This window comes from Phoca vitulina, unplaced genomic scaffold (assembly GCF_004348235.1).
Source record: "Phoca vitulina isolate PV1807 unplaced genomic scaffold, GSC_HSeal_1.0 scaffold28, whole genome shotgun sequence".
NCBI lineage: Eukaryota > Metazoa > Chordata > Mammalia > Carnivora > Phocidae > Phoca > Phoca vitulina.
Genome location: NW_022589731.1, coordinates 13960093 through 14226346, shown reverse-complemented (window position 1 = coordinate 14226346; position 266254 = coordinate 13960093). Strand labels below are relative to the sequence as shown.

At 44.8% G+C, this 266254-nt stretch overlaps 3 protein-coding genes across 3 annotated transcripts; 1 reads left to right on the top strand and 2 right to left on the bottom strand.

Annotated features, from left to right (window-relative positions):
* The first annotated feature begins 88176 nt into the window (after positions 1-88176).
* PDZD8 (PDZ domain containing 8) lies at positions 88177-164299 on the top strand. The gene is made up of 5 exons (XM_032422997.1): positions 88177-89865; positions 112915-113040; positions 128953-129055; positions 156901-157063; positions 161491-164299. Exons 1-5 carry the CDS (start codon positions 88994-88996, stop codon positions 163692-163694), a joined length of 3468 nt encoding a protein of 1155 aa, XP_032278888.1. The 5' UTR covers positions 88177-88993; the 3' UTR covers positions 163695-164299.
* A 495-nt stretch (positions 164300-164794) lies between these two features.
* SLC18A2 (solute carrier family 18 member A2) lies at positions 164795-204116 on the bottom strand. The gene is made up of 16 exons (XM_032422998.1): positions 204033-204116; positions 203492-203627; positions 201874-202225; positions 193145-193203; positions 192793-192876; positions 192408-192500; positions 191519-191608; positions 191363-191406; positions 191231-191291; positions 188475-188570; positions 178798-178876; positions 178566-178617; positions 177864-177927; positions 176020-176139; positions 175749-175882; positions 164795-169403 (listed from the first exon to the last, which is right to left on the bottom strand). The coding sequence occupies exons 2-16, from the start codon at positions 203610-203612 to the stop codon at positions 169299-169301; spliced, it is 1554 nt and encodes a 517-aa protein (XP_032278889.1). The 5' UTR covers positions 203613-203627; positions 204033-204116; the 3' UTR covers positions 164795-169298.
* Positions 204117-227372: 23256 nt separating this feature from the next.
* Positions 227373-238783, bottom strand: KCNK18 (potassium two pore domain channel subfamily K member 18). The gene is made up of 3 exons (XM_032423237.1): positions 238564-238783; positions 235910-236038; positions 227373-228169 (listed from the first exon to the last, which is right to left on the bottom strand). Exons 1-3 carry the CDS (start codon positions 238781-238783, stop codon positions 227373-227375), a joined length of 1146 nt encoding a protein of 381 aa, XP_032279128.1.
* Between the last annotated feature and the right edge of the window lie 27471 nt (positions 238784-266254).

The following is a 266254-nucleotide window of genomic DNA, read 5'->3' as shown; positions in this document are numbered from 1 at the left end:
AAACCCTAATAGGTTAGTCTCAAGGAGATAGCTTCTCTTGAAGGCAAGCAGTGTTAAGAGGAGAATTATCTTTAGAATGTTCCTTTTTTCCATCCCCCTGCTAGAAGCACAAGGGGAATTTTTCTCCAATGTTCACGGTGAGAACCTGGTGGAGTTCCTGGAGATAAAACTCACAGAAACGTGGGGGCCCCCATGACCAGGCCCACTGGGGTTTTTTAGTCACAGACTTGCTGAGCCTCCAACTCTTTGTCAATGACAGCTCTGAGCTTCCTCCCTGCTCCCCCTCACTGATTTCCCCAGAGGTTTCTGTCAGAGGGTTTCTGCTCTGGCAAATTCTGGTTCTCTGTATGCTCCTGTCTGTTTGTCCAAAGTGGGGGGCAGTAGTTTGCCCTGTGACCTCACTTCTCAGGGGGATCTGGGAAGAGTTGTGCATTTTTCAGTTCATTCAGCTTTTTATTTGTCGGGATGATTTGGCCCCTTCTAAACGCCTTAGTTACCAGATTGGAAACCAAAAGTCTCCTTGCCTTCTTGCCTTTGGCTGGTCTGGGGTACCCCAGGAGAGGACTAGCTTCACAAAATGAGTTTCTACTTTCTAGAAATGATGACATAAAATTGATGTTACTTCTTTAAATGTTGGAAGAGTTCTCCAGTGAAATCATCTGAGACTGAAGATTTCTTTTTCAGAAGCTTTTTAAATCACAAACTCAATTTCTTTAATGGTTATATGGCTACTCAGACTGTCTGTTTCTATCTTGGTTGAGTTTTCATAGTTTGTGGTATTTGAAGAATTGCTCCATTTCTTTTAAGTGGTTGCATTTATGATTATCTGTGTCGTCTTTTTATCTTTATCAGTCTTGCTGGAAGTTTATAAATTTTATTGATGTTTTTGAAGAACCAGCTTTTCGTTTGATCTTTCTCTATTGCTTTTCTGTTTATAATTTCAATGATTTTTGCTCTTACCTTTTTTATTTCCTTCCTTCCGCTTAGTTTGGGCTTAGGTTTGGTCTTCTTTCTCTAGTTTCTTGAAGTAAGAACTTAGATTGTTAACTTGAGACATTTTCTCTTTTCTACTGTACAAATTTAGGGTTATAAATTTCCCTCTGTTCTGCTTTAGCTGCACCCCACATATTTTGATGTTATGTTTTAATTTTCACTTAAGTTCTATGATTTTTAAATTTCCTTGGACATTTCTCTTTGACCCATGAGTTATTTAGAAGCATACTGCTTAATTTCCAAGTATTTGAAGATTTTCTTGTTGGCTTTCGACTCACTGAAGATTTTCTTGTTGGCTTTTCGACTCACTGATATTATTTTGTCTTCACGAGAACAGAACTTTGTCTATTTATTCTACCGTTATGTCACTAATGCTGAGAACAGGACGACAGCATATGCTCAAAAAATAAGGATGAACGAACAATGGAAATATTTAACTTAAAAATCAATAAAGAAAACACTAATTTGAAAAGACTTATGCACCCCTGTGTCCATCACAGCATTATTACAAGCTATGGAAGCAACCTAAATGTCCATTGATCAATGAATGGATAAAGATGTTTTGTATATGTGTGTGTGTGTGTGTGTGTGTGTGTGTGTGTGTACACACACGATGGAATATTATTCAGCCATAAAAAAGAATGAAACCTTGCCATTTGTGACAACATGGAGGGACCTAGTGAGTATTATGCTAAGTGAAATAAATCAGGCAGAGAAAGATAAATATTACATGATTTCACATATATGTGGAATCTAAAAAATAAAAAATAAATAGAAACAGTCTCTTAGATGCAGAGAACAAACTGATGGTCGCCACAGGGGAAAGGGTTGGAAGGATAGACGAAATAGGTGAAGGGGATTAAGAGGTAGTGTCTTCCAGTTATAAATAAGACACAGGATATAATGTACAGTATAGGGAATAGTGTCGATAATATTGTAACAATTTTGTACAGTGATGGATGGTGACTAGACTTATTGTGGTGACTATTCTGTAATGTATATAAATAGTAAAACACTCTGCGTTAGACACCTGAAACTAATACAATGTTGTGTGTCAATTACTCTTCAATTAAAAAAATCAATAAAGAGAAAACAAAAAGCTAAAGAGAGAGAGAGAGAATGGTATCAGAACATTGATGGTGATTCTCCCTGGCTGGGGAAATAGGGTTTTCTTTATTTTCTTCTATCTTTCATATTTTTCAAATTCTCTGCAGGGAGCATGTAGTACTTTTATAATCAGGTAAAAGAATTATCAAAGTGGGAGCTACTATTTCTGATCATTTTCACTCCCTCCCTGGCAGGCTATAGCAGAATTTGAATTGCTGAAAAAGCTGAAGACGAGAGGCAGGGCTAAAAAGATCCTCAGGAATGTCCCAGAGCTGACCTGAGCCAGACTCCCTCGGGCACACAGGTAAGGACCGTGCCAACCATCACTCTTGCTGGCTTCTGAGATTCCTGCTACAATCCCTCTATCCTGTGCATGTCATGTGATGAGGGTCAATTTCATCCTTCTCACTGCTCAGAGGACCCTAGAGAGCTCATGAATTAATGTTCATTCCAGGAGATCTGGTTTGCCATTGGAAATAAAACATCCATCTGCCTAAGTCCAGCCATAAAAACTCCTTTAACAATTTACTTTAAGGAAGCAGTATTTGTGTTTGCTTTCAGGGCTCATAGCATGCAAAAGATTACCAAAAAAAAAAAAAAAAAAGTAGGAGGGAGCAGAGAAGAGAGGCTACAGCCTCTACAGCATTGGTTTTGGTTCTTAATTTTTAGGTTTTTTTTAATGTAACCATCTTTTACACCTTTGGTCACAGCCTCTTCATGTGTTTTCAAGGCAATCTCTTTGGAAAGATGAATAGATGAGACAGTGATGGTAACCCCAGCTGGCCAGGGTCACCACCCTCACAGTTCTTAGGTGTGGACATTTTCTGAAGATGATTGAATATGCTTTTCTACTTTTGAAAATAATGCTGAGAACTTGGTTTAAAATTATAAAAATATGTTCATTCAATAGAGAGATTGCCCAGATCTGGAAATTTATACTCATCCTTTCCTAGTTTTGAGGTAAAGTGACTTGCTGGAAGGTTCAGGGATTTCCTGGGGGCCCAGGATCGGGCAAGTATGGACCCTGAGACCTGGGGATAGCACAGAGCACTCCGGGGACACACCACCCACAGCGGGAGTGGAGTGCGGCCGCGGCTGCCTTCTTAGAGCGGAGCCAAAGAAACCATCAAGATCAATAAGCATAGCCGTACCAATTTGCTGGAGTCTTAAAGAATAGCCAAGGACATGAGAATCTGGAAAATAATGACATAACCTGATGGGGGAAAATGAAGAATCCATATCTCAGGAACAGTTCATATCAAACAGAACAGGCTCTGTTAAAACCAGCCAGAAATAGAATACTGTAATATAAGCCAGTCTGCCCATTTCAAAATCATTTGAATTCTGCAATTCCTAGGCACCTGATTTGTTTATCCATGTAATTTTTATTGACACCTACTATTCTATTAAATTAAACAAAAAACATGAATTGCTCCTCCATGGCTCCCTGGTGGAGAGACCATCCTTGCCCACCGTGGGGACTGTTCACCAACTCTTTATAGCTTTCCGCTTTCTGAAGATGTAAGGATTTTGCTTTCCCAGCCTGTAAATGTTAGACATGGCCATGAGACTTGCTCTGGCCAATGAAATTTGTGCAGAGTGACACTTTGGGCAGAAACTTCAGCCAGTACATAATTCACTCCATCTTCTTCCCTCTTCTGTTGTGATTGTGCGTGTGCATGTCAAGAGGAAGTGAGCCTGGGTCCCAAAGTATCCAGAGCATCCCTTGCTGACCTGCATGGGACAGGTAGTGAGAACAAGAGAAAGCATTTACTGTGCGAAGCCGCCAAGATCTGGTGGTTGTTACTGCAATATAACCTAGCCGGTCCTCACTGATGTGCCCGCATGCACACACACATGCACATGCACGCACTTACTGAGTCCCTTTGTGTGCAAGAGAGGGACCCAGGGCCGGGGTGGGGGGGCAGGGAGGTGGGGATGGGAGGTAAGACACAATCCCTCTCTCCAAAGTTTACAAGCTGGTTTGGGAGATAAGATATCTAGACAATGTATAATGATAACGACACAAGAGTAGATGGGTCAAGAGCAAAATGACAAGATGTTTGTGTTGCTGTAGCCTTAGAAGGAAGGAATGAGGTGGGCTCCAGGATGAATGCCACACATCTCCTCCTGCTCCCCACCCCCAGATGCGCTCATTACCCTCTGTGCTCTGCTCTCTGCCCTGCGAGAGTGACCTGCCTACATTAAGAGGCTCTTTTCCCTCTGGCTTCTGACCAGGTTGCATGAGTGCGGGGGAGGATAGGGTGGGGGCGCAGGAGAAGAGCTGAGGGAAGGAGGAGACTGAGGCTGGAATATTTATTCCTCTGGCTTCCTTCTCGTGGGGTCATTCAGGCTGGCTCCACCCCTGGCTGACGGGCCCAGCTCCTCTCAAAATGATCCTCTCCTCTTGACTGTATCTTTCCAGACTTTCATAATACTCTCTCCCCTTACCCATTCAGGCCCAGGAGTGGTAAGAGCCCCACAATCAGATATTAGCCCCATAGCCTGTACTATCCCATTTGATGTCCCTATACCTTTTGTAAATAGTTCTTTTTTTTTTTTTTTTTTTTAAGGACTTGTTAAATTATCCTATTTTGAGCATGCCATCTGTTTCCTGATAGACCCTGACTAATAGATCTTGCTTTGGAGAGCCAGCAGGAAATGATCATGTTTGGTCTAATTATAGGGTCAGCTGGTAAAAGAGGCAGAAGGCTTTAAAAAATGATTAACTCTTCATTAAGAAATGAATTTTTTTTTTTAAAGATTTTTTTATTTATTTGACAGAGAGATGCATAGTGAGAGGGGAACACAAGCAGGGGAGTGGGAGAGGGAGAAGCAGGCTTCCCACCGAGCAGGGAGCCCGATGTGGGGCTCGATCCCAGGACCCTGGGATCAGGACCTGAGCCGAAGGCAGACGCTTAACGACTGAGCCACCCAGGCACCCCATTAAGAAGTGAATTATTAAATGGCTTTGCTTCTCCCACCCAAACTGGAAGATTCTGCTCTAAAGAATAAAAGGATTGGAGGCAAAGCACTGGCCTCTTTGCACCTCTGATGAGTTCCCACATACAGCACAGAGCTGCTTGGGATGGGGATACAACCTCTTTGCCACAAACCTACTGACTGGGAGTTCTTTATCTGCCCTGGGATTCTGGTGGCAAGTTCACTGGGTCTATTTATTGGTTGGTTGGTTGATTGGTTGGCTGGCTGGTTGGTTTTCCCTGTAGGAAGCCAAAGAAGCCTTTGAAAAAGTTGGATTTGAGAGAGTTCTGGTCTCCTTCTCTGTTCGCCACCCCCAGGGACCCTGCTTCTTAGCTGCACCCCACTCTGGGAAGAGATCGGAAGAGGCTGGTCCCTGGAGCCCCAGCAATTCTCAAAGCATCTGGAATGAGCAGACGCTTGCTTGCAGCTGCTGGGGCTGAGCCCGGAGGGGCAGGCTTGCTTAGGCCTGCAGGGATATAAAGTTAGAGGAAGTGTAGCCAGCAATTTGGAAAATTTAGGATTTCTTGGGCCATCATTGGGTTTTTCTGTTTGTCATTGACTTGTGTATGTATTCTCTCCAGAGCAGGTAAGAGATGGGGAGAATGAAGGGAGGGCATTCCTGGGCACCAGGTCTGCGTATCTGAGCAGATGAAGACAGAGTGGAGGAAGGGAACAGGGATTGTCTGGAAGTCTGGAGGATCCTATTGGCACCTGAGTGCCAGAGGGTGCATGCCAGGGCCTGGAGCCATACCCACCAGGAGCACAGAGCACAGCCAGAGAGCCAGGCATTAACAACTCCCTTGAAATAAAAACATGCTCTTCAGGGAAACACATACTGATTCAGTCAGCAAATAGCAGAGGGTTCTCATTATAATCATAAAGAAAGGCAGGGCTGCTGAGGAGTGTCGGAGTTTCAGAAAAGAAGAGGGGAGATAAGAAGGCAGGGAGTACCACATCTTCTTTATCCATTCATCTGTTGAAGGGCATCTCGGCTCCTTCCACAGTTTGGCTATTGCGGACATTGCTGCTATGAACATTGGGGTGCACGTGCCCCTTCTTTTCACTACATCTGTGTCTTTGGGGTAAATACCTAGTAGTGCAATTGCTGGGTCGCAGCTCTATTTTTAACGTCTTAAGGAACCTCTGTACTGTTTTCCAGAGTGGCTGTACCAGCTTGCATTCCCACCACCAGTGTAAGAGGGTTCCCCTTTCTCCACATCCTCGCCAACATTTGTTGTTTCCTGCTTTGTCAATTCTTGCCATTCTAACTGGTGTAAGGTGCTATCTCATTGTGGTTTTGATTTGTATTTCCCTGATGGCTAGTGATGTTGAGCATTTTTTCATGTGTCTATTAGCCATTTGTATGTCTTCTTTGGAGAAGTGTCTGTTCATGTCTTCTGCCCATTTTATGACTGGGTTATTTGTTTTTTGAGTGTTGAGTTTGAGACGTTCATGGAATATTATTCAGCCATCAGAAAGGATGAATACCTACCATTTACATCGACATGGATGGAATTGGAGGGGATTATGCTAAGTGAAGTCAAGCAGAGAAAGATAATTATCATATGGTTTCACTCATATGTGGAACATAAGCAGTAGCATGGAGGACCCTAGGGGAAGGGAGGGAAAACTGAAGGGGAAGAAATCAGAGAGGGAGACGAACCATGAGAGACTATGGACCCCGGGAAACAAACTAAGAGTTTCAGAGGGGAGGGGGTGGGAGGAAGGGGTAACAGGGTGATGGATATTAAGGAGGGCACATGTTGTGGTAAGCACTGGGTGTTATCCGCAACTAATGAATCATTGAACATTACATCAGAAACTAACGATACAGTGGCTAACTGAACATAACAAAAAATAAATAAAAAAGAAGGCGGGGAGTGCAAGCCTTGGACAGCCTCATCCTATTGCTCAGACCCTGGGATGCACATTTTGGAGGGGACGAGAGGAGGCAATTCCTAGATGCTAGATTTTCTTCCAGAGATGACCAGAGAGGTTGTAGATTCTCCATGGAAGCTGACGTGGAGCAGTACTCTTTCACTCTGATACACACACACGCACACACACACGATCATGCACCATCACACAAGCTCATACACTCACACACATGCTCACACTCACCCCACTCACATACATACACACAGAATCATGCACGACACATACACTCTCTCTCACACACACACACACACACACACACTCAATTTTGATGACCACATTCTCTCTTAGATATGTTCATACTGTGTATCAAGTGAAACAAGGTCTTTGCAATTCTCTGCTCTGACCTATTTTGTTTGTTTTATAGTTTAACTCTCAGAAGAGCACTTTATTTCTCTGAATCCAGCTTCCATGGGGGCCGCTCACTATGGCCCAGAATTCCTTTCCACTTCTAATGCTCCTAAATGGTTCTGCATGGCTCCTTCCCTTGACATCTGAAACAGTTAGAAGTCTTAAATGGCCCAGAGTGTTGATGTTTCCTTTTTTAAAAAAAATGCACTCTCAAGGGGAGGTCAGACAACTTTGCATCCAGTTTTCATTCATCTTGAGTTTAAGGGCTGCTGTCTGTTTTGTACGTGGGAGAATCTCTCCTAGCCAAGTTCCATTTAACCGATGCAGCGGCTAACCTCTGCTCTCTGTCCCTGCGTGAAGCTGCGGCCCACTGCACGCTGGGCCTGTGTTGCTCGCAAGCCTTCCACTGGTATTCCTTTTGGCTTTTCAACTGACCACCTAATCACCAGTCCTAATAACATCAGATAAGAAGGTTTCTGCTGTGCTGTGCTTGTTTTCAAAAACTGAAAATGTTATCGAGCTGGAGTCAAGTCCAACCTTAGACAGAATATAAACACCCCAGGCGGCCAGACATACCCAAGGCCACTGGGTTCCTCTGACACTGTGGGCTGTAGGAGTTCCAGAGAAGGGGCCTTGCATGAGCCTGTGTGTGTGCAGAAGGCTTCCTGGAGGAGGTGAGATATCTGATGAGCCTTTGCTATGGATTGAATGCTGTCCCCCCGCCAAATTCATATGTTGAAGTCCTAGCCCCTGGTACCTTAGAATGGGACCCTACTTGGAAACAGAGTTATTATAGATATCCTTAGTCATACTGGAGTAGGATGGGCCCCTAATCAATAGAGCTGATGCCCTTACACAGATGGGAAGTCCGAAGACAAATGCTCACAGGAAAATGCCGTGTGACATGGAAGCGAAGACCAGGATGATGAGTCTCTAAGCCAAGGAAAGCTGAAGATGGCCAGCAAACCAGCCCAGGTCAGGAGAGAGGCCTGCAACAGATTCTCCCTCACAGGAAGAAGGAAGGAGGAACTGACCCTGAGAACACCTTCATCTCGGACTTCTAACTTCCGGAACTGTGGGCAACATGTTTCCATCGTGGAAGCCCTGTAGTTCGTGGTCTCTTGCTATGGCAGCCTGGCACGCTAACACAACTTGAAGGACAGGGAGGAATTCGTGATGTTCAGAGGAAGTAACCTGGCCACCAGTTGTTGCAAATAATAATAAACCTGAGCAAGTCCTTCCCCTGCCTCCCCCGTCACTTGCAGAGCTGTTAAAAATGATGCAGCGGCGGGGAGGGAGGGGAGAATCTCTGAGTCTGAGGACATGTCACTAGAAACCTCCACAACTGAAAAGCAAAGGGAACAGAGACGGGAAAACCAGAACAGAACATGCCGGGACTGTGGGACAACCACGGAGCTGTAACATATGTGTAATGAGAACACCGGAGCAGGAGAGAGAGCCTCTGGGCCTCAGCTCCTGCCCCTAGAATGGGACGAGGTGACCTTGAGATGTGCCCTGGGGTTCCAACCCTAACAGGGACTTTTGCACCTAGCCCCAGGTTACTCTGCAGGGGGCTGTGGAGGCTGAGGGCTGTGGGAGCAGGGTTCCCCCCAAGCCAGTCCTCAGCCCACCCACCCATCCCGGGGAGTCCAGGTGCAGCACCCTGCTGGGTCGGAGCAGCTAACTGGCTTCATGTTCTTCCTGTACATGCTGAACTCTGCCAAGATACTCAGGCATTTTAGAACAGTCCAGCCTTCTCTTATTACCCCAATACCTCCCACCCCCTGTCTCACACATACACAAGACATATATTTGAATGTTTTGATGGCAGTAAACTTGGCCCATCGCCCAAACCTCCAAGGGGAGGCCACAGGTAAAGCTCCCACCCAGCCACCAGCACCCAGAGGAACCCCACCCTATCCCATGTTAAGGACACATCCAGGGGCAGCCACTCTGATAACAGAGTCTGGGGGCCAAATGGAGGTGCCTGCCTAGCCAGGGCTCAGCTTGGTCCTCACCGCTGGACAGGGCTCCTCTGGGGGGACTCCAGGGCCCAGGTGTTGTGACCCCTGAAGAAGAATCAGCTCAGGATCAGACCCCTGTTCAGGGAGCTGAGCCTTTGGATCTAATGAGGATGGAGATGCCTGGAGTCAGGTGGCTGAGGTCCACCACACAGTGGGAGCCACAGTCTGGAAGGCTGCTGGCTTGCAGCTCTGATGGACCCTCAGGGTTCCTAAACCCCTCTGTCTTGTGCATGAAGCTTGGTTCTTTGGGCTCAGCCTGGAGAGGTGGGAGCAGGTGAGCACTCTCCAGGGGTAAGTGGCCCTGTGGTAGGGGTTAGATTCCTAAAGACAAGCTTACCAGGGCCTGGGAGGTCATGCCTGGCCAGCAAGGGGAGAGGTTAGAGGCAGCTGGGATGCAGTGGGCCAGCCTTGTGCAAACTTCCATTTCTTCAGCTCAAAACTGGAGAGAACCGTCCTGGGGCTACCACTGGGTGAATGGGCTAACTCAGGAGAAAGTGCTCACTACCTACAGAGCACATGCACACCTGGTTTAACAATGCCTGCCACCTGCTCTGCACCTGGCGTCTGTGTGCCCAAGTTCTGGATTCAAAGGGCCTGTGCTCAACTCCCAGTCCCCCCAGTCACAAGCTTGGGCAAGTCTACTTCTTTGAGCCTGTTTCCTCATCTGCAAAATGGGCACGATTCCAGTGCCTACCCCACAGGACTGGCAGGCTCGAACGGTCGTCTCTTTCCCCTTCCTGCCTCTATTTGCCGGCTTGCTGTTTATTGAGTATGTCTGGTAAGCCATGCACAGTGGGGGAACGAGGACCAGTATCCTTAGGAAAGATGCAGTCCTAGCTGGACACATGTCCACAGAGAGAGAGGCAGATAACAGATCACAAAGCAGCCAACCTTCTCTTCAACAAGCACAGTAAAACTCCCCAACTGGTGTCTGTCTCAGGAGCTGGGGATAGAAAAATGAATAAGAATGGTGCCCATCCTCAAAATGTCCAATAATGTCTGATAATATAATTCCCATCAACAATTAACTGAATGCTTCTGGGGACTTTGTGTGCCTCACTTCATGAATAATCCTCCTCCCACCGCATGCAGAAAGTCCTGTTAGCCCCGTTTTACAGACAACGATCCTGAGGCTCTGGAAGATTCACGTGGCCAAGGTCTAAGTGACTGCCACTCAGTGTCCAAAGTGCTCTAACCAGAGCCTGCCCACACTGTTGTAGAAGCTTGGGAATGACTTTCCAGAGCAGTGCAGGTTGTAGTGAAGGAAGAACAGTATTGGAGCTGTTTCTCGAAGGACTCAGAGAATCTCCAGCAGGCAAAGCCAAAGGGAAAGATACTCCTGGAGCAGAAACAGCATGTACAAAAAGCACCTGGGTATGAAAGAGTACAGTTAAGGGGTGTGTGTCAAGTATTTATTCTGGAATCTAAGAGGCTTTCAAGGTAGCAGTGCCTTCAGCTGTAAAGGGAGGCAGGGGCGAGATTATAAGGAGCTTTGAATGGCAAACTAAAAAGTGGAACTTCAGGAACCAGTAGGGAGCCACTGAAGATTGTTAAGCAGGGGGAGAGAGCATCGAAAAGATCATGGGCCAGTAGAGGTGAGTCATACTGTCAGCGTCCTGGGTGATGAGGGAGAAGAACATGCACTGAGTAGGTTCCTGGAGGTAGGGCTTTCTGTTGGTAAGGAGGATCCAAGTAGGCCCACCACCCCAGTGAATGCAGCAGGTTGAGAGGGAAAAACAGTTGTTAAATGAAGCCATGAGCAGAGAACATGAAACCTGGAGCATTTCGATTCAGCCCAGATTTTCCCTGCACCCACTTCAGCACTGGGAACTGAAAGAGAAACAGCTAAGCAAGTGTATGATTTATTGAGCTGAGTTCCTGTCTCTCTTAGGCTCTCCAGCTCTGACTTTCCCACTATATTTAGATGTTCCAGAATTCTCCTCTGCCCAGGCATTCTCCACATACCCACCCTCACAAGAATGAGCACGTTTCCTGCCCCGCACCCATTGCCAACCCCACTCAGCTGCCTATCCCACCCCAAGGCTCAGGTTCCAACAGGAGTCTGAGGGACTCCAAGTGTCACAGCCCCCTCTTCTCCCTAGATCTTGATTCCACAAAGAACCACCCAGAGCCTGGTGTTATTCTCCTACTGAAGAAAGGAAAAGCCTGAATTATTTCTTTGGCTGGGTTTTTCACCATGACTGGTTTTCATTAGCTTCTCAAGTGGAAAATAAATTCTACCCAGTGGAAAGTTGCCACTTATATGCAAGGAGCCATTGTTCACTAAATATGTTTCATGCCGAATGACCCAAGCGCCCAGTCTGCTGGGGCTCCGGCCAGGGCCCTGAGGGAGTGTGCTTTGGAGACCTTCGTGGCAGGCCCTGTTGTAGGAGCCAGTGGCCGGTCACCTCTTGTTAAACCTTCGGGGCTGAGGAAGTCTGAGGAACTTGAGCGTCTGCTGTGCACTGCCCGCCCAGTGCGCAGAGCTTGGACCCCCTCCTCAGCCTCTTGCTTTCAGCCCAACTCATAGCTAGCTGGCCCGGCAGAGAAGCTTCTCAAAGCCTCATCTGCCTCCTAGCTTCTCCTCACCCCAGAGCTAAAATCAGGGGTTAAAGAGAAAACTAAACGAGGAAAGGAGACCAGCCGATACAACTTCAAACCATGCAGCTTTGTGGGGCCTGAGGGGGCCCTCCTGGGCACAGTTCTCCGTGTAAGGGGCCAACACTGGAGGGGCTGAGACCAAGAGGGGTCTGGGCTTGCAGGCCAGTCCCAGGACATTGAGTGGCAGGTTCAGACACAGGTAAGAAGAATACAGGCAGGAAGTGGAGACTGAGAAAGGAAGTGGGGAGACCGGAAATGGTCAGAGAGCAGGGTATAGAGAGACCGGAAGTGGAGAGACTTCGCCGGGGGGAAGTGGCTGTGGCCAGCAGGGGCCAATGTTGTTCAACGTTCCTTTGCCAGCTGGACTCCCCATGCAAGGGGACGGAGAGGATTGAAGTCTCTACCGGGAAAAGTTCAAGCCTGGAGATAATTTAAGCTTTCCTGGGACTCTGCCAGCCATTTCCAGGTTTTGTCAAATTTTCCACCTACTCCCTTTGCATGTGGAAGCTCAGCCTCCATCTTAGAAATCCTGTCCTCAAGCCCCATGGGCTTTTTTCAACTTTCTTCGTTATTCAGGAGGGTTTGTGGTTGAAGCTGGGTGGGATGAAGGGTTTATAGGAACTGGCTAGAGCTATATCCCTCTCCCTGCCTCCCATTCACCTCCACGTACACACACACTTGTGCAGGAGGCACTTCTTGAAGGATGGAGGCAGAGCATCAGGAATCGGAATGTCCTGCTTTGACCCCCAGAAAAACACCGGGCATCCAGACAGGACATATTCTCCACTGCTTGGGATGGCAGTAAGTCAGGATTTTTTTCCCTACTTTATTGGGTAAATATAGAACCAAATTACATAATATATAAAGTACTATAGGTAAAGGTATATTTAAATTCTCTCCTTCCAATCCCTCTCTTCTGAGGATTACTATTTAGATGTGTATCGTTGATTTTTTTTAATGCCTTTATTGATCTACTGGCTTTTTTCTCCCCAGACAAAACTAGGACACATATTTCTAAACTTGCTTTTTAAAAAAATTTAGCACTACATCCAGGCTATTTTTCCAGCTCATGAGATAGGGCCCTGACTTGTGTTTTTTTTAAGAGCTGCATTGCATCCCATTGTGTGGATGTACCATTGTTTTAATCCACTCAGGCTGCTCTCACAAAAGTAACATAGACTGGGTGGCTTATAAACAACAGGAATGTATTTCTCACAGTTCTGGAGGCTGGGAAGTCCAAGATCGAGGCGCTGGCAGGTTCAGTGTCTGGTGAACCCCTGCTTCCGTGTTCAGAGGTGCCTGGCTTCTCACTGTCAGCTCACGTGGTAGAAGGGGCAATGCAGCTCTGTGTGGTCTCTCATAAGAGTACTAATACCGTTAGTATGAGTACTAATACGGGCGGCCCCCTTATTAGTGCTAATTACATCATGGTGTCATTGGTGGGGAGGGCCCCACCGTCCTGATGTAGTCACCCCTCAAAAGCCCTACCCCCAAATACCATTACATTTGTTGAGTAAATACCATTACTCAACAAATGAGTTTTGGGGACACAACAGTTCTTTCTGTAATGATGAATGATTAACCATGATTTTATTAACCAGTCTCCTGTTGATGGACATTTAGGTTGTTCCCAAGTGGGCTTTAGTTGGTCCTGTTGGTTTGGTTTGGTTTGATTTTGCTGTTATGAGATGATGGTCACGGTGATGATCATGGTGCCCCTCCCCTGGGGTCTGACTGCCCCCTGGAGTCCGGCAGTGGCTTGCTGAGCCAGAGGAAATGTGTGTTTCAAGTACAGGGGGCACTGCCAGATGGCCTCAAAAAGATCTTGCAATTCACACTCCTTCAGAATCATCTTCAACCCCCAAACCAAAGGGTGATCATTTCTCAGGGAAAGCCTTTTTTTCGATTTCATTTCACTTTTAGGTAAGACATGTGAAACTACTTTGTAAGCTCTAAGGTATTTACAGCTCAGGTGCTAGCTAGTGATGACTTGCTCCATATATTCTCAGTAATAGGGCTCCCCATCCCCCTTCTGCAGATTTTCCCAGGTCAGGGCCCAGCCAGGTTTCCTGGAAGTTCTTGGAGGGAGCGGGGAGGAGATGGCAGTTTTAGGGTCACCTCCAATTCCTCACTGAGCAACCCTGAAATCATTTTATTTGGGATCATTTTGTAATCTCATGCATGCTGTTCTGTCCCATGCCTCATTTAGTCACATTAGGACTGAGCTGTTTCTATAGCACGCGCACACACACACACACACCCCTCACACACCCTTATTCGTATGTGTACAGACTACCGAAACCTTGGGAGAACCAGAAGGATTTACATCTTAGGATACATAGTAATGACATTTCAAAGTTCAATATGCCTATTGCTAAAACTTCCCCCAAACATTTTTGAAATGGGGGCTCTGGTCTTCTGATTTTTACTTGACCCATCTCTTTCTCCCCCTATTTCTGCTTGCTCTTAGAAAAACAACTGCCCCCAAATAATAATAAACCTTTCCCTTTTCTAATACACCAAAATTCAGTTCTCCCCAGCCTCTGCTCCCCCGTTTTGCGGCAGTAGGACAAGACAAAGGAGCCTTTCAGATGATGGGATCCACCCTCCTTAGAAAGGGGAGGTGGTGAGTAGCTAAACACGTTCACCCTTTCCCACACTAAACAGGTTCACTCTTTTAATCCATTCTCTACCCCGAGCAGAGTGTTCTTTAAAAAAACATAAATCTGATTAAATCACATCCCTGCTCCATCCCTGCTAGCTTCCCAATGCCATTAGAATAGAATCCAGGGGTGCCTGGGTGGCTCAGTTTGTTAGGCAACTGCCTTCGGCTCAGGTCATGAGCCCAGGGTCCTGGGATCGAGCCCTGCATCGGGCTCCCTGCTCAGCGGGGAGCCTGCTTCTCCCTCTCGCTCTGCCTGCCGCTCCCCCTGCTTGTGCTCTCTCTCTCTCTCTCAAATAAATAAAATCTTTAAAAAAAAAAAAAAAGAATAGAATCCGAACTTCTTTCTGGGCCCACACCTGCACCTTTGCTGAGTCTTTCTCCTGCACACACAGTCAGTTCTGCTCTTAGCTCTCCAAGCGTGTTTTCAGGTTCTGTGGTATCCCCTTCCCTCCCTCTCCCTGCTTATCACAGACACAGGACATCAGTGCCCATGTAAGAAGGCCACTTGCTCCCCTCCAGCTTCTCTGCCCAGCCCTCATCCGGGCACACTGGATATCCTGTCCTGGGGGCAGGGAACGGGCTTGGATTGAGCACAGTCTTCCAGGTCTTTTGTTATGTACTCAAACCCAGGTTCTCAAACCCTGCACTCTTGTTCTGTGCATGGTGTTGCAATGGTCCTCTCTTGGGGTGATGATGGTCCCACGGCCCAGAGAGGGGGAGGGGCACAGGATGACAGGAACCAGGAGAACCAAACATTTTAATGAAGGTAAGAGCTCATATTCTCTTAGCAAAGATGCTCTCACAAGACAGCGGCTTCTTTCCAGTGAACACTCTTCAGTTCTTGCATAGGGAGGGGTGGAGAGGGGTGTGGCCCAAGGAGCATCCCTGAGGGGTGAGGGCAGTTTCTAGCCTGCTCACTACTTGGTTTACATTGACAGGGGTGCAAGCCTGGAGAGCAGATGCAGGATTGCTCAAGATAAGGAAGACATTTTGAGAGACTGTAGATTAGGAAAAGAGGAAACGTGAAGCAAGAAAGAGAAACTTGAAGGAAAGAACAAAGATGTTTCAAGGGGATTTCTATAGCATCTTGCTGTATCATGACATCTTGGCTTCTTTCTGGGCGACTGGGGCAGTGTCCTCCCTAGCCTCCCACGGTGCCCCTCCAATGCATTCTCCATACACTGACAGTGACTGATCTGAAATGCAACTCTGATTGTCCCCTTTCTGTCTGAAACATTCGATGGCTCCCCATGGCCCTCAGAACAAAGCCCAATCTTTCCAAGTAGCTGTGAGACCCTTCATGGTGTGGCAACTCGGGGCCTCTTTCTCTCTGCTCACCTCCCACTCTGCACTTGGAGAAGCGAGCTGCTACCCTTTTCCACCTCCCCGGCCCTCCATGTGCCAGCTGATTCCTCACCACTGGGCCTTTGCACAGCCACAGACCCACTAAACTCCCTGCCTTTTCCTCCATGAACTTTTCTAATCCTCACAACCACCCCGGGAAGAGGGAAGGTTTATCCTAGTTTCAGAGAGGAGACTGAGTCTCAGAGCATGGAAGTCCCCTACCAAGGCCACATGGCTTTAAACGCAGAGGAGGCAGGTTTTAAAACCAGGCCCGTCTGATGTCTGTGCCCTGTCCAACACACCACTGCTACCAGGGCTGGCAGTCTCAACATGGATGATGTGAACAGATGATATGTCTTTATAGGACAGGAACTTCTTAGTCCAGTCATTGGGCCACTGTACAGAACCCTGACTCCAGATAGTGTTGCTGGTGGGAGGAATCAAGAAGATTCTAGAAAGAGAAATACTGTATGATTCTACTTATATGAGGTCCCTAGAGGAGTCAAATTCATAGAGACAGAAAGAATGGTTGTTCCTGGGGGTCAGGGGTGGGAGGAGTGGGGAGGTAGTGTTTCTTAGGTGAGAGCTTCAGTTTTGCAAGATGGAAGGAGTTCTGGAGACGTACAGTGGGTGAGGGCTGCCCAACAGCATGAATGTACTAAATGCCACTGAATTATACACTTAAAAGTAATTAAGATGTTAAATTTTGTGATGTGTATTTTACCACAATTAAAAAAAACTTTTTAAATCACATAATAAAAGTTACCAAGTTCATGGAAAAAAGTGAAATTGGGGCCTAACACTCAGAAATTTGGTCAATTGCATATTTAAAAGAGAGATAGGAACCTAAGAAAAATGGTAGCATGGTCTTACATATCAATGGTTAAAAAATATGTAAATGCTAAATAAATATAGTACGTCACTTTGAAGGAGAAAAAGAAAGATCCAGAATGGAGGTTCTCACACTTCTTGGTTTCAAGATTCCTTTACACTCTTGAAGCAGTAAGAACCCCAAGGAACTTATATTTATATGGTTTCTCTCCTATCAATATTTTCCACAGTCAAAATGAGAACTGAGAAACATTTAACAAACTAGAACACACAAGCACACATTCCTCCAGCCATCAGAGTTGTCACATGTCCTAGAGCTTCTGGAAAACTCCATGACACACTGTGAGAATGAAAGGGGAAAAGGCAAATAATGTCACAATATTCTGGTATGAAAATAGTTTTGACCTTGTGGGTCACCTGAAAGGGTCCTGCAGACTTGCAAATATTCCCAGGACACACTTGGAGAATTTATGATCTCTTCTAGAACTAACGTAGGGTCTTTAGTGGGGCCAGTGGAGAGGCTGGGAAAGGGGGAGGTGGGGTTATCCCAATGGGGAGTCATGCACCATCAGGAAGGACCCCTGAGGAGTCCCAGAAAGGCTGATGGATGCAGAGACAACCATGCCCACATGACCTGTGAGCAGTGTCCCCTGCCGCTCAGCCGCTGGATGCCAGGCTGCCCACACTCCACTGCTCCCTGGGAGGACACCTTCGGGACCTTCCCTGGGGCTCTGGGCAGCCTCCAGCACCAGCCCCTCCACCCCGGTCATTCCCATATTTGCAGCAGGAAGGAGCCTGAGAGTAGCTTTGCTGCCCACCGAGCTAGCGATGGCCGAGCCTTGCCCTGCTTCGCTCCCGCAGATCCCACAGCAGCGGCAGCCAGTTTAATAAGGCTTATTTAAAAACAAAAACAAATCAGCTTATTGTCAGTGTGAAATGAGTTGTGTTCGGCCGTAATCCCCTGTGGTCAGCCAGCGCTCGGAAGCTACACCAGCTGTCCCGGTCCCCGCAGACCGCCTCAGTGAAGGTTACGTCCTCTTTTTAAATGACGAGAAGCAGAAATCCAGTAATGCATTCAGTGCAGTGAAAACTTAATCCCAAATATCATTTTTCCTCATATGAGGAAAGTTAACTCGCTGAAGATTCAATTCGACAAACACCGCCTCCGAATTGAGGTCATCCATTTACTTAATTGTCACATTGCTCCTTCTTGCACCGGCTTCTGACCAGCATGCAGGTCAAGCTCTCGGCTGGGTTTTATTCATCCGATGTTCTGGTCCCCTCCTGGTAAGTGAAGCCAGGATGGGGAAGGGATTGGCAGTGTGCCCCCACTGATGCCAAATGGAGCTCCCTGCACACGCAGGCATTTCTGGGCCAGGAGGGGTCACAGGCCCTGGGGCCGTCAAGTGGCAGGCCCCTTTGGGGATGCTAGGATCCTGCAGGAGCCTCTCTTGCAGGGGGCTCCTTGGCCACCTGGGGCAGGTGGTAGAAGGGCTGTGGAGCCTGAAAAGAGGGGCCCTGCCCTGCAGAGTGGGCACTGTATGAGGGTTCTCTAGAAACAGAACCAATAGGAAGTACCTGGAGAGAGAGGTTCATTACTATAAGGAGTTGGCTCACAGGATGATGGAGGCTGACAAGTCCCAAGATCTGCAAGTTGAGTGGGCAAGCTGGAGACCACAAAAGCCAAAGGTGGAGTTCCGGTCCAAGCTGGAAGGCCTGAGACCCAAGAGAACCAATGGTGTTTCAGTCCAAAGGCGGGCGGGCTCAAGACCCAGGAAGAGCCAGTGGTTCAGTTTGAGTCTGAAGACAGGAAAATACGGCTGTCCCAGTTTGATGGCAGTCAGGCAGGACGAATTCTCTCTTACTCAGGGGAGGGTCAACCTTTTTGTTCTATTCGGGCCTTCAACTGTTTGGATAAGGCTCACCCACATGATGGAGAACAGTCTTTGCTTTACTTAGGCTACTGATTTAAATATGTTAGTATCATCCAAATGCATCCTCCCAGAAACACCCAGAATGATGTTTGACCAGATATCTGGGCACCCTGTGGCCCAGTCTATTTGATACATAAAATTAACTATTGCAGGCACTCAAAGAAAAAGACAAAGATTATCTCCGAATCAAGAGGGTTACGGTGGTGCCCACTCTGAAACACAGGAGAGCTAAAAACTGAGTGCCCCATCTCAGACTGGTGGTGTTTCTGAGGCTGGGGCTTTCCTGAGTCCTGCAGCTGTGGGAGCTGTGACATGAAGAGAGGCTAACTTTGTAGGGGCTACAGGGCCTACACCATTAGAAGGCCAGACCTCTGGGCAGTCATCACCACTCCCGACCCTGGGATCAAGGAGGACCTGCCCCCAGCTGCCAGTCTTCTCAAGACAAGGCAACATTTTAGAGCAAGGTGTCTCCACTCCTGATTACATCTCTATGGCTTTATTGATTAGTGCTGAGTCTCCAGACAACCATGAGAGTAAAGGACATTCACTAAAAAGAAAAGGAAGGAATGAGAATTCAGAGAACCTGCTTGGAATCAGGTACCAGGAAACACTTTGCAAGTATCTCATTTAACAGGTGAAGAAGGTCATGGTGGCTCTCTTGTAATTAACTATGATTAATGGTTAAGCAACATGACTGAATACCTAGGATAAACCTGACCCTATGCTCTATAGTCTTAACACATTTAATCTGCTAATCACATTAATTAGAATAACCCCGAAGGTAGGGACCATTATCCTTCCCATTCTACAGATGAAGTAAGTGAGGCACATGGGCGTGAACTGACATGGGGTCATACAGCTACTGAGGGATAGGTCTGGATTTGAATCCAGACGGTCCCTCCAGAATTAACCACTCCATGATGCCCCCTCCTCCCCTAAATGGGGTCCCCCATTGGGCCCCCAGGTTTGAATTATACACTGGGCACCCAGGGAACAAACTGAGGAACATGGCTGGGTGCTGGGCTGAGGGCACAGCTCAGGGGAGTGAAAAGCAGACTTCCTGAGGGATAAGAAGGAGCAGAGCAGCCTGCCAGCCTGGAACCCTCTGGGTCCCACCTTCCTCTTGCTTCGGCCACGGGCAGCCTCAGGAAGAGGATTACTAGAAAATGAGGAGAAAACCAGACAGCCCCCCAAGCTAGGCTAAGGGGGCGGTGGCAGCTCTGACTGAGGGCAGGGATATGGGCGCGTCCGCCTGTGGGGAGAGGAACAGGTGGGCAGGAAGCTGTTTCCTGTCTAAGGGTCTGCTAGCCTCCTGTGCCCCACTCCAGGCTCCCTTGTTGCATCTGTAAAGGCTGTGGTGACAGGGACTCTGCCTTCTTTCAACACAGCAGACAGTCCCTCAGCCCGGCGGCCCCTCCGCTCCAAACTGCCACAGTGATGCTTCCCAGGCCAGCTTTTTCCCTGGGGAAAACAGCTAAGTCTGCCCTTCAAGTCCAGAGCAAGTGCTGAATTTTAATTCTGGATTTAATTCCATGTGGGTTGAGCCAGGAGCCATTCGGAGGTGGATTAGCAGCCCTGACATGCAGCCTCTGGTCTTTGGGAAAAGTGACATAAGCCACCACCCACTAAGCCTGGCCCCCGTGGATGTCTCCCTATGACTCAGGTAGCGCTTTTAGGGAGTGACCCCTCTGGGCCAGTTTCACATATTTTGCGGATCACTCTGCCCACCCAGGAGCAGGGCTCAGCAACGTGATGGGGAGGCAGCCAGAGAGGAAGGACGCAGCAGAAATAAGAGGTATAATACCAATGGCCATGGATTCCTAAAGGGGGAGGTTTTTCTCCTTGGGGCCCTTGCTGGGCACCAGGATATGCCCAAAGTAGAAGAGCAAAAGGGAGTTGAGGAATTGGGGCTTGTGTTAGTGTCTTTTGGAAAAAACAGAACCAACAGGAGATATATATATATAATCCTGAATTATATATTCCAGGCCAAAAGCCAGCAGGCTCTAGACCCCAGGAGAGCTGATGTTTCAGTTTGGGTCAGGAAAAAGCAGGAGGAATTTTCTCTTTCTTGCAGGAGGGTGAGCATTTTGTTCTATTCGGGCCTTCAACTGATTGGATGAGGCCCACCCACCTGAGGGAGGGCAATCTGCTTTACTCGGTCTGCAGATTCAAATGTTAATCTCACCCAAAACCATACTCACAGAAACACCCAGAATAATGTTTGACCAACTATCTGAGCCCAGCCAGGTTGACACATAAAATTAACCATCATAGGGCTCAAGGTAAAAAAGGAGAGGATACATGGCATAAAAACACCTAAGGGCTAAGCGAGGGAAGTCACCTTTGACCCAGGAAAAAAGCCTAATTGTCCTACAGTTGCTCCAGCCTGAGGCCAGAGCATGTGCAAAGCCAAGTGGCGCCGAGTGAAGAGGAGCCTGGGGAGGGTCCAGATGGAGGGGAGATATAAAATATGTACAACCTGGGCCATAATTAATCAACAAATTAATTAATATGTAAATGCAATTACCTTCTATTCTCTAAACAAAACTATTTATGCTGAAACCTCTCTTTGGGGACAAACATGGTATTGCAAATCATTCATTCAACCCTTCTAAGAATTCCAACTCATCTGTGGGGTGATCTTTTTCCTTTGTTCTGGCCGCTGCCGCCTAGGAGGCCCCTGTCTGAGCCACGCTTTCCTACAGGGTCTGCCCAACCTCTTCCAAGGGCACCCCCGTTAGAGTGACGCTCACTAGGTCCCTGGTTCCTGGGGGCTGTCACAGACTGGGCTGCCTGGCGTCCTGCCCACACATCATGCCCGGGAACACACACACCTACCACGTGGTCTGGATGCAGACGGCATTGGCCACGCGGCTGCTGGCCCTGCCCCCAGCTTCGTGGCACTTAGCCAAGCTGGCTGCTCTGGAGAGGTGGCAGGAGTGGCACTCCCCCTTGCTGCCCCTGTTTGCCCGATGCTACCGAAGGCTGCCAGCACCCTCTCCGGCGTTCCCCTCTGCCCTGGTAACCTCTTCTGGGCTGCCAGGGCCAATGTCATTTGTTGGCATAGAGTCTCATCAGCTGATACATTTTACCATTTTGTATTAGAGGATTTCAGTATTTTAATCACAGTGAGACTTCCCTAGTACATCCTCACCAAATCACAACCCTAAGTCAGAAGGACCTAGGGGGCATAAGGAAGGGAGTGGTAATAGAAAGGGACCAAATAGGAGGGGTTTCCTTACTAGCTAGACAGGAGCCGCTGAGTGAGGCAGCCCAGGAATCTGGGGCTAAAGTCCAAAATGTAGGTTTTGGCTCTGCTCCAGTAAACGCTGCAGGGATGCACTCCTGTGATTACATAGGTTCGGATGGGATGGAACTGCCAATTGGCCAAGAGAGCCTGGAACAGCCCGGTGCACAAGCTTATCCCGGTGGTTCTGTAAACTTATCCGTGATGCTGCCCCGCATTTCATGTGTGTGAAATTTTCCTCCTTTAACAGCATTACAGTATTATAATTAGCTAGAGATCAAGAGCGATTTTTATTTTTTTATTTTACTTTTATTTTTTATTTTATTTTATTATTAGATTTTTTTAGAGAGAGAAAGCACGTGAGCAGGGATGTGAAGGGGCAGAGGGAGAGGGAGAGAGACTCTTAGGCAGGCTCCACACCCAGCATAGAGCCTGACATGGGGCTTGATCTCATGACCCTGAGATCATGTCCTGAGCCAAAAGCAAGAGTCGGACGCTTAACCAACTGAGCCACTCAGGCATCCAAGAGCAATTTTTAGAATAAAACTCCAGTGTATGTGTGGAGGGAAAGAAAGAGAAGTGAAGGAAGGATCGTATTTAAGAAGATAAAAATCCCAGGGAGGAAAAGAATAAAAATGATAGCTAGTATTCATCACAGAAGCTGGAATGGCGCTGTCCCTCCAAGCGGGACATCGGTAAGGAAGCTCTGCAGTTCTAATCAGACATGTGCGACAGTGACTTGATCCAGGGGGATAAGAGTTAAATGAGCAGCCAGAGAATGAGAGCAGATGCTATGACCCAAGTGCCCTACAGCCACACGGCCAAGAAAATGGACAAATAAGCCAACTCAAGTTCAGTGGACTCCTCCAAATTCTTTTCTCCCATCCAAAGCTCTGAGCCACAAACTCTGGGTCTGAGCCAGTTTCCAGTTAACTTGGCACCTCGCCTCTTCTCTGGCCTGTGGAGGCAGCCCTCACTGAGCTGGAGGGAAAGCCACCAGCAGAGGCCTGTGTCCTTACAGCAAGAAGGCTGGCTCCCAGGTGAGGGCTCCTCATCCCCCCCGGGCTCGGCTGGGCAAGCTGGGCCCAGGGGTGTTCCCCTCCACCTGGCCCTGCACCCGTTCCAGGTGGGTGAAGGCCTGCAGACCTGGGTGGAGGCTAGAGAGATTCTGGAGAGGCTTCTGGTTTTAAAAGAGGCCACGCTGGGTTGATGATAAGGGTGGAAAAACATCAGGAATAGGAATCTGGGGTTTGCTTTGGGTCAGAGTTAGGGCTTCCATCTTCAGTGTGTAAACTGAAAGTCAGGAAGGGGGTTGAACTGCCTACCAAAGGATGTACCAACCCTGCCCCCTTCACCCCTCCAGGCTCAGTTCTCAGGGAAGGCCTGGGGATAGGATCCAATGCCCTTGACACGTATCAGGCTGTCTCTGGTGGCAGTTAGGCATCTGCTTCCTACCCGCAGAAAACTCAGTCATGGACACTTGAAGAAAATAAAGGGCAACTGTTTGGGTCACTGAAATGCACAACGACCCAGACTCCTTGCCTCCCACGTCCCTAGACTTGGCTCCGGAGGCCAAGGGGTGGGGTGTGCCTTTCCCTGCCGAACCATCTGGGTCACAGCTTTGTGAAGTGTTTGTTTCTGAGCAGGCTGACTTAAGCAGTGACTAAGCTTGGAAGTCATAAAAGCTGGTCATAAACCTGTCAGTGAGGCTGTCGGCCAGGCCAGGATGCAGACCTCGGGTGTCTTTGCAGCTGGGCAAGCCCTCTTGCTTCCCCTCCTCCGAGCGCCCCGGGCAGTCCCTGCCTGAAGTGTCCCGAAACCCACAGAGCTTGCCAGGTCCTGTCTGGTGGGCCATGATGGTCCAGCTGGGGTCCACCTCGGACAGAGGGCAGGGCTAAGCCTGGGCAGGAAGAGGGGCCAAGATCAGTGTGACCAGATGACCAGGGCTCAGGCCTTCTCTGAAACCCTTTCTGAATCTATGGGCAAGAAGCCCCGGGATTTAAGGAAGGGGATGTCTCCCCGGGGATTGCTAACTCAGCTCATTGCAACACCTTCTGCTCCCTGTGGATGGTTTTCACCAACAGTGACCACAAAACCCACAGTCTGAAGAGCCTGACCTCAGCTCAGCTCAGCTCAGCTCAGCAGTGTGACTGGGGTAGGAAGCATCATCTCTGTAAGCCTCAATTTTGTGCAGCTCTAACATGGGAATGATGGTCTCACCTGCCCTGCCTGCCCCCGAGGCATCTGGCAAGGCTCAAAGGGAAGAATATATTCAGAGGATTCGAAGAAGGGCAAAGTGCCATGGAACAGAGAAGAATAACAAGTCTCTGAATTCAACCCTCAGACCTTTACCAAGTGCCAGCTTCACACCAGACAACATCTGGGCCCTGGAGATGCAGAGAAGAGGGAGAGCTACAGTTCCTGCCCTCTTCAGGCCTAGCCCACAGCTGGATTCCTGGAGGAGACAAAAATGCATGCTAGTAGCAGCACCGACAACATTAATAATATAGCTCATCCACTGCGTGCTTAGCTGAGTACTTCACATACATTTAATCCTTGAATTAAACGCAGGACACCCATTGTTATTTCCATTTTGCAGATGAGGAAATTGAGGTCCAGCGGGGTGAAGTCATTTGCCCAAGGTCACTCAGCTAAGAAGGAGTAAGTTGTCTGATTTCAAAATCACTCCTGTCCAGGGGTACACCTTTTCTAGAAGTTTCTAGCACACACATTTTACCTAGTGTTTTTGTTTACAGCTTTTTGCAGCAGCCCAACCTGCTATGTATTTAAAAACAGACTGGCCTCCTTTTCCTGCTATGAAATCTTGAGCAAGTTCACACTTGACCACATTCTAGTGGCCTCTGGGAGAATAGTGACACCCATGTTGAGGTGCTTTCATGGGGAAGAAAGAGAAGATGCTGCATTACGAAGCACCTGGCTTCTGGAAAGCCCTCTCCACCTGCTCTCCCCCATTCCTCCTGCCCTCCTTCCTGCCTTCTCTCCTCCACGCTGCCTCAAGGAAGAGGCTGCCGTCAGCCTTCCCAGCAGACCAACTCCTGCTCTGGAAGCTTCTCCAGCTTCTTAGAGGACTCAGCCCAGCAAAGCTTAGCTTTTTGCACTTGTTAGAGTCAAAGGATAGTGGTGATGGGGCAAGACTCATTTCCCCGGGGCTCTGGCTGCCAGGAAGGTGGAGGGACTCTCTGCAACACAAGGTGTCCTTCATTCCATCAACAAGCACCTGATGGGTTCCTGCTGCTCAGAAGGCTCAGGATTACAGAGTAAAGCCTTGCCCGAGGGGCTCTCCTGCCCCAGAAGAGACATGTGCTCCTCCCCTCAATTTCCTCATCTGCAAGCACTTCTGGGGAAGTCTTCCTGAGCTGTCACTGGGGCACCAACGTAGGAGTGGGAGTTCTGCATTGGCGGGAGGGAGGAGGGAGATCAGGACTGGCTTCCTGAACCAGCTCCTCATTGTATGAATTAGAGAATGAGATCAGAGCTTGCCAGGCAAGGTGGGGGGGAGTGGAAACCATGATGTGGAGGCATTCAGGGAACCCCAGGGGATTCAGGGCGGTAGAGCAGAGGAGAGACCCCCCCCAGGTTCAGTGTGGGGAAGCCAAGGAGCAAGCCGAGGGGCACCTGGCTGGAGAGGTAGAAGGGGGCAGATATTGAAGGACCTGAGGCTGTTCTGGGTGGTGGGGAGCCCAGAACACGGGGACATGGCATGATGAGATTCATCCCATGCACAGCGGGGACCAGGGGGAGGCTGGAGGCCTTGAAGTTTGAGGGCCACATCTGGGACAGGCCGGCCCTGGAGAGTCATTGTGTTCAGCCACCTGTTTCCCTTTTACTTGTTCAAGGATCAGAATCTACTCATCAAGGAGTAGGGCTTAATGAGTATTACTTCCAGTATTTCATGAGAACCTTGAAGGACCAACCCCATTCGTACACACACACAGAGCCAGTACAGAACGGCCAACATCAACCCCAGAGAGCAGCCATGTAGCCTCCTCAGTGGCCATGCCAGGCTGCCTCTCTTCCCAGCACACAGGGGCCCCCCGGGCTGGAGGATGGGCCTGGCGCTGAGGATACCTCCCGGTGGCTCAGCAACCATCCCCATATTCAGCTTCAGAGCTGATTCTTTTTGGCTCCACGAGCCAACTTTCAGGCAAGCATTTTTCATTTTCCCAAACCACTGGGACCCACAAGAAAATACTAAGAAAACTACTATTCAAGCTGCTTCTTCCTGGAGAAAGGGAAAACTTTGACCCCTCGTACTTTGTTTCCGCAGCATCTAATTCAACTGTTCTTAAGCATGAGCATGTACAGGAGATCGCTTGGGGTCTCTGTGGCAATGCTAGGCCCCAGGTCCCACCTTCAGATGTTCTAGTGCCACCGGTCTGGAGTGAAGCCCAGGAACCTGCCTTTTAAGGTATCCTGGCGGTCACAGACCACACTTTGAGAAACCTGAGGGTATCAGTGAAAGCATCTGATGGCCAGGAAAGAAGAAATCTAAGTGTGTTGTAACTCCGCTGGAATCCCGGCCTCCAAGAAGGGGGCACGCAGATGTTGGCCGCCTACTCAAGAGCCAACCCTGTCCCTGGTCCACCAATCCACCTCCTTTCTTGCTAACTAGAAGCCCAGCTCTGTTCAGGAATCAGGCAACCATGTGTCTCCTGGCAGGCCGCCCCCTCCCCGCTCTAGCCCCAGCCCCAGGGAATCCTGATTGGTCTGAATGAAGGGTTTTCAACCCTGGCTGCAGAGTAGAGTGCCTGGGGAGATTTTAAAGATACCCTTGAATGGAGCTGAGATCAGTTCAAACAGAGTTTCTAGAACTGGGACCTGGATGTAGGGACTTTTTTTTCTTTTAACTCTTCAGGTGATTCTAATGTGCAGCCTTTGTTAAGCACCAAACCAATCACGGTAGTAATTCCATTCTCTCTGCTGGTGATTGACTTAAGAATGTACACATGGCGCGGTTATGGCATAAAAGAAGGAGGTCTGCTCCATATTCCTTCAAAAGGGATGTGAGGATGTTGTCTTTGGACCTTGTGGCCTTTGGACATTGTTGTGTGAGGTTGATGGCAGCCATCTTGTGATGGTGAAGGGACAAGCTTGCAAAGGTCAATACTGCAGTCCCCCTTATCTGCAGTTTTGCTTTCTGTGGCTTCAGTTACCCACAGTTAACCGCGGTTTGGAAGCAGATGATCCTCCTTCTGACATATTGTCAGCAGGCCAATAGTAGCCTAATGCCGTTCCAATGTCTATGCCACTCCACGTCATCTCATCACATAGGCGTTTTACCATATCGCAGCTTCACAGGAAGAAGGTAAATAGTACAATAAGGTACTTTGAGAGAGACAGACTACACTTACATAACTTTTATTATAGTATATTGTTATAATTCTATTGTATTATTAGTTATGTTATTCTCTTACTGTCCGAGTTTATGAACTTTATTATAAGTATGTGCTTATAGGGAAAAACATAGTATATATAGTGTTCAGCACCGTCTGTGGTTTCAGAGATCCACTGGGGGTCTTGGGGGTCTTGAATTATCCCCCATGGACAAAGCAGGGCTACTGAATGCTGAGGATGGCAGAGCAAAAATATGGCGAGAACCTGGATCTTGCATTTGCCACTGAACCGTTGCATTTGATATTGAACTGCTAAGTTAACCAACCCTGGAGCTGTTCCATCTCTGAACTTCTGGTTATATGAAATAATGAATGGCCCTTATTAGTTAAATCACTGGTTAGATCATTTTATTTTTGGTTTTTTTGGTTGTTTTGTTGTTTTACTAGCAAACAGCATTTTAGATGACACAAAAAGATGAGATTTTCTTTTTCTTTCTTAAAGATTTTATTAGAGAGAGGAAGTGCATGCACATGTGAGTGGGGAGAAGGGCAGAGGGGGAGGGAAAGGGAAAGGGAAAGAATCTTAAGCAGATTCCACAGTGAGCACAGATCCCTACATGGGGCTCAATCCCACAACCCTGAGATCATGACCCGAGCTGAAACCAAGAGTAGACACTCAACCAACTGAGCCATCCAGGCACTCTGACAAGATATTCTTTACATGACACAAAAAGACCAAGGTATTCTGGATACCAATTGCCCTTATAATGATGCCTTTCTGATCTTTCAGTGATGAATGTCCACATGGCCCTTCCTTAGGATTCCAGAGAGAACAGAACACCTTATTGATGAAACCTACGGGGTCTGGCACTGAAGTCAACCTGTCTGAGTTCAGATATGCGCTCCATCATTAATTAACTATGTGACTTCTGATGATTATGTAAGCCTCCTCAGCCTCAGTTTGTTCATCTGTAATTTGGGGATAATTTTACCTATTATCTTTTTTGGATTTGACAATGGATTTAATGAGATACTATATGCAAAAATCCATTTAACAACAATATTGGTGCCTTTAAGTGTTACTACTCAGTATTGAGTCAAACAAGGGGAGTCTGAATTACTAGAACATTCCCAACTTCTCAGTAAAGATAACTCAGTAGTAAAACTAAATGCCTTTCTATGTTTATAATTGTAAAAGTCAAGAGAAAACCTTTGCCAGGCTCTCTCAATTCCTATCTCAAGCAATGTGGTCGCCTTTCCTCTTCCAGGGAATGGAATGAACATAACTTTCTATATCCTCTAACAAAACAGAGATGAGGGATGATCCACTGTACAGTTACCTGGGCACAGCACAGATAGACATGTCAGCACAAGCTGTTCTTGCCACTGCAAACTTGAATACTCAGAGGTCTAGGGTGCCTGTTTCCTGACACATGATTCATCAGGCTCAAGATATCCCACAAAGATGCCTGTCTATCCATGTGTTGCGGTGATGTCTATCACCATGGTACTCAGGAATGCTTGGAGCTGCTGCCATTTTTTTTTAAGGAGAATCACAAATGTGGGAGAAAGTGGCTTCCTGGCCTCTGGGGCCTGTCCTGGTGAGGTGTGGCTGATAGGCTGAGGACCAGTCAAGGCAAGAAGTAGGTCAGCCTCTTCTGGAACATCCTGATCCCAGGCATGCACCAGAGTTACACATTCCAGTAGTTCCTAGGCCTACCCTCTCAAGAGCAGAGCCCTTTCCCCAGCCCCCATAGCCTACAGTATCTGTGAGCAGTATCCAGGCAGAGGTCCCCCCCAGGTGCTGGAGATACCTGCCTGGTCTCCCTGGGGTTCCAGCCTTTACTTTGGCCTTGCCAACAACCACGTGCTCACATACTGTTCAGCATGGCCAGCTCTGAGGGGTAGGATACAATCTGAGTAGGCAAGTATGTTCATGTTTTACTTTAATCACATCTGGTTGAATTTGTTGCAATGAGAATGTGTTCTGTCGGGGCGCCTGGCTGCCTCAGTCGGTAGAGCTGGCAACTCTTGATCTCGGGATTGTGAATTTGATCCCCATGTTGGGCATAGAGCTTACTTGAAAAAAAAAAAGAAGAAGAAGAAGAAAGAAAATGTGTTCTGTGAAATACTTCTTTATTTTCCTTAAAATGAAGGTAGGTGGGGTTAAGAGACCCTATCAGGCCTTGTTGGCAATGAGAGCTTCCTGTTGACCTAACTTAGATAGGGTCTTGGCAGCTTGGGGGAGGGAGTGGTACCCAATCTTCTTCTTTTCCTTCCCTTCTTGCTTCCAGACACTGGGTATCCACAGGCTGAACTCACCTTTGCCCCTTCAAGTCTTGTTTATTCTGTTCATGAGGCTTATTCAGAGGCTGCACTCAGACCCTAACACCAAAACTAATTCAGACATAGCACCTGGATGAAGCCAAAAGTTGCCACCAGTTGATTCTCTTTTCTACATGTCTCATGGTCTTGCTTTGACACCATTTCTGCCAGTGCCTTTGAAAAAGATTTCATTTGTGATACTCCAATAAACCCCCCAAGTTATGAGATATCCTAATTAATACCCATGTGCCCACCAGCTAGCTTAAGAAACAAAGGTTTAACCAATAATGTTGAAGCTCATCACACTCTCTCCTCCCCCTCCTCAAAGTAACCTGAATTTGGTGCCCACCATACATATCCATTGAAATTAAGTCTGGCTACAAGTAACAGAAACCACAAAACAGTTGCTTACATGAAGGAGAAGTGTATTCACTTTTGTAAAAAGAGATCTGGAGGAAAATAGCTCAGGGCTGCTGTGAGAGCTCCATGATGTTCAAGGAGCAGCCATCCAAAGTGACACTGCTTGCAGCATGGGTTTTTCCTCCCAGACTAAGATAGCTGCCAAGCTCCAGCCACCTTGTCTACCTCTGAGCCAGCAGGAAGGAGAAGAGAAGGAAAGAAGGGCATCTCACCTGCCTTAAGCAACTTCTTGAAAGTTGCATGCGATCATTCCTTTACATCCCACTAGCCAGGCTTAGTCACAAGGCCATACTCAGTTACAAAAGAAGCTGGAAGCTGTAGTTTTTATTCTAGCCGGCCCTGTGCCCAGTTAAAAATCTAAAAGTCTCCTTCTAAAAAGGAAACTGAGTGAAATTAAGTGGTCCCTGCCTCGTCATAGTCTTAACCAGAATGCCAACTTAGGACCTTAAATTATTGAAGATGCCTTTTTTTTTAAAAAATAATCTTTCTATATATTTAGTATACTTTAATAAAAAGTATGCAAATAAGAGGCACCTGGATGGCTCAGTCAGTTAAGGTTAAGCATCCAACTCTTGGTTTCAGCTCAGGTCGTGATGTGAGGGTCTTGAGATAAAGTCCCATATTGGGTCCCACACTGAGCATGGAGTCTGCTTGAGATTTTCCGCCTGTCCCTCCCCACTCTGCCCCTCCCCCTGCTCACATGCTCTCTCTCTCTAAAATAAATAAATAAAACATTTTTAACAAGTATGAAAATAGGGGCGCCTGGGTGGCTCAATCGGTTAAGTGTCTGCCTTCAGTTCAGGTCATGATCCCAAGGTCTTAGGATTGAGCCCTGGGTCCAGCTTCCTGCTCAGTAGGGAGCCTGCTTCTCCCTCTCCTGCTCCCCTTGCTTGTGCGTGCTCTCTCTCTCTGTCAAATAAATAAAATCTTTAAAAAATAAAAATTAAAAACATGCAAATAATAAAGCTCAATGAATTTCACAAATGGATCCAGATATAGAACGTTACCAACACCCCAGGAATCCCCCCTCATAACAAGAAAGAGTCCATTATTAAATAAAATCCCAGGTTAGTAACTCTCTCATTCAGTGTTGGCTTGTGAGACATTAGTCCGCATTACTCCTTAGTCTCAAAGGGCTATATTCCACTTTCTGTTCAGTAAGTATTTCTCCTGATGAATGGACAGAAACAGAAGTTGAACTTCCCTGAAGAGAAATCCTGACAAGGGAATATGTCCATGGATTTGGTTATAAGCCGTGTTAGATGCTGACAGATGGCATTTACTGTGCACCTAGTAGGTACCAGCAGCTGTACGGAGTCAAGATGCCATTCTTGCCGCCCTCCCCATTCCTGGATCTGCCCTTGACGGGACGTGTGTCCTATCACCTGAACTTGGCACTCGAGCCAGCTCTGCTTTAGGTTTCTCATCTGCAAAATGCGAATAATATTGTTGCCATGATCAAAAGAGGAAAATGTTGCCAAGGTGGTCTGTAAATACAAAACTGGACTTAAAGACCTTGCCCATTCCTTTTGGGAGACCGTTTCTGAGTTCTGCCTCTACGATTATCCCACAGCGAACGGCTCCATTTCTGTTCATGCCGCTTGACTCCCAGGAAGCAGGAGATACCACCACCTCCCCTCGCAGAGCTGAAGAAACATCTGGTTGAGGGAGCCAAGGGCTTGTTGTTTTTCCATTTTCAACTGGATCTGAGTTGTGACCCCTTTGCCCTGTGTTGCTGCAGCCCTCCCCTAAATTTCTGGAACACTGGGGCTGGCTCCGTGTTTTCCTTTTGTGCCACCCTCCTCCCTCCTCTTCTCACTTCTCATACTGTGCCAGCCCATATATATTTAGCTCTTTTAACCCTGCTCCATAAATCATGCCTGCAAGTCACATCCCTGAAAATGTTTCCCCTGAACTGCCTCCAAACTGTATGTAAAATACTTACCTTCCGGTAAATGCATCATAGCGAATTCAGTGTGTCACAGCTGCCTTCCTTACCAGGAGGAACACAACAGGGACACTGAGAGGAGCAGAAAAGGCGGGGCTCTAGCACTCTGTGTAGAGTGCTCTGTGTCCCCTCCCCCCGCCCCGCCACAGCTCTGTTTTTTAAAGATGCTGAAACAGCATTGAAGGGCCTAGGGTGTAATTTATTCTTGGTCTCCACCATAGCAGTATAATCTGGTGATGAAGGGTTTGGACTCAAGCATCTGAGTGCCTGGGTTAATATCCTGGCTTCATCATCTTTTTGCTGTGGGATCTTGGCCAAGTCACTTAATTTTCTGAGCCTCCACATCCTCAGCTATAAAATGGGAATGATGAGCATTGACCTCCCTGGGAAGTTATGAGAATTAAAAGAGATAAAGCCTACAAAGTTCTCAGCATGGTGCCTGGTACTTGGTAAGGGCTCAGTAGATGTGAGCTGTGGTGGCTGTATTTCCTGTGGCCTAGCCAGTATCTGTTCTCTTCATCACCATTATGAGCAGAGCCCTGGTTTTATGCTGGGTGCCAATATACCTCAATTTAAAAAATAATGATGATAACTTTTGCTGGCTTCCCCGGAAGCCCAAGGTAGTCACATGACACAGTTCTTGCCAAGGAGATACCCGCTGGAATCCCAGCTGATGCTCCCAGGAAAGGTTTTTAAAGGGAGTAGACAGAATTGGTGTGTGCCTATCTGCCCTTCTCCCCTTCCTCCTTTTTCTTGTTTAGGGTACAAAAGTGATGTCTGGCACTTCTGCAGCCATGTTTTGACTAGGAGTCAAATTTGAGAAGGGCAGCCATGAGTTCAGAATGATAGAACAGAAAGATAAAAGGAGCCTGGGTCTCTTCTCCCAGATGATGCTTAGAGCTGCCACATTAGCCCTGCAATGCCTCCCTATGAACTTTGTTACCAAATAAGTGAATAAATAAACAGCCCCCTATTCTCCTTATTTGTCAGGTTCCCATTACTAACAGCCATTCACAATTCTTAGGTGCTGCAAACATTAAACTCCTTCAGATGAGAGAGAATTCCAATTAGAGCCAGATGGGAATCTGAAGTAGTTTTCAAACTGTGTGCTGCAGAAGCTGGGGGTTCCACAGAGGACCCCCTCTCAGACTGGAGATTGGCATGGGGGAGTATGGGACCATGCTACTTCTCCCTACCCCATCTTTTTTTTTTCCAACTTTGTTTTAATATATTGTAGGGAGAGAGGTGACCCAGTTCGTTTTTGTTTAAAGAATTCCAGGGCAAAAAATAAATTAATAATAATAATAATAAATAATAGAAGGTTTAGAAACCTCTGTTCTTGTCCAACTGCCTCATTTTACAGATGAGTGATCTGAGGCCCCAAAAGTGAGGTCATTTGCCCAGTCAAGCTCAGCCAAGCAAAGCCAAGAGGAGAACCCAAGTTTTCTGCTCTTTCCGGGGGCCCTGCCAAGGGCTGGAACTGCCACAGAAACAAAACAAAACCAAACCAAAGGCAGATCCAAAGAGTTTACAACCCCTCACAAAGCCCCAGCTGCCTGAGCCCTGCTCAGCTGCCCACTCTGGGGGGAATGGACAGACCATCCAGTTAAAACTGAGGAGGGCCAGGAATGCCCTTCCAGGGCCCTGGGCAGCCAGTCCGCCCTTCTGCCGAGACAAAGTTGGACCCCATTCCTCTTCTCTCTCCATGGCAGTGCATTAATTGTTTATTTTTTTTTAAAGCGCCCACACACGAGATGCGTGGAGCAAAGAGAGTGAATGGATGGTGTGAAATTCTCAGTACTTGGGGTTCTTCCTCCCATTCTTATAGTTTTCCTTTTCACAATGCTGGCTTAATCAACTCCAGATCAATGGCTGTGAAGTTGCAGCTGGAAACACCACTTCATTCAAGGTCAACCCAGTTCTACAGCTGGGTTAACTGTGGGAGGTGGGGAAGGCAGAGCATTTATCATGGAGCCCATAAAGTAAGTGTTTAGAGGCCCTATCATTGCTGGGTTGCCATCTGGGCACAACTTGAGTAGAATAACCAGATGTAAAAACAGTTCGAAATATCTCATTCTAGGACTTGAACTAGAAACTCTTTCTCTCATCCCTCCATCTGATCCCTCCTTCCACCTATCCATCCACAACAAATATTTATTGAGCACCTATTCATGGGTCTAGCCCTGGTTCAGAGGAAAACAGGCAAGGTTCTCCCTTGGAGCTTATTTTGGGGGAGTGGGGAGAGACTGAAAAGCCAAGTAGGTAAACAATTCAACAAAGACAGAAGAGGCCACCCTGCACCCACCCTCTGTGGGGTAGCCAGGACAATGCAGCCCCACTCCCACCCCCAATTTATCAGATGTTTGCTGGTTATCAGGTACCCAGTGTTAAGTGCTTAACACTGGATTCTTTTGCTGAACTCTTTTTGGAAACAGGCTTTCTACCCTCCCTCAACCCCCAGGCCCCCAGTGGGAGAGAGGAGCCCCACAAGCTTTCAGGGAAGTCCCCATATCAGAGTGAGTTCAGCAGCACTTCCCTTTGTGAGTGATGGGCAAGGCCCAGGGCTGCTTAAAGGCTCTTATTTGTAAACTGGAAAGGTTTCACAACAGCTGTTGAGCCGAAAGAAGTCAGCATGATTCGATCTTTCATAAGTTCATTTGGCAACTATTTGAAAAGACAGTGGAAGGGAACTAGAATTGACACTATCCTTAAAATTAGAGACCCAAGTTCAAATTTTCTTTCAACCACCCCTGCCTCCTTTCACAAGCCCTTTGTTTAAGGAGCCTCATTTTCCTAGTGATACCAGTATTCCACTCATGGAAATGTTATGAGAATTAAAAAAAAACAACCAATACTCAGCACATCTCTGGCATAGAGTGGAGGCCCCACAGATGGTGATTAAATCTGCCTTGTGGCAGGGAGAGCCATGGAGAGATGGGGAGGGTCTGACCTAGAGCGAGGACACTAGGGATGGGAACAATGTCTGGGAAAGACAGTGAAGGGCTAAGATTGGTGGGACTTGGCCAAGTATCCAGATAGAGCAGGAATAACCATTCATGAGGGCAAGGAACTAGGAAAAGCTTGGGAGACTTGCTGGGGGTGGTGCCGCTGATAAAGACTGGGACACCAGGGAAGCTTAGTTCGGGGGTGCCAGTGGGCCAACCAGGTAGACATCGATGGGCATCTGGCAGTTGGGGACTGTAGAAGTTATCCACATGGTGGACTCATAGAAGCAGTGGGTGTGGGTGATGTCTTGTAGGAGACATCTCCCATTTTTCACTGTCCAGTGTATACAAACACACTGCTTTGAAGAACTGCTCCTCCTCCTCTCCCATCATGGGCATCTGGCAGGCCCGCCATCACTGCTTTCTGCCCCACAACATACAAGAGTAGACAGCAGGCCTGGGTCTACTCCATCCTAGCACACAGCTCCATGATTGTGCCAATGGTGAGTGTACAACCCAACATAAGGTGTTCAGAGTCCTTCTTCAGGATTTTTAATTTGGAACTGGAGAAGAGCTTTGTCTTTGAGTCCCAAGTGGGAAGAAATTGAGGGCTGCCAGGTGTCATCTTCTGTGATATGGGATGAAAGCTAATGTGCTGGAGAGAATAAGCCAAGCAGAAGCCAGCAGAATTGAGAAATCGAGAGAGGGAAAATCCTAACAGCAATGTGTTCCTGAATCCAGTCCCCAAAACCTCCAAAGCTGCTGTGTTTCCTTCACTTCTTTGAGCTACTCTAGGCATGTGAGTTGTTCAATTCCCTGTTTGTTCAACTCACCTTAAGTTGGGTTTCTGTCTCTTGCAACCCAAAGAGCCTTGGCTAACTCAGCTCTCAAAGACAGAAAGGTTACATAGCTATGACTTTTAACACTTTACTATTCATAGACCCATTTGCGAAGCTGACGAAAAGCTATGATGTGTATAAAGTGTCATCTACGGTCTTAGGGAGGGCCCATCAAAAAGCCCACCCGGGGCTGCTAGATCCCCTAGGATACAGGAAACAGCAGAGAGCCTAGGACTGAACATTGGGGTGCAGATCCTTTCAGAAGACAAGGAGAGACTAGGGCCAGAGGAGAAGAAGCAAGAGCACAGAGGGAGAAGGATAACTGAGAAGGGGCATCATGATGGAAGCCAAGGATGAGATGTCCTGAGGAGGAAGATCCCACCTGTGACCCACTGAGGGTTGAGAAGGGCTGTGGAATTTGGGGACTGCATAGTGGAAGCCTGGGGGAGCTCAGCAGGTGAAACATGGGGCAGGTCCGCGGAGGCCAGACTGCGAGGTGTTTAAGCGTGAGTGAACCTTGAAAACATGATGCTGAGTGAAAGAAGCCACACACGAAAGGTCACATATCCTGTGATTACATTTACATGAAATGTCTAGGATGGATTAGTAAATCCATATAGAGAGAAAGTAGTTTCGTGATTGACAGAGGCTGAGGAAGGGAGGAATGGGGACTGACTGCTAATTAGTATGGCCTTCCTTTTTAGGGTGACAACAGTGTTCTGGAATTATATAGTGTTGGTGGTTGCATACCTAGTGAATACACTAAAAACTTCCAAATTGTACACTTTGTTTTTTAGAGAGCATGAGGGGTGGGGGGAGAAGGGGAAAGAGAGGGATAGAGAGAATCTTAAGGAGGCCCCACACCCAGTACAGAGCCCGACGCAGGGCTCGATCTCAGGACCCTGAGATCATGACCTGAGCCGAAACCAAGAGTCAGACATATAACCAACTGAGTCACCCAGCCACCCTAAGTTGTACGCTTTAAAAAAGTGACTATTATGGTAAGTGAATAATATATCAATTTTTTTTAAAAGGAGCAGCTGATGATGGATAGGAAGTGGTGAGAATAGACCCTCCTCTGAGGAGTTTAGCATGGAATCTAACAGGAGGACTGGGTGGCACTGGGGGCAAGTAACAGGTTCAAAAATCATTTTTTAGGATGAAAAACCCTGACCTTAGAACATGGGTGTGGAGGGTAAGATAATGGCCCCCAAAGATGTTTCTGTCCTCATCCCTGGAAACTATGAATATGCTCTCTTAATAGCAAAGGGGAATTAAGGTTGAAGACAGAATTAAGGTTGTTAGTCAGCTGACCTTAAAGTAGAGAAATTATCCTGGATTATCTGGTGGGCCCAACGTATCCCAGGGGTCTTTAAAAGTAGAAGGAAGGGGCACCTGGGTGGCTCAGTTGGTTAAGCGTTTGCCTTTGGCTCAGGTCATGATCCCGGGGTCCTGGGATCCAGCCCTACTTCGGGCTCCCTGCTCAGCCTGGAGTCGGCTTCTCCCTCTGCCTTTCCCCCTGGCTTGTGCTTTCTCTCTTGCTCACTCTCTCTCTCTCTCAAAATAAATAAAATGAAAAAAAAAAAAAAGAACCAATAAAAGTAGAAGGAAGCAGACCAGTCAGTGTCACAGTGATATGAGGACTCACTGGCCATTGTTGGCTTTGATAATGAACAAAGGGAGCCATGAGCCAAGGAATGGGAGCAACTTCTAGAAACCAGAGAAGACAAGGAAATTATTCTCCCCTCCAGCAGGAAAAGCAGCCTGCTGACACCTGGACTTTGGCCCAGTGAGACCTGTGTTGGACTTCTGACCTATAGAATTCTAAGATAAATTTGTGTTGTTGTAAGCTACTAAGTTTTTGGTAATGTGTTACAATAGCCACTGGGGTATTCCAGAGGTGGGGTGACTAATAAGGAGCTGAGTAGATATGAGATGATAGTGAGGTGAGAAGTATGTTGGCCAAGAACTAACTGATGTGTGAAACCACAGACTGCCACTAAATTGACAGCAGAGCCATGGAGAAGTCATTCTTTTTCTTTCTGGGCCTCAGTTTTCCTGTCTGTGAAATGGGAGTATTGGAGTGGATGGCCTCTGAAGGCCCTTTGAGCTCTGATAGTCTGACTCCAGAGGCCGGCCCCTGGGCTTTGCAGCTGCCGTCATTGGGGCAGCTCACACCCCGTCTCTCGGTGCTGGGTCTCATAAGGGATGCTGATCTTACCTTTGGTTTTGCACTGTGGTTTCTCAGAAAGGCCGTCCTGCGAAAAGATGGTGACAAAGGAAGTTCAGCTGCCTTCCACCAAGGCAGGAGAGTTGAAGGGACCCGGGACACAAAATATATCTCCCCAAGCCCCTGAAATGCCCCCTTTGAGTTTAGGCATGGAAAACATCCACTTGGTAGGAGCACTGCCCCTCTCTCCCCTCTCCCCATTGGCAGACCCCACGAATGAGTCTGAACCTTAGAATCCTCCTCAACACAGCGCCTCGTGTAACCACTGCCCATTGAGCAGAGGTGGCAGGGGAAGTGATAGGTCGATGGTGGTCTCGGGTTGAGGGATCGCTGATCCTTTTTGAAACCTTGGAAACCTTCTGGAATTTGGTAAGACCTTAAAATGGTTTCAAATCCTAAACAGCAAACTGCAGGGTAATGGGTTCACCAAGGTTCTGACTGAAGGTTCCTGATGGCACACAATAGAAATCCACTCTGGCCAGCTAAGGAGAGAACACCAAATCTGAAGGTATTGGGTTGTTCACAAAATCGAGTGAGAGGCAGAGAAGGGAGGGGAGACCATGGAAGTTAACGGAGAGAACACAGTCACATTCATGCCACAGAAGAGGCTTGATTGAGGCACTCCGGTTGGCACCACTGGACATTCCCCCCATGGCCTCTGCATTGGCAGCTCAGCTGCTGCCACTGTGAATAACCTCTACCTGAGCCCATGTCTTTGGATCACTCTCCAGGTTCCAAGTCCCAGGGAAGAAAGCCAGCTGCTTGAGCACAGGTTCGAGGCTGCCCCCTGGTTGGTGAGAGCAGAGGGAAGGCCTCTGCCCCATTCCACCTTCCCCAACGATCTGGGGGCCCTGCCTCCCAGCTTAACCCACACTCTGGAAGAATGCCCCTGGTACAAAGCAGTTTCACATACTAAATCTCCGTCAAAGGGTCTAAAGTCCTCTGCATTCAGATACTTGACCATGGAATGTTACTGCTAGAAAAGACGTCTGACATCAGTAGTTCAGCACTCCTGTTTCCGAAGCTCACGTGGCTGCTTAGTATCAGAGCGGGGACTAGCACATTGGCCTCCCAGGTCTTTCTGCCCCACTGCACTATGCTCCAGCCTGCAATGGGGCTACTCCAGGAGGTGGGTGTTGCCATGGGCACAGAGAGTCACAGCTCTTCCAAGATTGGATGAATTTCTTGAGGGGTCCTAACTTTCTGAGATGGGATGAGTAGCAGCTCTATATAATTTAATCTTGATACCTTTGTAAACACAGCTTGCAGACGAATACATGTCTAATTCAGGAAAACAACCCTTTGCCAGGTTCTGTAAGTTTTTTCTGAGAATATGATTGCCCCAGGGACAGGTTCCTGAACACCACAGCAAGGACCTCTGGGCAGCAGGACAACGGGGGCGGGGGGACCCTAGCGCCTGGGGTGAGAGGCAGGAGAGGAAGCGGGAGGGAACCTAGACAGACAGGGAGGAAGCTGGAACTTCGAGTGGCTTCATTATTTTTCATCAAGTGGCAGCACTGTGTCTTGGCTGGACAGGGCAATTAACAGCTCCCCAAGCTCCTAATGAGTACTGTTCTTGAGATGTAAGCTACCCACAAAGTTTCCCAAGGGAATTAATTCCTGGAAGCTAACTTCTCAAAAGTGGCCTCCCCTGGGTGCCCCTGGTCCAGGGCTACTGGATTTGGCCAATTGGTTAGAAATGGGAATTCTGGGTCCAGAGCCACCACTGGAAATTTGTGAAGGGAGATCAGTAGCACAGCTCAGCCCTGACTCCAGCACTCATAATTGTGCTCGACAAGGACACTTACCCTGACCCTGGGACAGCCGAAGGGTCCTGCTTCCTTCAGGCCTCTTTTGAGACTGTTTTTCCACAGGGTTCTGCCATGCTTTGTACCCTAGTTCACTTGGGCATGATCACAGCCCCCAGAGGCAGGGTTTATGGTTGGCCAGGAGCTAAAGCTTTGTCCTAGAGCAGAGCCCAACCAACCAGACTCTCTCCTGGGGAATCTGAACTTGAGATTTGCAGAGAATTTGTTACTATTGGCAAGAACAGTGGAACTTGAAGCAAAGAGTCTCTGAGTCTCTGAGGAAGAGAGGAAGGCTCTTGCAGCATGGCTGCTTGAAAGAATGCAGAGAACAATGAGCCCTGTAATTTGAGGTTGTCTGAATTTGTTCCAGATCTCTGTGACCCAAAGGATCCTCATTCACACACCAAACACATGCTCACCTAGCCAAGTGGACAATGAGACATTTTTATCCAACTGACTCAAGCCTAAAGGAGTCCACTTTTGCCTCACACTGAGAAGACATGTGGGATTCAGCGAAGTTTAAAAAATGACTTCAGTCCTCACTTTAGTTTGTTAGTGAAACATGGACAGGGTTAAAATCTAGGAGCAATTGGTTCCTCAACATGGAGAAATATTCTCAGTGGAACACAATCCTCTGAAGCCCCAAGGTCTAGCCTTTAAGAGCCACTAAACAACCTTCCTTCCATCTAGAGATAATGGAAGATGGTAGGAGGCCTTTGGTTCAATGGAAAGCACTGACCAATGGTAAATTATGGAGGTTCCCAGAGCCACAGTTGTATGATCTGTAAGCTTGAGTGTGGCCTGCAAAGCATGGGCTGACCCTTGTGCCTCTCCAACCTCACAACCCACCTTCTATGAACAGCTCTAGCCATACCCAGTGCTTCCAGAGTGCTGTTTCATGCCTCCATACAAAGAGTACCTTTATCTAAAATGCCTTCCCAAGACTTGTCTGTGTAGCAAACTCCATTCCAACCTTCAATACTATAGGAACTAACATTCTTCAGGTTGTAGGATATGGAAATGGACACTGAATGATTAGAAGGCTCTGGGATGCCTTGCAGATTCAAAAAAAAAAAAAAGAGTTTAACTACCATATTTCAAAATGGACAGGGATAAGAAAGCTCATGATTTAAGGACTGTCACTCTAAAGAAGTGGTTCTCAATTTGGAGTGATTTTGCCACCCAGGGGACATTTGACAATATCTGGAGATACTTTTGATTGTCATGACTGGGATATGGGGTGCTAGAGGCATCCACTGGATGGAGCCAGGGCTGCTGCTAACGACCCTACAATGCACAGGACAGCTCCTTTCATCCCAGCAAAAAAAATTAATCAGCCCAAAATGTCAATGGTGTCAAGATTGAGAAATCCTGCTCTAGAGGACTGCTATTACCATGATTCAGTTCCAATGATGCCCAGCCTGTAAGACTCTCCATTCTAGTGTTTAGTTTACTGTGAGATAGAACTTGATTGGCTCACCTTGAGAACTTGTCTACCCTTGGATCTATCAGCTATGGCCAGGAAAGCAGAGTCACCTAATATAGACTTGGCCACTGGGGACCCCTCTCTCTGTATTGGGAATGTTCCCAGAAAAAAAGTGACTTCTTGTAAGCTGTGCATCGCAAGAGCAATGGGACCAGAGCCCAAAAAGACATCACCCTTCTGGAAGCATTCCCACCACCTTTAAGATAGAGTTACCCATCTCCATTCTTGGCTCTCGCTTTATCTTGTACATGCTTGGTCTTACTGAATTCTAATTAGTTTGTCCATGTGTCCACCTCTCCTAAGAGACTTGGAATTCTCTATGGATTGAAACTGGGCCTTCCTCATCTCTGGAAACTCCCGTGTCAATATTCTGGTTACCTGTTGCTATGTAACAAAAAACCCCAAAATTTAGTCACTTAATGACCATTTCACCTCATGATTTTGTGAGCCAAGAATTTAGGCAGGGCTCAGCTTGGTGATTCTTCTGTTGCACACAGTCTCAACTGGTGTGACTCAGGAGTATCCAGCTGGCAATTGGGCTGGTCTAGAGGGGTCCAAGATGGCTCCTTGTATAATTGGTGCCTTTGTAGGACAGCTGGAAGGAAAGCTGGGCTCAGCCAGCACCCTCTGTCTAGTGTCATGGCCTCTCCGTGTGGTCTTTCTAGAAGGATAGCCACATTTCTTTTTTTTTTTTTTAAGATTTTATTATTTATTTATTTTTTTTTAGAGAGGGAGAACAGGGGGAGGGCCTGCGGGGGAGGGAGAGGGAGAGAATCTCAAACAGACTCCATGCAGGGCTCGATCTCACGACCCTGAGATCATGACCTGAGCTGAAACCAAGAGTCGGCTGCTTAACCAACTGAACCACCCAGGCACCCCAGGGTAGCTACATTTCTTATGTGGCAGACCAAAGTTCTAAAAGCAAATGTTTCAAGAAGATGTAGGCTGAAACTGAATAGCTCTTGAGACCTATCATTAGAAGTCCCAGAACATCATTTCAGCTGCATCCTCTGAGCCAAGCAAGTCACCAAGAACTGCCCGGATTCAAGGGGAAGAGAAGTGGATTCCACTTCTGGATGAGGCGCAACATGCCAGAACAGAAAGGGAAGGAACTAGTGGTGGTCATCCTTACAGATAATCTACCACAGGCTAGTACAGTAATGGCTCAATAAGCATTTAATGGGTAAATTAATCAATATGAAGACAGATTTGCCCTTCTGAGTTCACACAGTTGATATAATGGTTAAATGAAAATAAAGCAAATGAAAAATGCTTTTGAAACTATCAAGTGCTATCAAGATGTAAGGGATTCCTGTTCGGAGAAATTGTGCCAAACTCACTCTACTTTTTAAATGCATGTTTGCAGGGTTCCCTCTGGGCTCTCTTCTCTTTCTTTCCAGAGATTCATGACAGACATCACTAATCAATCACTGCTCTATTCTGTTGGTGCTGAACATGGTCTCAGAATCCTTCTCCACATGACACTCATATCATCCAGTACAAATTGATCAAAATTGATGAAGGAGTTGAAACCTATTTGCTCTCTTTGTTCTTGCCTAAATTCCTATTGCTAAGCCATTCCCCCAAAACCCAGGTCCCTAGTTTCTTAAACTATATACACAAACTGCTTCCTTTTTTTTTTTTTAAGAGAAAAATATAAAGTTTAAACCGTGAGGAAGATGAAATGACCGACACCGTCACCCTCCAAAATTGGATTTATAATGGAAACACAAACTGATTATGGTACTGAGCTATGCCATTACAAATTATTTTGAAGAAATAACTGTATACAAGAATAGTCATATGACATCTCATAAAGGAGAAAATCTGTTTACCTCGACATATTTTCCTCTGTAAAAACTCCATTTCAAGGTGAGGCAAGCCAAAACTTGTCTATCTGGATGAACGCAATCCGCGCTGGCTGGCCACCATCTGCTTCCATGCTCCTCACCCACCCACAGATTCCCCTAACACCCACCCTGCTGACTACTCAGCTTTTTAGAGAATTTGGAAAATACATTTTGACGGTTCATCTAAAGCCCTTAAGGGAAGACCGAGAAAACACCACCACACAACCTCGAGTTCTAGAATGACTTTCTGCCATCTGATTGTTGAAGATACAAGGTCATACCTTCGACAGGGCGCATGGCCCTGAAAACTATTTCTCTTCCTTTCTCAGCCTCTAGGCTCCCGCCACTGTCCTCAGGCAAGAAAACAAGCTGAAGATGACTAAGAGAAGTTGGGGGGCCACCGATGTAGCTCAAGGCTCTGAGCCCATTTACTTACCTATATGATAGGAATAATAAGAGTGGCCTTGGGGCACCTGGGTGGCTCAGTCGGTTGAGCGGCTGCCTTCGGCTCAGGTCATGATCCCAGGGTCCTGGGATCGAGCCCCGCATCGGGCTCCCTGCTCAGCGGGGAGCCTGCTTCTCCCTCTCCCTCTGCCTGCCTCTCTGCCTACTTGTGCATTCTCTCTCTGTCAAATAAATAAAGAAAATCTTTAAAAAAAAAAAAGTGGCCTTGAGGGAGCTGGACAGTTCAAAGGCAGTGTGGGGTGGGAAACTAGGGGCTCTCTTTTCACAACTGTGCCAGGAACCACCAGCAAAATATGGAAAGGAACAATCACAGTTAGCTTTCCAAATGTCAGCTTCACAGCTTCCTCAAATGTGGAAAATTCCAGGCTATGTAGCAACCCTTCCCCACCTGGCAGGAATCAGGCCCTCCTGACTGGGGCATTGCTTCGTGGAGCTGTGTTCCATACCGCCTGCTTAGAAACAGCCCACCAGCTCCCGCAGCAAGTGTTTACAAGCAAGGCTATGAAGTAGGTATTATTGTTCTCATGTGACAGATGAGCAAACGGGGGCACAGAGTGGTTAAGTAGCTCACCCGGTATGTCCCAGCTAGCAAATGGCAGAATCCGGCTCCAGTAGATTAAACTCTAGGCTCTGCTACCTTTCCAGAAGATGCAGATGGCTGGAAAGAAGATGGGGCCAAGCGGGTCAGCTGGAAAGAGTTTCTCCCCCCACTGCTTCTTATGCCTTGCAAGTAGCATTTTCAGCTTTATTCCATAAGGAAAATAAACAAACCAGAGCTGCCTGTAAAAACATGGGCAAATCTCATGTCTGATGTCAAGCATTGTGTTGAGTAAAAAAATCAGAAGGATGATACACTATGATGTCATTTACATAAAGTTTTAAAACATACAGAAGACGAGATATTATCTGGAGATGAGATATTTTCTGGAGATTCATACATATACAGCAACAGCTCAAGACGTTCCTTGGGATGATAAACATAGCTTTCAAGATTCACCTTGGGGACAGGTGCATACCGGGGAGGGGTACACAATAGTCTTCACATATATCTGTAATTTTGAAAATCAAGTTCGATGGTGGGAACATGAATGTTCAGTAAACCTCTGTGCCTTTCTGGATGTCTGAAATATTCCCTGATTAAAAAAAAACAATTTTCTACCTTAGAATACTGACCTCTCAATGCGGACATCCAGTTCATTTGTTGCCTCTTAGTTTATATCTGCCTCCACCTCTTTAAGTCAATCGATTATCAGATGGCTTTGAGCACCTTCTGATAATACCATTATAATACCAATGGCTCACATTTGGGGGAGCTTAGTATGAACCAACACTGAAATACTTTACAAACACCAACTCACTTGGATTCACAATAACTCTAAAGGTGGGACTGTTATTATCATTATAACCATTTCACAGATGAGGAAACTCCGGTTTAAAGGGAGCTGGGGACTTTCTCTGGCTCCTCAGCTAGTATGTGGCAGAGCTGGGATTTGAGTCCGTTTCTGTCTGACCACAGGGCCTGACTTCGAGCAAAAGTCAGGTGCCAGGAGAGGGGCGAAGCAAGCAGGAAGGATGACATGGCCCCGACCTCAAGGGGCCTCTGCTCCATCATGGATGCCCTGTGCCCTCCTTCCTCCAGCTGCTGGTAGTACCACCAGCTGCAGCTGTCGGCTGAGTCCCTCTCCAGGACTTGCCGTTGACTGGGCAAAGTCCAACATCGCGCCCTGTTCCTGGAGCAGCAGCTTCTGATGACTGTTGACCTGGGATTATGAAGGCCAGCCTTTGGCCCGCTCAGAGGGCCCTCCCAGGTTAGAGCTCCTGGGGGTGAGGACCTTGGCTGTGATCGCTCTGCAGCTCCCCTTCTCCCTCTGCCCCTCCTGCAGCCATCGCTCTCCCATGAGGTTAACCCCAAGAGCATCCCCCAGTAAAATTCTTGCTCACCGATCTCCATCTCAGAGCCTGCTTCCCAGGGAACCGGCCTGCTGCAGGCCCATCGGGAAGGAAGGCTCTCACGGGGCGCTGGAACAATCCCATGCTACGCTGTGACTATCCCAGGGAGAGGTCAGGAATGCCCGCAGAGTTACAGACAACTTCCTGCAGGAGGTGGGGACCAAGCTGAACCTTGAAAGACAGGGAGAATTAGATTATTATTTGACCATCAAAAGGAATGAAGTACTGATGCACACTATGACATGGATGAACCTTGAAAATATTCTGCTAAGTGAAAGAAGCCAGACACAAAAACCACATGTGGGATTCTGTTCATGTGAAGAGAACAGGGAAATCTATACAGAAAGAAAGTAGATTACTGATTTCTTAGGTCTGGTAGCAGGGAGCCAGGGGATTGGGAGGTGAGAGCTAAAAGACATGGGGCTTCTTTTTGAGGTGAGGAAAATGTTCTAAAATTAACTGTGAAAAGGTTGCACGTATCTGTGAATATACTAAAAACCATTGAATCTTACACTTTAAAGAAATGATTTGTGTGGTGTGTGAATTGTATCTCAATAAAGCTGTTAAAAAAAAAAAAAGAGGAGGGGCGCCTGGGTGGTTCAGTGGGTTAAGTGTCTGACTCTTGATTTCGGCTCAGGTCATGATGTCAGTGTCATGAGATCAACCCTGCGTCAGGCTCCGTGCTCAGCGGAGAGTCTGCTTGGGATTCTCTCTCTCTCTCCCCCTAGGGCCCCCCCCCCCGAAAGAAGACAATGTGGATAGATTGACAGGAGGGTGAGAGAACTGCAGATGGGCAAAAACATGAGCAAAAGCCTGGCAACCTGAGTGTGTGGGTGTGTGCGCGTGCACGCATGTGGGTGTGTACAGGTGAGAGGGAAGTAGAAAACCACAAAGATGACGGGGAGGCTTTGGTCATGTAGGGAAGGCCTGAGGCCCACACAGGAAGAAGTTTGTCCCAGAAGATCTGGGAGTAGTGGGATGAAAATGTGCTTTAGGCTGATCAGTCTGTGCAGCGGGTATACTGGGAGCCAAGAGACCAGTCAGGGGACTCTTGAGGCGATCCAGTATGTGGGCTGGGGGACAGTGTCTTTATTACTTGGTTTAGCATACACATGTACATGCACATACGTGTGCGCACACAGGCACATGGATGCACGCACACACACACACACACACACACTAGAGTTACATGTCCTTTTGTGTCTTTCTCAACTCATTGGGCTCATTATCTCTCCTACCAGTCCACCCATGCCACACACTGAACACTCCACCACATCAATAGCCACCATAGTTGCCTTCCCATAAAATCCTCTCTGCCAGGTTCTAAAGTTTCCTTTGAGATGGCGGTGAACTTACAACAGTGTGCAGCCTCCCTATAAATCTTGTCACTTACCTCCACGATGCTTTCTCACCTCCTAAAATCAAAGCTATAATTTGGGCAGGGATTTTTATTTGGTTAAAGATAAAAGCAATCTTGCCCTTCCCCCAGGACCACTCCCATCTGGCATCTGGGACTTCATTAAATCACTCTTCCCCACTGTCAAGGGTGAACTGAGTCGGCCCACCTCACTCGTCATCATGAATGAGGTGAGCCAAATGTGACTACTCAGGCCATGCCCCCAACTCAGCTTCCTTTAGAAACATAGAACAATAGAGGTGGATGGACTCGAAAGGTCGTCCAGCCCCACTTGGCCATCTGACAGGTATGACACTGGGGCCCTCCACCTATCACTAACTGGAGGAGGCAGAGGGGCTTCCCATCCCTCTGAGTTTCACCATTGAACCAGTCCAACCTGGCCTTCAACCCCTGACATGTGGAGAACAGAAGTCAGCGTGTCTTCTTCCACTCCCCAGGATGGTGGGCAAGAATTCCTGAAGAGGCTTTTCTCCTGGGTGTTCATTCTTTCTGAGAACACAGAACTTCCCATATAGACAGTGTGAAAGTCCCTGTGCTCACCCAGCAGCCATTGGGATCTGGGTCAAATGTCAGCTGAAGACCCCAGCAAATCAGTGCCTCCCTAAAACCAAAGTCCAGGCCTCTGGTTTCTTATGGTATAACATCAACCTCACCAGCCTTGGGACACAAAAGTGGTAATAGGTGTACATACCCAGTGTCACTGCTCAGGCACCTTTCAGCTTGGAAAGTGTACATGGGGCTCCTGGGTGGCACAGGTGGTTAAGCGTCTGACTCTTGATTTCGGCTCAGGTCATGATCTCAGGGTCATGAGACCAAGCCCTGCATCAGCTTTGTGCCTGGCGTAGAGCCTGTTTAAGATTCTCTCTCTCCCTCTCCCTCTGCCCCTCCCCTGCCCTGCTCACATACATGCTCTATCTAAAAAAAAAAAAAAAAAAAGGAAGGAAGGAAAAGAAAAAAAAATAAAGTCATGTGCACAGATATCAACTCCAAACAGCAGGGACCAACCCTGTTTTCTTCTCTGCTTTATCCCCAGAACCTAGATGGGAGTAGTCAAAAAATAAATTTTATGACAAAGGAGCAAAGAGATATGGAGATGATGGAGAAAAGACAGTCTTTTCAACAAATGGTGCTGGAACAACTGGACATCCACATACAAAAAAAGAATCTAGACACTGACCTTATATAAAATTAACCTCAAATGGATCATAGATCTAAATATAAATGCAAAACTAGAAAACTGCTAGAAGATAACAGAGGAGAAAACATAGATGACCTCAGGTCTGCATCATCTTTTTAGATACAACACCAAAGGCATGATCCACCAAAAAAAAAAAAAATTGCAAGCTGGACTTCATCAAAATTAAAACTTCTGCTCTGCAAAAGACAATGTCAAGAGAATGAGAAGACAAGCCACAGACTAGGATAAAATTTTTGCAAAAGACACATTTGAGAAAGGACTGTTATCTAAGATATACTTAGGTATTAAAACTTAATAAGAAAACAAACAAGCTGATTTTTAAATTGGCAAAAGATCTGAACAGAACTCACCAAAGAAGATGGACAGATAGTAAAAAAGATTATGAAACTATGCTCCACATCATATGTCATCAAGGAAATGCAAGTTAAAACAACAGTGAGACACCATTACACACCTATTGAAATGGACAAAATCCAAAAAACTGACAATACCAAATGCTGGCAAGGATGTGGAGCAACAGGAACTCTCATTCGTTGCTGTTGGGAATGCAAAATGGTACAGCCACTTTGGAAGATGGTTTGGAAGTTTCTTACAGAACTAAATTTATTCTTATCCAACAATCACACTCCTTGGTATTTATCCAAATGAGCTAAAAACTTATGTCTGCACAAAATCCTGCACATGTACACTTATAGCAGCTTTATTCATAATTGCCAAAACTTGGAAGCAATCAAGATGTTTGTTCTTCAGTAGGTGAATGGGTAAACTATATACCAAATAATGGAATATTATTTAGCCCTAAAAGATATGAGCTATCAAGCCATGAAAAGGCGTGGAGGAAACTTAAATGTGCTTTACTAAGTAAAGGAAGCCAATCTTAAAAACAGCTACATGTTGTATAATTCCAACTATATCATGTTCCAGAAACAACAAAACTATTGCTATTTACTGAAGACAGCAAAAAGATCAGTGGTTGCCAGGGGTGAGGAAAGAGGCAGGGATGAATAGCAGAGCCCGGAGGCTTTTTAGGGCAGTAAAACTACTCTGTACGTTACTGTACAGAATATAGTATTATACATTTATCCAAACCCATAGAATGCTCAGCACCAAGAGTGATCTCTAAAGTAAACTATGGACTTTGGGTGAGACAATGATGTGTCAGTGTAGGCTCATTGAGTGTCACAAAGGTGCTACTCTGGTGTGGGAGGTTGTTAGTGGGGGAGGCTCTGTGTGTCTGGGGACAGGAGGAAAATGGGAACTCTCTGTACTTTGTACTCAATTTTTCTGTGAACCTAAAATTGCTCTAAAAAATAAGTTCTATTAAAAATATATTTGGGGGGCGCCTAGGTGGCTCAGTCGTTAAGCGTCTGCCTTTGGCTCGGGTCATGGTCCCAGGGTCCTGGGATTGAGCCCCCCATCAGGCTCCCTGCTCTGCAGGAAGCCTGCTTCTCCCTTTCCCACTCCCCCTGCTTGTTTCCTCTCACGCTATGTCTCTCTCTCTGTCAAATAAATAAATAAAATCTTTAAAAAAATACATTTGGAATCAATATTTCCATTTTTCCTCCTAATTCCAAGGTTTTCAGAGGTGCCTAAATGTACCCATGAATCAGCCCTGGTCACTGCTTACCTCCGGGTCCAGGACTATCCAGCCCTGTGACAGACCCGTGTCCTGGGGTGCCTCTCTTAGGCTCCAACTGTCTCCAGCAAGGGTAGAAATCCACACCATATGCCTAATGAAATAAGGGAGAAAAACACACTCCCTCTGGGTTATGCTCATTCTACAGACAACCCACAGCAAAGGTTTCTGGGCCCCAGAACATCCCATGTCCACCCAAATTTTATTTTAAGTCATGTCACACTGTGCTCTGGGTGGCCAGGTCAGAATGTGCTTGACCACCAGCCACCGTGGTCCACCCTTGATGTGCACACCCTGTTGCTAGGTTTCCATCTATGAGCAAAAGGCCCTGACAACATGGGTACTGGACTGAGAGGACTGGAAGGCTGCCTTGAACTAAAAACAGCTCCCAGGGACACAGTAAAAGGGATGGGGGAGACCAGGATCGTCTGCCAGTTTAGAGAGAGCAGAATAAGTCAGGGGTATAGGCTGCATGAGGAAAGGCAAGGAGGGTCCCAGGAAATGTGAGTTATCCCCTGGGCTGGTTCAGAGCTGCACTCGTGCGGGCTGTCGAATCTGCCTTACCCTTCCAAAAGGGCTGCCATGGCCATCCGGGCCAGTCCCCAAGATGCAAGCCTCCTGGGCCTCCCTTTCCTCGGGGTCTGACATAGACATTTGGACAAGCCCTGGAGGCACCATGGAAAAACATTTGGGACAGTCAGGAAGCCCCAATACTTTGGAGTGGAAAGCCCCAGTCCACTTTCCCTAGCCCCAAACATTGTGCGATCTCGGCCAAATCACACAGAGTTGCTGGGTGACCGTAAAAAGAAGCCATAACGGAGCGGTTAAGAGCATCAGTCGGGCCTGGGTTTGAAGTCCAGTCCCACCGCTGGCCCCTCTGACACATTGCTTCACCTCTGTAAACCTCCATTTCCTCTTCTAGTAGTACCTGATGGGGTTGCTGTAGGGCCCAAAGAGACGTGATTGAGTTCGTGCAAGGAGAGCACTTAGTCCAGGGTCGCACAAACTCTAGCACCCTATACTACTGGGGCCAGTCCCTAAGGCGGTTGTACCTTCCCTTCTTTCCCCTTCCTCCTCATTTAGTGGCTGCTCCCTAGCACTTTCTTGTTTCTGTTTTCATTCAAGCTACACACTTGCACAGTTTAAAGCCTCATAGCTCTTCGAGGCTCTCCCCCCCTCAGTTTTCCCTATCTCTTCAACGCTTTGCTTTATAATACTTCTGATACACCTGGAGTTGTACTGTCCTTGGGAAGGGAATGAATCAGCCAACGGAGATGTTCTAAGGCCCTGCTGGAAAGGCTGCTTGTTCTCTCACTCTTGCTAGATCCGATCCAGAAGAGCTAGCTCAAACAACGTAGAGGGAGACTCCAAGAACTGCTGCCTGTCAGCCACGGAGCTGCAGAAACCCAGCCATTCAATTAAAATACGTGGTCACTATACACTTCGCTTTTAATCAACACGCTTCCTCCTGCTCCGTTTTAAATCCGGGTGCTGATGGCTGTGCCCGGCCTGGGAGGAGGTTCGGTTATCAGGCATAGATCAGTACTGACATCCAGTGGTCACAGAGAATTGTCTGCCTGAAGCTCCCTATCTCGCTCTGCCCAGAATCCAGTGGATGTTCACGCAGAGGAAGGAGGAGTGATAGAGGGTGTTGGCTATCGGTGGGTGCTATTAACTCGGGGGAACCGTGTGATTTACAGCTGGAGGCCGTGTAACCCAGGCCAAGGCCTTGTCAGTTTGCAAGAGGCCCATGGGATATTTGAATGCTAATCCCAGAGTCATAGGGAGAAATGGGGACCATCACTGGCAATGTGGTAAGACCAGAAAAAATAAAACTGTCAGTGGCTACATGGGACTTTAAGTTAGAAACCTTGATTCAAGACCCGCTGCTTCTGTGTCACCTTGGACAAGTCCCTTAAACTCTCTGTGCTTCAGCTGCCTCATCCTTGAAATGAGGCCGATGCTGCCTGCCGAGCCAGCCTCACAGGGTTGTGGTCAATGTCCAATGGGAATGTCTGCAAAGTGGCCTGTAAATTGCAAGCGGCTGCGCCGCTAAGATGAAGGTGGTGATGGAGAGGACAAAGCAGAGCTGGTAAGGAGGTACCAGGAAGGACTAGGACTCGGGGGGTGTGGCTACGTGACAACACTTCCAATTTCCAATGTCACTGAAGCTCTGGAGACTCGGCGTTGGATGGCCAGCGTGGCCTCATCAGAAAAGCATTTCCTCTGCATTTTCCTCTGGACTCAAAGTCTCTTGAGATAAGCATTGGTGAGTAACTTCAAGAGCTATCTGACTTCAAAAATTACATCTCAAAAAGATTTTGTAAAATAGAGACATAACTCAAATGAAAACTTTGAGGCACTGCTCATTCTTATGTCAGAGGAAGCTCTCCTTAATATCAGCTGGACTAGTAGACCACACCCTTGTTCATTTCCTTATTTTTTTTTTTTTCTTGTGTTTCCATTTGTTTTTGGCCTAGGGCTTTGCCCAGGGAGACTAGTCTCTCAAAGTGGCTCTAAGTGAAATTATGAGATGACCAGCGATAGAGAAATGTACGTAAGAGAGAAAACGTAGGTGATTTTCGAGACTCAAAGACCACATTCCTGACTCAGTTCGTGCCATCAGATTGCATAACTTATTAAAATGTACCTTTAAGAAGTTGAGTCTCCCTAGTGAGCTTTATTTAAAAGAAACAATCAATTCTCTCATGCTTCCTAAAGGTATCAGAGGGCTCTGAACCCAAAAAAATATCACGCTGCCTTTTCCAGATTTCCGTATAAGTGTATCTGTGGAGCAAAAAAAAAAGAAAAAAAAAATCCATTCTAGCCCCAGAAAGGGGTTTATCACAGTTTATAGAATTATAAGAAGGGCTGAAAAAAAGTACAACTTCCAATCCCACAGCAAAATCAGGCCCACGGGGGGCAGCTGACTCTTCTAACACCAGGAAGCTACCCGCTGGACTGGAGAGCTTCCATCCTGCACTGCAGAGGCGTTCCACAGCCGCTCCAACCCACCAGCAGGTGGTGCCCTGCACCCTGTCCCCACAAAGTGAGCGAGTGATTGGACATTGAGATTTCCACTACCACTGCCCCAGAAAACCCCCCTCCCTCCCCACCAGTGCTTGTCAGAGCCAGCAGCATCAAAGCAGCCTTGACTTCATGTCCACTTTCCAAATCTCTCTGGCTGGCTAAGTAGAAGTCACACCCAGAATCCTAGCTGCAAGGGACTCTGGGAGATGTAGTTTTCCCATTTCTGGCTTCTGTAGTTTGGAAGGGACATCAGGAAGGCAGAATGAAAGGGGAGCACCAATTCACCATGCCCACCACGATGGCTTATTTTTATTTTCTTCTAGAGTTCTTCTTTTTTTATATTACTCTTTTTTTAATTACATGCTCACGTCAAAGATAACAATATAGAAATGAGGTAAAAATGAAAGTGCCCTGCCCCAACCCCATTTTCCAAAGGCAATCACTGCTTATAGTTTGATTTCTGTGCATTTTGGTGGGGGGGGGGGTTGTACTACATACTGCTCTGAAATTTGTTTGTCACTTGAACATAGATCCTGGACATCTTGACCGTGAAAGGACATGTGATTCTAACTCATGCTTTAAAAAGAGCTGCCGAGCGTCCCATCAGAGAGGTACCCTAGTGATGGACATTAGAGTTGTCTCTAATTATTTCCTATTATATATATAGTTCAAAAGGAACAGCTGTTCAAGCATTTGGAAAGGTCAGTTTTCCAGAAGTGATAAACCTGTACCATATTTCGAAGCTGAGTCTTCCTAATCACCACACAGTCAGGGGATTTAGTTCAGCTGGCCAGAATTTAAGACTCAAAAAAATCAGCTTAGGCCCTGAAAATTTTTGACTCAGCAGACATTGATGGAGCCTCAGTTGCGAGCATGAGGGGTTCACAAACATGGCCCCCCTTTCTTATCCCCAAGGGGCCTACCCTCTGCCAGGAACACACAGGTCTATGCACACAGCTGGTTAGTACCTGGCCCGGGCGGGGGGAGACGCAGAGGGCTGGGAGAGCAGGGAAGAGGACATGGCATTGATCTCGTGGGCAGTCCAGTCAAGAGTGCCAGAAAGCTAAGATTAAGAATCCTCCACCACATGAGTATCAGGGGGTCAGAAGGAAGGCTGGGTCACACATCTGCTGGGTCCCCAGATGGCCAACTAGAACATGTGACATCCGTTAGCAAAGTGGGCACCAGCCGCTACAGATCACCCCAAAGTGTGTTTCCTCTGCAGTTGTTCTTCAAACCTTGACTTCAGCTCGTCTCTATATGAGCTGGGTGCCCCCCAGCATCTCAGCCAATCCCAGCCCAAGCCTGTGTACACAGTGGCCTCAGCAACAAGGGTTGCAGTGGGTATGTACTGCTCTGTCCGTCACATCCGTCCCTCCTCCTCTCCCCAACAGGTAAGAGAATACACCCTCCTCCATTCTCTGCTCTGGAATCTGGACAGAATTGCTTCCCACCCTCCCCACAACATAGCCCCCTTCCTAGACCAGTGGCTGATTTCAAGGATGGACATCCGATGCAGCCTGAGTCATCAAGGAAAAGTAAATCCCGGCACTTGTACAAAATCTGGGCTGAAAATTATCCTCTCTTTCTCTGAAGATCTGAAACTGAGGCATGCTGCTACTATAAGGGGAAGGCTGAAGCCTGAAGCTTCTGGGGTCATTCTGTGAACCCAAGGAAGGCAGATCAGAGAGGTAAAGAAATGACTTCAGAGACATTATTAGAGCCTGGATCAAGCATCACCTGAATGCAGACTTTTCTTTAGACTTCTAAATTACATTAGCTATTGTATCTACTTTATTGACTGAACCAGTTTAAGTTGAAGTTTTCTGTCATTTGCATCATACAGAGAGGGACACTTTTTTACATATCACCCACAGGGGCATTTCCTTTCTACAGCCTCTAAAAACAACTCATATGCAACGTCTATCCCTGCACCCAGTTGCTGCCCCCAGAAAACCGCTCCTGTTGGCCTCTCACTGAGCGCTCTTTGAATGTGTGTCCTAGAAAGTTAACTGAAACTGGCTTAGATGAAAAAGAATCATATTGGCAGGAAGAGCAGGAAGAATCAAAACAAGGGCCTCTGTCACTTCAAGATTCAATCTCTCTCCTTGGCCTCTGGGTTCATTCCTCAAACCTGTTTTCTCTTAAGAGCCTGGAACACCGCTAACCTCAGCTCTGGGCTCAAACGTACATGTTTATTACCCAAGAGGTAAAGGTTTATTCCTCCAGCTCAAAGTGTAAAAATCCTCGAGAGCTCTGATTAGCCCAGCGTGGGTCACGTTTACATCCTTGGGCCAATCAGAGCAGCCAGCAGAATGAGGTACGATGATTGGCTCGGCTTTCTTGTTTGTTTGTTTGTTTGTTTGTTTTGGTAATTTGGTTGGGGGCAGGATCTACTGGCCTGACCCTAGGCCCAATTCATTGTACAGAAGAAGGTATGATTCCTTGAAAAAAGGGAGCAAAGCCGAGAAAGAGGTTAAGGGATGCTGACAAGTCATGATAAAAATGTCCACGAAACCTCAGCGTTTTTGTGCAGATCCATCGATATGGGTGCAAAAGAGCTTTTGTAAAATGGGCTTTGTTCAAAGCTGGCGGCCATTTGTGGATAGAGTCACTGATAGAGCTGAGAGGCCAGGTGGTGGGGGTGACCAAGCCAGGACTTAAAGGTGGGCATAATGGTTTGCAACTAGGATTGTGACCTAGCGCGAGTCCCGCAACCTCACCAAGCTCAGTCCTAGAAGGAATAAATGATGTAATGTGCCTCGCACAATGATTAAGGCTTTAGTACCTTCCTCCCAGCATGTAGAATCATTGTGGAAGAAGAATTCGAAAACCCAACTGTGAAAGTCTTTTCTAAAGATGGCAGTAGCAGGAAACTTCAAAATGAAGACTGAGTGGGGCCCCAAATGTCCAAAGGGGGGGAAGTGATGCCAAATCAGCCTTGACCTGAAAAAGTTTCAAGATATAATCCATAACAAAGAAACGCCAAAGGAAGGAAGTGAAGGAAATGTGACCTCGGGTGGGCACTTTTTCCCTGCTCGAGCCATTGTAATGCACCCAATGGGCATCTGCTATGGTCTGGCGCCCGATCATGTGGATTGCCACGTTGCCCCTTCAGTTATTTTCATAATGCTAAGAGGTTTATACTCTTCTTAAATTAAAACAAAACCATCCGACTTTCAGTGTTATTAAGTGACAAGACAGAGATGGGCTGATTAACCCTGCAAGTCCCCGCCTACGATCTACCTGTGGCTTCCCGATGGCAATCTCTCTCCAGTCCCGACATCCTCCCCGACCTGAGCATCCCTCCACTCCCTCTTGAAAATACCCTTGTACACTTGGCTGCAGATGATGGACTCTGGGGCAAGGTGAGCCATGCAAGGGAACGACCCGCCTGCAGATGCAGCCCTGGGAGGGGCCCGCTGTGCTTCTCAGCCCCTGCCCACTGAGTCCGGCCCACACTCTCACCCAGCCCTGTACCGCGGCCAGCTGCCTGGCAAGGTGAGAGATAAGACCGCGATGTGGGGAACATCAACGCAAGACCAGCCCAGCCCGGGAGACGGCAGCTAGCAGCTCACAGGCTGGCTGTGGTCCATCAGCCCCAAGTTAAGAGCTGCTGGTGCTAGGCCAAGATTAGAAAGGACGGGCCCCTTTTGGCCCAGTGAGGCTTCCAGGGCACAGCCCAGAGCCCAGAGCGTTTATCCGCCCTGGCCTGGAGGAAGCTCTTCCTCCACAGGCCGTGCGCTTCCCTGGAGTTGGGGAGGAGAGCTGCAAGCACTCAGGCAGCCCAGGGAGCCCCTTGGCTGCTCCCTTTGCTCCTGGGGGGCTGTGGGGGCCCAAGAGCAACTGCACAAAACCCGCAGCAGTTGGTTCTCATGGCTGTGCCCTGGCTCTCGCACTTTCTCCCCACCACCTCCCTTTAATGAAAGGCAACTCTTCTGATTAATTTCTGGTTTCCTGTCATTGTTCCTGACTTGTCATCAATCTCAAGGTGTGCCAGGATGCTTTATATTTACTTGGAATAGCTTGCCTAGGCCTGCTGAGTTGGCAATCCTATTAGCAGGATTTTTTTTTTCATTGTGTTTGTGAAATGAAAGAAAATAAAAGGCCCTGTTTCCAGAGAATTCTTCCTGCCCCATTTCTCTGTATCCCGTGAGGTTCTGGGGAGATCATGAGGTCTTGGTGGGGGGGGGCGGCGATGGTGCTTCTCTCCTTTGGTGCCGAGAAGGCCTGGGAGGAGGCATTGCTGGTCCAGCCAGGGGCAGTTGGATCCAAGTCCTGCCTGCCTTTGGTGCAGGCAGAATCGTGGGGAGGGGCGAGGAGGAGATCCCTGACAGGCCAAAGCAGAGAAGTCACGCAGCTGAAATCACGGCCAAGAGGCTGGCGGCCAACCCAGGGGCTCTAAGACAGGAAGGTGGGTTCCTAGTTCTTGAGCAAGTAATTCAAGCTCCCTCTGAGGCTCACTTTCCTCATTTGCCAAGTGGACAGGACAATTCCTGCCTCAGAAGGTGGCCAGAAGGCTTAAATGAAATCTCATATGTATAATGCCATGGCACAGTGCCTGGTGTAAGGATGGCGTCCAGCTACTATTTTGGTCATTCCTTTTTTGGCATGACCATTCCGGATTAGACCGTTCCATTAGAATATGGCCCCTGGTGGCTCGGGGAGAGCCAGGGACCTTTCTGGGGGGGGGGGGGGGGGGGAAAAAAAGGTTTGGGAAAGGCCCCGGGAGCCTGAAGCACACAGAGGACTAATGAGAGGAGAGGGCAGCATCCTGAAGCTGCTCTCAGGAGGTGATCTATGGCACAGAAGCAAGAGACTGAGGTGCTCCGGCACCACTAAGTGGGGAGAACTCAAGAGCACTTCTCTGGGTCTCAGAGCTCAGCCTTGCACTCGCCAGGCTCCACGTGAACAGTCTTTGTGTTAGTATTTACAGTAAGTCCATTCTTAGCTGGCCTTCTTTGTGGCTGGCTTCTCCATCGTGGTGAGCATGGGCTATGTGCAAAACGAAGCGCTCCTTGATTCATGTTGGGGAGAGAGAGAGTAGAGTGAGTTCTCTGGTGAAAGGTTAGGAACAGTTTAAAGCAATTTTCATGGGAAAGGAAATCCTCCTACAAAGTCCCACTTGGGTGGAGATCGTGGTCCAATCCCGCAATGGAATATTACACAGTTGGTAAAAAGGCTTTGCGTTTGAAAAGGTCTATGAAAAAAGTAGAGTACACAGGTGCACATACTGTGTGATCTAAGCTATATGAAAATGCATTTTTAAATTTGGAAGATGAAAATATACCTTCTTACCTTTAGGCGATGGATGATGAAAGCTTTTTTCGTCTTCTTCCGACTTTTCTGTATTTTACTAATTTTTCAAACAGCATGTATCTTTATAATAATAATAATGAGGCCAAGGGGAAGGAGGAGGAGTTAAAGAACATTTAAAGGCCTCTCCAGCCTCCATGCAGTGCTCGTTCCCATTTAAAACCGCACCTTCCCTCTCTCGTGACACCAAGAAGTCATTGCGGAGGGGGGAGGGAGAAAACAGCACCGGGTGACAGGTGCATCAGCGTCCAACTTGAATCTACAATTGCAGGACCTGAGGCCCCTTCCCAGGCCTGCCAGATGCCGACAATGTCGGTAATGACGCATCCTCATGGTGACTTCCTTTAGCACCTCACATGCCAGAAAGAGAGAAGATCCACGAGGCTAGTGGTTTTCCAAAAGCAATCTCATACAGAAGTTCAGCATGTAAAACAGGTTACAAAGGAACCAGGCAGCTTCTTGTGAGGGAGGGATTCAGGGGCTTCAACCATCCCCCCAGTCCCCCACATCCCCATCCCTTAGTCCTTCTTTTGATCTCTGTACCTAGAAAAAAATACAGCTAAAAAACGTCGTCATAGTCAACTGGCCCATAATGTGGAGAACAGACAAGATGATGGTGGGGGGAGGTGGCGATTCTATTTCTAAGTAATCGGTAACTACATTTTTGATGAAAATTCAGATCTCTTTAAATATCTCCATCCGGCTCTGTTTTAGAAACAAACAATGAGGCTGTTTTTACCAATACGTTGTCTGGGAAGGGTATAGGGTTCGATTTGTGAAAACATTTAAGTCTTTGATGTATCTAGTTGCTACATGGACCCTACAATTTATGAGACTGAATAAAATCGTGATTACTAGCAGTTGATTCAGGCTTACAATAAGTTGTCTGCTCCTGGTGAGTTCTGTGCTTGGTTTCGGGCTGGGGGTTGGGGGACAGAAATATCTTTTAGATTTGTTTCTGCCTAATTGTCTCCTGGAAGAACAGATTGCTGTGGGTTCTAGTTGCTGTTTTTTTCACCCATGTGAGTTTGTGTGTTACAAGAACTTGTTTGCAAATATGATCTAAAATATTAAAGGCATGAGTCTTTTCTACGTTTCGATCATGTAACTTGATGTAGCACCTTGGTTGAGGTCTAGATCCTGGTGAATGGGGAAGCTCTCAGCAGCTTTCAAACGCATCTGCCTTTCAGTCTGTGTAGCCACTGGGGGCCTGAGTGGTCCCTTCCCTCTGTCTCTAAAGAGGGGAAGCCAGAGGCTGCAGGAAGCCTTTGTAAAACACGCCGGTGTGAGTGAGTATGCAGGCAGGTGTGCTCAAAGGGTTGCTGGGAGTGCATTTCTGGACAGCCATGTGCTGGGCGGGGGGGGGGGGGGGGGGTGCTGAAAGAAAGGGCCCACAGAGGTGCCAGGCTTTTCTGTTCCCCAGAGGCAGCAAGCACCTCTGCTGGGGTCCGCACTGGGGCTGACAGCCCAGACAGTAAGGACGAGCTCTAGAAGAAGACTGCTTCCTCCACCAGCTACTTCCTGGGTGACCTTGGGCCAGCGTTCCCGCCTCCTTGAGGTCGAGCACTCACCTGGAAAATGGAGATAATCGCAGAAGCTTGTTAGGAAGACTTTTTACATAATCTCATTGGCTTTTTGGTTATGTAAGAAAATGCCTGCAGAGAGACTTACAAATTATGTAGAGACGAAATAACATGAGATCCCGGGTTTGCTTTAAAATAATTCAGCAAAAACAAAGTGGGAGATGAGTCCATGTGCATTGGTTTCAAGAACAGGCAAAACTCATCTATGGTGATAAAAATAAGATTGAGAATTGAAATGAAAATGAAATGAATAAAAAATGAAAAGTGACAAGTGGAAAAGAGCACTGGGGAACTTTCTGGAGTGCTGAAAATGTTCTGTAGCTTGACTTGAGTGATGATTACATGGGCGTAATATTTGGCAAAACTCATCGACCTACAAATGGTTCAGAAAAATGTGTGTGTGTGTGTGTGTGTGTGTGTCTGTGTGTGTGTATAATGTATAATAAAGCAAATGTGGTAATTTGTTACCATTTGGGGCATCTCTTTGAAGAGTATATGGCAATTCTTCGTATTGCTTTTTTTGCAACTTTCTGTATGAAATTATTTTACAATAAGTTTAGAAACTCATCAAACTTCACACTTAAGATCTACGCATTTACTTATATATGTTATATACCAAATTAAAGTTAAAAATTGTATGTAGCAAGATCTTGACAAATGTTGAATCTGAGTGAGGTATATGGAGGTTCGTTATCCTATTCTTTCTACTTTTGTGTATATTTGACTATTTTTATAAAGCAAAAAGAAAAAAATTTAAGCATTAAAAACAACCAAAGTAGGCATCACATTCCTGGCCCTGTGCCCAACACTGGGTGGCTTCCCCCTCTGAGAATGGCCCATCGGGGCTACCCTGCCCCCTCCCTCTTCGGTGATCTGGAAGTTCTTTGCACATCATATGCTCATGCTGGCATTTCCTGTGACCATGCTTGCACTCCAAATGGGTTTTCTCTGTCCTTCAACTAAAACAAGGTGAAACAAATAGCCAGACAATATTGGGATACACATCTTTTCCAAGCTCCCATTCAAGTGAACCCCTTTGCCCGGGTACCTTCCTCCCTCAGAAGCTACGCTCAAAGGAGCCCCAGTGATGGCAAAGCCAAGAGGAAAAGTCACAGAGGGCAAAGCCGGAGACATGTAAAAACCTTTTAAGACAAGCAGGAACCACTCTGGATCTAATTTCACTTTTGCAAGGTAAACATTTGCCGTGGCCGAGACGGAGGGAAGAAGTGAGGGCTGGTGACCTTTGAAGTGAATCAAACACATCTCTTAAGAAAGCCTCCATTTGTATGAGGATGGCAGCTGCCTGTTCCCAAGGGCTGAACGGGAGGACCGACCCAGGAGGATGGAGATGGGGGTACCGTTCTCAGCTGTATCACTGATGATCCATGTGACCTTGGGAGAGTCACCTCCTCCTTCATGGGCTTCTTTTCTCCCTCCACAAATGAGGGTTTGAACCTAAGAAGCTCTTGGATATGTTCCAGCTTTGTGATTCTTTAAAACAAACATCGAGCCTCAGGTGGAGAAGGACTCCGGGTCAGGGAACAAACCTTACATGTTTCCAGGGCCCAGGTAGGAGACAAGTAGGGACGCAGGTGGGGCAGAGACCACAGGAAAGATACCGGCTGTGCCAAATCTCCCCAAGTTTTCAGAGACGCTGAAAATCTAGATTTTTCTGTCCTATCTCCTGATTTTCAAATGATAGTAACTAATTCAAAATTTTTTTATAAATTCTATGTGAGCCTAACAAAAATATTTGTGAACAGAATTAAGTCCCTGGGCTGGCAGAATGGGCCTTTGGTGTCACCTCATAGCCTCCAGGTGTGGGGGCTGGATCTCTTTCTCCAATCTTTTCAACATTAGGGTTCCATGGCTGCCTAAGTCTCAGAGCTCATCTCCTCAAGACTGAAGGTAAATGTTAATGACACCTATTTCCAGCACTTTTTTCCATAACCTACAGTAAAATATCCATTTTACATCTGCTAGTGGTTTTATACGTGTGCACATACATACATGAAACGGAAAGAAAAGATTCACAAAATAAAACTTGCCCCTCCTACAAGCAGTGCCCTCGGATATTCTATATTCCATTTTTGAAAATTTTGGTGGCAACCCATTAAGCTGACTTCATGGGTCTTGTTGGGAAAACATTGCTTTAGGGGCCACGTTTACTAATTCTCATTTAATTCTCCCTCTTACCTTATGAGGTAGGAATTATTATTATGCTTACACTTAACAGAAAAATGAATCTCAAGTTTCACACACCAGATCTGATTTTCTTTCTTCTATTCCTTTAATCAAGAAAGACAAGAATGAGATGAATTAGAGGACTCCAAAGGGCAAGGTCAGAAAGGAAAAGTCCAGAGGCAAAGCAATCCAGGAGGACCTTGGGAAGGATAGAAAAGTAAAGCAGGAGGATTAAGGCCATATGTGGTGGGGCATGCAATTTAATGGCTCTCTTTGTCTACCCTATGGAATCCAGAGGAAACTCTGCGTGGCTCCTTGTGCCATGGGTAAGTGGCTTCATCAAGGAGGGGCTGAGACTGTCACCTGGGTGGCTCCTGCAGACCCAAAGGGGATGACAAGGTCACTAATGCCTAGGTCATATTTATGAACTTGAAATTCTAGCTCCAGACTTGTAGGGGTGGGTGACTGGTGGTTGCAGTGGGAGAGAGAATGGGGAGCATTCAAATCCGGATCCATGTGACCATCAAGCCTGGCCTGGGAAACCTCACCACTCAACTCTACTACCTCCCCATTCATTATGAATAAACTGACAAAAGTTCCATGTTTTCTCATAGGCAATGGTCAGAGAGGACAAGAGACAGAAGCATAGCCTAGGGATGTCAGTGGGGGAGATTTTTTTTTTTTTAGATTTTTTTTATTTACTGAGAGAGAGACAGAGCATGCGTGCGAGTGGCAGGGGGAGCAGCAGAGGGAGAGGGAGAAGCAGACTCCCTGCTGAGCATGGAGCCCAGTGCAGGGCTCCCTCCCAGGACCCCAAGATCATGACCTAAACCGCAGTCAGACGATGAACCGACTGAGCCCCCAGGTGCCCCAGAAATTTGGTTTCTTAAGACTGATGAACTTGGTTCCCAGCTGGACCAGTCAGCTGAGCCTAATACTATTTTCTCTGTTCAAGCTTTGCAGCAGTCTGGGCTGGGGCAGGCAGCCCAGCAACACCCTGCCCGACCTGGCCCTGCCCAGCAAGGCTCTGCACAGCCTGGCCTTCCTTCACTCGCAGCACGTCAGGGCTATTGAGTCTAGGATGGCTGAGTCTATCGCCATCCTCTGTTTGTCTCTTTCCTTCGTGTCCCGTACCTCCAGATTCCTCAAGAGAACCCGTGGAAGTGAGTGTCTTGTGGATAAAGTCCAGAGGCAATGATTTCCAACATGGCGTTGGGTGGCTTTCTGCTTTCTCCAAGGTGTCTGGTACAAGCACCACTGCTGGGTAATATTTAAAGCCAAGGAGTCTTAGATTAGCATCTCCAAAGTCAATTAAGAAGGCAATTTCTTCCCTTGGTTTGTATTTGTATATTATTAATGAACTACAAGGCCTCCTTGTGCGGTAAATTAGCCTAGGTAACTAGGGAGCGGAGTACAAATATTTTTTCCCCTTAATGGCACCAGACATTTATCTCATACGGAGAGAACTATATACAAGCACAAGGAGGGCTCCCCATTCCAGCAGCTGAGGAAGCACCCCGGAGTAACTCTGATAAATACTGATGTTTGTTTATCCAAATGTCACAGACCATCCTGGCAAGCTGCCGCCCCCCTCCCAGCCTCGGCGGCCGTAACTGACAACACTTATTATGCAAGGAGGAGATACAGGAACCCCAACTGCCTTTGCTGAATGGCTTTCAGCCTTTGTTTCCTGAACACACACGCACGCACACGCACATGTAGAGAAACCAGTTGTCCTGACCTACAGGTGTTAGAAATGGGACCAAAAACCCTGTGTCCTATCTTTCATCGAAGGGCAGAAGTATATACTACTGTGTAGAGAGAGAATGGCCACCGGCAGACCTGGGCCTCCCTGTAATAACTAGCTCAGGGACGTGTGAATGCTACCCCCCCTCCCAGCCCCTGGAGAGCTGCTTTGTTACGAAAGCAATGCCATTAAGAAATACGCTATGCTACCTGTAAGCCCCGGAGCATGAACACAGACATGTTTATAACCACCTAGCTGCTAAGTCACCATTGAGTTCCTGAGCACCTACCAAGTCCAAGGTGGTGCCAACAGTACCCCTCATTGAATCCCACTCATCTATTTCATTTTTTAAAGATATTTATTTATTTATTTATTTATTTCCCTCCTGTGCACCAGTGGTGGAGGGTGGGGGGGGAGGAGAGTAGAGGGGGAGGAGCCGAGGGAGAGGGAAAGGGGAAAGGGAGAGAATCCCAAGCAGACTACGTGCTGAGTGGGATCCCACAACACTGAGATCATGACCTGAGCCAAAACCAAGAGTTGGACCCTTAACCGACTAAGCCCCTCCACCCCGGGTGCCGCCCTCCCCCCATCTATTTCTAAGCAACATGGTTCAGCTTCAAAATGTTTGAGGACTAAAGCGGAGGTCCATGTATTCATTCCTTTAATAAATATTGATTGAAGGCTTAGCATGGAAGTGCCAGGTGCTAGGCACAGACCACACACTGGAAAAGACCCAGTCCCCCGAGAAGCACAGCAACTAGTGGACAGACAGACGGTAGCGAGGGGTAACGACGTGCCCTAAAGCAGGCCATGAGAGAAAGAAGCACCCAGGCTCCTGGGACACACAGGAAGGAGTGGCCCATGACAAGTGGTCAAGAGAGTATCCTGGGGACAAGCCCCGGGCTCCCTACTCATGTCCTCCACTTTCCCCCACGTGATTCCTGCTCCTGGGTGATAAGCTCACTCCTGCAGGTGGCCCGCTCAGGAGGACTTCAGAAAATCCCAGTAGGCATCTCCCCAGACCCCCGGATTCCCATCTGCTCCCTCTGGAGACAAGATAAAAGACAACAAAATCGTTCCTCTTCTCAGCATTTTCTTTCTTACAGAATCTCCTGTCTTCTGTCCATCTGGGCTCCTTTACCCTGTGAGCTCCTTGATACACTCTAGATGGTGCGGACACAGAGAGCCCCAAGGGCCCTCAAGGCGGCCAGGGAGGCTGGAGTCTCTGACGACACTTTAGGGAGACCTGCACAGGGTCCAAGACATGGTGGGAAACCTCGTGCAGCCTCTGGCCCCTGCAGATGGCAAAGAACCAGAGCATAACTGCAGGACGTCTCCTTCCGCAGGAGTCCATGGGTCTGCATGTGTACACAGATGTCTCATTTACATTTTATGGATTTCTACCTGGATGGCGTAATGAATATCTGCATGCAGCATTCTCTTCGCCTGGAAGATCGCCCACCTCCCCACCCCCATCAGCTTCATCTAGTTAACCACCTACTCACCCTTCAGATCTCGGGAAATGTGCCTCTGCCCCAGAAGCCTTCCCTGACCCCTTGGGCTAATTGCCTGAGTTATTCACTGTCATGTGCCAGATACTTCTCTGTGACCTTTGAATAGTTTGCAATGATACAGTTCCCTGCATCATTTCCTTTTATCTCTGTCTGTCCCATGGCCATAGGCTCCTTGTGAAAAGCACATGTCCAGTTCATTCCCCTCTGTAATCCTAGCTCTGGCTCAAAGTCCAGCACCTAGGATGCACTCAACAAACTCTCCCTGAGTAGTGAATGAAGTTCAAGGGATGTGACTCTTGTTTCTCCTGGTATGCCACACTCCTGCCTGGCTTGGACTTATTTGGTCTGAAGCTTTGCTTTGGGGATCAAAAGAATTCTAAGCAAAGTCCTTCAACCTCCAAATCTCTCCTGTGCCACTTGGCCTAAAGGAGGCTTTCGAAGGCAATATGAGAAAAATAATAAATGGGAATTTTAAACAGGCCAAATATTTTATCAATAGTAGCACACATTTGTTGTTTCAGGAAAAGACTACGATAGATAAAAATCAATAATGCTTTTGTTCCAGAAGATTAACCAAGTGTTTTGAGCAAGAAGAGAATCTAATGGACAGCTTTTCTCCTGCTCTTCCCCTTAGTAATATGATGTGGTTACGCCAGAGAGAAAGGTTTGAGGAGACAGGTTAGAAGGCTCAGACCATTGTGTAATGCAGAAAGGAAGATCTGGAGAGAAGGTTAGAATCTCCCTGACCTATCAAGTTGGTGGGTAGATGGAGGTTGTCTGCCCTTCGCACTGTCTTTGACATTCAAATGAAAACCTTCCAGGATATCTGCCAGCAGCCCCCTTATCCTCAAACAAAGGCCCCCAGACACAAGATCTCACCCCTGGGCAAGAGTTGATTGGACCCAGGCTGAGAGATTCTGTCCCCCGCAATTTAGAATCAAGCCGCGGAGACACCTGTTGGTCCATCAGGTGCTTCAAATGTGATGTGAGGACAGGTCAGGTTGGCGGTGCCTGTTTTGGCCACGTGAATGAAGAACCAGAGAGAGCCAGCCTGCAGGCCGAGAGAGAAGAGTGACAGGAGAGGAGAGGTCGAGTACCACAAACAAGAGAGCCACCCCACTCCCAACTTTCTACATTCTGGTCTTTGTTCCTCATGAGGCCAGCCTGAACTTCCTGTGCCAGATACTTCTCAGTATCCCACAGTGCCCACAGTAGCCCTGTGTGCTCCTGGAAAGTGCCCTCTCCCCACCTTTCCTGTTGCCAAAGTTAGCCTGAGTGCACTTCTGTGCGTTTCTGTCCTCTATGTGTTAGTTTTCTGTGGCTGCCATCACACATTACCACAAACTGGGTGGCTTAGACCAACAAAAATTTGTTCTCTCACAAGCCTGGGAGCCAGAAGTCTGAAATCAAGGTGTCAGAGGGGCCACACTCCCTCCAAGCCTCTAGGAGAGAATTTTGCTTCCTCCAGCTTCTGGTGGCTCCTGACGTTCCTTGGCTTGTGGCTGCATCCCTCTAACCTCTTCTTCTGCCTTTCCATGGCCTTCTTCCCTTCTCCCTGCATCTTCTCCTCTTCTGTTTCTCCCAGGGACAATTGTCATTGGATTTGGGGCATACTTGTTTAATCCAGGATGACCTCATCCCAAGATCCTTAACTTAACTGCATCTGCAAAGATCCTTTTTCTAAATGTGGTCACATTTGTAGGCACCAGGGGTTAGGACTTGGACATATCTTTTGGTGGGGGGGCCACCATTCACCTCACTCTACCTTGTAGCCTGCCAAGCTCTAGGATAAGTTTACCAGGTATTCCTGATTAGCCATGCAAAGTGTAGGTGACCAGCAGATGCAGAGCCCACAACACAGACTCTTTATAGAGCCTCAAGGATAGATACATGAATGAAAAGCAATTTCCCTTTTTTGTGTGTGAAAAGTGTTTCATGGCATTTTGGTTTTGAATATTTAGGGATGGAGGTAAGCCTTATCTGGCATATTGACTGTCTTCTTTAGCCTCTTTTTGGACCTTTATCAATGATCACATAATTAAATGGTTACTGTCGTGTACTGAGCACTCGTCAGGTGTACCTGGCACTGTACTTGGCTCTTCATGGGGAAATCACACTGAATCTTCACTACAGTGTTCTGAGGGCAGAATTATTATCCCCACGAGTCATACCCAAGTTGGTCTGGTACCAAGTCATTGTTTTTCACCATTAGGATGACACTTTGGGTGATCTGGCACACTTGAGGGCTGTGGATATCAGAAGGAAGAGGACAGCCTCATACGGGCATCACTTACTCTGTGCCAAGCAGTGTGCTTGCTGCTTCACATTTGTTACCTCATTTGATCTTTATAACTCCTCCGTGAGAGAGAGGGTGCAGAAATAAGATAAAGGCTGCTCGCACTTAGCCAGGGCTTCCCGTGGACATAACCTGCTGAGTCAGTGGGATAACATGTTCCCAGATGTTCCTGCCTGTCAGGGCCAAGGGGCATCAGATCTCTACAGATCTGCTCATAACTTCTGGAAATAGGACACAGGTAGAAACCAGAGGGACAGGTATAAACATACGTCAGAAAATGCCTCCTGAATTAGAATCTCTTTTCTTTTTCCCAAAGATTTTATTCATCCATTTGAGAGAGAGTGAGAGCATGAGCAGGGAGAGGAGCAGCAGGAGAGGGAGAAGCAGACTCCCCACTGAGTAGGGAGCCTGATGCAGGGCTCGATCCCAGGACCCTGGGATCATGACCTGAGCCGAAGGCAGACGCTTAACCAACTGAGCCACCCAGGCACCCCTAGAATCTCTTCTTGCTTGCAAAGCTGCTAATATCACCTCCCCAGCTAGGGGCCTGGCTGGGAACTCTTCCCCAAAGAGGAGGCTTCTCTTGGCACATATTTTGTCTTCATAATTTTCTGCCCCAATCCCAGGAAAGGATTTCCTTTTCAAAGCCTCACCCTAGACTCAGTTTCTGTCCTCCTTGTTCCTCTTGTCCCCCTCCGATTTGAGGACACGAAGCTCAGCTAAAGATCACAACTGACCTTCCCCCCATTATTGCTCTTCATTCAGCTCCATCCCCACAGTCACTCAAGGTGGCCACCGGGATGTCATCCTCAGCTCCCCTCTGCCCAGGGCCATCAGCCATCAAGTCCTGCCCATCTTTCTATACTCTCCGTGACTTCCTCTCTCCCCTCATCATCACTGCCTTGGATCAGGTCCCCAGCATGTCTTTCCTGGGCTCAGTCAGGTCTCCCTTGCCTCCATCAGCTCTTGATTTGATCTTGCTCTTCTTTTGCTTTCAGTTCTGTGATGGGCCCCCATTAACCTACAGCAGTGGTTTTCAAAATGTGTCTAGAGGGACCCCGGTTTAATGAGTCTTGTTGGGGTTTTAATGAACCCAGTAAATGAAATTCTGCCTGAGTTTTGAACACATTGAGAGATACACAGGACTCCAACAGATGGAAATGAAAATATCACCTTTATTACCGGTAAAGCTACATTGGAGGATATGGCTTAGCTCTGGCCAAATAGCATGAATTAAACCACAAATGCCCTGAGCAGCACAAACATCCCTCCTTCTTGAGAAGTGATTGTTCTTTGAGAGGAGCATTCGCATGTATGGATAAAGGAGTATGAATTCATGTGCAAACCCAGAATTAGGCTCTTATAAAATTGTCAGGTGGCATTTCCCAAAGTGTGTCCACAGAACACTAACCTGGAAAAGAGAGGGTCTGGAAAGAAAGCGTTCCATGGTCAAATGCCTCTAGAGAAGTCCGCACACCACATTCTCCATTGAGAATCACAGCACACGTGAGCATATTAAAAGTTTCCAGATCTGCAGTAAGGAAATCAGACTGATTTTGTTCACCAGAGATCAGCCCACTGTTTCCTGAAATTATTTGATGAAAAAACCCTTTGGAAGTGGTGACTCTATATTTCCATGTGAAAGAAACTCCATCAGAGTAAGGCTGCTGGCCTCTCTCTGCCCCCTTGGGAGGAGGAGGAGGTGACTGAGCGGCCAGAGAATGGAGTAGAAGGGAGTGCACCTCAGGCCCTTCTCCCTCTCTTTTCAAGTAGAGTTCTCCTAAGTGAACCTTTTTGTTCATTTTTGTCGCTTCTAACAGACTGTGGCTCTAAAGTCTCTTCTGAAACTTTGTAGTTTTGACAGTAGAATGAGCAGTTAGGAATGCTTTCATTAAAAAGTTTATGACTGAAGTAGAGGGTATGAGAATTCTCGCTTTCACAACTGGAGTGCAGTTGGTTGAAGCTTTACTATGACCTCTGAGCTCTGATACAAAGGGGGCTGTGTGCGGCCATTGGGAGTGGCTTTGTGGTTAAAAGAAATATGAAATCCTTTGAAGGGTCCTTTGCAAAATAGAGAGCTGTGGAACAGTTTCAAAGTAGAAGATTCCTAACCTTCACATTACTTTGGAAATATGTGTTGGTTTTGTTCATTAGAATACATAAATAGAGGACGAAATGTTGTGGTGGGAAACCGTTCTTGGTCACATACAATTTGGCTTCTCCTCTTTAAGAAAGGGATCCACCCTTGACCCCCAACCTCAAAAACCTTTGAGGTCACTGAAGAACATGGAAGAAGAAAGGTCTGCCTAGCTAAGCCATTTTGTGAGAAGAACCATATACTCATCAGTCTAGAGTCTTAATTACTCTCACTCTGATGGGAATGACTGTAAAAAGGCATGTGGTCTAAACTGGGCAGGATTGATGTTCTCAGCCAGCTCACCAATTGTCTCCAGTCCAAAGATATTTTGGTCTGAGACAGGAAATGAGACAGTGAGGGTAAAAACATCTGAAACACATGAACATCTTCCACCTATTGATCCAAAGGTATTAGAGGATGTAATGAGCCCAAGTGTGGTTGGAGGAAAGTAGCTTTAGCACAAATGAGAACAGAATTTCCTTGGGGGTTGAATGAGCGTCTAGGTCAATTCCTACAGAGTTCCAGGAAAAGAGGAGTTTTGACCACCATCGGTTTATTTGATCAATGCATTCAGGCCCTCAAATGGACTTCTTTTAAATATGTATGTATAACCCTGACAGGGCTCTTAATAAACCAATACTTGTCAATGACTCCAATAATGGTCAAAGCTCCTGTTTAGTTCGTGTAAGAAAAACATGCGCAAAGGTGTGCCTTTCAGAGTTAATGGCTGTAAAATTAGAATGTGCCCTTCTACCCACAGGAGTTCACGTATACGAGATGTATGTAAATCATTCATTCAACACGCTTTGAATTCCTGTGTCTGGAGTAATAAAAACAGTTAAGGTAGAGTTCCTGCCCTCCAGAATCACAGTCTAGTTGGAGTGACAGGCATATTAGCTAATTAAAGGACCCTGTGGAGTGACAGTCAAGGACAGAAGTATGCACTTCTACAGTGAGGTCCAAAGGAAGGTGTGTCAGAATGCCTGGGGAGGGGATAGAGAGTCTTCAGGAATAAAGGGCAAGTTTGGCAGGAAGGCAAGGGTGCTCCATTATGAGAGAACTGCTTATGCAAAGGCCCTGAGGTGTAAAGTCTTAATATTCAGGGGACTGCTCATGGTTAGACATGAGAAGTATAGGAACAGAGAGGGAAGACATGTAAAATGAAGGTGAAGAAATTTGGGGAGAGCCCAGATCTTTCACTCAATGATTGAGATAATAGTACTGAGTACCAACTATGTATCTGGTAGATACTGTTTGTTGCCGTGAACAAGACAGAGGCAGTTCCTACCCTCGTGGATGAAGTTTGCATTCTGGTGGAAGACACGGAGAATAAATAAAGTGATAAACCACTTCAGAAAGTGATGAGGGCTATGAAGGAAACAATCAAGGAGATGAGACACAGTGATGGGGTCAGGGAGCAGCTTAGAAAGCATGGTCTTGGCAGACCATTTAGAGATGATGGCTTTGGAAGACCTGAAGGATGGAAAGGCCAGAGATGAGTACTGAAGACCCAAATCTGGAGGTCCCTATCATTTAGAGGACACAGAAAGAGGAAGACAAGGCAGCAAAGAAGACCAAGAATAAAGATTTAAGACCCAGTTGGGAGGCCAGAGTAATTGGGAGGAAGGAGGAAGGGAGGAAGTTGGGAGGAAGGAGAAAAAGGAGTATGAGGAGAAGATAAGCCTCCACTACCCTTATTCACTTTTCATTTGGTATTCAAAAAATAAATGGTTATCAGATTCCCAGGTAAAGATCGTGGATTGACCCCAAGCATCTAACTTGCTCCCTCTTCAAACATCATTGAAAACTGCATTAAGGGAATTCTTTGGTAAGACCTAAACCCACAAGGACAGGGAAAGTAGGCTGGGAAACAACATAACAATTCTGGAAAGCAGACAGATGAGTGTTAACTGACTTAACAGACAGAGAGAAGCCAAGTGCTAAGCTGGCCATGGGGAAAGCTAAGAGTCAACCTGATAGAACAGAATATAGGAAGAAAATTCAAAAGACTCAGCAAGTGGTGGCACCAATGGCACCAGAAATGAGGGTGAAGGTGGGAGATTAAAATGAGGAGGACTGCTTGAAAGCTGTCTGAGAAATTGTTAGATTCTTCTAGCACTCCACGGTACCACTGAGTGCCATCCACCCCACCCCACCCCCAGCAGAAGACTGGGGGTGTAGTCCTTGAAGGAGCAAAACACAGCAGAGGGCAGGAGTGCTGTAGTAAAAACATGGATCGCTAATAAATGTGTGCATACCAATTTATGAGATTCCTCCTGATTTCTACCCTCATTCAGTGCCCAGAACCCTGACATTCTGGTCTTTACCTTCAAGACAGGAGAACCAAAGAGCATTCTCTGCAGAATCTGACTTGCCCCCGACAAAATGTCTAAGGAAACAACATAAGCGGAGCATCTGGGTGCCTCAGTCAGTTGGGTGTCTGATTCTTGGTTTTGGCTCGGGTCATGATCTCAGGGTCGTGAGATTGAGCCCCGTGTTGGGCTCCGCGCTAGGCACGGAGCCTACTTAGGATTCTCGCTCTCTCCCTCTCCCTCTGCCCCCGTCCGCCAGCCCCGCTTGTGTGTGTGCTCTCTCTCTCTCTGAAAAAAAGAAAGCAATGAAAAGAAAAAGAAACAACATAAGCAATTACCCTAAGAATGACTGAGCTCAAAATCTACAAGGCCCCCAACACACTCAAAGATCCCATCAGCTTTTTTGTCCACCTCTCTTAAATATGTTTAGACAACCAAGGATTAACTGACTGCTGAGAAAAGGCTTTAATATAAAAGTAGGGCCTAAAACAAACAGTAAAAAACAAAACAAAACAAAACAAAAAGAAACCTTGAGGAAACTAGGAAGAGAGAAGACAAGTTCAAAAATGACCCTAACTCAGAGAGTAAGAAGACACTGCATCCATGATATGAGAGCTGGATTCTATTAAAATGGGGGAGGAGAAGCATTTAAAGGACAGGGGGGAGAAATCTCTGAGAAATTAAAAGCATTGAGTCAGAAATTAAAACCTCAGCAGAAAGTGTGGAAGATAAAGTTGAGAAGCACTCCTAGAGGAGAAAAGCAAAAAGAATTAAAAAGTTACAGGGAAAGGGGGAGAAAATTAGTTGAACAAACAAGGAGCTCCAATCTCTGAATAACAGGAGTTCCAGGAAGAGAAAACCAAGAAACTTAAGGGAAGGAAGCCATCATCTGAAGGACATGCTTTTGGTTGAAAGCCTAGGAGTACTGAGCACAAAGGATGAAAATAGACTCTTACTGAGCACATTAGTGTAACATTTCAGAACTCCAGGAACAAAGAGAAGATCCTATAGGCTCCCACAGGCAAAGAAACAGAATAAAAATAGCCTCAGATTTCCTAAAAACAACACTATAAGGCAGTGGAGCAATATCTTCAAAATTCTGAAGGAAAATTATCTCTCTACCCAGTCAAAACGTTAATCAAGTATGAGGACAAAATAGACACATTTTCATATATGGAAGTTCTCAAAATTTTATCTCCCACACAGTTTCTTTGGAAGGTCCTAGAAAATGTGCTTCATCAAATTGAGGGAGTAAAGAGGAAGACATGAAAGATGGGAAAAAGGAGATCCAAAGTAGGAGAGAGGGGAAGGCAATCCAAGATGGTGGTTGAGGGAGGACCCTGGGTAACACTATGGACAAGATGTAGAGGATGACTAGTTCTGATCGGAGCCCATCAGAAGGCTCTGGTAAGGGTACTTTCAAGAAGATGATGTGAATGAATGTACTGAGAGGCAGTGGAGATAACTGGCAGAGAGATAAGGGTTCAATTAGCATTAAGTACTTAGGAAACTAAGGAAATGATAATACAAAAGAGTTACTCCCAATGAATATAAAAAGTTACAAGAAAAAGGAAGAATACTTATTTTACTACACGAGTCAACTCAAAACAGTTATATATGATCTCATTAAATTAAAGCTGAATATCGACCTACCCCAGTGGATTGTAATTTTAGTGTGTGGATAGGACTGTGGGAGAAGAAAAGAGTGAAATCTTCTTCTTCTATATGAAGACCTTAATAGATAATGCCTAAAACTGGAAAAAAAAATTAAAGTAGCAATACAAGCACATTCTTAGAGATATGGAAGTAAATACTAAAAGTATTAACATACCAGGAATAGAAAAGAACTTCCTTAGTTTGGTAAAGGGCATCTATCAAAGACCCACAACTAATATCATACTTAATGAAAAAAGACTAAATGCTTACCTCCCAAGATCAGGAAGAAGAAAAAGCTGTCTGCCCTTGCCATGTCTATGCAACATTGTAATAGCCTAGCCAATCAGGCAACAAAAACAAAAACAACAAAAAAAGGAATTGAGATTAGAAAGGAAGAAGTAAAACTGTATCTGCAAATGACATGATTGTGTACGTAGAAAATAAGAAGGAATCCACTAAAAAACACATTTGAATTAATGAACAAGTTCAGCAGTATGGTAGGATACAAGATCAATATACAAAAATTAGTTGTATCTCTATACACTAGCAATGAATAACCTGAAAATGAAATAAAGAAAACAATCCCATTTTAATAACACAAGAAGAATAAAATACTAAGAATAAATTGAACAGAAAGGTACAAGATAGTCACACTGAAAAACACAGAGCATTATTGAAATAAATCAAAGAAAATCTAAATAAATGGGAAGACATCCCATGTCCATGGAACAATAGATTTAACATTGTTAGGATGGCAATTCTCCCAAATTGATCTACAAACTCAATGCAATCCCTGTCAAAATCCCAGTTGCCTTTTTGGCAGGAATTGACAAGCTGATCCTAAAATTCATATGAAAACGCAAGGGACCCAGAATAACCAAAATGATCTTGAAAGAGATCAGTTGGAGGACTCACACTTCCTGATTTCAAAATCAGCAGAACTACAGTAGTCAAGACAGGGTGGTTCTTGCATAAGGATAGATATATAGGTCAATAGAGTAGAATTTAATGTCCAGAAATAAACTCCCACATTTATGGTCAATTGATTTTTTAAAAAAAGAATACAAGACCATTCAGTGGGGAAAGAAGAGTTTTTTCAACAAATGGACAACTGGTATCAATATGCAAAAGACTGAAGTTGGACACCTACCTCACACCTCAGACAAAAATTAATTCAAGATGGATTATAGACCTAAATGTAAGAGCTAAAACTATAAAATTTCTAGAAGGAAACATAGGAGTAATTCTTCATTACCTTGGGTTAGGCAATGATTTTTTTAGATATGACATCAAAAGCATAAGCAACAAAGAAAAATGGATAAATTCAACTTCACCAGAATTAGAAACTTTTATGGTTCAAAGGACACCATCAAGTAAGTGAAAAGAAAACTCACAGAATGAGAGAAAATATTTGCAAATCATATATCTGGGAAAAGACTGGTATCCAGAATATATAAAGAACTCTTACAACTTAATAAAGATAAGTAGCCCTGTTTAAAATAGGCAAAAAATTTGTCCTGACATTTCTCCAAAGAAGATCATTATTAGACATTAAGGAAAGGCACATAAAAACCATAATGAGATACTACTTCACAGCCATTAAGATGACTGAAATCAAGACAATAAATAATGGTGAACAGGTAGAGAAATTGGAACCCCCACACACCGCTGTTGGGAATGTAAAATGACACAACTGCTTTATAAAGTTCTCTAGTAGTTCCTCAAAAGGTTAAACATAGAGCTACCATATGACCCAGCTATTGAACTCATTGGCATATATCTAAGAGAAATGGAAATACATGTTCACACAAAAACTTGTACACAAATGTTCATAGCAGCATTATTCATCATACCGAAAAGTAGAAATGATCTAAATGTCTAACAACTGATAAATGCATAAAACAAACTGTATATCCATGCAATGGAATATTATTTGACCATAAAAAAGAACGAAGTACTGAGCTGTAATGGATGAATCTCGAAAACATCATGCTAAGTGCAAGAAGCAAGAAAAAAAACAAACATATGATTCATTTCACATGAAATACTCAGATTAAGCAAATATGTAAAGACAGAAAGGGATTAGTGGTTGCCTAGGGCAGGGGTGGGAAGAAATGAGGAATAATTGCGAATGGGTAAGAGGTTTCATTTTAGGTTATTGAAATGTCCTAAAATTATACTATTGTGATGGTAACGCAACTCTGAATACATTAAAATCTAATTAGCCATACACTTTCAACAGGTGAATTTTATGGTAGGTGAAAAATATCTCAATCAAGCCAAAATCTCATTAATCATAACGATATTGGCAAAACAAAAACATATTGTAAATATCTTCATAGCACTACAATGTGTTTCTTCATCTTACTACTCAAGGCCCTGTTGACAATTTTTCAACTTATAGTGACCTTGTAAATTTCATTGGTTTTCAAAAAGTAAGATAAGACAAGTCAACATTCTGTAGTTGGAGGGAAGAGGTACTCCAGAGTTCATGGTCAGGTGTTACCCAACTGGAAAGCATAAGTCAGCAAGTGTTGCTTCACATCTTGTAACCTAACACTTTAATACATGCTTAGCTGTTATGTAGGCATAACAAGACTTGTCTTTGGGGGGAAACTTAAGAGTAAGCCAAAGAAAGATGCTTAGTCAGGGGCCCTCCTGAATTTTTCTTTGCTGATGTTGATCATTTGGTTCTTCTGGATGTGAGGTGAGAGGGAGCAGAGCCAATATGCCATGGTGGTCACCAAGTCAGAATCTGGACACAGATGAACCTGGCTTGGAATACCGCCCCTGCCACTTCCTAGCTGTGTGACCTTGTGCAAGGTGCTTAGCCTCTCTGTGCCTCCATTTCCTCTCTGTAAAATGGGAATTCTATACATACCTCTGTTTTTATTTGAAGGCTTATCCTATAGTAGGGTGCCCATTAAGAGTACTTTTATTTTTAAAAGACTCTTAATAGGCACTTAAGAGCAATGTATCTTGGCAATTTTTTCCTGACTTGAAAAAAAAAATAGCGTTGTCCTTTTCTGTAGATCAGAACCTTATCCACTCATTAGTTCTGTTTTATTTTGATGTGTTTATTATTAAGTTATATAGGCAAGGAAAAATTCTTCCTCTACCTTCCATGCTCTTCCAGCTGAACTAAGAATTAAATTTACATGAAACAGTAACAGGAGGAAAAAAAAAAAAAAAAAACAGTCTTATTGCAAGTGCACTGAGGCCCAATAACAAAATTGAGACCTAAAGAAATGACCAAGACAGGCAATTTTTATACTTTTTAAACAAAGAGACAATATATCTGTGAGGAATTGACAGGACAAAGAAGGCTGAACCTTAGTAAGGAATTTTAAAGGGAATTTGTGCAGGGGTAGTAAATGAGTAAAAAGTAACAAGGTTTGTTTATATAGCCTTCTCAGCTTTAAATTCCCTATCTCTGGTGATCAGGATGGCTCTTCACCTCCTGATACAGGAGGGGACCTTTCACACAGGCAGTCAACTTAAAAAAATTGCCGTTATGAGGCTAGATTTGTTCACATAGAGAAAGAAGATAAATTCTATTTAACAGCTTGATTTCTAATTTTTAAATATTCAGGCCCTTTGTACTCTAGCCCTGACTGCCACATACTTGAAGCTTCTGCAGCACTTGAACTGGGACTCATCACCTCAAGAACCATCTTTCCATTCACTTCTCATCTTTGCTTGATTATGCTTAGCTTCCTGCACAAACGAGTATTCTCTACTGGGCAAATCCAGATTCAGGTTCTCCCAAGGTTAGCCGTCCCAACCAAAAATAAGAGTCTCCTTCCTATAGTCTATATATTCTTCTTGGGCTTGGGTTCTAATGGGCCCTGCTTAAATCCATGCCCACCCTTTCTATAACAGTCACTGTTGTCAGAAGGATTGGATACTACACATTGGCCCAGACGTGGGTCTTGTGCCTATCCTTGAGATCAGGGGTTAGGAATTGAGAACTCCAGGAGAACAGCCTCAAAGTGAGAGTTCCCAAAAGAAAGGAGTGCTGGGCAGACAAAAACAAAACCCCAAACAACAGAGGAGTCCTGTTCTATCTGCCTGGGTAGTACCCACAAGCTTTGTAGGGGAAGTTGCCTCTGCTCTTGTGGCCAGAACTGACCAGACCAGATATGAGCCCCAGAACAGCCTGCAACACGTATTGGCTGGACACAAGGAGACGGATCAGCTCTGAGGTGACTCAGCACAGCCAGCCAGTGGGGGCCCTTCACTAGGTGGCTACGAGCTAACCCATCAAACTTTCTCATTTAGAAATATAAATGCCAGGTTGGCAAAAAAGGAAGGCTGTTTTGCACTCAGATTGAGATTGCCAACAACCCTTAGCAATTTGTCCAGGTTTCCATGAAACTCACTCTCTGCATCCCCGGGACATAAACAGGACTCCACACAGTAAACCTAGTTGGCTGAAGGAAAGCCAGGCCTGTCTTTTCCTCCTAAGAAATTGGCCTGTATTGATCCGTACAATCTGAATCTGATGTCCTGGACATTTCTTCCCCTGCCTTTTTTTTTTTTTTAAAGATTTTATTTATTTGACAGAGAGAGACACAGCGAGAGAGGGAACACAAGCAGGGGGAGTGGGAGAGGGAGGAGCAGGCTTCCCGCTGAGCAGGGAGCCCGATACGGGGCTCGATCCCAGGACCCTGGGATCATGACCTGAGCCGAAGGCAGACGCTTAACGACTGAGCCACCCAGGCGCCCCTCTTCCCCTGCCTTTTAAAGGGAAAATATTTCTGTTGCTGAATTTCACACAGCAAAAAATGAGCTACTCTTCTGGCAAGGAACAATATGGCCAACATAAAGCTTCCCTCTTTGGAAGGGAGTTTAAACACTTTGGTAGGTGGCCAGGGGAGATTTAACCACAAGACTTTCTGGGGGAGGAAGCCAAAGTCAAAGCCAGGCACAACAGAAATAGTACCCTGCTGGTGGCTGGGCAGGTGTCCTGGGTTCAAGTGCCTGCTGGGGCACTGTGGGCAAGCTGCCTCTCCTCTCTTCTGGAAAATGAACAATTTCAAAATCATTCATTCATGCTACAAAGCTGTGTGCCTAGAGCAAGAGGGAAGTGTGGCTGAAGAGTGAGTTAAGGTAGAAAGTGGGAGATGAGGCCTGAGAGGTAACAGGGACCAGGTCATTTGGAACCTTGGACTTTGGCTTTTACCTTGCATAAGAGAGGGAACTGTATTAGTTTCTTATGGTTGATGTAACAAAAGACCATGAATTTATGGATCGAAACAACACGAATTTATTACCTTAGAGTTCTGGAGGTCAAAAGCCTGACTTCCAGCAGGTCTCACTGGACTGAAATCAAGGTGTTGGCAGGGTTATGTTTCTTCCTGGAAACTCTAGGGGAGAATCCATTTGTTTTGTCTTTTCCAGCTTCTAGCAGCTGTCCACATTCCTTGCTCCTAGCCCCAATCCACCTTCCAAGCCACTAATGGTGGTTGAGTCTTTCTCACTTCCATTTCCCTTCTGCCCCCCTCTTCCACTTTGAAAAACTCTTGTGATTACGCTGGGCACAACTGGATCATCCAGAATAATCTCCCTATTTTAAGGTCAGCTGATAAGCAATCTTAATTTCAACTGCACCATTAATTCCTCTTGGCCATGTAACACAACATACGCACAGGTTCTGGGGATTAGGACATGGACGTCTTTGGGGGGTCGTCATTCTGCCACCACAGGAACCACTAGTGCTTTTGAGTAGATGAGTGGCATGATCAGACTTGTGCTTTTCCACAGTTGCTTTGGCTTCAGTGTTTGCACAGACATTGGGGTGGAAAGGGCAGAAGCAGCAGACCAGTTAGGAGATCACTCCAATAATCCAGGCCCCAGATGATGCTTGAACCAGGATGGCAAATGTGTTAACAAGTGGTAGAATTCCGGGGCACCTGGGTGGCTCAGTCAGTTAAGCATCAGCTCCTGATTTTGGCTTAGGTCATGATGTCAGGTTCATGAGATCGAGCCCTGCATGGGGCTCTGCGCTCAGTGGGGAGTCTGCTTCTTACCGTCTCCCTCTATCCTTTCCCCTGCTCACACGCTCTCTTTCTTTCTCTCCCTAAAATAAATAAATCTTAAAAAAAAAAAAAAAACAGTGGTTAAATTCCAAATATATTTTGAAGGGAGAATCAACAGACTTTGTTAACAGAGCACACGTAGATCCGAAGGAAAGGTGTCGAGGACAACATAAGGCTTTTGGCCTGAGCCTTAAGAACAGAGGTGCCATTAACTAAGACAGTGAGGACTGGCCAAGGAACTAGTGTGGGGTGAACATCAGCTCAGTTTTACACGGAGTAAGTCATTCCACACCCACACCCAAGTAGAGATGTCTGTGAGGCTGTTGGATATATGGGTTTCCTAAAGGAGTTCAGTGGAGATGTCCAGATTGAATCAATACATCTCGAAGCATAAGCATATGGGTGATATTTAAAACCATGAGGCTGATTAAATCACCTAAGGAATGAATGTAAACAGAGAAGAGGTGAGTGTGTCCCGGGGCCCCAGTGGTTACAATGATCTCCAAACAGTGAATCTGGCTCTCCCAGCAGGTCTCAAGGACTTACCATCACTAAGTCTCTTACTGCTGCAACCTGTTAGTTTCTCCCATGGTTACCTTTTCCTGTTTTGCCAGAGGAGAACAGCCAACAGCTCTTATTTACAAGGCAAGTTGGGAAATGCCATTTTTTTTTTAAGCTGAACCATTTGCTGCTCTCAAATTCTTGTTTTTTCTTTTTAATATTTATTTATTTAAGTAATCTCCACACCCAACGTGGGGCTGGAACTCATGACCCCAGGATCAAGAGTTGCATGCTCTTCTGACTGGGCCAGCCAAATGCCCCTCAAATTCGTCTTTGGAATGAAAGGAGGAATGAATAGATATTGGAGAGGCAGCTAGCAGTTTCTGCCACAAGCCTAAGATAAGGCAAGAACAGGGTGTTACAGGAGCATACAGCAGGGGGCCATGCCTAGACTAGGGCGGGAGGAAGTCTCCTAGAGAGGAATGTTTAAGTCTAGACTTGAAAGGTAGTGGTGGCCTGCAAAGAGAAGAGCGAGAGAGCTTCAGGTGGAAGAAGTAGCATGTGCAAAGGCCCGGAAGTAAGAGAAAGAGCAAGGCACAAGGAGGAAGCACAACAAGTGCAGGAAGCCTGGTGCACAACCATGAGCAGGGAGAGTGTTAGGGATGGCGTGGAATCTCGAGGCAAGGGCTAGATGGAGACAGGCTTGAGGGATTGCACTCAGGAATTAGCACTTCATCCAGAAGCCTGTGGAGAGCTGTTGAAAGATTTTAAGCAGGGAGTAGCTTAATTTGGCTTGGTTGCAGAGTGGTGAATGAAGTAAGGAGAGGAAAACTGAAGGTGGGTAGACCAACTAGGAGGCAGTAGCAGGAATTTAGGTGAGAGAGGATAGTGGCCCAGACCAGAGAAGCATCAGGCGATAGAGAGAAGTGGAAAGGCTTTAGAGAAAAATTTAGGGGGGTATAAATGCTGATTAAGCCTCATGTACCTAATAAGAATCTGCTAATAGGCAATCTCTCCATTCTCTGGGTCAATGCCCTCGAGTAGTGACAGGCCTAGGGTTTGCTCTTCCTGCATTACTCGTCCATTCCCAGAAACCACATCTTCCTGCTCACCCAACTGTGAAACCTCAGTTGCTTTTGAGTACTTTCCCATTCACTTAATTTCCAACCAAATTCCATTGACTAAAATGTCTCTTAAATCCAACCTACTGCGATGGCCTCAGTCTAGTCCCTGATCAACTCTTGCCTGGATTCAGGCAAAAGTTCCTCGTAAGTCTTGCTCTCCTTCAGTACAAACCCCCTTGCATGCTGTTACCGGTTATGTCTTAAAAAGGATTGCATTCACTCATCCATTCTTCTGTCCCTCCAGTCCTCCCTCCCTCCCCCCATCCTCTGAGCTCCCTCCCATGCTCCCTCCTAGGTGCTTTGGGGGCTGAGGATACAGAGACCCAACAAGCCATGGTCTTTGCTCTCAAAAAGCTCACAAGTAGCCTTTGGTTCTGAGCAAGTACCTCAGAACATGGTAAGAAATGCCATTTCCATGCTGACCTTCAAGTGCACTGAGGGCAATGGAGAAGTTCCTAACCAGATTTAGAGAAGTTCAGGAGGGAAGGGGGCGTGGACAGTGAGGGAAAGCTTCCTGGGAGAGGTGATACTCCAGTTCAGTCTAAAAAGAGCCCAAGTAGGAGTTATTCAGGCAATGGGCAGGCAGAGCAAAGGGTGTTAAGGTCAGAAGGAAAAAGCATTCATTCACATTTTATTTATTCGTTTATTTAGAGAGAGAGAATGAGCACGAGCAGGGGGAAGGAATAGAGGGAGAGGGAGAAGCAGACTCCCCACTGAGCAGGGAGCCCGATGCGGGACTCAATCCCAGGACCCCGGGATCATAATCTGAACCGAAGGAAGACACTTAACCGACTGAGCCCCCCAGGTGCCCCATTCACATATTCATAAATATTTACTGAGTACCTACTATGTGCTAGGCAAGAATGACAAAACTAAGGAAAGTAAGATCATTGTGCATTCAGGAGCCTGCAAATGGGATTCCATATGGCTAATGAGCAGGGCCAGGATTAGGATGAGGTGAGTGAGGCACTCGCCTTGGGCACAAAATTTAAGGGGGTGCCAAAATTTAAGGGGGTGCCACATTACCCAGTCTTCAAGATAAATAACATTTAATACAACATCTAAAAAGTAAAAATTCATATGGAATCTATGACAAGCAAAAGATCAAGATTTTAAATAAAGACCGCCTCCGACAGTGCCATGCCAAGAAATATTGGAGCCTAAGACAAAAGGAAAAATGTGAATCCCTGTATATACATGTTTATGTTTTTTGTTTTTTTAAGTAGGTTCTATGCCCAGCATGGAGCCCAATGTAGGGCTTGAACTCACAACCCTGAGATCAAGACCTGAGCTGAGATTAAGAGTCAGATGCATAACCAACTGAGCCAGCCAGGTGCCCCCACTTTTATGTATTTTTAATGGCTAATGTATTCCAGAACATTAAACCAGTTGAAAATATATCAAAAGTTTGAAGAGTAGGTACATTAAAGTTCACATTGAGCCTAAATATTTTGTACCCCAAACAGAGTTTATTATAATTTTACTTTCCCGGCTTTAATGGAACCAGATTTGTCAATAATATCTTCAAATTCTACTTCTGGAGTAGTATAAAAAAGAAGCTGAAGTGTAAGCAAAGGCCAGATCACGAAAGCCCTTGTTTGCCTTGCTAATGAGTTTGGGTGGCATCCTAAACGGATGCTGCCCTAAAATGAAAGGCTGGGGGTTAAACAGCTTGTCCAAATCTCTGCTCCTCCACTTACTTAGTAATCCTTGGTACATTATCTGCATTAAGTGTCTGTTTTCTCCCCCATAAACTGGAGATGCTAGCACCTACCCCAAAGGGCAATTGAGAGACTCCAAATGCTTCTAAAGTGCTTAGCACAATGCTTCCCAGTTACAATGTGCTTGATGTATGAGAGACATTATTATTAATATGGCTGTGGGGAGCCATTGGAGGAATTTTAGCAGCGAAGTGACAAGATCAGATTTGTCCTGGAAAAGATCACTCTAGTGACAGTGTGTAGGATGGTTATAGGAGGCATGATGGGCAGAGTGACTGGGTAGGACCTAACTGAAGAAGTAAAGTCATCGCAAGTGAAAGGAAGAGGGCCTGAAATAGGCTCTAGTGATAGGGAGACAGAGGGACACATTTGAGATATACTAAGGAGTACAAAGAACATGGGGGAGTAAGGAGGGCAAGCAAAGTTTGGACAGGTGGGTCAATGGTAGGGAACACAGAGGAAGAGCCAGCTTGAAAAGGCTAGTTGTAAGGTGAAGCAACTAGGATTACATTTGACTTAATGTTACAGAAAATCCAGAGGTTGGTACAGAAAATCCTGCTATGGTAGCTCCAAGAGGTCATGAAGGATCCAGGCATCTGTCTGCTTTGCCATCTTTAGCATATGGCTTCCATCATCAAACCTATCTCAAGGTCCAAAATAACTCCTGGAGCTCCAGAAATCTTGACTTTATTTCAGACAGCTGGAAGAAGGAACAAGAAAGGAGAGCAAAATGGTGTAGCTTACAGCTGAGTCAATTCCCTTTGAGAGACTTCCAGAAGGTCCTAACACAATACTTCATACGGATCAGAAACCAGGCACGTGGACACATCTACGCATAAGGGAGACTGGGGGATAAGAGTCTTTTACCTAGGTGCATTGCCATTTGTGATAAAATGGGAGTCCTCTTATCGGGAAAGAAGGGGAGAATAGACAATAGGCTGGCAACCAGCAGTGTCTGCCAGAGGGGAGACGCTCAGTTTTGGTCAAGTTGAGTTGAAGATGTCTTGAGAATAGGCAGGAGAGAAGTGTGGCTGGAGAGGTGTGAGTTGAAGCCTCCAGAATTGGTCATCATTCAGGTAAAGGATGTGGAGTAGAAAAAGAAGAGGGCCAAGTAGAGAATTGTAGAATCGCTCAAAACTGTATGGGCTGGGGGGAGGAGTAGCCATCAAAGCCAAACCCAAACAAACGAAAGCAGAGAAGGGAAGCACAAGGAGAATTAATGTTAGTACTGTTGAATCACTTGGGGTCCAAAATAATGTAGAGATTTTTAAGGATCAGTCAATAACACTCCTCTGCCTCACCTGAGTTCTGAACCAACTAAAAATGAGCATTGGCGCCAAGTAGATACCGGCTAGGGTGATGAAGAAAAATGCACACTTGATTTGAGGGCCCAAATAAGAACAAAGATCATGAATTTATAGATGCAGAGAGAAGGAAGTAGATAGTTGAATTGGCTGAGGCTTTGGAGGTAGAGATAATGGAAGGAAAAGGGATAATGCCATAGTCTTGGCATAAAAATCTTTGGAGACCTATATAAAGACAGCAAAACAGAATCTAAACTCACCTTGACATTCAAACCCTCCCTAATTCAGCTCGAGCCCGCTTTACCATCTTACCTCCATCTCTCCTCCCCCTCCCTGCACCAAAGTTATTTATACCACCCTCTAGCCATCCTGGTCATAATTTCTCTCAACTGTTGGACTTCCAACTTCTGAGCTTTGGCTTCCTTCTGATTAGAATGCCCTTCTAGTCACCAAAAGCCAACAAAAATTCCATTGCCCCCAAGAAGTTCCTCACTTTCCTCAGCCAGAATTAACTTTTCGTCCCCTGTTGGACTAGAATTGTCCATTTATGCTCATTCTCAACCCTCCCTGCCTCCTTGGCGAAGTTGCTCCATACACCAGCAGCCAGAAGAGGCAAGCTCCTTGGGCATAAATGATGGGATTCGTAGATCCAACCTGGGTTTCTCTCCTAGTGCTTGACATTGAAATAGCAGGTCACATTAGGCACCAGGAACATAGGACCCTCTAGATTTGGGTGCAGAGCTGGTGCGTTCCAAAGCTGCCCACACGCTGAGGCTATGGGGCAGCCGGAACCAAGAGCCTTATGGAGGAAAATGGCACAGACTTGCAGAGAGGTGTAGCAACAAGATACTGGGTAGGTGGGGCCAGAGAAAACGAGTGAGAGAAACAGCCCTCTCTGTCATAGGTTTCTGAGAGAGCCCCAGCTGAGCATCTTGCAGCTGAGTTCCTGGAGCTACCCCCCAGTATTGTTAACATGAATCCAACTTCGGTTAGGTGAGCTTGAGGCAGTTTCTGTTCCTTGAGATCTACTATCCCTATCCCCGAACCAGTAAGGCTCTGTCCTAACAGTACCCCGGGTGCTATCTCTTAACATCAATTACGTAGGTGTGTGTGTCTGCCTCCAATGGGGCCTGGCAGCCCTGCAGGGCAGGGACTCTGTCTGATTCATTCCATATCCCCGAGCCTGCCACACACTGGATGCTGAAGAATAGTCATTGAATTTGAATTCTGACAGTTCACAAAATGGTGTGATGTATCATTTGTTAGACAATCATTCTAAATTTCTCTCTGCATCCCCCCCCATTTTGTGATATTTGTGTCATTTTACATCATTTTTATCAAATTGGTTTTCATGCTACTCACAAACTCTCCATATTCACATGCTTTGGCTTTCCAGTCCTATTAAGTGGTCAGTAGAAAGGATTCAGACTTTAACAGCAAAAGTGGTCCATGCCTCTCTCTAGTTGGTGAGGATGCTAGTCTTATAAGCATCCCATCTTGCAGCATTCAATCGCCTTTACCCATGAAATAGATACTTCCCATGAAGTCTGTTGGGGCAGCTTAATTTCAATGATGTCATTTAAAACTCATTAAAAGGTCAGCGGGCAGGCAAAATGCAACTTCTTCCTTCAAAAACCTACTCAGAATCATAGATTTTCAGAGCTGGGGCCAAAGGTTCTTAGACTTTTGAGTTTCTATGAACTAGGATTGATTTTTTTTTGTAAAGGTTGATGAATTTATATTCTTCCAGGGAATGCCATTACAAATAATAAGCTTCTATTAACACAACATCACCTCCTGCAAGGCACAGGACAGTCCCCATAACAGAGAACCTTCTCGCTCCAAACGGCGGTAGTGTAAAGGTTAAGAAAGCTTGGGTTGGCTGAATGACCTAGTAAAAGGCAAAAGAAACAAAGGTCCCAACCTGGTGAATGTTTGCAGGTGGCAACATGGACTGGGATGGCCAGGTGGGTTATGATGGGGTCAGCCAGTCAGGGGCTGGACTCATTACCCCAGGCCTGGATGAGGCTAACACTTATGGGCATTTTGAGTTTTTTTTTTTTTTTTTTTTTTTTTTTGAGAGAGAAAACACAAGAGCCAGCACACACAGTGGGGGAGGGGCAGAGGGAGAAGGAGAGAGAGAATCTTAAGCAGGCTCCACACCCAGCGCAGAGTCCCATGATCTCACAAGATTATGACCTGAGCCAAAATCAAGAGCAGGGACAGTTAACCAACTGAGCCACCCAGGCACCCCGGACATTTTGATTTTTAGAAGGAATAAGGCCTGTAAGATGTTTAACACCGTGCCTGGAACATAGTCAATTCTCTAAGAATATTATTATTTATGATAATATTATAATTATTAAAATCATTATAGGTGTTTAATAAATGTTAGCCATTTTTAACACCAGGGAAAAATTTTTTTTATCTTCCCAAAAGGTGTGCTGAGCTCCTTCATGGATTTGGAGTGACTGTATAATGGATTGAAAAGATTCAGGATTCCCAGAGGCAATCTGAGGAGGAAGGAGGGGAGAGGAGAGGAGAGGAGGGAGGAGCCTGTGAGATGGAGTGCCACACTGTGGACTCACTCCCAGGAAGATCACCAACTTTCCTCGTGGAGGTGGCTAAGGAATACTTTAAGATGCAGGATGGGTCAGTATACAGTTTGAGGATTTTGGATCTCAGGAATGTATAAGAACTACTCCTTTGCTCCACCTCACCTCCAGCTTCAGTGACTTTTCTCACAGTGGTGCATGAGTTATGGATAAGGTTTTTGGTCGAAATTGAGGAAGAGCCTACAATTCCCATTTGGGTTGAAACCATGGAGAACTGAGACAGCAGTCCTGAAGCAGATGCCAGGAGTCAAAGGTGAGGACAAGAAAAGACCATGCTGGAGTTCCCAGAAATCCCGACAGGGCTTTGGACTTCCATAGTACATGGAATATGGGGTTTAAGCCCAGCTCCTCAGCAAGCACCTGTCTTACATTCTCCCAATAAAGGAACCATTCTGGTCTCACACCTGGTAATGAGTAAGTAAGGCCTGGTTCCAAAGTTCTGTACCTGCTCCAGCTGGGTCAAAATGGGGTGGAACTCTGTCTTTGTTCTAGAATCATCCAGATTCGATACAATCAGTAGCTTGAAGATCTTACAGGGCTAGAGAGAGGGGCCGTGCCCTGGCCCTTAGGGCCACCCGGAGTCGTCCTGACTTTTAAGTAGGGAATATCTGACCTCCGTAGGGCTACAGGTAGAATTGTTGTGGTGTCCACGTGGCAGGAGCCACATAAGCATTTATGATGTAACAACCAAGTAGCCAGAGGACATGAGGAGTATCACTGTTCTGGGCAACCTGGCTTCGTTAACTTTATGGCTTTGGTCAGTGTGCTACCCTGTGCAAAATTCCAAGTCCTTCCTGACCCTCCTCCCCAACTGCCCCTTCCTGTGCACCAGGGAACCAGTAAACCCCCTTCCAACTCTAGCAATTTGGTTGTCATGGTACAGATTAGTGACCAAGGGCTGGGGAGTTAGTTTTAGACAAACCAGCTTCCATTGCGTGACCCTAGGCAACTTCCTTTGCCTCTCTGCGCCAGTGTTTGCATCTGTAAAATGGGTGGGGGCTAACAACTTCCTCTTCAACACACTGCAAGAGCTCGACGGTGAGCCACTATTCATCTTCAGATCATCTGGCAAGTTCATCTCACTCATCATCCCTGCTCGTCCGGGCTCTTTAACTTCCTTCTCATTTAAATCTCGAATATCCACCTTGGTGCTTAAGTTAGTTTGCATCTTACGCCGTTTTTCTCCGTCCCTCCTTCCCAGGCCCACCCTTCGCAGACGCAGAGCGTCTGCTGGTTGGATTGACGGTCAGCGACGGCGGTCTCTGAGGCAGTTCAGTCCTGTCCTCGGCTTGGGAAGTCTCCGAACGGCCAGCTCAGACCCTCTGCGGCGCTGCCCTGCAGGGAAAGCCGCTGCCAGCCCATCTCTCAGGGGCGCGAGTGAAAGAACCACACTGCAGCAGAGGTAACAAGCAGGGACCGCGGCCAAAGAGGGGGGGGATGGGCGCATCAGAAGGTAACGGGAGGGCCGGGATCAAGAACGCGCCACGCCATCTACGCCCGGCCTCCTTATCCTCCAACGGTGGCCCCAGTTATCTCCCCGGATCCCGTCGCTGGCTCCAGAAGTGACAGCCACGTGGACCGCGGGGGGAATGGAATGTTGGCGAGGGGGGCGGGGCTGGAAGGGCGCCGGGGAGGTGAACTGGGAGCCGCATACGCGCGCCCCAGCGCCGGGTGCCAGGCGACACGGCCGGGAGCGAGCACGCCCCTGACGTCACGCGCCGTTCGCCCAATGAGCACAGGCCGGAGGGAGTGCCGTTCCGCCCCCTCTAGCCCGCCGACGCCGCCGCCGCGGCTGCCGCCGCCACAGCAGCCGCCTCCGGGAGCGTCTGAGGAGTCGCGGGCCGCTGTGGGCTCCGGCGCCGCACCGCGCCCGCCGGAGCCGCCGGACGAGGCCCAGGGAGCCGCTCGCCCCAACCCCGCCGCCCGATGTCCTCAAGATGGAGGCAGCGGGGGCGGCGACGTGAGGAGAGCGGCGCTGTGGGCACGGGAGCAGGGGCCCGGGCGGCCCGGGCGGAGGCGGTGCCGGGATGGGGCTGCTGCTCATGATTCTGGCGTCGGCCGTGCTGGGCTCCTTCCTCACGCTCCTCACCCAGTTCTTGCTGCTGTACCGCAAACAGCCCGAGCCGCTGCCGGACGAGGCGGCCCGCGCGGGCGACGGCTTCCGCTACATCAAGCCGGTGCCGGGCCTGGCCCTGAGGGAGTACCTTTATGGCGGCGGCGGGGCTGAGGAGCCCTCCGGCGGGGCCCCCGAGGGCGGCGCGACCCCGGCCCCGGCTCCCGAGACCCCCGCCCCGCCGACGCGGGAGACCTGCTACTTCCTCAACGCCACCATCCTGTTCCTGTTCCGGGAGCTGCGGGACACCGCGCTGGCTCGCCGCTGGGTCACCAAGAAGATCAAGGTGGAGTTCGAGGAGCTGCTGCAGACCAAGACGGCCGGGCGCTTGCTGGAGGGGCTGAGCCTGCGGGACGTGTTCCTGGGCGAGACGGTGCCCTTCATCAAGACCATCCGGCTCCTCCGGCCGGTGGTGCCCTCGGCCAGCGGAGAGTCGGACGGCCCCGAGGGGGAGACGCTGCCCGCCACCTCCCCCGAGGAGCTGGCCTTCGAGGCGGAGGTGGAGTACAGCGGGGGCTTCCACCTGGCCATCGACGTGGACTTGGTCTTCGGCAAGTCCGCCTACCTGTTCGTCAAGTTGTCCCGAGTGGTGGGGAGGCTGCGCTGCGTCTTCACTCGCGTGCCCTTCACCCACTGGTTCTTCTCCTTCGTGGAGGACCCGCTGATCGACTTCGAGGTGCGCTCCCAGTTTGAAGGGCGGCCTATGCCCCAGCTTACCTCCATCATCGTCAATCAGCTCAAGAAGATCATCAAGCGCAAGCACACTCTCCCGAGTTACAAGATCAGGTGAGAGGGAGGGAGGTGGGGGAAAGATACCCTGCCGGCGCGGGGGCCTAGCTGCCGGGAAGTCGGGCCTGGGCGGGATGCTGCTGCCTGCGTGGAACGGGAAGGCCAGAGGCTCATCCCCAGCCCCTGCTTTTCCAGGGAGCTCCCCAACCCTGGCCGGACAGGACCCGGGAGGAAGGCGAGTAGTGCACACATTCTTTGCTTCCAGGGGGCATCAGTACGAGCCAGAAGCCTTCTCGCGTGTTCGTGGGCACTCAGGGTGCTGTCAGCGTGGGTAGGAGCAGCATGTTGAAAATGTAAGGGCAGTCCCCCTAGTCCCCAGGAACGGCAGTCTCCCTAGTCCCCAGGAGTCGGTTTTGGGGCTGGTGAGAAACTGTTCCTGTATGTGGTTGAGGCACTGAGGGCGGTTTTGCAGCATCACCTTGACCACATTGAGAAATTGTTCCCGGACCCAAAGTACCGGCGTGAGAAAGAAGTGTGCGGATAGCCCGAGGCTGGTGTATTTTGCAACTGCAGGCCACTTCTGCAGTGGCGCTTTGCCAACTTTCAGGGCAGAGATGTAGTATCTGTTGTAAAGGAATATTTTCCCACAGCAAACTGAAAACCAGTTGGGAGCCTATACACACCGTAGTTCTCTGTAGATTTTGTGTTAATGTCATCTTCCCCTTTGGGGTAGGTTCTGTAGCACAGACCTGGATTCTGCTCCTCATGTATCAACTCTGGCTGCAAGTTTCTCACACAGCACCTGAGATCACCCTGCAGATGGAATTTTAATGATAGGTAGTGATTTTAACTTTTTAAAGCTCTCCTGTATGTGGTGGCTTAATTTTACTGGGCAAGGGTTTTTTGTTTTTGGTGTTGTGTTTTTTTTTAATATCATAGAAGAAGTGGAAAGGGAAAGAAAGTTTTGTAAGGATAGGGGCTTCATCTACTTTGGTCTGAATTGTTGGAGTGGAAAGGGTCATACATGGCTGTTTCTTCAAAATCAGCTGAATTTTTTATCACTTTCTGTCCTCTAATTTTCTGTTCATTAAAATGATTCTTGGATTTTGTCAGTCTGGTGTTTGCCTTACTTAGTGCCCTCTAGTTGCATATTTCTAGATCACTAGTTTTCTACCAAAGTGTCAACGGTGACCCAGGTAATCCAGAGATATTTTATGTTTGGGTTTGTAATGGATTATTGACTTGTGTATGTGTCAGATACGCCTTACTAATTATGTTTTGTTTAGGCTAATAGCATAGAGTGACAGCTTAAAACTGTTGAGTGGCAGGAGAAATTTACTTTATAATGGATATATGTCCATAGATTTGCAGAAGGTGGTGAACTGGTTGTTCACTGTGTTTGATTTCCCATTCTGTGAAGTAGAACATACTTTATGAAACCTGCTCTTCAAGCTTTGGAATGTAAGTGACTAAATTATAAATGAGTTCTGGTATTTATTTAACCAGTGAGATGTTTATTTATGGCAGTGTGTTGCTAAGAAAGTAATGAGAAAAAGTTACAGATTTTTGGTATTCTGCTGTTTTCTGGGTAACTTTCAGGTAATAAAATTTGACTAAATTATTATTTGGGGGGGTTATTGCAGAATAGCCAGTGGCAATGAGGTTGGATATCATTTTGAGGGTTTGTTTTTTTTTTTAATGTAGACTTGGAATTCAGTTAAATCTGAAGGAAATTATGAATAGCAGTTTTGGAGACATTAGTAGGTTTTATTGCGTTGAAGGAACTTTATATCATTGAATAGCATCACCATTTAAAGTACAGTAAAATTGCTTTCATTTACTATATCTGAAGGGGTTTTTTAAAAACATAGCATGTGTCTGGTTATGTATGATAGTTCAAATTTTAAACCTTACACATTAAACGGTCACCTCCAGAAATGTACTTTTGTGCTCTTTATATTAGAAGGCATTTCGGTGGTAAATCAGTAAATACTAACAGAACTTATTACTTAATCTGCAAATATTTGTTGTACATCTGCTATGTGCTTATCATTGTTTCAGTGTTGGGGCTTCAATACTGAACAGCCTCAACCGTTGTGGAGCCTAAAGTTTAATGAGAACTGAATTAGCAGTACTTAATATGATTTAACTAGAATGTGATTGATTGGAGGGTTGAAGTAACTAGGCAGCTGATTTTAGTTAAGTAAAAGAAAATAATAGAAGTGTGAAGATGAAATGGGCAGCTCCAGGAAGTGTTGAGTTCTCTTGTCTATGTAGCTTTTCTGCCAGAAGTATTTTAAGCTACTGATGTTGTGGAGCGGATTCAGATTTCAGTTAAGAGAGTGAATTAAAATACATTTAAGATGTATCACAATTCTCATAATGAGAATTAAAGTAGCTATTGTTTACCCTTTTATATAGATGAGAGAGTAGTGCTCAGAGTAGTTAAATAACTTGCTTGAAGTCACACAGCTGTTATGTAGTAAAATCCAGCCCTGATAAAGCCAAAGCTACCTTTTTTCCTTCAACTCTGTCACCTTGTTCTTAAGGTTTTATTTTTTGTTTTTTTAAGTATGGTATCAATATAACATATATGGAGGTACTTTTACAAATCAACTGAGAACTCTGAGAAGAGTGTAACTAAAGATTTTTTTTCTTAAATTGAAAATTTTGAGAGCAGATCCTTTAAAGGTTTAATCTTTGGGTGCTGCCCCACATAGTATTTCTTTTTTAATCCAGCAGATTTTGTTTCCAAATAGAAGGTCTGCTAGTTTATCCTTTTTAGCCATCTAATCTACTTAGAGCTAAAGCATTAAAGAAAATTGTATTGAGTCTTAGTATCCTTTGGCACTTTCATTATTATATAACAGAAATACCTTACCAGTTAACATTGTTGTCACTTCTCCCCACCCTTTATTTGTTTTTCCATTTCATGTTTCTAAAGTGAAAGTGGCCTGTGAGGAATGCCAGTTCCTGATATCTCAATCTAGAGATTCGAAGGAGTTCAAGTGGTTGCTTTCTAAGGATTGTGAAGATTAACACTTCATTTTACCCAACTAACATAGTTTGTAAAACATTATAATGTTTTTAAAAAATGAATTATAATATGTATACATTTTCCACATATTATAATTTAGTTTTACTAATATAATTCTAAATTCATCTCCCTCAAATGCTGTTTTGAACTTTTTCCCTAAAATAGTAAATTAAAGTACTAGTATGTGGGGGGAGGGGGAGTTACCAGGTTTTTTTTTTTTTTTTAATTAACTCAAAAATTAGTCTTCAGGAAAGAAAGATTACCACTAATATTTATGATTATATGGAGAATCCATCTTCATTGTGAAATCTGAGTAATGGTCCAGGGTTGGGAGTCAGAGACTTGAGATTCTGACTGATGCTTCTCTTCCTAGACTGTTACTGCTGTGTTTTAGCACTGATTGCATACTGAAAGGCCATATTCAGTTTGCAGGTACTTTTTATTTGGCCTCATGGTATTTTTCTGTTGTTGTTTCGTAATTGCCAATATTTAAAAAGGGAAGATTTTGCATGATTTGCATTTCTGGCTTCTCTTAGGAAACATTGGAAGATCTTGTTGCACCAGGCCTGGATTCCTTATAGCAATAACAGGATGGAGAGATAGGTCTGGTAGCAGCTGCAGGAAGTTCTTATGCATAGTTTATAGTCCCCACCTACTTGCTAATGGTAGTTGTCTGGCCTGGCATCATATGAATTTGAGATCCTTTCTAAATAGGGAGTAATACTGTTGCTAACCAGTGAAAATGGGAAGAGTTAATAGCTGGATAGTAAAGGGTGATAATTATTACCCTTCTTTAAATATTATTATCTTTCAAGGGACTTTCATTGAGCAATTTTATTTTATAAAAGACTTCGATATAATGTTGAATTTAAAAAAATCATTCTACCAGAATTTTTTTAAAAAGCCCTTGAAACATTTTTCGTTCTCTGCAGTACAGTGGTAGTAAGTACATAGTGGCCGTTTTTCACTTGAGTATGGTGGATTTTTGTTTTAGTGTGAAGTGGGTCATTAACTATGTAAGGATATACTAATCTGATCTACAAATAAAGGAGACATCTACTTGTTGATATTTGAATTTGATGAATGCATGTGAATAAATATTTGGGGGAAAACTTCACTCTTCAGATTCATAGAATATCTTTTGAACATGGCTGTTTTTGTCATAACTGTTCTGTTCTTTTACTCCTGAAAAGCTTTGTGCTATATACATTTGTGGAAATTTTTCAAATATTCCTACTGACTAAAGACCAAGGAGGACCACTGTCCCATCAAAGGCAAGGACTGGGCTGTATTTAGTTAGGTAGAGCTTTTTAGCATGGTTTAATTTACCTATATCTTCTCTAAGTATACCATTTATTTCAGAGAACTAAATTAGACTTGGTCTGGAAAGCCTCATGCTCTATAATGTGGTCTGTAATTATTTTTTCTTTGTCTTCTGAGATGAGGAAGAAAAACATTTATTCTTACTGTTAATTGTAGCTTTTTCATTTTACTGATTATTTGAAGTAAAGTTTTTTTTTTTTTAAGATTTATTTATTTTAGAGAGAGAGTGTGAGCACATGAGTGGGAGGGGCAGAGGGAGAGGGAGAGAGAATCTCAAGCAGACTCCAAGCTGAGCATGAGCCTGACACAGGGCTTGATCTCACGACCCTGAGATCGTGACTTGAGCTGAAACCAAGAGTCAGACACTGAACCAGCTAAGCCACCCAGGCCCCCTGTAAAGATGGTTTGAGTAATCATGTCTTAAAAACTTCCAAAGTAAATTTACTGAAAGCTGACAAAATCATTTGTAAGTGTCATGTACTGTATTTATTCACTTACTCTTTCATATACTTTATATGGACAACTTTTAAAAGGTGTCTTAGGCTGGAAAATATTTTACAATAGCTTCCAAAGTCCTTAGTGATTGTAGGAATCATAGTTTTACTTACTAAGGTTAGTAGGAAATACAACCTTTGATACTTTGGGAGAGTACAGACAGGGACATTGTTGTATCACTGTAGCTGTTCTGGAGTCATGATGGAGTAGTAGATGAGTATCTGTATAAAAAGAATTGAAAGATCATTGTCTTAGATAAATAAAATCATTTTTAAAATACTTATTTTCAATAACTGTTTCCTGAAGACTAGCATACCTAGTGTTATGGTAGGTGTGGTGAAGGATAAAAATGGTTATTAACATAGTTCATGCTTTTAAGCTGGTTAATCTTTCTGGAGAAAACGGAGAACAATTGAAGTTCATTATAATGGCATCTTGGATATATTTGAGACCTTCCGTTTTGTGAGGAACAGGAAGAGGAAAGATCAGTATCTCTGCTGATGACTGTCCTATAACATTTTGTGACCTTAGGTCCTTGGTACACCTAAGTATACTCCCATTAATGCTGGTTTTACTTCTTTCAAGTTAGGTTTTCTTAAGCTTTTTTGAATTATTGTGATTGGGCATTTATAACACTTTAGATGGAAAATAACCATACTGATAAATTAAATCTTTGCTCTAGAAACTTGGTTCACACATTGAAGGGAGAAGAGTAATTATGAGGAGACTATTAGATTCTCATGAGTAACGTGCATGCCTGCTGGCTGTCCAGGAAAACCCCAGTTAGTTTCTGAAAATAGCCAAAGCAGATCATTATAAAGTAGATTGTATGGGAGGAGCATACCTACTGATCAAACACTTAATATTGACTTATAAGTATCACTAATGATCTATCATATGAGGCACAGACAAGGATAATAAAATCAGTTTGCTAACTATATGCCAGGGACTGCGTGGGCAGTTCGGTACACTTGCTGCCTCAGTAGTTAGAACTACTGCGTGGGAGAGTTAGGATCTCATTTTTACAGATGTGGAAACTTGAGACTTAGAGGGGGTTAGTGACTTTCTCAAAGAAAGGCTTGACTTCAAAGCTCATGCTGTGTTATTTCTGTAGAGGTAAACCAACTGTTACTCTAAAACAAGCTGATGTTAGTCCTTTGAGTTAAGAATGGTTTTTACATTTTTAAACTTCACATTTAAAGTTGCTCAAAGAAGAAGAATATGAGACAGATCATATGCACCCACAGATTCTAAAATATTTACTATCTGGCCCTTTGTAAAAAAAAAAGTTTGCTTTAAACGTTTAAACAAAAAAAAAACCTAAAAAACAAGACAAAAACCATACTTAAATGCCTACAAAAAAGGAGCAGATGTTGAAAGGTACTTTTAAGCCTTTTGAGGGTTTTATCTTTTTGGATTTTGTAAAGCTAATGAGAATTGTGGCTCTCTGCAGAAAAATGCATGAACAGATTTTCATGTAATTTCATGAAATTTATGGTGTGCTTAGGGTGCTTAGACTCCAGGTTGAGTAATAAGCACAGACAGAAGGATACAACTTTGTTGCCATAAGTATAACTGAAACTAACATGGTTAAATATTAAGCACTTTAATAATTGTGTTGGCCTTCTTAGAAGGTATACAGGACTCATATGGCTCAGACATTCCTAAAAAATCTCTATCCAAGGAAGTATAACCAGTCTCTCTCTTTCTCTTTTTTTTCCCCCTCTTAGTAAGATTCCCTATAGCAGACTGAGGCTTTTTGAATCAGTTGTTCAGTAAGAATATTTGACATTTAAAGTTAAGAGTTTCTACCACCCAATACCATGTTTAGAAGTTAAATATTGACCTGACATTTCTTCCTATCAAATTCTCTATTTTCTCAGAACAGTGTCACCAGGAAACAAGTGCTATTAAATCCCTTTGTTCCATTATTAGAGTCATAGGACCTACCGACACTTGGCATGGCATCAGAGCACATCATACTTCACTAGAAAGTCATAAAGCAACTACCTAGTTATTAGTACAGGTTTTACAGAAGTTTAGTTTGAAAATGTTTCTTGCCAAATTGCTAAGACTTACATAAAACCACATACGTACTGTATTTGTACCAGAGAAAATGGAGGAATACGTGTTAATTATTTATCTTCAGATAAGTGGAACTGCAGGTGCTAGGAGAGACTGTCACTATTATTGGATTTATTTTATTTTGGGGGGTTGCAGCTATAGAGAAGTGCTTAAATTGTCTATTCCAGTCAATAGAGCTTTGGGGTAATATGTGCCTGACTTGAGCACTCTCCCAAGCAAGAGCCCTGAACAAGAGGCCTTATCTTCCCTAGTCTCAATTTCCATATCTGTAAAATGGAAATGGAAATAATATCTATCTAATGTAGAGATATTAAATGTCACATATATGCTGTCTACTGAATAAACGTATCTTCCCTTTAGTAACTAATTGAATATACACATTTATTGATTATCCTACATCTGTCAGACTTTTTACTCAAGATATGTCAGGCATTTGCTAGGTGACACATTAAACTTGTTTCCCCTTTCAAAGGAATGATAAGCTCATTGTAAAAATTCAAATAGAAAATATGAAATATCAAAGTGAAAAATCTACTGTAATATCTTAAAATGGTTAAATTCAGGGACTATTCTTCCATACTTTTTCTTAAATATATTCTAATTTTTTATTAATAAAAACAGGATCATCCCATTCTTAGCATCTTGCCCTTTTTTTTTTTTAACTTACTATATCTCGGCTTTTCTAAATATACCTACTTCATTTGTTTTAACGGGTTCTTAGAATTACATTGATCAGAAGTACTATAAGTGAACCAATTCCTTATTGATTTTCTTCATTTTTCTAACTAATATAAATAATGATACCATAAACATCCTTCTACCTATATCTTTGTAGATATTAGGTTTTTTCTTCTGATGTTTCTTCAGGTTGTTTTTTGTTTTTTTGTTTGCCATAGTTTTTGCAAATGCTCAAATAGTATTTAGGAACATAAAGAAGTTGAAAATGTACTCCTCTCCCTTTTAATTTCATCCCCCAATATATCCACTGTTAAGTTTGATGTGTACACCTAACTCTATGCTCAGACACATATTCAGGCCTCTTGCATGCTGAGGAGGTTCCTCTCTCTCCCTCTCCTTCTTCCTCTCCCATCTTCTCTCCCTCTTTCCTTAACAATAAAATGGGAGAGTATATTATAAATGTCACGCGGCAAATTGGTTTGTAAGAGTAACATGGATATCCCTCCCAGCAGTTTGTATGGGTCTCTCATTCGCCACTTCATTTCACTCCTGGCTGCATCTCCAGCTTTGACCTTACCTTCTATAACTCTTCCTTTCACTTAGTCTCTTCCAGCCTCCTGGCTGTTCTCACACTCCACGCATGCGCCCATCACAAGGGCTTTCCTAGTTTTTCGTTAATAATGTTTTTCCCACAGAGAGCCAAAGAGCTCACACCATTTTTCATGTCCTTGCTGAAATACCATCTTTTGACCGTCCTATATGAAAAAGCACGTTAGCCCTTAAATGCCAGACCTTTTCTTTTTGTATAAACTTTTTATTGACATATATATATGTGTGTGTGCGTGTGTGTCTGTGTCTGTGTCTGTGTAGCTAGAAACTGCCCAAATCCTAAGTGTATGCTTGATAAATTTTCACAAAGTAGACTCAGCTATGTAACTGAAGTGCTGGAATTTTGAATTCTACCTCTAAAGAGCTCTGTGTTCTTTGACTTTCATAAACAGATGTACAGAACATATTTTAACCTTTTTTTTTAATGGTGGAAGGTTGTTATTATAAACACAGTTAGGCTGCTGATATGTAACCTAATTCTGATTGTAAAATAAATATGGAAGAGGAGTGCCACCTCCCTTTACAAACATACACACAAATTATGCTGATTGAAGTCTCCAGCAGTTCACAGTGCTGAGTTAAGGTCTGTTGGGCACTTTGGGGGCACCAGCTCTCCTCTCATTTCCACAAAGACAAAACATGAATGTGTTTGCAACCTTCTCTTACACTCCAGAAACTGTGGCTTTTAATTTCACATTCTTAGGAAAGGTCAATATAGATAAACTCTAGATGATCCTTTCCTTGGACTGATATAGAATAACAATAAAACTAATTTTCACTGGTCTGGTGCATAATTAGCAATTTTCATGAAACCAGCAGAATGCTTTAGTACATGTATTTCTTCTCTAATCAACACATTGGGTGTTTATGCCCATGAATTCTTCATGTATTGTCGGGAGGATGGAGGTGATGATATATGGAGGGTGGAGTACTGGGATGTCTGTGCTTTGGTTTGCATAGCTTTGAGAAAAGAGCTAGAAAATGTCCCACTGCCCAGCATAATTAGTTCTTGTTGGTATGTACTTAAAAACAAGAATACTAGGGGGCGGCTGGGTGGCTCAGTCGGTTAAGCATCTGACTCTTGATCTCAGCTCAGTTCTTGATCTCAGGGTCATGAGTCCAAGCGCCCCAATACTACACTGGGCCTGGAGCCTACTTAACAAACAGACAAACAAGAATACTATGATTAGCACAGTAAAAATGTTTTGGTTGGGCTTTTTCCTTTGTATTAAGTATCTGTATGCATACTTGGTTCAGTGGTAAGGTACATTGCCAGTTAAACAGGTATTTGTGACCTCAGTATGTTTAGAAACATACTTGTTTCTAACATAGAAACATACTTGTACATACTTGTACAGAAACAAACATTGTTGTAGGATCAACTCCCATATCCTACCTGTATAATCTGCAATTATAAGTGACTATTGTTTTTTGCTATAAAATCTTAATAATAATGAGGACATATTTCTATTTAGTAGCTGGCTACAAAAATCTATATTTTAAAAAAGAACTGGGTTCTGTTCTTAGATACAGGCATTTCATGCAGACATCAATATCTACTAAATAGTGCATCTGGCGTTAGTGTTGTGTGCTTACTGTCCTTTTCACACAATAGTCTTTCATATATACTCGATTATACTCCTCCGCATCACTAAGGATGATTGTGGTTGCTGACTACACAGTCTTGCTACCTTAGTTATTTGGTCAAGCAAGTAAATAATTCAAAGCTTTTAGTTCTGTGAAACTTGCTGTGGTTGAAGTAAGAGCCATTCTATTATAGCTAATTTCACTGTATAATAATCATTTTTTTAATGCACTGAAAACCTCATTTTCTTACCATAAGTATAATATTCTGTAAGATTTAGGACAGGTGATGTCTGGTCTATTCTAATATTTGGAAAGGTCATTAGCTCTCAGTATTTAACTTTGGGTTTTAAACAGGACTAACGTGCCAACTTTTGACATGGAAAGAATTTAAATGTAGCAAACTACGCATCCTTCATTTATTAATGCTGGAGTGGTGGATAGTACAGATTGAATTTAGTTCTGGCATTTTGAAATTAGTCAAGTTTAAGGAGAAAATTCCCGACAGTCTTAGTCTGTAATAAAGCCCATAAATACAATTTATCTAAATTACAGGCCATATTTTAGTAAATTGTTTATTTAAAATATCTGAGTAAATTATTCAAAATGTTTGGATTTTTTAGTGCTATAGACTTAGGATTTGGACTTGTTATTCCGAGAATCATGCCAGTCAACAAGCATTTATTAGACCAGACTCTGTGGTAATAATTGTTGGAGCCTTGGGGATACTTTGTGCTCTTAAGGTTTCTCTCGAAAGTAACTCAGCCTCTTCGTCTTGAAACAATAGGATTAGATGACCGGGAATTTCTCTTTTACTTCTGGAATTACTGTTGTTTTGTTGATTTAGTGTATTTTTAGGCAAGTCATGCAACTTGTTATTTTGAAGGCTTAATGAAATAAAAATTAAAGTTTTAAAAATTCTAAGAAAAAGGAATTATGTAATTATGAGGTGGCATTATTATTCACTTATCTGTTATTTTTGCAGAGGTCTCATGTAGGGATTTCTCTCAAATATGCAACTACAAATCATCTTAAAAATACTTAAGTAAAAATTTAATAAGTTCCAACTTTAGATAAGAGAAGCAGAGATACAGATAATATTAAAGCATTTATGTTTCAGAATATGCTTTGCTACTTTTATTTGGATAGAGAAAAAATTAGGAGAAAGCTGGACAGATATATAACCTTAAAGTATTAACTTTTCTCCTTATTTCTCTTGTTCAGATCTTTTGCTGTTCCTTCATGTCTTGAATGGAGTTTTTGTCTGTTTGATACATCTAACTGGCTTAAGATCAGACATTTGTATTACATACTTCATTGTTTATGTCTTTACCATAGTAGAGAAGTGATAATTTTACTTTAAGATGTTTTCTCTTTCCCCATCCACTAGACTTAAGAAGAGATTCAGTTTACTCTGTGTTTGTACCATCTTTGACCAGGGCACTATACACTGTAAAGGGAATTAGTGCTAAGAGGGAATAAATAAAACAGCCCTTCCTTTGAGAAATTTTTTTTAATCTAGTACTGAGAAACAATGTACTTAAAGTAAGATGGTGGGTTAGAACTTAGAATTTAAGAATTGCCATGATAGCTGTTAACCTTCTAACTTAAGTGGTTTTCAGAGTATGGCTTGGGACCACTTTGGATTTCCAAGACCCTTGCAGAAGGGGTCTACCATGTCAAAACCATTCTCATAATAATACAAAAATGCTATTTGCCTTTTTCAGTCTCATTCTTTCAAGTGTTTTCCCAGGATGATGTTATCATCCTGACAGCAAATGGAATGTGAACTTGTGAGCTTGTGTATTCTTGTGTTTAAAATAGTGTTATTTTGGGGGGCACCTGGGTGGCTCAGTCGGTTAAGCGTCTGCCTTCAGCTCAGGTCATGATCCCAAGGTCCTGGAATCCAGCCCTGCATCTGGCTCCCTCCTCAGTGGGGAGCCTGCTTCTCCCTCTCCCTCTGCCTCCCGCTCCCCCTGCTTGTGCTCTCTCTCTCTGTGTCAAATAAATAGAAGTTTGTTTTTTTTTAAGAAAAACAGTTGGTCTTTGGATTCCTTAATTTTTTAAAATGTGTAGGGGTCCTGTGAACAAAATATTTGAGAACTGCTGATCTAATCTCCTTTATTTTTACCATATGGGAAGGAGATACCCCTGTTGCCTCACTTTCTGAGTCAGCTTTAATGAACATTACATACATATATTATTTTCAATTGATTTATAGTATTTAATTCTTGGTGTTGTAAGCAGTACAGGTTTGAGTGGATCTTTTGCAGTTATGATTATGAAAGCCGCTTGAACTTCCTCATCCTTAGTTTCTTCATATGTAAATAAGACTTGTAATGCTACACATTGTTATGAAGTCATGAGAATCAAGGATGTATATGAAAGTATTATATCATTCACAGACATGCTAGAAATCAATAAAGTAGTAATTTTTGTATTCTTCTATTCACAGGTGTGTGTTGGGGGAGCTGGTAGGGAGGAGTAGGAATTTGGATTTGAGGACAGTTCTTTTTCCCCCAGCTTTGTGAAAGCTGAGAATTTCAATTTTATTGATCATAGGCTATGGTAAGGGACCCTCACATGTGAGTTGTGATGAACATAAAAAGATATGAGATTTATCAGACATGGTCAAGAGGATTACTTTGGTTGCCTAAGTGGCTCATCTCATTTGTACTGTATCTCTCCCGTGCATAGGATATCAGTTAACATTGAACTCAAGGTGAGTTCTATTATGAGGGACCTGCAGTCTCTGTTATCACTCTTTTGTTCAGTGTATACAGTATATATATAAAACCACATCAGAAAATTGTGAAGAATTTTAGATCTTGATTCTTCTATGCAGAATTAGGAGTTTGGACAAAAATGAATATTTCATATTAAGTAGAGGGTAGGTGGATGATTGGGAAGAAGTTTTTATAACCGTGTTTGTTGTCCTTATTCTTATTAGTTTCATAACTATTCATGGGTACTTTTTTCTCCTTACGAGTACAGGAATTAAAATCACTTTCCCAAGTATAGACTCTGTCAGCGTGGTATGCACCCAGGCATTCCATAAATAGAACAATTCTCCATAGGCTTCCATAAGTCAGTGTCTTACTATATTCAGCTTTAATATATGCTTTAGTTACAAAGCTTAATGATGCAGAGGTAGAAAAGTAACACCTAAGGTAGGGAGGCATGCTGGCTATTATTAGTTTCCTTGCACTTGCAAGTTGATATCTTCAGAAAGAACACAATTTTTAAAAAATCAACTGGTGTGATGACTGAAATCATGGCCCTGTGGAATCTAAAGTCCAAGGAAGGCCAACAGCTATGACCTTGAACATCATACTTGGTGAATGCTGACTCCTGAAATGGTTCTTTGTGGAAGGGAAGGAGTTTGCTCTGTGGTTAGGTCTCTAGGAGACCAACCTTAAAATAGATAAATACAAAGTTTGATAGGAAATATTTCTAGAGCACCTCCCAGTGCTTAATGCTTTATGTGAACCTTCTCATCTAATCCTTACAATAACCCTATAAGATAGGTAATAATTATTATCTTACTTTTACAGATGAAGAAACTGAGGCTCTCAAAGTTGAAGCGGCTTGCCCAAGGTCTTAAAGTTAGCAGATGTTAGAACCAAAATTCAAAACCAAGCACTGACTCTAAAACCTGTGTGCTTAACACTGCTTTAAACTGCCTTGTCAAAAAGAAGCTGAGGAGTAAGGGATGCCAAATGCTTTTTATTATTTCACGTAATTCTTATAACAGCTCTGTCAGCTGGGTGTAATTATTATCCTCCTTTTTCATATGAGGAAACTGAAGCTTAAAGTCCGAGTGTGCTCAAGGTTATGTTGCTAGGAAGTGGCAGAACAGGATTCCAGGCCAAGCTATGTTCAAGCTCCAGAGTCTGCTCTTACCCACTATTCTCCAGTAGCTGTCATGTATGTTTCTTTTCTCCAGGCAACTCACAATTTAGTTGGGAAGAGGGGGTGGTGTGAAGAGAGAGCTAGAGAGAAAGAGACAAGTAAACAGGGTGATTAGCGCATAGTAGAAGTATGTGTAAAGTGCTTTTAGAACACAGGTGAGGAAGTGATACTGGGTGGAGGGGACAGTTTACAGAGAGGAGGTGACTTTTTGAAGTAGAATTTGAATGGTGGAAGGAGCTTACCATGGGGGACTAGTTATAAGTGGTTAGCAGGCAAACAGTCTCTCAGGAGAAATAATATGGCAATACTAACCCTGGTAAGCATGGAGGAGTTTCCTTCATGAATTGTCTTTTTAATGTAATATCAAATTGTTTAAGTAAAATTGAAAATTTGCAATTTAGTTTCATGGTTTACTAATATAGAAAATTAAGAGTATTTTGAACCACTCATACTTTGTTTTCTCTCTAACTTGTATGTAGTTTTGTGTTAGTGTGCCATACTTTGTATAATAATGTGTGCCAGAAAAGTTATGGCCAATTGAGGTTTTGTAATGATACTTAAATGCAGCAGGGGAACTCATTATTTAAAGGAATACTAAGATACCTCTGAAGAATGACAAATGAAACATTTTGAAAATGATCACCCCTGCTTTGTCTAGTTTAGGTATTTGGTTTAGGAGAATTTGGAGCACACTTAGATTTTTTTAGTTCCTAATGTGAGAGAGCCAAGACTGTCAGACTGAAAGGCAAAAACCACACAGAACTCGCAATTGCCTCTTGAGAACTGCTTGTTCTACTCTCTTCCTTAGGCAGGATGTAGTGTTGTTTGTGTTCCTGAACATGAAATAAGACTATAGTCTCTGAATGCCTAACTTTGGTCTCTGTATTCTCAAGTAAGCACATTTGTGGAAAGGCATGAGATTACATTTGAGCTGACCAGTTCTTTAGACACAGGGAGATGGGATAGAAGTATAGTGTTGGTGGGAGAGATAAAGGAACTGAATCAGGACATTGTATGGTTATCTTTAGGGATGCAGTGAGGTAAAGGGGAAGCCTGTTTGATAAGACTCGGAAGAAAACCAGAATCTGTGTGTCTGTACATGCCAGGAACTCCACTAGGTGTTTCACATGTGTGAATTCTCTGTCTTTGTAATAGTCCTTTGAGGTAGCTTTATATTTAAAGAAACTGCAGGCTTTTGTTTTGGATTTTAAAAATACTCTTTTTAAGAAGAGGAAACCTAATTTCAGAAACCACAGCCTTCTAAGTAACCAGTGAAAATCTGAGCCAGGCCAGTGGGCAACACAAAACAACAGTGGAAGAGACATCTTAGCAATACAATAGAGGGGAATGGAGGTGGAACGGATTAGGTGTGAGAAGGGAAAGAGTAAATAATGTAACTGCAGGTTCCCAAGTGTCTATGAAATCCACAGTGCCAGTAAGAAAATAGAAGAGGAGGAAGTTTAAAGAAAAGGTGTCTCATCTACTTTTAGGCATCAATATATAGAACTTGTAGAAACAGAGCAAATGATGTTGCTAAAAAAAGTATTGAAGAGAAAGGAGACAGGAAGAGAGGACTGAAGTTGTTCTAGTATGCAGAAAAAAACCTCTTTTAATTCTTCATTATGGAAAATTTCAAACTTAACTCAGAAGTTCAGTAAACCCCCATAATCCATAGCAGACAGTCATTAATTTATGGCCACTTTTGACCATCTCTGTCTCCCCACACTCCCCTCCCCTGATTATTTTGAAACAAATCTCTAGGTGTTGGGATTGTATGATTCTAACTTTTGTGTTGTTTTCATGACACCCTCCCTCCTTGACAAGTCTCGTCCAACTTCTGCCTGAGTATTTCTAGAGATAGAAGGTATGCAATGCAGTGAAATAGCGGTGACTTTTTTTTTTTTTACTTGCTCTAATTGTTAGTGAATTTTCCCTTTTATTGAGCTGAAAACTTGAGCAGATTTATTACTTTGGCAAAGACACACAAACCCATGCTGAAGTCAAGAGTAGATTTAGACCTCAGACTATTTTTATATTGGGTTTGTAGTAAACCCTCTTTCTCTAAAGATCACAGTGTTTGCAAACAGTTTTACTGCTACCATGTGATGGAGATGTCACCAGCTGGCATTCAGGGTGCTTATAGAGCATTCTTGAAGAAACATCTTAGAGAAAAAACATTTTAGACATTAAAAAAGATTCAGATCCACATACGAGAAGAAGGCTTGGCTTCTCTTGTAGGTGTAAAATTTAAATACTGTATATTTTTAAAATGTTACCAAAGTAATGTACATTTTTAAATTAAACATGGTATTTCTTTTAAACTTTTGCAGAAATACAACTCACCCCTTAAATGTGCACTAATTATAAAATTCAGTGCATTTTACACAGTGAAGAGAAGAGCATTCAGAACAAGCAAATAGAATATTACCAGCAGTCAGGAAGTCCCTGCCACCCAGTCACTACCCTCCCTGCTCTGCCTAAGAGTAGCTACTATCTTGACTTCTACCGCCATTGCTTTTGGGGTGGTTTTTATTGTCTTATCTGTTTTTGAACTTTATATAAATTGAGCCATACTGTATGCGCTCATTGTTTTTCTAGATTCTTTATGTAGCTCAGCAGTACATTTGTGAAATTAATTCATGTCATTGTGGTATGGATGTGTAGTTCATGGTATTTGCTGTGGAGTATTCCACTGTGTGATTGTACCTCAGTTTATCCCTTCTATTGTTGATGAACCATTGGATAGCGCTGTTATGATTATTCTTATACATTTGTGGACATTTCTATTGGCTATATCTAGGAGTAGGTTTGCTGGGTCACAGGTTATGTATCTCTTCAGGTTTAGTAAATATTACCACAGAGTTTTCAAAGTAGTTCTAATAGTCTACACTAGCAGTTTCACATCTTCTCCAGCACTTGGTATTGTCTTTTCATTTTAGTTAATGTACATAATTTAAAAATCAAATAAAAAATCAAATAATAACAGAACGACTTAAAATGAAAGTCAGCAGTCACTTCCCTAAACCCTCTACTTTGCTCACCTAAGTCATACTCTTCAGAAGCAACCATTTGTAACTATTTCTGTTTTTAACAGCTTTTAAGAGGCACTGATTAAGAATACAGATTTGGGAGCCTGACTGCTTAGGTTCTTTTTGGCTACACTGCTTACTAGCTGTATAACCTTGAGCAAGCTGTTTAACTTCTGTGTCTCCGTTTCCTCATCTACAAAATGGGAATTATGGTACTCATCTCATAGAATTGTTGTTAAGAATTAATAAATGTAATGCTTTTTTTTTTTAAATGTAATGCTTTTTATACAGTAAGTACTCAGTAAAGTTAGCTTTGCTAATTAATTGTGGTGTTACCTCTATTTTGCTCAACAATGTTATATTGCGGTTCTTGATTTAACAATTTCAGACATTGTCTGTTGATTAACTTCTTTCTGAGGTAGGTAAGGATTTAGTTAGGTGATACCCTCTCTCACCTTCCCTCTGCCTTCTCCTAATATAGTTTTTGTTTTGTTTTGTTTTAAGATTTTATTTATTTATTTGACAGAGCACAAGTAGGCGGAGCAGCAGGGAGAGGGAGAAACAGGCTCCTCTTTGAGCGGGGAGCCCGATGTGGGGCTCGATCCCAGGACTCTGGGGTCATGACCTGAGCCGAAGGCAGACACTTAACCAACTGAGCCACCCAGGCGCCCCTCCTAATCTAGTTATATCATTGTTTTCAATTCATAAATTGAACTATATGCTTATTTATATATAATTGATAACATTTATATTCTGTTCAGAGTTGTCTTCCTTGACTGGTCTTTGTGTTTACATTGTTACTATGTCTGTATAATTTTTCTTTATTGCAGAGCTACCTAACGTGCAGTTTTATGTTTCCTTCTCTATATTCCAATTTCAAAATCTTTGTGCCATTCAAAGCAGTATGTCCCTATAATCAAGTTTGAATTCTTTATTTTTTACCTAATTGCCTTAACCAAATTTTCAAGATTTAAATGAAAAATTAACCTCTCCCTTCTCATTCCTTCTGTCTATCTTGTCCATTCCCCTTATTTCCAAGAGATTTTCTTGGAGCCTTCTTCCCCTGTTCCACAACAGACTTCTCTCTTGGCTTGTCACATACCTGTCTTCTGGGTGTACGATATCATTGCTTTCTGGACTTGGATCCACTGTTTTCTGGATCACTTTCTTCTTTCTTGCTTTATGCCCTCATTTTGCTGGCATTTATTTTCGTGTAACTTTTTAATAAAGGATGCAGTCTCCAGCAGTCTCTTTGTTTTCTTCTGAACTAGTTTCCTTATCTGTGTAAAATGAAGAAATGATTTGCAACTGTGCTTCACCATGTTATTTTATGGATCAAGAACAATAATATATGTGAAACCATGAGTGTCCTTGCTGGGTACCTTCAGGCCAGGTTTAGTGCATTATTCCTGCAGAAAACTGGGTAGCAGTCAGATCAGGCTCTGGAGTCACATTTGAGTTTTGTTGTGGACTGAATTGTGTCCCCCAGAATTCATATGTTGAAGCCCTAACCCCCAGCTTAATGGTGTTTGAGGTAGGGCCTTTCATGAGGTAATTAAGGTTAAGTGAGGTCATAAGGATGGAGCTTTAATCCAGTAGGACCAGTATCCTTATAAGAAGAGGAAGAAACATCAGGAATGTATGTGCAGAGAGAAAAAGCCATGAGAGGACACAGCAAGAACGTGCCTGTCTGCAAGCCAAGGAGAGAGGCCTCACGGGACGCCAGACCTCCTGGTATCTTAATCTTGGACTTTCAGACTCTAGAACTATGAGAAAATAAATTTCTGTTTTTTAAGCCACACAGTTTGTGGTACTCTGTTTCAGCAGCCCTAGCAGACTAATATAAATTCCAGTTTTGGCTTCAGTGTGTAGTATTTGTGAGACCTCTAAGACCTAGTTAGACCTGCAAATGCCCAGTTTTGGGGTGGTTGTAAGGATTAAGTGAGCAAATAAGTGACTTTTAGTCAGTACCTGGTATGGTAACTGTTTAATCTTTTTCATAAGCCTTAAAAGGGGCTATAAGTTATTTTAACGGAGCTGTCATTTATGGTTTTGTTTCTTATTTAATCAGATAATTCTAACCAAGCATTTACATATCAAAGCAACAATAAGAAATTCTTTCTGGGTAAACTGGGTTGGGATTTTTCTTAACAGTTTTATTCAGGTATAATTCATATTCCATAAAATTCACCTATTTAAAGCTTACAATTCAGTGATTTTTAGTATATTCACAGGTATGTATAACCATCACCACAGTCCCTCTTAGAACAGTTTTATCACCTCAAAAAAGAAAACCCCCTACCCTTCAGCTATCCTCCTCCTAACCACCCCAACCCTAAGTACTAATGTACTTTCTGTCTCTGTAGATTTCTCTATTCTGGATTTTCATATGAATGGAATCCTGTAATTTGTGGCTTTAGGGCTTACTGGCTGCCTCTGTTATTTCTTTCACTATTTTTTCTACTCCCTCTCTCTCCTCCTCTCCCCTCCCCATCCCTCCCTCTGGCGCTCCCCTTATGTGTGTGTTGGTGTACTTAATGATCTCCCACATTTCTCTAAGGCTTACTTCATTTTTCTTTATTCTTTTTTCTCTTTGTTCTTTGGCTTGCATAACGTCTGTTGCTCTGTCTTCAGATTCACTACTTCTTTCCTTCTGCCAGTTCATATTTATGGTTGAGAGCCCTTTTGGTGAATTTATTTCAGTTGTTAGTTTTCAACTCTGGAATTCCCACTTGGTTGTTTTTTTTTTAAAATATACATTGATATTCTCTATTTGATGTGACATTGGCATAATACCTCCCTTTACCTCTTTAATCATGCTATTAAAATTTTTCGTGGACATATTTATAATGGCTGTTTTGAATTCTTTTTCTGTTAAATCCAATACCTGGTCATTCTCACTGGCAGTTTGTGTTGCCTGCTTTCTGCTTTATGGGTCAGAAAGAAATCTGCTTTCCTGGTTCTTTGCATGCTTCACAATTTTTGTTGGATATTAAATATTTTAGATAATATTGTAGCAACTTTGAGCCCTGGTCCCCCCTCCCAGGGTTCATTATTTATTTGGTTTTTAGTGATTGCCTGGGTTATTTTAGTGAAGTCTACCCTCTACCCCCATTGTGCCTGTTGTTTTCACCAGTACTCTGGGGCATATATTGTTCTACCATCTAACCCAGTCAAATTGTGGCTTCTTTGAAGGAATAATTTCTGAGGTCTTTGTTTGATACTTGTTCTGACCCCAGGAGAGATCGCCCAGCTGTCTTATTTCCTGTGAACTAGGCAACCTTTATTGTAGGCTGTATCTTCATTAAATCCATGAATCTCCTTCCACTTAGGTTTGAGCTTCTTAGTTCCTTTGGGAAGAGATCAGGAGCTTTTTTTATGGCATGCCTTACCCTTTCCAGCCCCCTTAGCAAAAATTTTGAGTCAGAGTTCTGGAGCTGGGGGTGGGAACAATGGCAAGCTTCTCTGTGAGTGACACCCCCACTCTAGAAGCTCGGTAAGAGTGGGGGAGGGGGTGGCAGCAGCCTGAGGTACTTTAGGCTTGCCTCTCTTGGCATAGAACCATTGCAGCATGAGCCAGAGCAAAGATGATCAGGGCACTGTGCCCGGCATGAAATCTCCATTCCACAAACGGGGGCAGGGTCAAGGAAGGGAGCTCCCATCTCTTGACTACACCTGCCTGGAATTTAGGCTCTGTACTAGAGGCAGAAGGCTGGATGGGAAACACTGCTGTCCTGCTCTTCTCAGGAAGTCTCCCTTTGACTGTGACCTGGAGGTGAGACCGCTTGTGTTCTTGGCTGCAGCAGTCTAGAGTGGAATCTCTTCCTTGCTGAGCTTGTTGGAGGGAGCGGTCTTGGTTTAGGCACCACAGACTCACACCTTTCTTAACAAATTTTTGTAGATTTTCTTGAATAGAAGTTCCTTCATTTGCTGTTTACCCTTAGGGACATTTCAGAGGCTTTACGTGTTTTCTTTCTGTTTTTGTTTTTATTTTAATAATTTCCACCAGTTTTATTGCAGAGGGGGTCAGTGGAGCTCTTCATGCTGTCATGTCAGAAGTTGATCTTTCTGGGTTGGTTTTTTAAGGCTTCTGCAGGAGGACGTACAAGTAGCTTATTCAGGGAACTTGAATGAGAAGACAGTGACATTTTTAAGTTGATAGGTTAACAGAAGAAAAGGTTCATGAATTCTGAGGAAGGATAATGTGGTAGGATGGGAAGGTAAAAGGAAGGGGTAGCCTGCTTTATTGTTTAGATTTCTTTATGGGTTTTGGGATACTTAAAGCCTTGGACTTAAAAGTTTTGAAAACCAGGTGTCCTTAGGGAATGTGAATGTGTGGATTTTATTTATTAGCTCGGTGAACAAATAGCTTTATCCCACTGTTTAGTGTGTTATTTTTAAATGGAATTCAGTTTTGTGATTTTAGTGTACTTTTGTGGCATAAACACTTCTAGGAAACGCTGCTAGCAGCATTAATAAACCAAGTTAGACTTTATTCCATAGAACATTGAAGTCACACACCTGTGGGAAATGTTTTTATTGAATTTTAAGTTTATATATGACAAGAAAAGATTCATAGAGCAGCTGTGATTTAGCTGGATTGTTACATTCAAAGTTGGTTGTGTATAGTATAGTGATCTTTGTAATGTTTTATGGAGTGACAGTGATGTGTTCTACAGGAGCCATAAGACTTGTGTGTTAAAAGCACTCAACTACAATAATGTATTAACATAATAGATTTAGTTCCTAATTTTTTTCCCTCTAAAAATTTGGTGCCAGTTTGAATCACATGACTTCAAATGCAAATTAAGGAATTGAGGAGGACTTTCTGCCTTCCCCCTAATTCAGAAGCAGGAAAAAAGCACTGAACATGGTTTATATACCTACTTATCTTTCCCTAAAAAGTTTTTCCTTTTATCCTGTTCATTGGGAAACTGTAAAACAGTATTTCTCGCCCTCTATCAATATCTTCCGGTATAAACTGTAGTGGGCTATTAATATATTCTAAATGTTTATTTCATTTTTAGTGTTGGATTTTTATAAATCAGCTCAACACATACTTGAGTCCTGATTATTTGCATGAAGGGTACAAACAGTGTGAGACCAGGTCACGTTTGAGATTTCAAGGCATAAATGCACGGCAATTTAAGTGACTGCAAAATAAAGAAGAGTGAAAGCAGTGCATGTGCTCTGCTGTGATCTGGGACCTAAAGCCGATTACAAAAAGCGTTTAGGATTTGGCTAGGCTTTGAGAAGTAGGGAAAACATCCAGTTATTTCAGAAGGCCTGAAAATGAGGATGTGCATAGTATCTTCAGAGTACATGAGGTGACTACACTTTCAGTACAGGAAGGTTTCTAATAAGGAAAAATGCCAGTGGAAAGATTAATTGTGGTGGACCTTGGATGTGCAACCAAGAACTTTTGACCGTCTCTTTTTGTGTGTGGTTAGTGAGAAGCCATTGAAGCCATCATGTCTGGTGACAATGTGTAAGGTGAATTGAAAACTATAGGCCCCCGAGCCCAATTTTCTCTTCATTTTCCTTGTCCTTTGCTTTAATGAAGGAGTATGGATTGTGTTTCAAATTAAAGTTTTTAAAGCCTATAGTTCATAACTCAGCACAAGCTTCTCCATGAAAACCAGAGTATTAAAGAATAAGCACATATAGGCCTGAGTTATTAATAGGTAACTGAAGTGTTTGGGCTTTGATGGAGTCAGACTAGCTTGAATTCTGGTTTTGCCACCCACCATGTAACACTGAACAAATCCTTTAACTTATAAGGCTGACTATTCTCATCTGGAAAGGGAAGCTGGTTCTATCACCCTCTCAGGATTGTGAGCATTACATAAGAGAAAGCTTGGAAAGCTCTTAACACACTGCCTGGCAAATAGTAGACAATTCTGATGAATACCTTTGCCACCATTAATTGTTGTTATTATTAATCATTCTCATGTACTAATTACTATGAATTATATTGTTTCCAGAACAGTGCATTCTGAATTTTGATCTTGTACTGTAGAAACACTCTTCCCATCTGGTCCAGAAAGAATCACTGTCCTGACCCACCCAAGTTTCAGGACCTAATGGTGGTCTTTAGATTTTCTTTTTCTTTTTTCTAAGTACCTTGCCTTGTCAATGAGGGCATGCCAAAAAAAAAAAAAGGAGGTCTGGGTGCCAGAGAGAAGACACCATCTGCTGCCAGTTGTAGGGGAGAATGATAAGCTTTGGATTTTTAGGGCTCATGCAGTATTAGGTTTTTGTTTTACATCGCTTTCCTACAGGTAGGTTTTGTTATTACTTTTAAACTGTGGTGTTTATTGTCCAAAAATTTAGACTTATCTTTACTTTTCTCAGGTTTAAGCCGTTTTTTCCATTCCAAACTTCGCAAGGATTTGAAGAAGATGAAGAAGAGCATATCCATATACAACAATGGGCACTTACTGAAGGCCGCCTTAAAGTTACATTGTTAGAATGTAGCAGGTATGTTCTTTGTTTCATCATTGCTACATTATGGGAAAGAAAGTGCAGTGAAAATATACTTAAGCATGTTTGTGTTTGTTCCCCCTTTGTGTTAATTTATTATGTATGATCAGTAAATCTTTAATCATGAATTTCATAAAACTAGTCCTTTCCAGCTTGCAAAAAATATAAACCATATTTTAAGAAAGCATTCTAATGGAGAGGATCATTTGTCCTTCAGTAATTCCCAGACTTTTTAAATGCTTGATGCTCTGTTGGCATATTTCTAATTTACTAACTATTGGAGAGCTGTTTATAGTATAACATTTTTGAGACTTGTTATGTGATAATTGGAAATACCAATCAGAAATGCTTAGAAAGCCCTGTGATTCTTAAAATTTTAGAGCTGAAAGGGATCTCAGAAATAATCTTGCCCAGCCTCCTTATTTTACTTTGCCTGCCCTATAGTCTAAACTGTGTTCATATCTTGCTTAAACTACTTACTACACTAACCTCCTTACTTTCCTCCTAATACTGGTTACCGATAACCACCAGAATGGCCTTTTTAAAATGCAAATCTTCTTGTCACTTTCCTACTTAAAATTCTTTAATGGCTTCCCCGTTACTAGAATATAGACCCAAATCCTTGCTATGGTCTACATGCCCCTCTTGCCTCTCTGGCTTCTTTCTCCTCTCAGCCCCTCACTCAGAGTGCCTCAGCCACATAGGCTTTCCTAAAGGAAGATGTTGGTAAACTTTCTCTCTCAAGGGCTAGATAGTAAATATTTTAGGCTTTACGATTCACATGGTCTCTGTTGCTCGGCCATATAGTATGAAAGCAGTCATAGTACATGGTATGGCTGTGTACCCATAAAACTCTACATATGAATTTCATAATTTTCGTGTGTCATGAAATATTCTTTTAATTTTTTTCAATCATTTAAAAATGTGAAAACCTATGGTAGTTTATAGGCTACACAAAAACAAGCAGGGGGCTGGATTTGGCCCATGGACCATAGTTCACTATTCCCTGCCTTAGATGTTTTACCATACTAAGCTTCTTATGTTGACTCCCCACTGTATTCCAGGCTGAAGGCCCTATCCCATTTTCTGCTCCTTGAAACCAGACTTCCTAGATCGACTTCAACACCTGCCTCTTTAATGTGTCTCCTGATCATTTCAAGTACAAGTATACTGCCCTTATGCTACATTTCTATGACACTTGTTTATACCACTTATTTGGTACTTATCACTTCTATTTTTATTTCCCGCCCATAATAAAAACAAGTGCCTGAGTACACAGTTATATTTTGTACCTAATATATTTGTGTCCTTGCTAATAGGTTAATTTTAAGTATACTAAGAATGTGCTAAACATTTTTTTTGTTTTGTTGGAATGTGTTGGAATGTTTCAGTATTTTACGTCATCATGTCAGAAAGACTGTTTGAAAAGGAATTCTCTTATCAAAGACTAAATATGCTGTAGATTTTGTAAAAGGGACTGTAGTGTACAGTTAAATGACACAATAAAAACACAGCTCTACACAAGTCTGAATTTGAATTGGCTAAGCTAATACGGTATGTAAGCATGAGTATTAAATATCTAATTATAATTTGGGTTTGTCACATTAACATTAGGAAGGACATTTTTCACGTGATTTGTGTCTAAGGAAATTTTGACCAGATGTTTTTTTTTCTTTCAGTGAATTTTCTTGTAGATTCACATTTCTTGTAGATTCACAATCATACCATTGGATTATCTTTTCCAAAATAGTCATAGCAACTTTTAAATATTAGAAGGGCAATTTTGGACAGAATTTCTTAACTCTCCGAATCTACCTACTCATCTACCCTTCCCCAAACCTGCAAAGATAGCCTTGAAGGAGATTTATTATTCACTTATTCAACATACATTTGTTTACTATGATGTAGATGATGTGTAATAAAGAGATAATGTGCTAGGAATTTTTATTTATTTATTTTTTAAAGATTTTATTTATTCATTTGAGAGAGAGACAGACAGAGACAGAGCACAAGCAGGGGGAGAGGTAGAGGCAGAGGGAGAGGGAGAAGCACACTCCTCGCTGAGCTGGGAGCCCGACATGGGGCTCGATCCCAGGACCTGGAGATCATGACCTGAGCTGAGGGCAGGCACTTAACCATCTGAGCCACCCAGGTGCCCCCCCTTTTTTTTTAGATTTTATTTATTCATTTAAGAGTGTGCCAGGAATTTTTAAAAACTAGTTCTTTTGCCTTAATGTTGCTGGTGGGGTTATAGATTGATTATATCTTGGGAGGAAGCACACTATCTAAAGCGTTTTCCGGTCACTATCTTTATAAACCCCACCATGTAAAGTTACCTAGTATTGTGGTGCTGTGTTATTTTCACACAGTTTAAGGATTACTTAAAATTGTTTATGAAGGAAAGAATAAATTACTGTTTTCTACTCATCCCTGCCTTTTTGTCTTCAAATTGAATTCTAACATTCATTCTCATTAAAATCTTACTTACATTGTTTTCTTCTAAACTTTTTTCTTAGTATAAAAAGTAGAATTCTCAGGTCAGATAGATTCCAAGTTTGTAGGATTTAAACTAAAGAGGACATATTATTGTAATCTAAGCATTTATATTTTAATAATTTTTTCTGCTCCTGAATGTAAACTCATTTTGTGTGATATAAACTCTAAAGCAGAAAGAAAGTGACACTGTAAAGAAAGTGGAAGAAAAAATAAGTGCCCTTTTTTTGGAGGGAGGACAAAAAAAAAAATGCTTATCATTTCAATTTTGGAAACTTAAAGGTTTAAGACCCTTGAGATATTTTTTACCATGACTCCTTCATTTAGTGATATGAAAAGGTTTGAGGCAAATAGAATAAAATTATTGAATGATCAAATTTTTAAGAGAACATAAACATTTTTTTTAAAGATTTATTTATTTATTTTAGAGAGAGGGAGAGCATGTGCTTGGGGGGAGGGACAGGGGGAGAGAATCTTCAAGTGGACTCCCAGCGAGCACAGAGCTTGATCCCACGACCCATGAGATCATGACCTGACACTCAACCCACTGAGCCACCCAGGAGCCGCAAGAACATAAACATTTAAAATTAAAACATTTCTGTGGACCATTTGTATGTGGATAAAGTTGTTTCGAATTAGCATGCTGTCATGAGTTAAAGTTTCCTGGGTTTTTAGCTTTTAGACATGCATATTCACATTTCTCTTGCTTGAAAGAGACGTACATGTTCAAGTTGATATAATGTCATATGTATCATTTACTATTGTTAATAGTTTTAGGTTAACATTCTTATGAATGCTTATTTCGTAGGCTTGTAGAACTTGACCTTGAATCTGGTAAAAATAATAGAACTTCAGTAATTTTTTTCCCAAGTCCATAAAATAGAACATCAAACTCATTATCCCCAGGCAACCATAGTTCTCTATGAGGATTTCTTTTTCTTTCTTAAACTTTTTAATTTGAAGTAATGGCTGTGTTGTGAGGACGTTTTTTAAACTTTATTTTGATGTAGTTTCAGACTTACAGAGGGAAATGCATTTTTAAATGCATTTTGCCGATGAGGAAACAAATCAGAAGTATCCATAGAAAACAAACTTTACTGAAAATATTGGAGTTGTGGAAATAATACTGGCATTTGAGGTAGAAAGTGCTGTGTTCATATCTTAGCCATGTGCTCTTACTGCTGTATGTCCTTGTACAAGTTGCACATCTCTAGGATGGGCGAGGGTGCTTGCTGCCTTGCTGGTAATTGTGATCAGAGGTGGGTACATAACCCGCAGTGCCTGCTGCATAGCAGGCCTTCGACAGATGTAGCTTTTATTTTTTTTTTAAGATTTTTATTTATTTATTAATTTGAGAAAGATTGCGCAAGTGACGGGGGGGAGCAGGGATAGGAACAGAGGGAGAGGGACAGGCAGACTCCATGCTGAGCAAGGAGCCCAGTGCAGGGCTCTATCCCACAACCCTAAGGTCATGACCTGAGCTGAAATCAAGAGTCAGATGCTCAACAGACTGAGCCACCCAGGCGCCCCAGTAGTCTCTATTATTATGCCTTAATATAATCATAGTATTTATCAAGAAGAAAACAAATCTTTAAACAAAAGTATATTTTTCTTTGTGTATTTGGTTGTGAAAACTGGAATTTTTTTAAGATTTTATTTATTTGAGAGCACGAGTTGGCAGAGGGAGAGGGAGAAGCAGACTCCCCACTGAGCAGGGAGCCCCATGCAGGGCTCTATCCCAGGACCCTGAGATCAAGACCCGAGCCAAAGGCAGACACTTAACTGACTGAGCCACCCAGGTGCTCCCTGGACTTTGAATTTTATTACTTTAAAAGGGTCTCACGGTGTAAAGGGAAGTTATTTTCTAATTATCTGAAATATAGTTTTGAATTTCCCGATTAAAATCTTGGGGGCAGAAACACAACTTCACTTGTAAAAATTGGTTCTAACACTTTGTATTTGTCAAATTTTTTAAAAAACAGTCATTCTGAATTTTTTTTGCATTGACTATAGCTGATTTTTTTTAACCATAGATGAACTCAATTGCTGTATTCATAGCACTGCTATTTAGAAGACTAAATTAAACATTCGTGTTGCAATCATATTAAGATTATTTTTAGATTTACAATTTATCTCATAAATTATATTCCATCTTAAAGGATTTGAGGTATTTTGCAGAGAAAATATATGCCCATGTGCAGTTAAATAGAAGATAAATTATATAAAAAATAACCATATAGAGAAGAAAAGATCAATTTTCTGGCAGCAAAGGAAACTTGATGGATTACTTAGCTCTTATTTTCTGGTGTACCGTACATGTTCTTCAGGGGAAAAGAAATTCTGGCACCAAATTCTAGATGGGATTTGTCATATACATCTTTATGTTAAAAGACATTGATATAATATATTTTCTTTTCTTTGGCTTATTTTATCAACCAGTTACATTTTAAACAAACTAAGATTGTAGTTGGTGAATGCAAAGCCTATGAGATTTTGTGTGTGAGAGTTCTGTACTCTAAAGCAGTATATTTAGGATAGCCTGTCCTAATTATAGATAGGAAATTCTGATTAAGGTCAGTTCTTCACTGAGTCACACTGTTCTAAAGTCTATATTTTGTCAGTAGCTTCTAAAGTGTTTTGTTTTACTGGGTTCCAAAAATACATCATTTAAAATTTTTTCAAATGTTAACACAAAGACAGAAAACCACAGCAGTTGACATTCTACTCCATTACCAGGAGTCTTCCCTTATTCCCTAATTATCTATTATCAGCATGGATGCATGGATTCCTGTTTTTTTCTTTGACTCTCCTTAATTATTTTGGTGCCTAAGTTGTCCCGAATTGGGCCTCTGGGAGCCTCTTCAAACTGGCTCCGTTATGCTGCATCTGACGTAAACTTGTCTTTTATTGCTTCTTTTTATTTTTTTTTAAAGGTCTTTATCACTCTGTGGTATAACAGCTGTTCTAGGTTCATTTTGTATCTTCTCTGTCTCAGTCCTAGAATCCGCTATTTTTCCAAAGAGCCTTGGTTCCTTTTAGTAGAAAATAATACTAAAAATCAAGATCTGGGTGTTGGGTATAGTCATTGCTACTCGTATATAATCAGAGGCCCCATTAGTGGACAGTTAACAAATACATACATGTATAGACACTTACAGGTATATAATACATACAACACATATATAATTTAGAAATCGTGAATTGACCCAATATATCCAATTCCAGTTCATTCTCATAGGGTTGTTCTGTGCCTTGGTTTTTGCTCCTTTCATATTTTTGTCCCTTGAACCCTGGCTCCCAGTAACATCAGCAGTTTACTCATTTGCTTTATCCCGTAATACATCTCAGATAGTTTCAGACTTGCTTTGTCTGTATAAGTAGAGAAAACATACTTACGAAAAGAAATTCAGGATTTATAAGTTAATCAGAGAAAGACATGTATCATATGACCTCACTGATATGAGGAATTCTTAATCTCAGGAAACAAACTTGAGGGTTGCTGGAGTGGGGGGGGGCGGTGTGATAGACACGGGGGAGGGTATGTGCTATGGTGAGCGCTGTGAATTGTACAAGACTGCTGAATCTCAGATCTGTACCTCTGAAACAAATAATGCAATATATGTTAAGAAAAAAAAAAAGAAGATAGCAGGAGGGGAAGAATGAAGGGGGGGGAAATCGGAGGGGGAGACGAACCATGAGAGACGATGGACTCTGAAAAACAAACGGAGGGTTCTAGAGGGGAGGGGGGTGGGGGGATGGGTTAGCCTGATGATGGGTATTAAAGAGGGCATGTTCTGCATGGAGCACGGGGTGTTATGCACAAACAATGAATCATGGAACACTACATCAAAAACTAATGAAGTAATGTATGGTGATTAACATAACAATAAAAAATTAAAAGAAATTCAGGATTTATTTGCGGTTCTCCCCCACTCTACCCAAGATTAAGGGCATATGGTCAAGTACTATTTTCATGAATTAGATTAATTTTCCCCCTTCAGCGTGTTATGTTATGCATTTGAAATATAGCTGGGTTTATTCTTTTCTGTTTGCTTTCAGTTTCAGTTTCCCTCCCTCCCACCCCTGCCTTTCCATCCTTATTGATTCTTATTTTAATATGTGGGGCATTAACATACTTCCAAAACCCAAAACTATACAAAAACATATACAGACAGTCCTTACTCCACATGGAACTATGTTAACCAAAACCCTGCATATCAGAACAGTGCAAAGCAGGGACAGAGTTCTGTGTAGTAACTCAAAGTAAGGAGTGCCTGTACAGTCATTCAGATCTTCTGTATCTTTACTAATTTTTTTAGTCTAGTTCTGCCAATTACTGAATAAAAGTGTATAAATCTTCAAGCATGACTCTGAGTTTATCTCTTTCTTGTAGTTATTAGGTGTATATTTCTTCTTGACATACTGACCCTTTTACCATTACGAAGGGTCCTTTTTTGTCTCATAATATTTCTTGTCTTGGTATTTATTTTGTCTAAACTGATAAAGATGCTACAGTTTTCTTATGTTTATTGTTTGTACGGTTTCTGTGTTTTTTTCTACAGTTTCTTACTTTCAGTCTTTTTTATATTTAAATATAAACGGTTCTTTTATGTGTAGTCTAACAATCTCTGCCTTTTCATTAGACTGTTTAATTCATTCACATTTAATGTAATGATTAAGTTATATTTAGGTCTGTCATTTTGCCATTTATTTTTTGTCTCCTCTGTTTGGCTTGGTTTGGTTTTTTGCTCCTCTGTCCTTTCTGTTCTTCCTGTTCTGTGAATCAAATATTTTTAGAATTTAGACTTGATACAGACCTTCAATTTGTAAAAAGCACAGTATCTCTGAAGCACAATAAAGTGAAGCACAATAAAAGGAGATATGCCTGTATTAGGGGAGGCAGCTTCAAGGTGACATTTTGATAGTAGGAATTAATCCTTTAATGGCACTATGTCCATGTTATATAGCAAAATGTTTAGTTCTTCTGTAGAGAAGCCTGTTAACATGATGGATTTTGAAATTCATTTACAAGACAAGCTGTTTTAGAAGTTACAACCACAAAATAATTTCTACCTTGCACTGGTTTGTGAATCCTTCATTTAGGTTATAGTATTGTTTGATTCTATTCACTTGGTTATTTTTTATTCTAGTGGTAACTTTTTTTTTTCTCTGAGTAGTTGATAAATGGGTGTTGTTATATTATCTGTATTTACTTTAATGTTTGATATTTTATCTTTTTTAAAAAGGGAAAAAACCTAGCTAAATTTGAAGATATTTGGGAGCATGACCCTGCAAATACTTACATTGTTATTAATAGCATTTATTATCTGCAGTATATAACATGTAATAGGCACTTCGCATTCATTATTTCTGGCTCTCAGAATATCTTTACAAAGTTAGCATTATTACATCTATGTTATAGATGATGAATTGAGATCTATAGGTCACTTGCCCAACACGTCCTGTCTAGAATTTGAATCTAGGTTTGTCTGACTCCAAAATCCCTCATTCTGTTATCTTTATATCCTTAAAAAAAAATCTTATCAAGGAAAAATCTGGTCCAAAAATTTTTCATTTTATGTTAGAAATATACAAATTTTGGAAATTTTTTTACCTGTTTGAGGGCAAGTCATTATTTTTAAAATGTTACCCTTTCAGGAAGATCTTGGGACAGATCTTGTGTACTAATAATGAATTCAGTATCATTTAGATGAAGGCTGAAGTCTTTCCTTCATGAAAGGAGAGCTCAGAGGAAATTAGCTCAAATATGAGACATTTAAATTTGTGTGAATGATGTTGAAAAATGGGAGGAATTACTTGGAATTGTTTATGAATATTATTCCTTCAGGTCTTTAAAGCTATGTACATCTATAACTATAAAGGTCTGTAACTCTGAATTTGATATAACCCCACCATAATGAAGCAGCAGAAAAAGAACTCAAGGAACCGATCCCATTTACAGTTGCAACCAAAAATAATGAGATACCTAGGAATAAACCTAACCAAAGAGGTAAAAGATCTGTACTCTGAAAACTATAAAACACTTATGAAAGAAATTGAAGACACAAAGAAATGGGAAAACATTCCATGCTGATGGATTGGATGGATTTAACCAAACATGGTTAAAATATCTGCACTACCCAAAGCAATCTACGCATTTAATGCAGTCCCTATCAAAATACCACCAGCATTTTTCACAGATCTAGAACAAACAATCCTAAAATTTGTTTGGAAACACAAAAGACCCTGAATAGCCAAAGCAGTCCTGAAAAAGAAAAGCAAAGCTGGAGGCATCACAATGCTGAACTTCAAGCTAGCTATATTACAAAGCTGTAGTCATCAAGCAGTATGGTACTGGCAAAAAACAGATGCATAGATCAGTGGAACAGAATAGAAAACCCAGAAATGAACCCACAACTATATGGTCAACTAATCTTCAACAAAGCAGGAAAGAATATCCAATGGAGAAAAGACAGTCTCTTCAACAAATGGTGTTGGGAAAACTGGACAGACAGCAACATGCAGAAGAATGAAACTGGACCGCTTTCTTATACCATACACAAAAATAAATTCAAAATTGATGTGAGACCTAAATGTGAGACAGGAAACCATCAAAATCCTATAGGAGAACATAGGCAACAACCTTTTTGACCTTGGCCATAGCAACTTCTTACTAGACACATCTCTGGAGGCAAGGGAAACAAAAGCAAAAATGAACTATTGGGACTTCATCAAGATAAAAAGCTTCTGCATATCAGAGGAAACAATAAAACTAAAAGGCGGCCTGTGGAATGGGAGAAGATATTTGCAAATGACCTGATAAGGGGTAGTATCCAAAATCTGTAAAGAACATACCAAACTTGGGGCGCCTGGGTGGCTCAGTTGGTTAAGCGACTGCCTTCGGCTCGGGTCATGATCCTGGAGTCCCGGGATCGAGTCCCACATCGAGCTCCCTGCTCAGCAGGGAGTCTGCTTCTCCCTCTGACCTTCCTCCCTCTCATGCTCTCTGTCTCTCATTGTCTCTCTCGCAAATAAATAAAATCTTAAAAAAAAATTAAAAAAAAAAAAAAAAGAACATACCAAACTCAACACCCAAGAAACAGAAATAATCCAATTAAGAAATGGGCAGAAGACATGAATAGACATTTTTCAAAAGAAAACATCCAGATGGCTAATAGACACATGAAAAGATGCTCAACATCACTCATCATCAGGGAAATACGAATGAAAGCCACAATGAGCTACCCCCTCACACCTATCAGAATGGCTAAAATAAACAACACAGGAAACAACAGATGTTGGTGAGGATGCGGAGAAATGGGAACCCTCTTAACTCTGTTGGTGGGAATGCTAACTAGTGCAGCCAGTCTGGAAAACAGTATGGAGGTTCCTCAAAAAGTTAAAAATAGAACTACCCCGTGACCCAGCAATTGTACTACTAGGTATTTACCCAGAGGATACAAAAATGCAGATTTTATGGGGTACCTGCACCCCGATGTTTGAAGCAATGTTATTAACCATAGCCAAACTATGGAGAGAGGCCAAATATCCATCACCTGATGAATGGATAAAGAAGATGGGATATATATATATATATATATATATATATATACACAAACACTGCAGTATTACTCAGCCACCAAAAAGAATTGAAATCTTGCCATTTGTAACGAATGGATGGAGCTAGAGTATATTATGCTAACGAAATTAAGTCAGAGAAAGACAAATACTATATGATTTCACTCATGTGAAATTTAAGAAACAAAACAGATGAACATATGGAAGAGGGGAAAAAGAGGGAAGCAGACCATAAGAGACTCATAACTATAGAGAACAACTGAGGGTTGATGGAGGGAGGGAGGTGGGGGGTGGGTTAAATGGGTGATGGGTATTAAGGAGGGCACTTGTTACGATGAGCACTGGGTGTTATATGTAAGTGATGAATCACTAAATTCTCCTGAAACCAATATTACACTATATGTTAAATAACTAGAATTTAAATTAAAGTTTAAAACAAAAAAAATTAAAATCATGTAGGTGATTGGGAAAAGAGCCAATAAGACAAAAGTGAAAATTTGTATTTTCAGGGACCTGAGTGAAATATAGATGCTTATGTGAAAAATCAGGGCCAAATTTGCTAACAGAAAAGTCCAAGATAGTTATCCTTTAATCAGAGGGAAGTTATTGAAGGTGTCTCAAGGTTATATTAAACACTTGTTTTAAAAAGATTGCTACTTATAAGGTAGATTGCATAGAGAGAAAGGTTAAAGCCCTAGAGCCTAATTAAGAGGTGTTAACAGGGTAAAGGTGAAGAGGTAAGCACTTAAAAGATATGGATCAGTAGGGACAGAAAGAAAGGGACAGATAGGATAACTAGGACAGGGTTTCCTGAGTGGCTGAATATGTGGATGGGTATAGGTGGGGGAGGCAAATGACTGTTAAAGATTTGAGTTGAGTAAAATTATGGTAAAATTGACTTGGATTTGGTCATCGAGTATTGATTATTTTTCTAGATATTGGAGGTTATAAAGAGCAAGACACAGCTACTGCCTTTTAGGACTAGTGGGAGAAATAGAGGTGCTTTTTTCAGAGGGAGATGAATGTGATTTCATATATCTTTAGTAGTGTAGGGTATGGTTAGATTTCCCTGTACAAGTGGTCTGTACACTTGGGGTTTTAGAAGCAAAGCAGGAGAGGGGTGCCTGGGTGGCTCAGTCAGTTGAGCTTCCAGCTCAGGTCATGGTCTCGGGGTCATGAGATTGAGCCCCGGGTTGGGCTCTGTGCTCAGCGTGGTGTCTGCTTGGGATTCTCTCTCTCCCCCTCTGCCCCTCCTCCCACTCGCGGGCTCTCTCTCTCTGTCTCAAAATAAATAAATCTTTTTAAAAAAGAAAAAGAAGCAAAGCAGGAAAAAGACAAGGACTGGACATTAGGTTTGGAAGGCTTTGTCATAGATAAGAGAGTTGAGTTCTGAGTAGGATGGTTTCAGGGGGAAGGGAGGGGTAGTATAGGCCTAAGCCTGTACAGGAGGAGGTCAGCTACGTTTGATTCTTTTCACAACCAGTGAATTGTTATTTGACTCCCTACAGGTGCAAGACTCCTTTCAAATTAATCATTTAAAAAAAAAAAAAAAGGATTTTTATTTTTCCTTTTTGGTGTAAAATGAGATTCTTACAGAAGGGCACATTGGGAATTACTTTCCTTTTCTCGGTGGTTTGGTCTTGAGTCATATAAATTCTGTCTCTTGATAGGTGGTGTTTGTGTTTATATTTAACATGAGGTTTCAGTATACTTCTGTCTTTAGAAAAATTAACCTTTTGAACTTGGAAATAATACCTCTTTCAGGAGACAGGGGTCTAAAGGCAATTTCCTTTGTCATTTTGTTCAGCAGTATGGACTCTTCCCCCTTTCAAAGTAGTTTAGTAAAAAATTTTTGTACCATTTCTTGCTTATTCAGCATATATTGAGTGTTCATTTGACTCAAAATATGTATTAGCCAGTGATTGTAACTATGTATTTCTGGTGCTTATATAATCTGAATGGAAAGCCTTTGTTTAACTCAAGACTGAATTGTAAGTGCATAGGGATGTAGGATGAAAATTGATTCTTGTTTTAAATATTCTGCCTAAACTAAAGCAAATGCTTTCTAAATTCACCTAACCAGCTGGTACTTGTGTTTCGGTAGGAAATTCTTCCTGGCATTTCTCCAGAAATTTACATGTTTTTCCAAATCTCAAGAGATAACAGTCAAGAGATCAAGAAAATGGGGGGAAATGTTATAATTCTTCTGTGAGAATTAAAGCTTAGCATTCAACATAGTCATTATTGGGTGCAGGAATCCCCTGATAACACGTCACAAGCAGGCACAGGAGACACTGATAGGAAGTGTGTCCTGAGGACCAGATACGGAGTTTATAGAGGGGAACAGTCATGGTCTGAGCAGTCAGTCTTGGGTGCAGCTTTTGCCCTGTCTGCTAATTGGGAGTCATTCTTGCAAACAAAATAAATATTAATAAATTTATATACATAGTATACTTTATACAAACCCTAGGAAATGATGCTTTTTTTTTTTTTCAAGAAATAAGTTTTCTAAGCAAAATAAATCCTTAAATGGGCAGTACGACAGAAGCTTCTGTGTTGTGTTGTTAACTTTCCTGAGAGAAACTGAAGTTACTTTGTTAGAGTACTAATAATGTTTCCCGGCTTTTTCTGGTACTTGAATATTCAGTATAGGCTACAGTTCTTTGTAAGTGCTTTAATGGAAGAAACGTAAAGAGAAGAAGTGAATGTTGTGGGATACTCTGACATAGAACCAGAAATTGATCTAAAATCAGAATTAATAAAAGCAGTATCTATTTCAGTGGTAAAACCAAATTCTGGACGGTCAAGGAAAATATCTTCATTATTAAAAAAAGAAATAAAGTTATCTGAAGCAAAATGAACCCTAACAGCCAATCTGGAGTTGTTTTTGGAAATACTTTTAACAGTTGGACCAGTTGTTAGCAATGCAAAATGAAAGTTTTCTGTGTCTGGGATCAGGTTTATCAGGGCAACTAATGCTTTGTGTACTTTAAAATTTCATTGTTAAGAATAACTATTAAATGTTAAATATTTGTGGTATTTCAGTATTTTAAATGATTTTCATTTGGAATTTATTTGGTTTCAAGGTACCCTTTTAATGTTTTCTGTTATCAAATACCAGATAAAAATCATGCTTACGCTTTATTGAAATATGAATCTTGTCACAATATATTGATTCATAGTAATGATAAGCCAAGTATTTATTATATCTTTTTGTAACGAATATTAAAATGTTTAAAAGTTTTAGTGTAACCCTAATCATTACTATTCATTGTCATGATCATACATTATTCTTTTTTCTTTAATCAGCTTTATTGAGGTATAATTCACATACCATACAATTCATCCATGTAAAGTGTACAGTTCATTGTGTTTTAGTACATTCACAGGGTTGTGCAACCATCATCACAATCTAATTTTAGAACATTTTTGTCCCTCCTAAAGAAACCCCATACCCATTAGCAGTCAGTCCCTAATCCCCCTAGTCCTCCTCCCCAGGCCTAAGTAACCACTAATCTACTTTGTCTCTATAAATTTGCTTACTGCAAACCTTTCATATAAATGTGGATTCATAACAGTATGTGGTCTTTTGTGACTGGCTTCTTTCACTTAGTATGTTTTTGAGGTTCATTCATATTGCAGCATATATCATTTATCATTAATTCATTTCCTCTTATTGCCAAATAATATTCCATCGTGTGTATATGCCATATTTTATTTACCTCTTCATCAGATGATGGGCATATGGGTTGTTTTCACATTTTGGCTCTTAAGAATAATGCTGCTATGAACATGCATGTTAAGTTTTTGCATGAATGTATGCTTTCATTTCTCTTGGTTATATACCAGGAATGGATGTGCTGCTGTGCATATGTTAACTTTTGAAGGAACTACCAAACTATTTTTCAGAGTGGCTGCACCATTTTACTTCCCTCCAGCAAAGTACAGGTATTCATTTCTCTACATCCTCACCAGTACTTGTCTCCTTTTTTGATTAGCCATCTAGTGAGTGTGAAGCAGCATATCTCATTGTGGTTTTGATTTTCATTTCCCTGACGGCTAATGATGTTGAGCCTATTTACATGTCCTTATTGGCTATTTGCATATCTTCTATGGAGAAATGTCCAATTTTAAATTGAGTTATACTAGACCCTTATGAGATACCTGAGTTGCAAATATTTTCTCCCATTCTGTGAATTGTCTTTTCACTTACTTGGTGGTGTCCTTTGAAGCACAAAAATTTTAATTTTGTTGAAGTCCCATTTATTTTTTTTTCCCTTTGGTACTTGTACTTTTGCTGTCCTATCTTAAGAAACCATCGCCTAAGTCAAGGTCACAAAGATTTGAATTTATGTTTTCTTCTCTTATATTCAGTTCTGTGACTCATTTTAAGTTAATCATTGTTAAATTTTGTGTTATTCTTTTTAAAAAACATTAAAAAGGTGTTATAAAAATATGATAAAAGTGTTGTGGTTTCAGGGAAGGGTTCTGATAAATGTGCTTTCTCATTCCTGAATCCTGAAGATTAATATCTTTTGGGAATTTTAATATCTTTCTGGGAATTTGGTGCATAGCCTTCTGTGCATGGTAGTAAAGACCTATAGGTAGTTTACTCTTTTGACCAGATGGTGGCAGCAGAGCTTTGATGAATGAAAATTCTCATTTTTCTAAACTTAGTATTTTATAATTATGACTCTTCTTAATTTTTTGGCAGTAGGCTGTTAAGCACTAAGTTTAAATTTACTTTTAAGATTAAAAACTATTTAAATTTAGGGTTGATTTTGTTTTTGTTTTGCCATGAGTTTATTCAGGTTTTTAGTTTATGAAGCCAGTTTGTGAAGTATGGACATGATTTGCTAGTGGTCTCCAACCTTAGGACACAGTTTTCTCATATTACTCTAATAAGTTTTATCTACCTTTTTTTTTTTTAATCTCACTTCTATCCCCATGATCTTTGTGTAGACATAAAGTAATAGAGTAGCAGTCAAAATGTTGATTAACGCTAAAGCTACTCTCAAGCTTACTCTTGAAATAATTTGGTAGACTTATGTTCTGATTTAGAAGACAGGTAATATGGAAGCTAGACATGTGGGTAATATTTTTTTCCTTCAATAATAAAACTGCTTTATATCATCTCAAGATTGGGCCTGAGATCTCCTTTTTAGATCTGAATACTAAACAGTAAAATTAGGTGATGCTGTTACTCCTTGACAATTGTTTTCAAGATAATAGAAATAGCAAACACTTACGGAGCACTTAGTGTTTGCTGGGTGCTATACTCAATGCCTTGTGTGCATTGTCTTCTTTTGTTCTCACAACAGCTCTAAGTGTTATTATTTTTGCCCTGAATTTTTCAGAGAAAGAGATGGCTTTTGAGAAGTTAAATAATTTGCCTGAAGTCACACTGTTAGATGGATAAGTGTGTGGGTGTGTTCATAAGCAACTATATTGTACTATTTTATGAATGTGTTAATTTTTACAGAGGTGGTATGATACTATGTATATCACTCTGCAACTAATTTTTTAAATTCAACAGTCTGATTTGAAGATCTGAAGCTTTTGCTGTCTGGTCAGTTTGTTTGCCTCATGAATACATACCACTTTCTGTTTGACTTAGCTGTAAGTCAAACAGCTTGTCCCGGAATTTCACCTAATTTTAGCTTTACTTCACTTTTCCACTAGAGGGTGTACTAAGGGTTTGACTTAATTTTTTTTTTTTCCTGTTACCAAAATTATAAATAGTAATGGAGTAATTTATTATTTCTTGATATAATCAGAGAAAAATTTTATTGCGTATAACTGGTATAATAGTCTCCTTGTTTTATTTTTATACTGCAGGTTACTCATTTTTGGATCCTATGACAGAGAGGCAAATATTCATTGTACACTCGAGTTGAGCAGTGGTGTTTGGGAAGAAAAACAAAGGAGTTCTATTAAGACGGTACAGTGGATTTGCATAGTTTTACATCCTTATAAAGTCTGTTTTCTATAAGCATACCTTTAATAATGTTTCTATATTTATAGAGCTATTTCTGGTCATGTACAAATAATTTTGAACAGCTCTTATTTGTCTTGTTGCAGTACAATAGTAATAAAATGAATCACATAAAACTGTGATATTCAGATCACTTGCATTAGAAACCTTGTCTGATTTTCCTTCTGGAACTTTAAAATTATTTCACAAGGATGGAATTAGAAGGAAGTAATTCTAAACACCTTAGAAAGCAAGTAAATTTAGAGCATTCTTTCATTCAGTAGATGTTTTATGAGTGCTTACTTTGTACTAGGTGCTGTGTTATATTTGGGAAACAGTTCAAAACAAGAAAAGGCCCTGTTTTTGTGGTGCTAGCATGGGGTAGAGGTTTGGCATGAGGGTTAGAAGAGGAGAGAGGTGAACTACATGTTATAGAATGGAGGTAGAAAATGACAATAAATGGGTAAACCAAAGAAGTGAACAAGGTAATTTCCAGAGATTGACAGATACTATGAAGAAAATAGGATTATGATAGAGCAGATTCTTCAGATTTGATGATAATAGGGAAAACCTCTAAAGAGATGACACTGGAGCAGGATGCCCCAGTTAGAATTTCAGATAAACAGTGAATAATTTTTTTAAAAGTATTTACCCAGATTTTATATGGTAAGTCTGATGACTTTACACTGGAGATGAGGCCTGAACCCTGAAGAGGAGCAAGCCACATGGAGAGTCTGGGGAAATGAGGGAGTGGAAGGCATTTCTAGCAAAGGGAGCAGCAGGTGTGTGAGGGCGCGTGAGTTGGAGGATAAAAAGAAGGCTAGTACATAGCTAGAGCATGGTATGAGAGCTAGAGAGTCACGTTTCATCTTGTAAGGGGTTTGAATTTCATTATTTGTGGTGGGAGACTTTTAAGATGACAAGTGATATGATCTTGTGTACATTTTGCACAAAATGTTCTTGTATAGACAAAGGATTGTAGGAGGACAAGAGTAATTTATTATTTCTTGATATAATTTAGAGAGAGAGGTCGGTTAGGAGGCATTTAGGGGAAGTGTTGGTTACTAAAACTAGGTGGTAGCTGAGAAAATAGAGAAAAGAGAATGGATTTGGGCTATACTTTTGGTGTATGAAGGACTTAGAGTTCTGGTTTCTTTTCTTTTTTTAAAGGACTATTACAAGACTGAAAAAATTGTAAAGGCTTTTAAAATATTCTAAATGCTAGAATTAAACAGAAATAGTCCTTTGCTCTCAACATGGTTTAATTGGACTGGTTGAATCCTTTGGGTTCTTATATGAATAAAAATTCTCACTAGGTATTGGTTAATTTGTTTCCAAAGTGAGTTGGTAGTTTCTGAATATTCTGAATAGCAGTTTTAATAGCAATTATTCTGTGCTTCTTGTGTTTTGCATAAATCTAGTAGTCTATTGAAGATTTAGAGCATTTATCAAAATTGTCTACAGAATTTCTATATTAAGCCCATGAAGTTTCACAATGGAAACAGAGTTCTAGAATTTTATGGCTGAAGTGGGGGGGGGGGGCAGTCTATGCCCTAAAGGAACCATATCCCCTTTTTTTTAAGATAATTTATTTCATTTATTAAGTATATACTGAAATATTATAGGTTTGGTGGTAATAAAATTCCAAGAGTGCTTCTTGTAACCCCCAAACCTCGCTGGAGTTACTTTTTAGTCTTTTGAAAGATAAGATCCATTTAGCACATCAATAGTTTTTTTGCAGGAATAAATTATAGTTGTATTCTTTAAAGATGTATTTAATAACTTAGATATTTAGTTGTTTCTATTACATTTAATTCTTGGTGGCAATATAGCCAGTCCTGTGATTATTATCTGTAGCTGATATTTAGGAAAACTGTTTCTCTGTTACGTCTTCATTATGGTGAACAGGTGTTTCTGAACTATGCTACCTAGCTGTTTTTTAGTAGTAATGATGTGCTTTTGGTTTCTTGAATAACCTGTTATTCTTTGTAACATTTTAAAAAATAGTCACGGTTCTCAATTTTTTTAAAGATTTTATTTATTTATTTGAGAGAGAGAGAGAGCATGAGGGGGGGAGGGTCAGAGGGAGAAGCAGACTCCTCGCAGAGCAAGGAGCCCGATGCGGGACTCGATCCCGGGACTCCAGGATCATGACCTGAGCCGAAGGCAGTCGCTTAACCAACTGAGCCACCCAGGTGCCCACGGTTCTCAATTTTTAAAATAGGTCTGTAAGCATATCTCCATGCTCTTGGAGAACATGACTTTTTTTTTTTTTAAATCAGACCACATATGTTTTATTTTTCTGAACTCCGAATTATCCGAAGGTAGAATCACATTGCTAGCATATGTACAACAGGATGTGTACTTATGTGGGATTTCTTCAGTCCCCATATTTTAGAGAAGGTACTTGAGCTCTTTCTGGAATATCTAGGTTTAGGTATATATGTCAGACTCAGTTGTATTCTAAATATCTGAGGTTGTCTATAATTCTGGTTGAGAATCTTATTTTATTTTTTTATTAATATATATATTTTTTATTATTAACATATAATGTATTATTTGTTTCAGGGGTACAGATCTGTGATTCATCGGGTTTTTTTTTTTTACTTTTTTAATGATAATGTGGTATTCTTTGGATGTTCCTTTGACCTTAAATTGTTTCTAAATTTCATAATTTCTTTATACAATAACTGTTGTGAATATCCTTACAAAAAATTGAGTAGTATGAAATTCTTTTGGAATAACTAGAATAATTTTGATCAGGGTGGGAAAATAGGGAGGAGTAAAGCTGGAAAGGGAGGATGGGCCACAGAGTTTGAATTTATGAAAGTAGTAGAGAGCTATTAAAGATTTTGAGCACAGGAATGACATGGTCAAAATAGTGGTTTTTAGGAAAGTCTCCCATTTCTTTGGTGGTTGTTCGTACCTCAGCTTTCTTTTAAGTTGTGTCTCAAACAATTTGAAGCAACTCCTCAGAGGAATAAAATAACCAGTTCTGAATTACATGAATACATGAAAAAGCATTATTGTTTTATCCAGGTATGAAATGGTCATAACTTGCCATTGCTAATGGCATTTTCATTTTCCTTTATTACATTTGCAAAATATGAGATTAGACAGCTTTAATATTTTGCAGAAAAGGTTAGTAAGACTTTAATCTTGAGTTACAATTTTGGGTCTTCACATATGTCATAGGTAGTTTTGGAGAAAGAATACTAGGTTACTAATTACATCTGGTGTCAAAAATGTCAGCAGCAGTTAAGTGTCTCCAGGCATTAAATTACGTATGTCTGAATTTAATAACTCTAGGGAGAAAAATTCATTGTGTTCTTTAGGACTACATAAAAGATTGCAGGCTAGGATTTGATTATTTGCAATATATTGCAAATTGGGATAGAAAAAAAGAACATCATCACAAAAATAAGTATGAGAAGGTATTTGATGAGTTTAGAAGCTATCTTTATATAAATAGAGTTTTCAGGCTTAAATTCGTTCTTTAAGTGTTGAGATTTATTCAGTGAAGAGAGCCACTAGTTTCAGTGCATATGTAGAATGAAAGAAACTTAATTCTTTCCATATTTTAAATGTGCCTTTGAATCTTTAAAGCATTATAATGTACGTTATCATGTTGCTGATAGTGGAAGATCACTAATAATAACAATAGATGAAAAGCTTTAGGGGATGCCTGGGTGGCTCTGTCGGTTAAGCGTCTGCCTTTGGCTGGTTAAGCATCTGCCTTTGGCTCTTGGTCATGATCTCAGGGTCCTGGGATCCAGCCCTGCATCAGGCTCCCTATTCAGTGGGGAGTCTGCTTCTCTGTCTCCCTCTGCTCCTCCCCTCTGCTCCTGCTCTCTCAAATAAATAAATAAAATCTTTTAAAAAAAAGGGGAGGGGGGTTGGTGAGGTCTAAAGCATGCCAAAGGCACAGGTCAGCCAGGTTTTGTCCTTTTTAAATGCTTTCCTGGAAGCTCCTCCCAGGGATTTCCACTTGTATCTCATTGGCTAGAACTGAGTCACTCGGTGTCCCCAACAGCAGGGAACTATGGAGAATCATTTTAGTTTTCCAACCTTTGTAGAGTAGAAGGCACGGGTAAAGGGTTATGAATGCATTTTAGGTGCCCAACCCACAGTCTTACCATAAGAAAATATTCAAATCTGTCTGAGGACTTATTTTTAAGGGACTTTTTCTTATATTGGGATATAAGCGAGTAATTGAAAAGAATATGGATTTCTTCCTGTTTTGAAATGGACAAGTAAATAGAAAGGAATCTTCTGGGTCTCTGAATGTACAGTAGATGGGCAGAAGGGAGATATTGGAATAGTCGTGTGTTCAGTATAAATAGAAGCACTTCATGTCTTCTGGAGCCCAATATACAGGTTCCGAAGGGAGCTGCGGTTAAAGGCATTAGGAGATGTCATGATATTTCAGATCTGCCTGAAAGATAAAATAATAAATCCCTGATGAGCGTTCAACTGATATTTGGGGAGAATCCATAAAAGATAATTTGGAACTCTTAATCAGAATGAGTATATTCCTATCAGAGGGTTATATGGTGTCAACTGGCAACTTGAAATTTGCGGCTGCTGTAAGAAAGGCTTTAGATAGGGTCAGCCATACTGCAGATTATGAAATCAGAAGAATTCACCTCCTAGAGTCTAGACTTTATCTCTGTTTTGACCTGAGTGGTACTTTTCCTTCTCTTCACTGCTACTTCCCAATCAAAAACCTCATTTTTTTTTTAAATGATCTGATTCTGAAAGATAAATAATTTATATCAGCCTTCCTCAATTTTCTTTTTAAACATACCCTTACAATTAAAGAGGCATTTGAGGAAATGATCCTTATTTTCAAGGAACTGTAAGTATAAGAAGAGAGGCATGGGAACCAAATATATAACATGAGTTATATACTTTGCCCATATACAGGGAGTCAAAGCCTTTTGCCTAGAGGATCTATACTTGTTCCATTAAATCCCACTACTCTAACAAAGACTGGACTGGGTGGTATTCTAATAATTAGAAGACAGTTTGGGAGTGGTGGTAGTGGAATCAGAGGCAGGGAGAGCTCTGAAACTGTAGGGAGATGAGATCTGAATGGAAGGACGACCTTTATAATAAGATGAGCCATGCTCAACTGCCTAAGATTGAGCCTGATTCAGAGGCAATCTGCCTTATTATAGAGCCCAGTGAGTCTCCCTATACTTTCAGAGTAAAGGTTGGGGCAACTGAATCCAGGAAACACTTGGTAGAGGGCACATAATCAGTTGGAACAAAGTACAATATATAGGAAACACATTCCCTATCTAATATTACAGTGCTAAACAAGCATATAGAAGAAATGGAAACCGTAAATGCATTTCAACTTTCACAAAGTTTTTGATGAAGAACCATACGAAAGGTTCCTAAATCATTTCTTTAGCAGGAGAATGTTTTGTTACAAATAGAGCTGCCTTAAGAATAAAGATGACCAGGTATAATATCCTGAGTGATTGAGTCTAGGACTTTGATCAGTTTTCACAAATGATCTGAAACTGCACTGTCCAATAGAAATAAAATGTACACCATTTAGGTGATTTTAAATTTTCTTGTAGCCACATTTTAAAAAGCAAAAATAAATGAGTAAACTTAATTTTAGTAATGTTTTATTTGACCAATATACCCAAAACATTATTATTTCAACATGTGATCAACATAAAAAATGAGGAGGTTTTTTTTTTTTTTCCCTTTTAAAGTCTTTGAAATCTGGTGCATATTTTACAATTACAACACATCACAGTTCATCCTAACCACATTTTAAGTGCTCAGTAGCCACATGTGGCTAGTAGCTCCTATACTGGGCAGCACAGACCAAAAAGAAGGATGTACAATATAATATTCAGATTTGCACGTGGCACGAAACTTTTCTAAGATGCTCTAAGTTAAGAGGAACAAAATGAAGAAAAAGCTCGTAGGACAATTACATAAGAATTCGAAACTATGCTTAAAGTATATGAGATCTAGTATCCTTAAAGAAATAAATATGTCTCTGTGCCTCCAAACAAGAAATTTCAGCTTTTCATGAGAGTAGTGTCACAAAATGAATACACTTACTTAAAAACCATAAAATTCTCACACAACTAATTATTTGTGCATTTCTGGTTTCTATAATACAAGAAATTTATGAGAGCTTGATAATGTGGGGAGAAAGAAGTAAAATTAATATGGCAGTGAGATAGCCATAAATAGATAAATGAATGGGGACAAGTTAGTGATCTTCAGCTGAAAATACAAAGGTGGGTGAATGATTAATGGAAGCATATAAACACAAAAAGTGAACAGTAGGATGATCAACAAATATACTGAGCAAGGAACTGGATCTGTAGGGCAATGAAGATAAATCTTATGTCCCTGATGGTTGATGATCAGATGATATAAATGCTAAAAGAAAGATACTTAAAAGGTCTTTGACAATTCTGCACACTACATACTTGCTGGTAGACTTCATGGGGAGACAAATATGCTATGTGTACTGCACCTAGTAGACACCCTGGTATGTTCCATTTGTTCAGTCGATCTCCTAGGAGGGTGAGAGGAGGATAAGTGATCATTTTGAGATGCAAATATGATCCTTCAGTTGCCTCCTTAAATTTCTCAGTGGTTTCGTGTCGCTCCTAGAACGAGGACAAATTCTTTGATGTGCCCCACAAAGCACTCCCTGGCCTGGCCTCTATTTCTCCAGTCTTCTCTTCTACGCTCCTGTTTGGCTTTAGCTGTGCTGACTATCTTTCACTCCTTCACACTTACCATAGTCTGTCTACTACACAGCTTTTGAACATGTGCACCCTTCCCCCAACCCCCTTTACCACATGTATACCTGTACCTATCCCATTCTTCAGGTCTCTGTGGCAACCCTTAGCTTGATCACCCTTAGATACATTATTGGGCCTGACCCCTGCACCATGTCATGACAGAGTTGACCTCTGCTGGCAGTTTTCCCAGGGCTTTAATATCAGTTGACTCTCAGCTGGGTTTGACCAATGTGAAGTTCTGATGGGAAATAGAAGTGGACTGGGGAAGCCGGGGTATTCTTCCTGTTCCCCTCTGCCTTGGGAACAAATATTTTTGGCAGCTGCTATCTCCCTCCAGGGCTCCATGCTTCTGCTAGGACAGGCCCACTATGTTTCCTGCTTATGCTGGGTGCTCTAGCCCCTGGCCTGTACTAATACCAATTCCTCCCCTCTGTTTTTCTAGCCTAACGTTGGTAGTGACCTGTAACTTTTGCTAGTATCTGAGTAGCTCCACTCTCTCCTGTTTGGTTTTCAGTTCTGTCATTGGGTAGCCATTCCCCTGTTTTGAAGAACCTCTGTTTCAAATACTAAGGTGTTTTCTCTTTCCTTATCAGACCCTGGCTGATACATCAACCAATCATCATTCCTCTAGAAAACTTTGCCTAGTGAGCATAAGACACCTTGGGAATATTTTTTTTAAGATATTTATTTATTTATTTAACTTTGCCTAGTGAGCATAAGACACCTTGGGAATATATTTTTTAAGATATTTTTAATTAATTAATTAATTTATTTATTTATTTATTAGAGCGAGAGAGCGTGTGCACGAGCAGGGGGAGGGGCAGAGGGAAAGGGAGAAGCAGACTCCCCCCAAGCAGGGAGCCTGATGCAGGACTCAATCCCAGGACTCTGGGATCATGACCTGAGCCAAAGGCAGATGCTTAACCAACTGAGCCACCCAGGCATCCTGGGAATATTTCTCATAGTTGGGAATTCATACTTATATTTCTATGATAATTTGATAGGTGTGATCTTCACCAGTGTGTTTCTTTACTGCAGACACTGTGATTGTTTTTGCTGATAGCACTTGGCATTTAATGGGTATTCAGTAAATGTTTCTGGGAATATTGAAGATGACTGACTAGCCTTGAGCCTCCATTTACCCTCAGCCTTTTTTCTTTTAGACTTCTAGGTTTCAGCATGACTTAGTCACAAAATGAGATTTACTGATAAAAGCCTGGTTTTAATATATTTTTTAAAGATTTTATTTATTTGTCAGAGAGAGCACAAGCAGGGGAAGCGGAAGGCAGAGGGAGAAGCAGGCTCCCCACTGAGCAAGGAGCCCGATGTGGGACTCAATCCTAGGATCCCACTATCATGACCCGAGCCGAAGGCAGATGCTTAACCGACTGAACCACCCAACCGTCCCAAAAGCCTGGTTTTTACAGTAAGGGTTTTAGTTTACAAATATGGTACATAATGGAATAATGGCATTATTAAAAACATTAGAAGAACTTCTTACTCTATGTGTATAGTCAGTGACCTAAATAAAATGACTGTGATCCAAAATTTTACTTGTCTTATTTCCCTTTTGGTTTTGGAGAGTTTTAGAAGTCTTGCTGAATGATAGCTATCCAGATCTGTCTACAATTTATTGAATATACATACAAAGAGTCAAAAAGAGTTCCTAAAGAACATCTGAAACAGACAAATTATAAATACATTAGGCTAGATGCTTCAGAGCTGGCATTTTGGTGTGTTTGCTTAAGGCCAAATGCCTTGCAGATAGCATTTTGGTGTTCCTATTTAACCATTTGCCATTTACAGTCTTAATCTTATCAAAAGGAAGAAAAAGATTAGAGCAAATAAAGCTTTTTTGAAAATGCCAGTTTTTATGAAAACTCTGGTTTAATTCAATTTGATAATATTTGTGAATACAGTAGGGACTCAGTGGAATTTTAACCATATGTAATGTTCTATAATTTGGCTTCTTAAATAAGCTAAATGCCTTTTAAGCTTTAGTAGTAAATCCTGTGCAGCATTTCCACTCTTAAAGTTCATCTTGGTTAAAAATGAGGGATGCAGTTCTCTGTTTCATAGTTTCTTAGTGTGTTTAATATGATTGTGAAATACTGTGAAAAGAGTAGGAACTTAGGTTAAAATATAGAAACATCAACTCTCCAATCCATGTAAGGCGCTGTGTGAATATGAAAAAGAAGCTGAGGGGCGCCTGGGTGGCTCAGTCGGTAAAGCGTCTGCTGCCTTCAGCTCAGTTCCTGAGATCAAGCCCCGTGTGAAGCCCGGCTTTGGGCTCCCTGCTCAGTGGGGAGCCTGCTTCTCCCTTTCCTTCTGCTACTCCCCCTGCTTGTCCTCTCTCTTTCTCTCTCTGTCAAATAAATAAAGAAAATCTTTAAAAAAAAAAAAAAAAAAGAAGAAGAAACCTAATATGTGGTATAAGCAACGAGAGTATGATCTTTCTTTCAAGGAAGATAAGCAGTGAGGAAGTAAGATCAGCAGTATGGTGAGCATCAGTATTATAGTTAGCATTTAAATGCTCTGAGAGACTTTCAGAACCAAATACTATGGAGAGACTTTCAGAACCAAATACTATGGAGACTTTCAGAACCAAATACTAGAAGATAGCATTCTTCTAGGAAGACCAAGAAAGAATAGGAGGTGACTTTTGAGCCAAGCTTCCCGGGTATATGTAGTATTTTGAGATGGTAGGGAGGGCATTTCAAGGTGGAGGACATGAGTTAAAAACCAAATAAAGAATGAGAATGTTTGAGTATGTTTCGGATACTAGTGAGCATAAGACACCTTGGGAATATATTTCATAGTTTCATAGTTTCTTAGTGTGTTTAATATGTGTTGTCCAGGTTGATAAAGAATATGGTAGGGTAGGAAGATTATACAAAACAACAATAAAAAGGTTGGACCATATTACAGAAGTGCTTTAAATACCAGATTAAGAAGTTTGGCTGTTACTCTCCAAGACAGTAGGAGTTATGGAAGCTTTTAGAATGAAAGTGATCTCATCAGAATCTTGGTTAAAGGCATACTTGGCTCTGAATTTGAGTCTTAGCTAGGTCACTTATTGATAGCATGATCTTAGTCAATGTCTTCAAACCCATCTCCACAAGCACTTTATTCCCCTATAAAATGGGACTGATAGTGCTTCACATGGACGTAGGAGGGATAAATGAAATCTCTATATTAAAATGTCTAGTTCAGTATCTGGCATACAGTATGTAGTAATTAATAACTTTACTAAATCTGGCAGCAAATGGATAAAGTCAAGGATGATTTGACAAGGGAAGGATGTGAAATAGTAGGGGTGAGGGACAATGAAAGTCTGAACCAGAATGTGGGCAATGAAAGTGGAAAATAGAATCGATGTGGCTTGGATACCACTGGAAATGTGGGGTTTGGGGAGAGTGAAAGAGGAAGCCAGAAGGACTGGAGCCTGAGGCGGCAGGAAGAAGAGAAAGAAGATCTCATTCTGGACATGTTGGGTTTGAGGTACAGTGGTTATCAAAGGTCGATCTAGAGATGGGATTTTGTTCATGTGCCTCTTTGATCTACTGTTTTTTGTTTTTATACATCTGATGCTGTCATTTAAGGTCTTGACATCTAGTAAGTTGAACACTTCAGTTGGGGTTATATGCTCTGTTTTTAGGTCTCTTTTTCAAATAGGGTAAAGAGAAGCAGAATGGTTTCACCAGAAAGTAGTAAGAATCTAAATATTTTTTAAAACAGCTTTTGAAAACAAGTTAAAATAATATTAATAAAACTTAAACACTGTTTTTGAATTCTGTTCCTCAGGACCCTCCTGTCTGCTATGGTCTGAGTAATACGCATCCACTCAGTCCATACTTTGTCATGAACTAAAGCATCCTACTGAGGCACAGTAGCACCTCCCCACAGAAAGCCACTTAGCCAAATAGCTCATTTCCCAAGTCATACCCTCGGATGCAGGTTGCAGAACGAGGAAATAAACAATGAGAAAAGTGTTGAGTGTTACCAGAGATCCTGTAGTAGTGTCCACCTCCCTGTCCACATGTGTTCAGTCTCATAGTCGTTAGGAGCAGTAACAAGATCTGAGCACTTTCTTGTGCCAGTCATGATGGTAAGACTGCATGCAGCAACCATGTAATTCTCTTAGCAGCCTCATGAGAATAGGCATGCTTGTCATCTCCATTTTATATAGGAGGAAACTGAGACACGCAGAGAGAAAGTAACTTACCCAGATCCCCCAGCCTAGCCAGTGGTGAAGACGGTCTGCACACCCAGGTAGTGTGACTCCAGAGCTGGCGTTCTTAATTACTGTACCATCCCACCAGTGGTGGGTTCAGATCTGGCCTCTTTGATTCTAGTTCTGTGCCTGTAGGACAAGTTATTTCCTAGTCTCTAAAATAGAGATAATAGTAACAGTACAAGGGTTAAATATCAGTGAAACACTTGGCACAGTATCTGGCCTGTAATAACTATAATAGTAACTATTATCATCAAACTTGACCTAAATGCCACCTCCTTTGCTCCTATGTTTTTAGTGCTGACATTTTATATATCCTTTTAAATCCTTCCTATAACACGGTGAGGAGGACAGGGAAATAGCTTCTTCAGTCATGGGATAGTGTTTTTTGTTTGTTTTTTAAGACTTACAGGCCAAACAGTGACTTTTAAGAACATCAGCAATTAAAAAAAAAATCAAGTTTAATAAGGGCTCTTATAAGAAGGATGGAGATCAGCCAGCTGCTGCCCATCTCACATGAGGATTAAAACATGGACAAGCGTTTAAATTTCAGGAAGGTTTAAGATAAATTAAGAACTTCATAGGAATAAACAGTGTTAGTGTCATAGCATAGAAAAAAAGCCTAGATATCTGTCATTAATAGCATAGTTTTAGAACATTTAGAAAGTAGTAGTATATGGGACTAACCTGAGATCTCTAGCACTGACTGTTTCATTTTACTGTAAATGTGAAGTTCTGTCATTTACTAATTGAAGTCTTTCAGATGAATAGACTAAAAGTAAAACTAGGCTGAAGGTTTTGTTCGTATCTTCAAACGGGCAAGGGCAAAGGGCAGCAACAACCACACTTAACTCCTATGTCCTGTTAAACAGTCAGTCTTTTTTAGTATTTCCATAAGGTGCTGTGTATTTCTCCACATAAATATTGAACATGACCTGATCAAAGTGGGTTTAGGACAGCTGTGTTTCTCATTTGTAAGCATGTTAATTTACATTGATACTGAATCGGACTAGACAAATAAGTGGTTATATTGAAAGCTGCTTATATATAAACAGTATGCTCTATACTGGAAAAGATAAGAATGTTTTATTAATCATTGTAAATAAGACTACTTCTGGGTAACTCATTATATTTCTTTAAAGGTTATCAAGTGACTCGTAGAGTATGGACAGATGGCTCACTTTCTAAATGAATGATGTGTGAATTATCTTTCGTAAATCGATCAACACTGTGAATGTTATTAGAAGTCTAAGTGGGAAGCCACTGAGCATAAGGAAGCATAGGTATCATGAAGCAGAATTTTAATTTCTGTGTGATATACTCGTGTGAAATTTGAGCAAATGCATATTTAACAATAAAATCAGTTTCTGTAAGATAAAAATGATGTTTGGAAATTGGTATGAGCTATATTTTTTGCCCATATAAAAAAAATTCAGAAAGCTATAAAGAAAACCGTGGAAAGCCAACCATAATCCCACTACCCAGGGAGACCACTGTTAACTTTTTAGAAGAACTTTATAAACACAAGCATATACATACTATTCACAGGTTATGTTCATGGTTCCTTAAAAATGAGATCATGTCTTTTATAACCTGCCTTTTTTCCTACTTAACAATATACTGAGGGCCTATTTTTATTTCCATATACATGTGTTATTGTTTTTATTTCTGCCTAATACTCCACTGTGTGACATATTTTATTTAACCAATCACTTATTAATGAACATGTAGACTTTCCCATTTTTTGATGTTGTAAAGAAATCTGTAATGTCAGTGTGAATATATTCATGCACATCCATTGTTTAAGTCATGGTTTGGCATACTTTTTCTATAAAAAGCCAGACAGTAAATATTTTAGGTTTTGCAAGTCAGATAGTCATAGTCACAACTACTCAACTCTGCTATTCTAACTCTAAAGCAGCTAGAGACAATACATAAACAAATGAGTGTGGCTCTTTTCCAGTAAAACTTCTTTAAAAAACAGGCCACAGGTTACAGTTTGTTGACCCTTGATCCAAATGATTCTTTGGTCAGAGACTGTGCAGAAGTAAGAGGCTATTGGTACATATTTCACAGTTGCATTCCAGCTAGAATAAGGTCTGTAGATTGTATCAGTGTTAATTTTCTGACTTTGATAATTATACGGTGGTTATAAGAAAATGTCCTTGTTAAGAAACACACTCAAATATTTAGGGGTAAAGGAGGCATTATGTCTGCAACTTATTTTCAGATGGTTCAGAAAAAATATGCAGAGAGAGACCCAAATGTGGCAAAATGTTAACAATTGGGAAGTCTGAATTCAGGATAAAATGGAAATCCTTTGTACTATTTTTGCATCTTTTCCATAAGTTTGAAATTATTTCAAGATAAAAAAAAATAAGTAATCTGTCTCTAAAACTCTTTAATACTTCCTTAGTAAGATATAAATCCCCTACCGAAGTACAGTGATAGTATATGAAGCCAGGGGTAGACTTGGTGATTCAGAATCAGAGCTATTTGACAAAGAAATTTAAAAGGGCAACAATGTTCCATTCTGTTGTTTCCATAATAACCTCAGACTTTGCATACTTTTCAGAGCTTTTTATTTCACTGGAATGGTTGTATAAAATTTAAATTAGTTCCAAATCAGAGCATTAATGGAGACTTCAATCAGATTTAAAAAGAGAGAGAAGAAACTTAAGTGGATTGCAAGGTAGTTATTTTGATATGATTACTTTGATCATTTTTAATTTTTATTCTTTAGATCTCTTAGGTCAGTTTTGTATAATGGACTTCACTTTTTCAGCATATTTCTGTATCTTTGTTGTCTCTTAGATGAGAGCACCAAAGGATGCGGTTCTAATTTACCATCTAATTGCTGTAGAGACCAGGTTATCAGAGAAGTGTCCAAGCTGGCATTCTGTTTTGAAGATTGAGGGGCCTCACTGTATTTTCACTCCCGAAAGGAGTCTTCCTGTTCCTCCTGAGAGGCAATGGAAGTGCCTGGATTGTGCCAGTCATTTATTCCTGTAGTTTCTTTAATTTTGACAACCAGTGTGGTAGACATTAGTATCCCCTTTATACACATAAGACCCACGGTGGCCAAATCACTTGTCTGAGATCACAGAACTAGTAAACATTAGAGCCCAGATTCAAACCCAGCGCTGAATACAAGCCATCCCAGACATTTCAGTTTTTCTTCAAAAAGGAATTTTGAATCTGCCCTAGTGCTGAGGAGGGGCTGATTCCAGTGTTGGTTTGTTTTGTTTTGTTAACTATCCATTAAAAGCTGATCACTGAAAATTGAGGCATTCTACTGAAAAACTATTTACATGTAAAACTCCAAGTGAGAAAATTTAGGTTTTTTTCACTGTACTACTCAAATATGCCCCTTTAAAAACGTCTTCAAAAAATAATTTTTGTCATCATTTGGGACAGGGGGTATGAAAACTTCTGCAGTAGCGCTTCTTTACCTGACCGATTCTTTTTCATTTATCTGGCTTATGAGTTTAAAAACTGTTCTAATTTAAACCTTTATGAAGTAAACTTTAACGACTTGTCTTTGGAAAGTTCTGTGGGAGTTGATAGTAATTTTTATGCCAAGATATGTGCCATATTTGTTTCCAGAATTATACCTTCTATGAAAAAGACAGTACGATTAGGTATAAATTGTGAATCCTTGGGGCGCCTGGGTGGCTCAGTCGTTAAATTGTGAATCCTCTTTGCTCATACAAGACAGTTTCAGAAAAGACTGCTAACGAATACGGTACTTCCTCTTTCCTGTTAGATGGTGGTGGACCTGAATAGAAGGTGGCTGAGAATGTACTTGGGTCCTTGGAAGCGCACACACAGTTACCCAGTAGTTGAGGGTCCCATGGAGTATTTCAGTTTGCATCTTCTGTGTTGTCAAACCTGCCTGTGCTTAAAAGGGGGTTGGATTGATACAGAATGACCTTTCAGAGACTTAATATTTTCTTTCTTTTCACATGTGCCCATTTTCATTCTAGAACCTAGAAATTGTTCTATTAATTTCTCAGAATTATAATTTATTGAAATGTGCTTTATGAGCAGCTGTTTAGTAATAGTACTCTAGTTCTAGCTCTGTCGCTTCAGAATTGAGCCAAATGTTACTTGTGTTACTTTACACTCAAGTGTGTTTGTGTGTTGAGGGGAGAGAAAGGGAGAAGGAAGAGTGGGAGAGAAGGAGAGAGAATGGCTGTGAACATGAGCATATGCTTCTCCTTGTGGTGGGATTGTCACTTATGGTTATAATTTTTAAAAGTGATGGGTGGTAAAATATGAAATCTGGCCCAAGATCTTCAACAGCAGGTTGTTGCTGCTTCTAATTGAGATGGACGGTAAGCTGTTGGTTCCTAGCCTGGCAGTAATTTGTGCTCTGTAACCGTAAGCAAATTGGTCTGACATCTGGTATTCAAGGAAATGACCAGAATGTTACACCTCTGCCACATTTTGTGCTGAGTATGTTGTTTCCCTTGCATACAGCTCAGTAACTTAATATAAAAGTTCTAGTTTTAGAAATCCTGAACTCTCAATTGAAATTCAGAGTTCAGGGATAAATCTTCAATAATGTAATCATAATTGCCTAGATCCCTGATATTCAGAATTCAATTTCCAAGCCCCAAAGCAAGCCAAGTAAAGGTAATCTCTACAATGGCCCGTCAGAAATAGGGATTTTTAGTCACCTTCTGAAATTAGAGTTTGAGCTACTTTGACCAAAGGATCTGTATTATATTCTCATGAACACAGTGTCCAAATTTTGTAAACTCAGGTGGCTTTCTGACAGAAATGTTTGCTGCATTACTAGAATAGTTTCTGAAGACAACTTTTAAAATTTGCACAATCCCAGAAGATCCAGGGTATTTAGTTGGCATAAACAAATAGTTCTACTTTCAGGCATGTATCTTCAAAAACTTCAATTTATAAGCTAATTGTTTTTAGAATCTCTGTACTTGTTATTCTAATTCTATCCCTGCTTAGGATGTGTACCCAGCCAGAGGGCCCTTCAAGAAGGATAGGAATTAGGAAGCCAGGCCTAACCCTAGGTGGTGGCAGATTTTTAAAGGAGGGCAAAGCAGGTCAAATCTCTGTCATGTGTGAGGAAGTAGGTGAAGCTTAGAGACCTCACATGGTGGAGAAGAGTCCTGGAGGAGGACGAGAGGTTAGAGGCATTGACAGAGACATCCCACATCAGTTGCTCTCCAGGCTCTTAGCCAGGCTGCAGAAACTCATCAGATAGTTGAAAGAGTGTATGCTTTCAGTTTTTAAAAAATGTAGGCAACAAAACCACTGCAGATCAACACAGTAATAGTTGAATACTGCAGTGAGTAAGGAATGCCCTTCTAAAAAATGTTTAATGATGGGAACAGAACTATGTAGACGGCTCCTTCTTCAAAGGCCACCTCTTGTAAAGCTAGATTCTGCCACTTAGCTGTCTCCTATCAACATGCTTCTCAAAAAAGAAAGCTTCTATAGGAAGCCCTTCCATTGTTCCAGACCATCACTGCCCTGATGTAATCCACTCTCTGTCCATCTGGAAAGAGCCAAATTAAGTGTAGTTTGTCTTCCTTGTTTAATCTTGTTGTCCTGGGTCTTTGGTGGCTGGCTCAGGGCTCTTACCCCCTGCATAGGAAAGGGAAGGAAGGGGGAAAGGGGAATTAAGTTTCAATCTGCCCAGGTAGGTGGGAAAGAAGTAGTCCGCAGACCTTTCCCCTTGGATCCTGGCCCCTGCAGCCAGGCAAGCAACACCGCTAGGCTGAGCTTGCCCGGAAACTTTGAGCTAACACTTGTGTTGCCCACGTCAGACCTGTTTCTGTGCTTCTCACCATTTTGTCCATCACATGTAGGCATTTTCCTTCGTAACTACCCACTAGGGAGTCTGTCAGAGCAATCACTCTAAGTCACAAGTTGCTCATCTCAACGGCAGATTGCCCTGAGAAAACAACAACTATATGATTTTATTTTTAGAGCCTCAGTCTTCATTTAGCAATTTATGAAGTGCCTCTTTCTCAGCATTCACATTTTGGTTAAGTAAATAAAATGTATCCATGGGAGAATTCTGTTTCCAAACTCCTTCGGTTTGTGTTTTATGGCCTTCGCTTTTAGGTTTAGAGTACTTGAACTTCGGAAATTTGGATAATCTACATCAGCGATGTATAAAAGGAGAAGTACTTAATGGTTTACAAACATATGTATCTTTTTGAAACATTTGACTTTTTAGATTTCTTTTTTTTTTCTTTAAGGGAAAAAAACCCTTCCCCTTTTTGTGCTAGTATTTGTGAAATTGGGCATTTTTTTAAAGGGGCTTGAATGGACCAGTGTGGATTAAATATTATTCACATTCAAGTTTGCAGTCACATTATGGTATTAATTAGCACACCCAAATGCTTCTTATACCATAGTTACTTTGAGTATCTTGGGCATAAAATTGGTGGTGGAATTGATATTCTTCTTCTTACTTTGGAAAGGTCTTTTGGTTGAATGAACCAAGATTCCCTCCCTCTACATGTAGACAGAGCTTGTCAAAGAGCTGTAATACTAAACTTCCTTCATTTTTTCAAATATGCCTAGCTGTCATCTCCTCCCTTCAAACTTACTGCTCTCATTGTGAGACACATTGCCTGCACTCCTGACCTGGCCTGATAAACTACTAATCTGTCAAGTGTCAAATTAAATTTGTTTTTTTAGGAATGCCTTCCTTGCTTTCTAGTTAGTTAGGTGACTCCTGTTAAATGGCATATGTAGTATTGTAATTATTTGTTCTACCTACCTATTCTGTCTGCTTCCATGAGGGCAGGGAAGCCCATCTGTGTTGTTCACAGCTAAACCTCTAGGCCAAGTGCCTAAGCATTTGAATGAGTGAGTGAGTCAGTTGGTGCATTTCTTCCCATTACCTTTCTTCCTTGGTAGCTTTGCTGTAGGTTTTGTTAAATGTGTGTTTCTTAGATCAACATTGGTTTTTCTGAAAGTGTTACACCACTTCATTTTGAGAAGAGGAGTTATAGAATATACCGATGTGTCTGAAGATCATGAGCATGTTTTTAAATTGTAATATAATGAGAATTCTGGTAGAAAAGGTATTGGTTTACATCATGGACCAGGAAGACTGGGAATGGTTATTTGCACTTAAAAGCCTGCTGATAAAAGTTCCATTGTATACTGGCGTTGTGTACGTATGTAAACAGATTGTTGTGCCATTTCTCCCATCCCTCCCCCGCTACTCTACTAAAAAAGCTGGGAGATAGTTCTCAGGATGTCTTTTTCAGAAACGTATTTGATGAAAAAATACTCAAAAGTATACCTGGTCATAGTAATTTAGGGTCTTTCACTTAGTGATCCTTTTTCTTGCACGTCTGGGTTTGTTTTGTTTTTTTTTCCCTCAATGTTAAAAGCTTGTATAGGAGAGAACAGTTTGTAAAAGAGCTATATTGATGTGTTATTAAAATATATCCTTTTCTTATCCATTGTATAGAATTATGTGCATGTTAGGAAGGGATTAAAAAATCAATATGTTGTTTTCCCCCCAGGTGAAAATACAGCATCCCAGCTGGGTCCAAGAGAGGCTAAAAGGATGTCAGAGTATGAGAGCTCTTAAAGGCTATCTCGGTGTTTTTACTAAATTGCTCTCCCCAAGGTAGATGCACATACAGCTAGAATTTTTTAACCTGTGTCTGACATTATTGGCAAAGTTAAATGCAGGCTGTCTGCAATCTTGTGTGTATTGACTTGTGATTCAGCGCATGTAATTGCTGTTTTAGTTAGTATGTGTCAGCAGTTCTTGGCAATTGATAAACTTTTTTTTGTATGTAATTCAGAAAATACTAGAAATAATATTTCTACTCCATTAAAACCTACTTTTTGGTTTTAACAAAATTCAGGCCCGTTGACACAGGCTAAGCCACACAGAAAACACTACGTCCAACTTTTATGATGTATTTGTAGCTTTCCAGTTGAATAAATATAACACTTTGAGTTTAATGAGATACTGTCTGTGACTGTCTCTAACACAGTACCTGTTAAGTTAGAGCTGATTTGAAACAGATTTGTGCCCAAACTAGCTAAAGCAAGAAAGAGGTACTTTTTTGGTGTTGCACGGATGCCACAGGCAGATGCGAGGGCCACTGTTCGTCGTTTTGTGGGTTAGACTCTGCTTAGCTTTTAGCAGGAGGGTGGCTAGGCCTTAGAAACAAACTGGAACCAGAAACTAAACTACTGTCAGGCCTCTCTTTCCTCTCTGCTCCTGGCTGTTTATATGCCTTAATCTTCACTCTGCAGACTGGTTTTGTTTCCCAGTTCATAAGAAGATACACAGATGCCTACAGCTAGACTTAGGTTTATCCCATTCAAGGAATCTCTGAATCTGATGAATTCCCACCATCCAGAAAAGAACTCTGATTGGTCCAGTTTGGGTCATGGTCTGGACCATGTAAGGAGGCAGAGCAGTGGAACCATGTTATGTAAGTCTGGCTGTTCCCACCTTAACCATACTGGGAATTAGAGAGTTGCAGAGATAGACCCAGAGCAGGGGAGAACATGGCAAACATTAGTGTCTGTTTTACTAAGCACATAGTAAGTGTTTAATATGTACTAACCTACTAATTTCTTCTTTCTCTTATAACATATCAGCCATGCCACAAAATATAGGTTTAAGGAACATATTTATAACAAATAGATATTAATAGAGGTTTGCAAACTATATACATTTATTGCAAGATGACATATTGTAGGATTTTTTCTCTATTAGATATCAGAATACATAGGATTCTGTGATATGTTCTATGAAGTGCTGCTGCTTTTTCCTAGTAAAATGTGTTGTTATAATCAGGGTAAGAATTTTCTCTCCCATTAAATCTCAGCTAATACCATCATGATGATTTTAATTTTCTGATGTGCTCTGAACTCTTGTCTCCATCTCTTTGCTCTAGCAATGTTACTGTGACCTAGAATGACAGCCTCTCCTACCACTTCCCACTCCCCCTGCCCCCAACTCCCTACACTAGTCAAATTGTTCTCATGCTTTAAGATAGAACCTAAATGCCATTTCTTTATATGAAGCCTGCCCCAGACCCCTCATCCAGAGGCAGTCTTCACTTCCCCCTGAATTCCCATAACACCATATCCATACATGTCTTGTGGCCCATTGTGCTTTGCTCTTGGAATATCATTTAGATATTAATCTAAATCCCATATTAATCTAAATCTATATTAATCTCTAGAACAATGCTAACAAACATTTAAATATTGACCACGATGCTTCCAATCCTCCAATCCTCTGATGAAGGTAGGATCCTTGTGGTCTGAACAGTCTCAGGATCATGGAGTTTTTACAGTTTACATCACCACAGATTTGGATTTGGAGGACTTGGCTTAAGACTTCCAGACAAATTCCATGAAGTTAACCAGATGACTGCTCCAAAGGGAAAAGGTTTTGTGACCCCATTTATTACCTCCCCATTTATTATTTACTATTTTGATCTACACTTGGGACAAGAAGGTTTACCTTGAAGAAACATAGAAAGCAAACTTGCATATCTACAGAGATTTTGATGGAAAAATTTTATAGAGGTTAACTTTTCCTTAATTGTAGCTTATCTTTTGCAGTAGGGGATCACCCAGTTTGGTTGAACTTAAAAATATCCAGTTGGCTTCTTATAAGCAAGGAAAAGTTATTACATGATGATTATTGAAATTGACCCCAGGCCTTCCACCTTAATGTGTACCTGTATTTGTTACACAGACATTTTGCCTTCACTTTCATCCCCCCCTTTCTCTTTTTTTAGTAAAGGTATCATGACCAGGGGCATCTGGGTGGCTCAGTCAGTTAAGTGTCCAGCTCTTGGTTTTGGCTCAGGTCATGATCTCAGGGTTGTGAGATCGAGCCCCACATCAGACTGCATGCTGGGTGTGGAGTCTGCTTAAGATTCTCCCCCCCCCTCTGCCCCCCCCCCCTCAAAAAAAAAAAAAAAAGATTTCATGCTCAGCCCCAAAGGACAATATAATATTGTTCCATGTTCATTTTTTCTTCACAATACTTTATTTGTCCATAAGAAATACAGTTTTTCTCACCCTACTGTTCTTTTTGGCCCCTTCTTTTTCTTTCATCTGATATATCTTTAGTCTCCTGCATAGAGGAAACTTTATAATGAAATGAAAACTTACAATTTTGTGAAAAAGTAGATATTTACCACCATTAGTATAATTTCTCCCTCTTTGGAAGTAAAGACCATGCTTGAGCCCATTGTACTTCTAATTGGTTTGAACTGGCAGCTATTCTTTTACCAACTGTTGACACCAGTCACCAAAGAGTCTTTTCTTATTAGACAGGTTTTTATTTATTTTTTTTTTTAAGTCTATCATAAACTTAGCCTCTCAGTCTTGATCCTATAAAACTAATGTTTCCCCGATATAAGATAGTTTAAATATTCTAATGTCCTGAATTGATGTTTGTGTCATAATAGTTTGCCTTGTTCATTTGCAGCAGACTGGTTTTTAAATTTCCTTTTGCATTCCCATTTTTGACTAGTAGTGCTGAGTTTTGCTAATAACAGTAATAACAACTGAACCTTTTCAGAGCTCCACATTTGAGATAGATGTCTCATTTTACCAATGATATTCAGAGAGGTTAACATTTGCCTCAAGTCATCGTCAAGGATTATTATAGACATCAACATGTAGATACTTCACCCCTAAATATTTCAGTATGAATCTTCTAAAAATAGGGCATTTTACATAACCATAATAACCAATATCACACATAAGAAAATTAATAATTCCCTAATTTTACCTGATAGTCTATATTAAAATGCCCCAATGTCCCATAAATATTTTTGTAGCCTTTTTTTCTTTCTAAGCTGGTATCTGATCAAGATTCATATATAACATTAGGTTGTTACATCTCTTTAGTCTCTGTGTCCTGTTTTGTTTTTTTAAAATCTAAAACAGTCCCTCTACCTTTGCGGGGGGTGGTGGTATTTGCCAGAAGGTGATTTCTCTAATCTTATAATTTCTTCTGCATTTATTAACTGGCTTCTTTTCGGCAGGAGGCAAAGGGTGGGTAAAGAAAACCTTCCCTTCAACTGGGTGCTAAATAATATGTAAACAAATGGATAAATGAATTTAAGAGCTAACTGCAGAAGCCGTACTTACATAAATTCTACATTTAAAGTGAAAGCTATGTTGTTGAAAGAAAAAAACTCCCAAGAAAAACAAAGGCTCTACAAAACAGAAACTGTAATAACGCTCAGCTTTACAATTAATAATGTTTATATGGTTGCAGTAATTATAAATAAACACTGCTGATCTTTAGCTTTTAGAATCAAATTTGATAGCTTAATTTTAGTTAGAAAGTTAATAGTTACCAACTTTGACAGAGTTTAGAAGGTAGAAGGTAAAGAGGAGAGGTGAAGGGAAAGATAGAAGTCCTAATATCAAGAAAGATGAAATAAGAAATAGAAGTATAAGTGTATTAATTAAAATTGTAAAGAGTTTATGTAGAAGAACTAAAAATAGTGATGAACTCTACTGTATTTGGGGAGAGGAAGATGGGGCTACATCCTTGTCTGTAATAGTAGGAAGTCAGCAGATTGTCTCAAATTTGATACATTAGGAGATAATAATATATTCCCTAGAGGAAGAAAAGGTAATCCCTAAAAACTAGGTAGTTGCTGTGGTATGGGAGTGGGGGGCTTAGAAAAAGAGGACTGTTGCTTTTTAGTATAAGTTATTTTATGTATTTGATTCTTTTTAACCACATGCAAGTATTTGACAAAAATTAAAAGTTTATGCATATTCTTTTGGTGATTTAACAGTACATAACATTAAAACTTGGGTTACATTTTCAAGTGTTTTTCTTTTTCAGACACAGTTTGTTCTTGCTTCTTATAATTATATCTGGTTTAATCCTGTATCTACAGTGTAGTATTTCCAGTTATCTGTACATAAGAGTCAGGATGCATTTCACTGACATAAGTTAAATGGAAAAACTATCTAAATGTTGCTGTCCTTCCTGATTGACTTAAGGACCATCTAAATTCATCCCAAGTTGTTTTTATTAAATTAAGTAAATTGGAAAACTAAGGGCTATCTGAATGAATTATCAGTAATCTATATATTTAAGTATCTTAAGACAAAAATGGTATATTGGGGGTTTTGTTTTTGCTTTATTTTTAATAGCTTTATTAAGGCATCATTTAAATGCAATAAATTCACTAAGTATACAGTTGGTGAATTTTGGTAATTGTATGCAATCATGTAACCTTCACCCCAATCAAGATATAGAATATTTCCATCCCTTGAAAATTTTATTTGTAGTACTGTATGCCCTCAGTCTGCAGTCTCCAACCCCCAGTCCTTGACAAGTATTAATCTGTTTTCTGTCACTATAAATTTTGCCTTTCCTAGAATTTCATACAAATTGAATCATAGAGCATATGGTCTTTTGTGTTTGACTCCTTTCACTCCACATGTCTTTGAGATTTATCTATGTTGTGTGTGCTGTATATAGTAAGCCTTGGAATCAGAGAGTATAAGTCTTATATCCTTGTTCTATTTAAGGATGGGTTTGGGTATTCCAGGTCCTTTACCTCTCTTTGACTTTGCCTCTCCAAAGGCCTGCAGAGATTTCCATTCGAATCTGTAGGTAAATTTGGGAAGAATTGGCATCTTAACAGTAATGAGTTTTTCAGTCTGTGAACATGGTATCATTATCCATTTATTTTGGTCTTCTTTAATTTTCCTTTGCAGTGCTTTATAGTTTTCAGCATACAGATCTTGTACATCTTTCATTAAATTTAACCCTAAATATTTTTTATGCTATTGTAAGTGAATTTGTAGTCTGTGACCTAATTTCACTTGTTAATAGTTGTTTTGTAGATTTCATAGGATTACTCATGTATAAGATCATGTTATTTGTAAATAAAGACCGTTTTTCTCTTCTCTTTCCAATCTCTATGCCTTCCCTTTTTCTTGTGTTATTACCCTGACTGTACCTTCCAGTATAATACTGAATTGAAATGGTAAAAGCAGAAATCCTTCTTTGTTCCTGATCTTAGGTAGAAAACATTGACTATGATGTTACCTGTAGAATTTTGTAGATGCCCATAATCAGGTTTAAGAGTCCCCTTGTATTTTTAGTTTGTTCGGGACTTTTATCACGAATGGATGTTAGGGGTTTTTTCTTTTTTCTTTTTTTGTTTTGTTTTTGTTTTCTTAATATGGTAAATTGTATTGATTGATTCTTGGCTGCTTAAATCAGACTTAAATTCCTGGAAATCAACTCCAGTTGTTTTTTATTATTATCCTTTTTATATATTGTTAGGTTAAATTCCCTAAAAATTTTTTTAGGAAATTTTGCTTCTGTGATTGAACATTAGAAATATTAGTCTGTAGTTCTGCTTTCTTGTTTTGTGTTTGTCTGGGTTTTAGAATTAGGGGATAGCATTGGCCTTAACACATGATTTGGGAAGATTCCAGATAAGATTGCTATTCTTCCCTGAGAATTCACCAACGAAGCAGTCTAGACCTGGAGTTTGGGGGGTGGGGGTGGGGATGGCGGGGTTATGAATTTGATATAAATAGTAGATATGGCAGTATCCAAAATTTCTGTCTTCTGGGGGTTTTGTCATTTGTATCTTTTGAGGAAATTTTTCCAGTGCATCTATCTAAGTTGTCAAATGTATTGGCATAAAATTGTCCAAAATATGGCCTAATTCTTTTGATGTTTGTAGATTTTATAGTGATGGTCCCTCTTATTTGATTTTGGTAATGTGTCTTTTTTTCTTCATGAGTCTGGCCTAGAGGCTTATCACTTTTATTATTTCATTAATCAGCTCTCATGATCTCATGTTTTTATATTTCATTGATTTCTGCTCTTTATTCTTTTCTTCTGTTCTGAGATTTCTGATTTGATGTAGGAACTAATTTCACTAATTTTGTATTTTTTGCCCCTAGTATAAGCACTGAAAGCTATCAGTTCTTAGTAAACACAGCTTTAGTTGCATCCTACAGATTTTAATAATTTGTATTTTCATCATTCCATTCAGAATGTTTTTAAAATTTTTCTTGATTCCTTCTTTGGCCATGAATTATGTAGAAACGTATTGTTTTTACTTTCCAAATACTTGGGGGTTTTCCTAGTTATCTTATTGTTAGTTGACTTCTAATTTAATTCCATTCAGAGAACATATCTTGAATTTCAGTCTTTTAAATTTATTGACACTTATTTTATGACCTAGCACATTCTGGTGAACTTATGTGCACTTGAATGTGTATTTGTCATAGTTAGGTATCATGTTCTTTAAATGTCACTTATGTCAGGGATGATAATGTTCAGATCATCTTGTCTTTGCTTATTTTTTTCTGGTTATATTGGTTGCTGAGAAGGGTGGAGAAACAAGTTACGCCTCTAATGGCAGGTTGGGTAAGGGAATAATTACAGAGGGACGTGCATGCAAGGATAGTAATTTGTGACCATGTTTTATAACCTACCACAGGGTTCATTTTACCTCTCCTCTGTTTTTGTATATATTTTAAATTTTCCATAATAAAAATTTCAAAACCAAAACCTCCCAGGTAATAAGGTGTTCCATGTTTCAGAGGGGTACATGCCACATGCAGATACATAAAAAATATTTAGGATTTCTGTTTTATTTTCACCTCATCATTTAAAGAATTATATTTTGGCATATGTTTTATAGTTGCATGGTATATCCAATAGTCATATATATAATTTTAAAAAATAAATACCTGTGTATGGAGGAGAATTTTTTATTTTTGGCTATTCTTGTTTAAAAATAGTTTCATCCCAATGGAGATGTCAGTTTTGTTCCAGAAGTCATGGTATCATTTGGATAGTCTTGTTTGTAAACTTTATCATAAATTTCACATTAAAAATTTTTGTGTGATAACTCATTTTTAAATGTTCTGTCAGGTTTTTAATTATGAGGTGTTTTTATACTTTTAAAACTTTTGCTGTCAGAACTTAAATTTTTAAGTTTCTGTTTCAGAGAAGGCTGTACCTATAATCCCAAAATTAGACACGTCAGCACTGTGAGTTTAGAAGGAAGCAAAACAATCTTAACCAGAAAAGAGGCAGAAGAAATAGTGTCTTAAGTTTGGTTCCCTGTGTAAGTATGAAATCAATAGCATTTACTATTAACCAGTAGTAAAAAGGGGGGGCAGGCAGTAATGTATTATCTGCCCTTATTTTTCCTCCTGAAAACCTTATCCTTTTCCATCTGGAATGTTTACTTCAAGAATCATTTGAGATAAGAAAAGCAAAGGGAATAGTATGATTGGTATATAGAAAATAAATTAAGTCAGTTACACAAAACCTATACTAGCCTCAATTCCCTTCTCAACCCCATCCACCCAATCTCTATTCCATGTTAAGAACAAAGAGTAAATCACAAAAAACACATTCAAAGTGTTTTTTAAAATTTACAGTTCTCAGACTCATACAATTTAGTTTTTTGCCCATTTGGTACTATTGACTTTCTCATATTAGAAAATGTTACATTTTAAGTTTTAGTTTTGGCACTCTGTATATTAAGAATCTATTTATGTTTGTGGATTTGAAAGAATGTATTCTTAAGGGCTTTTTAAAAGTGAAAACCACTATTAACATTATAAGGTGATTATTTATTGTATCATAAGGCAAGAATTGGACAGTTTTTTTGGAGGTTTAAATACGTATGTTTTTTGGAGGGTTTTTGGTTTGTGTGTAAACCTTTAGATAATCAAAAACTTGACTACATCTCCCATTTCTTGAGCATAATGTGATTAAGATTTTACTTAATCTAAAAGCAACTTTACAAAATCTAGTAACATCCATATTAAAAAACAATTTCCAGTTAGGTCTCTTTTACCAGCCAACACCATTAGGTAGGAGAATTAAATTTCTGGCTTTTAAAAGTAGGGTTTATTTATTAAAGTGATACAGACAGTGATATATTAGGATATTAGCAAGTTATTTGGCAGAGATCTCCCTCATGAGATCTCTTGAAGACCAGAACTAAGAAACATGGGCTGAATGATAATACAATTAGACTGATTTGTAATTTATTTAACTCAATAAACACAGATTGAATTCTTGTCATCTAGAAGGATGTAGCATTCAATCTGTTTTTTTTAATCAGTAATTTAAATGAGGACATAACATGTTGCATTGTCTTTAGTTCACAGATGATGTGAATCTGGGACACATATTTTGATAAATTAGGTGACATTTGTTTAGAAAACAAAATGATCTTGATGAGTTAGAAAAGGCTATCTCATTAATAAGATACCTGTTAATAAAATGTAAACTCTTTTACTTTGCCCCCCAAAAAGATAATTTAACAATATATCATAAAAAAAGAGGTTCCAAAGCACATCTAATGACATAGAAGATATTTCCCATTATATTTCAAAAAAGCAAGATTCAGAATTATATTCACAATCGGATCTTAATTTTGTTAAAATATATGTATTAGAAAGTATACAGCAGTTCTGGATGGTATGATTAGGAGTGTTTTCTTTTCATTTTGCCTTTCTATTTCCAAATATTCTACAGTGAGAATGGATCTTAAATAAGACATGCTGAAGATAAGAAAGTATGTTTAATGTTTTTGAACCCCATATGTGTAGTCTGAGCACGTGTTAACATTGTCACAATAAAAATCTCCTCTTTTATTTGTCTGTAAAAATAGTCACCATGGTACAAAAGTCAGCATCAGCTACAGTGTTCTCAGTGGGCTAATGTTTTCTCACTCCCCTACCATGAACCCATTGTTTTCATTTTTTTCTCTTTATCAAAGGTTGAATTAATAAAGGGGAATTTACAAAGTGTCGGACTTACACTTCGCCTTGTCCAGTCAACTGATGGGTATGCTGGGCATGTCATAATTGAGACGGTGGCCCCAAACTCGCCTGCTGCACTTGCAGATCTTCAGCGGGGAGACCGACTGATTGCTATTGGAGGTAATTATGCTAATATGCAACACACATCACATTTATAGAGAAATCAGTGAGCAAATGTGGGAGTTTTCCCTATCTTCATTCTTTCTATGAGCACGTTACTTTTATAATGGAAAGAGAATAACTTTATTAAAAATAAAAATCTGAGGGGCACCTGAGTGGCTCAGTCCTTAAGAGTCTGCCTTCGGCTCAGGTCATGATCCCGGGGTCCTGGGATCGAGCCCCGCGTCGGGCTCCCTGCTCCGCGGGAGGCCTGCTTCTCCCTCTCCCACTCCCCCTGCTTGTGTTCCCTCTCTCGCTGTGTCTCTGTCAAATAAATAAATAAAATCTTAAAAAAAATAATAATAATAATAAAAAATAAATAAATAAAAATAAAAATCTGAAGGAAGCCTTAATTTACAATACATATGCCATTTTAGTCCTTATGTATAAATCTGTAAAATACTTCATTTTTAGACCACTCTTCGGTAAACTTCTCTAATTTTCCTTTCCATCCCATCTTCTATTCCTCTAGTGTTTAATGAATGTGAAAGAAAGGGCAGGTCAGCAGTTCCTTCTGTATAACCACCTAACTCCTCTGGGCCTAAAATTGACAGTATTAGCACTATGACCCCCGTCACTTAGGACTAGATAATGTACAGGAGAGAGACTAATATTTCTTGTCCAAGAGGGCACACTTGAACTGTCCCGTGGCCCCATATTGATGGCTCTGTATTGTCCCTGATTGGCCAGCCATTTGTTAATATGCAGTCATTAGAGTACAGCCCAAATCCCTATTGCTAGTGGAAGAATGTGTCACCTGTATGCCTTCCTATCAGTTGGATTGATAACTACATAAATTCTGTTGATAGGCAGATTATTTGCTTGGATGTTTATGAATAAGCAGTAGGACTCCCTGTACACACCAATGGGGAAAAAGTCCAAACCTTTTCAGACCTTTGTAGTACCTGCCCCGTCCCCCCATTCTAGGCTTGTCAAGAGATTTCTTGAACACATGGTTCGTCACAGCTGAGCTTCCAAAGACAATGTGGTATATTCTTTCACAGCTAAGATAATAAACAACAAGGTAGATCAGTTCCCAAAGCAAGGAGTTTTCTTTCTTTTTTTTTTTCAAGATTTTATTTTTATTTATTTGAGAGAGAGAACGAACAGGGATGGAAGGGTAGAGGGAGGGACAGAGAGAGAGAGAGAGAGAAGCAGACTCCCTGCTGAGCAGGGAATCGGACGTGGGACTCGATCCCAGGACCCTGGGATCATGATCTGAGCCGAAGGCAAACGCTTAACTGACTCAGCCACCCAGGCACCCCTCAAAGCAAGGAGTTTTCCTTTGTTACATGTTAAAGCTTTGATGCAAAGCCATCATGACAGTAAAATAATGAAAATCATTTAGTTGCACCCCTGGAAGCCCAACTAAGTCCATATTTTCACATGGAAATCCCTTTGATAGGTCATAAACAGTGCTTCTCAAACCTTCTGACTGTATTCCAGTCACCCAGACGTGGTGTTAAAATAGGGATTCTGCTTCAGCAGACCTGGACAGGGGCCCAAGATTCTGCATTTCTCACAAGCCCCCAGATGCTGCGGCTCTTTGTAGGCACTGAGGATGGCAGAGCCATGAAACAGACCTCCTCTATTATGTAATTGTTTAACAAACATAGCAGTTACTCCCCCTCAGCCAAAAACTAGAATTCAGTATAAATTTTTTATATCCACACATACCTTTGTTCTGGTTTTACCTACAGGGTATTTTTTTTTCTTTTTTATGTCCTTTTATGGAAAGGTTTTTGTTTTCAGTTACACATGTAGTAAATATTCTCAAAAATATCTCTTCTCAAAAAGAAAGCAATATAAATGTGTACAGATTGGAAAAAGTAAACGTCATCCCTTTATAGCTAACATTTATGAAAACAAAGTACTGAGATAAGGGACAGGTATAATACTTATTTTTTATACCTATAATTTGTTTATATGGGTATATAATTTTTAAATATTTAATAATGGGATTGGTGGTAGTTGAAATAAGATTGGCAAAATGCTTATTATATTTGAAGCTCAATGATGGAGTTCATTTTTCTTCTGTTTCCTCTAGTTTTGTGTGTATTTGTAACATTGCAAAAGAAAAGGAATCCAGATTTGGCCAACTAGTCCTTAGAGGAACACTGGTTGTCTCCCCAAAGTTCCTGGTGGTTGGGGAAGAGATGAGGCCAGGTGTTGAGTCACAGGGAATGAGTTTAGATTGAGTTGAAGTTTTCCTGCAGCTCAGTAGATGGACTTATTTTTCATTTGTATGTATGTCAGACTACAATTTTGTTGAAACATAGTGTGGTTAGAGGGAAAGAGCAGGCTGGATGAATCATGGAGAGAGCCACATTAGAAAGCCCTGGATTCCAGTGTGATGAGTTTGTACACTAAAGGTTTTTGAGCCAAAGCTTTAGGAAAATTGGGGAGCAGTATGTTTGATGATTAAAACAGGGAAGATCTGAGGGGTCACAGCAAGGAGCTGTGGATTCTTGGAACTGAAGCCAGTGACCAGGTGGATCTGAACAGGGGAGGAAAACAACTAGAACTCTGACAAAACTGAGAGCTGCTGGGATCGAGGGGGTCAGCTGTCTCTGGGGTGCAGATTGGGTTAATTGGGAGGGTGGCAAGTTAATTCACATAGTGAGGACAGGAGAATGAGAAGATCAGAGAGGGGTTTTAACTAAGCTGAATTTGTTACGTCGAGGAAACATCCAGGTGCTGATCTCCGGAAGTAGTTAGGGATGTAGGAATAGTGTGAAGAAGAGGGGAGACCAACCAAAGAAAAAGCTGACGGTTGCAACCACTGAGGTGGTTGTGATCCAGGGAGAGAGCAAAAAGGGAGAGAACTAGGGCATATAAAAACCATGGGGACATTTGGTACAAGGGGCAGATATGGATGGAGAAAAAGAAAGCAGAGGTGGTCAGAGCCAAATTAGTAGTACGGTGTCGTGAAAACCAAGAAAAAGGTTTTAAAGGAGAAGAAGGAAGGGAATAAAGATATGAGCCAGGATAGCTGATGGAGCAAAGTCCTGAAGGAGATGGGGAATAGGATCCAAAGTACAAGTAAAGGCTACTTCGTCCTCGGAGATAGGTTCATACTAAAAATGACTGGCCAGGAGAAAAGGTGGCTGCTTGTTGATCTCTTCAGTAAATAAGGAGAGATCACCTGCAGAATAAAAGACAGTAGGGAGGGTGGGCTTCAGGGGAATAGGGAGGGTTTGAAGCTGGGATTTTAGAGACTTAGTTGTTTAGAGACCAGAAACAATTCAAAAGAATGCCTTGCTGAGGATGGCCTGTGTCAGTTAGCACTAGGTACCAGTGGTAAGCCCAGGAGAAGAAAAAGGAGATGGGGCTAGCAAGCTGGGATCAGAAAGCCAGATAGACAGAAGAGGAAAGCGCCAGGGCAAAAGAATCCCAAATCTTGATGTGAGTGAACATCAGTGAAATCTTGAGACTAAGGTTGGGGAGAAAAGCAAGTGGTGTTAGGAGACCAGTTGGACCAGGACAGCAAAGGAGGAATGATTGGGCCTGGAAATGACCTCAAAACAGATTCCGTTAGTAACAGATAGCATTGTAACGAGGCGGGAAATAGGAGATTTTGAGCAGAGATTAATTACAAGTGAAAGACCTCTGATGTGGAAAATTCCAAGTGATAATCAGGTCTAAAGCATGATCTTGCCTGGACAACTGAGGTAGGAGAGGATATAGGTTAAGGAACTCTGAAGTCAGGTTGTTAGATGGGGCTGATGTTACTCTGATTTATTTAGGGTGGTCCTAAGACCTTTGGAAAGCAAAGACCCCTTCTCACCTTTTTCTAAGTCCTACAGAAAGGGCTAGCTTGGGTAAGTACTGTTTGGGGGAAGGTAGGGGGAGGGCAGGAAACAAACAAATAGAGCCTTTAAAGATAACACCTAGAGTATCTCTAGAAGACTCCACCAGAAGCTGCTAGCTTTGACTGCCTCAGGGAAGGGACAGTGTGGTTGGGAAATAGAGGTGGAAGGGAGATTTTTCACTCTACATTTTTCTGTACCTTTTGAATTTCAAACTGTGTTAATGTAGCCACCTATTAGAACATAATAAAATGAAAATTTAAGCTGATATTATCGATGCAGATAGTAACCAGCTTGTTTAACTTTAAAGCAATTTATGCTTTCCTTGTTCTTTCTGGTCCTGATAAAAAGATTAGTTTGATGGGGAGGGCTAATAAAAAGAATATGTATAAGAGTCCGCTATTCATAATACAGTATTTTGCTAAGTTTACTTCAAGCATTGGTCTCTGAATTTGATCATTCACCACATTTCTGTATTGCTTTTCCATAATCATAAACTAAGGACAATTACATTCAGCAAACTTAAGTGATTTTCATTGCAGTAATTTACATGTTTTCCCTTTTAAAATCTTACAACAGGTGTGAAAATCACATCTACCCTGCAAGTGTTGAAGCTGATCAAGCAGGCTGGGGACCGGGTCCTGGTGTATTACGAGAGACCTGTCGGCCAGAGCAATCAAGGTGCAGCGCTGCAAGATAATTTTGGGCAGTTGGAAGAAAACTTTCTGTCAAGCTCATGCCAGCCAAACTATGAAGAGGAAACCACTGGGTTGGCAGTAGATGCTGAAAATAGAGATTTGGATTCTGAATTTGAAGACTTGGCAAGTGATGTCAGAGCACAGAATGAGCTCAAAGATGAGGCTCCGTCAGTAAGTCACAGCCCCAAACGTACTCCAACAACACTTTCTGTTAAACCCCTTGGAACGATATCACCAGTTTTAAACCGTAAGTTAGCTGTAGGAAATCACCCACCACCACCAAAACCTCCATGTAAAGAGGGAAATAAACCCTTGGCCCTAAAAGCTTCTGAGTTAACGGACCCAACACAAGTGTCAAAACCCACCCAGGGATCCACTGTCAAACCACCTGTGCCACCACGACCACAAGTGAAAGTTCCTTTGCCTTCTGCCGACACCCCAAATCAGACAGAACCAGATGTTCTCCCTGAAAAGCCAGAAAAGGTGCTGCCTCCTCCTCCTGCGGATAAACCTGCTGAAAAGCAAGCGAAAAATATGGATCATACTGAAGATGTAGCTGCATCTAAGCCATTTTTAGCAAAGCAAGAAGTGGCGAGAGATTTTACTTCAGAAAGTTCCTGCCCTCCTAAGGACAGTTCAGATGACCCTCAGACGTGGGAATCATCAGAAATTCCTTACCGTAATAAGCTAGGAAAATGGACAAGAACCAGAGCAACCTGTTTCTTCGACATAGAAGCCTGCCACAGGTACTTAAACATTGCGCTGTGGTGCAGGGATCCTTTCAAGTTAGGGGGTCTTACCTGTTTGGGGCATGTCAGCTTAAAACTTGAAGAGGTGGCCTTAGGATGCCTGGCCACGTCAAACATGGAATACTCTTCAAAATTCAGACTGGAAGCCCCCTCGCCTAAGGCAATGGTCACGAGAACCGCACTACGGAATCTGAGTATGCAGAAGGGATTCAATGACAAATTTTGCTTTGGTGACATTACCATTCACTTCAAATATTTGAAAGAAGGAGAACCAGACCACCCTATAGTTACTAACTTAGAGAAAGAAAAAGAACTCCATTTGGTCGAAGAGGTTTCTGCCCTACCTAAAGAGGAACATTTTGTTGGACAGATGGGTTTAACAGAAAATAAACATAGTTTCCAGGATACTCAGTTCCAGAACCCAACTTGGTGTGATTACTGTAAGAAAAAAGTGTGGACTAAAGCTGCTTCCCAGTGTATGTTCTGTGCTTATGTTTGCCATAAAAAATGTCAGGAAAAGTGTCTAGCGGAGACACCTCTTTGTGGAGCAACTGATAGGCGGATAGACCGGACCCTGAAAAACCTCAGGCTGGAAGGACAAGAAACCTTCTTAGGCCTGCCTCCTCGTGTTGATGCTGAAGCTAGCAAGTCAGTCAATAAAACAACAGGTTTGACAAGACACATCATCAATACGAGCTCTCGTTTGTTAAATTTGCGCCAAGTCTCTAAAACTCGCCTTTCTGAACCAGGAACTGATCTAGTGGAACCTTCACCAAAACACACACCCAACACGTCAGACAACGAAGGCAGTGATACAGAGGTCTGCGGCCCGAACAGCCCTTCCAAACGGGGAGACAGCACAGGAGTAAAGCTGGCGAGGAAGGATGGTGGTCTGGATGACAGCGTCTTCATTGCAGTGAAAGAAATCGGCCGCGATCTCTACAGGGGCCTGCCTACGGAGGAGAGGATCCAGAAACTAGAGTTCATGCTGGATAAACTGCAGAACGAAATTGACCAGGAGCTGGAACATAACAATTCCCTTGTCAGAGAAGAAAAAGAAGCAACTGAATCAAGGAAAAAATCCCTTCTTTCTGCTGCTTTGTCTAAATCAGGTGAAAGACTACAAGCTCTAACACTTCTCATGATCCACTACAGAGCGGGCATTGAAGATCTTGAATCTTTAGAAAGTCTGTCTTTAGACCAGCACTCCAAAAAAATAAGCAAGTACCCCGATGATACAGAAGAAGACCTCGATAATGAAATAACCCAACTAATAGACTCCCAGCCATTCAGCAACATATCAGAGGACTTGTTTGGCCCATCAGAGTCTGTTTAACAGACAGCCTATTTAAACTGTTCGAGTGATTGGGGAAAAGTTGCATCTCAAGTACCACAGATAACCCACATGGAAGCCCTCTTCTGATGCACTTCGGCCTGCTTCTCCACCGCCATTTGCTTGTGTAAGAACAAGAGTGAAAAGGGGTTGTTTTCCAGCAAAAACATGACCAGCTCACTAAATTGGTTGTTTCAGATTGCATTTATAGCTATGCGTTTTGGGGTTTATACTGGGAATTTATTTTTACTAATTTATTTTTAACTTTTTCTAATTATGTAATTATGTAAGCTAACTTTTCATGTTTATGTACGTGTGATGTCTCATTGTGTTACTTTCCTTCATCTTAGTTTTGAATGAGTGTTAAAAAGGATACTGTCCAAATTCTTGAAGTATTTTCATTTCCATCACGGTTATAACAAGTTTGCTGCATGCCCAAATTGACAACGGCAATCATTGAAGGAACAGGTTTTGAATCTTCGTGTTAGGAAGTTTGTCATCTCTACTTGCTTGAAATTTTTGTTATTTTGGGGTTTTGAGGGTGGTTTTTTGTTTTTGCCAAATGTAACATAAAAGCAGATGCTGCGGCTTTAGTCAGTTACACTGATCAGTAAAAAAAAAAAAAAAAAAATTACGTATATTGCTTGCTTTCTATCCTGTGAATTTTCTAGTTTTTGTGCAGTTTTAGTGAGAATACAGTTATTAATTTGAAGAGGTTGCATTGAAAAACAAAATGTAATAGGAAATAGAGAATGCAGATGGTCAAGAATTTTGTAGAGAAGATTACTAAAAAAAACAGTAACCAGTAGGATTTTGAAATAAAATCTTTCGAAATGTGGATGCTTTCTCCTTTTAAATGGAAGTTCTGAACATTTGATTTTTTTCATCTTCAGTTCTCCCATGGGAAATAAAGCATGTCAAGGATAAAGTTTCAGAGGACTGTTCTTAAAATGACCATGTTGATAACTGGGTTTGGCTATTTTGTTTTAGGTACATTTTCATGCAGGAGGATGTCGTAAAGGAAAGGAATCATGCAAGATAGATTACAGGTTGACGGAATGGTGGTCATTCTGAACACGTCTATAGTTCAGTCTTTTGTTTAAAAAAAAAATAAAAACAGTATAGATACGTAGGAATTGGGATCAGTTCTCTGATAATAAAGATCTCTTCCAATACTTGGTCCACTGTGTGGACCCCAGTAACATGTGACTGAGGGAAAACGTGTGAGCATCACCTCTGTTGGTATACCATAAAAGTTTTGGCCTTTTATATGTCTATTTTCCTCTTATAGGTAACTACTGTGATAAATGACATATACTAAAGATTGACATGAATTTAAAGCTAGGTGGGACAGTTTCGATGGCCGGCAGGAAGAGGCATAGTGTAAGATGTAATAGTAAGGGTTCTGGCCCAGGTTTACAGCCCAGAACTCCAGGCAAGAGTTAAAGGTCAAGCTCTTCCACTGGCCATTAATGAACTTTATAATCACAAGAGGGTTCCATGCCGCAGTCTCCCCAGCTCCAAAGTAGGAATAAACAATACTTTAACTACCTCACAGGATTGTTGTGAGGAGAACAACAGAACTCCAGAAGTGTTCTGAACAGTAAAAAGCTATTCAAGAAAAGCTATGACTCAAATGGGGGACAAAAACATTTTTGAAGGTAGAGGAGTTACTCTACTTTTATTAAGTGAAATATTAGGAAGTACCTTTATTGGCCAAGTTTATAACAAAAATAGATCTGTGTATCCCCTTTTTTGTGTTAAGCATGCTTGCATTTTAAAAGAACACTGCTGTAGAAGTCTTTATACACCTACTCTGAAAGCTAAAAAAAAGTTCTGTAACGTGCTTGAAAGAGTCTGCCCAATGGAATAACCAACTTTTATCTTATGAAGAATAACTTACCGGTGATGACCTGGAAGGCCAGTGTCTGTAAGTGGCTGGTGTGTATGGATGGATGACACCACAGGAGTTTTAGTGACATCCAAGCATGCTGCTGAAACCGATGCGTTTGAAAGAGCTGCAGAAATAACGCAAAATTTTGGTTCATAAAAATCTCCTGTTTTAAAAGTATTTAACTCTGTAGAACCACAATTATGAAAAGCTCAGTAATGCTGCTAATGATATTTGTAAAATCTACCTTTAATGTAGTGCAATATTTTTCTATCTACTCGGACAGGCATTAGAAGCATCACAGTTGTGCTTTAGTGCGGGGGAGGGGGGGTCACTCCAAATAGCCTAGGGGGTAGTGAGGTGTGAGGCTTCCATGAAAACAGTTGTATTCTCTTACATTCCTGATGTAATCTTGCTGCCATGCTATGTTATCAATAGCTAAAAAATAATTAATAAAAAGAACTACCACAGAAAACAAGAATATCTTCATTTGCTAACATCTGAAAGAGGTGATTGCTACATCTCTGGAATTACCGCCCGGTAGAATTTGGCCATGCAAACAAGCTCTTCACAAAGTCCACTTTTGCTAAACAAAATTGCTCTTTTGAAATTTGCCTAAAAGCATTAAATTCTGGTTTTACTGTTGTTTTTCTAAGCTGTGAAATCTCAGATGTATGGATCGGCCCTGCTATTTATTAGGAATTAGACTATTTTCTGTATTTCTGGTATTTAGGTGAGGTGAAGAACTAGGTTAAACAATCACGCTGAACAATATTTTAGCATCATTTTGGAATCAATTAATATGCTACATTTCCTAATACTAAGTCCTATACTCAAGTATCAGAATAGCTGAAATACTATTGGCTATTTTACGATTTTGAGAAGAGAAAACAAGCTGAAAATTGAAGGGTACTGTCTAGCTCTAACTTTATCTCGATTTTTTGAAAGGCAGTTTGAAAATACTTGTCTCCTGATTACAAAGATCTTAATTTCCCTAAAAGTGAATAAATTTAAAATCACTTCGAAAATGTATTGTCTTTTTTTCTAAATTGAGCTAATAGCTTTCTTTTAATAGAAGGCGTGGGCAAGGTTTAGAGCCCCTCTAAGATCTGAGTAAAACTGCGATTCTCATGCCTGAGAGTCTCATGCCTGAAAGAGACAGACATACGTACACACCCTGAGTTGTCTGGATTCCAGGGCCCTGTGGGCTCACCATGTGGAAGAGCTTAGTTACTTCCATCAGATACAGTTATTTGTTCAGGACAGTCAGGAAAGCAATTTAACTTTAGAAATGCAAGGGTAACTTAACTGGGCTTTTCCACATTGACGCCATGGGACTAGTTACAGATTTCAATCTAAAGCCAATTTTGCAAAGCCAAAAAGTAGGGTTCAGACTAACCTGAATTTTTACCTGATGCCTGCAAGCAGAAAAGAATAGTTTTTAATTAGATATTCACAGTCAATACATTATGCATTTTATTCCATCGATGTCTGGTTTATAAAGGAATACAAACAGGCACAGTAGTGTTCAGAAGATTTATTAAGGAAACTAGCCAAAACAAGTATGCACATACACTTAGCAGTCAGAAGAAAGAACTGAATATTCTTTGCTACCTCATTAACGATTTTGTATCTGTTTTGCCAGGTACAAACATAAGAACCCACCTCTGCTCAAAAAAACATTCAGGGAGCTGTATGTTCACGGTTCTGATACACTGAGAAAAAAAGCCTCACTTCACAGTTTTGCTAAGGCCAGAATTTTAGTCCTATAAAAGACCTTGTAATTTTCCCCCTCAGATATAATTGATACTTTTGCTCCCAAAACAGTTCTGAAAAACTCACGTCTTTGACATTCTTTCTAGAGATCAACAGTGGGCATGCCTCTGCCAGTCATTCTTGAAGAGACTGAGCCTTAAAGGCAAGAATGAAATTGGAGTAAATCATACAGTATTGTGGTCAGGGAGAGCCACCAACCCTCTAAGAATTGATCTGCAGCACGTTCTTGAAGGGTCTCCCCTGTGGGAGTAGAGAACAGTCCTGATGGTTGACACTAGCCATATGAAAGTGCTATCAGAGATTTGTAAGTTGCCCAATGCAAATATGTGAATAGGAAACTTGTTTGCTTCCACCACACTGCACTTGAACACCAGATTTCAAGTCACTCCAAGAAGCTTCATAAAGCTACAGAGAAGCTTCATAAAGCAAATGGAAGGAAAGTACCAGCTACTCTCTTAGAGGTCGAGTCCTTGTTCTAAAGTTCTTTGCTCCTTGACCAAGTTAACAGAAACACAATTTTAGCTTAACAAAGTACAGACATTAGGTAATTTTTGTTGATTGCAGAACTCTAGAATTTACAAGTATTATCTGAGACATTCTACACTATCTGCACACTCCAATCACATCTCATACAAAACCTGATGGCAACTGACAGTGCTAACACAGTATTTGCTGTTAAATTGAAAAGGCACGTCAATGTTGTCATGCTTAGAAAAACCACATTATACAGCACTAGATGATAGAAGAATACACAGACATTTCTAGATGTTTCTAGGGTTTTTCTGTCTTTGAAAGGGAATGTGTCCTGACCTATTATTTTTACCTGTTTTCCTAATGTGATTCAAGATAATTTCATTCCTCCTCCATCTTCGTTTAAAATCTTTCACATTAATGTGAACAACCTTCAGAAGTCTAAAAAAATAATAATTGCAATTCAAAACTTAATAGATTCCTAGAAGACACTTGGATGACCTCTTACCAGGTCAAAGACATGGTCAGATTTTTTTCATATCATAGCAGCTATTAGCCTTTTAAGTTTCTAAAAGTTGAACTAAGTTTCTAAAAGTTAATAGATCTTAGGCTTAAACAACCTCGACAGTATAAGGTGAATCTACCCTCAATTTTCTTTTCATCCTAAGACAATCAAATATATACTAGAAAGGGAAAGCTAGTTGTTCATAACTATACTTCTGGGTGCTTTTCTCTGCTTTCAGAACATTTACTATTTTCCCTATCGGCTTTAGTGTCTGCTGCCCGCCACACGACATGTAAATACATAATTTACAACCATCTGTTTCCAGGTAGATGATTCTGTAGAAAACTAATGCCAGCCACGATTATGGGTAAGTCCAAAAGATGACGGACTCAACTTCCTGTCCTCTGCATTTGAGATAACTAGCTTTTAGCTCAGAAATATATTGATAGTAATTACAAGTTAACCACACTCTGTCACAACATCATATGCTGTCTTACTTGATGCTGTTTTTCAGACTTCCTTCTAGTTTCTCAGTGTTGGAAGTGTCTCGGAGATAATGTGTGCTTTCATTTTAAACACTCATTACCAATATTCAGAAAAAATATAAGATTTTTTTGCCCAAGTGTTCATGAATGTAAGTTTTTTAAAAATTATATTTGATTTGGATTCAAATATTTATAGATTTACACTATTATCTATTTCGTCAAAATATATTGTACAATATTTAATAAAATCAAATACATAAAATAAAGTTTTCAACACTATTTATACAAACCCCTAGAAAAGCTGCTTTTTCTTTATAAGGCTGTTGGCAATCAATCACAACCATGGAGAAGAATGAATAACCTTTGGTTGTTTTGCTTTCACCAGGGATGAATGGTAGGACTAAGACTGTTCCGGAGGAGTCATTTCACTTCTGGAAACACGGTTTTATACAATAAATACTTTGAGACTTCTGAGGATCTCAGTCACTTTCAGATTCTTCATCATCACCTACCGGATACGACTGGATATTATTCTGGGTGTACATTTTTGTTTTAATGGGACAGTTGTGATCCATGAGAATAGCCTGAAAGAGAGCAAAGTGCAGATATATTAACCTTGTTTCATAAAGAGAAGATGGTTTTAACCTACCATCTTTAAGGATTACTAGTTGGAAAGCTGTTATCTAGCACCACCCACTGTCAACCAGTCCTTCGGTGCAACTGCCAGGTGCCTGGCCCCGAAGCCCCGGGGTTCCACACTCCGGGAGGGTTCCAGGCGAGAGACGGCAGCCATGGTCTCCCCCAGGGCCGTGGTCTCCCCCAGGGCTGTGAAGTCCAGTCGGGGCAACCTGCAAGCCATGAAGCAAGGGCTATGCGGGTCACGTTTAGGAAGAGTTCTATTTAGAATCTTGGAATTGGGGCTGGGGTGAGAAGGGGGTGGGAATCCTGGAGGTCACCCAGTCCAACTGCTGTGCACGGATTTCACTGTGGCAACATACCCTCCATGAGGTGGACTCCTCTTGGAAATGTACCTGAGGCTAAACTGCCGCCCTTGTTTCTCTACGTGGATCTGGTTCAGATTCGAGCCATCTTCACAGACTGCCCTGATGATATTTTAAGACCACTGCCCTGGCCCCTTAGGTTTCCCTACACTCATCACAGGGCCCCTGTCTTCATAAATGGCATTTCCAGGCACCTCTCCCCAAATCCTGGGTGTTTTCCTCTTGCTCAAATGGAGGTTTTAAAACAAAACACACAAAAAGACACTGTCATGAACATACAAATCGTGTGCCTTCTCATTGTTACTGAAAAACAGTCCATTGATCCTCAATTAGTAAGTCCTGGTAATCATTATTCCTCTTGAACATGTGCAGACCAAGCCCGCTGTCTGAGAATACAGCTGCCCTGATCCTGCCAGGCCCGTGCCGGCAGCCTTGCTGCAAGACCTCAGCTTCACGAGCGCCCTAGGTGGTAGGCCCATAACCCCCTGCGTAGGCACAGCAATTAAAGAACATGACCATGGGACGTACAGCTAGAATGGGGCAGATGTGCGCCAGATGGCCTTGTGCCGAAGTCTGTTCCTGCTGGGGGGCGGGGAACAGAGCACTGCATGGCAGGACACTGGGTACAACTAACGGATTCTCCCACCAGCTGTGCCTTCTGGAGTCTTCCTCCACATAAACTATTCCCCCAATACCTTTTTATGCAGCATGAAAATCTACTTGGAAACATTTATCTGTTAAAATTCATCTCATGTTGGCCTACGGCAACCTATCTCGGTGTTTTGTCAGCTACGCCCCCAGGTCTTGCCCCATACATTTGCTAACTTCTATGACTCCACTCAGTGCTAACCCGTTTATCATTTCCTGAGAAATTCTAAAATGATCTGCCTGGGTGACACGTTAAGATAATGACTTCCTTGACCCTTTAAGTCAGGCTGCCGGCTCAAATCATCAGCTACAAATTTATTTATTTTTTTTTTATGCTTCGTGCCAAGTGAATTAATACATGTATTTAATAAAGAGCTCAATTTCTAAAACTCAGTAACTGATGCAACAGACATTGTCCACGAGCACCATTCTCCCCATATGGACGTATCCTTGTTACACAAACGGTTTCACCTCCAAAGATCTCAATGTCTCACCTCTACAGGGTAGTGATCCTCAAAGAAACATGCACAAGAATCACCTGGGGGTGGGGGGGTTAAACCTGAAATTCAGGTCCCTAACCCTTCATGACAGTGGCGTCAACATGCTATGAGAAGCACTGCCTTGGTGATACGGTATTATCTAGAACTACAGCAGAGCCGAATGGCTACCAACAGCCTGCTGGGCACCTGCTGCTGTCTCCCTAAGGTCCTATCCCAGCACCTCCGTGACTTCCCCGCAAGGGAAGGACAGGTCCCACAGCATGCCCGGGTGGGTGAAGTGTTCAGGGACAGCTGTATGGAGGAGATGGGGCATGAGCTGAACCTGGAAGGATGGGAAGGATGGGCACAGCAAAGGAGCTGTGAGCACAGTATGAATTATCTACTCAACGAGCCACTATGTAAAACAGGGCCACGGGCGCCTGGGTGGCTCAGTCGGTTAAGCGGCTGACTCTCGATTTCGGCTCAGGTCATGATCTCGGAGGGTCATGGGATTGAGCCCCACACTGGGCTCCACACTCAGCGAGCAGTCTGCTTGGGCTTCTCTCTCTCCCTCTCCCTCTGACCACCTCCCCCAACTAGCACACTTGCTCACTCTCTCACTCTCTCTCTCTCTCTCTCAAAAAGAATATAAAAATAAAATAATGAAATAAAAACAGACAATAAGTGAGCCAGCCTGACCACCACAGAGGTCTGATGTTGAGGTACATAGACATTAATTAGAAAGACCAACCAGAACCAGACTGCAGGGCCCTGAATGCCAGGCAAGGGGCCTTGATCCCTGACCCACAGGCAGCAAGAGCCTTGGGAAGAATGGCCATCATTCTACCCCTCTCATAACTGCCCTCTCTTGGTTCACCCCCCTTAGACCTGACTCTGCATATATGTAGACTTCTTAAGGACCCAGAAACCTAACACTGGGCACCTAGTACGGACTCAAACAGCTGTTGCAAGGGAAGTTCAGACTGATGATAGGAGCATCGAACAGACTTCAGTGGTCAGAAGTTATCAGTGCAGCCAAATCACATTTGCACACAAAGCCTATTCCAGATAAATAAGTTTTCTTTCTTGAAATATTGTTTTGTAGCTTTTAAAACCTAGCTTACTGGCTTCTGAACCTCTTTTGAAAGAATGTGTGACATCTGCTTTTATAACAAGTTATATGTGATCAAATAAGCCAGACGGCATCTGTAATATTCCCAAAGAGCCAGGGACAGAGAGGGGTGAACAGGAGAGAGTGGGTAAGTCAAGCGCATAGGGGCCACGAGGAGCGCGGCTCATGGAGCCGCCAGGTAATTTAAGCCAGCACTCTGCTGGGGAACAAGGTGTGTCCGACTCTCCACCGAAGACAACAGAGGAAGGAGGAGGGGGTCTGAATTCCGAGCAGAGCCCAGTTACTGAGAACTGAACCCCTGCCAAGCGCCTGGCTTCCTATCAGACACAGAGCAGAGTGAGGCTCTCCAAAGTGGTAAAAGCCTTGTTGGACCAAATGACGTATATAAATTAAATACACAGTAGGATACTCAGACAGGAAAAGCATTGAAGCATAAGCCCCTCCAGGCTTGGAGATTTTGAGATACACCAGGCCTGTATGCTGAAAAGTTTTATTTACTGTATCTAAAAAAAAAATTTAGTGATGGTTGTGCATACCCACTATGTAAATGCCCTGCAAAGGGACACATTTCTGTAAATAGATTGTAACATGCAGGTCTTTGCCTGGCCCCTGCATTCAGGAAACAGTAGCAGGAAGGACTCTCTGGAAACAACTATGAGAGAGCCAAGAGTCATCCAGGAAAACAAGCTGTGATCTCAAACACCAACCTTCCTGTCTGGGCCACAACCAGAAACTTCAAGAGTAAGATGTAAGAAACGTGCCCTATCTTCAAAAATAATTCTTCAACCTGAAAAAATATCCATACCAGCACACAGCTGTTCTCAACTGGGTATTCTGAGAATCACAGGCTGCATGTCATTGTCGTGTACCTAAAACACAGTTGTCCTCACATGGCAGAGTGGATGTTTCTTATACTTGCAAAGGGACCTGAGTAACAAACAGGTTTTTTTCTCCCTCTGTACTTATGAAAGGGAGGGAGGGAGGGAGGGAGGGAGAGGGAGGGAGGAAGGAAGGAAGGGAGAGAAAGAGAAAGAGAGAAAGAGAGAGGGAGAGGAAAGGAAAGGGAAAGGAAAGGAAGAAAGAAGGAAATCAAGTACACCAAATAGAAAAAAACACTCAAGTGCTCACAAACTAGTTCATGATTCTATGACTGGGGACCCATGAAAACAGCATTTGATCCTTCAATATAAAATAGCTGAAGCCCAAATGCCTCATTACCAGAGCGTTGCCTAATGAAAGAATTAATTGCTACGGTTTATAGGCCTTCTTCAGGCTCTCCTGTCCCCCATGCATCTGGTAACTGCTCATCCTGAACACCAGCACTGGTCGGGATTGGATTTTCTCAAGCGGGCAGTAATCACTTCTGTCCCCTCCGTGGCACACTGCCGGCCCGGCCTCCCCCCCCCCCCCCCCCCCCACCCCCGATCATTAGGTTGCTTCCTGCTCCGTGAGTAGGCAGCTGCCGCCGGCCACCCACAAAGGCTACCATCCCATGGGGCAAACGGAATCCAGTGTGATACCTTCGATCACGGGCAGCGATTACGGGCGGCGAGATGCGCATTTTCTCAAGTTTTTAAGGATTCCTCTTGCCAGGCATGCATTAAGGATTTTGACATTTTACAGTGAAAGTGGCTTTCTGGAAGCCTGCAATTCTTGTTGCTTTGCCTCTCAAGATCGTCTCTTTCACTTCCTGGGCATTGTCAAGTGAACTAAAGGACGGATTTACATGAGGGAAGAGAAGAGGCACCGGGGGCCTGCCTCCTGCCCGGCGTCATGTGGACCCACAGTGGCAGCTGGTGGGCAGGCTGATCCCCCAGCTCACCCTCGGACCTCGCTCATCTCGCTCATTTCCTCCGACGCCCCAGATAAGCCATCGCGCTGCTGCCGACACACAGATAACCCAACAGCCACTAATGTCCGCTGCTTGGCCAGGGAAACCCATTCAGCAGTCCTGGGGTCTCAGTAGCCCAAGGAAGTGCTCACCTCACAGAGGGGACAAAGGGACAATAGCAGGGGCCCTCTGGGCAGACAGCAAATCAGAGCATTCAGTAAAAGCAAAAAAGAAGTATAGGGTGGTACTGGAAATAGTAACACATTTGCTGAATGAACATTTCCTGTGTGCTAAGCATGGGGCTAAGCGCCCTGTGGGATTCTCCTCCGAATGCTCCCAGCCAGCCAGTGAGGCAGACGCGGTCATTTCCCCATGGGACAGTTTGGCTCCAGGGCCATGCCAGCCCTTCACTATCTCCCAAGAATCGTAAACAGTCCCCTGGGTGACAGGAGCATTCGTAGGTGATTTGTCTTTTTTTGGTCAAAAAGGGTTGGGAGTAACCTTCCTTCAGCCTTAATCAAATTGATAATGGTGGCAACAGAATGACAGTTTTTAGTTGTTGCACTGAGAATTTTCTGACCCTGATTTGGGCAAGGCACTGTGTGGGGGTCAGGCCGGGAGACAGGTCGGATGATCAATAAAGCACTATGGTTGTTCAGCATCTAAGCAAGAGGAAGGAAGAAAGGGTGGTTTCCATCGGGATATTTCCACAACACCTTCCACTCCTTTTCTTTGCATCGAACGGGTCCTGAGTGATTCAAAATTACCGCTTTACATCCTGTATAATAAAGGGCATAAGACCAGTGCCCAATGCAGAATATATTATTTAAATATATTGAAGGAATTAATGAATACAAAGAATGCTCCAAACAAATAAAGGCCGCACATGGCCTAACTTTAGAATCTGTGTCTGTTTTTAAACCTACTCTTTGGGGAAAATCATAAAAGGGCAGTTCGAGAAATGCCAAAGCATCAAGACCCATTTCAGTTCAACCGTCAGAAAGAACTTCGGATGTACCCCCAAGAGAACATCACAAGTGAACCTCATAATCACAAAAATACTGTCTCTCCCTGCCTTGGTTATCTCATTCATTCTTAATCTAAACCACTCTTCTTCCAGCTGGACGAGAATCTGTCACCATGGGAGGTTTTAAAAACTCCACCACCACGTATGAAGGCTGTCAGGTTAACACGACTAATGCATTTCAAAATTCAAGTTTAGAATCAATAAGTGAATCTGTTCAGAAGAGGAACACCTTATACTCAATTCTATATCTTTCATCTAGTTACGATTCTGGTTATAAAATTGTGAATTTAAAGGTTAGACATGCCCCTGTGTGCCCAGAGGCACATATATGATAGTTTTCCAAAATGCTCTGTTATCTACACCAAAACCATCTCCAGAATCTTTTGCAGTAAGGACTAAAACACTATTAGTGAAAGCTGTAAAGCTCAGGAGAAAAGCAAACAGCACCAAAAATGGCTAATCTTAGGACTCGGCACAGGAGGCAAAAAAAAATAATATTCAAGATTTTCAAGAACTGAAGAAAATTACATTGAACTACCCCATGTCTGGTTGACAAAAGAGCTACACAGACTGCTAACATAAGTATAAAAGTCATTTCATTCTTCACATTTACAAACGAAATGCTTGATACAGTAAAAAAATCTATGGTCCATGTGGTATAAACTCAAAAGGAACTTTGACCATTTATGTTTGGGGAATTCTGTCCAAAAGGAGCAGAAACATATTTTATAATTCAACCATGAAGAAACTATCCAGAACACCATGCTAAAATGATCAAGAAACACTTGACTGCGGCCTAAAATTTTCTTACCATTTTTTCTTCCTTGGCAGGTGGACTTCGAAGAAAAAAGCAGAGAGGAGCAAAAAGAATATCAATTATTCCAATGATGGTCATGAGCCATGGAAATCCGATTGCCTTTGCAATAGCCCCACCAGCAGAAGGACCTTTCAGGAAACAGAGAATTAGATCGACCTCTCTCCAGATGTCTCACAGATAGGAAGATACAAAAGTTTAAATAATTTTCAATCAGCATGATCATGCATTAAGCTAAAACATTGTTTTGAAGAGCCAGCGTCCTTACCTATGGCATATCCCATGCAGAAGGCCACATCTGCAATGGCATACACGCTCCCGTAGACAGACACATGCCGCAGGTCGACCAGGTAGCCCATGATGGGCATCATTGATGAATCCACCATTCCTGTGGACAGTCAGAGAACATGGTCTATGGAAAATGGATGTAACCCAAAAATGTGGGGAATATCGGGGACTGTGTCCTAACCTCACAACCCCACCAGCTCTTCCCCAGTGGTCATCACCACCTGTGAGTCTCAAGGCAGGCTGCCTGAGGCATACCCTTCACTGAAGACAGACTGTCGGTCACTGAGGCTGGGACTGGAACCCAGGCCACCTTTGCCTGTTCTCCACCTTACCTCACCTGTCCTCTACGGTCTGAAGGGCCCATCTTCCAGGGGAGGGCCCCCAGTCCTCTGGTGACTCACAGACCAGGCTTCACATCCAGTGGGGTGCCGGCTACCGGCTGCGTGGCCCCCTCACTTGCTTCCAGCTGGTGCTTTCCAGATTAACTCTCTTCCGGTCCACTGGCCCCTTGCCCTCACCCAGGGGCACACCTACAAACCTCACACACCCCCATCCTCATCCACAGCTTAGCCTCACACGCAGACCATAAGAAGAAGCTGGAAAGTATCAGGGAAGATGGGAAGGAATCAGAACATGAAGCTGTCTGAGAGGTCACCCTGCCCTGCTCAGGGAAGAGACTGAAAGAGGTCTGATTTGGGGCTCAAACAAACACCACGTCCAAGGCCAGTATTATAATCTCTTGTTCCTTCAACAGGCAGGGACAGGAAGCATAAAGAAAGAGCATGTGTGCTGAGTCCTGGCCTCAAGTCCCTGGCGGGGTGAGCACAGCCATTCCTTCTCTCTCCAAACACTGGCTTCCCCATCCATAAAGTGGTGCAGATAATGATGATTGGCTAAAATGAGACTGTATCATCCGTGGACGCCTCCAGCGGGGTACTCCAAAGTTAGCTCCCTCACCCCCACCAAGGACTAGCGGCAAGAAGAGGAGGGAAGTTTCTTTCATTCAATGAGTATTCCTTGATCCCTTAACATGTGGAGGGTGCTGGGGCCACGGGGTGAACAACATGGACAGAAGGGGTGGACGGGCCGCAAAGAGCTGAAACATGAATCACGGTTGTCACGGACACCATGAGGTGCTGTGTGAGGACAAACCTAACCCAGCCTGGGGAGTCCGCAGAGGCTCCCTTCTCTCTTTCCACGGTACCAAAGATTCAATTCTCACCTTTAGCTTGTGATAGATTTGGCATTTACTTTTATTAGGCCCCATGTGTATATTACAAATGAGAAACAAATGTATGCTATTTATCGAAAACGTTCACGAGACTGTTCCTAACATGTGACTATTCCTCCCATTACAGACTCGTCCCCTTTGCCGGTGAGAAGTCCCGCAGCACGGTGGTGATCGATATCTCTGTTCACCCTTTCTGTACCAAACCTCATAGAAAATACATGTGAGGTCTCTGCCCCCACCCCAGCCCGGTTCATAGGAGCAGCTCCGTGCACAGACCTGAGCCCAAACAAATGCGCTCTGAGCGAGGGATTCTCTTGTTTGCCCAAGGGCAGCAACGGAGTATCCGTTTGCTTCTGTAAATATCAGGCTTTTAAAAATACTGGTTTTCTGGAAATAAAGGACTAGTACGCAGAAGCAGGTATCTATCTGTAGATAATCGTCAGGCTGTACTTGAACGTGGCTGCCCACAGCCTCCTCTCAAGCTTCCGGAACTTTTAGGTTGAGAAACTACAGTCTGCCCAAATAAGAGGAGATCTTTCTTAGTTGTGGGGAAAACAAAGTTTCAAATTTAGGCATAAGGTTATGCAACTTACCGATTGCAAAACCAACTCCAAAGTTGGGAGCTATGAGTCCATAAATGTTTTTTGCAAAAGGAATCTGTAAGAGGAAATAAACATTACACGAGAATCGTGATATCCAACTGCAAATCTTCTGGGAAAACCTTAAAGACATGTTTTCTCTGGCCTGGGTGTGCATGTTTCCTTCTGAAAGAAATGGGAGAAAGGAAGAGGGTGCTGTCTGGGGAGAACCGGGACCTCTGAGTCTTTAAAAGTTGAAGCTGAAATGGGTTTTTGCGACCACCAAGGAAAACTCGCTGACTGCCATAGTTGAGATCAGCCTGGACCACACTCCACTCTGACAAGAACCAGAAGGCATACGGGCCATTGGTAGAAGGTGTTTTATTCTAGAAAAACATCTTGCTATTGTTTCAGGCTAGTTGTCTGAAAGTGTTTTAAGACACTGTAATGTTTAAGATGATGAGGGGGTAGTGACATTTACACTATGTAACAAAATATACTACAGAACCTCCAACTGACATAAAATGAAAATATATTCCTTGGAAAATCTTGTCCAAAGTGTTTAAGATGACAAAAAAATTAGAGGAAAATGGGAGATGTCATAAAACCAAATATCAACAAACTTTAAACAGCTGTAAAAGGTTTCCTGGGGATCCTGGCCCAAAGCAAAAGTTTTATTTACAGACCATTACCCCTTGTCAAATATCTTTTACTCACACATAAAATGCTGATTCCAACAATTATCATTCCTAGAAGAGCGCAAAGCCACCTACCAAGAAAACAAAAAAAGCACCTTCAATAAATGACCCCTCCGATTTTTTTCCCCAGTCCAATTTTTCAATAGAAATTAAAACAATTGCTTGTGATAACTAAGGCAGAAACATGCAGAATTTGCTTAAAAGAGCTACATTGTTCTAAGAGAGTGAGCGCTGTTCGCATTTCATCTTACCTCCCCATTTTGTGTGCGAGCATCCCAAAAATATTGGTTCCAATGAGATAAGAGATGCTAGCTGGCAAGAAAGCAATGCCTGTAAATTTATGAAAAGGACACCTTATCAGTATTGATTATCAGTCAAGTGTTAGAAAAAGTAATAATTGCCAGACACCATGATGGTGATTAGAACCGAGGAGAGAAGCCCTGGGGCAAGCACCCAAGCAGCTAATATCCGGCGGCTGACAGAGCCAGACTGGCCCCCACGGGCCTGACCCGTCCTCACAAAGCTGCTGAGACACTCCAGAAATGAAATCCATGCCTCTATCAACAGCTCCATCTTGCCTGGTGGTGGCTGCACGCGTGGCCTGATACGGGCGTCTCCCGCCACGGGAGCGGGGCCACCGCGACCCCACACGCGCCCCGGCCTCACCCCTTTGTTACTTTACCACAAGGAGGAAGACACGGGCATTGGGGAGAAAAACGGGAATGTTAAGGACCAAGAAAAAAGTTAAAATCATCCCAAACCCCATCACTCAGAGAATGAGCATGGGCATCCCCTCCCTAAGTTTATACACGCAAGTTCATACACAGATAAATGTGTGTCCATGGGATTTTAAGAAAAAACAAAAAACAAAACATGGGTTTGGACTACTGTTCTACACCCTGCTTCTTTCAACTAGCTTTATGAACATCTTTTCATGTCTAAAAAAATAAATGTCCACGTGGTCCTTTTCTGTGGCCGAGTCACGTGACGGACATTGACATGTCCAAGGTTTCCACGCGCTCCCAGGCACCTGGCATCCCCGGGCCAAGCCTGTGCCAATTTCCAGGTGCGGGTGGCGGTGGTCGCCTTGAACGTCGTCTCTGCATTAAACAGAAAGTCCTCGAGTCTGACCTGCCCGGCTGCTGGGAATTTGTCCACATCAGCTCCGTGTGGTCCCCATCCGTTATCAGGACAATAGACAATCTCTTCTCAAAAGATGGCTTTTTTCAAACTAGTCATACTTTTTTTTTTTTTTTTTTAAGATTTTATTTATTTACTTGATAGAGGGATAGAGAGCACAAGCAGGGGGAGTGGCAGGCAGAGGGAGTGGGAGAGGGAGAAGCAGGCTTCCCGCTGAGCAGGGGGCCCGATGTGGGGCTCGATCCCAGGACCCTGTGATCATGACCTGAGCCGAAGGCAGACGCTTAACGACTGAGCCACCCAGGTGCCCCAAACTAGTCATACTTTTAATGTTCTTCTTGGACTCAGTTATGCCAGATTTGATTCTAAGCCCTGCCCACTCATGGTGAACGTTGCTCAGTCCTCGATCCCATGACTGCGCGAGCTAGACACGCATGCCGGATACTAGATGGCCAGCAGGTAAGCACTGGAAATGCCCACGGCCCGGGGCCCTTCTTGTCCCGGCAGCTCGGCAGCGTGCAGACAGACAAGTGTGATCTCGCCCCTTCAAGGACACAGCAGCCTCCCCCGCACCTCTCTAAGCACGAATGCAAGCCATCAAACCCTCCAGAGAGGCTGAGCCTTCCAGCACAGGAGGGACTTCAAAATGATTAGGTTCAGGAGCGAAATCCAAAACCAAATCATCCTAGGCTTGGTGATCTGGGAAATAATAATAAAGAGCAATCTCATTTTCATGTTCCAGGAAACCATTTCCGTCACACTTGTCATAGGGGCGGCCAGATGATTGTTGGGTGTAATCGGATTCAGTAAACGTGACTGATAGCACGGCCCCGGCTCAGCGCTACAGTGAAGACAATGACCACAATGTGGCTCTGGTCGCCATGAGCGCGTCTTCAAAGGAAGGAAGCAGATGACGCCTGAACTGGGACATGGCTATGTTAGGGACTGACGAACACAGGTATGGATGCAGTGCTCTGGGAACCCAGAAGCTCCCCAAAGTAGCCGGTAATTAGGCCTAACCTTGACCACAATGTTGTCGAGTTAGTCTGGAGACATAAGAAATCACGAAGGCCTTGGTCTCAGGATGAGTGTCTCTGGGGTTCGGGGAGGAGGTAAATCAAGGAAGGAAGCAAAGTATGAGATAAATAACGGCACAGGGGCCATGATAAAGAGCCACCAACGTTGCGTCTCAGCGTCCGAGAAACAAAAGGAGAACGGAGGGGAAGGGCCTCGACCCCCTCCTGGAAAGCAGCTGCACTTCCTCCCGGACGATTACTGCTCTGGAGGACTGAGGTCCCAGATTGGAAGATCCAATTTTTCTAGAAAAGCCTGAACTCAAGGGTCTTACATGAAACCTCCTGGGATTTGTAAATGTTGGCAACTACTTTTTAAAAACGTAAAGCCCTTGCAGGCTGACACTGAAGCACCGACCAAAACCCACCTATGGGCTGAACTCCGGTCCACAGACACCGCGGTAACCTGGAGCCAAAGGACGTGGATGGCAGAGAACCGGCCGGGAGCCCTGCCTCCTGGTGAATCCGGATTCTGGGAGCAAAGCCTCAAAGCAGGGTCAGCGACATGCTCCCGAGGAAGCCACAGATCAGCCACAGCTTCCGGACTTACGAATGGGGTGCTAAGCTCACCCGTGGGACCCGCCTGTGGACGCACCTGATTTTCCATAGACGGCAAATACTCTCAGGTGGCAAACTCCAGTTTCATGCTTCTCCGGGAGAAAGCACCAGAAGTAAGGCAAGAAACAAGATGTTCCTTTCAGCTAGACACGGACTAGCGGAGGCTCCGGGGGGTCACCGTAACCTCTCAGAGCCCGAGAAACAGCGACCGCTCCTACAGCACGCATCTCATAGGAAGGCTTTGAGGTTCCAAGGGCAACTAGTCCTCCCCGTCTGACTCCCCTGCCCTGTCCCTCCCTGTGAGCTCCTTCCTGCCATTTCACCCTGGCAGGCTGGCCTTCCCCAAACTGCAGTGATCTCCTAGCGGGCAGGGGTACCACAACACCTGTTCCCACCGCCCAGCTCCGGGTGGCACACACAGGTGCTCAGAACACGGCTGAGCACTTAGAGAAAAAAACCCGTGTAAGGACACTGACTTCACAGAACCAAAAGTACTGAGGGAGGCCACTGTCCCTTGAAGGCAGGGTCCCCTTTGTCCAGCAGCCTGCCTCTGGGGGGTGAGAGACGACAGTGTGGTCTGGAGCCAGGATCCTCTTTTCTTGACTTCCAGCTTCGGACCTCAGCCTCCAAGCCCCTGAGAGCTGATCTGCCACAGCTTTGCATCCTCTGTGTTGCCAGGGCCCCCACCACACCACACAACCTACAGAACCCGTTCTAGGAACTCAAAGAAACCTAGAAACCTCAGTGTGCCTCCCACAGCAGCCTGCCTGGTGTCCCAAGAGGAGACCACCTGGCTTTGCTCAGAGAGACCCGGGCTGGGAGCACTGCTCTTCCAGACAGATCTTTAAGGATGGTTCCTGCGAGGGGGAGGTGTCCTAACACCAAGCCCAAAGTTTGCCATCACTTCCACCCACTGGTCCCGGTGTGCATTCTGGACCTTCCACCTCCTCCCCCAGCCAGGCCACCCGCATGAGAGAAAATGCATCCCACCCATGGTTTGGCTTCCCCAGTGAACCACCACCAGGGCTCCGGGTCGTTCCCAGTGGCTGGGCATCCACTAACACCCTCGTGTACAAGTTCAAGTGACTCCTCTACCTTGAAACATGGTGCCCAGAACTGACCCCACCCAGCTCCATGCTGGGTGCACAACACGTGACCATAGCACCTGGGGAAGGGCCGAGGGAATGGCGGGGCTGGCTCCACCATCTGGCCCCTGGGCCACTCCAGGTTCTGGCGGCAGTCACGCCTGTTCAGCACCCGGGGAGCCGCCGCTCATGCTCACACAACCTTCGAGGGGCTCACGGCGCACTGACCCGCACCCCCACCCCGTCCCCGCCAGCGTCCGGGGGGCGTCTTCCACCCTAGGGCAGGACTCTACCTTCTCACCAGAGGGATTCCTCCTTGTCCTTTTCAGACCTTGGTTGGTGCCAGGGGAGATCTTTTAGGATCTGTCACCAACTGGCCAACTCTGTCCCTCCCCAAACCCGTATCCCCTGCAAATGCGACAAGAAGTCTCTGTCTGCCTCTTCCTGACACAAGGAGGAACGTGTTGATGGGCTGGCCTGCACACAGTGCGGGGGCCACACGTGGGAGCCTCCCCTTCTGCTGGGCCGCTGCTCTCCTCACAGGGGTGCCTGCACCTCCTCACTCACCCCTGCACCTATGAGAAAGTTCATCCACGGGGATCGTCTGCCCACCCCTGTGCTTCCATGGAAAGCCTGGCTTTGACCACCGGCTCGACGGGCACAAGAGGGCAAGGCTCAACCCACCATGAAGCCCCCAAGGAGCCGATGCTGGACATGCAGCCCCAGAGGGATGGTGGGAATGCGTCCGTGGGCTTCTTCCGAGCTCCGGATGACCCATTCCTGAGGCCACCATCTACCTCCTCTAAAAATTATGGCCGAAAACGCAGCGTTCAACAAAAGCCATCATGCGTCCCCTGGGCAGCTGGTAAGATTGTTTTGCTTTGACTTCACAGCTTATGGTCTTTTTCCAGAAATGCCGAGGGAAGCAGAGGGGCAGAAGGGACTGGAGAGAGAGCTGACACATGACCTTGCACCGGGAGGGGAGGCCGCCCGGGCCTCCCGAGAACAGCTGTGCACCCTGCCGGCGGGTCCTCACCTCCACCCTCAGTCCTCATACTGCATCCCCCCCGCCCCGTGGCCTCCTCACCCCAAGGCTCCGAGGGGCCTGAGGGGCTCTGGGAGAGGTGCTCCGCGCACATTGGAGGACATGGCAGAACAGGTGCAGATACGGGATTCTCTTGAAACACAAGTCTGTGTCGGAGGCAGGAAGGGCGTGAGCTCAGGGTGGAAATGTGCAACGGGCGGACCATCTGGCCCAGGAGATAAGCCCAAGAGGATCTCCTGATAAAACCGAGGTGGCCTGCAGCCTGTTATCTAACCCAGAAGGCCCCGGCCTCTGATGGACTTCAGGACTTTCTAAAGAAAACCTCAGGCTGCGTCTGGAGAGGAAAAGGATGGAGCAGCCGAGGTGCCCTGCTCATGGCCCAGATGCATTCAGTCAGGAAAGAAGTCAGTTAGGTGGGGACAAGAGAAACACCAGAAAAGGGCTTCAGCCCAAGAGCGCTCGCAAAGCGAATGCAGAGGCTCTGTGGACCCCGCAGTGCGCACACCAAGTGCCGTGGGGGATGAGGGGCGCCTCCTGGAAACACCCGAGGCCCAAACCACCATGGGGAGAAACGGCGCCCACGGGGGTAACGGCCAGCGTGGGCAACAAGACAGGAAGAGCGGCTCTTCATCTTTTATAAAACTCCCGGTTAGAGAAAGTCCTTCCCTCTGCAAAGTGGTATGCCTTCCCTGGGAGCTTCGGGTCTCTGGGTCTCCTCTGGCATCTCCCTTGCCAGGAGGTTCTGAGCTAAATTTCTAAGAACCAGCCTTAGGTTTGCTCCAAGAATCCTTCCTCTGTGGCTGAATGACTCTTGCTGTTTGGGGCGTGGTTTTGATTTTGTTTGTGACGTCATTTATATACCCTAAAGCTCCCCCTTTGCAAGTGTACCGTTCACAGCGTTGTGCAACCATCAGCACTATTTGTTTCCAAACTACTTGTATCGCCCCAAAGAGAAACCCCACACCCAATAGCAGCCCCTCCTCATGCTGCCCTGCCCCAAGCAATTTGGGACTTTTTAAGGAAGGATTATTTGATGAAAGAACACAGCGAATCAGTGCAGCGTCCATAAGAGCTGGGGTAGGGACAAGTGTGAACCAGGAAGCAGCATCTAGCAAGATGTCATGGCAGAGGGAATAGAAAGTTGCCTGTGGGAAGGCTGGGGGCACTAAAAATGTCAGCTTCACTTGGAACTGAGAATCTCCATCCAAAGATGGCAATTTATAAGCTGAGAGAACTATGAAAAGAAAATAAATCCCCAGGAAGGATAATCAATAAATTCTTAAAGAAAAAGGTGTGCGTGCAGGGACTAGCTGTCCAGATATTCAACAACGTCCTAAAGCTCCAGTAATCAAATAGGAGGATCTTGACACAGAAATTCCTGCCGACTAATGGAACAGAACAGAGAACCCAGAAACAGACCCAAGGACACACAGTCATTTCAAGTATGATAAAGGTGGGAAAAACTGGGTGGACACTTAGGGTAACTGGCTAGTCATACAGAAAACAGTAACACCAGATCCTTCTCACACACCATGCACCTAAATTAAGTCTGTGTAAATCCAAGATTTTCATGTAAAAAAACAAATCATAAATGAGGGGAAAATATGGATGACAAAAATAATCTCCACATGGGAAAGGTCTCGCCTTGAAATGACAAGGACACGAAGGGGCGGACCACTAACCCTGACTAGCGGCATCTTAAATGTTCTGAGTTGGGGCGGGGGGGGGAGTCCATTTATAAACTCAAAAGACATACAACAAGACAGAGGCAATATTTGCAAAACATCTGATAAAGGATTAATATCAATATACAAAGAACATTTAAAATCAGTAAGGGCAAAACTCCCCAGAAAAAATGGGCAAAGTATATTAATAAGAAATCCACATAGAGGAAATAGATATAGCTAAGAAACATGAAAAAATGCTCAACTGCAAAGAATTTGTAAAAAGAAATCAAAATGAGACCCCCCCACCTTCTCACATACGCAACTGGGAAAGACAATACTTGTGTTAGTGCAATGTTACTAATTATCGAATGCCCGCTGAACTTTCAGGAATTTGCACACAGAAATACTTGCAAACATGAACGGGAATACATGTAAGAATATCTTGCTACAAGTATGGTTTCTATGGCAAAAACGAACTAACCAAAATGTCCAACAATAGGAACTGGCGGAAAATTTATGGTATAACCTTAAAATAGAACAATATCCAATCGTTAAATTGAATGTTGGGCTTCCAGTTAAACAGGGCACACTGAATCTATAGGTTTTTCTCTATTCCTATCCCAAATTCTGTTTAAATTTTAATAAAGGAACAAAAGAAAACTCCACACCCTCCCCTCAATGCCCAAAAACAAATAAAAGGAGAAAATGCAGTGAGAGGGAGGAAGCAGCAGAGTGAGAGCAGTGATGGACAAAGCAGAAAACACTGGAACCTTCCACCTGCACATGGGGCAGCCAACAAGAAGAAACAGCTTTTGTGCCTCAGAACCCAGAATATTCAGGAACTGAAGGCTCCAGGTACTGTGAATGTAAGGCTGAGTCTGTCAACTGGAAAGAGGGTTGAAAGGCTGTTTGAAGAGCACTTGGACCCTCCCACCTCTCAATCACTCACCCTGGCAGGAGAACAGCTTCTTTAGAGAAACTAAGCTCAATTGGCCCAGGGAGCCCAGGCAGCATGGAGACCAGGGATAACACGAGAGGCTGAGATAGGAAGGGAGTGGAAGTCTTCCTACTAAATGGTAAGAGGCTGTTATTTCAACAGCCTTTCCACACATCCAAAACCACTTAGAGTAAATATGAAAGGGCTCTTCAAATTTAAGATATGAAGACACCAATTACAAATATTTAATAGACTAGAAAATGAAGATGAAGAAATCAGTTATAGGGGTGCCTGGGTGGCTCATGGTCAAGCCTCTGCCTTCAGCTCAGGTCGTGATCTCTGGGTTCTGGGATCAAGCCCCACATCAGGCTCCTTGCTCAGCAGGGAGTTTGCTTCTCCCTCTGCCTCTCCCCCCTGCTTATGTGTGCATGCTCTCTCTCTCTCTCTCAAATGAATAAATAAAATCTTTAAAAAAAAAATCAGTGGAAATAAGAAAAAGACAAGAAATTAAAAGGATAAAGCACAGAGGGTCCAACATCAAAACAACAAGGGTAACAGTAAAAGAAAGAAAATGGAGTAGAGGAGAGGATTAATTAAGGAAATAATACAAAATGGTTTCCCGGAACTAAAAGGAGCAGCTTCCCAAGTGAACAAGCTAACCAAGCAAGTGCCCAGTAGAAGAAAACAGACCCCACTGCAAAAACCATCATAGACGCTCATAACCTAGAGAGGAAGAGATCCTTTCACCACTTACAGGGGATGGGGAATGAGAAGGACACTAGCCTCCTCAACAACAACCCTGGACACTAGAGCACAATAGGGCAGTGGCCTCAAAACTGAAGAAAAATAATTTCCAACCAAGAATCATATACCCAAATAGACTAAGTCAACCAAACATGAGAATAAAGATGTTTGTTGATATGCAGGATCTCTGAAAATTTTACATGCCATGCACCACCTCTCAGAAAGCAGCTAGAGGATGTGTTCTATCATAATGATAGAGCAAACCAAGAGAAAGGAATATAGAGGAGAAGGATACAGGAAACAGAAGAGAGGCAACGATGCCCAGATACTGGAAGAGGAAAGTCCTAGGATGACCTAGTGGTAAGTCCAGACTGAAGCAAGACAGAGTAATGTGAGACAAATGTCCACAAACAAGCAAAAACACAGATTAGGCTTGCTGATGTACTTGGCCACATTTAGAGGGCCTTTAACTTCTGCCAGAGTGTTTCGGAATATGTCCATAAATGCTACATTGAAAACTAAGAAAATGGAAAGACATGGCCATGACTAACTCCAGGAAAAACAAAAGTTTGTAAAAAGAAATAAACACAAAACTCTATATGGCTCTTCTTTGAACAATATTTACATAGTCACAATAATGTCAATACTGAATGCCAATCTAACCAACAACCATAATATAACTGTTTTAGGAAAACAGAAGTTGAGAAAACAGGTGAGTTGGTTGTTTGATGTTTTCAGGTAGAATAATGGCATTAAATCTCCATCTACCACATTAGGGAGCTGGTAGATAATGTCAGAAATTGGAGAACTTAAAAAAAAAAACAGCAGTTACACTTATTAGAGACATAAATTAGCAGAAAAAACAACCAAAAGCGTTGAAGATTAGCAAATCTAGGAAGGGGGTTGGAGATGGGGAGGTATAGGTCAAAGACTACTGGCTTTTTCATTATAATTCTAGTAATGCTAGTAATGTTCCACTTAAACATTAAGTACGTGTGTAACTGGTAAAAATTTAAATTTAATTAATTTTCAAAATTAAATCTACCCATCTGACCTGGAAACATGAACAAACAAGAGGTCACACAGTGATACAATTGGGAAGATTCCACTTGAGTTGGGCTTTTAAGCATCTCCTACGTGGTGATAAATGCAGAACCATCTGGGAAAAGACTCAAAACTATTAAAAATGAATATCATGGAGGACTGGGCTGGGAGGAAAAAGATGAACATGAGATTTTAAGATTCATTTCCTTGATCTGGGTCTGTTTTTTAAATAATAAAGTATGTATTACTTTCTAAATTAGAAATGTTAAAATTAATCCTCTTAAATCCTGTTAGCTTCTTTCACATAAATTTTATTGCTGTCCACATACATTTAACATAACTAGTCTAATTCAGAAACATGGGGAGACACTGAATGTATTTTTGCGCTCTCGTTTCTGCCCACGTCTGATGCCTCTATGCTAATTCTGTATCCATCAGGGATGATTAAAAAAAAAAAAACTGGAGCTGAAACAGACCCCAAAGCTCATTGCAACCCTAAGCATGAACCCCAGTAAGTGTCAAAGAGAAACCATCATTTTATCATCCTGGTACCTGCAGCTTGGCAGGGCTACAATGATAGGACTCGCCCGGAGGACAAAAATTCTAGAATCAGAAGCACCCACTCCAGTCCTTACCCAGCTGCCACTTGCGGGAACACATGGTCTCCATCATCCAGATGGGCAGGGCTGGCTCCAGCATGGCAATCCCCATGTTTGCAAAGCAGATGGACCCTTCAAGGGAGGGAGAGGGTTAGTGTGCTTCCATTTTGGGTCTTGAGCATCTCTTACTGATTCCAAACACAGTTAAACCCCACATGCCCGCAGCCAGAACAATCCACTTGGAGGCCCAGAACTTCTATTTGTGAGGAAAAGACAGACAACAGGTCAAGGGGAGACTGGGGAAGTTGGGTTTATTATTACTATCATCATCATCATTATTCTTATTCAATAATAATTAAATATTAAGTTAAATCTATTAAAATGAAATACTAATAACTGAAGTCAAATATTAAATTTTTTTTTTTTTTTAAAGATTTTTTATTTATTTATTTGAGAGAGAGAGAATGAGAGAGAGCAAGCACATGAGAGGGGGGAGGGTCAGAGGGAGAAGCAGACTCCCCGCCGAGCAGGGAGCCCGATGCGGGACTCGATCCAGGGACTCCAGGATCATGACCTGAGCCAAAGGCAGTCGCTTAACCAACTGAGCCACCCAGGTGCCCCAAGTCAAATATTAAATTTTAAACAAAGTATTAAGAAACAGTATTTTCAAACTAGAATCCCAGAGTCATAAAGGAATTGGAGGGAGCCTTAGAGGTCATTTGATTACCCATCCCAACCTCCTGGCAAAGGAGTTCCAATTTATTAACGAAGTAACTTGCCTGAGGCCGCCCACCCGTGTGGGCCCCTTCTAGACCACACACAGACCCCAGCAACTGGAGGCTCCTGCACCTAAGTTTTACTGTGCAATGAACACAGACATTTCTAAAGATGCCCTGGGATGTCCCCAAATCCAGTCCATTCAGTACAGATGGGCTGTTGAGGGATTTTTTTTTTTTTAAATCAACTATCCATATAGTGTATCTTTGCAAATATCCATTACCACCCTGTTAACCAGAACCCCTGGTAAAGGTAGAGCCACTGGGGGAGAAGACGCACGGGGCCTTCCCCCACAGTGCTGGGAGCTTCCTGTGCCATGTCCCCGACAACCTCTAACTTGCCAGAATCCTGATTCAAAGAACATTGTGCTGTGGTGATTAAGGGGCTCCTATAATGAAGAAAGGTTTTTTTCATGCTTCGTGACGTTACAGGTGGAACAGAGAAAGGATACGGACGTGACCAGCTCCCCCCACCTACCTGCTGCCCAGATTCAGGGTTGCAGGTTACTTGCCGTCTGTTCAGTAGGGCCAAACTGATACCGTTGCTATGTCTCCCCTGGGACCCAGGGCCCATGCTCTGAACCCCTCCTTGTCCAACTCTCACACAGCAAACCGACATCCCTGCGGTAAATCCACCCAGGGCCAGGCGCCGGGCACCCGGGGTCGGCCCCCAGCTCCAAAGCCTGCCCACCCGAAGCTGTTCCCCCAGCCCTGCCTTGCCCTTCTCATGCAAACCTCTGGCCTAGGAAACCTGCTCCTTCCCCAGGTGGCCCTGAGTGGTGTGGTAATAAAATCTCCTTTCAATAGCACTGACCTCTCTGGGTCATCACTCAGTCACCTTCATAAGTTAAAATCCCACCAGAACAAAGAAGACACCGCCTGGCCTCCAGGTCCCTCGGCCGAGGCTGCGTGGAGGTGTGACAGCCTGATATTCAGTGCTGGGTGGATCTTTCCTCCCTGAGTCAGGGTGAGGCGGGGAGGGTCAAAGAAAGCCTGAGGCAGTGGGTGCTGGGCTGCAGGGAGGCCCGCTCTCACCACACATCTCCTCACTCCACCTGAGACAGCCCGGGCTCCACGGGGCGTCTGGGCACTGGAACAGTCCCTGCATCACGCTGGGGGCACAGAGAGGTGCCCCGCATAAGGAAGTCACCACACCAGGTTTGCAACACTGGGGCCAGCTGGCCTGATGGAGAGGGTCGAGACCAGGGTTACACAGGTGCCCCCATGACCAAATCCAGCAGCAGAAGCCTTCAACAAAGCCAGCCTGGGGCATGAAAAGGCTAAACTGGAATGCTCTCAGGTAGGGCATGCGTCCAGTTCAGCCAGACTCCACAGCCCTAGCCGTGTTCGGGACCACTGCTTGGACAAATCTCACCCTAACTGCGTCTGCTGCCACACTTCAGGGCTGCCCTCTCCTGGCCGGACCCCAAGGGTCACTGCTGACCAGCGTCCAGGCCCAGGCAGCCCCAGGCCCGCATCCCTGAGATGGTCTTGGCGGGACAGTCTCGTGGATGAATGAACAAACCATAGAACCGGGGCTTCGCCTGAGCCCATCTAGGCCAAGAACCCGAAGATGGGACCTTCTGTAGACAGGGTTTCCCGGCAGCCCCTCTGGTGCTGCGCAGAGTGACCTCCCCACGGGAAGGGAGCGGTCCTCTGGGGCTCTGCCGTCAGCCTGACGCACGCGTGCCCAGGTGAATCAGACCGCCCACCTACAAGGAGGCCACCGACTCCTTCCGGGAGTTCAAGGCCAAACAGTGATGGCCACTGACACAAACAAACCTCTGGGTCAGGGCATCTCCGTGACCCAGACCTCTTTGCCCCAAGTGAAAACCAAGGAAGGACCTTGGCTGAGGGTCAGAGATTAATGATGGGAGAAAGACATTCCTGGTGACGCATATATAACCTCTTGGCCGCTCATGATTCTCTCCAGTTCCCAGCAGCGGGCACTGGTCCTCGCCAGCCACCCCCCACGCTTTGGCGGAGGAGGATCAGGGAGACTGAGGGGAGCTCCACCTGCGGCGATGAGGATGTAGGGGTCCTTCAGCAATGTGGTTAGCGGCGTCCCCTTCTGGCTCTGTCAGCAAAAAACAGGGGTTAAAAAAGCTGATGTGGCCGCCCCAGCACCCTCCTTCCCCAGGGGCTTACCTCTGGCTGTACCCGGGACGGCTGGAGCACAAAGAGCTGAATAGCTATGAGAGGGAGGGGGAAAGAAAAAAAAAAAAAAAGCGGTGTGGGCACAAGCACCTGCTGACACAGGTCACAGCCGCCGAGGTCACGGCCAAGGTGCCCACGTGGACTCACCCCCATCCAAGAGCACCAGGGCAGCCAGCACCAGGAACGGAGCGGTCTTCCCCACAAACTCGTAAAGCACACTCCCAAAGGGGGGGCCCACTGCAAGGAAGAGAAAGAGGTGCTGCCGCCAGGCCCCGGGACTGATGCCCGCCCCCCCACCCCCGCCACTCCACAAGAACCATCCATTTGTTTCCTGAGTTTGTACTTTGTTCCAAAAACTATTTGGGGTGGCCACCCTACATTCTATTCAGGTCAAGTTGCCCTGGCAACTTCCTCTAGTTTTATACCCAAGACATGGGCAAGAGCATACAAGGGTACCCCAAAAGTAAAAACCAGAGAGAAACCAGACCCAGGCCACACAACTGTGCTGTTTAACGAGAGCAGGAAAATGGGTCAGTGAGGACGTTGGTCCTTATAAACCAGCATGGGCAGAACTTTGGGCTCCCAAGTGAAGGCCGGGAATGCGACAAAGGGAGAGGACCCAAATCGCCTCTCAGTGAAGGTATCTGTCACCTGGCCAGGGAGGTCAGCCAGGGCAGGGGGGAGAGGCAGACTTGGAAGGGAGCAAGGTGGGAAGGTCCGCAGGTGGGATGGTAACTCAGAGAATGCCCAAGAGAAAGGAGCTTGGCAGACCACCCTTTTCCAGCCTTCATTTTACATCTGGACCCGTGAAGGTCTCTGGGTTTTTTTGCCCAAGGTCACCCAGCAGGCTGGGAGGGGGAGGCAGGGGAGCCCACATCCCCCCAGGTCAGGAAGGTCCCACCAGTTTACACAGGCTCCACGAAAGTAGGGAATACCAGGGGAACAGACTCGGAGCGGACTCAGGGAGCACTGTGGCCCTCCGCCAACGGCCGACAGGCCCCTCCCCGCAGACGGCCTCCCCGTGGCCCTTGCCCACCTAGCACCCCCATGGCCAGGCCTCCCAGGGCGATGCCCATGGCGTTGCCTCGCTCTTCGTCGTCCGTGTACACACTGGCCAGCATGCCCATCCCTAAACAAGAGAAGAAATGCTCAACAGCCAAGCTCTCCAGGGAGCACCAGAAGAAATCATCTGTGACTCGCCCTCCCTCTCGGGCCCAGACCTGTGATCTCCCAAACCGGCCAGATGCACAGAAATGTAAGACGAAGCAGAAGCCGAGGAAAAAGCAGTACCCTCCTTAAGCACCCCTCCCCAGGCACCACCACTAACACCGTGATTCCCTACATTATTCCAGCTAATTCTGCAAGGGGCTGGCCAGCCGGCCCCAGGCCCACGGACCCACCGGGCGTTGTTGCACACCTACCAGCTACAGACGAGCAGGACGAGCCGATGCCCTGTAGCGACCTGGCGATGAGCAGGAAGGCGTAGCTGCTGGAGAAGGCAAACACTGCCGGGGGGGCGGCCCGGCGGCGCATCAGTCCCAGCCTGACGCCTCCCACGGGCCCCGCGAAGCCAGCCCTGAACCCGACGGCCCATTTCCGGACTAACCGCACTGCGCTTTTGTGCCACGAACCGCTCGACGGACCCCCTTCTGCAACTGTGGCCAATGCACAACCCCCCACCCCCAGCCCGGGGTTGCAGCCTCGATTCCCGGTGTGGGGTCCTCAGAGCCCATCCCGTGACCCACACGCAGAAGGCAAACAGTAGACACTTACTAATTGTCGACACAAACATGATGCAGAATCCCGCAAACATTGGAATTGGATAGCCGATTCTGCAAAAGAAAAGCACGGGGACCCTTTGGTGACTCTCTGTATTTTTCTAAGGCTTTATATGGAGTCTCTCCTGCCTACCCTTTGGGATCAGGCGGATAAGTGTTTGGTCGACTTTTCTAAAAATTCATATAGTTGGTGCTTCCTATGTGACCTTTTCGTGTTTGACTGCCTTGGAACGTGAATACATTTCAGGATTGCCACTCTGAACAGAAATTTCTCTGCAATAAATGTTAACACAATATTGGCAAGCAACCCAGAGCATGTCTAAAATACACAACCCTGGTTCCCATCCTTTTTTTTTTTTTTTTTAATTCTTTAATTACTGTCTCTGCTAGAGCTTCTCCAAAGGGACAATGGCAAGCAACGATTCCAGTAAAAGGTCATCAAGTGATTCAACTGGCAGCAGAGACAAGGGGACTACATTTGAGAGGCATCGGGGATACAAGAAAATACTCAAGTCTATCTTCATATCGACCTCAACGGGGCCAGCCTAGAAAAATTGGCCTCGTTTTCTGTGCAAAAATTCAACATCCTGATTGCTCGGAAAGACCACGGTCCATACAGGGCTCTGCCCCGGGTGGACGGGGGCGGTGGGAAGACCCTGGTCTTCAGGTATCACATCCGGCCACCACCCACCTGCCAGCACGGGAGGGACGACAGAATGAGATGTGGATGATCAACTGCTACTATGGGACATAGTAGATGCTTCAGAAAGTGTTTCCTCCCCCCCTTCTCTTCATTCTTTCCTCTCTGTGCCTGCAGGTAAGCAGACCGCTTGGCTCCTGCCACATGGATGGGACAGGAGAGTGAAGGCAGCATCCTGGGTCCTGCTGCCCCGCGAGGGGGTTCAACGCCAACCAAGTGGCTGCCCTCTAGCAGAACAGCCCAGAACATCTCCAGGCTTTGTTTCCTCCCAGCCCTAGACCCACTGGCTCCTGGACAGGAACCAAGTGAGGACCACGGAGTCCTGAGTCCCCAGTTACTCAGCCTGGAAGGGCTCTTCTCTTCCAGGCTTGACTAAAAAAATCATGATAACAATACCTTCATTTAAAGTTACATTCAATTCTCCAGGCTCTTATGCCCACCAGCTCAATGATTTGATAAGGGCAGATGACCAGCTCCCCATCTCACAGGTGAGGAGACAGAGGTGCGAAACAGTGACTTGTCAAAGGTCCTGGGGGCTAATTTCACTCAGGACTATCCTGCCCAGTCCAGCACTTTTCCCTGCAAACTTCACCACCTCCCCAGCAAGCCAAAGGACATATGTGGCTTTAAATAAAATCTTTCCAAAAGTTCCTGGTCATACTCCCACCTTTTTTTTTTTTTTTTAACTGCTTCATGTGCTCCAGAAACTAGCAAAAATACACATAGCATCGCAAAATCGTGTCAGATTCCCGGACAGCCCTCCGTCCCATGCAAAAATTCCCCTACTATGACCGGAGATGAGTTTATTAATTCACCAGGTGGGGCTCGGAGCCAATCAGACAAACCAGGAAAGATGCCAGGGTTCGACACAGCAGCTCCGATGGGCGTCAAATGGCAGCGTCTCTAACCTCAGCTAGCCTGGAGCCGACTGCTCTGTGCGCTTTCCTCACTTAGGCAAAAGAACCCCATTCGCAACCCCAGGCCCTACACAGCACTGCCAGATACTGAATAAAGAAACTTCCAAGAGGCTCAGAGAGGAGAACTCACAGGCAGTTCATTTTTCCCCAGCAACTCCTGCACATCTTGGGGGAAGAATGGAATATGGCAATGCTTGTAGCTGCCCTAGAATAGACAGAGCCTTCTCACCCCCTTTCAACACACTCCTTGGAAAACAACGTACTTGTCGAAGCTGGTGGAAATACCAGCACAACGATGCTCAGTCTGCAGCCCTGATAACTGGCCAGGGCCACCTGGCAGGACACATCTCGAGTACCTTCTTCTTACCAGGAGGCTCTGGCATTCCCCAAGACCATAAGTAGGAAACTAGCGGTGGGGTCCCTTGTGATTCTCACCACAGCTCCTTGAGGTAGCTGGCAGGACCCTCATTTTTCAGACGACTACATTTTAGGGCCAGGGAATTTAAGTAACTTGTCCCAAATTCAGGATAACAGGCCTATTTTGAGTGCCTGGGGTGTGTCCGGTCCTGCTGGCATACACGTGGGTGGGGATGCCCAATACGGGAGCACAGGGTCACACCGCGTGGGTGGAACGGATGGTCTCTGGTTTAGCAGCAGGTAGCTCTGTGCCTGGAGGGGTACGTGCTTACACAGGATGCTTGTTACCAAGCCCAGGTGCTATGTTTGCTTTAAAACCACTGCAGCTACGGGCTGTTTGTTTTAAATCCCTTTGGGATTTTAATAAGCACGTAGGGAATAACCACGTGGCCAAACTGGAAGGAAACTCAAAGGTTGGCCAGTCCAAACCCTCATGCTGGATGAGATCATGGAGGTTCAAAGATAGAGTGGCTCGGGGCGCCTGGGTGACTCAGTCATTTAGTGTCTGCCTTCGGCTCAGGTCATGATCCCGGGGTCCTGGGATCAAGGGCTGCATCGGGCTCCCTGCTCAGTGAGGATCCTGCTTCTCCCTCTCCCCCCCGGCCCCCCCCACTTGTGTTCCCTCTCTGGCTATCTCTCTGTCAAAAAATCAATAAAAATCTTTAAAAAAAAAAAAAAAAAGAGTGGCTCACCCCTGGTGGCAGAGCGAGCCAACCACTCTGGATACCCCTGGGCTCGCACGGCTTCCTTCCCGTTACCGGATACACATGCCCCCTATACTTTCATTGCCGGCCAGGCTGCTGAGTGGGCTGCCCAGTGGAAAGTGCTGGGCAGCATCTTTCCCCCAGGGCTCAGCGACAAGGCAGCAGGGCACAATGGGCAGATCCTGGACCTCTCCACCCTCAAATTCTTCTACCCCTCCCCAGCCCCCAAACACCCACCTCCGAAGGAAAGTTGTCCCGTGCCCCAGGGTCACTGAGTGATGGGCAGATCACCAGTGCCCTTTCTCCTTCCCCACAATGTCTCCTAAATGGACAAAGACTCAAGTGACATTAGTCATGAAGATCTGAGTCAGCCTCTCATCTCAGTGCTAAGCAGAGCTAGATCTGATAGAGCAAACCTTTAGCAAAATATCCCATTACCATTCCCTTATGTGTCATCCCAGCCCACGGTCGTCCTCTGTAGAGCATCAGGGAGCAGTTAATCCAATTGAAATAAGACTAAAAGTCATATATTGAATCCCCAGGAAAAAAAGTACAAAGCAATAAAAGTGGTGCTCATTATATATACCTACACACCGGTGGAGAAACTCCACAGTCCCTAAATCATCACTGAAAATCAATACTTTTTTCTTTAATAGAACTAGCTTATCTTTGCCATAGAGACCAATGCACGCCCCATTCTCAGGGCTGTTGAAAGTCAGGCTCCCTCTGCCTGACACAAAGTAGGGGGTCCGGAAGGGTACAAACGATCATCAGATGAGACAAGAGGAGGCATCTCCCTTTTCGATGATCTTCTGAAAGGTGGTGCAGTAAGAGAGATCAGTAATGGATGACGCCTAACGTTTGCCAAAACGTACTACTAGGGAGTTGACTGTCCCTCATTTCATAGACAAAACAAAATTCTTAGGTTTAGTCCTTAGGTCTGTCTTGTTCAGCTATCAGATGCACGCAGGGAGTTACGCGAGCCGTGGACTTCATACTCTTGTGGGTGGGGGTGACCCCTGTCCCTGCCACACAGCTCAAGTGGGGGCTTGGCTCCCGCGGGAAACACCCCATTCAACTGCCAGCTTCTCTCCAGTTCAGGGGCAAAGACTGCGTCACACCATCCTAACAACATCTAGGACGGGAGATCCCTTTCCAGAAGAGCTGGTTTCCCTGTCCTCGGAAGAAATGAAAAGGTCACTGCTTATTCCCACAGAGCCTACTTCGGACCAACTGGCTGAAGCGAAGGAAAAAAAATTACCACCGCGCATTCTGTAGAGACTCCATGCCCTGCGGCTTCCTTCTTGTCATTCAGATGTAGGCTAAGATTTGTGAGGACAAATAACGGGCTTTCAAATATACGAGGTAACTATGGAAATATATTAAGCCACTGATGCTGGCTTGATAAAAAGCAGACCAGGGAGCCGCCAACCACGAGCGAAGGAGGAAGCCGAGGGAGCTGTCCCCCAAGCACCCCGAGTTAACTCTTTCCCCAGCCATCCAGTGCATCTGGAACAGCTCTTGGTTCTCAAGATGCAAAGATGCAAGAACTGCGGAAGCCCCAGAGTGAGCAAGCGAAGACCATGATGCCACGTTCTTAACCTGATTTATGGAGAGAAACAGAAAGGTGCTTTTGCAGTGTTTGTCTGCCTGGAACATTCCCGTTAGGTCTACATATGCCTCAAATTCACTCATGGGGGTAGATGGTAACAGATGCTGCTAGTCGAATTCCTTCTACCCCCTCCCTTTGATGCACAGCTGCAATCGTGAGCTGAATCAACTGGAATTAGAAGTCTCATGAGCCTCAAAGATAAAAATCAAGGCACCCGCGGGCTTTGGAAAGTGTGCTGCTGGATACGCGAGCACTGCTCTTGCCAAAATCAAAAGTCCTTCGCTCCCTCTCTGGGCATCTGTTTTCCAGTAAAAATGTAGCATCTGAAGATGAAATCAAACAGGAATAAAACTTGTATATTAGCAGCGCAATGGGCAATTAAACATTTCTCAGGCATTGTCATTTTTTATCTCAGGGTTTGGAAGGAGAGCACTTATCCAATATTTAAAACAACAGACCGGCAGCCCGCCTCTAGGATCATCCACCCGTAAGAGCCACTCAGGCAGCAGCACCTTGACCATGAATAGGAGGGTCCGAGCCATGACATGACGCATGTGATGAGTGGGTCCCACTTACAGCAAAAGGCTCTAGAAAGGAGGGGCTCCAACCAGCCTCTCCGTAGCTTCCCCAGTTTCGGGGGATGTAGGAGGCCTTTCTTTCCCCCACTGTCAGAAGCAAGCAGGGCCAGATCACACCAAGAGCAAGAGAAAGATATTTTTCCAGAGCTGGGGAGGTAAGGGAGGGTCCATGTCCAAAAAAACCACACAGGTTTTCTTCTAAACTCCCTACCCGATGATTAAAAGATAGCAATCGGGGGGCACCTGGGTGGCTCTGTTGGTTAAGTGTCTGACTCTTGATTTCAGCTCAGGTCATGAGATCGAGTCCCAGGTCCGGCTCTGTGCTCGAAAGGGAATCTGCTGGAGATTCTCTCTCCCTCTACTCCTCCCCCAGCTCGTGTGCACATGCTCGCTAATAAATAGATCTCAAAAAAAAAAAAAAAAAAAAATCAGCAACTCACTGTTTGGGCTTTCACTTTCACTACCTCAGCCTGGTACAATTAGAGCCCAAACAGATGCAAGGAGGACAGGTTCTGACCTGCGCTGTTGATTCTGAGTAGTGAATTGTAAAAACTATAAATCACGAAGCAGGTGGAAAGAACAGGAAAGGAGGAAGACACCCAGACAGAGTCTGGTCACTGGCTCTAGCCCTGCCGCTGCCCCGGGGCGGACGATTTCTCTTCCTGAGTGACAAACTCCTTTGCCTATAAAATGGCAGGACCAGCCCCAAAGCCCTTGCTAAAGTCTCTTTCAGCTCTCATGCTCCATGCTTTTAACCACTCTTTCTTTAATCAGAAACGTATTAACCAACTGCAAAATGCTGTTTTAAACACACTTGTTTACGACGCTGAAAATGTGAGTCACACATCTTGTTCGTAATTGAGGATGCAATTGGCACAAATTACATCAAAAGACTAACTGCAGGGGCTCACAAGGGAAAGTCCTGGAAAGGAAAGTGGAATATATCACGTCTCTGAGCAGAGCTGTGGGGTGCTCAGAAACGCCGCAAATCCTCAAAATTCATGTCTAGCAGGCTTGGAAAATATTGAATATACAAAAATCAGGATCATTTTGGAGGGACAACAGAGTTCGCGCTATATCCATGTTACAACTTGTTTGCATTTCCATATTACAAGGCAGCAATAGATACGCTTTTGAAATTTGCTGGGGGAACCAGTCAGGGATTACAATTTTGCTCTAAACTGCAAAGTGGATTAACTCATCACAAGAAGAGACCGAATTTCACAGGTCACAGAACAAAATTAGGTTTCTCTTGGAAGACTTTTTTCTTTTGAGCCCCAAACAGGAGCCTTGAGTGGCTACAATATCAAAGCCTTTGGAGTATTTAATAGGGGAAAAGGTCTCACCGGCTTTAAACAAGCTTCTTCCCCATGGTGTAAGCAAAGCATTAAAAACAAGAATGGGATTTTTTTTTAAAAAAGCTTTTCATTTGCCATTTGCATTTGGAAGATTGGGACGCTCACACCATTTCAGCCGAGTTTCTGAGTGCTGTATTGCACTCCTCAGCTAGGATGATTCGTGCCCCAGTGATTGGCGAGGCATTATTACAGTAATGTCTTCAATTTTCCTCATATAGCCTTCGAGCTGTTTGCTTTCTCAGAATACAAAACCCGGAGACGTTTTCTGTAATTACACCAGATGCATTTTAAGAGGCACTCTTAGAGGCAGAGAAAAACAACCCTTCGACGGCTATTTGGTTTCCTCGCTGAAGAAGAGCGAAACCTCTAAATGGCACCTTGATAACTGTGCTTCGAGGTGGGCTCCCAGTCAGCCCATCCTTACGAGGCTCATTTGCTCAGCATATTTTAACCTGGCAGCTTCGTAATATTGCTTGACACGGACGGGGGGCGGGGGGCGGTGCTGGACGGGGCTTGGGATTTTTAAAAATTTATTCAGGGACACCGCTACCCAGTCCAGAGAGTCAGAGTGCAAACGCTTAAAACGTGCTTCCATCCAAGTGGCCACGGGTACGTGACCAGAAACCTGTATGTGCGTCTCAGGCCTGCCTGGTGGGGGGGTGGGGGTGGGAAGGCCAGATCCACCTCTGAGCCTCTGCCACCACCCCGGGGCCCCCCACTCAACAGACCTCCTCTTCTCTGCCCCAGAGCCAGCCCCACTCTCAGGAGGACCCTGTGCTTGCTTTAATAATCTATTGTTACATTCTTGAAATGCTCAATAATATTTGAACAAAGGGCCCTGCGAGTAACGTAGCTGGGCCTGCTCCCCCTACCACAGGCCAAAACCTGGGTGAACGTAAAGATATCCCTGCTCCCAGACTACACAGGGTGCCAGGCTGACCTACTGAAAATTGTGCTTGGCTCCTGGACTCTTCAACTTGGCTTTGGAACATCTAGTGGCTCCCAAGTGCCCCCTCACTCCAACAAAACCCCCCTCCTCTCCCGGCCTGGCACCTGGGGCCTCTTCCAGCCTTGCCCTGGCCCGTCCTGCTTGCCCTGCCTTCCTTATTCAGAGGAATAAGCCCCCCCCCAGCCCCATGGCCTCCTTTCCAGCTGTAATCTTGGTCTTCGCCCCTGTGTCTGCGCCTGTCTCACAAGTAGGACTCCGGGCACTCCCCTCTCTACCACTTTTCTGCCTGAGGGCCACGGTGTGTGTATGGCTATCCGCACCCCCCACGTACTGTACCAGCTCCCCCTCTTTGCAGCTGACGCCGGCAGGGGCTGCCTCTCTCTTTTCTCAGCCAGCCTCCCGGCCTCCGCGTTGAGGCCCTGACGCACCAGGCAGAGCTGGGCCACCTCAGCCGTAGAATACTAGCCAGATAGCCATTGACAGTAGAGATGGGAACAATTATTCAAAATTACGAGGGGGGTCCAGAAAAAAAAAAAAAAAACACATCCAGAACATCCAGATTAACATAAAGCTAGCTTGGGGCATCATCTGGGGCATTGTTGGCCGGTGTGACTTATCCAGAAAACAGCCTCACTTTTCTCTTTGTGCATGTGGACCCAGCTCAGTAACTGGCCAGGGAGCCGCTTACACTGCCCATGGCCTCAGCGTCCGCTAAAATTCCATCGATGAGGCAGGACCACTGGTCTTTCTCCACAGTCCCCACACCCCCCGCCCCCCACTGCCATCTTGAGGCTTCACCCCGCCAGCTGGAAAGCAAACCACCCTGGCTCTCTTTAGGGAAGTGGGTGACCCGAGGTAGAAGACAAGGCAAAGCTGTGTGACACACCGAATCCAATGACGACGCCATGCGGCTGCAGACTTCTTGCTGCCCAAGGGCGAGTCTGACAAATGCACTAATGAAATCCGGCATTTAGACAGAATCAGAGTTCTCCCACTTGGGGAGGGCCCCTTTCTTCTCTTTCAGTAGTGTCTTACTTCCTAAGCAATAGAGGGGGCAACAGAAAGGCTGAACAAATGCAAAATCGCGATTTAGGAAAGAAACAAAAGGAGGAGATCGGGGTTCTCCCCCAGCTCACCCACCACTGGTTTTCCACCTTCTGATGAATGAACAAGAAACAGAATCCCAGGGAGAAATAACCTGGGAACAATAGAAATATGAAACCCCTTGGCCAGGGTCGCCTGGGAGGTTCAGTTAGTTAAGCCTCCGGCTCTTGGTTTGGGCTCAGGTCATGAACTCGGGGTCGCGGGATCAAGCCCCGTGTGGGGCTCCGCACTCAGTGTGGAGTCGGCTTCAGATTCTTTCTCCCAGGTCCCCCTCTGCTCCTCCCTACACGTGCTCACGTGCACTCTTTCACTCTCTCTCAAATAAATAAAACCTTTTTAAAAAAACAACCAAAAAACCCTCCTTGGCCAAAATAACAGAACCTACCTGTTGGTCAGCATTCCTACGAAGGGGTTGGTGAGGAGCTGGACGGTAGCTTTAGAGGCAAAGAGCAGGCCAACTTGCACGTTCTCATTCAGGAGGTCCTTGTCCTCACTGGGACAGTCAGAAGGCCCCGTGGAGGTGTTCGTCACCGCGCGCTGTGTGGTGGCTGGCGGCAGCAAGCCCCCGCGAAGGGCTTGGGTGCTGTTCCCCGTGACTATGGTGGTGTTGTCATAATAAGAGAAGATGCTCTGGAAGCTGTCTGAGGTAGAGGCTGTGAGCCCTGGCTTGGCGGTCTGGATTTCGGTGGTGTTCTTCTCATGATTAATGCTATACAAGTAGCTCGGGATGATCGGGACTGCGGACAACAACATAGATGGAATCTTCGAGGACGCTGAGCCCCAGGAGGCTGCGAGAGGTCCGTCTGCTTTGTGCAGAAGGGACCTGCCTGGGGTTCTGGGCCTCTGTGGGGTTGCTCATTTACAGGGTTCCCTCCCAGGAATAGGTTAGGAAAGCAAAATGGGGTCTGAAGTCTGTTCAGGGCTGACCTGGGGTCAACGAGAGCTCCTCAGAGAGAGGCTCAGAGAGACCTTGCAGTGAATGAATCCAAGAAATAGAAATTGAAATTTCATTATGTGTCTTAGGGGAAGATAAAGCCACAGGAAGTAATAATTTGGAAATTCTGCAACAGGCCCACTTCATCTTTCTATTACTTGAGTGGGAGTCCACAATTTTTCATACAACCTGGAAAATGTAAAAATTCCTGAGACTTCTATAAAGAAAAACTGATGTAATAGCCAGCTCTAGGCATGTGTGTGACAACAGAGCATTCAACACAAAGGAGAAGTGAGGTCCTTGTTATTGAACTCAGATGAGCCCCAATACTCTGGTAATCCTGGAGGTGAGAACCCGCAAATGGAGAGGAGGGGCATAACCCACCCCTCAGAATCCGAATTAAAAAATATATTCATTAGAAATTTAGACATTAAGGAAAAGCATACCAAATGCTGCTATTAATGGGGCTAATTAAGAGACCTGGGTTTTAATTGTTTTTCAAAAATCCATTATAGGGAAAAGACTAAAACCAACACTGTTTAAATTGCTCTTGAAAAGATCCTGAAACCTTTCCATCTCCAGCCATGCATTGATAACAATATATTTACATGTCACTTCCTTTTTTGCAGGGAGGGATGTTGACTTGTTCCTTTAAGTGTGAAGCCGAATTGTTAACCCCCCTTGCTGGTTGGCATAATAATTATTGTAACATTATTTTGAACCCTGGGGAATTGCTGGTTCTTAGTAGAAATCTTTTTCATCGCGGTCAAAGTAGGCAGGGGGAAGCAGGAAATTATCAGGAGGAAACACAAGTTCTGGTTCTTAACAGAGGTCACATTTTTTGACCTGAGCACCAGGAAAACGAAGCCACAAAACGCGACTGCAACTAGCCCAGTGCGGCAGACCTGGGGATGGGGATGGGGGCTGGACGGAAGAAGGGGGAAGGAGAGGTTTTTGCAAAATGTGTTCTCCAACTTTCCCGGAGCGCGCTCAGGCGCGGAGGGGGCGGGGGAGGAAGGTACCCGGGGAAGGGGTCCCCGGGCCGGGGGGCCGCCCGGTCCGTACGTACCCACGACGGTGAGCAGCATGTTGTCCAGCAGCAGCGCCAGGAACACGATGAACAGGATGAGCTTCCGCGAGTGGCGGCTCTCCAGCAGCCAGCGGAGCAGCGCCAGCTCGCTCAGGGCCATGGCTCGGCGGCTGGGCTGCGGGCGCGGCGCGCGGTGAGGGGCGGCGGCGGGCCGGGGGGGGGGGGGGCTCCCCGCACCCGCAACGCTCGGCCCCCGCCCGGGCAGGAGGAGAGGTCCGGCAGCCGCGCGCACGGGCCGGGCCCCGGCGTCCCACCCTCGGCTCACCTGCGCTCCGGCTCCGTGCCGCCCGCGAGCGCCGTCGGGGCCCGAAGCTGGGGCCCGCGGGGTTGCGTCCCGCTCTCCGCCGCCCCCGAGGTCCCCCTCCTCCCACCGAGCGCTCGGAAGGCGCCGCGGGACCCCGCACCCCGTGCGTCCGGCGCCCCGGCCACCCCGGAGACCCACGCGCAGCGCTGGCGTTCTTCCCCGCTCCCCGCCCGACCCCGCTGTCCCCGCGCCGTCTCCTCCCACTTCCCCCGTTACCTCGGGGTCGCCTGCGGCCGCCTGCCCTACACCGTGGGCTCCGTCCGTCCGCGCCGGGTCGCAGCCTCCACCCCAGCGCCCCGCCGCCGCCGCCGCTCACTTTACCCGGTCCGGCTCTGACGTCACGGCCGGCGGGGGCGGGAGGGCGCCACCTTCCATCCCGGCCTCAGCACCCCCTCTCCCCAGACCTGCGCCGGCCTCCCCGGCTCTCCGTCCGGACCCGACGGTGCCCCATCCCAAGCCGCCCGGGGGACGCGGCTGGGGCGCCGAGGGAAGAAGTCAGGGGCCCCAGAGCGAGAGGTCAAGGGTCCTGGGGTTAAGGTCAGGGCCAAGAGGAAGAGTCCGGGATTAGTCCTTTCGCCTGGCCCCAGGTAGGAGCTGCAGCTGCTCTTTGAGCCTCACCGCCCCTGAGACTGGCCGTGAGGACATGAAGGCTACTGGATGAGAGTGCCAGGGAAAGGGGTCATAGGGTGTTGGGAGACAGGGACAGATCTCTTTCCAGGGGAAGCCACTCAGCACCCCCACCATTCCTCCCCTCCCCCCCCAGCATGATGCAGGGTGCCACTTGGAGTCTTTGATGGGCAGGTCCTTGGGTCCCCTCAGGTTGGGATGGGGAAACAGGGGGAAAGGGGACACCTCTGTGTGTCACCCCCCAGTGAGGGAGGGGACATGAAGACCCCAGCCCTGGGAGCCTAGGACTCAGAAAGTAGGAGCAGGGGCCTGGGCCTCTGGGGCCAGCAGGAGTATGTCACCCTGGACAGGGGACACTAGAGACCAGGTAGGTACCTGGCATCTTAGTAAAAGGACTGGGGAGGCAGCTGGTCCAGACCCTGTATGCTGTAGTCCTCTACTCTTTGTGCTAGGCCAAGTGGGGGGCGTGGGCCTGGTTAAGACAGGCCTGTTTGTAGGTGATCAGGAGCTGTAATCCTCACTCCCAAGGGGTAAGGGCCCACCTTTGATTTCCAAGTCCCTCCGTTTTATAAGCAGAACAGAAACAAACAGATGTCCTGACACAGCTGGAGCTTTGGAGACTCTTCTGGGGGGTGGAAGGAACCGGAGCTAGTTTCTTGGAAAGCCACATAGAATAAATGTAACCCCGCTGCAGTCTCCTAGCCATGGAGCCCAGCCTTGTTTTATTAATGTTGGCCTATTGTCAGCTGGAGGCTGCTTGCAGCAGAGGGGCATGCGTGGTGCTCCCCACTCTCTCACCTCCTTCCTTCCATACACCCCCATGCTGCCCCTGATGTGTGAGAAAGATGGCTGGATAAGTAAGTAGGTCAGTAAGATGGGGACTCTGGATGTCCCAGGATGTGTCAACTGAAATATTAAACACGGAGAGAAGGAAAACCACTTAGGAGGAGAGAGTAGATGGCAGGGAGTCGTGGAGAAGGCTGTGGCGGGTATCACACTCGGGGAGTGCCCCAATGTGCCTGGAGTTTCAGAACCCAAAGACAGACTCTGCCCCATGCTCCCTTGGGCAGAGACGGGTCATGGTTAAGGGTTCTGGTCAGGATGCCTGGGTCCCATTCTGCTACTTCCTTGGTAGGTGACCTTGGGCAAATTACGTAGCCTCTCTGTGCCTTAGTTTCCCCATCTCTGACATGGGGATACTAATTGGAATGACTACAGGGTTGTAGTGAAGATGAAGTGGGAATCCCTTAACACAGTGCCCTGCGCAAAGTGAGAGCTTGGCTCGTCCACCATTCATTCACCCGATAAGGATTTATTGAGTGCTTACTACGTGCCAGGCATGATGGCTGATGCTGGGGAGACAGGAATGGTCGAAGTAGGCGAAATCACTGTTCTTGGGGTGCCTACACATTCTGGTAGCAGCACCATACAGGTGAATTTTAAAACTCCCTTTATGATTGTGTTGTTATAACAATCATTAGTAGCATATAAATGATAAAGGCATCATACACATATGAATTTTGATAATTATTAAACATAATAAGAAAAACTGTATTAGAAGTGCATGACTGAATGAGATGGATGGGGGGAGGATTTTTTGGCAAAAACAGGCACTAACATTGCCTCTGGGTGTTTTTATGCCTCAGGACGATATAACACAGTAAGGTGGTAAGAATTAGGTTGGATGAGAGGTGAGCGTCTTCTCTGACCAGTGGGAGACAGGAGATTATTGAAAGGGGAGGTGGTAAAGGAGCAACCTCATGTCTCTACCCGGGTCCATCTCAGCCAGATCATTTTTAAAATAGAGGACATGTGTAAATCGAGGGTCTCCCATGGCTTGAGAAGCCTTCATATATACCCAGTGTGCTGGCATTCCAGGTTGAAGATCCAGCCTGGGAAGCCCAGTCTGGTCTGGGTCTTTGGGGATCCACAACCTTCTCTTATCCCATTTAGCCCCTGCCTTCCCCTTCAGCCACCCTGATTCCTCTCAATGTTTCTCTGCCTCAGGGCCTTTGCACTATTCCCTCTGCCTGAGAAGATCTTCCCCTTCTTCTCCTAGTTATCTCCTTCTCATTCTTCTTTATCAGCCCTAACATCACTTCTTATGAGAAGCCATCCTTTCGTGGACCCCACCTCCAGTATCAGACAGGGCCTTCTCTTTTAAACCCTCATGGAACCGTTACTTCCTCCAGAACTTGTCTCTCCATGAAGAATGATATTCCCATGAGTGTAAGCAATTATCTCTGTCTCTCCAAGTATCAGGACAAAGGACACTCTTTTTGCTCATCACCAAGATTGCCAAACACAGTCAGTGCTCATTAAATGCCCATAAGGAGTATGAACACTGGGGATAGATAGTTCCCTGGGAACTCAGACGGCTGAGCTCAGCCACCAAGCCCCCTGCCTCCACCTGCCCCCACCCTTTCAAACACCAGGGACTGGGAAGGTACAAAGGTACCACCAGGGTTGACTTTTTTCAGTAAATTTCAATATTTAGGAATGAGAAGGCATGAATGATAGGGAGCTGCTTAGAACATAGCAGCTATTTGAAATCGGCATTATTTGAGATAAACTAGACGGAATCTCAGCTGTAGATAGCATCCTGACTGGGTCACTTTTACAAGTGATACAACTCTGGGCATTTACTAAACTCCTTTGTGCCTTCTTTCACGTCTGTCACTCAAGCATGATAAAAGGCCCCCTCCCAGAGTTGTTATGGGGATTCAGGGAGATGATGCTTGCATAGTGCCAGGCATACAGCAGATGTTCACGCTCATAAAATGTTGTCTGGCATTGGAAACAGACACGTGAAAAGATGCTCAACATCACTCATCATCAGGGAAATGCAAATCAAAACTACAACGAGGTATCACCTCACACCTGGCAGAATGGTTAAAATCAAGAACACAAGAAACATGTATTGGCGAGAGTGTGGAGGAAAAGGACCCTCTTGCACTGTTGGTGGGAAAGCACACTGGTGCAGCCACTGTCGAAAACGACATGGAAGTCCCTCAGAAAGTTAACAATAGAACTACCCTACGATCCAGGAATCACCCTATGGGGTATTTACCCCCAAAATAAATAAAGCATTAATTCAAAGGGATACATGCACCCCTATGTTTGTAGCAGCATTCTTTACTATAGCCAGACTGGAAGCAGCCCAAGTGTCCGTGGATAGACGAATAGATAAAGAAGATGTGGTGTATGTATATAACGGAATATTATTCAGCCGTAAAAAAGAATGAGCTCTTGCCATTCTGCACCGACATGGATGGAGCTAGAGAGTATAACTATGCAAAATGTCAGTCAGAGAAAGACAAATACCATATGATTTCACTCAGATGTGGAATTTAAGAAACAAAACAAATGAGCAAAGGGGGAGAAAAGAGAGGCAAACCAAGAAACAGACACTTCACTATAGAGAACACGCTGCTGGTGACCAGAGTGGGGGGGAAACAGGTGCTGGGGATTAAGGAGGGCACTCGTGACGAGCACCAGGTGATGTATGGAAGTGCTAAATCACTATATTGTTCACCTGAAACTAAATATAACCCTATTAACTATATTGGAATTAAAACAAAATGACATCAAAATTTTAAGACGTGTTCCCTGGCATTGGAAAAGTGAATGTGCTGAGTACCTGGAAGGCGTAGGTGGTCTGTGGGGAAAATTCTCAGGGCCTCGCCTATGAGGGAACTTGGAATTAAGGAAAACAGACTTAGCTCCTGGGCATTGAACTATGAAATGCAAATAGTGTTCAGAGCAGAAATGAACAAAGGCGCCCTGAAGAGACAATGGTTCTGACCTTAAAACCTGATGTACTAGGCAACACGGGGCGGGGGGGTGAAAGGGGCCGGCGTACCCCCTGGAGAGCCAGGCACAGGGTGGAGCAGGCAGGTCACATGAAGGGAAGCCCAGAGGGCTGCCAAGCTCTTGAGGAGACACTCGGGCACACTAGTGATGAGAGACATGCCGATCAAAGACCGTGAGAAATAGTGCGACCCCCATCGGCCTGGCAACAGTTAGGAAGTTGGGTAAATGCCATTTGTTGGTGAAGATGTAAGGAAATGGGGTTCCTTACCTTGGGGTGGGGTGGGGGGACTGGTGCAGCCTTTCTGGAGAGCAATCAGGACTGCTTGGGGGGATGAAGTCAACAGGCACCCTCTGATCCAGCCCTCTCTCCCCAAATCCCTAAGGGGGCCAGAACAGGCAGAGACATTGCAGTGTCCTCGGCAGTGGTGGGCAGCTGCAGGCAAGCCCGGTTTCCATCCCTGGGGAACAAAGGAGCGAAATGAGGAGGAGCCCCCTGGAGCCGTGAGAGGCGGCACGTCGGATTACCCGCGTGTCTGCGCAGATTTCACAGTGATGAAGGAGGAAAGGAGGTGGGGCAGGGCAGAGAAGAGCAAGTTCTAGGGCGTGATTGCATGTTAGTTCATTAAAAGTACACAGAGCACCCCTGCCTATGTTGGGGCTTCATTCCTGTCCAAGGCTATGTATTGAGCACACAGACCTGGATGCCTTTGTAGGAGGAGCGGCCCAGGAGGGGGAATCCGGGATGAGGTGGGAAAGTGGAAAGACGTAGAAATAAACCAAGAAATGGGCCTTGCAAAGACCAATGACCATAGTGTGCACAGAACCGAGACAGACGATCAGCTCTCTGTACAAGGGGCTCCTTTCCAAAGGGGCCGTCAGCCGTGATTGCCTGGAAGGGACAAAGGCTTTCCATGCAGAGGTGGCCGTATTGAGCACGTGGGCCCCACGTGGATTGCATCTCCCAGGGACGGGCAGGGCTGTGCTGTGTCTCAAGCCCGACTGAGGGGGAATGACAGCCGATGGAAACTCAGATCCTCAGGAAAGAATGAAGAGCTTCAGAAAAGGTAAATAAATACCTGGCTAACTGCAACAGACTCAGATGTTTTGTTCTTTTTCTCTTTTTTTGACCTTTTCCCTTTACAAACCTTTAACTCTTTAAAAATATAACACTGTCAAACAAAAGTATATTGCTCTTTTGATGGATTCGTGACATGTGCAGATGTATTACTTATAACAATAATAAGTAAAGGATGAGGTGGTTATGAGGCTATAAAGTGACCAGACTTCTATGTTTTACGTGTGGTGGTAGATTGTTACCTGTAAATGGACTGTAAAAAATTAAGGATGTATATTGTAATCCGTAGGGACACCACTGTAAAAAATAATTCGAAGGAGAATAGCTAAACAGGAAAATTAAAATTGAACGGAATTCTATAAAGTATTCAAATCATTTTAAAAGGAGGGGAAAGGAGGAACAGATGAGCAAAAACAATGAGGAATGAATAAAATGATAGATGAAATCCAACTAGACCCCAAATTACTTTCAGCGGTAATGGACACTACATTTAAAAGACAGAAATTGTTAGGATGGATTTAAAAAAAAAATAGTCTGAACCCTACGCTGCCCGTAAGAGACATTCTTTAAATATAAAGACACAGATGGGTTGGAAGTCAACGGGTGGGAAAAATATACCAGGCAAACCGCAAGCACAGAAGCTTGGAGTACCTGTATTACCGTCAGGTCGTGTGGATTCCCAAACCAAACTTTAAACAGAGATATAAAGAAGGAACTCTAATCATGACAAAAGTGATCAGTGCAGTAGAAAAACATCATCATCATCACAGTGTGTATGTACACCATAAGAGAACTTCAAAACATATGGAACAAAGCCAGACAGGAAGAAAAAAGACAATTTCACAATCCTAACTGAGGGATTTAACACCTCTTTCTCGCAACTGATAGAGCACCTAGACCCAAAGACCCAGCAGACGTATACAAGATCAAAACAATACCAACAACCACGTTGGCTTAATTGGTATTTATTTACCCTGAACCACAGCTGACTTTATTCTTTTCCGGTGCTCATGGAAGGTCTCAGCCAGGATCCGTCACATTCAGTTAAAGGGTTGTTTGGTTTGCTGGTTGGTTGGTTTTTGGGTTTTTTTTCTTTGAAGCCAGCTCTATCGGTTGCTGAGCCTACACGTAAATAATGAGGCTACGATTGGGAACAAATGCATTTCATTTCCATTCGTTTCTGAGTTCTTCTGCATACTGCAAAAGAACATTTTCTGTTTAAAATTGAACCAAATCTGTTGTGGTTTAAGAGGGAAGGGCAAAGCAAATGTCAATTTACTTGAAGGATGCCTTGCTGACTGCCGATAAAATTAAGTCATAGATGCTCTAACTTAATAATTCAATCCCTGAATTAGCTGGCTTCATGCAGCATTATCTGTAAAATGCAGGTCTCCAGGTTTGGCCACTTTAATAGAATCACCAACCTGTCTGAGGACAGTCGCTGTAATTGGAGGCTGCAAAGAGCCAGCCAGCTGTGAAGAGCTGTGTCTCATCAGCTCCATGCCTTAATTTTCCCCCCTCACCTGGACCATTGCCATCATCCCCAGTGGCTACCCCAGCGGCCACCCAGGCCTCCCACTGTCCACCCTCCTCACCACCAGCGGGAGAGAGCTCCGGACACCAGTGTGGTCATGCCACTCGCTGATCTAAAACCCTTCCGGGGCCTTGCACTTGGGATAACGTCAAATGTCTTCAATGTGGCTCAGTGGGACCCTGTCCAGCCTCAACCACTCCCTCCGTTTTCATTCGCCACGTTGCCCTTGCCTCTGATCGAAAATCGGATTCCCGGGCGCCCAGGTGGCTCAGTCGTTAAGCGTCTGCCTTCGGCTCGGGTTATGGTCCCAGAGTCCTGGGATCAAGCCCCGCATCAGGCTCCCTGCTTGGCAGGAAGCGGGCTCCTCCCTCTCCCACTCCCCCTGCTTGTGTTCCCTCTCTCACTCTCTCTCTCTCTCTCTCTGTCAAATAAATAAATAAAATCTTAAAAAAAAAAAGAAAGAAAATCGGATTCCCTGATTACTTGGGCTCTCACATGGCTTCAGATGTCTTGTGTGTCCCGAGGGTCCCAGCATTGCACCCTGAAGGGCCCTCGCCAACCTGGGCCATGCAGCCTCCACACCTCTGATGCCGCTCTGCCCTGCCTTCCCCCTCTAGCCACAAAGGGCTTCTCTCAAGGTGGGTTCTCTGCCTCAGGGCCTTTGCACTCTCTGCTCCTTCTGCCTGAGAGGTTCTTCCTCTTCCTCTTTGTCTGATTATCTTTCTCATTCCTAGTCTCCCATCTGTCCGTACACCCTGTGTTCCTTCTCACCCCAGAGCCTTCGCTCAGACCATTTCTGCTGCCTAGAATGTCCTCCCCTCTTCCCATTTACCTACTTAATTCCCCCTTAGCCTTTATGTCTCAGGTCAAGACATTTAAAAGTAAATGAATGGACTTTTAACATAAGCCTCACCTTTCATTTTAAAGGTTTCCATAGAAATGTAGTTATTTTATCTTTCAGCTGTATGCTAATTTTTTTTCCACTTGCCAACAACAAGCATAAAAAGGGAAGCCAATTGCAAGTGGGAGCAATGCGGTATTCTTTGTAACTCAAGTCTGGAAATGTTCTGTAGTGTTAAGCAAAGTCTCCTCTTGCTTGATACTAAATAAACTTTTGAAAGAAAAAAAAAAGTTAAGTGGATGGAAAAGCATTTCAGAGAAGTCCTCACTGACCCTTATGCGTATGTCCCCTGCGCTATTTTGATAGGTCCCTATACCTGTTGTTCCTGGCACTTATTATAATCACAATTTCACTGCAACTGTGATTAATGTCTGAGTTTTGCATCTTCCTCCATGCAAGCTGAGGCCAGGGCCTCTGGTGTCTTGCTCACCACATCATCCGCTCCCCCCAGAGTCTCACCTGCCTGGCACAGAAAACAGCATTCAGTAAATACTGTGCTTGGCTCACGGTCCCTAATCACCCAAGCAATGAGCACCAGCTGCGGGTAACTAACTGAACCGACCGGTGCCCTAGCAGGTGTCTGCCCTCCCACCCAGTGATGTGCTAGCTCAGTCCAGCCCCCTGCCTTTGCAAAAGTCATCCCCTCACCTGCCGTGTGCACCCCCTTCTACCTGCCCAAGCCCCATCTCCTCCTACCTGGTTTGACGTGAAAAACTTTTTTCCCACCATCCCACTGACTCACCAAAAAGCGCATTCTGTTTGTGATGCCACGAGGGATGGCTGTCTCTGCTTGTTAAAGTCTCGGGTAATTGAATCTTTCATGCCCTCTTCCCTGCAGCCATCCCGGCCCCCTGACCCTCCAACCTCTGTTTCTTCCTGACTCGGAGTCTTTGCTTAGGCAGATCCATCCACCTCAAATGACCTTCCTGCCCTTGGGCAAGGGAGGCCGGCAAGGAGCAAAATACCCAGATGTCATCACAGGGGCACATTGTTACCACCAAAGCATGGCCACGGCACAGGCTTCCTCCAAGTCCATAGAATGGCTCCTCTTTCATCTTAACGCCCAATCCCCATCACTAGCTACTGCTCCAGCAGCCTCCTGACCGGCCTCCCGGGCTCCAGGTGCTGCCTCCAACCCATCGGGAACTCAGCAGGTCTCCATGGACCACAGCTTCCAAGGGCCCCTGCCCCAGCTCAAGAGCCTTAGGTGGCTCCCTGATACTCACATCTAAACCCTTCTGCCTAGCTCTTAGGGTTGTCTACAATTCCCACACCCTACCCCCAGCTCCCACCCTCTGCTCTAATCAGACTGTGCCCCTCCAAGCCCAGCCACAGACATTATTCACATTTTCCTCATCCCCCCAGAGCCCAGCTGAAGTCCTTTCTGCACAGGGCAGTCAAGCCTGGGATAACTGCTGCCACGCTCCCTGGGTTTCTGCCTCCAAAAACCCCACTAAAGCATTGCTAAGTGCAGTGTGCCCCAACAGGTTCAGCTGGACTCATTCTTTTTTTTTTTTTTCTTTTCCAACTGGACCTTTAACTCCTTGACAGCAAAGGACATGATCTCTTCCTCCTTTGTCTCCCCGAGGAAGTGTGCACGGAGCTACTCGCAGAGTAGGACCACAGGACTAACATCGGACGCACGGTGAGGAGCCCTGGGGCCAGAGCCGATTCTGCCCCAACCAGCTGGGCCTCAGTTTCCCCATCTGCCTGACAGCAGATGAACCAGGTAGACCTGCACTGTCCAATCCAGGAGCCACTCGGCACATGGGGCCTTGGAGCGCTTGAAATGCAACCAGGCTCGAGATGCGCTGTCGACGTTTATATTCTATTTTAACACACACTGAATTGCGAAGACTTGGTACAAAAAATGCGAAGTATTTCGTTAATAGTTTTTGTATTGTTTACATGCTGAAACAACACTATTTTAGATACATTAGGTTAAATAAAATATATTATTCAAACTAATTTCATCAGTTGCTACTTCTTTTAACGTGGCTGCTAGAAAGTTTTAAATTACTTGCATGGCCCAAGTTTGTGGCTCGCGTTGTATTTCTCCTGGGCAGCGCTAGGACAAAACACCAGGGCTGGAAAGGGCCTGGGAGGCTACGAAGTCTAAAGGCTGCCCTTCCCACACAAGGAAGCACCCAGAGACGGACACAGCCTTGCCCGATGTCACACGGGTGTGAGACCAGGCAGTGGGGACTGGAACTCTGCTTCCTGGACCTTTATGGTTTGGGGGCAGCAGGTGTCTAAAACTGGGGGTACCAACAGGTGGGTGCCCACAGGTGGCTCTCAGCAGCAGAGGACTCTGGGAGAAAGCACAGACTCAGGATGCAGCTCTGTGGAGCCTCACTTCTACCACCCCCACCTCCCCCACCCCCTGCTCAGAGCGGTCTTTGCCCACTTGCTATGCCAACCACACACCCAGACATCCGCAGGGCAGGAGACTTCAGTGGTTAATCAATAGTCCAATAGGGCAGGCTGCAAAGACCCAAACCTAATTATTTTGTTCGGAAACTTGTCTGTAACTAAAAGGCATCTGAGAAATCACCGTCACCATCTCTGTGGGGGGAGAGAAATCCAGTCATTATATCCAATTGGATTTATATTGACTGTTGTCTTCTTGTAGAAGATGTTGTCTCCCCGCAAAACCAGTGCTGGGTGCCGCAGGGAAACACGCACGTACACACACACACACACACACACACACACACACACACACGCAGAGAGCTTTCCCTTTTCCAGGAGCCTTTGCGGAAGGTTCTGGTCCACCCCTTCCGCACAGGTAGCCTGAGCTGCTACCAGCGTGACTTTCTGGGTCTTGGTCTTATTTTGTTCCAGATTTCGCAACCCTAATTCCTCTGAGGGGAGCAGAAAATGAATCCCTTTAAAATGGCCGCATGCAGAGAGTGTCTTCTACCAGCCCAAACATTCACCAAACCCACCAAATGGGAGAAAAGACTTAAGGATGAGAAAGCTTTTGGAAAAGATGTTTGTATGTCAAGTCTCTTGCGTGACTTCAGAACTGTTGGTCAATAAGAAGAATCTGGAAACTTCCGGAGCGTGGGCACATTGAGGCCTGTGAAATAAGGGGTGGTCACTCTTACAACGAAATACCAAGTGGTCACTTAAGAAAATTAGGTAGCGCGGTGTTTACCATAGAAAAATATCCGAGAGATGTTATCCTCCAGTGCAATCAAACTCACAGGGCAGCAGGCCTCTTACAATCCAATTTAGGAAAACAAGCACATTTATTAAAGAGGCTCTACGTGCACACAGTTGGGTTCTGGGTGGGTGTTGGTCAACCCCCGGGGGTGCCCATAGTAATCAGTTCCAGGAAGTGAAACGGGGGGGCATGTAGGAGGGTGAAGATCTTTATTTTCCACTTGTAATTTTATGCCCTTCCATATTTTTGAAGTGTTATTTACCACAAGCTTCTATTGCTTCTTATATTTTTTATTAGGAGGTGCATGCGCAGAAGAGGGCACAAAGCATGTGTTTGTCACGTAAAGAGGAGTTGTTTGGTGAGCCCCAGGTGACCCCCATCCAGGTTGAGATGTAGAAGCCCCAGAGCCCCCAGGTGCCTCTCCTCCATCACAATCACCTGCCTTCCCCTAAAAGTAAGCACTCTCCTGACTTACTTGATGACAACTTCCTTGTTCTTCTTCTGGTTCCTTTGGTACAATATCGCTGATGAGATTCAGCCATATTCTGTGTAAGTGCAGCTCATTCGTGTTCATCGCTGTCTAGTATTCCCTTGTATGACCGTACCGCATTTTCCGTGTTCATTCTGCGAGTGGACACTGGGGACTCCCCGATCTGGGGCTCTCATCAGCCAGGCTGCGGTGGAGATGCGTGCCCCACACCCTGGTGCACTTACGCACGTGCGTCTCCAGGGTCTGCATGTGGAAGAAACCGCTGGATTGTGGGATAGGCCCAGCTTCGCCCTTCCCAGGCAATGCCAAACACTTTCCAAAATAGTTGCATGAACACATATTGCTAATTTTGAAGGTTTTTTAAGGTCTTCGTGCAAATGAAAAGAAAGGAGGGAGGGAGGAGAAGTAAGAAGGCTTTCTCAAAGTAACCTCACCGCTGCTGACTTCTCCCCGCTGCTTGCACTCTGGCATCCCAGCACCCAGGATGCCCCGTGCCCTTTGTTTGCACCTGGCTCTCCCACCACCCGAGAACTTGAACCCAAGCCTTCCCCGGCAGGCTTCGCTCCCTCTCCTCCGCTGCCTCATGGCCCAACACAGGCAGCCATCTGTCAGAGGCTGCCCTACCATCTCCCTCTGCAAACCCCCAGAGGCCAAGGCTGACTATCACTAAATGTCGTGACTCCCCACAGAGTTTAGCACAAGGCTTTGCACACTGAACTGTGCACCAGTATTGCCCAGTGAGTCTAATTTGGGGAATGATGTCCTTTTGCGGCAAACCATCCCGATAATTTTTTTAAAGATTTTAATGTGCTTTTGCCTTCCTATACAAGTAATACATTGATTGCAAAAAGTTGATTGCAAAAAGTTTCACTTTTAGTGGTTCGAGGGAGTCCAGTGTATAAATGCACAAGGATTCACCTAATTGCTCTCTTTTGATGGACATTTGCCTTGTCGGTCAGTGATAAACAATGCCACAGTCCCTATGATCACACCTTTTCATATCTGTGCAATTATCACCTTCAGGAAAATCCCTAGGAGTGGCATATGGGGTGGCATATGGGGTCAAAGGGCAGGAAAATTCCCAATGTGGGTAGAGCCCATTTCAATCTTCCATAGCTGTTCTTTGCAGAGCGCAGTGGTTAGGAGGGTTTAGAGAGATACTGGCTGGCATCCTCTCTTCCATTTGTCCCCTCTAAGACCACGGTCAGCTCCCCTCATCCCCTAAGCCTCTGTGTTTCCTCCCCTAAAAGCAGGCGATCATTCCCATTATCCTGCCTCAAGTGGCACAATGTCCAGAATGTGCTGGAAGCCTCACAGCAGTAGGGGTGGTTCCCACCTGGGGTGTGTCCTGACCAGCTGTCCATGTCACAGAGCCCTGGTTAGCATAGCGTGAAGGTTCTGGAAGAACACTGGGTAAATAGAAACTGTAGATGTGTAATCACCCATGGTTCTCCTCCAGAGCCCACCCCACCCCTCCTGCCTCCAATCCCACACTGGGCCAGCACTCTGCCTCACAGACTCAGCTCCTGGCCCCGAACACCCCTGTCTCCCAAGAAAATCACTCTTGTTCCTTTTAAAAATCCAAAGTCTTATTGTTTTCTCAAGGACAAATCTGTGTTTTTGTTTTCTGTTGTCCACTGAACTCTGCTCCAATGAAGCAGTTGCCAGTGTTGTGCTAGAAGATTCTCTATGAGAGACCAAAGGAAGAAAACCTCTGAAGAAACAAAAGAAATGGGGATGAGGTTTTTAAAAATGGCGGCCCTCAAAAAGGCCCATCAGTCCAAATGTCCATGCCAAGCCTCTCCCCGACCAAACCGTAGACATGCTTCTCAGAGGCTTCTTTCCAACTAGGTCTTGCTCTTGGGCCTGTCTTCAGCCAGTCTAGTTCAGCTGTAGCAAGAATCTCCTAAATCAGTTTAGCAAGAACCACCCCCATCCTTGATATCTGATCACCCTCTCTATCTGGTCAAATTCCACACCCTTCACTCTGGATGTCTGATTGTCCTGGTCTGCCTTCATTGAAAATCATGTTAAGTAGGTTCAGCAAGAATCCTTCCACCCTTGCTATGTGCTCTTAGAGATTTTTCATTCCCTGACCCTCATGCTCTGTTCCTTGGCTATCTGTCCGCAGCCGGCTTTGCTGGGATTTGGAACAGAGCCACCCGAAGGCCCGGGAGACTGACGTCCAGCCACCCAGAAGGGCAGGAGCCCTCCCCCTTGCCCAGAGCCCTGCCCTGGGAGCCCATCTGTGGGTGGTCATCACCGTCCGCAGGGCGCCCACACTTTCGTGATGGTAATCGCACCCCTCTGCCGTCAGGGAGTTACAGAAGGAAGGGCTCAAGGAAATGACATTGGCAAAGGGTGAAACCATCTGTGTTGAGATGCATGCACACGTGAAGGTGCCCTTTCCTCCAAATGTGTGGCCAGCGGTTCCCACTTCTGGGCTCATCATGCAGCTGCATGAGAAGGTAAAGCAGATCGCCCACCGACCAGCCTGCTTCGGGCATCTTTCCTCTGCTCCCCGCAGCTCACATCTCCCCAGAGGATGAGGGAGGGGCGGGGTGCAGGCCTGGAGTGCTGGTGACCCGAAACGCCACACATCCCCAGAAAAAGGGTCCCCCAAGGTGTTGAAACCAAGAGGTCACTAATCCTCCGTGGCCAGTGCAGAGGGGCTGTCCCTGCCGCAGGCCCACCATGCGCCCGGGACCGTGCAGTGCAGAGAAGGGGGTGGCCTCCACTCCCTGGGATCCTCTGGTCTCTGGATGGGCCCCATGATAATAAGGCAAGAGGGCAAAATTTCAACAGTCCCCACGTAGTAGGGTAACTTCGCCAAGTTCAGGGTGTTTTGAATGGAAGCTGTTCTCTAATCCAGAATCTCTTTGTTTCTTGCACCCATTTGGTCTTCAGGGGAAAAGGTAACGTACGTGATAAAGAAATGAATAAAAGGGGACTCAGCCTTCAGGCAAAAATATCAGCTTGAACCTCCAATGGGCCCAGGTGGTGCACGGCCCTAAATGAGCTTGTTTGGTTTTGCTGTATTAATAAAGCTTTCCTGCAGCTCCTCAAGACAAGAGACAGTCAATAAAACACCCTGTCCCCGACTTATTTCCCGCTTCGCTGCCCAGACAGTGTAAATGGCTTTTGGGAAAAACTCAGGTTGCCTTTGTAATGGGGGCCTGGTGTCCTTCAGCTGTCCGTTAGGGAGGGAGAGGAGGTGGCAGAGGGCCTGCTCTGCACACTGCCCACTGGGCTCTCCTGCATTTCAGGAGAAAACCAGGAAGGGCACAGGGTGAGAGGCAGGGCCCAGAGAAGAAGTGGCACCAGCGGGACTCCCAGCACCTCATCTAGTGAGTTCCTCAACACACATCATGTTCTGAGACTGCACAATCCAGCCAGGCGGAGACGGCAGACCCCAAATCACCACAGGGCAGGTGCATTGAGGCCAGAATGGGCGGGGGGGCTCTGAGGAGGATGTGTTCCTGAAGCCTCCTGGCCCAGGTGAAGTCCCACGAGGAAAGGGTGAGGATGGGGTCTGAGGCCGGGCTGGGATCCCAAGTCTGACAAGGGCAGGTGCCTAAAGCCCTGAGTCTGTTCTCTTTCCAACACTCAGTGAGGTTCCTGACTTTATTTAAAATGAAGGCGGGATACCAGTCATCCAGGTAGATAAACATCCCAAATGCAACATAGCTTCTTCTGTGTATCGGTCTCTATGTGTCCTAACAGCCTGGGGAATCTGCAGTCTCCTTAGCTGTCAACAGCACGGAACATTCCATCTGGAAAAAGCCTTAGGGAATCCTTGCCTACTGGTTTTCATTCCTTTTTTTTTTTTTTTTTTTTTTAAGTTATAAACTTCTCTCTTCAAACAAAATGTTACGGGGAAGATGAGCACATAACACAGAGCAAAGCAAAGCTACTCAGTCAAAATAGGTGACTGGGATCTTCTTTCCACATGAAACCCCTGGACCCAGTCAGCCCCTTGTTTTACACTGGGGAAACTGAGGCATGGAGCAGCGATTGGGTCGGTCTTGTACCACACTGAACCACACTGAATCCCCAGCGCCAGCCTGGGTCCTGGCATATAGTAGGTGCTCAGTCATTCCTGGCTGCAGGGTGACATCTGGGAGGTGCTGACCACCTCTGTTCGGTCATCTCTGTTTCACCACACATGCAATTGCTTTCTAAAGAGACTACAGGGGGGCTGCAACCGCAGAGTGGCCCCCTAATTGCCTATGTTTTGAATTTATAGCATTTGAAAGGGTCTCATTCTCTGATCTAAATGGCAAGAACAAAAGCAGAGCATAAAAGGGCCAAAGAGGATGAAAAGAAACCACAATTTGTGTCCAAGGTGGAGGTGCCCTTTGTTGTCTGGCTTCCAAGCTACTCCAAAGTTCTCTGCCCAACAGACGCACATCCGTCTCCATGGCAACGAGAGCACTGCGTCTGGGCCTCCCAACCCTGGACGGCCCCCTCTCAGCCTCGCCATGTGCCTGGCTCTTCCTGGGAGCTGGGTGGGTGGGGAGCCGGAGGACCGGCTCAGCCTGCCCCTCTCTCATCCAGCTGTCTTATGGGTTCTTTGTGGAGAGGAGGGGAATGGCCTGGGCCGCCACCTCCATTAGACGTATCTTCACCCACTGTGCGCCCGTCTGTCAGAGATGCTCCTCTTGAGGGCTATTCGGCTAGCCCCAGAGTCAGCCAGGAGCTTCTAAAATATACACGTGAGGGGCCTTGCCTGCAACTGGCTGCATCAGGGAGGCAGACTCAAAATGGGGGCCACACACGCACCTCTCAGGTCACAGTAGAAGAGAGGAAGGCCAGGTCAAGACAGCCTCCCAGGCTTCTGTCTTGAGCAACTTGGAAGGCTGGGGCTGCGCCTCCCTGGATGGGGAAGAGCAGGGCCCGAGAGCAGGTTTGGGCTCCATCGTGAACATGTCAACTTGAGCTGCCGGGGAAGCAGATGTGAATCCCGAGTTCTGGGGTGAAGGACTGGAGATGGTTTTTATATCCACTAGAGACCACAAGGGAGGGAGTAGAGCCGGGGAGAAATGAGGGGTCTCAGGTGTGACCTCTGGAGCACAGGGGGATAGCAAAGGCCATGAAAGAGAGTCAAAGGGTGCGGTGCAGGGGAAGCCAAGAGAAAGTGACAAGCACAGGCTGGGGAAGAAGGACACAACCGGGCACGGGGACCCCAGCATGCAAAGAGGGGAGCTGGGAAAGAATGCCTCCCACCCCTTGCGTGCTGGGCTATTAGTTACAGAATGCGCTGCACCTGGGTGCGGGGTGCACATCCTGCCTGAGCCCCCACGATCCAGACCACCCCGGAACCACTGGGGGACCCATTGAGAGTGTCCTACAAACTGAGGCTAAACACACCTTTCCACCTCGCAGGCAGTGGGGGTTGCTGGAGAAAATGGAAATGTGCCATTTTCTGCCTCCTAGTCATAGTAATGGGCACAGTTAGAATTTTTTTAAGAGCTTGCAAAGCTGGGGGCACCTGGGTGGCTCAGTCGGTTAAGCCGCTGCCTTTGACTCAGGTCATGATCCCAGGGTCCTGGGATCGAGCCCCGCATCGGGCTCCCTGCTCAGCGGGGAGCCTGCTTCTCCCTCTCCCTCTGCCTGCCTCTCTGCCTACTTGTTCTCTCTCTCTGTCAAATAAATAAATAAAATCTTAAAAAAAAAAAAAAAGAGCTTGCAAAGCTGGACACTGGGCTACCACACTTTCCATGGATTATCTTGTTTGATCCTCACAACCCTTTGAGGTAGGTACTAATTTTATGTCGATTCGACAGGTAAAGAAACCCACCAAGATTCAAGGCTGGCCAAGGAGGGTCTTAACCACTAAGCCACACTGCTCCTTGCTGGTCAGCATGACGCCGAGGGGTGCTCTGGAGGAAGTTTCCAGATGGCTGGCCATCTGATTGCCTTCCTCTTCACCCTTTCTATCGGTCACCTTCTTTCTGGGCGTCTCTGGATAGCGAGCTGTCCTAGCACCTGGCAGAAACCAGGGCATGGATCTTGTTAGGTTATTTTAAGGTTACTTGACTGTGTGCGCAGGCTGGTGGCAGGAAGGGACGTGATGCCCCGTGGAAATGTGGCGGGACCTCTGTCTGGACAGGATGCTGGAAAAGTCAGCAGGTGGCTGCCTTAAGAGGCTGTCCCTTTGGACATCCTTTTCCTTCTCGGCTGGGGTGAGGGGGAATCAGGTTTTATGGATGTTTATTCAACTTAAGGGGTCCTCCTAAAAAGAACTCAAAATTACCCAATCCAAACCAGATGAGAACACGTGTATTTGTTTAGAATGAGAACAAATAACAAATTACAAGGATGACAAATACAAAAACACGCCCCTGTGTGACCACATTGTCAGAGCTTCTCTTGGCCTCGGAAGGTCCCTGAGCTTCTGTTTCCTTCGTTTCCGGGTGGATCAGCTCTGTCCTTCACACACTGACCTTGATTGGAATCAGTGGAAGTCTCTGATCCTTATTCTAGGGCTTGGTGCAGCCCACCCAAACTGGGGAAGGGGGGGCAGTATTAGAGAAGGTTCCAGTCGTTCTGAACTGGGCCCACCCCAGTGGTTTGGCACAAGCATTCAGGGGCAAAGGCTCTGATCTGAACCCCAACTTTTATCTTCTCTGTAGACTACCCACAGGGATTTATTCACCCAACATATGTTTGCCACATACTTACTGCAAGCCTGGGGTGTATCACCGTGATGAACCACGCCAATATAGCCAAAAAGGTTTAGATTTGTTACATGGGCAGAGAGCCTGGCGCATATTAGTTGCTCATTAAATGTTGGTTTCCTTGCCTTCTTCCCATCTGGCAAACACCCTCCGAAGCCGAGGCCCAGGTCAGTGCAATGCATCCAGCAGCCCCCAGGCCAATGTCCCAGGAGACCAGGTCACTCCTACTTCCCATCTATCAAAGCAACACCTGCTCTTTTGGTGGACCTGGCTCGACACTCACACCCTGGAAGCAGGACTGCAGGGGCTATCCTGACCAGTCATCTCCTCCAAGCGACCCAGAAGCAGGCATCCAGTCGTTTGGGCCACTCAGCAGAGTAGAAACAGCCAGGACTAGCACTCAGTCAGGTCTCCTGACTCCCAGACCCTCCGCCCCCAGCGGCCCATCCAGAGGCCCTCCCCAAGCCTCTTCCTTTCCGCCTGGCCTGGCCCTGGCCCTCCTCCCTTAGGACAGTACTTCCCAACCCCACCGGGGGAGAATTACCTGTCATCGGAATTAGAAACAGAAAACACACCCAAACCAACAGCACAGTCATCCCCGGGCATCACTCACAGAGCCTCCACCCTAGTGGACTTCGGGTGAGACAGGGCGTGTGCACATGGTCGAAGCTTCCAAGCGTCTTTCTGGCAGGCTTCCGGCAGTCTGCTGGGAGACCCTACTCCACGGAGCGAGGCTGGTGCATCGGGAAGAAGTGTCCAGGGTGAAGGGCACTAATGCTGTCAAGTGGCCAGGACTCAAGTGCTAACATTTCTGGCCCTGACATGAGCTTGGCAGGACATGAGGTTTGAGGAGCAGGGGACAGGGACGGTGGTCCTTGGCGCCCCCTCTCTGGGGGTCATGGCCAGGACAGGAGTCCAAAGCGCCCCATCTAGACCGCGGCTCTGAGGACAAGGGTTCACAAATGTGCTGCCTCCCCAGATGTCCGCGGCGGGGGAAGGCGAGGAGCCTCCTCTTCGGGGACCGCGGCGAGGACAGAAGTCCGAGGCGTCCACTCTCGGGGGGCCATGGCGGCAGACAGGGTCCGAGGCTCCCTCCCGGAGGCGCGGAGCCGCGGACGCGCCCCCTGCTGGCGTCGGAGCGCGGGGCTCGAGCGGTCTGGTGGCGCCACCTGCTGGCCGTTCTGGGGAGCGCGGTCCAGCCGCCGGACACCGTCCTAGGGTCCTGGTGGGAGCGGTTCCTCCTTCGGTTTCTCCACCCTATGAAGCTCCGAGTCCCCACCCCACCTGGCAGCACCGGCCAGGACAGGTTGCCCTTCCCTGGGCAGCGCTCGCTCTCGCAGCGCCCAGGCTCCGCGGGAATTGGGCCTCTTTCATCGTTGACCTTCCCCCATGTCTTTGGCTGGGTCATCTTGAGAGAACTGCTTCACGTCCTAGAACAGAAGTTCAGTTTCTTCTTCTGTTAAAAAAAGCGGGGGGGGGGGGGGGGCTGGAATCTAACAATACCATGTGCTGGGCTGGTGCACAACTGGACAGGGCGACCTCCACGGCTGCTGGGGCAGCGCCTCCCAAAGGCTTTGGTCCAGGTGCCTGGAAGTCAGAGATGAGCTGTGCATCTGCACCGGGAGGTTCTGCCCCCTGAGTCAGAGATGCAGTAGGTGATCACCAAAATACTCCCTTCTGCCTCCAGTCCAAGAGCTTCCCGGCCACTTCCAAGTCCCCTAATTCCCCACGCTGACTCTAGCCAAGCTGAGACCCTGCAGCCATTCCTAGAGAGCCCAGTGCTGCTGGGGAGTTTGATCATGAGCCCGCAGGTGAGGCCCTGCCAGGCAGGAAGCAGCCTCCCCTGATCACCAAGACATAGCCTGAGTTTGGAGAAGACAGAGTGTTAGCTCTTTTTGGGACAGGGTCCATTCCATTCTGCAGGAGGCCTTCCTGGCCGGACTACCCCTGCAGTGTGCTTTCCCCATCCAGGAGACCTCAAGCCTTCCCCCAGGTGACTGTCCCCACCGGCTGGTGACACTCATGGAGGCTGTGAATACAGCAGTTAGAGCAGTGGTTTTCAAGCTTGAGAATGAAACTTTCTGAATCAAACATCAGAATCCTCTGGAAGGCTTGTGAAAACCGCCAAACTCACTGTCCAGCATTTTGGTCCAGGAGGTCTTGGATGGAGCCTGAGAATCTGCATTTCCAACAAGTTCCCAGGGGATGCTGATTCAGGTGGTCCACTGAGAACCACTTAGAGTCAGATTAGACCTGGGTGTGAATCCTAGCTTTGCCACTTCCTAGCGGTGAGTCCCTGAGCTAGTTACTTGGCCTCAGCTTCCTCACCTGTAAAATGGGCACCATTCTCTCAGCACTGCAGGGAGTGTTAGATAAGATGGTGCACATGAGGACTCCTCTCAGGCCTGGATGTGGTAGGTGTGCAGTAAGTGCCGGCAGACCTCCTTTGGCACCTAGTCCTGCCCTCGGTCCCCCTACATGTATGCGGCTGACACAGCAGAGCAGGGCTAGGAAGATGACAAGGGAGCAAGAACACTGATGATGGGGGACCCTGGGGGGCTCAGTCGGTTAACAGTCTGATTCTTGATCTCAGCTCAGGTCTTGATCTCAGGGTCATGAGATTGAGCCTCTCATTGGGCTCCATGCTGGGCGTAGAGCCTACTTAAGAAATAAGATAAAATTAAATTAAATTAAAATAAATTAAATAAAATCTAAAAAACAATGATGGAAAAAGACACCATCTTTAGCAGGGCAGACCTGAGTTTGGAGAGGGCCCAGCTACAGTACTGTAACTAAGGAAGGGATTAGAGTGGGTGCAGTGAGAGTGTGGGGGAGACTGTGGTGATCACTCCCAAGAGTCAGGGGTCACTACCCAGAGGAGGTGCCATGTGCACTGAACCTCAAAGATGAGTCTTCATCTATCCTGGTTGAGAGAAAGGCATTCAGGGCAAGAGAGCAGCTGGTTCTCAACTCCGACCACATACTCAATCACCCCAATACCCCACTACCCAGGTGGCACCCCAGACCAATGACTGAGTCTCTTGGAGAGGGGAGGGAGACACGTGAATTCTTTGAAGCCCCTTGGGTATTAGTGTACAGGCAAGGTTGAGAACCCCCTAGCAAATCCTTGGAGGAATGAATTCACATTCCTGCACGGGGATGCAGAAATAAATAGCTCAAGGTGGCTGGAATATGGGGTGCATATGGGCAAGAAATGAGGAGCAGGAAGGCATGATGGGCCATTTCCCCAGAACCGCAGAAGAACACCCACTAGCAAGTGCAATAAGCAAATGATCATGATGCTTAATTTACATAATATGTATCCCTGACAAACTGCATGTTTGCATTCGAACAGGACCTGCTATTGCCTCCAGAAGGAAGTGGCTGAGAAATTCGAAACCACCTGTAATTACCTCCATGCTTCTAGGATGTACCTGATTCATCTTTGGAATCCTCTTTGAGAGTGGAAAGTAACAATCACTCCATAAATGTTGGTAGAACTGAATGAACCTTGAATAGCCCTTTGGTCCAGTCATGTGCTCTCATTTGAGTGGCCGGTCTGGATTGACCTTTGAGTTCAAGGGGCTTTGCTGCACCCGGGCCGCTGTGATTTCAGGGAGGTCAAGAAACCCCATAAAAACCCTCATCCTGGTGAGCTGCTGCCTGAAATCCCACTTTCGGTGCTTTCTGTCTCTCAGTGGTTCTTGCTTACACCTTGCCAATTCCCTTTCCTGAGGCAGGTCTTAAAGTGTTGAAGGGGCAGGAACCTCATAGTTGTGGGGAGGAGGAGGAAAGATCCAGAAAAGAAGACCTGAGGCCCCCTGAGAGCTGGCCCCTTGGCAGTGACCTGAACCTAAGGCAGAATAGAAAAGGTTCAAAAGGTAGGTGCTTCCTTTCCTTTCTAATTGGAACCTCCTGGCGCTTTTTATTGGTTTTTGCAATTTTTGTGCTATACCCTGGAGCAAAGTTCACCACTTACCCAGGGACTCATTTTGTGAATCACCGGATTTCCAAGATTCTCTCAAAGAAGTTTTCCAGAAACGTTCATTCTCTTAAATAAGACATTTCTCATAACCAACCGAGGAACTAGGAAGACTCTTGTCCACACACTGATTTGTTACATCCTCTCCCTGGCTGGGCTTCCCAGGAGTGACTCTGAGACAAGGATTTGTGTGCAAGTGGGTCATTTGGGGGTGATCCCAAGAGGAATGGAGAAATGAAACTGAGATGAAGGAGACCAAGACAGGGGAAGCGGATGAGCAACTGAGGCTCCATTCCACTGGGGAGCTCGGCGAGAGAGTGCTGGATACGACCCAGAGTCAGCCCATGGGAGGGGCAAGCACCTAGGCACCATCCATCCACCTGTTCCTGTCAGTTGTTGATTGAGGGGTACGCCCAGGAGCACTCACCCCTTGGCACTTCTAGCCTGCCCCACAAGGCCCGTGCTTTAGTGACTAGGGACAGTTCTCAGGCAAAGGAAGCTGGAGTCCCAGGGCGTAAGAGTGGGCCATCTAAAGCATCTGCTACACAGCTCAGCTCATTCACGTGCCAACTCACTCAGGAACAGCTCAGGAGCGTATCCCCTTCACTGAGCACCAACCCTCTCTGTACCAACCATCCAGCCGGGCATCTGCATTTGCACACGCCTACTCTCTCAGGAGGCGCCAGCCCTCCACCCTAGTGACAACACTGGTCCGCACAGAATCTGGCTGTCGAAATAGCCCAGGCCCCTGAGAACACAGGTGACAATCCCACCCTGGCCTCAGTGCATTTTGGGTGGGCCGGGATTGCGCTGACCTTGCACACGTCCATGAATGCGCACATTCAAGAAAAGAGGTGGTTCAGACTCACCCTGTTTCATCAAGGGTGAACAGGGAGTAGCTCGGGAAGATGTTAATTGAGCTGAAAGTACAAATTGCAAGAGCAATGGTGATTTTTTTTCTGGTGACTCAAGAAAAGCTGTGACATTCATAAGGTGCTTTCATCTACATCAGGTGGGAGGTTTGAAAAATGAAGGCGGGGCTCCAATTAACCGGGCTTTGGAGGATGGTGATAGTTTTTTTCTGACGTCTTGATATGAAGGGCATTAGCCACGTTTCTGCAGGGCCTCAGGACCAAAATCAGCCCTCATGCAGGATTTGTCTCTAAGCCCCAAGGTCTCAGGGGACAGGCTGCAGGGACACCAGTTCCAACTACCCTGGCTCCCAAAAGACAACACGAGGAAACCAGCTCAGCTGGTGTTTGTCACACAAGAGATGGCGGAGATTTCACTTTTTAACAGGGTGGTAAAATACCCCTTTTGCAAAGAACAGCATGAGATTTTTGTAGATGTGAATCAGCCTGTTTTGCACCAACTTGAAAGCGATGCACACGATCTCCATCCCAATGATGATATAAATGGAGAAGAACAAGAAGAAGTGGGGGTGTTCTAAAACGGTATCCCCGAACCCAATGGTGGTCAGTGTGATGAAGCAGAAATAGAAGGCGTTCTCGAAGTCCAGCTTCTTCTCCCAGATGGGGAGGATGGCGGCCGCACAGGAGATGTAGGCGAACACAAGGAGGGCGATGACCAGGAGGGGCACGTCCAGCTTCTCCACCTGCCGTCCCACCTGGTCCAGATTGCTGAGGAGCGAGTAGGAGAGTCTCCCCGACACCAGCTCGGGACACGAGTTACTCCTCTCCACGGCCCGCGAGGGCAGGTGCAGCGTGTTCTGCTTCTCTCGTGCAAGAAGTCTCTCGAACAGATCCATGTTTCTGCTTGGGGTGGACGGACACGGGCCGGGGTTGGGGCCCGGAAGCTCTTGGGCATCTATGACGATCCTCGGGACAACCTCGCCCGCGGGCTTGGTGGCCGGCTTTCTGCAGAGCAGGCGGGAGCACCAGTAGGGGAGGGGAGGTGGGAAGAATGGGAGTTTTTGGAACCGATGATAAGACGTGGACAGGATGGTGGCCAGGATGTCACCCGTGTCCGTGAGGACTAGGAACATCAGCGGGATGCCAAAGAGGGCGTAGAGCATGCACAAGTATTTGCCGAGCCTGGTGACAGGGTAGATGTGGCCGTAACCTGAAAAAGAGGACAGAGCCCAGGGTGGTTGTCTGCTCTTCCCCTCCCCCAAAAGAGCTTTAAAAAGACCTGTCATTTCTCCTCCCTGGTATGATGGTTTACACAATGTGTTTGAAAATATTCAGCTTAAAGCATTCATCCGCCATCTGGCCTTGGGCTCGCTTTGGTGGCGGGAGTGACAGGTGGAACTCAGCTTCTCTTTAGGATGAGGAGCAATTCATGTCCAGATCTTTGACCCAAGATGTCCTTGGCAGGGGACAAGCATGTCTGGGAGTGAGCCGATCCCTTTTCATTTTGCTACGGTCATGTCTAAGCATCCACACGGCAGGATGAATGCAGGGCAGAGGCCATGGACGGCTTTGCCATCAGACCCACCTCCTCCTTCATCCTCCACGAAAGCACCTGTTGTTAAGAAGCCACTCTCATCCTCCCCAGGATGTCCGGCCCTCCTCGTTTATTTGTTCCTCTATAACAGGCTACTAGTATGAGCCATCAGTGTCCAGCAGTGCGCACAGCGTGAGGGGCAGTGGAAGGATAGAAGGAATGAAATACAGCTGCTGCCCTCAGAGCCACTGTGGTTTAGTAGATTGGACAGACCCGTTCACAAATGCTAGTGAAGTGGTGAGGACCCCAGCATCTAGAATCTTACCAACCTGAGTTCGAATCCCAGCTCTGCCATTTACTAGAACGTTATTTGATTTTGGCTCACATTTTCAAGTTTCTTGTCTATAAAATAGGGATGACCATCCTTGCTTGGTATACTGACCAGCTGGAAGGATTATGTGAGCCCAGGGCCTGACCCATAGTGGGCAGCTGAGAAATGTTGGCAGCCCTGCCCTCAGGCTGAGAATAGCTGCCAGTGGCGCTTACTCTGGGCTGGTATCGACCTACCGGCAGAGGTAGACATCGTTAGCACCATTCACAGGAGGGGAAACTGAGGCTTGGAGAAATGGAGCAACCCGGCCAAGAGCATTCAGGGACAAAGAGTGGAGTTGGCAGCCAAACCCCTAGGCCCACCCAGCTGCCATGCCAGCATTCATCCCCGCTGGGCCAGGAGCACCCAAGGGCAAGGAACCTGGCAATCCTTACGAGCCAGTCAGCCAAGCAAAGGGAGGGGTGGGCTGCAGCTTCTGTTCTCTTCAGGAGCCCCCCGTCCTTCCCACCCCAGCCCCAACCCTCCTGTCTACAGCAGGGCAGGAGCAGAGAGGCGTCAAACCCCACAACCCAGGTAGCTGGATCTTCTGGAGTAAGCGAGCTCAGTGATTTCAACAAAGTGAGGGAAAAACTTTTGTATTAAATGCCTGTGTTTAATTTTTGATGTCGTAAGGGATGATTAATACAGGAAAACCTAGGCCAATTATGTAAATTGATTTGAAGGCACTTGCTAGGCTGGCTAAGCCCCAGCCTCCTCCAGGGCTCCAGCTCCCTGTGGCCGACTCTGGCCTCAGGCTCTGCCTTCCAGGAGCACGCACGTGTTCAAGTTGCCCACCCTCACCAGGGTCCTGGAGAGGGCTGGGGACCTCAAAGGGTCTAATCAGTTGGCATCCACCACAAAGCACTCCACGCCACCCTTGATTCCACAAGGCACCATTTGGTGGCAGGGGCAGTTAAATCTGAATGTACATTCACAGCGTATGTGCATATTGAGCCCTTACTGCATGTGCTGGGGACACAGTGGTGAGGTATCCAACCTTGCTGAGCTTCTGGTTTAGGGGGAGAGGCAGATATGAATCAAATACCCACACTAGTGAGTATGCTATGGCAGATGGAGATCAATAACAGGACATAAAAGAGCAGACTGTTCCATGAGCAATTAGAACAAAGGCGCCCATCCTGGATTTGCATTTATTGAGCACCTACCTTATGCCAGGCACTTGTGGGTGGGGTTGGGGGTACAATGAGAAACAGGCAGAGATCCTGCCCTCTAGGAATCCTAGTTGAGAAGGAAGCAAGGCCTTGAGCTTAGTTCTCCACCATCAGCAGGATGTGGCGACAGGTGTATGTATGCACCAGGGGACAGGAATGGGAGCCGCATTGGTTAACCCTCCCATTAGAAACAGGTGTATGTATGCACCAGGGGACAGGAATGGGAGCCGCATTGGTTAACCCTCCCATTAGAAACCCAGGTTTGTTCCATGGGGCAGGACTTGTTGAGACAGTGCCAAGGGTTCCAAGTGCCTCTGTTTCCCCTCCCTGTTCCCTGAGGCTCACTAGCAGCTCCGGTCCTCCCCTCTGGGAGAGGAGATTGCAGAAGTGGCCTCAGCGCCTTGTCCAGGCTTAAGTAAAAGCCCAGAAGCACTGAGGCGATGAAGGTGGGGGTGGGGACTTAAAGGGGAAGGTAGAGAAGAGGAACAGAGGTGTGCCATGGTGGGATGACCACCTGCCCAGTTTGCCTAGGGCTGAGAGGTTTCCCAGAACACCCTATTTTCTGTGCTAAAACTGTGGCAGTCCCAGGCAAACTGGGCAGGTGGTCACTCCAGCCATGAAGAAAGGTGTGGAAAGAGACTCTGGAGCAGGGAAGATGAGGGAGGAGGGCACCTGGAGCCTCTCCTGGAGGGACAGGAGCTCAGAGAGGCCTGGCCACGGAGTCCTGGTAGAGCCCGGGCCCTGAATATCAGCAAAGATTCTTGTGCCAAAGCTTATCATGGGCCCCACACAGCCATCAGTCCTTAGGATGTCAGCAACAGCCATGAGGGCCCAGAGATGGGGACCACCCTGTTTTCTAGATGGTGGATGAGCCCCCTGGGTTCCTGTGCACCCCCCGGTGATTCAGGAGAGGCTCCACAGTAGAAACCTCTCAGCTTCCAGGAGAGGGTCCCAGGGTCAGATCTATTTTAAAGAAAAGAACATCCCATTTTTGGATAAAGTGTCTTTTAGAATGAAAATTCCCTGCATAGCGAAATCCCTAATGCCTGCAACCACCATTATCACCGCATTTAACGGACAAGGAACAGGGAAGTCAGGTGACCTGCTTGGGGTGGCACAGCTCATAGCCGACACGGGTGTGCACCCCTTACCTGAAGACTTCCCCTGTCCACCTGCCACCCCAGTGTTCTCCTTGGCAAAGGTGAATTTAGTGGATTTAAACTAGAGGTGGCTGCCTCTAGGTTGAACATGTTCAGAGCCCAGGAGATATGCCATATTCCAGAAAATGCATCAAGGAAGCAAATCTCAGAGAGCACACGGCCCCTGTGAAGGAAATTGTATTAACTGTACCAATTACTGAATGCTGAAATGCATAATGGAAAAATCCTATCATTTCTTATAACGTATTCATATATTCCAATACGGTCAGTCCACTCCACTTAGGCTGTGAGTATTTAATAGTCCATGCACTTTCTTTCTTTTTTTTAAGTAGGCTCCATGCTGGGCATGGAGCCCCCCAACGTGGGGCTTGAACTCATTACCCTGAGCTCAAGAGTCCGAGGCTTAACGGACTGAGCCTCCCAGGCACCCCCACGCGCTTTACTTTCTCATCCAGGGGGACTGCCCCAATTGGAAATGACTGGGGATTGACCAACCTCACACCTGCCAGGTGTCCCTTTTTCAGCATCAAGGCCAGGTGCATTAAGGGTGACCCAGAGATGTAGGGCAGGAAGCACTTCCAACACTGTTATTGATTACATGCGGTGGAGAACCTCCCCAACATCCTCTTCCAGTTGTAATTACTGGACGGCATGATATCCTAATTGATTTGATAGGAGCATCGCTTTCTTGGGATTTAAACCAAGATAATGCATTTCCATTAGATCAGTGGTTCACAGCCTGGACTCCCATTAGAATCACCTGGAGGGCTCTGAAAAATACTGAGGCCTGGGTTTGTCACTAGAGACTCTGACTTGATTGCCACGGGGTCCAGGCTTGGGAGCTTATAAAAGATAGCCAGATGATTGCAATGTGCAGCCAGGGCTGAGAACCCTCCACCGGGGTCAGTGCTTCGCAAACGTTAGTGTGCATCAGCATCACCTGGAGAACTTGTTAAATACAGGTGTCTGGGCCCCACATCCATAGTTTCCGGCTCAGTAGGTCTAGGATGGGGCCTGAGAATTAATTCTCACTTCTAACAAGTTCTCAGGTGATGCTCATGCATGCTAACAGGTCCAGGGACCACTGCATTAGATCAGTTCTCAACTGGGACAATTTTGCCCCTCCCCCCAGGGGACATTTGGCAATGTGGAGACAGCAGGGGAAGAGGTGGGGGCATCGGGTGGGTAGAGGCCAGGGATGCTGCTAATCATCCTACAATGCACAGGACAGCCCCCGCCACAAAGAATCATCTAGCTCGAGACGCCCACAGCGCCAGCCCAGAAAGCCTGCGTTACATTAATCCCCAGAAGTTCTGGAGGAAAAGGAAAACAAACTGAACCCCTTTGCTCATCTCCACTATCTTCCTTGGGGCTACCGTTTCCCAGGCACGGTTGCTACACTGAGCTGCAGGTTTCCCTGGAAAGGCCAGCTGCACCCTGCCCCTGCCTTGCTGGCCGTGACCTCCCTCTCCAGAGCCTCAGCTCGCTGCAGAAGGCCGCAGCGCCTACCCCACAGGACTGTCGTGTCATGAGGATTAGACAAGATCATGCATGTAAAGGCCGTGCGGGCCATGCCCAGTGCTGGCAACTGCTCGGCACTGCAGTAGTTGGTGGTATTCTTTCTGCGGGTTACCCGTACCTCCCCGCGGGCAGCAGCGACGGAGGGAAAGAGACCGGTTCCGAAAGGAGCCACATGGGGGCGCTCTTGGACACAAACACAGGCCCATTCATGAAGCCCGTTCGTTGCCACAACTCTGGTTGTCCCCCCAACAACCGTTCCTTCCTCTTTCCTGGGGTACCACTGCTCCCCCACCTGCTTTAGGGATAGAGCCAACCGGTCTAAGTCATTCTGGTGATCTAATCCGCTTGCCGGGACTGGCTTAGGGCTGGGAGTTTTCTGGGGAGAGTTTCTGTGCTGGTGGTGATGGCCATCCCTTTCTCTGTCTACGAGATGCAGTGAAGCCCCGACGGGAGTGGACGTTGGTGACCTGCTGAGCAGGATGGGAGAGAACCTGACGCTCAATGCCACGGCTGAGCTGCACACGGACCAGCCCCAGGGCTGTCTCCACCGGACTCCTTACTCCGGAGGGAACACGTTTTCCTTGCAGTTTAAGCCAGTTGGGTTGGATTTTCCGTTAGTGGCAGCTGAGAGGATCCTGGCTGCCACTTACATTTATCCTCACACTGATCTGAAAGGCAGACCTGGGAAGCGTTACAGATGAGGGGACGAGGCTCAGGAGGGCCACATTGCTCCCTGGTGCTCACACCGCTGACCCGAGGTGGCCAGCCTCCAGAGTCCACAGCTAACCAGTGTGCGCCACCCCCCACGTGGGAAGGAGCCTCAGCACGAGCACGCAGCCATGGCCAGGGCTCTGTGACCCTTGTTGGCCCATCCTCTCAGGGACTGGTACTCTCTTGAATGAAGACGGGGCCCCAGGCCTTTTCCCTGACCAAGAGGGGCAGGGGCTGAGCCATGGGCCCCACTCCCGGTGGGGATGCTGACCCAGGAGCTCCCGAGCCTTGGCGGAGGGCAGCCTCACCACCTCCGCTCCTGTGACCCCCATCCCCAGCAGGGGACACGCCGGCCAGCCCTGGCATGGCCCCTCCGACCTGGCCCTTCCTGCTGCACTGCTGCAGAGGGAAGCCAGGGGCTCTTAGTTACTCGAGCATCCTCAGAGGCAGACCCAGGGACACAGCGCCCAAGTTCAAGAACAGGCCCAGCCCCCCAGCTCAGGAGGCTACTGCTCTGCCATGTCCCCCCCACTCCTGTCCGCTCTCTGTTCGGTCACCCAGGAGCCCACACCTCGTGTGGCCCCTGAGAAGAGGATCTGGGGCCCCTTTAAATGAGCAAGTGGCCACTGCAGGGGGCAGCTGTGCCCCACACCCTCCCCTCTACCCTGGGCTCTGGAAGGGCTGCCCTGGGCCAGTGACTTGCACATAAGGGATCTTTGCTTTCTTTGGGGGCTGAAGACACACGTAAAGGAAGGGCAGGGAGTGGGGTCAGGCTGGCTCCTTCTCTCCAGGTGCCTTTCCTTCCACGCACCGGCATCAACTCCAGCCAGACACAAGGTCTCTCTGGGAATTGGAGCTGGCCCTGCCCCCCAGGCACAGGCAGGCTCTCCCTGGGGCTCCCTGGGCAGGGCTGGGCAGGGTCCCTGCAGCACCCCACAGACCTGCAAGGCTGGCAGGCTACTCTGGGGAAAGAGCACTGGACTTGAAGTCTTGAGGCCTATTCGTGGGCACCAGCTCTACTCACTGTGTGCCCTTGGCCCCTGGCAGCACCTCTCTGGGCTCAGGCTCCCCCAGCTGATTCATAAGACCTCACTGAGCTTTAAAGGAGGCAGCGTAGTACAACCCCGGGGTAACTGTTAGCTCCCATTACCATCGCGGTCCTTCCTCCCTCCAACCTCACTGTTAGTGCTCCCAGTCCTGCGCTGGCCCACCGGCCTCCCTCCCCACACCACACCCCCCACTTCGGTGCTCCCTTCTGTTCCCTGGGAGTCAATTGCCATCTATATGCTGGTGACTCTGAAACCCAGCTCCGCAGCCCTGCCCAGAGCCCTGAGCCCCAGACCCACATTTCCAGCAGTGCTGGGTGTCTCCCCTCGGAAGCTCCACTGGAGCCTTGACCTTGACTGGCCCTGAATCATCACTTCCATCCCCGGGCCCAACATCCTCACCACCCTCCCCGCAGCCTGCCGGTCCCACCCAGCAAAGCTAGAGACTGCCGTGCCTTCCTCATCCCCCAGGTATCCAACCACTGCCGACTTTCCTGCAGCCTTCCTCCAATCCACCCCTCTTCTCCGTCCTCATGACCATTGTCCTGGACGAGGCCATTGCCATCATCACTCACATAGGCTGCCACAGAAGCCGCCCTACCGCTCTCCCTGCTGCCAGTCTTACCCTCTCTGATCCCCCCACCCCCACGCTACAGCTGGGGTGATCCTTCTGGAATGCTGAGCTACCGTGTTCTTCCCTTGCTTAAAACCCTCTAGACATTCCCCACCGCCCTTAGGATGAACCCAACCTCTTTGCCCAGCTTGCAGGGCCTTCCCGTGGACTGGCCCCTCTTCTCCCTCCCACCCCTCGTCACCCCTAATTAACCTTACAGTGCCTGCCACTCCTTCTGCTACTGGGCCTTTGTCTTGACGCCCACCTTCCCCCACACTGGTGACTCCTGCTCTCCCTGCCTGACTCAGCGTGGCCGGCATCCCCTCCCGGGAACCTTTAAAATGTTCTTACCACTTAAGTCTTGCCTCTTGGACCACCCCAAGCCTGGGACAGCTGCCCCTACTCTGCGCTCCCACGATACCCCGAAGACTTCGTGTGCTGACCACATTCGATGCCCGGGAGCCTGGGCTGGCGGGCACCACTGGCAAGAGGTTGTCGTACGAGAACATTCAGCCAAGGGGCAGGAGGGGGCTGAAAGGCTTCCCCCACCTTGCTCCCTGGGGCCTCCACCCGGGCAAGGGGCTGCACCCACCAGAAGGAAGGGCACTCTTTCCAAATTCCCACCAGCAGGAGCCCCCACCTAGGAGCCAGCACAGCCCTGCTCACCCGCTTGGTGGACCCCGCACAGGGGCGGCCCCCATCACCATTTCTTGACCGAGTGAACCGAACATTCCACCTCCCCACCAAGGGGCCCCAGCCTCCCCCTTCTCCCTCTCGCTCCCCCACATCTCTCTCCCAGGCCTGCCTTTGCCCTCGGACTTACCCACAGTGCTGATCACTGTGCAGCAGAAAAAGAGTGAGCTCAGGAAGGACCAGTCTGCAAACTTGCTAAACCAGTGGGGCTTCACGTTCTGCAGCAGCGCCCCGAGGTCCCGTTTCCTGCCTTCCTCAACTGGGGAAAGGGAGGACCAGAGTGAGGCAGAGGGTTTTGCTCCAGACAGGTCCCACCACGTGCAGGGGTCTTCCCCAGGGACCAGCACGCCCCCTGCCTTGTGGCCCCTTAATGCCAAAACCTGGTTCTGCTTTTGCTGTCTCTGCACTTAGTTCCTGCATTTAGTGCCTTCAGAGGTGACGAGGCCACACCCCCCGTGAGAGGAACCCCCCAGGGAGAGGCCCACGGGGGTCCGGCCCAAGCTCAGCCACAGGATTGCTGTGTGGCCTGAGGGGGCTTCCTGAAACTTCTGAGCCTCCAAGTCTTTCGCTTTGCAAAGGGGCATTCTACTTCTGCTCAGTCTCTCTCAGAGGGTTCTTGAGAATTGAAAGCAAAATGGGTCTTATGAAATGCAAGCTCTTATATGGATACAAACCATCCCCACTCCCGGAGGTCATTACGCCTGATGGCATTTGGTACTCACACTGGGATCTGTGGGCATCGAGGCGCCTGAGGATTTCTGGGAAGCCTTGACGTTCACATCTGACCCAGGGCCAACAGAGCAGGACTGGGGCCCTGGTTCCTCAGGGAGGTTCCCAAATAGTTCTGTTGGCCTGGGTGGCCAGTGGGCTTTAGGATCCCAGAACCATCTTGGGACTCCGGCATGCAGGGGGAAGTCAGTACTTATGTGGAAGGGTGCCGACCTGGGAGTCCAGACATCCTAGACCCGGCTCTGACCCTGAGTAGCTCCCACAGCCGTGGACAAGACGCTTCTTTCCGAGCCTGTTTCCCCACCAGGGAGGCGGCATGACGTGGCAGTGACAAGTGGGCTCTAGAGTCCAAATGCCTGGGGTGGAATCCTTGGCTCCGCTTTGTAGTTTGCGACCTTAGCCATTTGCTTAACTCCCAGAGCCTCTGTTTCCTAATCTGTGAAAGGGGTCAATTCATACAGGCCCCTGGGGTTGGCATGAGGATTAAGTGGGATAACGCAGGACATGTTCAGCTTACTGAGCATTTTAATCTCCAACAAAAATCAGTACAAAATGGGGTTGGAGGGGCGCCTGGCTGGCTCAGTCAGAAGAGCATGCGCCTCTTGATCTCAGGGCCGTGAGTTTGAGCCCCACACTGGGTGTAGAGATTATTTAAAAAACAAAAACAAAATGGGGTTGGACCAGTGCTGTATTCCCCTTGTATTCCGTGCGTCAGAATCTTTAGAAACTTTAGAAATAAGATTCCCAACCCAGCTCTGGAAATCCTGATTTAGTGGGTTTGGAGAAGAGCCTGGAAATGTGTATTTCAGACAAGCTCCCTGGATGATTCTGATGTGTGGCCAGGGTTGGGAAGCTCTGAACTTGTTACCGTCTGGGCCAGGGGTGGCTCCAAGTCCAGGAGGTGGCAGTAGCAGAGGACACCTCCTGGGTCAGCCGAGCAGGCGTGTGTCTGCCTGGTACAGAGGCAGAGAGAAGGAGTAGGACCCTCCATGGAGGAGAGACTGCCTCCTGTGACCAGCCTCCCGCCGGCCTCAGCTGAAAGAACCTGCTCGAGAAGCAAGGTCAGGCCCAACGAAGGAGCCGTGAGCAGCCCAGCTGAGGACCTACCTGTCACACCAGGGACATCCTTCCCCTCACTTGTAGAGGCTGTTTTTCCTTTGTCTTTTATTTATTGACTCTCTATATTTTTATTCTGGTCTGTTAAATACATATTTGCAAGCTTTGGGGAACAAGGCAGAGCAGCAGTAAGTGACTGAAGATAAATGAAAGGCAGTAAGGAGATAGGTAAAGAGCCTGTGTCTATCCAGAGGCCTCGTGTGCTTTATCTGCTTCCCACAGGGTCCCTACGCTTGGCAGGCCTGAGACTGTGGGCCCCCACTGTCCAGCACACTGAGACCCAGAGAGGGCAACAGCTCTACCTCAGATCACACAGCAAGCTGGGGGAGCAACTGGGACTGAAACCAGGCCCCCAAGTTACCAATTCCCTTCCCCTGAGTCTGACGGTAGAAAAGGCCATTGGGAACAGGAAATGGGAGAGAAGGGGCCCAGGCTGCTCCTCCGAGGGGGCCAAGCCCAGTTTAATTGTCCCTTGAATCCTAGTTCCTGTAAACTGAGTCATGGGGCCAGGCAGGCATAATTCGGAGGACCAGCCTATGAACCCCCAGCCCCAACTCTAGTCACCCATGTCCCCCAACCAACCTCACCAAATCTCTAGCAATCCATCCTCCTTGGAGCCTGCCGGTCTGGGTGGGGCTGGGAACTGAGGCAAAGGGAAGGGAGCTGGTCCTTCCAGAGCATGTACTTGGTGCTCAGTGCTTTCCCTACATTCTTCATAGCAACACTAATAGGCTGCTGTTCTCCCTATTTTATGGAGGAGAAAACTGAGGCTCAGAGAGAAGGGGTTTGCCTGAGGTCCCACACAGAGATGGGGAGGATACAAACTGAGGGCTCTCAGACCCCCCCGCCCCCCAGCCTCCTGCAAGACAGCCCTCTGTTCTCCGGGGGCTGCCTCCACCCACGGAGAAAGGGCCCACCCCACCCAGGTGAGCCACCTACCTGTTCTGTTGCATTTCAAGATGCCACAGAGCTCCACCAAGAACTCCTCAAACTCCGGGTCATTTGGCCCCAGGTTCTGGCCGCCCTCGATGGCTGAGAAGAGGGCGGCACCCAGCAGTGCATAGGTCACCAGGGAGCAGAGGAAGCAGAGGCGAGGGAAAAGCTTCTCCAGGGCCTCCTGAAAGCACCTCCGGGCCGGGGGTAGCCCTGCAGCCTCCATCCTCCCAGGAGCGCTCAGAACAAGGAGGAACCAGTGGAAGAGGCAGAAGCAGGCCCCAGCTGGAGCAGGAGGAGGGACGGGGGAGGAATGGGAGTGCCCAGGGAATGGCCAGGCTCCAGCACTAAGTGGATGGTGCGGGTGCTTCCCCAAGGACTGGAAAGCAGCCGGTTCTCATCATGTTCAGTTACTTAGATGGCACCCCCCTAGCACCCCAAATTGCTATTGATCCATGGGCCCGGGAGCTGCCCTGCAGGGGATTTGGGTAGACGCTGTGGGGGTGGCTTTGTGCTTTGGCCTTTCCCATCCGGCAGCTGCAATTTTGACCTCCAGGTACCAAATCTGACTGTTGTCCTTCCTGAGGGTTGTCTGTGTACCTGGTTTCTCGGACTGGTAGTAATAACAGCAACGGCCGTGGCTGGAGCTCGACAGTCTACAACCTTTATCCTGCATGGATCTAATTATCGGTCCTAATTCTTCACTCCCCTGTAGCATAGCCCCCCCGCCCCCCTGCCCTGCCACCGCCTTCAGGTGGGCGGAGCTAGACCACGTGATTTGCTCTAACCAATCGGCTGTTAGCAGATATGACATAAGCAGGGCCTTGAAATGTCGGTCCCCTGTGCCCTGTCTCCCCCACAAGAAAAACATGGCCAGCCACAAGCACGGGGTTGTGGGCACATTCGGATTCCCCTTCATAAAAAGATCCTCTGCGCAGCTTCAAGGAACACGGTTCACGACAGCCTCCAGCTATTCATCCCTTCAGGGCGTGCCTCAACTTTCAAGCCCTCTTCTCTGGGAAGCCCTGTGCAATGGCTGAGCAAGGTGGGGGTTCAAGAGATTCCCTACACCTGCCCCCACCCCCAGGGACTCCTCCAACCTGCAACCTATGTTCCAGAACTCCCCGTTGGTCTGCCAGGGATTTTGTCAGCTCTGCATCATGATCAGAAGGCTTTCTCTGTCTCATCCTGCATCCCAGTACAGGTTTTGCAGTTCTTACCCTAGATCTCCATGTCTGCTTCGCAGAGGATCCAACCTGTGGTAGTTGACACCAAAAGCGTCCTGAGAGAGCAGACTCTAAGATGGGGGTTTGGAACTGGGTTGACCAATACCCAACTGGTGGGGAGATGGTGGACAGACAGCTCTTGGTTCCAGATGGCCTTCCAGCTGATAAACTTCCCCCAGTGGTGACTGGGATGGTGTGCAGGTGGAAGGTGTTGACCAGTGCAACAATTCAGGCATTGAAAACATATTGGAGAAATGATAAATGTAAGGACAACAAGTTTGGATGGTTACCATGAAGTTACATCGATCCCCTGAAGGCAAACTTAGAAGAGGGAGGTTAGTAGGACAGACCACAGCCTCTGCTGCAGTTGGCCTCGGGGCTGCAACTGATACTCATCATTCCCTTCTTGCACTACCCATTCTAAATTCCCCTTGCCCTCTGCCAACTCTTCTATTGTCTCAATGGCTTACCCCATGGCACGAGCCAAATCCTCATTCCTGGGGGGTCTGAGTCCATGGTAACCATATCCTCTTCAGGTTGGAGTTGCTTATGTTTGTCCATTCATAGACACAGTTGGGTAAGAAGTACCAAGATGTACCCACGTGGGTCACCTGAGTAACATTCATATTCCTTTCAGCCCCCATTGTGTGAAAGCAGCCCTACATCCTTCCGTTGACAAGGCAATTGCCCTCGACAAGATGGTCACCCCTTCTCTTGCTTTCTGGCTCCTGATTATGAAGATCCTAAAGTGCCCAGGCAGCAGCCATAGGGTGTAGTTCAATGGGCCCCTTACTAGGTTTCCTGGTGAATGTGTCCCCCTTGGGGATCAGGACCTCTACAGAGCCCAGAATTGTGGGGGGAAGACAGTAAAGGAATATGATCATGTAATTCTCAGTTTGAAATGGAAAGCAACCAGTGCTTCACTGCTTCTTTACAGTCCTGAAGAACGAGAAAATCTCCAAGCCTAGAACAAGCCAACAGTCTGCATCCCCACCCCCACTCTTACATCTGTATCCAGCCTCCTAGATGAGGTCAAGTTTAAGAACTCTTTGCCTAGCCCTAGATCCCAAAGATTTTCTTCTAAAAGTTTTATAGTTTTTCTGCTTATATTTAAGTCCGTGATCCATTTGAGTTAATTTTTGCAAAACATGTCATATGTAGGTCAAGGCTCATTTTTTTGCCTATGGATACTCAGTTGCTCCAGTGCCACTTATTGAAAAGTCTATCGTCACTCCATTGGATTGTTTTTTCACCTTTATGAAAAGTCTGTTGGGTGAATTTATGTAAATCTACTTCTGGGTTCTTTATTCTGGTCCATTGATCCAATGTCTATCCTTCTACTAATACCATACTGTCTGATTACTATAGCTATGTAGTAGGCCTTAATATCAGGTATAGTGATTTCTCCTACCTTATTCTTCTTTTTCAAGATTGTTTGAGCTATTTAAAGGACCTTCTATATAAGTTTTAAAATAATCGCATCTATGTCTACATAAAACCTAGCTGGGATTTTGCTAGGAATTGCATTAAACCCACAGACCAATGGGAAGACACTTGACATCTTCACTGTGTTAAGCCTTCCTGTCCATGAACATGGGATGCCTCTCCCGGCTGTTACTTTTGAACAACACCTTAGTTTGCTCCCATTGTTCTTTACTCAAGCCAAGAATCAACATTTTAAGATAAGAATGCATAAGTCATTTGTTATTAAGCGCTATTTACTGTGCTTGGGGGCAGTGTTACTAAGTGAAAGTATTAGATGGTGGAGGTCAGAGAGTGTATTTGCATTATCTTTTTAAGGCCTTTTTTTTTCTTTTAATACATAATTCAAGCATCTAGAATACTATAAAAAATAACGTAACAAGGGTGCCTGGGTGGCTCAGTCGGTTAAGCAGCTGCCTTCGGCTCAGGGCCCTGGAATTGAGCCCCACATTGGGCTCTCCGCTCAACGGGGAGCCTGCTTCTCCCTCTCCCTCTGCCTGCCACTCCCCCTGTTTGTGCTCTTTCTCTCTGTCAAATAAACAAATAAATAAATCTTTAAAAAAATAACATAACAAGTGCCATGTATCCATTACCCCTGATGCCATGCACCATCTGGAGGGAGATAGGGAGCTGGGTAGAGAAAGACCCTGTGATAGAACATGAACTGGAGACAGGTGAGCTCCGGCCTGTTAGCCACAAGATCTAGTTGTATGTGATTCAATGTTATGGTTTTTATCAGTATACAGGAGTTATCCACCCACATTTGGGCCAGTGGGATAGTGGTGGCAGGAATAGGTGAGAATCCACAAGAGAAGGGACTCTTGTGGATAAAGGCAGGCCATGAGATCCAGTCACCCCTCCCCACCTCTGAGAAGACCCAAGTTTCCTTCATTTTTAGGAGAGGGGAATTTTTCTGCTTCCTATACATTATCTAGTCCCTTTTCCTAGAGAGGAAGGGACAAAGATTAGCGAAAGACCTCCTCTTGCTGAAGTCTAAATCCCTCTGCTAATGAGGCATCAGATGGACATCAACCAGCCAAAAAAGCACTTCCTGGGAGCCCACTAGAGGCCAGATGATGTGAGGCCAACAAAGGTCCCCACCATCCATGGAAAGAGAGGATGCAGATAGATGGATTCATTCATTTCAATATAATGAGGGATGAATTAGGAAGGGAGATGCAAACACTCTGTGACTTATGGAGGCAGAAGAAAGAGGGATGCTGGGAGACCAAGCAGCCTAGGGTAGCCACACGGAAGAGAACAGCTCAGAAGATGTCCAAGGAGAAGGAAAATAATGGCCAGCTGAGAGCAGATCCATGGTCATAGGTCTGACTGAGGTAAAATTTCCTAGTTCTGGAGGTGGGGGTGGGTGGAAATACAGCAAGGGTTTTTGTTCCTCTAAATGAGCGGTGATTTTGCTGAGAACACAGGAACTCAAGGTACAGATAAAACAAAATCAAGGTTTAAGGCCACCTCCTGGTCTCCTGAGACCCAGTAGGGTACCTCACCTCAGGCAGGTACTGCGTACACAGACAGTGGAGAAGGGGGATGGTGTGATTCCAGCAGCCAAGGACGAGTCCTTCTAATCCAGGCAGAGTTGGAAGAGCGTCACCCAGGCTGGATTCCTCTGGTGCAGGAGCAGCAGTGTTGGCCGCGGGCAAACTCTCGCACCACAGCGTGCCCTGGAAGGAGACATGGCGCCATGCTTTCTGCCCATGGGTGTGTGTGTATGTGTGTGTGTTTCTGTTTCTCTCTCTTGAGAGAGGACAAGCATGGCGGGTGGGGTGGGCTTCTCGGTCACAATGAACCCACCAATTCTTTTAAAAATAATGAGGAGCCAATTACACTCCTACATTAAACACGGCATTGGTTCCTAAAATCAAATTGCTGTGTTACAATCAAGTTGTACAACCCACTTTATACTTACAACCTACAATCTTAACCTAAGGGAGAGTGTGGGAACTGAAGAAAGAAAGTCTTAATACAAACAGGTTGGTGGAGAGAAGGCAGGGAGGTGGGGGTGGGGTGTACAAACCAGACCTCCAAAGCTTGTTTGCTTTATCCAGCCCACATATGCCAGCCTAGGTGGGCACCTCTCAGGTCGGGTCTCCACCTCCGGTCCAGTCAGCTTTGCCCTGGGCAGAGGGCCCTGTGGCCTGCCATCTGCATGGTCAGGCTTATGGGGAAGGGCTGATTCCTTCAGAGAGAGCTGGACCTGCAGACCAAAGAAGAAGATTGAATGTGAGGGCTGTCACTGATCCAAAACCTGCCTAGAGATCACCATTCCCTACTGGGCAGTCACCTGTGTCCTTGATGGGGTGAAGGCAAAGTTGCTTGAACTATATACAGTGCTTAAAAAAAAAAAAAAGGAGGTATATTGATCTCTTACATAATAGTCCAAAAGCAAGATTTGCACATTGCTGGGGAAGCCCTGCTCCATCCTGACACTAAGTAGCCGGGGTCTTTCCATCTTTACCCTAGGGCAGCAATTTTCAAATTGTGGTCCCTAGACCAACAGCATGACCATTGTCTGGGAACTTGTTAGAAATGCAAGCTCGTGGGCCCTATCCCAGATCTATAGATTTCAAAATTCTGGGGGTGGGACACAGCAGTCTGACCAAGCCCCCCGGGGCAATTTCGAAGCACACTGAAGTCTGAGAAGCACTACCCTAGGGCACGTCCTCACCTACACGCTTAAAACTGGCCTCTGAGGCCCACCTCTGTTTTAGTAAAGGGAAGGGAAAGAGGGCATCAGGGCAATCTACTTTCTTTTAAGCCAGTGGGGTGGAAATAACACGCATCACTTTTTTTTTTAAGGTTTTATTAATTAATTAATTTATTTATTTATTTATTGGAGAGGGAGAGGGAGAGGGAGAGAGGAAGAGAGAGCAGGAGCGCAAGTGGGGGGAGGAAGAGGGACAAGCAGATTCTGTGCTGACCGCAGAGCCTGATCCCACGATCCTGAGATCATGACCGGAGCCAAAACCAAGAGTTGGACGCCCAACTAACCGAGCCTCCCAGGCGCCCCCACTTCTATTCACATTCAGTTGATGAGAACTTTGTCACAGCTACGTTCAGCCATAAGGTTGGCTAAAAAATGTAACCTCTAACAGGTGGCCATGGCCCAGGAAGATGGGGGTCATTGATTGTGAGGACATAACTGACCGCACCCCCACCAAGGGGCAGAGGGCATCCTGAGACTGTAGCCAGAGACACCGCCCTCACAGTCTTGGATGGAGATTCATGTCTCCAAGTCTCTGGCCAGGGCCTTCATAAAATCTCTTGGCAGAGATAACTTCTTCTTATAGTTATCCTGGTTGGTCGCAGGTAGAATGAGGAAAGTCAAAAGATACAATACATGGGAAGTGCTTTGGAAACTTTGAAGTACAGTTATTTTTATTATTCCAGAATGTTGGGGTCTGGAGTTTCCCACACTTCCCATCCTGAAGATTTAGCACACAATAAAAAACTTACAGACACACTGAGAGGAAAATGTGACCATAATCAAGTAGGGAAAGAAGCAGACCCATAGATGATCCAGATGAGAGAGTTAGCAGACAATTAGTTTAACATAGCTTCATATGTTAAAGAAAATAGAAGAAAAGGTTGACAAATGGATGAATGAAAAATTTTAACAATATCTACAAGTTATAAAAGACAATCAAGGGGTGCCTGGGTCACACAGTCAGTTTGGCATCTGCCTTCAGCTCAGGTCATGATCTCAGGGTCCTGGGATCGAGCCCCACATCAGGCTCCCTGCTCAGCGGGCAGTCTGCTTCTCCCTCTCCCTCTCCCTCTGCCCCTCCCCTGTTTGTGCTTGCTCACTCTCTAATAAAATCTTTAAAAAAAGACAATCAAAAGTATATTCTAAATTTAAAATTAAAACATATGAAATTTAAAACTTACTGGATGTCCAGTAAGAAAATATTTTCAAAAGACATATCTGATAAAGGATTGTTATCCACAATCTACGAAGAAGTTTTAAAACTCAATAAGAGGGCGCCTGGGTGGCTCAGTTGGTTAAGCGACTGCCTTCGGCTCAGGTCATGATCCTGGAGTCCCGGGATCGAGTCCCGCATTGGGCTCCCTGCTCAACGGGGAGTCTGCTTCTCCCTCTGACCCTCCCCCCTCTCATGTGCCCTCTCTCTCTCTCTCTCAAATAAATAAATAAAATCTTAAAAAAAAAAAAAGTAAAACTCAATAAGAGCAACCTCATTTTGCAATACATAACATTATCAAATCATACATTATATACCTTAAACTTACACAATGTTACATATCAATTACATCTCAATAAAGTTGTTACCAAACCCTGGAATCAGATTCATGGGTCTAACGCGTTGTAAGCCAATATCTGAGGCATCAGGTTGGAAGTAGAGAAAGTTTTACTATCCGAAGAGTAGCCCAGGGGCGCCTGGGTGGCTCAGTTGGTTGAGCGTCTGACTCTTGGTTTTTGCTCAGGTTGTGTCCAGCTCAGTGGGAAGTCTGCTTTTCTTCCTCTTCCTCTGCCACTCCCCCTGCTCACGTGCATGTTCTGTTTGAATGCAGCCTTCCTATTAGTAAGAAATTCTTAGTTTCGTTTTATGATCTTACAGATGTAGGAAACCTGTATTTGTCAAAAGTCCTTTCCACCTCTGAAACTAATAACACACTATATGTTAATTAATTGAATTTAAATAAAATAAATTTTTTAAAAAGTCCTTTCCATGAATCTCTTTGAAGCTGAAACCCATTTTCAAGAGCATCAGAATAAAACAATAACTGTAAATGACAAAGGACTCAAAAATGGCCATGGTTAAAGATCTAATGAGAGTTCATTATAATGCAGGTGACAGGGAAATTCAGTTATTTCTGTGACACACAACATTTTAATAATTAGGATTACAAGTGATGACATTATACTAGGACATATCAAAAGCTTAGGAACTGTATATAATTTCCGGAACAATTATAGCATTCACTCATAACATAAGAAGGTTTATCATCGCTTGTCTGACAATGCTTCCCATGTAATTTGACATACAAAATAAAGAAGCCTAATTAGGGGCGCCTGGGTGGCTCAGTCAGTTAAGCAGCTGCCTTCGGCTCAGGTCAGGATCCCAGAGTTCTGGATCAAGCCCCATGTTGGGCTCCCTGCTAGGTGGGGAGCCTACCTCTCCCCCTGCTTGTGCTCTCAATCTCTCTGTCAAATAAATAAAATCTTTAAAAAAAATTTACAAAGTCCATGCCTAAATAGGATCACAGATCATTATACAACTTAATACTTAATTATCTATTTAGTTAAGGTGGTAACCAAATATTCCAAAGGCAAATACAGAGGGTTATATAGTTGTTAGCAAAACTAGCTCTTTTAATACTGAGAAGATTCAACTTTTTTAAGTAATCAAAGACCTGATAAAGACAAAACAGAAACTTTGTTTTCCTAGGCGGGTATCTTTAAAGGTAAAGAAAAACCTTTGTTTACAATTTCTTATTGCTAGAAGGTGGAGGACGGTCAGTAATGTATCCTCCAGATGAAAAGGCAGCTTAAGACCAAAAAATGAAACAAGCCACTCCACACCATTTCCACGGAGCCTTATTCAAGGTGGCCTACTCACAGGAGCCGGTGGTCCAGGCTCTACGCATCTACTCTCCACCCCAGCCCGATCTTAATCCACACTTTTTATAGAGCAAGGGGCATGGTAGTGAGGTCATAGGGTAGTTATCTAAAGTGCTGCCTTCTGCGCACCAGAGGATCTCAACTAGTTATCTCAAGTGGAGCAACACTTTAGGGAAGGTCAGAACAAGCTTTCTGGCATTCCAGTCAGGGATACATTAACCTCCATAGGGCCTGGAACACGTAACACTGAGAGAGGCCATTGCGTGAGCACGGACAAGATGGAGAGCCAAAGGGGTGCCGGGGTGGCTCAGTCGTTAAGCGTCTGCCTTCGGCTCAGGTCATGATCCCAGGGTCCTGGGATCGAGCCCCACGTCTGGCTCCCTGCTCGGCAGGAAGCCTGCTTCTCCCTCTCCAACTCCCCCTGCTTGTGTTCCTGTTCTCGCTATCTCTCTGTCAAATAAATAAAATCTTTAAAAATAATAAAAAAAAAAAAAGGATAGAGAGCCAAAGATGGAGTTGGTGTTGTCAGCTCTCATACACTTATGAAGAGTAGACCAGTAATCTAAGAAAACTCTGTCATTTTAACAGAGAGAAAGACCAAATTTCAATTTTATACCAGTGTGCTCTTGATATTAAAACTCATAAATTCTAATAATTCTAACTCATAAATTCTAATAAATTCAAAAATGACTTCTCATGCATCCTGCCCATGCATAAAATTCTTTTAAAAAGATTTCCTTCTCATAAGCCTTCCACAACATTCTTTTTACATTTAGATATTGTCCTAAGCTTACCTTCTTTAAATAACCAGTCTCCTTTTAGGACAAAATTATTTTCTTGGGCGCCTGGGTGGCTCAGTTGGTTAAGCGACTGCCTTCGGCTCAGGTCATGATCCTGGAGTCCCGGGATCGAGTCCCGCATCGGGCTCCCTGCTCAACGGGGAGTCTGCTTCTCCCTCTGACCCTCCTCCCTCTCATGCTCTCTGTCTTTCATTCTCTCTCTCTCAAATAAATAAATAAAATCTTTAAAAAAAAAAAAAATTATTTTCTTTTCCCTAAATGAAAATACCTCTCCATTCCTCCAATCTTTCTTACCAACAATACATATCCTACTTTCCCTACACACAGAGCTGATTTCCTTATCATTTCCTGCAGTCTCAACTACACTTATTAGAATATTTAACTCTTAGAAACCTCAATCTCCAGTGAAAACTAAGTAGTCACCAACTGCAAAGCATCTGTTATACCAGAATTATTTAGACTGGCAAGTTTATGAATATATTTCATAATTTCTAGAAACGTGTTCTTTTATAGTATAACTTTTTAAATAAAGCATAAAACATGTTTACTAATGGACCCAAGTATCTTTAGTTTCTCTGCAATAGGAAGCCAGAAGCAGATAAACATATATTTAGTAATTATGTTTCAGGACTTTGTCTTATTTGGAAATGATCTAGACATTTAATGGTTATAACTTTTTTTTAAAGATTTTATTTATTTGAGAGAGAGAGAGCGTGCAGAGCGAGAAAGAGAGCAGGAATAGGGGGAAGGGCAGAGGGAGAAACAAACTCCCCAGTGAGCAGGGAGCCTGACGTGATCCTAGGACACTGGGATCATGACCTGAGCCAAAGGCAGACACTTAACTGACTGAGCCACCCAGATGCCCAGGTAATGGATTTAACTTTACTCACCATTTAACTTAGCAAAACTTTAAAGTTCATCTGTTTATCCTCAACAAGTATGTTGAGATAAATTTATGAAAATTTTATGACACTAAACAGCTAACCATTATTCTTAAGTTATCCTTTTTGTTGACAAATTCTGTAACAGGACAGCATGAGCTCATTTGACCTTTGGTAAACCTTGGTAGAATAAAAGTTTTATGTTTGATGCTGATAACTCTAAATACATGTCTGTTTTAATTAAACCAACAAACTTGAATTTGCTTTAATATCAAATAGTTTTCCAGACCATGTGAACTTGAAAAACATTTGGGTTAGTTATAATCAGAGTTTTAGAATGCCCAATTTTTACAAGTGCTTGTCTTTAAGCCAATTAAATAGAGCTTTTTACAAATTAATTTTTGCAATACCATCCGAGGTAGAGAAAATATCTCATATGTATAACACATATGGACATATATACACAAACAAGATGCAAACAAAATCTAGCCTTTGTTTTACTAATATTGGTGGAGAAGATATTAAAGGCCCAATTTCCAAATATCTCCCTTTTACAAAATAAATGTAACTATAAGATAGTATTATAACTTGTGGATCCATTAATTGGTCATTTTTTCTCCAGAATCTAATAAATATTATGGCCAAGCAGTGTCACAAAAGAATATCATCTTTTTCTTTTTCATAAATTCATAACTAAAACCAGTTTTGGAATATGCAGCCCAAAGTGTCCAGAACCAAATCAGCATTTCACATGTTTACGAGCAAGATAAATAAACAACACACAAAGACAACAATCAAGGCACTGTGGGAGGAAACATAATTGAATATGGGTAGTTAGACGATTTTTTCCATCTCATAAACTGTGGGGGTCCCTCTTACAGATGCCCAGACACAGATACAGCAGGAACAGTCCCCAAAAGGACCAAAAGCAAATGAGAGGAACAGTCTCTGGTTATGCACACCAGAAACTTACCCTTCAGTTGTAGAATGCCTCCCAGTGGCCAAATAGAGGTTGCTCTCCTCCAACTGTGGTTTGATGCTGAATGCAGCCGATGATGCTGGGGAGCTAGCCAGGAGAACTCCCATGGACTTGATACATGGTCCAAGCAGCTTCGGGGAATCCCCCATGTCACCCCACCGCTCAGGATGGCCCGCCCCTCAGGATGGCCCACCCCTCCTGGCTGGCTCACCAAATTGTTACTGAACCCTGAAATAAGATGAGTGTGTTTGATTTGCTGTAAACCAATCTCTGTGTCACTGGGTTTAAAGCAGAGAAAGAAAGCTTTATTATCAGAAGGGTAGCCCAATGAGAAGTCAGGGATCAGCCCCAAATCTGCCTTGTGTTTGTTGAACCTGGGGACAGTTTGTAGGGGCTAGCAAGGTATGTGAGGCTTAGGGCAAAAACTGGATGGGTCTTGAAACCTTCAAGGGGAGGCTGGAAACTTTTGAGACTGTGCCCTGTTTTGGACATCTGGGCTCCATTCACTGTGTTATGTGGTGTCCATAAGTCTGTAAAACAAAGATTATCAAGTAGCCTCTCTCCTTCGTTCCTGTATCTAGTACTGGGGAAAGAAGAGCAAAGAACAAGGTTAATAATTCTTGCAAGACTGTGGAGAAATGTGCCTATGAGCAGCATATGAGGTTATAAGGGAGAAAAAGCCTAGAGAAGGTTTACATGAATAGAGAAGCATTTACCTGGGTTCAAAGCTGAGGAATGAAAGAAAATAAATTTTTAAAAGATTGTTGTAAAAAGAAAAGTACAACTTGATTTAAAAATGGGCAAAATATCTGAACAGACACTTCAGAGAATATACACAGTTACAAACAGGCCCATGAAAAGATGCTCAGCCTCATGTGACATCAGGGAATTGCAAGTTAGAACAACAAGATACAACACACACCTATTACAATGGCCAAAATGTGGAACACCGACAACACCAAACCCTGGTGAGGACGTGGAGCAACAAGAACTCTCATTCGCTGATGGTGGGAATGCAAAACGGTAGAGCCACTTTGGAAGACAGCTTATAAAACTGAACATGCTCTTAACACACAATCCAGCAATTGCTCTCCTTGGTATTTACCCAAAGAAGTTGAAAACATATGTTCACAAAAAACCTGCATGTAGATGTTTATAGCAGCTTTTTTTCATAATATTCAAAACTTGGAAGCAACCAAGATGTCTTTCAGTAAGTGAATGGATAAATAAACTGTGGTACATCCAGACAATGGAATATTATTTGGTGCTAAAAATGAAATGAGCTCTCAAGCCACAAAAACACATACAAGAGTTTTAAATGCACATTACTAAGTGAAAGAAGCCAATTTGAAAAGGCTACACACTGTACAATGCCAATTATATGACATTCTGGAAAAGGCAAAACAATGGGGACAGGAAGAGATTCAGCGGTTGCCAGGGGCTAGGAGGCAGAGAGGGATTAATAGGCAGAGCACAGACAATTTTTAAGGCAATGCAATGATTCTGCATGATACTATATTGGTGGATACATGTCATTATACATTTATCAAAATCCATAGAATGTACAACATTAAGAGTGAACTCTAATGTAAACTATGGACTTTGGATGATAACGATGTGTCAACGTAGGCTCATTGATTATAACAAATGTACCACTCTGGTGCAGGATGTTGATAGTAGGGAAGGTTGTGTATGTGTCTGGGCAGGGGGTATATGGGAACTCTCTGAACTTTCTGCTCCATTTTGCTGTGAATCTAAAACTGCCCTAAAGAATGAAGTCTATTTTTTTTAGAAATGTATAGGTTTAACTAAATAGGTTTAACTCAAGACTTGGATACAACAGAAGATAGAATTAATGAACTCAAAGACAATCAATAGGTCCAGTCAAAATGGAATAACAGGGATAAGATATCCTTCTTACCAGAAAAAAAAGACAAATTATATAAAACAATGTTTAAAAAGATGGATATCAGACAACAAAGCACAGTGATCTATGAAGAAAAGAACAAATGAGACAAATGAAAATTAAATAGCAAGATGATAGACTGAAACCTAACCATAACAATATATCATTAAATATATATGGTTTAAACATCCCAATTAAATGGCATAGATTGTCAGATTGGATATAAAAGCAAAGCCTCCCATCCAAGTACTAACCAGGCCCCACCCAGCTTAGCTTCCAAGATCAGACGAGATCGGGCGCGTTCAGGGTGGGATGGCGGTCCTAGTTGCCGTCTATCGGAAACACACTTTAAATAGAAAGACACAAGTAGGTTAGGAGAATGGAGAAAGATATACCATGTTAAACCGGTCAGAAGATAGGGCTGTGGGGTGCCTGGGTGGTGCAGTTGGTTAAGCATCCAACTCTTGGTTTCAGCTCAGGTCCTGATCTCAGGGTCGTGAGATCGAGCCCCGCATGGGACTCCATGCTCAGTGGGGAGCCTCCTTGGGATCCTCTCTCTCTCCCTTTCTTTTTTTTTTTTTTTAAAGATTTTATTTATTCACTCGACAGAGAGAGACACAGGGAGAGAGGGAATACAGGCAGGGGGAATGGGAGAGGGAGAAGCAGGCTTCCCGCGGAGCAGGGAGCCCGATGCGGGGCTCAATCCCAGGACCCTGGGATCACGACCTGAGCCGAAGGCAGACGCTTAATGACTGAGCCACCCAGGCGTCCCTCTCTCCCTTTCAATGCTCCTCCCGCTGGTGCTTTCTCTCTCTCTAAAATAAATAAACAAATCTTTTTTTAAAAAGAAGAAGAAAAGGCCGTGATGACTATATTACTATCAGATAAAATAGATTTCAGAACAAAGAATACTACCAGAGATAATGAAGGTCATTTTGTAATGATAAATGAGTCAATTAATCAAAAAGACATAACAATCCTAAATGGCTTGCTCCTAATCATAGAGCTTCAAAATACATGAAATAAAAAGTGATAAAATTCAAGGAGAAATGAACAAATCCACAATTATATTTGGAAATGTCAATACCCCTCTCTAAAGAATTGATATAAGTAGGCAAAAAATCAGCAAGAATAGAGTAGACTTGAATGACACTCTCAACCAAAATTGAGTAACTGACATTTATAGAACATTCCCGTGCATGACTGCAGAATATACATTCTTCTCAGATGCACATGGAACATTTATGGGAATCAATCATATCTGAGGTCACAAAACAAGTCTCAATAGATGTAAAGGGATCCAAGTCGTACCAAGTATGTTTTTTGGGCACTGTGGAATTAAATTAAAAATCAGTAACACAAAGATATCTGGAAATCCCAAAATATTCGGAAACTAAATGTAACACACTTCTAACTAGCCCTTCTTCTTTCAAGGAAGAAATCATGAGGGAAATCAGAAAGCATTTTGAACTGAATGAAAATGAAAATAGAACAGATCAGAGAGAGCAGAATGCTGCTAACGCATTGCTTCAGTACTGTAATGAGCAGTTACGGGTTTTAAGTAGAGGAGTCATGGTCAGGATTTTCATTTTTAAAAGATCAGTCTAGCAGTCAGGTTCAGAAGGACAAAAGAGCAAGTAGGGAGTAGGGAACCAAGTACTTTGTCAATATTTATTGACTGCCTACTCTGTGCTAAGCCCAAAGGTGCTGAAGTAGGAGCAGAGAACAGAGTCCCTGCCCTCAAGAAGCTTACGTTTTAGTGACAGGAGAAAGAGAAATAAATGCATAAATCAGATACTGTTAGGTATTAAGTGACAGTGACTGGGAGGGGGACATAAGGGTGGAGAGGCAGCTTTAGTCCCTCCTCAGAAGTGACATTTGAGCTGACCCCTTACTGGTGGGAAGGAAGTATCTGTGCAAAGGCCCAGGACAAGAGTTTTTGAAGCAAACAGAATGGCAAATGCCAGAGCCCTGAGATGGAAATGAGCTCAGCGTGTCTGAGGCAGAGAAAAACGTGCAGGGAGCTGCGGCCCAGGGAGCAAGCTGACAAATGGAGAATGATGAACAGGTAGCCTGGCCATTAAATGTATTCCAAGTACAACTGGAAATCTCTGGAGAGTTTTGACATGAGGGGTGATGAGGTTGGCTTCCTCTTTAGAAAGATTCCTGTGGCTTGCTGGAGGAAGTGAGGAAACCGGTTATCTAGGCAAGAGACGGTGGGGCCTGGACGAGGGTCACAGAAGAGAAGTATGGAGACATCACTAGAATGCAGGTAGATTTTGGAGGTAAACAGGACTTGCTAGTGGATAAATGGGAGAAGAGAAGGCTTGAGGAGGAGTAAATATGAGGTCTGAAAGAGCATGCAGGAAGTCCAGATGGGAGAAGACTTATACTAGAACAGGAGTGACCGAGATGGAAACAGATGGACTTAAGGTTCTGTATTTCGTTGACTCGAAGATCCACATTCTTTCTCACATTTATGCTTCTCTGAAATCAGGATGTATCCTCCAGGGGTGCCTGGTCGGTTAAGCATCTGCCTTTGACTCAGGTCATGATCCCAGGGTCTTGGGATCCCAGGGCTCCCTCCTCAGCGGAGAGCCTGCTTCTCTCTCTCTCTCTCTCTCTCTCTGCTGCTCCCCCTGCTTGTGCTCACTCTCTCCCTCTCTCTCTCTGTCAAATGAATAAATAAAATCTTTTTAAAAAACAAGATGTATCCTCCAACCGATAGTATCTTTCGATTACTATCAACCATGGAACAATTATGAGGTAATTGTGTGGTGAAAACATTCCATTGACACATTTTGCTAAGATTTAAAAAGTCCTGGGGCATCTGGGTGGCTCAGTCGGTTGAGCATCTGACTCTTGATTTTGGCTCAGGTCATGATCTCAGGGTCGGGAGATCAAGCCCCGAGTCAGGTTCTGCCCTCAGCATGGAGTCTACCTGAGATTCTCTCTCTCCCCTCTGCCACTCTCCCGACTTGTACACTCTCTCTCTCTCTCAAAAAAAAAAAAAAGATTAAAAAAGTACCAGCAGCAACACATTTCAGATTTGATAAAATGTGCCTATTGTACTATGTGGTTATATTTGCAGGCCAGCTTGACAGGACAGGATTGAATGAGGGAAGCAAGGAAGAGGAAGATATCAAGTCACAATTCAGGAGGTAGAGGTCCTAATTCTGAGATGGAAGAGTAGTTGGTTTTGAAAGAGAGAGATCAACATCTTGATTTTGTTCAAAGTAAGTTTGGGGTTCCTGCAAGTCATTCAAGTGAGGCTGTCAGGAGGCAGTTGGGTATTCAGTTTGGAGCTCAGAAGACAGAAGGAGGCTGGAGATCCACCGTTGGGTGGATGGTACATGAGGATCGTAAAGGACTGAACAAGACTTCCTAATATGTATAGAGCGAGCAGAGAAGATGATCCAGAGACCCACAGAAGCCCCTGAGGCCGGCAGCCAGAGCACCAGGTGGAAAATCATGGGGAAGCCGTCTCAGAAGCCAGGACAACCCAGAGTAGCCAACCCAGTGAAATGTTGCTTATAAGTCAAGAAAGATATTAATACATGTATCAGTACAGAGAAAAATCTGCAGGATTATACACCATTACCAGAGATTGTCTCTGATGGCTGCGAAGCAAGGCACTCTTAATCTTTTTATTTATCTTGGGGCGATGATGCAACCATAATAGGTGTTTGATAAATGTTAGTTTACCTCCCCTTCCAAGTTTGGCTTTCTGAAAGAAGTCTTCCATTCCAAAGAGACAAAGCCCTCAGAATGAATTTTAGAGATGGAATGAATTTCTGGTATCTCAGCCGACAGGTAGAAAAGATCTTTTTGAACAGAGGCTAGATCCTTTCGACAGCCCAGAGGTCACCCCACAAGACTGAGCCTGCTTACTCACTCGTCTGACCCTCAGAAACTCGGAGTTGCGTGGAAATCTCCATATAAAGATTAGATTCATTCTTCCCTGAGATCTGAATTTTTAATTGTTAGAAATGTCCAGCCATTCAGAAGGTGAGGAAAGGTCCAAACACTGAAAAGGATGAATACCCTGTTGTTCATTTCTGAGAATGTTCCTTGAGGTGAATAATTTATGCCACTTATCGATTCCCATTTCTTAAGAGGCCTGGGTTAAAGGAGCCTGACGTTTTCCACCCAGCGCAAGCCCCGCTTCCCCAGAGGCCCATCCGGCAGCAGGATGCTTGCCACCCAGCGCTGCAATCTGAGGGTTCTCTACCAACAAACACCCCACAGTACAAATGCATTTACATCGAGATCATGAATGTCTTGGAGACAACGTAAATATGACACAGAAAAAGTAAATTAAGTATTTCACAGGACCCCAGCCCCTTACCAAGAGGGAACAAATACCCCAGGGGATGGTGGGGAATATAACTGCTTCTTGTCTGTGACACCCCGAGGCACCCACACCCTCAGCTGAGTGACATCACAGTGCCTTCTGATAGACCCAGCCAGCATTATATTTCCCTCTCCATTAAAACTGGGCTTGGCCCTGTGATCTTTGGCCAGTGAAGTGGTGGCTGATGGGAAGAGGCTTTTTAATGTGTTTGCACAGATTGGTTTGATCTCCTGCTATGCATCTTTTTTTTTTCTTAAAGATTTTCTTTATTTATTTGACAAAGAGAGAGAGAGGGAGAGCACAAGTAGGCAGAGAGGCAAGCAGAGGGTGAAGGAGAAGCAGGCTTCACACAGAGCAGGGAGCCCGATGTGGGGCTCGATCCCAGGACTCTGGGATCATGACCTGAGCCGAAGGCAGACACCTAACGACTGAGCCACCCAGGCGCCCCTCCTGCTATGCATCTTAAGAAGAACATTCTCTGGGAGCTATTAATCCCAGACGTGGAGAGCGGACCAGAACCCCCCCACCCCGAGCGAAACCACACCAACCAACCTGCAAACCAGAGACAGATCCTGGATTATAAACAAGGAGGTGCCCATCCTGGAGCGTGTCATCTTCCCTCCTAATGATACATCATTCTAAAGATTCAGTTCATCAAAAAGTTAAACACAGAATTACTATATGCCCCAGAAATTCCACTCCTAGATATATGCTCAAAAGAATTGAAAACAGGGTCTCAAACAAATACCATTCGCTCAGAGCAGCACTATTTACCATCACCGAAAGGTGGAAACAACCCCAATGCCCATCAATGGATGAGTAGATAAATAAAATATGGCTTGTGTATAATGGAGTATTACTGAGCCGTAAGAAGGAAGTGCTGGGACAGGCTACATGTATGAGCCTGAAGGTTTTATGGTAAGTGAAAGAAGCCAGAATGACAGATACCGTATATGATTCCATTCCAATGAAATATCTAGAATAAGTAGTTCCATAGAGGTAGAAAGCAACTTGGTGGTTTCCAGGTGTTGGGGCGGGGGGTGGGCATGGGGATTGGAGACTAACTATGTGGGTACAGGAGGTTTCTTTTAGGATTATCAAAGTGTTTTGGAGCTAGATGTTTTCATAAATTCCTCCAGGAAGCACTCCAATCGGCAGAGCCCCCTGCTAGATGCTGGAGGGAAGGGGGCATCCTTCAGGGATGGTTAAGACGCCATCATGAATGTACTAAATGCCACTGAATTGTTCATTTTAAAATGGTTGATTTTATGTTATGTAGATCTTACCTCAATAAAAAGAAAAAAGAAATGTTCGCACAAACAGATGTTTAATACCTACAAGTGCCATCTGGGCTTAGTGTCATTTCCCCCTTTAACAAATCCACTCGGGGCACCTGGGGGGCTCAGTCAGTTAAGCATCGGCCTTCAGCTCAGATCATGATCTCAGCGTCCTTGGATCAAGTCCCACATCGGGCTCCCTGCTCAGCAGAGAGTCTGCTTCTCTCTCTCCCTCTGCTGCTCCCCCTACTTATGCTCTCTCGCTCTCTGTCAAATAAATAAATAAAATCTTTAAAAAAAAAAAAAAAGATTAATGAATCTACTCTGAAGTAGGAGCATACCGGTTCTCAGAAGCTCGCAAATTTTTATCTGCAGCCAATTTTTATCTGGCTGTAAATTTATCTGGCTGTAAATCCAGACTGTCTCCAGGGACGCCTGGGTGGCTCAGTCGCTGGGCGTTTGCCTTCAGCTCGTGTCCTGGTCCCGGGGTCCCGGGGTCCTGGGATCCTGGGATCGAGCCCTGCGTCAGGCTCCCTGTTCAGCGGGAAGCCTGCTTCTCCCTCTCCCGCTCCCCCCGCTTGTGTTCCCGCTCTCGCTGTCTCTCTCTCTGTCAAATAATAAATAAATAAAATCTTTTTTAAAAAAATTAAAAAAAAATAAAGATTGCCTCTAAATTACTGTTTTGAAAAGTATGGAGTTTCCTCAGAAAGTTAAAAACAGAGCTACCCTACAATCCAGCAATTGCACTACTAGGTATTTAAACAAAGGATACAAAAATACAGATTTGAAGGGGCACATGCACCCCAATGTTTATAGTAACATTATCAACAATAGCTAATCTATGGAGAGAGCCCAAATGTCCATCAAGTGAGGAATGGGTAAAGAAGATGTGGTATATATATACAATGGAATATTATGCAGCCATCAAAAAGAATGAAATCTTGCCATTTGCAATGCTATGGATGGAGCTAGAGCGTATTATACTAAGTGAAATAAGTCAGTCGGAGAAAGACAGCATATAATCTCACTCATGTGGAATTTAAGAAACAAAGCAGATGAACATATGGGAAGGGGGAAAAGAAAAAAAAGAGAGAGGGAAACATAAGAGACTCTTAAAGATAGAGAAGAAACTGAGGGTTGATGGAGGGGAGGTGGGGGATGGGTTCGGTGATGGGTATTAAGGAGGGCACTCGTAGGGACGCCTGGGTGGCTCAGTCGTTAAGCGTCTGCCTTCGGCTCGGGTCATGATCCCAGGGTCCTGGGATCGAGCCCCGCATCGGGCTCCCTGCTCCGCGGGAGGCCTGCTTCTCCCTCTCCCCCTCCCCCTGCTTGTGTTCCCTCTCTCGCTGTGTCTCTCTGTGTCAAATAAATAAATAAAATCTTAAAAAAAAAAAAAAAAAAGGAGGGCACTTCTAATGAGCACTGGGTGTTATATGTAAGCGATGAATCACTGAATTCTAATCCCAAAACCAATATTGCACTGTATGTTAACGAACTAGAATTTAAAGAGGAATTTGAAAAGAAAAAATAAAAATAAAAAATATATATTAAAATAAAGTTTTGAGATAAGGGAAAGGCATTGAGGGGGTGAATGACTAAGGCATCTGATCTGGTTACAGGTATGCGTTCCTTCCAGGCATGAATAAAGCTTTGTGGACCTTCATTATCCAACCCTTTTATAAATCCAAGTTTATAAAGCCTTATGAACTGTTGAATTTCTGATCGCCACCCCACAAAATGAGACTCGCTGCCACAAGGGGGCAGTAGTGTCCAGGTAATGGCCTCACCAGCTAAGGAGGAAATTAGTAGAAATCCTGAGTTACAGATTCTTGAGTTTTCATCCTTGAAAGTGGTAGCACATAGCCACGGGTCACTGGACACATCCTCAGCCTTTTAAATACATATGTGTATTGAAGAGAGTATTGTACCTGGAAAAGAATCTTCGGAAAACATGTCCCACAAGGTTATTATACAAACACAGATGCTGCGTTAGGAGATGTTCAGTGACCAGCCCAGGACCACACAGCCAGGCCTGGAACCAGGTCTAGTGTTTTCCTGCCTGGGGCTCTTGGTGCCACCACTTCCTGCTCTCTGGAGCTTTTCCTGAGCGTTCCGTGCAGGTCATGCCCTTCTCAGATCTCCCTGCCAACCCCACTGCTGCCTTCAGGGTCCCGCCCGCTGCTCCCCCCCCATCTCCCCAGCTGCAAGCATTCTCGGAAAAGCCCGGCGCACCTGCAATCAGAGCTGGCAGTCGGAGCGCGGTGACCGGGGACAAGTGTCCACGTGGGGCTGACAAGCTGTCAAACCCACCACCATCTGTCAAGACCTATGAGAAGGCACACGGCATGGGGTAGGCGGTCAGTCAGCCAGCATCAGCCTCAGAGGTGACACCGCAGTTCCCCTTGTGACCTGTCCCGGGGCCCCAGTTCCTCCAGGAAGCACTCCGGTCAGCAAAGTCCCCTGCTAGGGGCTACAGGGAGGGAGGCATCCTTTAAAGATGATCCAGTTGCCATTTCGGTGCTAGAGAAGCTGCCAGGCTGGTGCGGAGGCTGGGACAGCTCTAAGAAAGGCCAGACTAGGGCATGAGCACCAAAGTGGCACAGAGCAGATTTCCAAGTCCTCTGCCCCGGTCACTCATCCCAGGACACCCGAGTATGGCAGCAGGGCCGGACACCTGCAGGATTTCCAATCCCTCAGAGTCCACACGGAGGGGCTACTGATCCTTAGCCCTGTCCCTGAAAGGGTAGAGGGTCCTCCCTCCTACTGCTTCCAACTGCACACCCAGGAGGCCTCGGCGTCACCAACCCCCTGCAAATCCCATAGAGCTGGATTATTTTTGACAGTTGTCACCAGAGGGAGCTCGAAGAACAAGTCTGGATTTTGCTTCCTGGGAGTTTAATGAAGGAAGTGGGAAGGAAAATGCTGTTCTCTGCTTCCAGCAAATCCAGAATCAGTTAAAAACCCCTTGACCCTTCGATTTCACTTCTAATTTGTGAAAAGTACACACGACAGAATGATGCTGCCCTGCAGGTTTAGAATAGCTGTCCTCCTCCGTGAGCTTCCCATAACTATTTTGGAGTCCACTGATCCCCCACAGAAGCCCCGCCTTCCACGCTTCCACCTGAGCCGGGATCCCGCATTATCCCTGCTGATGCACAGCAACCCCCCCCCCCCAACTGCTCTTCCAGCCAGAAAGAAACCCCCACTCTGTCTCCAGCAGTTATAGGAGCCCCAGCCCCACCCCTCAGGCTCCTTCCCCCACTGCCCTGGGCACAGGGGACAACACAGATGTGACAGACGAAAATTAAAGTGGAAATGACTTCCGGCTACTAGATTCCACGTGCCCTTCGTAGCGCACCTCATCTCAGTTTGGGAGAGGGATGCCCCAGTCGGTGTTCCGCTGCTAGCCCAAGTGCTGAGATTTTTCAGGGAAAAGATGCAGCCCCCGTATCCTAGAGCATGACAGATCCCACCTTAGATGGCTTGTTGATTAAAATAGTTGAAATTGGGGCGCCTGGGTGGCTCAGTTGGTTAAGCCTCTGCCTTCGGCTTAGTTCATGATCCCAGGGTCCTGGGATCCAGCCCCGCATCCGGGTCCCTGCTCAGTGGAGAGCCTGCTTCTCCCTCTCCCATTCCCCCAGCTTGTGCTCTCTTGCTCTCTGTCAAATAAATGGATAAAATCTTAAAAAAAAAAAAAAAAATAGTTGAAATTCACAAGGTCTCACCCTCATTACCATGTGAGGGTTTCATATCCATTGCTCTTTCCTTCTCAGGAATATTTTGCTCCTGCAGAAATTTCCTTTTTTTATGCATTTGGAGACAGAGCTATAAATAGGGATCTCCCTTGGGCCTGCAGGCCTCTGGTTTTCATGTAAAACTCAGGAGGCAATTTGGGGTGGAGCTGGGGGAGGGAGCAGAGGGAATGGCTCCTGACTTCCAGGTTCCAGGGTTCGGCAGGAATCGCTGTTGTGGACTTGAATGAGGCCAGCGGGCCAGTGGGGACGTGGACTTGTCAACATGGCCTCAGAAGACACCAGGGGAGTTCGTGAGCATTCAGTAGCGGCAGCTGCTCCTGGAGAAGGCTGGAAAGGCTTCCGAAGACAGGTATCTCCTAGGCTTCTCCTGGATGTGGTGACTGCAACCCCCCTCTGGGTTCACCCTTCAGCAGACCCCCCTGGCCTACACTGACAGGTGTCCCCAAGGGGCGCCTTCTGAGTGCGGGCCAACTCAGGTGACAGGACCAACAGGGGGCCGCTGCTGTCTTGCCTCTTATCTCCTGTCCCCAGGCTTCAGGTAACATTGATGTCTCACACCGGAGATGGATGGGTGATGCCCTCTGGGGCGTCTGGGTTCTAGCTCCATGAATGAAGTATGCATTTGACCTCCCTTTTTTCTCATGCTTGGTCAAACACTCAGACTTTCTTTGAGGTGGTGCACACCCAGGATTTTGGTTCAGAGAGGAGAAGACCCTTCAACTGTGGTTTTTACCCACACGTCAGCTGATGCTTCATCTGAAATGGTCTAGCACCTCCATGCTGTTGGCTTTGTGGCCATGGACCCTGCCCTCCCCAGCATCCCCAGCGTCCCCAGCCACCTTGTGTCCTCTGAGTGGTATGCTTTGTTTTGCAAAAAGCTTTCACTTCCGTGGTACTATCCCCATTAGACAGATGAGGAAACGGAGGCTTGCCAGCTTCCAAAGTCTATGGTGAAGCGGGAACCAGATTATAAATCTGCAGAATAGTCCTGAAATCAAACTAATGGTCTTATATAGCCCACGGAAGAGATAAGGCTGATCCAAGACACCTCATGTTGATCAAGTAGCTTTGCCTGAACTGGAGGGTTTGTATAACCACCTGTATTCCAGAGCTTGCATGGCCTGGGGCTGCCACTGGAAGGCTGATGCCCTAAATAATATCTTGTGCAAATAGAATAGAATAGAATAGAATAGAATAGAGTAAAATAAAACAAAATAAAACAAATAAAATAAAAATAAAATAAAATCTTGTATCCAACCTCACATCTATGGTGGACACCTTTGTTTTTGCCACCCAGCCCCCAGTCTGCTTTCTCCTGATACCTCAGTTTTCCTAAGAGAAATCAGTCTGCATGTTTCACCTGCATCAGAAATGGACATGTAATTCACACTTGACCATTGGGAGCATTGCTTTCTCTTGGCCACAGGGATGGTTTGAGGCATGAGTACATGGCCCAGTCAGAAGCACTGAGGCTCCCACTGTGAGCATTAAGAGATAGGCACTCTCTTTCACAGCGCTTAAATCTGGGAGGATGCAGGCCTGGAGTGTCTGGCAGCAATCTTGTCACCATGAGGAACCCGAAAGACAGCATGTGGCTAGCTGATGATATCACTGGTCTCTGGCTATAATACTGATTTCTGAAATCAGTATTCATCTGGACGTTTTTGGTATGTGGTCCAATAAAGGCCTTTATTTCTTGGGCCAGTTTGAGTTGGCTCAAGTGTCCTACCCAATGTAACATCTCTTCCACCAGAAGAAACACTAGTCATTCATTCCATTTCCATAAACACATTCACTCCATTTCTAGCCAGTGGACTTAATCCTTGTCTCTGTTCCTCTTGCCAAGCCACATGGAAGCTAATTGAAGATTCTGGTGATTTATCCCCGGGTCAGCTGAATTCATTCATAGAATGAATGAGGGCAAATTATCAATGCCCAGAAGAAAGCAGCCAGGCGTCTTGTTTGATACTGAGTCTGTCTTTTTTATTTACTCATATAAAGGTATATTGTACTTTCTGCCCAGCAACACCTTTGGTGGTTTCTAGTCTACACCGGGAGCCTGTTTCCTCCTCTACAAAATGAAAGAGATGGACCAAGCGATCTCTAAAAATCCTCTACAATTCTAACATTCTGTTATACATCCATAAAGAAAATAAAGAAAAATGGCCTTATCCAAGAAGCATGGCCTGTGATCCGAGGGCTTTGGCATTTGGGGAAAGCTGGAAGTTTCAGAGAAATGTCACTGATGGAGATCTGCTTGCCCACTCTTTATAGTGACCTGTGGCCCTAAAAATGTCTCGATTTGGGAGAAAATACAGAGGGATAAGTGAGAATAAGCCTGGAGGTGGGTCTGTGTGGGGCATTTTCTTCTTTGTCCAAGGCCTCAGATCTGTAAGCAAGCGCCATCCAAAAAGCAGCAGAGGTGGACCCCTTTCAGGAAAAACTTCTACTCATATGGAGGCTCTGCGAAAATTGCGTCTGGAGAGCTAAGAAGCTTGGCCGCGAGTAATTTGTTTTTTAAATAGCTCTGTTAGTTGGTCCACATTGTGTTTTTCATTCCACCAGAGCCAAAGGTGGTGTTTCTTTTGTTTATAGTATTAGTGTTATATTATTGGTGATCTCATTGTTCTTGTTTGTGACATGTTTACCTCGGTAGGACGGTTATTGTAGGAGGCAAGTTGGGGGCCAATCTACCCACCAAACCTGCAGAACTAAAGAAAAAGACGCCAATCTGTACTGCAGGGTGCATATTACTCCTCTCTTGGATTGTTAAAGTCTAATTATAGGCTGTTGATCCCAGTTAGAACCATTTATAAGCCTAAACACCATTCTGCAGTGTCTTGCCAATAGGTGTGTTTCGTTGTTATTGTTGTGTAAAACATAACATTTGCACATTTGGGGGACTAGAACAGGTTAGTGTTCCCTGGGAAAGTCAGATGGAAATTAGGCTAAATGACTCAAAACGGAAGGGGTGAAAGCAAGAGACCTTGATGTTTATTCATTAGGAATTTCTGAAACCCAAGACTATGGAACTCTTCTTTCAGATCTCCGCTCAAATGCTGCTTCCTCTGGGAAGCTGTCCCTGACTGCCCACCCCATATTCTCGGGACAGCAGTTTCTCTTGCCCCCACTTTCTGGCATTTATCATATGTCACAGGAGTGTGAGGATTATTTGACTGCGTCTTTCCACTAGATGGAAGGCTGCCTAGCATGATGCATAGCACATGGTGGGCATTTAATAAATGTGTAAAATGTGTGTGCAGCATTATCTGGGAATATGCAATCATGCTACAGAAGACAAGAAAAACAAACAAGATGGATTAAACTCATGAGAAGTGTGAGATGCAGATGGTAAGCAAGTCACTAGGTTGTGAAATATAAGCGAGATGCATAGGATGCGTTCAGGACAGAGGATGAGTAACCAGTAGCTTGTGGGACACAGAATTCACAGGGATAGTGAGTAAATCAGTAACCTGCATGGTATGTTAAAGATGGTTAGAATGAATGGAACATAGAATAGAACAAACCAGAGTGCTAAGTATGGAAAGAAATAGATAAAGGGACCAAGTTATAAGGTATGATCATGCCACCTCAGGGCTAGCAGCTATATTATCCCCTAAATCTGACACCCACTGGTGACATCCCTTGTGGTCCCAGTTGGGTTCTGCCTAAGAAGCACAGCTAAAACCAGAGCTGTTCAGCAGGCTAATGGATGAGCTCCTGCTGGGGCCAGGCAGACTCGCCAATGCAGCCCTCCTGTAGTGAAAGTGTAGGTCATGGCCTCGGGCACCTTCTGTCTATTGGGTCCTGTTACTCACTCTCAATTCTGGTCCTTGTAACCACATCATTAAGGGGGAAGGTTAATATGGAAAGAGGGAGAGAGACGTGTGAACATTGCATATTACATAAGCCAGGATTCAGGAGTGGTCCTCCCACCTGCTTACACCTTATCGTATTTGTGCTTCCCCATGTCTTTCCTCTTCCTTCTTGCTATGTGTATTCAGTCATCTGTGAGATCCGCGCATCTTAACTTGGTCTAAGAGGCTTCCTCTTCTGTCACCTCTAGAATAGCTTGCTTGGCAGTGATTTGAGAGGCTAAATTTCCTTTACAATACACTGAAATAGTATACTGTGAAGTACCTACTACGACTGCTGATTAGGGCAAGGGTAGGGTTAAAGTAGTTTTTGAACCTCTCTACAAAAAAACCCATTTCATAGCCACTCAACAAGTACCCCCTGCATTAAGTGATGAGGATACAGTGATAAGAAAACAGCCATGATCTCCGCCCTCATCGAGCTTAGAGCAGAGAAATGCAATCTGATGATCAAGTGAATAAACGCAGTTTTAACAGTGGTTAAGTCCTGTAACGAGAAGCCGCGTGGTCCTCTGAGAGCGTATGACAGGGGGAATTTGACCTATTCAGACAGGGTGGAGTTAATGAAGCAAAGAGGAAAGTATAAATGTCCCAGGAGAGGGAATAGCCTGTTTAAGGTCACAGAGTGGGATCATCAAATCAACTCTTTATTCAGCAGGTTGCACTGACCCCAGGGCCTGGCCCCATGCTGGGTTTGAGACTAAGGAGGGGATAGACCATAGAACTTGAACCAAGGCATGTTCAAGAAAACTGTTAGGCCTGGAAGGGTCCTTGGAGGGCCTTGGTATCCTAAGTCCCAGCACCTTCGCCTAAGTACTTACTGTCTGATGCTGACTCCCGCCATGCCTAACACTCCTTGTGAGTTCAGCTCTTCCAGGACTAAAAGCTGACCTCAAAATAACATCACTGGTTACAGTGTCATCCTCCAGCTATTTGCTGGAGGAAAACTTTTGATGCTCCAACTCAAACCCAATTGTCAAATCTTCATTAGCTAAAGCATCACTGACCTCCTGCTTTAGGAGAAATAACCAAGCTACCATTCCCTGGTCTATGCTAAACTCTTTCCATGCATTTCGTTTTATCTTTACAACAGCATTTGAGGTAACACCATTGCACTAGGAGAGAAAACTGATGCTCAGAGAGAAACTAAGCCTGACCCATTCAGCTCTTAAGTGACAAAATTAAGATTCAAATCCAGGTCGCTCTGACTCTCGAGCTGAAACCACCATTAACATGTGGAAGCCCTCTCTGGGAATGAAGTCTCCGCTGACTGGATGTTCCATGTTTAGGAAGGTGCCTGTTCTGGGAGTACCTTGGTACCACTGTCGCATTGATGGTATTGCGGTTTGGGAAATGTGGTCTTCGGGCAACACGTGCTGGAAATGTTTGCAGACTAAATACTGTGGTGTCTAGGCTTTGCTTCCAAATAATCTCTCTGAATGTGGGAGAGGGGCAGGGTAGAATTGGCTGGGAGGGGGAAGGAAACAGATTGGCCGAGAGTTGATTACTTGCAGATTGGGGATAGGTACATGGGGGAACATTATAAAACCGTCTCTTCTTTTG

Coding starts and splice junctions, on each gene's coding strand:
- PDZD8 (XM_032422997.1), top strand. CDS start 88,994: ATGGGGCTGCTGCTCATGATTCTGGCGTCGGCCGTGCTGGGCTCCTTC. Junction 89,866..112,914: donor CTCCCGAGTTACAAGATCAG/GTGAGAGGGAGG, acceptor TACTTTTCTCAG/GTTTAAGCCGTTTTTTCCAT. Junction 113,041..128,952: donor ACATTGTTAGAATGTAGCAG/GTATGTTCTTTG, acceptor TTTATACTGCAG/GTTACTCATTTTTGGATCCT.
- SLC18A2 (XM_032422998.1), bottom strand. CDS start 203,612: ATGGCCCTGAGCGAGCTGGCGCTGCTCCGCTGGCTGCTGGAGAGCCGC. Junction 192,501..192,792: donor GTCCTGCTCGTCTGTAGCTG/GTAGGTGTGCAA, acceptor TCTCTTGTTTAG/GGATGGGCATGCTGGCCAGT. Junction 191,407..191,518: donor CCTGGTGCTCTTGGATGGGG/GTGAGTCCACGT, acceptor TCCCTCTCATAG/CTATTCAGCTCTTTGTGCTC.
- KCNK18 (XM_032423237.1), bottom strand. CDS start 238,783: ATGGAGGCTGCAGGGCTACCCCCGGCCCGGAGGTGCTTTCAGGAGGCC. Junction 236,039..238,563: donor CTTGAAATGCAACAGAACAG/GTAGGTGGCTCA, acceptor CCCTTTCCCCAG/TTGAGGAAGGCAGGAAACGG. Junction 228,170..235,909: donor CACAGTGATCAGCACTGTGG/GTAAGTCCGAGG, acceptor CCTCTTTTTCAG/GTTACGGCCACATCTACCCT.